The 280,122-nt window shown below is 31.9% G+C and overlaps 31 protein-coding genes, 1 long non-coding RNA gene and 2 other non-coding genes across 50 annotated transcripts; 16 read left to right on the top strand and 18 right to left on the bottom strand.

Moving 5' to 3' along the window:
- The first annotated feature begins 15,423 nt into the window (after nucleotides 1-15,423).
- Nucleotides 15,424-17,050, top strand: LOC137831919 (transcription factor MYB8-like). The gene is made up of 2 exons (XM_068639824.1): nucleotides 15,424-15,684; nucleotides 16,275-17,050. Exons 1-2 carry the CDS (start codon nucleotides 15,552-15,554, stop codon nucleotides 16,985-16,987), a joined length of 846 nt encoding a protein of 281 aa, XP_068495925.1. The 5' UTR covers nucleotides 15,424-15,551; the 3' UTR covers nucleotides 16,988-17,050.
- A 9,508-nt stretch (nucleotides 17,051-26,558) lies between these two features.
- On the top strand, nucleotides 26,559-27,467 carry LOC137831918 (LOB domain-containing protein 24-like). The gene is made up of 2 exons (XM_068639823.1): nucleotides 26,559-26,766; nucleotides 27,111-27,467. The coding sequence occupies exons 1-2, from the start codon at nucleotides 26,581-26,583 to the stop codon at nucleotides 27,438-27,440; spliced, it is 516 nt and encodes a 171-aa protein (XP_068495924.1). The 5' UTR covers nucleotides 26,559-26,580; the 3' UTR covers nucleotides 27,441-27,467.
- Nucleotides 27,468-32,150: 4,683 nt separating this feature from the next.
- On the top strand, nucleotides 32,151-35,555 carry LOC137831917 (uncharacterized). The gene is made up of 3 exons (XM_068639822.1): nucleotides 32,151-32,571; nucleotides 33,923-34,682; nucleotides 34,849-35,555. The coding sequence occupies exons 2-3, from the start codon at nucleotides 33,949-33,951 to the stop codon at nucleotides 35,318-35,320; spliced, it is 1,206 nt and encodes a 401-aa protein (XP_068495923.1). The 5' UTR covers nucleotides 32,151-32,571; nucleotides 33,923-33,948; the 3' UTR covers nucleotides 35,321-35,555.
- A 1,491-nt stretch (nucleotides 35,556-37,046) lies between these two features.
- On the top strand, nucleotides 37,047-39,482 carry LOC137831916 (uncharacterized). Its single transcript, XM_068639820.1, has 3 exons — nucleotides 37,047-37,258; nucleotides 38,231-38,313; nucleotides 39,143-39,482. The coding sequence occupies exons 1-3, from the start codon at nucleotides 37,180-37,182 to the stop codon at nucleotides 39,170-39,172; spliced, it is 192 nt and encodes a 63-aa protein (XP_068495921.1). The 5' UTR covers nucleotides 37,047-37,179; the 3' UTR covers nucleotides 39,173-39,482.
- Nucleotides 39,483-40,987: 1,505 nt separating this feature from the next.
- Nucleotides 40,988-42,424, bottom strand: LOC137831915 (uncharacterized protein At4g00950). The gene is made up of 2 exons (XM_068639819.1): nucleotides 41,746-42,424; nucleotides 40,988-41,441 (listed from the first exon to the last, which is right to left on the bottom strand). The coding sequence occupies exons 1-2, from the start codon at nucleotides 42,253-42,255 to the stop codon at nucleotides 41,352-41,354; spliced, it is 600 nt and encodes a 199-aa protein (XP_068495920.1). The 5' UTR covers nucleotides 42,256-42,424; the 3' UTR covers nucleotides 40,988-41,351.
- A 12,111-nt stretch (nucleotides 42,425-54,535) lies between these two features.
- On the bottom strand, nucleotides 54,536-59,507 carry LOC137831920 (auxin response factor 18-like). Of its 2 annotated transcripts, XM_068639826.1 has the most exons (15): nucleotides 58,948-59,435; nucleotides 58,755-58,855; nucleotides 58,307-58,422; nucleotides 58,124-58,231; nucleotides 57,987-58,043; nucleotides 57,564-57,716; nucleotides 57,386-57,470; nucleotides 57,125-57,215; nucleotides 56,865-57,029; nucleotides 56,652-56,762; nucleotides 56,474-56,546; nucleotides 56,247-56,394; nucleotides 55,352-55,986; nucleotides 54,945-55,132; nucleotides 54,536-54,853 (listed from the first exon to the last, which is right to left on the bottom strand). In XM_068639826.1, the coding sequence occupies exons 2-15, from the start codon at nucleotides 58,807-58,809 to the stop codon at nucleotides 54,685-54,687; spliced, it is 2,154 nt and encodes a 717-aa protein (XP_068495927.1). In that variant the 5' UTR covers nucleotides 58,810-58,855; nucleotides 58,948-59,435; the 3' UTR covers nucleotides 54,536-54,684. The 2 variants fall into 2 exon arrangements, with proteins under 2 accessions (XP_068495927.1, XP_068495926.1); XM_068639825.1 differs by having other exon boundaries at nucleotides 58,755-59,507.
- A 14,939-nt stretch (nucleotides 59,508-74,446) lies between these two features.
- LOC137831914 (exportin-2) lies at nucleotides 74,447-79,658 on the bottom strand. 2 transcript variants are annotated; one of them, XM_068639818.1, is made up of 2 exons: nucleotides 76,684-79,651; nucleotides 74,447-74,755 (listed from the first exon to the last, which is right to left on the bottom strand). In XM_068639818.1, the coding sequence occupies exon 1, from the start codon at nucleotides 79,573-79,575 to the stop codon at nucleotides 76,684-76,686; it is 2,892 nt and encodes a 963-aa protein (XP_068495919.1). In that variant the 5' UTR covers nucleotides 79,576-79,651; the 3' UTR covers nucleotides 74,447-74,755. The 2 variants fall into 2 exon arrangements, with proteins under 2 accessions (XP_068495919.1, XP_068495918.1); XM_068639817.1 differs by lacking the exon at nucleotides 74,447-74,755 and adding an exon at nucleotides 74,993-75,336 and having other exon boundaries at nucleotides 76,684-79,658.
- Nucleotides 79,659-83,971: 4,313 nt separating this feature from the next.
- Nucleotides 83,972-89,951, bottom strand: LOC137831913 (protein MAIN-LIKE 1-like). The gene is made up of 4 exons (XM_068639816.1): nucleotides 89,770-89,951; nucleotides 88,906-89,159; nucleotides 88,154-88,813; nucleotides 83,972-88,060 (listed from the first exon to the last, which is right to left on the bottom strand). The coding sequence occupies exons 2-4, from the start codon at nucleotides 89,155-89,157 to the stop codon at nucleotides 87,491-87,493; spliced, it is 1,482 nt and encodes a 493-aa protein (XP_068495917.1). The 5' UTR covers nucleotides 89,158-89,159; nucleotides 89,770-89,951; the 3' UTR covers nucleotides 83,972-87,490.
- LOC137833523 (uncharacterized) lies at nucleotides 84,601-87,288 on the top strand. Its single transcript, XM_068641866.1, has 4 exons — nucleotides 84,601-84,633; nucleotides 85,297-85,393; nucleotides 85,621-86,476; nucleotides 86,550-87,288. Exons 1-4 carry the CDS (start codon nucleotides 84,601-84,603, stop codon nucleotides 87,286-87,288), a joined length of 1,725 nt encoding a protein of 574 aa, XP_068497967.1.
- An 800-nt stretch (nucleotides 89,952-90,751) lies between the features above and the next one.
- On the bottom strand, nucleotides 90,752-94,254 carry LOC137831912 (exportin-2-like). The gene has a single exon (XM_068639815.1). The coding sequence runs from the start codon at nucleotides 94,151-94,153 to the stop codon at nucleotides 91,256-91,258; it is 2,898 nt and encodes a 965-aa protein (XP_068495916.1). The 5' UTR covers nucleotides 94,154-94,254; the 3' UTR covers nucleotides 90,752-91,255.
- A 12,326-nt stretch (nucleotides 94,255-106,580) lies between these two features.
- LOC137831911 (ethylene-responsive transcription factor ERF023-like) lies at nucleotides 106,581-107,319 on the bottom strand. The gene has a single exon (XM_068639814.1). The coding sequence runs from the start codon at nucleotides 107,276-107,278 to the stop codon at nucleotides 106,727-106,729; it is 552 nt and encodes a 183-aa protein (XP_068495915.1). The 5' UTR covers nucleotides 107,279-107,319; the 3' UTR covers nucleotides 106,581-106,726.
- Nucleotides 107,320-118,684: 11,365 nt separating this feature from the next.
- On the top strand, nucleotides 118,685-121,655 carry LOC137831910 (transcription factor MTB1-like). The gene has a single exon (XM_068639812.1). The coding sequence runs from the start codon at nucleotides 119,387-119,389 to the stop codon at nucleotides 121,232-121,234; it is 1,848 nt and encodes a 615-aa protein (XP_068495913.1). The 5' UTR covers nucleotides 118,685-119,386; the 3' UTR covers nucleotides 121,235-121,655.
- An 8,078-nt stretch (nucleotides 121,656-129,733) lies between these two features.
- On the top strand, nucleotides 129,734-134,127 carry LOC137831908 (protein DEFECTIVE IN MERISTEM SILENCING 3-like). 2 transcript variants are annotated; one of them, XM_068639810.1, is made up of 6 exons: nucleotides 129,734-129,973; nucleotides 130,847-130,961; nucleotides 131,155-131,383; nucleotides 131,625-131,816; nucleotides 132,168-132,488; nucleotides 133,687-134,127. In XM_068639810.1, the coding sequence occupies exons 1-6, from the start codon at nucleotides 129,953-129,955 to the stop codon at nucleotides 133,856-133,858; spliced, it is 1,050 nt and encodes a 349-aa protein (XP_068495911.1). In that variant the 5' UTR covers nucleotides 129,734-129,952; the 3' UTR covers nucleotides 133,859-134,127. The 2 variants fall into 2 exon arrangements, with proteins under 2 accessions (XP_068495911.1, XP_068495910.1); XM_068639809.1 differs by having other exon boundaries at nucleotides 129,826-129,973; nucleotides 130,844-130,961.
- Nucleotides 134,128-134,874: 747 nt separating this feature from the next.
- On the bottom strand, nucleotides 134,875-138,050 carry LOC137831907 (uncharacterized). The gene is made up of 4 exons (XM_068639808.1): nucleotides 137,585-138,050; nucleotides 137,317-137,422; nucleotides 136,406-136,496; nucleotides 134,875-136,034 (listed from the first exon to the last, which is right to left on the bottom strand). The coding sequence occupies exons 1-4, from the start codon at nucleotides 137,882-137,884 to the stop codon at nucleotides 135,047-135,049; spliced, it is 1,485 nt and encodes a 494-aa protein (XP_068495909.1). The 5' UTR covers nucleotides 137,885-138,050; the 3' UTR covers nucleotides 134,875-135,046.
- On the bottom strand, nucleotides 138,004-138,075 carry TRNAQ-CUG (transfer RNA glutamine (anticodon CUG)). Its single transcript has one exon. It is a non-coding gene; the product is annotated as a tRNA-Gln (tRNA).
- A 2,660-nt stretch (nucleotides 138,076-140,735) lies between these two features.
- Nucleotides 140,736-142,716, top strand: LOC137831906 (aspartyl protease family protein 2). Its single transcript, XM_068639807.1, has one exon. The coding sequence runs from the start codon at nucleotides 140,843-140,845 to the stop codon at nucleotides 142,445-142,447; it is 1,605 nt and encodes a 534-aa protein (XP_068495908.1). The 5' UTR covers nucleotides 140,736-140,842; the 3' UTR covers nucleotides 142,448-142,716.
- Nucleotides 142,717-146,905: 4,189 nt separating this feature from the next.
- On the top strand, nucleotides 146,906-149,890 carry LOC137831905 (UV-stimulated scaffold protein A homolog). Of its 3 annotated transcripts, none has more exons than XM_068639805.1 (2): nucleotides 146,906-147,357; nucleotides 147,589-149,890. In XM_068639805.1, the coding sequence occupies exon 2, from the start codon at nucleotides 147,789-147,791 to the stop codon at nucleotides 149,496-149,498; it is 1,710 nt and encodes a 569-aa protein (XP_068495906.1). In that variant the 5' UTR covers nucleotides 146,906-147,357; nucleotides 147,589-147,788; the 3' UTR covers nucleotides 149,499-149,890. The 3 variants fall into 3 exon arrangements, with proteins under 3 accessions (XP_068495906.1, XP_068495904.1, XP_068495907.1); XM_068639803.1 differs by having other exon boundaries at nucleotides 146,943-147,357; nucleotides 147,750-149,890; XM_068639806.1 differs by having other exon boundaries at nucleotides 147,217-147,357; nucleotides 147,689-149,890.
- A 2,359-nt stretch (nucleotides 149,891-152,249) lies between these two features.
- LOC137831909 (E3 ubiquitin-protein ligase SINAT3-like) lies at nucleotides 152,250-156,544 on the top strand. Its single transcript, XM_068639811.1, has 3 exons — nucleotides 152,250-152,850; nucleotides 155,528-155,914; nucleotides 156,052-156,544. The coding sequence occupies exons 1-3, from the start codon at nucleotides 152,656-152,658 to the stop codon at nucleotides 156,412-156,414; spliced, it is 945 nt and encodes a 314-aa protein (XP_068495912.1). The 5' UTR covers nucleotides 152,250-152,655; the 3' UTR covers nucleotides 156,415-156,544.
- Nucleotides 156,545-158,039: 1,495 nt separating this feature from the next.
- LOC137831904 (phosphatidylinositol 4-kinase gamma 4-like) lies at nucleotides 158,040-161,203 on the bottom strand. The gene is made up of 2 exons (XM_068639802.1): nucleotides 158,994-161,203; nucleotides 158,040-158,851 (listed from the first exon to the last, which is right to left on the bottom strand). Exons 1-2 carry the CDS (start codon nucleotides 160,398-160,400, stop codon nucleotides 158,465-158,467), a joined length of 1,794 nt encoding a protein of 597 aa, XP_068495903.1. The 5' UTR covers nucleotides 160,401-161,203; the 3' UTR covers nucleotides 158,040-158,464.
- A 2,223-nt stretch (nucleotides 161,204-163,426) lies between these two features.
- On the bottom strand, nucleotides 163,427-167,322 carry LOC137831902 (uncharacterized). The gene is made up of 2 exons (XM_068639801.1): nucleotides 166,810-167,322; nucleotides 163,427-163,809 (listed from the first exon to the last, which is right to left on the bottom strand). The coding sequence occupies exons 1-2, from the start codon at nucleotides 167,320-167,322 to the stop codon at nucleotides 163,648-163,650; spliced, it is 675 nt and encodes a 224-aa protein (XP_068495902.1). The 3' UTR covers nucleotides 163,427-163,647.
- On the top strand, nucleotides 163,722-166,152 carry LOC137831903 (uncharacterized). Its single transcript, XR_011084497.1, has 2 exons — nucleotides 163,722-163,861; nucleotides 164,082-166,152. It is a non-coding gene; the product is annotated as an uncharacterized lncRNA (long non-coding RNA).
- A 1,277-nt stretch (nucleotides 167,323-168,599) lies between the features above and the next one.
- Nucleotides 168,600-168,672, bottom strand: TRNAA-UGC (transfer RNA alanine (anticodon UGC)). Its single transcript has one exon. It is a non-coding gene; the product is annotated as a tRNA-Ala (tRNA).
- Nucleotides 168,673-168,891: 219 nt separating this feature from the next.
- On the top strand, nucleotides 168,892-170,891 carry LOC137831901 (uncharacterized). Of its 2 annotated transcripts, XM_068639800.1 has the most exons (3): nucleotides 168,971-169,521; nucleotides 169,660-169,709; nucleotides 169,992-170,891. In XM_068639800.1, exon 3 carries the CDS (start codon nucleotides 170,076-170,078, stop codon nucleotides 170,649-170,651), a length of 576 nt encoding a protein of 191 aa, XP_068495901.1. In that variant the 5' UTR covers nucleotides 168,971-169,521; nucleotides 169,660-169,709; nucleotides 169,992-170,075; the 3' UTR covers nucleotides 170,652-170,891. The 2 variants fall into 2 exon arrangements, with proteins under 2 accessions (XP_068495900.1, XP_068495901.1); XM_068639799.1 differs by lacking the exon at nucleotides 169,660-169,709 and having other exon boundaries at nucleotides 168,892-169,521.
- Nucleotides 170,892-172,070: 1,179 nt separating this feature from the next.
- LOC137831900 (cytochrome b561 and DOMON domain-containing protein At3g61750) lies at nucleotides 172,071-174,951 on the top strand. 2 transcript variants are annotated; one of them, XM_068639798.1, is made up of 5 exons: nucleotides 172,071-172,533; nucleotides 172,902-173,295; nucleotides 173,613-173,899; nucleotides 174,144-174,450; nucleotides 174,565-174,951. In XM_068639798.1, the coding sequence occupies exons 1-5, from the start codon at nucleotides 172,303-172,305 to the stop codon at nucleotides 174,567-174,569; spliced, it is 1,224 nt and encodes a 407-aa protein (XP_068495899.1). In that variant the 5' UTR covers nucleotides 172,071-172,302; the 3' UTR covers nucleotides 174,570-174,951. The 2 variants fall into 2 exon arrangements, with proteins under 2 accessions (XP_068495899.1, XP_068495898.1); XM_068639797.1 differs by having other exon boundaries at nucleotides 174,562-174,951.
- Nucleotides 174,952-175,706: 755 nt separating this feature from the next.
- LOC137831899 (protein REDUCED CHLOROPLAST COVERAGE 1-like) lies at nucleotides 175,707-192,046 on the bottom strand. Of its 3 annotated transcripts, XR_011084496.1 has the most exons (25): nucleotides 191,899-192,043; nucleotides 191,751-191,816; nucleotides 191,175-191,236; nucleotides 190,456-190,548; nucleotides 189,335-189,407; nucleotides 189,008-189,235; nucleotides 188,867-188,934; nucleotides 188,648-188,779; nucleotides 188,509-188,550; nucleotides 187,834-188,358; nucleotides 187,575-187,735; nucleotides 185,644-186,163; nucleotides 185,479-185,541; nucleotides 185,250-185,351; nucleotides 183,871-184,185; nucleotides 183,000-183,092; nucleotides 182,797-182,898; nucleotides 182,586-182,690; nucleotides 182,252-182,385; nucleotides 181,207-181,390; nucleotides 180,801-180,932; nucleotides 180,233-180,345; nucleotides 179,015-179,102; nucleotides 176,128-178,610; nucleotides 175,707-176,021 (listed from the first exon to the last, which is right to left on the bottom strand). XR_011084496.1 is itself a non-coding variant. In XM_068639794.1 (24 exons), the coding sequence occupies exons 2-24, from the start codon at nucleotides 191,809-191,811 to the stop codon at nucleotides 176,541-176,543; spliced, it is 5,466 nt and encodes a 1,821-aa protein (XP_068495895.1). In that variant the 5' UTR covers nucleotides 191,812-191,816; nucleotides 191,899-192,046; the 3' UTR covers nucleotides 175,707-176,540. The 3 variants fall into 3 exon arrangements, 2 of the variants coding, with proteins under 2 accessions (XP_068495895.1, XP_068495896.1); XM_068639794.1 differs by having other exon boundaries at nucleotides 175,707-178,610; nucleotides 191,899-192,046; XM_068639795.1 differs by having other exon boundaries at nucleotides 175,707-178,610; nucleotides 188,632-188,779; nucleotides 191,899-191,987.
- Nucleotides 192,047-207,166: 15,120 nt separating this feature from the next.
- LOC137833522 (ribonuclease 1-like) lies at nucleotides 207,167-207,791 on the bottom strand. The gene is made up of 2 exons (XM_068641865.1): nucleotides 207,675-207,791; nucleotides 207,167-207,586 (listed from the first exon to the last, which is right to left on the bottom strand). Exons 1-2 carry the CDS (start codon nucleotides 207,789-207,791, stop codon nucleotides 207,167-207,169), a joined length of 537 nt encoding a protein of 178 aa, XP_068497966.1.
- An 18,080-nt stretch (nucleotides 207,792-225,871) lies between these two features.
- LOC137831898 (putative RING-H2 finger protein ATL21A) lies at nucleotides 225,872-228,212 on the top strand. Its single transcript, XM_068639793.1, has 2 exons — nucleotides 225,872-226,616; nucleotides 227,537-228,212. The coding sequence occupies exons 1-2, from the start codon at nucleotides 225,938-225,940 to the stop codon at nucleotides 227,986-227,988; spliced, it is 1,131 nt and encodes a 376-aa protein (XP_068495894.1). The 5' UTR covers nucleotides 225,872-225,937; the 3' UTR covers nucleotides 227,989-228,212.
- Nucleotides 228,213-230,525: 2,313 nt separating this feature from the next.
- LOC137831896 (uncharacterized) lies at nucleotides 230,526-235,431 on the bottom strand. The gene is made up of 3 exons (XM_068639792.1): nucleotides 234,621-235,431; nucleotides 233,923-234,505; nucleotides 230,526-230,931 (listed from the first exon to the last, which is right to left on the bottom strand). The coding sequence occupies exons 1-3, from the start codon at nucleotides 235,268-235,270 to the stop codon at nucleotides 230,785-230,787; spliced, it is 1,380 nt and encodes a 459-aa protein (XP_068495893.1). The 5' UTR covers nucleotides 235,271-235,431; the 3' UTR covers nucleotides 230,526-230,784.
- A 5,403-nt stretch (nucleotides 235,432-240,834) lies between these two features.
- On the top strand, nucleotides 240,835-241,297 carry LOC137833520 (probable non-specific lipid-transfer protein 2). Its single transcript, XM_068641864.1, has 2 exons — nucleotides 240,835-241,172; nucleotides 241,288-241,297. Exons 1-2 carry the CDS (start codon nucleotides 240,835-240,837, stop codon nucleotides 241,295-241,297), a joined length of 348 nt encoding a protein of 115 aa, XP_068497965.1.
- A 325-nt stretch (nucleotides 241,298-241,622) lies between these two features.
- On the bottom strand, nucleotides 241,623-246,248 carry LOC137831895 (cyclic nucleotide-gated ion channel 1-like). Of its 2 annotated transcripts, none has more exons than XM_068639790.1 (9): nucleotides 245,988-246,248; nucleotides 245,490-245,580; nucleotides 244,365-244,917; nucleotides 244,053-244,262; nucleotides 243,672-243,952; nucleotides 243,345-243,456; nucleotides 243,006-243,242; nucleotides 242,522-242,916; nucleotides 241,623-242,145 (listed from the first exon to the last, which is right to left on the bottom strand). In XM_068639790.1, exons 2-9 carry the CDS (start codon nucleotides 245,516-245,518, stop codon nucleotides 241,845-241,847), a joined length of 2,118 nt encoding a protein of 705 aa, XP_068495891.1. In that variant the 5' UTR covers nucleotides 245,519-245,580; nucleotides 245,988-246,248; the 3' UTR covers nucleotides 241,623-241,844. The 2 variants fall into 2 exon arrangements, with proteins under 2 accessions (XP_068495891.1, XP_068495892.1); XM_068639791.1 differs by having other exon boundaries at nucleotides 245,908-245,990.
- A 2,658-nt stretch (nucleotides 246,249-248,906) lies between these two features.
- Nucleotides 248,907-256,113, bottom strand: LOC137831894 (uncharacterized). Of its 2 annotated transcripts, none has more exons than XM_068639788.1 (9): nucleotides 255,126-256,113; nucleotides 254,726-254,914; nucleotides 254,141-254,233; nucleotides 253,844-254,026; nucleotides 253,662-253,764; nucleotides 253,389-253,574; nucleotides 250,556-252,978; nucleotides 249,779-250,368; nucleotides 248,907-249,499 (listed from the first exon to the last, which is right to left on the bottom strand). In XM_068639788.1, the coding sequence occupies exons 1-9, from the start codon at nucleotides 255,357-255,359 to the stop codon at nucleotides 249,490-249,492; spliced, it is 4,011 nt and encodes a 1,336-aa protein (XP_068495889.1). In that variant the 5' UTR covers nucleotides 255,360-256,113; the 3' UTR covers nucleotides 248,907-249,489. The 2 variants fall into 2 exon arrangements, with proteins under 2 accessions (XP_068495889.1, XP_068495890.1); XM_068639789.1 differs by having other exon boundaries at nucleotides 249,779-250,365.
- A 3,152-nt stretch (nucleotides 256,114-259,265) lies between these two features.
- LOC137831893 (phospholipase A1 PLIP1, chloroplastic) lies at nucleotides 259,266-264,160 on the bottom strand. Of its 4 annotated transcripts, none has more exons than XM_068639785.1 (6): nucleotides 263,960-264,160; nucleotides 261,482-262,233; nucleotides 260,808-261,323; nucleotides 260,655-260,714; nucleotides 260,126-260,542; nucleotides 259,266-259,897 (listed from the first exon to the last, which is right to left on the bottom strand). In XM_068639785.1, the coding sequence occupies exons 2-6, from the start codon at nucleotides 262,148-262,150 to the stop codon at nucleotides 259,475-259,477; spliced, it is 2,085 nt and encodes a 694-aa protein (XP_068495886.1). In that variant the 5' UTR covers nucleotides 262,151-262,233; nucleotides 263,960-264,160; the 3' UTR covers nucleotides 259,266-259,474. The 4 variants fall into 4 exon arrangements, with proteins under 4 accessions (XP_068495886.1, XP_068495884.1, XP_068495887.1 ...); XM_068639783.1 differs by having other exon boundaries at nucleotides 261,482-262,201; nucleotides 263,960-264,100; XM_068639786.1 differs by lacking the exon at nucleotides 263,960-264,160 and adding an exon at nucleotides 262,391-262,714.
- Nucleotides 264,161-267,142: 2,982 nt separating this feature from the next.
- Nucleotides 267,143-272,245, top strand: LOC137831892 (uncharacterized). Of its 3 annotated transcripts, none has more exons than XM_068639781.1 (8): nucleotides 267,143-267,720; nucleotides 267,827-267,900; nucleotides 268,979-269,059; nucleotides 269,441-269,525; nucleotides 269,864-269,961; nucleotides 270,494-270,581; nucleotides 271,007-271,361; nucleotides 271,773-272,245. In XM_068639781.1, exons 1-8 carry the CDS (start codon nucleotides 267,481-267,483, stop codon nucleotides 272,027-272,029), a joined length of 1,278 nt encoding a protein of 425 aa, XP_068495882.1. In that variant the 5' UTR covers nucleotides 267,143-267,480; the 3' UTR covers nucleotides 272,030-272,245. The 3 variants fall into 3 exon arrangements, with proteins under 3 accessions (XP_068495882.1, XP_068495881.1, XP_068495883.1); XM_068639780.1 differs by having other exon boundaries at nucleotides 271,755-272,245; XM_068639782.1 differs by lacking the exon at nucleotides 267,827-267,900 and having other exon boundaries at nucleotides 267,480-267,720; nucleotides 271,755-272,245.
- A 612-nt stretch (nucleotides 272,246-272,857) lies between these two features.
- LOC137831891 (endoribonuclease Dicer homolog 2-like) lies at nucleotides 272,858-279,891 on the bottom strand. Its single transcript, XM_068639779.1, has 10 exons — nucleotides 279,766-279,891; nucleotides 279,403-279,671; nucleotides 276,948-277,375; nucleotides 276,751-276,854; nucleotides 276,077-276,270; nucleotides 274,983-275,192; nucleotides 274,173-274,586; nucleotides 273,688-273,969; nucleotides 273,140-273,469; nucleotides 272,858-272,975 (listed from the first exon to the last, which is right to left on the bottom strand). Exons 1-10 carry the CDS (start codon nucleotides 279,776-279,778, stop codon nucleotides 272,955-272,957), a joined length of 2,265 nt encoding a protein of 754 aa, XP_068495880.1. The 5' UTR covers nucleotides 279,779-279,891; the 3' UTR covers nucleotides 272,858-272,954.
- Between the last annotated feature and the right edge of the window lie 231 nt (nucleotides 279,892-280,122).

Genomic DNA, 280,122 nt, shown 5'->3' with positions numbered 1-280,122 from the left:
AGCAACATAGGATGGTCATAAGTCCATGACAACATAGCCAGAAAAAGCGATATATTTTATAGTTTATCAACTATAGTTGTTAAACTATAGTATAATTAAAGGATCTGTTGGTTAAACATGAGAATAAATATGTGATGATACCTAATGAAAAATCTACATCTGATGGAGATTGGGAATTGTAAATAATAGTTATCTCACTGTTAGTCACCTCGAAAGTATGTGACAAGAACATAATTGTTAAGAGATAGATTGAAATAAAAGAGATAAAGTAATTGCTCAAGTAGTATCACTCATGAATCAATGTAAGTGTATATTCCTTCTTAATTGATTGGATGAGAGTGTGTGAGAATCATATTATATGTGAACATTATTGTATTGTAGGTGTTCAATTGTACGTTTATTCATGTTTTAATTTACAAATATATCTTCTTAATTATTTATATTTTATTTTTGTACTCACTTGTTATCTTTTTAATTTCTCTTCTTCTTCTGAATACCGAATAAACTTTTTAAAGTAAGAAATTATCAGCATTCAATGTAATAATTACTATGCATAAATTAAAGCTTTCGTATCATTTGGCACGATGGTGGACTAACACGATGGAAATGAATAAAACAAATTTAGAAATGCTCAGAATGTTGACTCAAAATACGTATTTCATTTATCTTATTTTGGTATGCTCATTTTAAAAAATACACATATTTCCTTAAATAAATTAAGCCGAACATATATACCCAAAGTGTTTCGAAGTATCTTTTGGAGAAATCAATTCTTTTTGTCTACATTCTATAATTTATCAACTCCAGTTCCCCACATCAAGTGTCTTTAGTCTCTTAGATACCTTTGTAAACAACCCTCCCTCCCCTTCAAAGAAAAGGGAAAAGTATATTTAGAACCCTTTATTTATTTCAAAGTAAATATATAGGAAATAGAAAGGAAGATAACTGCTACAAGATTAAAAAGAGAGAGTTTAATTTACATGTAATATGCTAGAATAAAAAATGACTTTTGAAAAGTTATTTAATCAATGAATTTAGTATTTATAATAAGGAGGAGCATAAAAGTTATGCAAAATAAATATAAAATATTTTATATTATTTAACTAATTAAGTGTAAATCTTATCTTATAAATTAATTTTTATTAAATTAATTTTGTAAAATTAAATTAAATTAAAATTTAATTTTTAATATAAAGAGTTATTTAAAATTTATCCTAACAATAATTTATTACATTTATTACTATCAATCACTTATATCACGTCACAGTTGGACGTTCTCCATATTAAATTAAATTTAAAGTTTATTTTTCAATAATTTACATTAGAAATACATACACTCTAGTTACACTAAAAAAAATTACTACGTTTTTGTATTTATACCGGAAAGAAGACATAGGAAAATAGTAGGATTTTCTCTTTTTCATATAAGAACTTTTCCCGTGAATTGACATAAAAAGGGGGTGGGGAGATATACTTTTTAATACATTAAAAAACTAAAATAAGATAGAGTAAAAGTTTAATTTTTATATATTAAATTTATTTTATAATTTATATAAAATATTTATTATTATTATTATTATTATTATATCTAAACAACACCTTTAACGGCTAATCTAAGTTTATAACTTTTTGTTCGTCAGTATTCGACTTTTAATCAAAATAATAAATCACAATTATATATTTTGTAACTACACTTTAACAAACATCTCAATTTTCAAAATTTTAGAAGGGTATTGTGGGTTGGTCCGCGCCACATAGGTCCGTTCCGTGTTTGGTCTGTCTCGTGTTTGGCCAGCAAAATGTGGATCGGGTTGACTCGTTTCGTAAAAAATGTGAGCTCATTTCGTTGACCGTCCTACATAAGAGATAATCTGCGAGTCTGTAGACCAGTTCGCATAAAAAAAATATTTTAAAATTAATAATTATTTTTTATCATTGTAAAAATATAACGCTGTGAAAATTTAAATGTTAAATTTTTATAATATTTTTCTAAAAAAACCAATAAATGGTTTACATTTAAGCGAAATAACCCATTTAATCAACTCTAACAATTATTAGTTGAATCCAATTAACTTTTTTAATCTTCAAAAATTAATTTAAGTTAAATTAACTCATTCTTGAACGTTTCATCATTATTCAATCTAAACAACAATAATTAATAGCCTACCTAAATAAAAATAAGTTGATACACTTTAATGCTATAAGATGCTCTCGGAGCTAACATTTATTTTGCCTTCTCAGTCACTTATGGATTGTTTAAGATAGAAGAAATAAGAGAAAGAGAAAAAATGTAACAAAAGTGAAAGCAATATATATTATCTTATCTTCACTTTTGTTAAGATGGGTCACGTGACACATGTGTGTCCTGGCATTTTTATATAGGTGGGAGTACCTTTATTAATTCCATTAATTTAATTTTTTATTGTGGATAAAAAAAAATAGAAGATTGAAAAAAAACTTTTATTAATTTTTTTATTATAAAAATAATAATAATTTGAAAGATTGAAAAAGAAAAAATATATATTTTCACCATTTTTATTTGTATGTTGAAACGAGTGAAAATAAACTGTTTGATGTGATAATTTAAATCATTGAAACTTCCTGATAAAGCTAGTTTTAACATTTTCTAACAATTTTTAATGGTAAAAAATGGTTTTTTTAACGATATTTTTATTTTAAATATTTTTTTTCTCATTATATTTCTTCTATCACCATTACTTGGTAGATGGAAGAAGACTAGAGGAAAAAAGATCATATAACTATTTTTTAAGAAAAATGAAAAATAACTTTAAGAAATGGATAAAACCTGTTGTACTAATTCTTATCTGTGTCCTTTTCACTTTAAATCAATTAAATTACATAATTTTTAAAATAATTTCTCTCTTTTTTTTAGGGAGATTCCATCTTAATGAAATATAAACACAATTTATAAATAAAGATAAATTTCACCATCTTTAAATTCACAGTTATTTCTTAACATATTATAACAAAAGTTTGTATTTTCTAAAATTTTGGCAGAGATCATTATCTCTAATTAATATGATTATTAACCTCTGTTATACTAACTGATTAAATATTTAATTAATTTCTTACTTCTTATTTTCTGGGATTATTTTATTTTATTTCAACTATATTCTCTTTATACTCTTCGCTGGAAAAAAAAAAGAGTACATATTCTCTTTTATTGACGTGACTCCTTTTTGCTTTTTGTTAGATTACTGTACAAATGACGACATTCTACTTTAGTTTTTCACTTAAATAACAGATTTGTTTTTATCGGCAAATTATGTCAAACAAATGCATATTGTTAACTAGAGGAGAGGAAAAATTTATCAAAACATCTTCTTCATTTGTTAGATATCAAAACACCTAAAATTATTCTTGAATTTCGAGAGAAAATTACCTCAATCATCATTATATAACTTAATCATATTATACGAGCTCATAAGTATATATTCTCAATATAATCTCATAATATAAAATATATCATGTATAAGTATTTATATATAACACAATATAGTATATATAATATCTCAAAACAAATGGATCTATAAATAAAAATATATTTTAAATAATATTTTTTCAAAAGAAATCATAAAGAAACTCTTTGCCATTAAGGTATACATATAAAGTTAAATTATGCATGTTGATTCATAAAACAGTCCTTTCTGTTTAACTATGAATGCACGATTATCATAATTATAAAGTACAGTATGTAAAAACAAAGTTCAATCAGTGGTACACAAATTTAAACATAAATTAATAAATCAATATAATTAACATAATTATTTTACTATTCTTCTTCATAGAGTCAAACACAATTATGCGCATTCTTAGTTAATTCCAACATATTGATCGTGATTTTTATTATGATGAAGGAAATGTTAGTTTCTGAAACAAAATGTAAACAATCCAAAAAAGCATCATTTATGTATGTGTCTACAAAAGTTAACCATTACAAAATACAAGCATCATGTTTATAAATGGTGATATTTGATTTTTTTTTTAAATTTAATATTTAACGTTGAACTATTGAAATAATAGGAATCGGAACCATGACAGAAGAAATTTTGAATAATAGATAAATTTTGAAATTAATTGAGAAATAAAGAATAAAAGGTATATTAAAAATGCGGTAAGACAAGGTGATCCATTGTCTCCTTTACTTTTCTGTCTAGCAGAGAAAGTTCTTAGTAGAGGTCTCTCTAAGCTTGTGAATGATAAGAAGATTTTAAATATGGCCAGTCGGCAAGGGTATCTCACTCCCTCTCATATTTTGTATGCTGATGACATATTTATTTTTTGTAGGGGATATTAAGTCTCTTAGAAATTTGAGTTCTTTTCTTAAAACATATAGTGATTTTTCTGGTCAATATATTAATAACTCTAAAAGTAGTTTCTTCACCATGGATAATTCTCCAAGATTTGTCACCAAAATTCAAAATATTCTTTCCTGTAGTCATGGTTGTTTGCCTTTCAATTATTTAGGAGTGCCTATCTTTGTTGGTGCTCCAAAGTGTCGGTTTCTTCAATCTTTGGCTGATAAAGTTAAATTGAAGCTAGCATCTTGGAAAGGTAATTCTCTTAGCATGATGGGTCGAATTCAGTTGGTCAATACAGTGATTACTGGATCTCTAGCTTATAGTTTTAATATGTATAAGTGGCCTGTTTCACTTATTAAGCAAGTTGAGCAGTGGTGTCAGAATTTTATTTGGACTGGTAATATTCTGAAAAAAGGTATTGCTACCATTAATTGGGGGAAAATTTGTTCACCTCTTGAGGATGGAGGCTTGAATATTATTAATCTTCATCATGAAAATAATGCATATCTTCTTAAGCTTGCTTGGAACTTTGCTTATAGCGACAAACCTTGGTCTTTACTCTTGAAAGCCAGGGTTCTTAAATCAAAGTATGAATTTAGAACCGTTTATAGATCTTCCTCTCTCTGGCCTGGAATTAAGCAATTTTATTCTACCATACTTGACTATACTTCTTGGACTGTTGGTACAAGTTCTTTTATTAATTTCTAGAATGATAAATGGTGCTCTACTACTTCTTTAGCAAATATTACAGGGTTATCTGATGGTGTTAGCATTCCGGATACAGTCTCTCAATTTTGGACAGGTTGTGATTGGAATATTCCCTTCTCTTTACAGCATATGCCTCTTTTTTTTAATCATATCATGATTAGAGAGAAACAGGATATTCCTAATTGGATTCTAAATGAGTCTGGTCGTTTCACTCTTAAATCACTCTTAAATCACTTTTTTCTTGGAACCAGGAGTTCCAGGTGGTTGGGGTAAATTTATTTGGTCTTCATCTATTCCGCCTTCCAAAACTCTAGTACTCTGGAAAAATTTTCATGGGCGACTTCCTACAGATCAACATATTCAGAATAAGGGTTTGCATATATGTTCTATGTGTTCGCTTTGTGAAAAGCAAGAGGAATCTATTCAACATCTATTTTTTGAATGTCCTACCGCATTGCATATTTGGAGTTGGGTATGACAAATTTTTCTTATTTCTCATTTCTCTAATAAGGATGATCTACTTTCTTTTATTAAGAGTGCTGGTAGTCCTTTGGTTAAATTGATTAAGCTTGCGGTGATAACCTTTTCTATATGGATGATATGGCGTATGAGGAATTATGCTAGATTTCAGGATAAGATTGAGGTTTCTAAGGCTATTTCGATAATTAAATATTTAACTTGTCTAGTGGGAAATTCCTCTAAAGCTTCAATGAAGAATGATATGTTGGACTTCAACGTGATTAAGTTTTTCGGTATTAAGATTCGTAGTGGTAAAGTTCTTCGTCCTCTTCCTATTAGATGGGAATTTCCTTCACTAGGCTGGGTCAAAATTAATATTGATGGGGCTGCTAAGGGGTATCCTGGTCTTGCTACTTGTGGAGGTATTTTTCGTGGGAGTATGGGAGAATTTATTGGTGCTTTTTCAGCGTTTTTTGAAGTTCAAACTGCTTTGGTTGCTAAGTTTTATGGAGTTATACATGCTATGGAGGAAGCTCAAAAAATGGGACTTACTAATGTCTGGCTTGAATGTGATTCTGCCTTGGTTTGTGCTGCGTTTACTGCTAGGACTAATGTTCCGTGAATGCTTCAGAATCGATGGAATACTTGTCTTAATTTTTGTGGGACAATCAAGTTTAGGGTAACTCATATTTTTCGTGAAGGGAATGCGTGTGCTGATAAGTTGGCTAATTTAGGATTTATTCATAGAGAATCATTTAATTGGTATAATAGACTCTCAGCTAGTCTGTTCTTAGAATTCTTTATGAATAGGTATAATCTATATATTTATCGTTTGTGTTAACATATGAGTTTTGGTCTAGTCCCCCATATTTTTGTTTTTTTTTTTATTTTTTGTTTTTTTTAATAATATTTTTTTTCATGGAAAAAAAATAATTAATAATTAAGATAGAAATAGGTTAGTAATATATGTGAAGTGTTAGTGGATGTTGGTGAAGAAAAGTAATAGTTATAATTATACATCCTAAAATTGGTTTATGAGAAATGATTAAGTCCAAAAGAAAAGAGAGAAAGATGAGAGAAGTTTCCAACAGCCGACAAGAGGGGACAAAAAGAAGCAAGAGTGGGTCCTCAGAGATGATGGATTTATTTAATATTTAATAGATAATAATAAGTTTATGTAATAAAATGTTGATAAAATATGTATTATTAGTCTAAAGTTATAAATGTAATAATATGTGAGTTATGATGGGTGGAAGGTGTGTGTCACTTCACTGTCACTTTCTTCACTACTTTCTTTTTCTTTTTCATGTGATCACCGAATCTCACTCACTATTCACATTTCAATTACTTTAGTGCTTTCTCGCTCAAACTATTATACTTCCACACCTTATTTGTAACTCCTTCAAAAAAATCATTTATGCAAATTCACTGAAATTTTAATATGAAAACATTTATGTATATTTTTAATTTATAAAATTTCATTTCGTTTATTTTAATTTTGTTGTTCTAGTAACCAGCTTATAAAATAAGTTTTTCAAAACAAATTTAGTTTTTAATAACAGCTTATAAGTTTTTTGTTAATAATTTGGCACAGCAAACGACAAAAAAGGGAAAAAAATGTAAATGTTGACAATTCTATAAAGCTGCTTTAGTTTTGTGTGATTTCGAGACAAACGTGAAAGAAAAGAAAACAGAAGAAAACAAGAAAAAAGAGAATGAAGTGATTTTTTTTGTTTATAAAAATAAATAAAAAAGTTATAGTTAATACCATTCATAATTCATGCTACCTATATGATCTACTTATATATAAATCCTATATTGTCGTAAATAGTTAAATACTCGATATTAAATAATCGGTTCAAATAGATATTAATGAGTGCTTTTTATAATTGATTAAAATATTAATATTTATAATATTTTTGTATTAATTTATCATATGTAATTCTTTTAAAAGTTGTTGAGGTTTATGATAATTTAAGTATATTTTTCTCCTTATTTTTTTTTACGTATTTTAAAAATAAAATTGTTACTAAGTTTCAATTATTATCTCAATTAATTTGAATTTGTGATAGGAACATTAATATTATATATACATATGGAAAAATATTTTAAAATAAATCTTCTTTTCTTTAGTTCTTGGAGGTTTTGTTTTGGCAGTTTATATTACTTAAAATTTAAGTCAATAATAATTTAAATATAATTTTCCCTCTTAATCCTTTAAAATTCTTTCTAAAAATAAAATTGTAAGAGAGTTTTCAGCTTCAAATTAAATAAAACTTCATATATAATAATTATATAATGATTGATCTTAATAATATTAGGAATTTGAAATGGAAACATTGTTAATTCATATAATCCATTGTTATCTTATTTATTTCAATCATAAAATTTACTAAGATTTTTTTAAAATTTGAATTTATCTTTCTACACAACTCTATTAAAAATAACCTAAAATGGCATAAATAATTTCTAAAAAATATAGGCATGATAAAAAGAAATAAATGTTTGTAAACTTTTAATAAACATTTTCATTTTCATTATTTTTAACACTTTTTCTACAGTTGCGTTTTTAACACTATTTCATTCTAAATTTATAACTTGTTAAGATGAAATATTTTAGAAGATAATTTATTTATAAAGAATTTAAAATATTTTATAACAAAATAGTTTTAAATGAAAATTATTAAAATAATTAAAATTTGAATTTTTTAAATTTTACTTTAAAAGTAACAATTTAAAATTCTCTATGTTGAATGTCAGTTTATTTTTTTCTGATGTCGGCAAAGTTTAAAGTATTAAATTTTGTTATTATTAAAAAAAAATCATTAACATGTGTCAATATTATTTTCCAACTACCGTTAGTTAATTTTTTTTTTGTAATATCAACAGTGTTTGTTAATTGATGTTAAACATAACATTTTTTAACATCAAGTGAGAATATTCTAAGTTGATGCTAATTATGGTGATTTTCTGCTAACATCAATGAAAAGGTATGTTAGAATTAGCTTTCGATCAGCATTAATTAAAGATTTATAAAGCTTTATCAGAACTATTTTCTATCCATGTTAGTAATAGTCATAGTGTTTTTTTTTTATCAATACCAATAATATTAATTATTGTTTGACATAAGCTTGGGTTATTTAGTTGACGTTGTTAGAGATTATCTTTAAATTAACAGATTATCTTTTAATTTATAAAATTATTGTAGTAGTTTATTCGTTATTTTTTAGTTGATGTTTGTTAAGATTTTTAAATTAATATTGATGAAAATATTTTTTGTGAATGTATCAATTGAAATTTATATGATTATTTTTTTAATGATGTTAGAGAGAATTATTTTTTGATTGATGATTGAATTAATTAATAAATTAAAGTCCTTAGTCTCTTTTACAAATATATATTGTAAACTAGCCCTGCAAATTGTGTCCAAAATATGCAGTTTTTTGTCCTTTTAATCATGTTTTTGGTATTTAGTTTCACTAACCACGCATAGGTTCTTCAACATTTTCCATCTATCAATTCCAAATTCTATTCTCTCGTAAAGTTTTGATGTCAATGGGATTAACTAAGTAAGGAAATAATATTGCGTATTGAACTTCCATTGAGAAAATTTTGGTGTTGATTTATTATTCGTGGTCAGAGAAAGCTTGGGCTTTTCTTGACGCTGGTTTTGGTTATTTGAACTTTTTTGGTCTTCTCTAGTCCATGAAATATAGCAACCAAACTTTAGAATTTCTTTATGCATCTCCATAATTTCTTTATGCACCTCCATAATTATTGTAATTAAAAATACTTTTCCAAATTTGTATTTTGAATTTTACAATTCAGGAGTAATTTTCTAATTTAGAAGTCATTTTCTAATTTCAGTTGTTGAGAAAAAAAATATGACATGATGGATAAGTAAATTTTATGAAAAACTTTAAATTCCATTGATAAATTAAGGACTATATTATTTTTGTTATGAAATTTAATTTCTCATTTAAGCAATATCTTACATAAAAACTTAAATTTATATTATGAGTTTGACGAAAATATAATAAGTTACGTGACTCCTATAAAAAAAAATTAATACAAAAACATACTTTAAAAAATAATTAAACATGATATAAAATTAAATTTATTTCCCAAGTCAAGTTTGAATCGCTCAAATTAAAAACCAAACATGACTATTTTCGCCATAAATTAGGCCTAGCAAAAGAAACTATATTTTTGTACACCATGATTAACAAAAAAATTATATGAATATTTGTGGGAAGAAGTACTCATGTTAGTGTTTAAGTATCTTTAAACACGAGTTTCTCTAAAGTTATCTATAAAAAAACACATTTTTTTCTCAAAATTAATAACTTTTAGGATTCAACTCCTCTAACCTAAAATGACATAATTATTTTTTTAATTAATAAATAAAATTAAGTAAAACACTTTAGGAATATCTCATCCTTTATATAAAACTGTTTAAGCTTGCTCAAAACATTTTACAGCATATAGAATGAATCGATGCTGCTTAAATAAGTTGAACGAGCATGAATTCTTCAGCTGCCTTCACAGCACGTAATGACATAATTAATAAATAATATAATTACCATGATACTTATTACGATCACATGTGCATAACACTTTTTATTTTTTTTATCGATAAAAGAATAAAATAAATTAAAAAATAACACTTAAAAAAACAAAATACTTTCCAGCCAGGATTTTGGATACTTAATTTAATTATAATGCGTGAAATTTATGGTTAAACTTAGGAAATAAAAATAAATAGTACTTGTTAATGCGTTAATGTTTAAGACACTATACTGCTAATCAACACCGTTTACGCAAAGCAGGTAGCTAAATATGGAAAGTACATAAATCTTATAAAGCAAGCATTAATATGGAAATTAAGTCTTGATTATTGAAACTAAAACACATTGATATACATGGCAAAAAAGTACACTAATTAATTGGTAAGATTCAAAATGAGGAAATTAAGATCCGTTTAACCCTGGTTGCGGCTACATTTCTCAAAGTAAGAAGCGAGTTCATATCAGCAAATTCACTTCATCTTTGGATTTGGTCTATATTGTCAACAACATCTGCATTAATTCAATGACTTATTTCTTTCATTTTTTCAATCAATGGGAAACGTTTTCAAAATAGCCATGTGTACAAGCATGCATTGATATGTATAACCTTAAACAAAACTACGTGGTCATCGAAGCACCTCTTGACTTCGTAACAGGTGTGTACTCGAAACTAGTTTTGTCAACTCTGACATGAACAACTATTGTGTCACTCAACACTTTCTGATCGAATTAGTGGCTTCATTTTCATCACACGACAGTATTTCGTGTGAAGCTGTTTTTAACCTTGTCTTTGATGCACCTATGTGAAACCTAATCACAACTCACCACGGTGCCTTACTTCGTCTACGGGAATGAATGAGTTGAATATTACTTGTTTGAAACACACTTCTTGGTTATCTAATTTTGAAATTTAACGTTCCACGTTTCCACGGTTGTATACCGACAAGTGTTCCACATACACAGATCCCCTCACGTAGAATTCCTCATTTTTAACTCCTTTGAAGGTTTCAGTGGAAAAATGCTTAAAATCTTGTATCTAATTAATTTTATTATTTCACAAGTAACTAAAGAATATAACATTTTTGTTTCAGTAAGTTACATCAAACTTTTATTTTGTTTCAATCAGCAACGTAAGCATAACATTATCTATTGCTTCTCTTTTCGTTTATTTTTTTACCACCTCAGGTGTTGTTTATTTTCAACAAACAGAAAACTTAGTTTTCATATTTGAACGGTTTGTGTTAAATACTAATACTTAGTCGTGTTTTCAATTTCTTTAATTATATATATATATATATATTTTTTTTCAAATATGCTATTCATTAAAAAAAATTAATTTTAGAGAAAAAAATAATTAATTGTTATATTGACTAAATTTTAACTATTTTAGAATTAAATAAATAAATTATGATTTCTATAAATAAATTTTAAATTGATATATAATTAGTTATTAAAGTTTTAACTACCGATTATTTAGATTCTAATTTGGTAGTAAAAACTTGCATAATTATTTTTTCTACACAATAACTAATAAAACAATAACTAATTTTAAAAATAAAAAATAACTAGTTATTCTAATATTGATAAAAAAAATTAAATTAATTTTTAAATTGATATTTAACATTAACTACTAAAATTTTAGTTACTAACTACTCTAAATTCTAAATTAATTATTATAAATTTAGAATATATAATAGTTAGTAAAATCTTAATAATTAATGTTATATACTAATTTAAAAATTATTTTGTAGTTTTTTTATAAAAATTAATATTTTTATAATTTAGAAATAGTATCTAACTTAATTAATAATTGATATAGAAACTATTTATTTATTTATTTCTAAAATTATTTATTATTTAATATTTTTTATTATATAATAAATTATGTTTAGAAAATATTACCTTATAAATCTTTAGATCATACACTTCAAAAGTCTTAAAAATCATAAATTCACATAGAAACTATATATACACATCAATGACTATTAAACTTTAAGTTTCTTAGTCTTAAATAATTTTCATTATCTGACACTTAATCGAACATTTAAAAAACGTTACCAAAACATAAGAAGATAGCTCAAATTCTATTTCAAGTAATTTATATTTATCTTTTTTTAAAGGATAATAATTAAAATTCATTTAAAACCAAGTTTGATTTTAAATCTCTTGTTAAAATATTTTTCAGACAAAAACCAAAGAAAATTTTAAAACATGATGCTAAATAAATATAATATAACATAATAGAGAGAGAAATATCAAGGTTGCCATTTTATTAGAGCTAAAGCTTAAAAGTAAATAAAGATGATTAAACTTCAAAAAAATGTATATCATTGTAAAATAGTATGTCTCAAGTACTTATAGGAATACTTCAAAGTATTTATTTTCTATTTTGAATTATTGTTGTACTTTTTTTTTGTTGAACGGCATCATTGTACTTATTAGTTTGGATTTGAGGCGCTTTTTGATGCCAAAATTTCAGCCTTAGTTGATTTAGATGAGTTAAATGATTAAACATTGGACAAGTTTTTATAAGAACTTCTATAAGAAATAAAAGAGATAAAGAAAAATTGGTAATAGTTTCTTTAAAAATTAACAAATGTTTAGTTTTGAAAATTATGAATAATTTACAAGAAGAGTGACCCAATTTATTTTAATTCTATAATTTGATTAATTGTTTTTAATGCTAGAATTTGATTCATTGTTCTTTTTGTTATTGGTGATGGACTTTAGGCTTTATAGTTGGTTTGAGATGGAATCCTTACACTGATTCTTATAGCAACTAATATATTAATAACCTGTTATAAGGGGAAAGAAGACACGATCCAGTTCAACATAGCTAGCAAATAAAACGAATATATTTAAGTTCATTATTGGATTCTTTCATATGTTTGCAGCTGTTACTACTTATCTTAGTTGTATAATCGATAACAAATAATTCAGATTTTATTTCTTTATTCGATCAATGACTGATTCCATTCTACTCTGCTATAGTACTCAGTAAAAGAAAATAACAAAATGGATTTTTTCCAACTATGTTTTTAAAATATTATTCGTTAATTCACTAGTCAGCTAACAAATAGACTCCTTCCAATAATGTTAAATATTATATACAACTGAGTCAAACAGGGGACTATAACTATAACTTTTTGTGTTTGTATATTTATTTAATTTGATTTTCAATTGTTATAAATACTAACAACAGCATATAAGGTGACCTTACAAATTTTATTTCACAAGTATAATTTTGTATAAGGTTGAAACATCCAAGTGCTTTTTCCATAAAAATTTCTTTCCCGAAACAAAAAAACAAATTTTATGTACTTACTAGAATTGATTTTGAATATATCACTAGTTGCGAAAAAAATAATCTTATCTAAAAAAAATGTAAAGACACCATGAGGAGGAAAAAATAGAATAAAATAGAAGTATTTCTTGACGTTCAGACTGTTATGTTTATTGAGTTTTATAGAATTATACATGTTATGCAAGAAACTCAAAAAATGAGACTTACTAATGTCTGACTTGAAAATGATTTTGTCTTGGTTTGTACTAACTTTATTGTTAGAACTAATGTTTCGTGGATGCTTCGTAATCGATAAAATACTTGTTTTAATTATGTGGGAAAATCAGGTTTGAGGTTACTCATATTTTTTCGTGAAGAAAATGCATGTGCGGATAAGATCAATTTAGAATTTATTTATAGAGAACCATTTAATTGAGAATTCTTTATAAAAATGTATAGTTTACCTATGTATCGTTTTTGTTAGCATATGAATTTTGATATACTTCCCCTATATTTTTATATTTTCTTTCTTTTTTCTTTTTTAATAATATTTTTTTCATGTGATGATAGATAATTGTTGTTATTTGAGATATCAACCTAACTGAGATGTCAAATTACATAATAATATCATGAAAGTTTTTATAAATATAAAAAAGAACTTCAAATAAACAAACAAATGGACTACTCTCCGCATAAATTAAGTTGTACAATATTAATACGGCAATAGTATATTATTTTTACACTACTTATTTATTAAATATTAATAACCATACATTTCGACATATTTCTTTAACGGAAATGCAAGTGTGAAAACTATTGTTTTGAAATTAAATGCAATTAGATTTTATATTAAATAAAAATAAATTTTAGAAACAAAAGAAAATTAATTACTATATTAATTCACTAAATTAAATACTATTTTACATTTATTAATATTTAAAGTAGTTTAAATTTTTTAATGAAAATATATAAACTAGTTTTTAACTTGGTATGTAATTATTCACTAGTCAAAATCTCGATAGTTAATCATATATCAATTTAAAAATTAGTTTATAATTTTTTATTAATAATAAACATTATTTTATATATAAATAATTTTTTAGTTTATAAAATAATATATAATTTATTTCATATAGTAATTAATTATTTTTTGTTTCTTAATTTTTATTTAATGATTATTTTTAATTTTTATATAAAAAAGTGATGAATTTTAATGTAAGAGCTATTGAAGATTCACATCGACTAGATATTAGAACATTTCATAATTTATAAATGAGCGTAAACCTCATTTTATAAATTGATTTTATTAGATTGAGTTAGACTTAAAGTTCATCTTTTAATACAATATCAAAGTCACTTTTGAACTTATCTTAAATGTTTCTTGAACTTATCAATATTGAATTAGACTTAAAATTTATCCTAACATATAAAAAGTAGGACAGAAATAGATGGTCAGGATCATAAAGTGTTTGGTTTAATTTATTTTAAAAATAATGAATTATTTTTCTAGCATCTTGGAATATTTTAAAAAAAATATGGTTAGGGCAAAATAGTTGAAGGCATTTGACGAGCACAATCTCTTAATAAAAGAAGTTTACGAGACATATTTTTCAGTTGCAATATCTTGGATGGACATGTTCAATAGGCTGACGTCAAGTCCCAAGAATAAGAATACGAATGCATGTAAAAGCATTAAGAGAAAGCATGCGGTAGAAAGACAGATAGAAGAAAGGTCGTTGAGTTTCGTGCACGGATCTATATTTACAAATAAATAAATTAGAATAACATTACTCTATTTATACATATATAATAATATCACAACCTTCCAAATAAAACGCATAGCCATTTTGTGGCAAAAGTATTTAATTAAGAAATGGTTTTATTAAAAGCATAGATATAAAATTTAATATTTTAAAAACATGTAACTTGTGATAGAGAATTATGAACAAATCTGAGGTAATGCTGGCTGGCTTTCAAGTTTCAATTAATTAATCAATTTAAAATTCAACAACCATGAATCAGATTTGTCGTGGTCCATGGAATAAAACAAATATATATATTATTATAAAAGAGAAGAAACGTGGTATTTAAAAGGAGGGTAAGGTGTTGGGAACCTGAGAAGCTGATATGCTTCCTTATTACTAGGTAGAGAACCTTCTGGATCTCTCTCCATTCACCACTTGAAGGTGATTTTAGTTTGGTTTGGTGAAGATGGGAAGAGCTCCTTGTTGCTCCAAAGTAGGGTTGCACAGAGGTCCATGGACTCCACGAGAAGATGCATTGCTCACTAAGTATATTCAAGCTCATGGAGAAGGCCAGTGGAGATCACTGCCAAAAAGAGCTGGTAATCTCAATCTTCTTCATTTGCTTCTCCCTTCGTAATCATCATCTCCTTTCTTTACAATTGCTTTTCTTGATCCTGTTATCATCGTCAAACTTTCGCTGTATAATATGTTTGTTACCACTATGTGTAAATGGCATCTTTCGTTCTTTCTTTCTTATACCATTGTACATCTCTGATTGTCTTTATTCTATTAACTTTCATTTTTTAGTCGGATTAATTTTACGCTTCTCTTCCATTATTTCAACGCATCATCTAATCGTACTGTCATAAATAATAAAATAATTAATTTTTAGAATAACTCTTAGAAAGTTATATTTAGAGTAATTATAAATGAAGGTTAAATAAAATTTATGTCATATATTTTTCTTTTTTTGAAATATTGGTGGGGACAAGGTGTGCGGTGATAGCTGTCAAAAATTATATTTTCTTGGTAACATCTTAATTCAAGTTGTCCCCCACCTTCAATCACCTGAGTTAATTAAGTGAGGTTTATTGTACCACAACACATATGAACATGGTAAGTTTACTGTAGCCACACTGTCTTTTAGTTTTGTTTTGAGTTAGATAATGATGGTTGGTGGTTGATGCAGGTCTTCTTAGATGCGGAAAAAGTTGCAGACTGAGATGGATGAACTATCTGAGACCTGATATAAAGAGAGGAAACATAAGTCCAGAAGAAGATGATCTCATAATTAGAATGCATTCACTTTTAGGAAATCGATGGTCCCTCATTGCAGGAAGATTACCAGGACGAACAGATAATGAGATAAAGAATTACTGGAATACCCATCTTAGTAAGAAGCTGAGAAATCAAGGAACAGATCCTAAGACACACCACAAGTTAACTGTACCGCCAGAGAAGAAGAAGGGCAAAAAGAAGAACAAGCAAAAGAATGAGACTAAGAAAGGGAGCTCAGAGAAAACCTTAGTTTATCTACCAAAAGCCGTAAGGGTTAAGGCTCTGTCATGTGTGCCTCGAACGGAGAGCACCTTCACCCTGGATTCGAATTCAGGTAGTGCATCAACGAGCCAGGAGAAAGTTCAGAGCCCCGAAGAAGAAGCAAGAGAGGTAAACATGGTTTGGGGGGTAGGCAGCGATGGAGACAATGGCGAGGTTGGAATATTCTTTGGTGAAGACCATGACCTGGTCTACAGCTCCTCTTACGTGGAATCTCATTCTGATAATGTTCACACTGATCATGGTACGCTTGAAAAGCTCTATGAAGAGTACCTGCAGCTCTTGAAGGATGAAGAGAAACCTGCAGATGAATTAGATTCTTTTGCTCAATCTTTATTGGTGTAGATGTAGAAATAATGGTAAAATATATGGTTGGAACTAATAAAATAAAGTTTGCTCTAGCTAGCATGTGACCATTGTATTATTCCTTCATCACTGTTGATTAAGTAATTAGAATAACCTTCTAAGTTATTAATTAACAATTAGGAAAATTATTATTTTAATTATAAAGAGTAGTTTTTAGTTATTGATGGAATTAATAATTAGAGCCTTTTTTAATGACCCGTGAACATTAGTTTGGTCACTCTCCATAATGTTATGTTAGTGGAGAGGTTTTCATTCATTTAATAATAACTATAAAATTGTTTTCCATAAATTTTTGTGAAGTTAACATATAGGTATTATAATTGTAATATTTATTTAGTACATGATCTAGTTCAGGAAAATGGAGAACATACGATCAACCAATTTTTTTTGCTTTACATAAAGTGTGAATTCAATCTTATTTTACATAAAGTGTGAATTTTATCTTTTTACATAAAGTGTGTGATTTTTAAATAGAATGTATCACTCATCTTAAATATACAACACACAATTTTCTCATTAATCTTTATTTTCTCTTATAGATCATGTTTTGTTAGATGTTTTTTTTTTCTTTGTTATTTTAGTTGATACGAGTACTCTAATATATATTTTTTTCAGATATTTATACATGATCTTTAATAGTAAATAACATAATAGGTTAAAAAAAATTCAACAAAAAATAATAAAATTAGAAGAAGCAATTTAGATGTGTTTCAATCTTTATAAAAATAAAAAATCGTTACTGCAAACAATATATCAAACTAAAAAAAATATAATAGGTTCAACAATAATTGAATTGAACTTTAAATGTGTCTCAATTTTACAAAACTAATTTATAAAATAAGATTTACATACATTTCATATTATAAATTAACATTATTTCTAATGAATAACAATCCCAAACAAAAATCATTTAACTTTATTTCTAATGAATGACCATCCCAAACAAAATTGCCCATTTAACTAATAGCTTATTGTTTGTGAGGAGTAACAGAAACACAAGTGGAGATGGCTATTTTGGCTATAAGCTAGGAGCGAATTAGGTTCAAGTTAAAAATGTGAACTAAGATATCTTACTGTGTTAGAAAGTGAGATAAACCTCCTTCCAGCGAAGTGAGATGTTTGAAACTTAGCTTCTCACGTGCTTACCTTCTAGCCCGTCATCGTTAGAGATACATCAACACTCATATTCAACTCTTAGTTAATCTTACGAGTCTGCACGTAAAAAAATTAATATTAGCAAACATTTAGGAATTCGAAAATACTTAAAATAATAGGATTAGCTTTAACAATTGATAGAGATTTCTTTGATATTTTGAGTTCCCGACAAAAATAATGACAGACTTATTTAGTTTTAAATATATTTTTTATTTTCACAATTTTTGTTGTATTTTCATAATTTTTATAAAATACAGAGTAACATTTAAATATAAGAAAATGAAAACATAATTTAAAAAATATTTATTAAACTAATAATCATACGTAATAATTAATGAGAATTGTCTCATTGAAAAAATATGGAGATATAGCATAATACTAAAATAATACTAATCTCTTGAAAAAATAATATTACAAGACTCAGAATATATATATATATATATATATATATATATATATATAAATTTATAATATTAATAGAAAATACTATGTTTTAAAGTTCATACGAATTTCAACGCATGTAATAAAAAAGGTGCAACTAGTTTGTGTATGAAGTAAAAATGGTATATTTATATATTATAAATTAAAGCAACTCCCAATTTTGAATAATGATTATCAATTGTTGAGATTTGTTATTTTAAAACCCATGGAAGAATCCAGTCCTCAGTGAGAAGCATGGAGTTTCTGTTCTAATACAAACCAAGATAAATATCCTTATTTTATATAAACTATTTAACAATCTTACTATAATATTTAAGTTTTTTTGGTAATTTAAATAGTAAAGTAGTAGAATAAAAAATACAGAATATAAAAAATATATTTATTCTAATGATATCTGCGTATATTATTTCTTCTATTTTCAACTTACTGACAACACGTTTGCCCTAAAGTCGCCGAAATTTATGCAAGAGGAAGTGATGTGTTTAATAGATGCGTGTGAGATAAGTTGAGTGAATTAGTAGTTGTTTTTTTAAGTGACAATTTCAGGTGTGTGTCATGTATAAGTATGTATGTATATGTATGTATGAAAATTAAGATCTGCGAATATTAAAATGGCATACGAGCATCAATAATACATCCTAACTATTTTATACACATTTTCTTATTGGATTTAGTTATCGCCTCTGTAACAAAATTATTTTGTTAAAAAAGGACAAATTTAGAAAGAAATGAATTGATGTAATAACTAATCATTATACGATAAAAAAAAAATATTTTTAATAAATCATATCATGGCACCTACCTCCAAAAAGAGGATCTTATTTTTATTTAGGTTCAAATCAAACTACTGGCTTTACTTTATCTGACCAAGTTGTCATTATAGTTTCATACCAACCAAAGCAAGGTTTGGCACGAACTACTAACTCAGGTTCTTATGACTTTCTTACATTTTATTCTCTAACTTTAGTATAATTCATTTTGAAAGTATTGAAAGAATTGTTCTTCAAATAATTGGTTTAGTATAATTTATATAAAGACATAAGTTTGTGAGAGTTAATTTTTCTTTGGAACAATTTCAAGAAGAATATTTATGATAATTTAAACAATATTGTTTAATAAAATTTATAATTGAAGTACATGATGTGAAAACATAGTTATTTGTATAGGCAACTATTGCTTAAAATTTTTTATATTGTAAAAAATGGAGAAAAAAATACTTCAAATATATATAAGTTAATTATAAACTTCGTAAAATTAAATAATTACATTAACATAATATTAATATTGAAGTGAATTTGGTAGTACGAAATTAATAAAATGAAGATAAACAACACGTTTGAACATGTATCATTTATTGTAAATGCATATGAGAACTAATATTACTTTTAATTTAAAACGTATATAGTATTATGTTTTGTGAACTAAGCTGTCCAAACATACCTATAATTAATTAGGTAATAAACTTATGTTAATTTAATGGATGAAGCCCTCTTCCTCCAACCAGATACTATTTATTAAGATTTTGAAAAGAGAACGCAATCAAATATGAATTATAAATAGATAGACAAGTTACCATATATAAGGTTACTGAAATAGGTCAGTTGTCTCAAGCAAATTGACAAAAAAAAGTACGATAAGGCAGGCCATTCAAATTAATATTTATATTACTTTTAGCTCAATTTGTAATTAAATTTTAATTTTCTAATTTCAATTTTGGATTTATAATTTTAGTAGACTGAGCAAACTTGAGAATTGTTCTGTGGCAACAATCGCCCTACCCAAGACCAAGTTCAAGGCTCTCCTATATTTTCTGACATCGCTTTAGTAATAAAAAAAATGTTTGTTTAAGGTTATAAACTGATAGCTACGATGTCAATTTTGGCACCCTAAAACTTCTGATAGGTACAAGGTTATAAACAGTTTTGTTTAACTCTGCTCCCTTGTACCTCATTTTTCATACATCTAACATAAGTTCAGTGCTGTGCACCAAACAACAGTATACACTCACTGTTTCCACTCCCATACAGCTTACTCCTACACTCACTCCACTCCTAATATTCATCCTAATAAAACACCATGATCAGGATATAAGTACTGTGACTAAGAAAATAAGAATGTACCTCAATACCAATACTCCTACCAATGTCAATCAATTTCATAACAGTATTAATTAGACCAACTAATTCCATGCAAATTTGAGTTTTAGTTCACAGAAAATATTGTCTTATCAATACCCGATTTGCTTAGACTGTACTTACTGCAAACTAAGCTAGTCCTCAGCAATTTAGTTGACTATATTTTCTGCTATCAGTTTTGTTCCACTCTGCCCCCATTTAGTTAGTTCATTTTTCATACATTTTAACTTGGGTTCAGTTCTATGGTTATATGTCTCTTGCAATGCGCTTATAGTTTTTTTTTTTTTATCAGCAAATAGCAATGAAATTAAATAAGACCACTTCAGGGGTGGTCCAACCCTTATACAACAAAACAGATTTTCTCAAAGAGCCTTTCCATCTACATATCAACCAAAAGACCTCCTACTCTCTTTCCCATCTCAATCAATAATAAAAGAAACCCAAGAAACAACCTTTTACATAAAAACTAAACAGAATACATACATACCAAGGGTTCAAGACACCAATCAGAGAATGAGAAATTAGCTGACGGTATCTTTGATGAGATCCATGACCAAACCTTAATCTGTGTTAGAGAGAAAATTTCAGTGTGATCAACCACTCCACCTTTAAATTGCAATGCGCTTATAGTACCCCCCTCAGTCTGATTCAACCTTTCCCTGCTTCTGATCCCCTTGTACCTAGTTGTGATTTTCTGGATACAAAGAAATCGATCTTATGTACTTAAATTCTGCAGTCTAAGTATGAAATTGAACATTGGGATTTTTGTGTTTCATCTATATTCATACTTTTTTTTTTAATACCCCAATTACTATTAGTACATTCAGACTAATTACCACTCATTTAATATAATATTTAAAACATATAAATAAGACAATAACTATCTGTTTAATATTATATTTAAGACATATAAATCAGATTATAAATCGATTATAAATTATTAGCGATTATAGGTTACTGTTATAAAATCCATTTATTACTCATGATAATCATTCAATGTTTTTGTTAATGGTCTGAGTTCAACAAGACTTATAAATAGATGTTGACTTGATGACACATTAAACTTTAATCTATACTTTTATTCTTAATTTTTTGTTAAGAATTTATCATCATCTTTGTATTCTTACTAAATTAAGCATCGGAGAGTCTTTTGAAGGTAGACATCCCTTTTTCTCGTAGTTGAAAGTTCGGTTTTGTAGATGGATCTTCCTCTCTCATCAAAAACCAATTGAAAGTATGTTATTTGTGATCTTCTTCCTTCTTCTTTCTCAACTTCTCGGTGTATCGCACATATGATGTGTACTTATAAGATGTTACAATAATAAAGTCAGAACAAATTTAATTAAGTAATTTTATCTCTAAAAAATATATACTTACCTGATCGAATTACCTATTTATATAAGAAATATTGAGCTTCATTAGGCTAATTGAACTTTTGCTATTTATACTTTTATTTACTAAGTTTATATCTCATATCTTACTTTATTTTGGTGTGATTTGTATACTGGATCTTGTCAAATTATTTTAACTCTGTTTGCGAGATTTTAGATCTACGTTCTTCTAACTAAATTTACTTGTAATCTGGTAGCCATTTGTCAAAAATCTAATGGTTCGATAAATATGAAAGTTCTTGAGAACCTTTCAATTTCTCAGAACCTAACCATTTAGCGATTTTAAATAATATTGGCTGGCTGGACTGTCAACTTGTCATTAAACACCAATAAGGAGAAGGAAATGCGCTTTCAGTGGTTATGGTATACCTATGTTCTTCTACAATTCTATGTTCTTCCTGATTCTTCTACTCTTCTCTGCCACTCCTGTCACCATCCACCAATGTTTGGCTTCTCAAGAGGGACAATTCTCGAGACAATTAGTGGAGATTTTGTGGGGAAGAGAAGTTTTTGTGTTGTGATAACCTAGAATCCTCAATGCGTAGATCAATCGATTTTCAATTGGTTTCCGTTTTTGTTTGCATTAAATTTTGTTGTTGTTGTCTTCTTTCAAAAAAAATTGTTGCTAGACATTCATATAAAGACCATTTTTGTTTGACGGGTTGAATATTCATTAACTTGATGAAGTTATTCGTTGGGGGGAATGATATTGATTGATTAAATTTCTGTTTTTGGGAAGAACATTTCATAACATACAAAAGAAACAATCAAAGAGAAAGAGTTACAGGCCAATAAACTGTGTATTTTAAACTGGAAAATAAGTGTTCTTTGATATTGGATTCAGGGTATCTAATATTCCTTTCACACAAATAAGTGCCCCTTCCCATCTAATCTAAATTATTTAATATCTGTTTACTCCCACTGCACTTTGCAACTATCATTACTTGTTATACCTGTATACATTCATCTTCTTCTACAAACCTCTTTAAGACAATCTCTAATGTGTGAAGAAAATTATTATAAGGGTCACTATCATAATCTCATAGTGTCTAACAATTATTTTTAATTATAAATTAATGCTTTAATTAATTTAAAATATAAAATAATTAATAGCTAAAATCTTAATAACTAATGTTAGAAATTGTTTCAAATTATTCTATAATTTTTTTATTAATAATAAAAATTCTTTACTTATTATAATTATTTAGTTTATAAAATAATATCTAACTTAATTAAATTATTATTTTTTTAATAAAATTAACTGTTGTTTAATATTTTTTTTAAGTTATTTATAGTTAATAAATATAATATAGTTTGCTTATAAGAATTTTTGTTTCTATCTTGTACCGAGTAAAACTCGAAAGATTATAGCTTAAAATGTCCTACTGGTAATTCTTTGTTTGGAGCATGAAATTATAATTTGTAGTCATTGTATTTTGTTGGACAGAGATTGTATTTTCAAATGTTGTATAGATAATCTTGCTTTATAGTTTGAAAACCTGAATTTATAGTAATTATAATTCACAAACTGATTTTTTTTTTTTTTTGGTTGTTGATTTAAATTTATTGTGCTGATAGTAACACAACACGTATAAAAAATAAAATAAAAATTATGAACAAAAGAAAATATAGAATAAAAAACTATTTAACACTAATAGAAACTAATTATTTTCTAAAATGTTCTCTAATTTAGTCATTATAGTAACTAATTATTTTTTTCTCTAAAATTAGTTTATATTTCATGATTGTAGTGATAATTAAATTCTGAATAATATAATATAAATAAAGTTATTAAAATAATAACCTATAATTTCAAATAATGTATTTTACTAATTCTGGTTAATAAGAAAATATTTTTTAAATATTTCTAAAAATAAATACAACATAATATTAAATTAGAAAAAAAAATGAAAAAAAACACCTAAAAAATCAAAGGAAAAATCATAAAAAACAAAATTTGGAAAATTTGGAAAAAAAATAGTATAACCGATTATGTTTAAGAGTCTAATTGATTACCCACGATTTTTAGGAGCTTGATCGATTATGTTGAATATCTTAATAGCATAATCGAATATGTTTATTTCAACACACACCACACAATCGATTATCCTAAAAAAAAAATAGAGGTGAATCAATTATGTTATATGCTTAATCAATTAACAACTATTTTTTAAGATATAATCACAGTGAAAAATCTTAAAATTATTATTTGTATTTTTATTATTATTTTATAAATTAATATGAAATATTATTATTTTAATATTTATATTATTAATATTAATACTTTTTTATTATAAATATATTTATATTTTTAGGTATATAGGTATTTTTATTTTATTACAAATACTTTTTTAATATTTTTTTTATTTTTATTATGAATATATTAAATATTTTTGGATATGTACAGTTTATTTGGAATGAAATTAAATAAAATTAAGTAATCTAAACTATTTTTTTATTAATATTAAGGATAAAAACGTAAATTTATAAGTGCTTATGTGTTTTTTTTTTTCTTTCACTAATGTTTCTCTTCAATAATGCAAAGCATAAATTTTTATTTTTTTTTCTTTCCACACTCCTTCTTCCTCATATATATCTCTTGATGCAAATAAGGAGTGCACTCTCACATCCCCCATGAGCAATGCATCCCTAAACCCACTTCCCACTTTCTTCGGGGCACATTCAACACTATTTTTTATTTAGGGTCAGCTTTTCGCAATCTGCATGTTTTTTTTTTGCCAACATTAATGTATGTTTCTTGTAGTGTATGCACGTAACTTCTTAGATAAGTTGATCTAGCAAGAGTGGCACCTAGCTCGCGAGCACCGACAACAAAGGTTTAATTAATTCCACTTTATTTTGAAGATTTCGTATATATTTTGCAGTTGCGGTCCATTGCAGTCAAAGTCTGCCTCTGATTTCATATGATACGATCGTCAATTTCATAAACACGTAAGATATGTATAATTAAATGCTATCTGTCAACCAAAGCTAGCTAACGTTTTGTTTTTTCTTTTCAATTTTCAAGGAAAGAAGCCACTGAAAGGAACACTAAAGAAATTAATTAATATCGCAATATGCATGGTAAGACATTTTACACTTCCCACTTTGAATCCACCCCTATGCGTGTCCAAAATTCAAAAGATAGTATGTATAAAATTTCCATATTATTTTAGGGTATAACAATGATGTTTATACTTAGACTTTTATACAACATTTCAACTTTTCACGGTGGATCCTAATGTGTTTCTTCTGATTTTTATGTAATGATTTTAAAAAAGAACTAGCTCCTTCCAACGTAGTTGGATTTGGGTCTAGCCACATGGGAGATTGTATTAATTTGCTGAATCAGTGTTTGGTCTTATTTTTCATCTCTATAGTGGAAAATTCGTCTAAAGTTTCAATGAAGAATGATATGTTAGATTTCAACGTGATTAAGTTTTTTGGTATTAAGACTCGTAGTGGTAAAGTTCTTCGTCCTTTTTCTGTTAGATAGAAATTTCCTTCACTAGGTTGGGTTAAAATTAATACAATTAATACTGATGGGGCTGCTAGGGGTATCCTGGTCTTGCTACTTGTGGAGGTATTTTTCATGGGAGTATGAGAGAATTTATTTGTGCTTTTTTCAGCGTTTCTTGAAGTTCAGACTGCTTTGGTTGGTGAGTTTTATGGAGTTATACATGCTATGGAGGAAGCACAAAAAATGGGGCTTGCTAGTGTTTGGCTTGAATGTGATTCTGTCTTGGTTTGTGGTGCATTTACTGCTAGGACTAATGTTCCGTGGATGCTTCGTAATCGATGAAATACTTGTCTTAATTTCTGTGGGAAATCAGGTTTAGGATTACTCATATTTTTCGTGAAGGGAATGCATGTGTTGATAAGTTGGCTAATTTAGGATTTATTCATAGAGAATCATTTCATTAGTATAATAGATTTTCATCTAATCTGTTCTTATAATTCTTTATAAATAGGTATAGTCCCCCACATTTTTGTATTTTCTTTCTTTTTTTTGTTTTAATAATATTTTTTTCATGTGATGACAGATGATTGTTGTTACTTGAAGTGTCAGTCTTGCTAAGATGTCAAGTTGCATAATGATACCTAATAAAAAAACTTTTTATAAAAATAAATAAATAAATAAATAAACAACTAGGAAACCCTAAATGGATTATACCGTGTGTTAGGTACACTGTCCCAACAGTGAGACATACAAAAGTCACAGAATGTTTCCAAGTTTTTGTTTTTATTATACTTTTTAAGATTACCGTCATCCAAAATCTGTCTTTTGTGGCCGCCTCTGCATCTTACTTGCACTTAACCTTTGAAAAGGTTGCATACACAACCAAGAACTTTTCTGCCTTTCCTATTATAACAACTTCATCTTCTTTATATATAACCTTGATCATACCGAGTTAAGACACTAATAACATTTTTTTGCGTATCTGAAGATATGGGTTTCCGTGCTGATGAGGCAAAGCCGAGTATGCAACATCAACCTTGCGCAGCTTGCAGGATGTTACGCCGCAGATGTGACAGTAAGTGCGTACTTGCTCCATATTTCCCAACCAACGAGGTTGAGAATTTTGCTGTAGTGCATAGAGTGTTCGGTGCTAGCAACGTTGTCAGAATGATTCAGGTGGGATATATATAATGATACATCCATTTTGGTCGTAACAAAAGATTTATCTTATTAGACGGCTTTTTTTGTCCAATGTTTACTATTTGCCGTGATTGAGAACTGATAAATCTATACCAATTGATATATACTAGTAAAATCTGTTGTGGCATGATGGCACCGTCTATGTTGTAGAATCAAATCCCATCTCTTCTTTAGGAAATAATTTTTTTAACTAACTTACACCAATCAACTGATAAATATATGAACTTTTGTGTCTCGTTTCTTCTTACTGACATGAACCAAGATGAAAGAGACAGAAAACGTTGAACTTTCTTAAATATGTGTAATGCTTGTTGTTGTAGATGGTTGAGGAAACAAAGAGAGAGGATGCAGTTAAATCCATGGTGTATGAGGCCACAGCAAGGCTTAGAGATCCAGTTTATGGGAGTGCTGGATCTATTTACGAGTTACAAAAGATGATTGAGGAAGTGAAGGCACAGCTGGATTCGATAAAAACGCGGGTGTCAGAGATGCAAGAACAAAAGGAGCAGTTGTTGAGTATTAGTGGCAATTACAATCCTTTATTTGGCGTCAATGACCCTATGTTTGATTCTCCTATGGCCTCAGATCCATTTGAATTTCCTTTGGAAGGTGGTTGGGTATACACCAATATCCCAGCACCCTCCTGCTAGAACACTGGATGCTTCAGTATATTGTACACGTCTGTGCTTATATTTTAACAATTTTACTTTCTTTTCTAAACTATGATCACTAATTAATGAATATTAGCAAAAGACATGTTTTAAAAAACTTTTCTGTGTACCTATGGCAAATGAATAAATTTCTCTACTTTATACACATATTTAAAACAATAAACATCTAAAAGAGTTATATAATAAAAATTATACAAGTTTGTTTGCATATATAAATAAAAGAATTCTTTCCATTTTTTTCTCTCTTCAAATTTATCCGAATGGGAATTACTCAGATAAAATAGATTGTAACAGGATTGGCAGCGTCCACTCGATAATGTGGAATAAACAAATCATATTATTTACGATTACTTCAGTAAATAAAAAATTATTTATCAGAAAAAATAAAATAAATATAAAATATTTTAAGAATATTCCAATCCTCTTACTCTATAAATATTATGATGTATGCATAAAAAAACATATTCAACAAATAATAATAATTAACACTCAAGTTTCTATTTTTTTATAAATAAAATAAATTAAAACAAAGTATTTTATAGATGTCTCCACTCTTATAAGTCAAACTAAATTTTTACATAAAAAATAAATAAAAAAAGAATAAATTGGGGTATGTTATTCATCTCTAAATAGCTACCTATGCTACTTCTTCAAGCTATTATTAGTGATGACAGTGTTTAGCTATACAAAATAGGTACCTATGCTACTTCTTAGCTGAAATAGTATGTAGAAAGTTATACTATATATTTTTAATAATGTAAAAAGTTATACCAATAATCTACATTATTAAACTCAAAATTTGTTATGTATAAAACAAAACAGTAAATATTTTTTCATATTAATTTTAACTATAAAATATTATATAAATGTAATTAACTTAAACAAATAGATAGATAAATCTTTAATTTTTTATTTACAACATTTAAATCAATGGATTATCTCGTACATCGTTTTTTCTTACGTGAAAAATATTACTTAAATCTACCATTCCCACTTCGTTGCTCTTTATTTTTATGTCTTAACTTTTAAATATAAGATTATGTTAACTTATATTTTTCTCATTACAAGAAAAAAAATTAACGAAGTTTAATATAATCTTAAAAATTAATTTAATTAATAGAGATTTTTCTTACTTTTATTAATTTAAAAAAATTATTATAAAATCTCAGCAAAATAACGAAAGATTTTTTAACTTTTTTTAAATTTTAAAAAGTTTATTTTAAAATCTAGGTAAAATAATTAAGGGTTTTTAACCTTCCTTATATTTTAAAGGTTTATTTTAAAACTTCAGCAAAATAATGAAGGTTATTTTAATTTTTATTAAATTTTAAATATTTATTTTAAAATTTCAGTAAAATAACAAAGTTTGTTTAACCATAGTTAAATCTGAAAGGTTTATTCTAAAATCTTGGTAAAATAACGGAGTTTTTTTTAACCTTTGTTAAATTTTAAAGATTTATTCTAAAATCTTAACAAAATAACAGAAAAAAATTTAACTTTAGTTAAATTTCAAAAATTTATTGTAGAACCTCAATAAAACATTCTAGTTTTTCAAACTTCATTAAATAAATATAATTAAATTCATTTATAAATTTAAAAACTAAATTTTTTTAATATATTTTATAATTAAATTCTCTAAAATTTTGAAAGTGTTCATTACAAATAAGTTTTCTAAAGTTTAAAAAATTTATTTTAAAAACTTAACAAAATAACATTGGATAATAAATATTTTAACAATATTTACATATTTTTTATGATTTATGGTAGTTGGTTTATATAACTTCTAATTTTTCTTATTAAGAATTCATACTTCAAAAAACGTGACTTATTTTGTTTTATTTGATATAAGTATATTTTATGTGCAATTTTAGTTTTAGTTATAATCGTCAATATTTAATTCTCATAATTTTGAAATATTGTAAATTAAGACCTTTATTTTAAAATGTATCTAATAATGAATTCATTGTGAAAGTGAGAAGTAATAAAGTTAATTTCTCCTCACAATATGTCCTTGCAATCTTTAGCAAAGAACACATGATTTTGAAGCCCACATCTGATAGATAATACAATTATTTAGGATATATAAAGTAGTGATAAACATCAGTTGTTGTCAAGTTAGGTAATAATGGTTTGTGACCCAAGTTGGAGTAAGAAAATAGTGTCTTATTTAGTGTTTCTTCTCTTTATATATAATAAAGATAGTGTGGTTGAATTGTGATTTTTTACTAAAATTACGAAAAAATCATGCGTAAATGACTTAATAATAACCCTAAATAATGTAAAAATAAATTCCCGTTAAAACTATTTTTTCTTTAATGACATCAAGTTTCACTATTATTTAGTCAAATTATGAATTAATTTTTTAAACCTTTTGTATTAGTTTTTTACATTATTATTTAATTAAAATCTGAACTTTTGACTTTAATAACTATTAAAAGATAAGCCACTTTGAGTTTGGAATAAATAAAAAAGTTTAAAAAATTAGAAAACGGAACCCATAACCTTAACCCACCCAAGCTGAAGAGAATAATATTGGGATTCATGAACGCCTAACATTTTGTTTGCTATACCGACACAGTTGTGAGAACAGAGACAGGGTTCTGAAATTCTAATATATGACAAATAGTAATGGTTGACGCAAAGGAGGCACGTTAATTATCTAATAAATGCAAGGAGGAAAACAACTTGCATCACCTCCTAAAGATGTTGAAGATAGTTAAAAACTAATCTCATAGTATATAAGTCGGTTTAAATTTTTGTGTGGTAAAAGTGCAGTATAAAAGGTTAAAGAGATCACATTCACTCACTAGAGGTAAAATAGTTAAAAATTTATTTATTTATTTTTGTCAGCAATAAAAAATAAATAAATGTGAATAGGGTCGTTCAATCCTTATATAAACATAAAATATCTAAGACACTTCATCTCAACACTCACACTGTCAGATGCCTAGAATTACAAAACAATCATAACTCAATCCATAAAATCTGAGCTAAAAGATAATTCAAGAAACCATCGTCATACAAACCAAATGTTCGAGACACCACTCGAAAAAGGAGAACAAATCAGAGAAAAGCTTGGACGTAATCCAAGACCAAGTCTTCACTTGAACCAAGGCAACCACTTCTAAACAATCGACAACTAGACAACTCCCCCATTAAAAATTACATTGTTTCTATGCTTTCACAATTCACTTACCACTGCAATCCAAATCACTCCCCACATCTCATTTGCTAAAGCAAACACATTACACAATCTAAACTGAGAAAAATTTAGCAATGGATCATTATGGGACACAAATTGCACTCCAAGCCATGCAAAACAACGACCCCACACTAGTCAAACAAATCTGCACTCGAAAAACAAATGGTTATTTGATTCCACCTCCACCCTACAAAGACTACATAAAGGGCTTTCAACCACAATCTCACGCTTTTCCAAGTTAACCTTAGTAGCTAGTTTATTTTCCAACACTCTCCACATACATGATATATAAAATGGATTCAAATTTCATTTTACAAACCAATTGTTAACAAATTCATAAATTCCGGCCATTTTAATCAAACTCACATGGCTTATTTTAAGAGTAAAGATAAAATTACTATATTTAATAATTTTGTTAGTTTTAATTTGACAACTAAATTAGATGTTATCTTAATAACTATGTACGGAAAATTTTATATCAGTAAAACTTTTGTAGTGACATAATCTAATAATCCGTATTTACTCATGCTCATAAATTACATTTTATGCTAAATTCATTTGATGAACTATAAATTTTGTTTAGAACTTTATTAAAATTGTAGAATTAGTTTTTTCTATAATAATATTCATTTAATATATAAAATTACTTTATCTAGTTGTTTACTAATAGTTATTTGTAAAGTAATTTGATATATATATATATATATATATATATATATATATATTTATTGTAACTTCTATGTTGAAATTGGTTTATTACACCATTTTTGAGAAATATTAAATTATCCTGTAAAGAAGTTATCTTAATAAACTTAAAATGAATTAAATTTATCATATGTTTAAAAAGATAAATTTGAAGGAAATTGGTATGTAATTTTGTATTGAAGGCAGAAGCCGTGTAAAAGTAGTAGAACTGAAAGTTATTTTTAGATTAGAATGTATTTCTTAGTATGAAACAAAATACATTTGAAGGTGACTGTGGAGATTCTCGTTCACCTACTGTCATGTGTAGTGTACGAATCTTGCCATCTTTCCCTCTAAGAAAAAGTAAAAAGAAAGAAAAATATAACATGGATCGTATTGTGCTCATTATTCATTGAATATAGTTTCCATTTGTTCCCCACTCTTTCCGTCATTGCTATTTACTACTATTATTTGTCCACCATAAAATAAAATAAAACTAAGCCCACGCAAGCACATTGTTTTGTAAACCCATCTAATTAATGCAATTCTTGTCATAATGTCCCGTCACCTCCATCAACAATAATTAATTATTACTCCATAGAAATATTAAGTACCAAAATTATAAAAACCAACTAAAGGAGTTGGATAAAAAGTTGCAGTTCAACAAATTTTATAACTAGACCACAAAAATTAGCATTTATGACTTGTATACGAAATGTTGTTTGGCATACGTAGAGGTTTGGGATTTTGCTATGCGGTTGTGCACTTTCATTATAAATAAGAAAAGAAGAAGGAAAGTGAAAGCTCACCCTTTGTAATCTAAGAAAGATAAGAGTGTTTACTTAATTCTTATCGTATCATGGCTTTGATTTTGGCGCTCACTGCCACGTGTCACTATCAACAGCGTACATAAAAACCTCTTTAGATTGATTTCCCGTGGGGCCACCATTGCCAAGCACACACCAACCATTTGACAAAGACTGCGTAAGTAATAAGAGATAACGCCTAAAACGGCGTCGCTGTGGTCCTAAACTTGGGTTGTTGTCTTCTCCATAACGGAGCAGAAAAAGGGTGCGAGAAAACCGACAGCATAGAGCAGTAGAATGATAACGAAAACGATAAAACAAAGAGTGTCATCTCCGTCTTCTTTTTCACTCTCTCATTCAGTTCGATCCATCCTTCCCTTCCTTCACCTTCATCCGTGATCTGCCGGTTTCTTTCTTGGTTTGTTCACTCAATCCTTTTCTCTTTTCTCCGTTTAAATCTCAATTTGTTCATATGTTTGCATGTATTGTGTGATTAGTGTTGTTTTGTAATATGTATGTCTGTACTTATTTTAGCAATTGTCGTGTTTTTGGTGGCTCAAATTTGTGTTTATTTCCTGCAATTGCTTCAGATTTCATTTTGGTGTTGACTGATTTATATATGCTTGTTATGAATATGGTTGGGTTTGACCATTTTGGTATGTTTTGGTAAGTTTTTAGCTTGAAGCCTCGGAGAAGCACTACCGTGCAAGAGGGTTTTCAGTTTCTGTATTATCTCTTCCCTGCCCTTTTGAACTATTTATATGATTTGGTGAGTGTGTGTGGGAAACCCAAAACTCTGTAACGGGTTCTGCGGAAATTGAGGTTGAGGCCTCCCTCTTTTATACAGCGCACGTTTACATTGCCATTTCAAATTGTGGTCTCCATCGTTTTCCAGGTTTTTTAGTCATTTGCATCACAGGTTTGGTGATTTACATACACATACACTTGAAGCATGTTCTATCAATAATTTCTGGCTACTGTGGCATAAGTATTTGGGTTTTGTTATTGTAATCCCTTAGGGTATAGATTAAAAGAAATCAAACACAGGAACTATTTGATGGAAACTAATAAACCTTATTCATTAAATAGCATGTGCCCTGAAAGCACGATAACAGCCACAACAAACGAGTCTTATGAGTTTTCCCACTAGTTGTGTTTCCTAACAATAACAAAATTCTAAATGTTAGGTTATCTTTCCATGAAGAAAGAAGAGTCAGATTTGTTCTTGCGAGAAAAGCCTTGCTCCTTACTTGGCTTAAACAATATCAATATACTGTGGATTTGTTGTAGGTTTTGGATGGTTGAATAGGTGGGAAATGGAAATGTATTTGTTTATGACAAAGACGGTATTTGAAAGATGAAGGTATATTCCAATATAGCCTTGGTTACGAGATCAGGGACATAGGCAGAAACAAGGTAGGGAAGGAGTTAATAATGAACAAACTTTAGCATATATAATTATATTTGTAAATATTTAGATTTTTTTTTATAATTAGAGTGTACATATTCAATGCTATAAAAACAAAATTGAGTGGGCCCTTGCCTCACCTTGGAACTCATAAGCTTTCAGCATGTTGCTAAAACACACTAGAGTATGTTTGGACTTCTAATCTACCATTATATGAATTCCTTCTTGAATGCTTTGTACTAAAACTTAATATCTTTTTCTTTTGTTTAAATGTGGTATAAGTAGGCTTTTTAAGTACTTATAATTCCTAACACGAAAACTTTATAAAAAAAAAAGGTACTTATAATTCTATTTTGTTCAGTAAGTATGAAGAAAGAGTAGAAAGTGATGGCAGGAGCAGAAGCAAGGGCTCTGTGGCAGAGAACTGCTAATCGTTGCTTTGTCCAAGAAGATGCAAAAAGAGCTCCCAAGTTGGCTTGTTGCCAATCTTCATGTGCAACATCAAAATTGGTTGATACTGAGCCTGCAAGTCCATCAGATGAATCTGATCATACCGCAGTTAATGTCATCCATTTTAACAGGAAATCATCAGTTTCTAATCTATCACCGGACTGTAGGTGGTGGTTGCATTTGCAGCCTAATTATGGGTATCAAAAGGGTTCAACATATGAACAACTAAATATATTAGAGGAAGAGGTAGAAACTTTGACGGCAAGTGATGTAAGTAAGAATTCTCAAGAATTTCAGGAATTAATGAATGTGATGGCTAAACATGAGACAGTGGACATTGAGTGTGTTGGCTGCTCAGAATCCTCCAAGAAAAGTAATGATTTTTCATTGGAATCAGATTATTCTTGGATTGAAAGTGATAAGGCCGAACCATGGTGGCGAACTTCAGATAGAGATGAATTAGCTTCATTTGTTTCACAGAAATCACTCAACCACATTGAAAACTGTGATCTTCCCCCACCACAGAAGAAGCATCTTAGAGGATACCCATGTGCTCGCATGAATAATTACAAAACAAAGACGGGAAGTTTAGATTCAGGATTGATGCATAAGAACCAGGGACCTTCTGCCTGTGAAGGGCTTTTATATTTTGCTTCTGACAAATGTTCAAGGTATTTTGCTGTTAATTTCATTTTACTGCCTTAATAACGCAATGATATATTCTACTATAGATTTTATTCTGCTGGTATTTTATTTTTGTTCTATTCAAGACAATTCATGCTCATTTTGTGCTTTTTATTTGCATAATATTTGTTTGGCCCTGCAACATTGTTGCAGTGATACCCCCAAGCATGAGGATGTCAAAAGGAGTCAACAAATTTTCGATGAAAACCCCAGCAAAGCTCAACTAATGGAAGCATTGTGTCACTCTCAAACACGTGCAAGGGAAGCAGAGGAAGCAGCAAAAAAGGCCTACGCAGAGAAAGAGCATATTGTTACTCTCATTTTTAAACAGGCCTCACAACTTTTTGCCTATAAGCAATGGTTACAACTGCTGCAGCTGGAAACACTTAACAACAAGGATCAGCCAATCTCTACTCTCTTTCCAGTGACTCTTCCATGGATGTCCTATGATGGTAGAATCTCACGGAAGAGGAAACAAAAAATATCCAATGCCAAACAAGAAAGGCAAGCCAATGCAAAATGTGATATTACAACATATGCTGTTGCCTTTGCTTTAGGATTGAGTCTTGTGGGAGCTGGCTTGCTTTTGGGATGGACGATGGGTTGGATGTTGCCTCGTTCATAGTTCTGTGAGATTTGATCGTAGTCCTGCTTGTCATATAGATTGATGAACAAAGGGAATGGGTTAACAGGGAAGGTGGTTACAATTATTTTATCGGATTTGCATGTAATTTTGTAGATTTGTTATGGCTTCTTCTATTGTAAATTCTAAGTTGTGCTTTTGTATTGATTCTGTTGTGTTAATGAGATGATGTACATAAATCTTTATGTAGATAATGTGAAACAGCTATTTTTCTTTAGATACCTCCCTCCACGGGAAGTAGATTCTTTATTTGAGCTATTTTGTAGCCACTAACTGCCAAAATCTTTATTTGGTGACTAACTACTCCAATACAAATGTTGGGGATGACTCTTTGTTGAGGAGAAAGGTTAAACATCTTGAAGGACACTGTTGTAGTAGTTTAGTTTGTTGTATCCTGTATCCAATCTCTTAATTTATAAGACGATATCTTGGTTTTATGCAAGTATTCTTATTTTCACGGATCCTACCTGTATTAAATTAACTTATTCTGACCAAGTCTAGTCAATAATGGACGGCTCCAAAAATTTTATTACTTTAGATTAACAAATAATTGTCACTATAAATTTTCTATCAATACTAGTTTAGTTTTTTTAGTTTGCATTATTTATAATTCATTTTTGACCTTATGGATTCATTATATTTGACTTAGATTGTTTCTAGTGAAAAATACAAGCTGTTTGAATCAGAAGAGAAAAAAAAAAGTATTGTTTAATTTCAATCTTTTAAAGTTTTTTTAGCTACTTCAGCATTTTTTTTAAATAGTGATTTTGGTTCTGTAGTTGATTATGTTCTACTCAGAACTCAAGTATTTATTTTCTACTCAATTTATATGAATTAAATCGATTAAATTATTTTAATAACTCTCTATTCAAAGTTTACTAAGCTAAACATCAAATTTTATCTAATATGAAAAAAAAATCTCAAACTTTCTTGTATTTACATCTTCGCAAACTTTATGATTGTCAAAGTTCTAAATTATTTTCTTACCACAGATACATTGTAAGCACTCAAATATTTGAATAGGAAGTAATAATTTGAGGATTGTTGAAAAAAAAAGAGGAATAGCAACGCTACACTTGCATAATTTTAAAAATAGATTAACATAATTGGTCCAAATGATTTGAGGATCAAAATCTGAAACGATCTAATTTAAAAGGACAGATATACTAGCAATACAATCTTTAATAGATACTATCTATTACTTGTTAAAATTTATTGGAATTTACAAAAATTGAGTTTTACTAATTATTTTATGAGCATTTTATTAGTTTACAATTCTTATTAAATGTTAACAAAATAATAGAGTGTGTTAGAAATATGTTAAAGAGAGTGCTACTAATATTGTTTTTTAAAAAGGTACATCCCTGATTAAAAGAACTGAAATTATGATAAAGTCTTTATCATTTGGATTCTTAAGCATAACCTATTTGACATAATATTTGTTAATTATATTTAATTTGTCCAAAGATTATAATCAAAGACGTCCTAGACGTCACATGCAGAGGTAAACTAAAAAATGGTAAACAGTTTTCTTCTCCTCACCAATACTGTATTTCCTTCCAAATCGTCCTACCTACGCATACAAAATACAATACAACTCCAGAAAGTGGGCTTCGTCTGTCAGTTTGGGTCGGGCATTGCGGGCTCATTGTATTGGCACCATTAGCAGCCCACTAGCGGTCCAATGCTCCATTAGAAGCATAGATGGGTCGGAGTTGTAGATCCAACAATGTAAAATTGAGAAGGAACAAAAATAAGAATAAAAACACACGAGAAGAAAGTAGAAGATACAAAATTGAAGCAAAGAAATTGGAAGCGAGAAAGGAAAAACGAAATCGAAAATGGCAGTGATGGAGAAGTTGAAGATGTTCGTCGTTCAAGAGCCTGTTGTCACCGCTTCCTGTCTCATCGCTGGCTTCGGTATTCTCAAAAACCCTAATCTTAACTCTCTCCCTTTCGCCAATAATTTCATGTCAAAAACTCCTTTGGTGGTCATTGATTTAGCCTTCCATCTACAAGTACTTATTGGGATTCATTCTTGTGATATTTATAAATGCTGCACTTGATTTTTGGAGAATTATAGAAATTTTTAATGCTAGTATTTCAACGGTTATGATGTAGATTTGGTATTTGTCAGAATACCCTGGACATTTGCTTGTCCATTGTTAAATAGATGAGTATCTTCTACGCCTAGCAGATTATTTCATGCGCTCGTGAAATTTTTCATTTTATCAATATTTTTTTACTTGTTTTTTGTTTGTTTTCGGGTGGCTTCAGTGAGCATTGGGTGCCTGTGATGTTAGGTTTTGACTTTGCTACTTTTGCTATTCAGAAAATTGTAATCGTGGGTCATAGTCCTCCTTTAATCATGCTAATTCAAATTGGCACATACCATTTGGATCACAATCATTCAAATAATTCTTGTCGTTCTAGCCTCTAATTTGCTTGAATATGTTATGCTTTTATTTGATGAGACTACCTGAAGCTTGGCATGCATAATTTGAATCACATTAAGGAAATTGTTCTAGCCTGAAGTTTGTGCGCCCAATTGCGTGAATCTTTTCTGCTTTTATTTGATAAAACTGCTTGACTAATAGGGATGAATTCAAATTGCTCTTTAAATATCCTTTTAAAAAATTAGGGCCGAAAATAAAAGCACCGAGTTCTATTTTTGTGGTTCTTAGTTCCTTTCTCTTAGCTCTCCTTTTGGTGTGTCTGGAAGGGCAGAATGCCAGTGAGAGTTCTTTTGATTACTTAATTTTATCTATAACCAGTCTATGCTCTGTTACGAGTCTACTCAAAATTAGATTTAGTTTAAATTCTACATATCGTGGTTGTAGTTATGTTCTACTCACAGGCCAATTACTTATCACGCTGCGTTATCCCCCTCAGGTCTATTTCTTCCAGCTTTCGTCAGGCCCATGTTGGATTCATATCAGGCAACCAAGCAACCTCCTCAACCTGCTTTAAGTGATGTGAGTGTTGCTTTTGAAACTAACTTTGTAAGACTGTTTTCAAATCTAAGCAGTTGTATAAATATAGATAATATTTTTTGTTTCATCGCTGGTAATGCTGATAAAAAAAAGAGTAATATTATTCATACTAAAATTATTTTTGGTTGTGCTATCTCCTAAAATTTAAATTTCCTGACCCCAGGATAAGCTTCAGTTGCTTCCAATGTCGGTGGAGAGAATACTCCGTCCCCCTCTTTTGAATAACGTATAATTAATAAAAGGTTGTTTTGAAACAAACGAGTTTTAGCATCAGAATGTATGGTCTGGGTTTTGAAAACCATCCCTCACTTTCGTTTCATCAACTCTCATTCAACATTAGACAAACCTTCATGATTTTTTAGTGCCCTCCTTATTGGATCTTAACATGCCGTTATTAGCAAGAATTGCTCGTTTTGAAGGGTATTAGAACATTTGTAAAGGTTGCTAATGGGAGTTGCATAAGGGGTAGCTCTTAAACTTAAGAACCAGTTCCTATGTATTATTATTATTACCTTTGAAACAATTGATGTGACAATTCTGATTTAAAATCGCACCTTATACAGAGTAATTTTTAGACAATTTTTCTATGAACACTGCTAAAATAAATAAATAAGTTTCATTATACATTAAAATTAATTTATGTATAAGATAATTTCTTTCGTGTTAACTTTTTAAGCAATGAGCTTTAACATAAGTACTAAGATCCCGTGACATAAAAGAGCGAACCCAAATGAGATGCTCTATGTGCTTTCTGTCACCCACAATTCCACATTAATGGTTTCCTGATATTGAGGTGTCTTGTTCATTGCAGGTGGTTGCAGGTATGACTGGTAAAAAGTAAATGTGATTTACTTGAGAGATGTGAGGGAAAATTTGCTGACTTCCTTGTTTGAACTTATTTTAATTCTCCACGTGAGAGAAATAAGAGTACGGAATATTGGATTAGCTTCCCTGTCTGACGATCTTATGTGTTCCGGAATCAGTCAGTGGTTTCATTTCATATTAATTTTAGTTATGAGTTGGGTTAAAATATCAGTTTTTTTCTGCCGAGTTTGATTAATTCTGCTGTACAAGAAAATATGATTTCTTTAAACTGTTTCCATGGATCGATGTGCAGGATTATTTTGTGAAGGATTTTTTTGATACGTAAACTCATGGATGTTATTTAGTATTTTAGCTGGTTGATATTTAAATGCTGAAACATTACAACATCTTCACGAGGTCTAGGCAGTTCTCTTGAATACTGAGAATTTAAGTATCACCTAGCACCCTAAGCAAGTGAAAACATTCTAGCAACGTGCTTGCTAACAAAAATTACACATGAATAAGCATATTTTAACTCATCCAATAGAATTATATTTATCATGTATTGATGTAAAAGATTTTTTTTAATTACAATTTGCTTTTCATTCGCAATATCTCAAATCATAAAATTATAATCTAATTTTATTTGAAATTCGAACTGATATGCTGATAATTGGAAGGGTACTTGATGTTTTTTTTTGTAATGATATATACAATTTTTTAATTGTTTGTTATAAAAGGAAAGTAATTAGTTAGATTGTAGAAGACACATTTATAATTTTTATTAAAATGATATTTATGTTACCTACAGGCTACATACAGGCTACAGACAAGAAAACCAAAACCAATTAGGCCTTGTGTGAATTTAATTTTTTTTATTGGGATAAAGCCCCGTGATTCTCAGAAAAGGAAAAACTTTTTTCGCTCACACTTTGAGAATTTGTGTTAATGGATTTTTTTCTTCTCAAATAAACTCTTTATTTGTGTAAATAAAACTTGGGAGAAATTATTTGTATAATTTAAAAAAATATTACTTGAAAAAAATTACCATATAATTACAATTAATTACCATTATTATTATTATGTTCTATTTGCATGTTTTGAAATTTGTATAATTAAAAAATAAAAATTTTGAGCTTTTATTTTCTTCATAGCAAAAAGGAAATAAAATATAAATGGATAAAATAAATAAATAAATTATCTACTTAATCCAGAAAAAAAATATAAATGATGTTTTTATTAAATTAAAAATAAAGGATATATATATATAGAGAGAGAGAGATAAATCTTATATCAATACATTTTTCCCTTTAATCTTAATCTTAAATTTAAATTTATTTATTTATTGTTTTATTTCCAAATATTTTTCCCTTTTTTTTCTCTTCTACCAAATAAAAGAAAATATCATTATTTGTAAAAAAAATTTCTTTCCTATATTCTTCCGAATAGGTGAAGAACCCACCAAATAAAAAAAGATATAGAAAATTAAACGTGACTGCTACATTTTGCACATAAAAAAGTTCAATAACATTAGGTGAACAGTTTTTTTTTTTTTGACGACGAAATATGTTTTACAGTTTCAAATGATATATGAACTAAAATACATTTAAAATAAGTATATTAAAAAAATGAAATTAAATATAATTATAAAGCAAAAAAGTACATTTGTGTGAAGAGTATTAAAAATAACAAAAGTTGGATTATGGCGATTTACAAAATTAGATGATAGTGAAAGAACATTTTTTCCTTTAGAAATATAACACGTATAAGAAATATTCGTAAGAAAGCAATAGAGAAAGTTGATAGCATGGTTTTGAAGTTTAGTGAGCGAAGAAAGAGAAAGACTAAGACGTGAAAGAAAAATATTAAAAGAAATTGCATAATGGTGTAAAATATTTAACTTGTTAATTATGGCCAAATGACCTGACTTAAGATGGGTGATATTGTACCGACAAAAGATGAAGAACTTGGTGAAGTGTGATGGGTGTCCATATCATTTTCTCCTGGGCCATGGCCATAAGATAAGATGGAGACTTTAACACAATGCCTCCTTCAGTTAACAACAATTCTTATCAACTAAACATGTGAACTAAACACTGTACAACTTTCCATGTTACAAGCATCAAGTTTTCTAGCATAGCAGCAAACCAAACACCTTTTCTGTCTGCAACCCTTCTACATGTCACACTCATCTCATAAAGTAAAATAATATGACCCTATGGGTTAAGGCCACCGCCACTCCCATCTTTCTTCACTTTCTTACTCCTCCCTCCAACAGCCAGCTTCAACCGTTCACAAATACTTGTCTGCAAACAATTTTAGACATTGCAAAATTAGAAACCCTTCCCTTTTTAATCACAGATCTGACATAAACACTAACACAAAATGACTTTCGTCACGCACATAACCCTTCAACTTTTACTCCATTCAAAGTAGCAATTTTGTTTTTGGGTAAAAAGTAAATTTTTTTCAAGTGAAACCCCTAATAGTACAAGCTAAGAATCGAAGTCCCAAGTGAAGCACTGTACAAGTAGGATGTGCATGTAGCAGTATTTTCCAAACAGAAGTGGGAAAGAACATTGGATGAAAGTAGGAAGAGTAAAAGCTTACCCAGACGCCAGAACGTTTGATGCTTGGGATGGTGTCAGTGTCCTTAATATCAGTGGAAGAAGAAGAAGGAAAGACATGACTGGCCCCAGTGACCTCTCTTTTTTTGAGTTTGAAGGGCTTTTTTTTCCAAGAAGCAAACCAGAGAGAGTCCTTGAAGCCCCCGGCTTTGGCGAGAACCATGGCTCCAAGCACCTTGGTATCAGAACCATAGCAGTTGGAAGTGGTTGTGAAGGATGGAGAGCGAAAGGTGTTGACGGTGGAGACATAGGGAGAGGGTATGAGCAACCTCGGAGGGAGTTCCAAGCACTTGGGTACGAAATCGATGGGGTTGGAGAAAGGGATGAGGGCACTGCATGGCCTTGGCTTTCCTGGCTCTTCTTCCCAACGAAAAGGGACAGCTGCAGAGGTGTGAAGTGGCGGAGTCGCCATTCCTGATCTCTCTGGGGACTCCATTCGTGGGATAGTGAACAAGGCTAACTTTCCTATCTTCTTCTGCTCCTCAAAACCCATTCTTCACAACTATTCTTCTCTCTCCTTCTAATATTTCATCCTCATACCAAACCTTTCTATGTCAGATCTTATATACAAAACTCAAAGGGAGAATATCTCCTTAAAAAACGCTATCAAACGCAATGACATTAGTTTTAGAAAAGTAGTAAACCTTTTGCATGACTTATATCTTAATTTTAATTTTTAAAAATATATTTGTATAGAGTTTGTCCAAATATACAGGGTATTACTTTGGAATGACACTTGAGCCTAAAAGGAAAAGCTTTTGTCGACACCAAAAATAATATACATATACTTGATAAACCATTATAATAATATAATAATATTTTTAATTAAAAAAATATTTATTTATTTATTTATCAAGTGTATATTTATTATTATAAATACTCTCGACATATCACCACCCAAACAAAAATAATAATAATAAAGTAAATGAAATCCTATGACTTTAAATTATTTTTCTTTTTTTTTTATAAAAAACTTTCGGACATCACTATCTTACTTGATCTAAGCTAATCATTATGTTACTTGATCTAAGCTAAACTAACACCTCAAATAACAACAATCATTTACCATCAGATAAAAAAAATATTATTAAAAAAATACAAAAACATGGGAGATTAAACCAAAACTCATATGTTGATAAAAACGATACATAGATAGACTATACCTATTAATAAAAAAATTTAAGAACAGACTAGATGGAAGTCTATTATACCAATGAAATGATTCTCTATGAATAAATCCTAAATTAGCCAACTTATCAGCACACGCATTCCCTTCACGAAAAATATGAGTAACCTTAAATCTGATTTTTTCATAGTAATTAACACAAGTATTTCATTTTTTTATATATCAATGTTTTTATTTTCTATCAGTTTATCTTCTCTCCACACTGTTTATTTATCTTGTAGCAAAGGAGTTAATGTAATTTGTTACTAACCTCTTGGATAAACTAAACAAGATTAATGTTGCAGTTAATACTCGCTTAACCCTATTGCTGTGTTCTCTCTTGCAGTAGTATAGTTTAACCATTATTTGAGTAGCACAAATTTTGTGAATATGTCTCCCATGGATACACGTTCATGAAAGCCCTTATTATCATTACACCGTCACGAGAACCCCTTACGCTAATTTGTCTTTAAGAAAAGACTGTGTTGTTTGTGTTCCTCTTTATGCATAGAGATTATTTTGCTAGTGTTTGTCCATAGTGAATATGGTTTATCACACGCTTCGAATACCAAATTGGGATACATTACATGAACAGAGCATGTACAGGTTGGAGTGAGATTGGTAACGTGACATTGTCGATTCAAACATGTCCATTTTATATGTGTCAAACATAAATCTTATGAATCAAGGTTAATAATGTGCGAACAAGATTCAAAGACTCTTCATTTTTTTAGACAACCAAAACTATAAACACCTTTACTTTTCTTTTCCCATCACATTATTTGATCGTATCAATTATTTATATCTTTTCTTCTTATCAGCATTTTGAGCTCTAACTGTTTGTTAGATATCCTGACATATGCATTTTCCATATCGAACTTCAGCTTCATCAAATTTATCCAATTATTTAGTAATTTGGAGATCGTGTAACATGTTTAGCGTTGACTCCATGATATACTTGTCTGTCCAACATGAATTCCTTTCCTTAAATTTACTGGATTTAAAAAAAAGTATAAAATGAGGATTTTTTTTAAAGAAAATATAATTTTTTATTTTAAATAAAATTAACTATTTAGTTTTTTTTATTAATTTAAGGTAGATTAAATTTTCTTTACCTAATCCATATTTTAAAAATAATTTTAAATAAATTTTATATTCAATAAAAAAATTATAATAAATTTTATAGATACCTTCATTTAGAAAATATAAATCACTTCACAACAAAATTAATTTAACCAATTTGATTTTGCAAGATCATTGTATGTTTAAATCATTTTAAATCTTGTTAAAAATACAAGTTTGTTTTAACTTACTAATCTAATTGATCATGCATTTGTTTTATGCTTTATGCATTTAATTTATCAAATATTAAAATTAACTAATGACTGAAACAGTAATTTTCAAGAAGAGTTTTTTTCACACTCGATCGAGTGGAGTGAGGGAAGAAGAAAAGGAAAATATAGCTTAGAAATTGTACACTGAAAAGACAAGCAAAAGAATCACTCTTTAGTCTCTTTTTTCGTCAAATAAGCCAAGCCAAAATTCATCATTATGCCCACCGTCCTCACAACTTCAAAGTCAACAACTATATAAAGTAAAACAGAATATAAATAACACACTCACGTGATTTAACCATTTTTTCATATAGTTTTTTTAATTACCTTTAATATTCTTTCAATTTTAATTTTAAATATATTTTTATTCATACTTAAAAGTTTTAATTATTAATTTTTTTACTATAAATATAAATAAATTCAATATTTTAATTGGAATTTGTCTAATTAATTTTACGTTGGTCTTAATTGTTATTTCTGCTATTTTTAGTAAGAATAGACATTTTAATGGGAAACTGTAAAAAATCTATTAAACAGTCTAAACTTAATAGTCAGAAGGAAGTTTTTATCTCTGTAAATAGCTCAAATATGCCCAAATTCATAAAGAAATTTAAGTTAAGGAATTAGACAATAAAATTATTTGTTATTTTGTTTTCATTTCTGTAAAATATTTATTTATTATTATTTTAGTTCTTATAATGGTTTTTATATTTTGAATTAGTTCTTTTAAAAATAGTTGATATGGACTAAAAAAGCTATTATTACATATTACAGGAATAAAAAATATTTTAGAGGGACTAAAATAAAATAACAAAAATCAAAAGTTAAAATAACTGTAATTAAAAGTAAAGAAAAAAAAAATTAGAGACAGAAATAAAATATGGCCATATGATAAAATAAAGACATATGGTTCGGTGATAGTTTTTTTGGCTGTTGATATAAAAACCAAAATTACATCAATATAGTATAATTATAAGGTGACTTAACGTTTACAAAATGCCATTCTCACAGAGAAAAAGGTAGGTAACAAAACTGACAGTTTATTAATTTAATTAAATGATTTGTTATAAGCTCAAAATTTACAATATAAGAAGAAATTTGTTCTTTAATTGAGAAGTTATGTGTAGGGTAAAACATGACTTGTCTATTTTATTCTTTTAAAACGTAAAAGCTGGTGTCAATTTTTTTAAAATGTTCATACAATCTACATACTATGACTCTATGTGTTGTTGTTTTTTATTATAACATATACTAAACAATACAAAATATGCAAATAATATATTGCTTTATGAATGATTGATATATAACATTTTTGAATATTTTATACAGAAATGTGATCCACCTTTCTTCATTAGCTGCAGCTACACTTAGATTTTTGTCTATAGAAGACAAAACAAAGTCAGTCATCAACTTATGGACAGACACCACCGACACTTGCAGACAGTCCTTGAGTAATAATGCAGAATAATAACTTCTTTTTTCTCATAACAAGTTATAATAACAGTGCAAATATGTATCAAAACCTTAATTAAAACCACTTTCCTTGGGCCAAAAGAAATAAAGGGAATAAATAAGAGAGGAAGAAAAACACACCCTGGAGAAGTTTTCTCTCATTTTGCACCAGAGAAAATCAAATTTTAAGCAGGTATTTGATAAATACCTTTTTATTTAAAGTATTTAGATATTGTTATATAAATATTAGAAAAGATCTTCTATAACGCAATGAATGCCATGTTGTTTAAAAATATTATCAAATTTAAAATAAACAAATAAACAACACCACAAAGCCATTGCAAAATACAAAATAAATTATAAAATGGTAAAACATCAGATTAATTATCAACGAAGTAGACTTCTTGAAAAACTCACTTAACAATAAGTTAGAATATGTCTTTCAAATAAAAGTACATAAAAAATAATATGTAATAATTCTTAAATAATGAATATTTATATGTCCATATAATAATATTTTTATATAATTTATAGTGTGAGACTTAGTTATACGGAAGGCCGGCCCAAGGTTTAATCCAAAAGTGCAACTGTCCGGAGTCAAAGAAAAAAAAATAGTCCAATTCTTTTTAATTTTTTATGTGGTAAATTTTTTACTCAAATTTTTGTAGATTATTTGACAAATTTTATATCTCTTGATGATAATTGTTAGTTAAGATAGCTCATCCCTAAGATTTGGAAAGAATACAAATATTATTTTATGAATAACGTATAAAGGTTTGAACAAGGTATTTTTTTGTCAAGAGGTGGCTATCTTAAGATTGTAGGTTATTGTCCTGTGTACAATTCTCTTATACCTTTCAATATTAACTCGGTTAAGCAATAAATGTTTACATTATTGAAAGAAAAACTTTCTCATGTTTTCTGTTGTTTACTCCGATTTTAAGCAATAATAAAATAAGAAACTTCAATACTTTCTTCGTCAAAATAATACCAAAAAAATTGTTTTCAGTCTTTTCTCTTTATATTAAAAGCATCATGTTACCATCAAATACAAACTGAAATTAGTTGTAACCATCAGATTTCTTAATACTCCCAATGTTGATAATATGCTTCATCTTAAGTAAATTAACTGATTTCACACTTCTATATCTATAACAATTCAAATCAACAGAATCTGCGACCAAACAAATTTAAAATAATCGTTCTGATTTGTATTCACAATGTTTCCACCAATTTCGTAAACCAAAATTTCCGCCAGATTTTTTATACTCCCCAATTTGGACTTATTTACCACCTATAATGATTTAAAATATGATAACTTTTTTAGTTAGGGTAAATTTGATTGAACATTTTTTGTTTTTGTTTTACCTAAAATTCTAGATTGTTCTTCCCGTATCTCTATATATTTTTCTGATATCCCATACAAAACATGAAAATACATTTTTATCTTTTTTGTGTCACCTTCCTATAGTAGCTTCTGAATTATATAATTCAAATACGCATTTGAAAAAAGATTTCCGGATTACATAATCCAGAAACTAATTACGATTTTGAAAAAAAACTTATGAGTGATCCAGAATATTACAAAGGAATATTTTTGAAAATATGAAAATTTATGGAGATGAGAGAAGGAGATATGGAGGTGCATAAAGAAGCAGTCAAAATTCAAAAGTCAATTTGGTCCCTTTAACGGGTTGTTTTTGCACATTGGGTCGGTCCATTTGGTCGCCTTTAGTCTAAATATATTGGTCCCTAAAAGGTTAGTCAATGGGTGTTCTCTTTATACACCTCCATATTTTTTTTTATGAAATGTCCAGTTTATCTTTAGTAAAATTTTATTAATTTGATATTTTTAATAATTTTTAATATTTTTAAATTATACAATTTAAAATATAATTTTATATTTTAAATTGTAAAATTCAAAAGATATTTAAAATTTTAAAAAAATTTGTCAAAATTCTACCGTTTAAAATATAAAATTATATTTAAAATTTTATAATTTAAAATATATTTTTTATTCTCAAATATTTTATAATTTTATTATTCAAAATACAAATGTATATTTCAAACTTTACCATTCAAAACGTATTTGATAATTTAGAAAATTCTTTCTGAATTGTAAAATTTAAAATATAAATTATTTTTAAATTGTCTAATTTAAATGATATATGGATTATATAATATAAAAATAAACAATTTTTCCCGAAGGATAGTTTTAAAATTAAAAGAATTATGGAGGGGCAATTGCTTCATGCACCATATCATTGCACCCAATCACAGGGGAAATACCGAAAATACCCTTAAGAAAATGGGGTGTATATAAAATTACATTCTGGACCCCCTTTTCCAGAACACAATAATCTCTTCCGGATAATTTTTTCCGGAATGTATTATTTTTAGTTCTGAATTTTTTTTATCCGGAATGTAATTTTGATTTTTTTTTCCGGATTTTTATATCCAAAATACAAAAACCTCTTCCGGATTTTTTTTTTGGGGAATGCATTATTTTCAATTCTGGATTTTTATTTCCGGAATAAAGGGTATTTTTGGAATTTTTGAAATTATATTGAGTGCAGGTTCAAAAGTGTTGGATGCAGGGAGCATTTGCCTTATGGAGGTTTAGGAAGAAACTATGAAGGGGCACGAAGAAAACACCTAATGAAATTGAAACTGAAATTGGGTTTAAGTAGGATAAGAGTTTGGGCCAAGTTACAAAATGATCCAAATTGGAGGTATATAAAATATAAAAAAAATAAAAAATTTCTTCTAAAATATATTACTTTTTATTTTCTAAAAATTTAAATTATACGGTTCTAGTATCTCTACATTATTTGTGTATCATTTATTAGTATATTTAATTTTAAAATATATTACTTTTGATTTTATGAGTGGTTTATATAATGCTTTGTAAAAGAAAAAAAAAATAGAGACCCTATGAACTCGTTTTTTATTCTTGAAATGATTTACTGATTATTTTACATGGCTTCAATGAAACCCTGATAAATTAAAAATACATCACCTAATTCTCTTTTCAAATTTCTAAAATTATTCTAATTTTGGAATTTAAAATTCAAAAGATAAATTCAGAAAAAGTAAATTTGAAATATGATTGTGTTGTAGAAATAAAATTTTGGAATAGAATTCAAAAATTAAAATTTTATTCCTGAAAATTTTCAGAATGAAAAAAATATATTTTAAAAAAGAAAATCTGAAAATATATTTTAAAAATTTAGAAAAGTATTCCAAAAATTCTAATTCAAAAATATATTCTAAAAAATAATTAAAAATATTTTTTATTTACATCCTTTTTTATTTAAAAATATTTTTGTCATTTCACCTAAATCGAGTAATTAATTGACTATAAAAGTTCTTAAAAAGGCCCGTTAAAATGTGAATTTTGAAAAGAAAAAAAAACTCCTTCTTGTCCAGTGGGTTCAAGTGGAGGCTGAGCCTAGGCAAAACACAATTCATAGGTGGTACCATAAATTAATTTACATTTTTTATATAATAACATTTTTATTTATGAGAATTTCGTTTATTTTGAAATAATCTCCCATACCTAACATGATATATTATTATTATTACTATTATTGCTACGACAGCATCTAAATGGGAATTGTAATATAACTAACATGATATTATATTTTTTACAATATTTTTCAATACTCGTAAAATTTCTTTGTTAATTAACCAGTGATGCTATTTTAAGTTAGGATTAAATTTTAATTTATTATTTATTGTAGCACGAAGGATGTTACTAAATGTAACATATTTTCCATTATTTAGAAACACAATGATAAACATTTTTTTTGCATTATTTTAAAAATAAGGTAAACTTTAACATTATATGTTCATTTGAATTTTTTAATTTTAAATTTGACGTATTATATCAATAAAATTTATATATTTTAATTTTAACCTCTTATTTTTATTTTTACAATTTTCAAATTAAAATATCAAAACAATACATGAGAAGCATATTAATGTACGTTTAAACCATAATAATTTTTAGAGAGTACCCGACGCTACCCGGGTTTTTTCTTTGTTTAGTTGTATACTTGTATTAACTTTTTTTAAGTAAAGATTCTATTTCTTTTATGTAACTTTAAAAGAAAGTGGTGAAAATTTTAGAGTTGATTATATTTTCAGTTTCTGAAATTTGAAATAAATATATTTTGGTGTCTTGATTTTCTTTTAAAATCAATCCTAAAATAAATAATTTTTTTGTAGTACTTAAGTCATGAATTTGAAAGGTTAAAAATGTTTTTTAAAAGTCGATTTTTAGTTTCTGTTGAGTTTGTAAAAATGAAATTGCATTTTTTAAAATTTAATAGAGTGAAATATACTTTTAAGAATTTGAGAAAAAAATTATATTTATTTGAAAATTTTAGGAATAAAATAGTCAACGCAAAGATAAATTCATTAGAAAAATGAATAAAGGCATTATGTTTGAAAAAGATTATAGAAGTAACACCTTTTAAGCATGCAAAGAAAAGGTCATGGTGTTGTGACGCAAGAAAAACTGAAGATGATTCCACATCGATTACTTGTGTTTACCTTTTGATTCATCTTATGTTATATATCACCTATATTTAGCTCTACATTTATTGGGAAATCATACAAAGGTCCCACTTAGATTGTGTTGTTTTCACTAATTTAATATGGATTCAATTTTCACCATCTTCATCAAAACATGTTGGCCATTGCCTCCACTTTTAATATCAAATCCTATTTTTTCTATTGTTTCGATATTTTTTTAAATTTTTTATAAAGTAAAAAAAAAAACTTTTTTGATTTCTATAAAATAAAAGTTGTTTTTCCCTCACAAATTGAAAATAACTATTTTTTATCCATAGTATTGCCATACATGTTATGTAATCACGGGTTAAATAAAAGGTTCAACATGTGATATTTTAAAAAAAATAGCATTAGTATGACAAGTATTATTTAAATAAGTTTTAAAAATAATCATATTTTAAATAGATATTAAAAATAATAACTTAATATTCTCATTTACTTTACTTAATAATTATTATACAATTTAATATATATATATAATTTATATATTCATAATATTATATTACAAAATATTATCCTTTTTATAAGAATTGTCAAATATATAAGATAAAAAGATTTATCCAGATTTCTATGCTAACACCTCGTTTTCTTATGTTGAGATTCATCACCTATAATATATACTCCGTATAAAATATGATCATAACAAATTTTTATAATTACAACATTGACAAAAACACAGGGTAAACTAGTATTTTTTAGGCTTTTAATATAACTTTAGATTTCAATAAATAATCACAAACTTATGATTTTTCATAATTCATCTAATTCAATGAATACAATCATGAATATATGAATCATAACATTTCATTCATTCCCATGTACTAAACATCTAAGTGTCTACAAATATCTCATGTTCAACATCACTCATGCAAAAAATTCACTCATATCCACACATAAACATTTGACTCTATTTTTTGAAGACTCATGTATTGAAATTAGACTCATAGACCTATCATACTATTTCTGTTGGGGAATCTCTCCACATAACCACATGTACATATGAATCCATCCATCCAATATAACAAAGTTAATCCATATGATATGTTTTGATCAATTATTTTTCAAATCTCAAACTCGCTCATATGATTGTCTCTCACCACCTAAGAATCTTCATCTATATGATTCTAATATACTAGTAGAGTGAGGATTGTCCCTTTCAATTTCATGACCTATATAGAAAAAAAAAAAGATAGCTAAACGAAAATGAAAAATGTTGTGAAAATAGCTTGAGTCCACGAAGTTGGGGCTTGAGCTTACATTGCTTGCATTAAGCGCAGGATGTTGACGCTGAGTACAGGGTGTTGATGCTAAGTGCAGAGTGTTGGCACTAAGTAGATTTGAGGCAGACAATATCCCAAAACCTGCAGTTCAATTCGCTTGAGTGCAAGGAAATTGTGCTAAGCGAATTTGAAATCGAGAGCACCTCAAAAAGTGTAATTCAATTTGTTTTAGAAAGAGAATTGTAGTGAGTGGATTTGAGATAAAAAAAAAAAGTATAACTCTTTTAAAATCACAATTTACATGTAAAAACAAAGACTTAACTTCAAAATATACATCACAATCAATATAAATCATCAACCATTTATCCAATTGTTTAAACGTCCAACTCTTTTCACCAAATAACATATATTTCAATCAACAAACCAAATCTTGCAAAAAAAATTTGAAACTTGTGACCACTTCACCTTCATATCTAGATCTTATAATATAGAGTTATATCAAAATATAACACTAGCTTCTCTTACCTGATTAGAGTGATGAACACTCACAATCCAACTCCTATAGAAAGTAGGAGTAGCCTAGCCTGCACCACAAAGTCTTGATCAATGATATGAACACAATACTAGGATTTTGAACTAACAAAGACTAATCCTAAAGTCAAAGTCACTACAGGCAAAACATGTCTATCCACATGAATAGAAAATTCAAAATTAATTCAAAGAAAAAATAAGCAAAAAAAAACTTACTCTAAACAAAATTTTGATCAAACAACTCTACCCTATTCATTATTCATTATCAGGAGTTTAAAAGTGACATTTAATCCTAGTCTGATGAAAAATGTGATTATAAATTTAAAAAGAAGATAGAGAAGAAAAAAACAAATTTTTCCTAAAAAGATAGTGTTTATTAAAAATAAAAACGTAATAACTATTTTTTTTCTAAATATATAATTTTTTTCATCTTAATATAAAATATTCATATATCATTTTAATTATACCACTTTTATTTGTTTTTTTCTATCTCCTTAAAAATTTCAAGTTATGAAAAGATTAAAATCAAATATTTGTTTGCAACGTCTAAAAATAAATTTCACTTATATTAAGAGGACTAAAAATAATAATTTATAATTTAAAGAATAAAAAAAAATCATTTTTGTAAAAGCTAAAATCAAAGCATATTCATTTTATGAGGACAAAGTTAGGTTTAATCCTAAAATTAAATTTTGGGATATCTACCCACATATATTCATGAATTTAAACTTGAGTGGTATAATTATTCCAAAGGAAATGTTAAGCGTAACTGTCATCAACCCTAGAAAAGACATGATTTAAGATTCCACACATGTAGTGGTAGTTATACTTCTTTCTGTTTTACAAAAGCAACAAATTAATTCATTTCCCTTAACATTGAAAAATGAATATTTATAAAAGAAAGTTATCCAAGTATACGTTAAATTGCACGCGGACTTATTTCAAGTAGAAGAAATTAGTATGTGATTCTAAAAATTTGAGTACTGCGCATTTAAATTTTTAAATTTAAAATAAAGTAATGAATAATATTTAATCATATGTAGTATAAAAACTAATATGGACAAACGGTGATCTAACACCACACGGTAATAAAGGACCAAAAAAAGTATACCATAATAGATGTGACGGTTTTGTTAAGAGAATAAGACATTTAAACCATCAACAGGGATATAAATTTACAAAATTTTGACTAAACAACCTTACTAAATTTGACTAAACCAATAAAAAAGAGTGTAGAATGAGAACAAAAAATATAATTAGAGGATTTTAAGACATATTAACATAAAGATAATAGATAGAAAAAGAAAAGGCAAAGGGCAAAGTGTTGTAGTGCTCCTGTGAGACCCAATTTTGAAAGGGAAAAAGAAGGTGAAACCCAAAGCAGATGCATCTAGCGGAAGAGACAGTGGCTGTCTGATTATTGCACTTAAAACAACACACTTCCTTTTGACCTCTTATGAGAACACTTCCTTTGACTATGCCAATTTCAAAAGCATTCTTCCCTATTTTTATGAAAAAAAATTGAGGATATTGTTGGAAACAATCTTAGCCTCTAATATTTAGGCAACTTACCAGGTAGACAATGCAAGAAACACAATTCTATATTCGCACAAACATTTGTATCGCCTGTCTATAAATGTGTAACATCTGGAAAAGTGACATTCTCCGGCGCACATGGAATAAATTTCTCGTTACGTATCATCATTGAATATGCTTTAATTTTATTTAACAGCTTTAGAAAAGACGTTAAATGAAAGACAATAACAACTCATAATGAAAAAACTCTATCATAATCACTTTTCTTTTATTTATCGTCGGTACTTTTTATTTAGATTAGAGTTACCCATCAAAAACACAATCTTATTACAATAAAACAAACCTCCATATTAAATTTTGAAGTGGAAGCATGATCACTTTAACCAACGTTGAATACAACTGAAGAAATTTTCCACCAACACTTAAAACTTTATTGTGAAATGCTATAATATCTGAAAAATATTTAAAAAATAAAACAATTATGTGAACAGAACAACCATACTTTCATACTGCTATCAAGCAAAGCGTGAATATACAGTATAATGATTATAACGGTAAAATTATGTATATACCAAAAAAATTCCAAACAAAGTTAAGTGTTGGGTCGTTACCCAACACGGAAACATTTAAATGTTATGCCAAATATTTTGATAACACAAGAATGGGCATTGTTATTTGTTTCGGTATGAATTGTAACATCAGTAACGAAAAGCGCCAATCTAATAATGTTACCTGGTACCAAATAATATCAGTGGTGATTCGAAAATGTAGACAAATTAGTTCTAACCACGTAAATTTCGTATCAATTCGTGACATTGTCGTTGGTAATGTCATTTCCCAACAATATTTATTCAATCAATCAATCAGGACATGCCTAACCCATTAAAGGCAAATAACTAAAAGGGAGAAAAAGAAGAGGCATGCTTGTTTATGCAGATGGTACCACCCCAAAAAAAGTATTCACAAATATAAAGTACCTAAATTTAGTTATATTATATTAGTCCACTTACACACGTTCACTACTCTACAATTTAAAGTCGCATAAAATTAAGCAATTCAAACCATCAAGCACCCTAAACCCCTCCCAAACCAAAAAACTAAAAATATTAAGCTGTCAAATCACAAGAGACTTGCTGAGTTTCTTCCCTATTCTGTGAATCTTGGCTCAACAAAGTCTCCTCAGCCTCTGATGAACACGCCGAATGCTTGTTTTTCAACTTGTTCACATCTTCCCTTGAACAAATGAAAATCCTCTTCGCCATACAACAGAACTCACTGCAATCAAGGGGAGGATGAAAAAGAAGACAATTAAAGTCCAGTTTTTGTGAATCAGATAAAGTTGAAGGTAAAACTCATAATTACTTACGGCCATGGATCATCACCAGCGAGCATCATGTCATTTTCATCATCAGTGAAAGTAATAGCCCATTTGGTTTGCATTCGAAGCTCCCCCTTAATATCAAAAATTTTCTCAAGCTCGTCTATGAGAGCCTCATAATCTTTTATGACAGTGAGGTCAACTGCACGACCAACAGCAACACCTTGCATTTGCACCTTCTCAAACAACAACATGTGATAGAAATTATGCAAAAAGAATAAAAATTTTAAAAAAAAATGTTACGTTCAATATATTCCTACCCTAACATTGACCTACTTAAAGGCAGACCAATTTCCTAGCGCTAAGCATAGGTTTTAATTTTATTTGTTTGACACAATAGAAAATAGGAAAAGGAATCTTTAGAACAGTAGTCTTAGGGTGGAAGATATAGGTACCTTGGTCCGAGTCCTGGTGGATGGTACTGTGGCCTGCTTGGCGTGTCTCTCACTGGGTGATCCATCAGAAATAATTTGCTTCTGCACCTTATTGGACAGTGAATAATTGTGATTCTGACCAGCCTGAGTTTCACATGCAGCAACAGGAATAGAATCTTTGGGACCACTAGGAATTATTATAGCTGGACATCCCAGTTCTTTATCCGGGAGGGCAACATTAGTAAAATTGTTAGTCAAATTAACTCCAAATACCCAACAGTCCATGGGATTCTCACTTCTTTTACCACATTCCACGGGATCATGTGCCAAATCATCATTCGGCCTACATGAAACAGGGGCATACCCAGAGACATTTGATTGTGCTGTGACAGCTTTGCTGTTTTTGGGGTCTGGAAAAAGGTTGGAAGAGACACTCAAATGTGGGGAAGAAGGCCACATTCCTTCCACACGGACTCTGCTGGAGCTGCTCTTGTTACCATTCATAGGATTCACATTAATTTCTTTCATCCTTGTAGACCATATAACTGGGCTTTCATTGCTTTGGACCTCTGAAGTGCCACCCAATGCAGTAGGGTCATGGGATAAGGATGGTCCATGATACCACAAAGCCGTAGCAGGGGAATTGGGGCCAATTTCTGCATCCAACCATCACATAATTTAAGTCAATGCTCATTTAATCCATAAACAACCATGGACATGTTTAGATACCCTTTTTTTTCAAAAAATCAAGAACCTAATAACATAAAATAAATGAAGCTTTTTTATACACTTCAACTTTCATAGAAAGTATCTCATCTAATTTTTCCAAAAACTAATTTTAACTTACTATATCTTATTATATCCTCCTACAATATGTTTAGTCTAATTAAGAAAAGTTAGGTAAAACAACTAGTACCAGAAGACGAAACCTCAGGTGGCCTGGACCTTTTGCTCTTGACCACTTGTTGAGTGACATTCAAAGCAGTGGAAGCAACGAAAGGCTCTATCTCCCACGAAGAAACCCTCTCTGGCCTTGGAATTATTGCTGGTTCATCCCATTGAGCCTGAAAGGCAAAAAGATTATAAATGCTAAACCGAAACTGAATAAGAATTTAGATGGAAAAATGTAGGTCTAAGTTCAACCTTCAATGAACGCCACTGAGAGTTCCGCCATCCTGGAGATACATCCCCAACCCCAACAATAGTACCAGAAAACCTGACCAAAAAAATTAAAGTAATATGATATAACAATAAAGGACCAACTAGAACTGAAGGGAACACAAAGTGCTTATGAAAATTTCGTGTGTGCTAAAATAGATACCTTCTCTCAGGTGAGTCCTCCACCTCAAATCTCATCTTGAAACGCATGCCAACTGAAAACTTGTTGACTGACTCCAGATATTTGTTTAGTCCTATAATAAACTGGCTAGTCCTGAATGTATCAAAAGGCATGTGGACCAAGGGTTAGGCATTCTGTTACATTTTAATTATAAGCTTTATAGCACCAAAAACAAATTTCAACTTGTTTACCCACCTAGGTTTGTAATATACCACAAACATGGTACTGGTCAAAAATGCATGAGAGGCAGTGGCAAGCACTCCAAGATGCATACTCTGGCTTGATATCACAGAAGAAGGCATGGGACTTTGCTGTCGTGCTACACGCCTAACACCAACTCTCAGTTCGCCATTCTCTCCCCTGCAACAATCATGTCAAGACCAAAGTGCACACCATCACAACAGATGAAACAACATCAGAAACAAATAATACAATAAGGCTCCTGAATTAAAAACCTTAGAAACACAAAAGCATCTCCAGCAACAAGTCTCTTGGATGTGACAAATGTACTCCAGCCAGTTGTGAGCAAGTGCCTCCTTGGTTGACCTGATCATGTTTACAGAATGGAGAAGCAAATTGGCCACAAGAAAAATAGTAGATGTAAAATTTACGCTCAGTGGCCTTCATTTTATTTCATACCAATTATGGTGTTAGCACAAGAAAAATAGTAGATGTAAATCCCCAAAGAAGACTTATGAATATTAAAGCAAAATTACCTCTGAATATATGCTTAAACTTCCACTCAAACCCATGAAGATCCTTTGCTGCCAATTCCTGAGTGGGGATAGTTTGGGTCATGTCCTACAATATATACACAAAAGTAGCAAGCGTGAAAATAAGGAAAGTTGGGTTTTCATTAAATATATAGAGGCTAAAGGAAACTGAGGTAAATACCAATTGAGGCAGACACTCGGTAGCATGCCTCCGCAGAACTGAAAATCCTCCATGAGTACTAGTATCAGAAGCAGTTAATATCTTACTGAAAGAGTGAAAACTCTGTTTCTGGGTCTCGGGTACACTTGGGTCTGGAGTCGTTGGCTCTTCTTGCTGAATAAAACCACAAAAATAAACAGAGATAACTCCCCAGAAAAAATACTCTCAACTTCCAACCTGAAAAACTATTTTCCTTTAGCGTTATGTATTTCACAGTCGCAGAGGAAATCGTAAAGCAAGCAAAATACAAAGCAAACACATTCAAGGTAGAGTAATAACGAGAGAATTGGGTTCAAAAACCCATTCGGATTCTCTCAGAATGACTAAACGGATCCGCAAGACCGAAGCAAAAAAAAAAAGGATGTGAAACACGTATAATCTCACATTTGACTCCGGAAGCAAAGTGATACGAGCATAAACTTCATCTGTTTCTTGTTCCGCCTACAAATTAACATAAAATCTTATGATAAGTACATGAATCACAATAATAAACATGCAATGAAAGGTATAAGAAACATTACCAACAACTGAATGTGAACAACACGACAGAGAATCTTGGACGGGAGATTGAAATGAGGAATTTGCTGGTTCAGCTCCTGGTTCAGTCCCTGATTAGTCGAAGCTTGCAACTGCCAAAAAAAAGACCAAAACTCAAGTAAATTTCAAAGCAAATAAAATCCCGAAAGCTACTAAAGAAAACATACTTGTTCCATGTGACCCTGCGGAAAGTAGAAAACTCTCTCCCCTTCGCAAGGAACATCCACCAAAGGCCCCGCACATAGCTTCCATAGCTGCGTGTACAGATCACCGTCTTCCACACCTAACCGAACACAAATCAAAACAATTAAGTAAGATCCTCGTTTTCGCAAATGAAAGCCAATGCTCTGCGTGGTTTCTCAGAAAGTAAACAACTTCTCCCCTTCACTCTCCTTCCAACACAACCCCGGTAAGGAAGACACAGCACATCAACAATTGAACCAAAACCGTGCAGACCCAAGTTCCTCAAAACCACAAAAAAACCTCGTTGAGAACCTTAGAAACTGCTTCAAACATTAAAAAAAAAAGACAACCACTTGGTTTTATTTGTTAAACTTTCTAAGCAACCAAGCAGAGCAAGGTCCATAAAATCCCAACGAAGCATAAGCCATTGACCTGTTTCTGGCTGAGAACTGGGCACACTTCTGACAGCAGCTTCCAGATGTGCCATTCAAAACGACGTCGTACAGAGAGAAGAAGAGAAAGAGAGGCAAAAGCTGAAAGCAGGTGCAGAGTGAGAAATAACAGATGAGATTACCCCATGAATAGAAAGGAGAGAGAAATAGATGGCGAGACAAGACAGTTATACGCGAGTGAGTGAGTAATGATGAAGAGTTAACAAGTTTCCTCCTTTTTGCTTCTCGTAACGATCCTGCCGCAGAATTTATCTCATGTGCTGCTAACTCCCTCTCACTGCTTCAGTTACAGAACACAAGGCCGGTTTTTCTTTCTCTTTCTTTTGTTCCCTCTCGCTCCAAAAATCCTTTAGAATGACGAAAGCTTTTCTTCTGGTGTCGCCGATGATGATTATTTTGCTCCGGAGACAGCTGAATCGTCGTTACCAAATTATAGAGAATTGGTGTGGTTCTGTTTCTTCTTCTTCTTCTCTCTCCCTTGTCTTCTTTGTCTATCTATTATAGATTGATTATAAAGAATGGTCCTCTAGTCTACAGAGTCAGCTTAGCCTACTGTAATTTGTTCTCCTCAAATGAAACTCATTGGCCATCATTTTGGTGGAAACCACACTTCATTATTAAACAACAAACGTGTTTTTGTTTCTATTTTCAATTATGTTACAAAATACTCATATCGTTCTTTTCTTTTTTTTAACTGCTGCAAAGTTTATTTATGAAAATACATTTCTCCTCCACTTTTTATCATGCGAATTTAGTATTTATGTTTATATCCTACGTAGTGCTGTTTGAGTGTGTATGGTTGTACTTTAGAACATGTGGGCATATTTTTTAAGAGAAAAAAATTCATATCTTAATTCTTCTCTGTCAACACCAATTCCTTTTATCCCTACGGTAGACCTAGACATGTTCATTATTTTGTTTCAACCAAACGATCACTAGTCATAATTATTACTTTTCTTATGCATTTATGTAATTGTCCTCAAATTAAAATCCATGTTCCGTTTTATTAATTTACTTTAACTTTTAGTGCCAATCTTTAATTACAAGTTATTAAAGTAAAATTATATGTTTAATTGAAAAGAAAAGCATTATAAATGTAAGCTCGAATAGTTTCATTTTGTATTTTTGTATTTTCGTCAAATAACGCTAAGCATTAAAACATGATAACAATATCTAAATTATTAAAAGAACGAATAAGTTAAAAATTAATTAAACATGAATTTAGAGTGCCAAAGTTAAAATATAAATAGTTGAGATTTGTAGAGAATCACTCCAAACCTATATGATAAAAGTTCCAAGTTAACTATTACATCTATAAATTTTAACCAGAATATTTTATGATTAAAAAGTTAGGTGTGTTTGTGTTATTGATTTACTTTTTTTAGAATGACAAAATGTACTTCAGTCTATTTACACCAAAGAGTGAGTCGGTACATTGATACATTTATATATAGCAAAACGTATATGCTAACAAAAATGATACATAGATAGATTATATATAAAACAGACTAGACTAGATAGAAACGTATTATATTAATGAAATAATTATCTATGAATAAATTCTAAATTAGCCAACTTATCAGCACATGCATTTCCTTCACGAAAAATATGAGTACTCCTACACTTGATTTTTCCACCGTAATTAAGACAAGTATTCATTGATTACGAAGCATCCACGGAACATTAGTTTTAGCAGTAAGTGCAACACAAAGCAAGTCAAAATCACATTCGAGTTAGACATTAGTAAACCCCCCAATCTTTTGAGCTTCCTCCATAGCATGTATAACTCCATAAAACTCAGCAACCATAGTAGTCTGAACTTCAAGAAACACAGAGAAAGAAAACACCAATAAACTCCCTCATACTTCCACGGAAAATACATTCACAAGTAGCAAGACCAGGATACCCCTAACAACCCCATCGATGTTAATTTTAACCCAGCCTGGTGAAGGAAACTCTCATCTAACAAGAAAATGACAAAAAAATTTACCATTACGAGTATTAATATCAAACAACTTAATAACGTTGAAATCCAACTTATCATTCTTCATTAAAGCTTTAAACAAACTTCCCACTAGACAAATTAAGTCTTTAACTACCGAAATAACCTTATAACCTTGATTTTATCCTGAAATCTAGCATAATTCCTCATACGCCATATCATCCAAATAGAAAAAGTTATCACAACAAACTTACTCAATTTAACCAAAGGACTACCATCACTCTTAATACAATAAAGAAGACCATCTTTATTAAAGAAATGAGAAGTAAAAAAAATTTGTCAAACCCAACTTCAAATATGCAAAGCATTAGAACATTAAAAAAATAAATATTGAATAGATTGTTCATGCTTTTCACAGAGTGTACACATAGAACATATATGCAAACCTTTATTCTGAATATGTTAATATGTAGGAAGCCGCCCATAAAAAACTTTAAGTACTAGAGTTTTGAAAGGCGAAATAGAAAAAGATCAAATAAATTTATACCAACTACATGGAACTCCTGATTTCAAGAAAAAAAATCCTACCCACATTTAAGAGTAAAATGTCCAAACTCATCTAGAATCCAATTAGAAATATTTTGTTCCTTCTTAACCATGATATGATTAAAAAAATGAGACATCTATTGTAAAGATAAGGGAATGTTTCAATCATAACCTGTCTAAAACTAAGACGATATCCAGAATGTTAGCATCATCAGATAACCCTGCAATATTTGCTAAAAAAAAATATAAAAATGTGTTGATCTAGTAATGGCTTATTACATTAAAAAAGGTCGATTAGGTAAGTATGAAATTTTTTGTACCAAATTTATTTCAGATTTTCTATTACTTCCTTACACAACTTGAAATAAGCTATATGGGCTCACGAATTAATTGTGTGTTTGTTTGGAGCAAAAATTGTGGTGGAAACCCACATTGCAGCAAGATAAAATATTTTCCGTGACGTCAGGAAAACATATTATACTAATTGAATATATATATATATATATATATATATATATATATATATATATATAGAGAGAGAGAGAGAGAGAGAGAGAGAGGTAAATGTGTTTTTTTAAGATTAAGAGGATATCTATAAAATGGTGCCTTTTTATTTATTTTTATTTGAGGTGTATTATTTATTAGATAACTGAGGTATTATTATTTTATAGATATTATTTATCTATATATTCTTAGAAAATTAAGAATATTTAAATTCACGGTCTGTATAAATGATTTATTCCTAAATTCGATAGATAGGAGATTTACACAAGTTGCATTAAATAACTCGATAATTTAATTTTGTAGAGAAAATATATAGAGAAAAAAAAGTTTTAAAAGAGATATTTTTTATGAAATAAAAAATAAAAGCATTATATCCATTTATAAATTTTTATTATTTATCCACTAAAATTTATATATCTCTAAAAATTAGTTTAGAAAATCAGGTAAAAATTAATGTAATTTTCAAATGACGTGAATAGTGAGAAGCAGAGGGGCTAAATCTCCTACTAACTTTTATAAGAGCATTGAATTTTATTTATTATTATCATTAGTGGGTGTTAGTTGTTACACTTTGATGTGAACCAATAATACCTAATCTATTACTATAATTTCCCTTAAAAAATTATTAGTATAATTTAGTCGTACACGGCCGAATTAACAATCAACTTATTTTAAATATAATAAAAGTTAAAACGAACCAATGTCGTTATTATGAAGTAAAATAACATCCTTTTGCACTAAGTTATATCTTCTGTGGGTTTTTGTTTTAGTCTCTATAGAAAATATTTCCATTTCAGTCATTACACTTAAGCTTATTCGTAAATTAATTCCTACTGTTAATTAAAAAAATACATATATTACATAAAAACAGACCTAATTTTTTATTAATTATATATTTATTATATTTATTTTAATCCTTTTTGTTAATGATAGACTCAACAATTTATAACACACACGCATTGAAAATATATAAATCAAACGGACTTAACTTCTATGCGTAAATAATCATATTGTTGTGTTTTAAAAGATAAAAAAACTGGTTTCTGCAGGTTTATGGAATTATACATGTTAAAGAGGAAACATAAAAGATGAGACTTACTAATGTCTAACTTGAATGTGATTCTGTATTGATTTGTGTTGCGTTTACTGTTAATACTAATGTTTCATAGATGTTTTATAATCGATGGAATAATTGTTTTAATACTGTGGAAAAATTAAGTTTCGGGTTATTTATATTTTTCGTGAAAGGAATGATAAGTTGACTAATTTAGAATTTATTCAAAGAGAATCATTTTATTGGTACAATAGTCTTCCATTTAGTCTATTCTTAAAATTGTTTATGAATAGATATAGTCTACATATGTATCTTTTTTGTTAACATGTGTTTTGGTCTAATCTTTTTATATTTTTTGTATTTTTTTTAATAATAATATTATTTTCATGTGATGACAGATGACTATGATTGTTACTTGAGGTGTCAGACTAGGTAAGATGTCAAGTTACGTAACGATGACTAACATAAAAAAAAATTTAATAAAAAAAATCAAAATTTTGGTTCAGCATTTAGTTAATAGAAAATTTAAAAAAAATGATAAAAAAAGGTAAGATATGACGGCATCAATTGTCGAATTTGGTAAGCTAATCAATGTATTATTTGTTAGTGAAGTTCAGAACTCGGTTTATTATCTGTGTGGGATGCAGCATGCTGCAGTTTTTGATGATTAATAATATTATTATTTATAAAAAAAGGTAATTATTGATGCATTTTTGTTAATGGAAGATTAAGTTGAGAGGGCTTTACAAGTTTTTTGTTATGAAAGGTTGCACAAGTTAATAGAACTAATTTTTTAGATGGGCTTTTCTATTTATGTTTAAAAAATATAAGATGAGTATTTATCTGATTTTATTATTTTATTTCTTCGGGTATAAATGTGTTTGTTTTAAGTTTAGGATTTCAAATGAGGATGTTGATATCTATTGCTTGTGCAGGATATCTTTACATAAATAAATAATTTTATACTTATTTTCTCAAATATAATATATAGTAAAAAAATTAGGTGCTTAATTTAATGGCTTGTTTACATACAGAGAGTTTTCATTGCATTTTGTGTGTGTGACTTATAATAAAGTACAAATATTTTTAAAAAATTAATCGATACAGACTTTTAAGTTAGGACAAGTTGATTCATTATAAAAAACAATTATTAAATATAAATTATTTTTAAATAAAAAGTAATTAATTATTATATTAATTAAATTAAATATTATTTTAAATAGTAGAAAAATTATTAGTATCTAAAATTGTAAATCCCAAAAAAATAGTTATAGAGTAAAAGTAGTACAATTAAAATGACACATAAATATTTTATTATTAAATTTAAAAGAGTATATAAATAGAAATTCAGGTTTCATTTTGAAAGAACCATCATCTCTGAAACAACTCATTTTTTATTTTTATTTATATTTTTTTTTAAATTCTGATATCCTCGCTCATAAGTTTGTCGATTGGAGTCAGTCCGCCATCAGACCCTTGACCCTGAATACTACAAGATTGTCCGATCAAAATCTTTAATAAAATAAGTTCATTTTTATTTTTGTCTAAGAGTCAAATTTTAAATTTGTTAGATTTGTCTATGAATAAACTTTGCATGTGACTCTTTTAGCTTTCGGGTTAATCTCTAATATAATTCATATTTTTTTTTTCTTACATATTAAGTATAGATAGAATTATTTATGAATCTCTTATTCACACATAATGCAGTGAAATTGTAAGATTTGCGGTGCGACAAGTCCACGAAAGCCAATCTCATGTGTTTTAGTCTTCCACTTAAAACAGAATATATTACACGTCAAGGTATAAAGAAGCAAAAGTAGATAAAAATAATGAAAGTTAGTATATATTGTTGGGGTGATATCTGATTGAGTGTAAAAAGAAATTGGTGGTGACACTTTGAGGTTGATTTTTGTTTGTATAAAAAAGGAGAAGATAAAATGTTGGTATCATAAAACTCCCAGTGCATCGGACAGAAAGGATCTTCTTTTCATTAACCTAACTATTTTCTGGCCCTTTTCTTAGGCTGAAAAGCAATAGAGTTAACATCTTGGAATTGATTTAAAGGATGAAAATAGAGATCTAAATTCTGCAATGGACCACACACCACAATCATGCATTATTTCTTTCACTTTTCCTTCAAACATTGGCGTTGCCATCAGAGGGAGAGAATGAAACTGTAAAAACAAAAGGATCTTCGTCGCTATGGGCGGCAAAATATATTATTTTTTTCCTAATGCTGCTCTTATCTTCTTAAGGTACTTGTAAGAACCTTTTTATCTCATGGAATATCTTATTTCTTACTATAATTAATTACTATTCATTCAATCTTCTCATAAAGTAGATGCCACGCAAGAGATACTACTCGATATTACCCTTCTTCAACAAGGTTATTATTGTTTCAAAATCTCCCACTAATTACTTCAAATTACATAACAAAAATCTCTTTATAAAAAAATTAAAAAACAAAAAATGACATAAACTTATTTGGAAATTAAAATTAACTCATGTACATTTTTCACTTCTTTTACCAAAAAACTCATTATTAATAAGTTTATTTTAATATGCTCCTAGTTAGTATCTTCCCCTTGAAAAACAGAGTCTGGCAACTCACAGTTGTTAGATATTTTGCATAGTAAGTCATATAGTATATATTATCTGTAAGATTTTGATTCTATTAAAGTAGATTTGTGAAAATAAATTTATTGACATATACAACTCTTCATTTAGACTCCGAGTTTAATTTATATCATTAAGATAGACAAAAAAAAAAAAAAGATGCTATTCATGAAAGAGTGTAAGTGTTTTAAAACATTTTATTTCTGGAAGGGACTCTTTTCAATTATAAATATGATCAAGTAATAATGTAAACAATTTTCTTCTTTAACTTCACATATTTAAAGAAGAGATCAATTGTGAATAACAAGAAGTTGAAATACTAAAGTCATTTGTTTTTTCTTCTTTAAATCCTAAGCTTCAATCTACCTTTGTTCTCCATGGTTTTCCTAATGTGTCAATTTGACATTTATAAAAATGTAATTGCAAATTTTATTATCAATTTTTTCAAAATTAAACAATTTTTTATTTACTATACATTGATATTCAATTAATCACTAACAAAAAAAAAACACTACATATTCTTCAACGATAACAATATCAAATATTACTAATGTTAATAATAAAATCTAACAACAAAGTTTAACCAATACTATCGAAATAAATATGTTTAATTTTATATTAACAATTATATTATATATTAATGATGGATTACTATTAGGTAAAGGGTCTGACCCGATGTTTGGTCATTTATGGATCGTTTTCCGATCTATGTATCTAACATTATGAGGGAGCACAATTCAAGGGATCTCAATCAATTAACTTTAATCACTCAATTAAGGTATAATCATGATTGCTGATAAAAAAAAATGTATAATCATGACTAAAGGTGGAGATGTTACAATTCGATCTATATATGCCATATTACGCTCTACAGTAAAGATCATCTAATATATGATCTAATCATCATCTAATAAACAACACAGGGAGTACTCTCAACTCCTATTTCATATTATACTCATTATATTTATGCTCTTACTGACTTGAGCGTCAAAGTGTCATCGCAGGAGGAACTCCTCTCGTTTCCCAAAGATTGAATCACTTGAAGGGAGACCACCACCAGAAGCTCATCCAGATGTCGACGGACCTCGAGTTGGCTAGAACAACTACAATTGTTTAATTTTAAAGAATTAATGGATTACATCTGCAATTTTAAATTTTTATGAAAAAATAGAATTACTTATTCACAAAATTTTTGGGACTAAAAATAAAAGCCTAAAAATTAACACATAATCTAATACACTTCCATTTATTTGTGTACTCTCACTGTAATTAGACATAAAAGATCTTCCTATATTTTCTATGACCTGCTATGTAACACGTACATATAAGATATGGCTAGAAAACCAAATATTTCAAAATTGATAAACTGAAAAAGAACCTAAATGGTAAATTAATGGTGTTAATATCAGCATCTCTAAAGGTCAAAAGTTAATAATTATGACAAATACTTTCTATGGAGGATATTCTGTGACTATTCACTAATTGATGTAATGGGTCAATTTTATTCCAACGAAATAAATTTTCTCTTATTATAAATTTTCATTTTCCAATGATATTTTTTTTATCTTTTAGATGTGATTATATAATTTTTATCTCTTTGTAATTGTACTTACAAATTTAGTGTTTAATTTTTTTTTTAAATGAAGTAATTTGTATGTATGCCTCATATGCCATTTAATTATAGTAAGACAAAGACTCAAGGTTCAGAAAAATAAGCAAATAATTAAGAGGAGGTGATTGGTGGAATAAAAGATTTTTTTAATATTTTTTTTTTCTTAAAACATTGATGGAGATCATAACAATAAGTAATAACAATAGTTATGATTAAATATAAAAAAGTCAAGATAATATAGTTAAAATAAAACACAAGTATTTTTATACAAATTTGATTCTGCAAGTCCAAACAATCTTAACTTAACTGGATTGTTTCACTGATTTATAAAAAAAGTATTTGAAAAGAGTGGTTAATTTTGATAAGTAACTAAACTCTTGTTTAAAAAAAGTAACTAAACTTTGATAAGTATTTGAAAAGAGTGGTTAATTTTGAAAATAATAAAAAATATTTTATATCAATATAATTAATTATTAAAAAACATAATCAAGTATTTATGAAAGTATACCTTTTCAATTACATAATATAATTAATTAATTTTTAAAATAACTGATTGTTTGTGAAACTTATAAAAATCATCTATGATCATAATAATAATTTAGTAGTGTTTGAAATAATTGATTATACATTTAACATAACCGATTATTAATTTAAAAAATAAAAAATTAAATTTTAAGTACAAAATTAATTATCTTAAAGACTGAGCATTACTTTACATTTAATCACCTCTAAGACAGTTGAAGTGCAATCATCGTCTTAAAATGCAGTCATTATTAAAACGTAATTATAATTACTATAAATTCCAACAATTATTTTAAATAAAAGTTTAACAAATATTGAAGGACATATTAATGATAAATCAAAATTGTTTAATTATGTAAAATTAAAAAGTTAATTCTACAATTAAAACTTCATAAAAACCAAAGTTGTATATTCGTAAAACTATGGATACTAAAAGTGAATGTAAACCTATTTTAGAAAAAAGTATTGTATGTACAACTTGAAATGCGTATCCCTAACCAAGCACGTTTTAATGTGAGCATGGTAAGTTTTAAATCTTAATCGGTGATCATGGTAAGTTATAAATCTTAATCACTTTGAGATTTTATTCTCTAAATTTGTTCTTTGTCGAGATAGATATAGACGTATTTAATTCAAAATTCATGTAACCATGGTAATTGCAATTATTTTCACGAACATTTTTAATATTTTATTATTTCTTAGCTTGTAGTCAAATCATAGCTTGTGATAGTAAAAAAAAAATATTATCCCTAACTCAAGACATTTGATGCACTATTGCATGGAAACTCATAATACTAGTAATGTACAGTAGAAAAAGAATTATTATGTCTAATTCAAGTCATAACTTTCATTTCATGCACTATTGCATGGAGATTCATTATACTAGTAATGTATCTATTTAATGCTTGAATGATAGTTCCATATATTAAGATTTTTAAACTCTCATTTTCAAACATGAATGATTAAAGTCACTTTACCAATCTTATTATATTTTTTACTTTTCCAAAAAATAATAGAAAATTTAAAAACTTACTTTGATAAAAAAATTGTCCAGATTGTCTTCAGTCAATAGTTACTCCTCCCTAATATAATCACTAAAAGAAGTAATCAAAATCTTAGATAGAATTTAAAAACAATTTTAAAAAATAATTTATTGAATAAAATTAAAAATAAACATTCATAATCTATTTATAAAAAGTTTATTTAAAATTATATCTCTAAAGAAAATTTCAACCATAGAGTTATTATTTGTGGTAAATGAATTGTTGTTATTTGACTAAAGGGAGAAATGAGTGAACAGCATTACGTTACCATATCAATGTTTGATCATCTACTTTGCTTAAAATATTACGAGGCTTAAAGAGGACCGTTCTTTACGACCACCCCGTGAATCTGGAACAAAATAATATTCTATTATTATTAAAATTATAATTATAATTGTTGTTATATATATAAATAAATAATAAATAAAAGAAGCACACGAATGAGAATATAAATGTAGATTAATATTTACATAAGTTAATAAAAGTGAAGTGGTTGAGTGGGATCCAAATCATATTCTTAACTATGTTGAAGCCTCAAAACGCACTTTTATGCTGATATGTTTGGTTAAGTTAAGGCAAGAAAACAACTTCTTTAATTGTGGTCAATTACGTCGCCTCTCCTTTTCCGTTGACCCCAAATCTATTATTGTCATATTTTATTTGAACCATAACAAATATAATACATCAACATTCCTTCACTACCATTTTAACATACCCTCAAAACATCAATATCATTATCAAGCTCAAATTTATTATTTTCAAAATTAAGAATATCTACAAGTTCCTTATTTTTGGAAGCACTTAAATTCAACACGAGAAAGATGGAGCACAATAACTTCCTCCAAAATTATTTTCCTTCCTAAATCATCAAATTACATCTAATTATATTTGAAAATCACTATACAGCAACTAATAAAAGATAAAAAAAAAATTAATTATTATATTAACTAAATTAAAAAATATTTTACAAAGTAAAAAATTAGTAATATATAAAATAATTTATATTATTAATAATAATTTATAAATTAATATCTAACATTAATTATTAAAGTTTTAGTTATAAAATATTTTAGATTCTAATTATTGTAAAAAAATAGTTTAGAATTAAAATATAGTAAATAGTTAATTTTGATAACAAAATTTATTTTAAATATTAATATTTTTTTAATTTATAAAATAATATTTAACTTAATTAATATAGTAATTAATTATTTTTTATTTTTAAAATTAGTTTTTATTTAATAATGATTTTGTTACAGTGATAATTTTGATTATTTATGATACATTTTGCTAAAATTAAACAATGATAAAGAAAGAATTGCATTATTCGTATTTTCATATTTTATATATATATATATATAACAGTAATTTTGAATAATAAATAAATTTTAATTGATTTATCACAAAATCTGTATTTGAGAGTCACATTTACAAAAAAATTGTATTCATTTATTTATTATGAAATACCTAAAAAATACATCTAACTATTATAATACAAGTTTTACCGATTTTTATACAGATTTTGAGTTTTTCAAAATATTTATATAACAAGATTATTACTTATAGAAATACATATAACGTTCAAAACTACATCCCAAAACCATCCAAATCCAACCCCCTCTGACACCTGTATGATCATATGTTCGTATGTCATCGCAATTCACAACACAAAAAAAAAAAGTAAGGATAAGCTAATAAAAATAAATTTTATAACATATTTAATTCATGCAAAAAAAAATGAATCAAACTAATCATTTATATACATTCTTTTAAATGTTGACATATAAAATTTTAATACCAATTTCATCGTTCATATAGACCATACATGGATCTATTTTCAATTACAATAATTGAATTTCATTTCAATCTTACCGACTACATATGAATCCATCGTCTTCCAAAATACTCATTAAGTATGCTTCTACCAAAGACTAACACCTAATCCAAAGATTATCTGCAAATCTAAGATCAGATGGTAAGTATTTTTGCATGTTATTAAAAAAAATAACTATATATATAATGACCATTTTTAAGAGCGAATAAATTTTAATTGAATTATCTCTTATGACCACGTTTACAAAAGTTTGTGTAAATGTATTTTTTTTATTATCTAAAAAATACTGCATCCTATACTATATTGTTTTTTAAAATAACAATCACATTTACAGATTTTTATATTAAGACAACTTTTATTTATTATCTACATAATGCTATATCTGAGTGCGTTTTAATTTCTATATAAAGTGGGTGTAACTTGTTAACATTGACAAAATTTTTGTTTTAATCTCTATAAAAAAAATAATAGTTAAAATTTGGTTTCTTATAACACTTGTTAACGATTCTTTTAATAAGTATATTACCAAATTATTATTTATTTGTGCAAAAATTACATTTAATAATAACATATTATTATAGTTATAATTCATCTAATATAGTTAATCAGACGGTAGTATAATTTTAGTTTTAATAAATAATATTTATTACATCAATTCTTGATATAACAAATATAGTATGTATTTATTATAGGAATTCTCATTTCATTTGTAATATAACAAGTGCTTGTTATGTTAGTTTTATTAACAACTGACATAATAAGTTTTATCTAGGATTTAGAAAAAATAAATTACTTTAATTTCTCCTTCTTTTCTTTTTCCTTTTCTTGGTATTATTTGGTGTCTTCCTTTGTTATCTTCACATCTTCAACATGTATGAATCTCTTTTTTATTTGCTTTGTGTTTCTATGTTAAGGCATGTATATGAATGATGGTTTTGTCATATACAAATGTTGGGTTTGCTTTGTGTTTCCCTAAATGATTACTCACATTGTTCCATATACATTAATTATTAATTTAAAAAGTAACTTACCTAAAATTTAAATGCGGTGCTTCTTCACCTAAACATTCAAAGTTAAATATGTAATCTGATTGAAGAGTATATTGCAAAAACCAATCCCTATTTACAAGACATTATAGATATATTTTTTTTCCAAACAGAACTATTATAATAAAAGTAAATTATTCTTATAAAACATGGTAAATATAGTATACTGGCATAAGAAAAGTTGATGGCACCATATTCATACCTACAAAATTGTATGGACCATATTTGCGACTGACCAATTTGATATATAAACACTCGAGTACTTTTTAAGGTAAATCACTTATTATATGTTTGGATTATAAGTAAAATGGGAAAATAATGCAAACATTGGAATAAAAAAAAGAAAAAAAAACTGTTTACATGGATAAAAATAGAAAAATAAGTTTAAAAAAGTCTTACTCGTTCAGATTAGTAAACAAGAATAAAAAAAAAATCTTTTTAAACATAACTTCATACGAACTTAATGAGTTGAATGCACGCGCCGTGTAGAAACCTTTGCGAGTGAGGATTATGTTAGGTTTGTTCACTTTATTTTTTGTTAACAACCTTTGCTTTACTTTTGATTTATTTATTAATTATTTTGTACTAATTGAAGTTGGATTCATCTGGGTTTTAGTGCAGTCGATGTGTGCATACCCTATAAAAAGAAATAAAAAATAATAGCCTTAAAGGCTTTATTTAGGGAAAGCTCAAACAATTGATGTTGAAATGAATGTTAAAATATGTGAAGAGAACCAGAAGGATTGAAGTAACATGAGCATTTTCATGTTCCATGGATGGGTTAGAAGTTTTGGAAGCACTTTAGAATAATGTATTCTACAGTTATCTAACTCTTGTAGGGGAGGAACAACCCTTCAAAGTTAAAAACCGATTCAAAACTGAACATTTTCCGTACAACACTATTGGACACTTTTGAGTTATGATGCTTTCTTTGTCAACTTTGAAGTTGTTTGATCCAATTGTGAAGAATGAAGATTCCTTATAAGTCAAACCTATTGGATCCCCATAGTCATCCTCATCACCCTTTCCCAGTCCTGTCAAAAGGGTCTTTACCACAACACTCCACTAATCTAAAATTAGATTGCCCTATGCAAAACTAGGGCTAATAATTCATTTATCATATTATTCCTTTAACAATTATTATTCTTTAATTTAACCTTGTCATTCTCAATTAAGAAAAAAATGGTTTAATAATTTTTTTTTTCAAAATATATAAGTATATGCATATCTCATCTTATGAAAGTGGATGCATACCTCAACTTATTTGAAGTTGTAGAGTAATGGGTCTGGGCCGACGTATAATATGAGAATCGAAATCATATCTTTAACATGAAACGTGCGTCATCTTTTATTCATTAGACTTAATCACACATAATGACTCAGTAAAAACATAATCAACTTACATTACACGTGATGTGTCAATATATGTAAGAAGAAACGTCAGCAGGAGGATCTATCTTTTACACACCGGTATAGGATACACTTACCCTAACCTATTGATTGATGTTCTAGGGCTAGGTTATTCCTACGTAGAACATTAGATTTAAAATTCACTTATTAAAATAATATCAAAAATATCTAACAAGAGTTTGTTGAACTTATCATATCATAAATTTATTATTATTTTTAATCGTATTCTATGATAAAAACTAACATGATTGTTTTTCGAGCAATTAGTAGATAATATATTGATGAAGCATGAATATTACTATGATTAAATTATGAATGTGAGAATAAAATATTAAAGAATGATTTAGTGGAAGCTCGTTAGGCAGTGAAGCACTTAAATATGTAATTAGTGGAGCCAAGTGATTAAGAAAGGTGCTTAGGCCATAGACTAGATCCTTTTGTTATATACTAACTTCATCTGTTTGTTGGCATTTTGTGTACTCATTTTGCATTTAGTAAGATCCTGTTTAGTGGTGGGAGCCCGGTTTTTATGAAGTTGCAATGAATGTTACTGAGACTACCCATAACAATTTCTATCAATGATTCTGATTCACTACACTTCAAATTATTAATACATTAGTGGTAGTGGAAAAAGCGTCTCTAAAAATAATTTTATGTTTGAGCGGTAAATGGAAAATTCATAAATGAAAAAAAGGACTTTACTAAACACGAATAGTCAACTTTTAAATAAAAAATCTGTGAATAATTATTTCTAATTTATAAAAAGAACTAAAATTAAAAATAATTTATTTATGGGGATAGAAAGATATCAGTCAAGACAGTACACATAAGTAATTCATTTAGAAATACTAAAGTAATAAATAAGTTTTATAAGATATGATTTTCCAAGAATAATAAATATTATGATAGTTCAACGAAATAAAAAAAATTGCATTGGTGTTAAAAATGATTAATTTAACTACATTTAAAATAAATAACTAAGAATAATAATATAATTCGAAGTTTCAAAATGAATTTGATCTAATAGGTAACTCTAAAAACTAATAAACATATAGATAAAAAAAAGGGTAGTTTAAGTTAAACTAGGCATTTTTTTTATTTAGCTCATTTGGCCTGTAAATCCAAATGGTTTATATATTCGTTTACAATCACGTTCGTGTTTAAAAAATCTTTATTACTTTATTTATTTCAAAATTGATTGATTATTAGACAATCGTACTATATCTATAATCACTCTTTTCAAAGTTGATTAAATCAGTCACTTTTTATATAACTTATCTTATATTATTAAACAAACTCATTATAGTATTTTGACAATTTTTACGTACTATTTGAAAATATCATGACATCAATAGCACTACGTTTACGATTCTATAAATAGCAAGCTTTTTTTCAAGGACAAAAGTCAAAGAAAAAATAAGAAACCAAAACCAAAAATCCCTTGCGCGTCGGGGATGAAAAACTTCATTAAGCTTAATAAAACAACGATGAATATCATTTTTATCATGATATCTAATGGTTACTAAAAAATCCAGTGAACATATGGAGTAAATCATGAATTATTTTTTTATTTGTTGAGTTCTAATTATTTTGGTGTGGTCGATTTGCCTTTTTGGTCCACTCGTAAAAATACTGAATCTTAACTACTCAACAGGTTCATACATATCAGAATCACTTTTTCACATGTTTAGAGGCAAACAACTTACGTCCATTGACTGAAAAAACGTGAAACCAAGAACTGGAAGCTTCCAGCTGGATGTGAAATCACGTTGATGAAGGACCAAACACGTAATATATCACCTCAAACCTATACCATCAGCAGCTCCAATCGCACATAAACTCTAACATAAACCTACACCATCAGACCGCCGCTAACATCAGAATGCAACTAAATTGACTTACAATACATGAGTAATGACACAAATAAAGCCAAGCAACAGGAGGTCACCAAAAATCAACCTTCGGGTTTATACTACCAGAAAATGCATGGTACTCAAAAGCAACAAGCGATGAATTTTAAGCTTGGTTAATTTCCCTAGTCCTAACAGTGTTGCAAATAACGACTTTGGGATTATTTTTGTAAAGTTAATTCAAATGCTACAATTTCATCCTCATCTTTGATTCAATATCAGTTGCACCCCCTGAAAAGAGAAATGCAATGTGTTCTGACGCAGATATCGCGAAAAACCTACATAAATTTTGTACTTAAACATATGCAAGTTTAAACAAAATTGACGGAAATATTCATTACAATTTGCTCCAGAGCGGCTGAAAAACAATATCAGCGTAAAATGAAAAAAAAAAAAGGGAGCATTAAATAATTATACACTAAAATACCAACAGATCACATAGCACTTGAAAAATATGCTTTAGTGCTCAGGGATTCAGACTGAACCGTACTTCGAAAGCCCAACAGTACATTCATCACATTCACTGCAGCAAAAATAAACGATAGATTGTTCATTGAAACCCCATGGCTATTTCTTAAATGCAGTAGTAGGCTTTCACTAATAGTAATTCCACATTATATTTAGGCACGTATAAGATAACAAGTAGTAGAATATTATGTTTGTATAACAGATACATAAATGATGATGCCAGTAAAAATAACAGGATTGAAAATTAATTCCTGTTTTGTTAAAAACAATATGGAACAGCTGAAAGTTGAGAGAATGATGCAATTGACTAGCAGGATACACACTAATCCCAGACACTCTTCGTATAACATGAAAGTAAGTTCAAGCGTCAAAATGATTTTTCAACCTCTACAAAATTATAAAGGTTGCATCCAACACATTGTTACAATCAACCCGGTTTCCATGTTCCAACTTTTTACCTACTAAAATATGCCTACTTCAACAAGGTACCACAATTTTGTACATAGTATTACAATTTGTAAATGTTACCTCAAATGCTACGAAACAACTAGTAGGTGTTAAAGTGGCTATGTGAATTCCTAAATGAACAAGTGTATTGGCAAGATTGGGACCGGTGATTTTGTAACTCAAACTCATTCAAACAAACATCAATACCTGGTAACAATAATGGAACTGTAATTCGTAACTCAATCTAATGCATCCCACTGGCCAGCAAAAACTTATACACTGTAACAGTCATTCACTACGAAAATCCAATCCAATCATTCCAGTTCACCATAGAAGATATAAGCAACTTTCATACCTAATCTCACATATTTGCAAACTTGAAAATGTCATTGGTGTCCAATATTTTAAACTCCAACAGCCAAGACACTTGATTTTAATGATCAATCTGATTCCATATTCTAACTTTATTACCTACTAAAATATGGCTACTTTAGACTTGTAAACGTTACCTCAGTTGGTACTAAACCACTGATAGAAGAAAAAGTGGTGTTGAGAAAACCAAAATGAGCAACTGTCTTGCCATTATAACCTTTGTGAACTATATGTATACCATTTTGTTTTTATTTTGTAGGATATACACCCTACACAAACTGTCCCATTGAAACAAATTTCAACACCTAGCAAGTTAGAGCAACGAAACAGTAGTTTGTAACAGACAAAGTAGTCCTCCACACTGCCCAGAAAAAACCGATGCATTATCACAACAGTCGTTGACTACAAAAATCACACACAAACTAAAGAGTCCACAACAGAACACATAAGCTGGTTTCATACACAGAAATATTTGCAAACTTCAAAATTGTGTCCAACATTTTAAATTCTAACGGCAGGAAACATCAACAAAGCAAACCTACCAATCAAGATTGGTAAAAATTAACGTGTCTCAAGTACTTACTCAAACAATTGTGAGATTATAGCTGTTGCAAAGCTGAAGTAATGCAGCTTGATTTGCCGGATCTACCACTTCATTGATGACCTTCGGGTATCTCCCAGGGGAAAGTGTTGACAGCCGAGACAATGAGGCAACGAAAAATTCTTTGGGATCTCTTATATCTTTTAGTGGATCTTCTTCTTTCTTCCCAGCATTGTAAAGACGAACAAAAGTAGCAGTATAACCAACATTTTCTGAAATATCTGGCACATCAAGTTCCTCGTCAGCCCTTTCCTGTTCTGGCCGCGAAAGAAGAGTGACAATGCTGTCCACCATCTTACCCCAGGATTCAGCAGCAGCAGGATCCAAAAGAATTGGAGATTCACAGATGAGTCTGGTTGAGGCAACAGCAGCCAACTTAAGCTCGATGGCTCCCGTAATCAGCTTAAGATTAGGTATCCAAAACTGATTCAAAATCACATTAAAAATATCTGGCTGCACACCGTTCATAGTATCAACAAGGTTTGAACACCCGTGTTTAATCAGAAAAAGTGAAATAAATATCAGAAGAGACTTTATGAGTTTTACTGTTCGTCTTCTTTGGAGCTCCCTGAAAAGAGCAGCCCAGATATGAGAAATATAAGGTTTAATAACACCGTACTCAAGACTCTCAATGACGGTGTTGAGTACATAAAATCCTTGATCAGATGTGCTAGAAGATTGTATAAGTGTGTCAAATATGCCAAGCACCTTAGTCAGTCTATCCCCTTGGTTGATCTCATTCGGTGCCTTTTGAAGGAAGGCCTGGAGTAGACGCACAAGTGCAGGGACATTTGGGGCTCTCTTCCAAGAATCAGGCGACAAAAGAATAACAAATATCTGCATATAAATGGGGGGAATGGGTGATCTGTTTAGCTCAACAAGCTGAGCAAGCAACTGAAATGTGTATGGAAAAAACTCGGTTACATCATTGGTCAAAATTATTTCCAACTTGGGGAAAAGGCTTGCCTCGAAAACAGATACAGACAAGCCCTTCTCACAGCCCCGTTTCACAAGAATAGCAACAGACTCAAAGAGATAATGATTGAAAACGGGATTTTTAGGATTTCGGCAAACTTCGCCAAGAATAAAGGTCAACCCCTCAATGCAAACTCGAGCAACATCTGCAGAAAGATCAGCCACTCCAAGAACCCTCATAATGCATTTCATGACATACTGATTCTCCTCAGACTCTTGGTGTTTTAAGGCACTGAAAAGATTGTTCATCAGCACGGGGAAGATCGGAGTGATGTCTGCTGAAGTATAGCGTGGCCCACCCACCTCATCCTTTACCAACAACAGTTTCTCAATACAACTTGCAGCGTAAGAATGTACAACATTTGATTCCGAAGCTAGGAACCGAACCAAATCTGGGAAAAACTTCAATGCGACGGCCTTCGATATTTGATTCCGGAACATAGTAAAAAACTTGAGTGCACCTGCCTTAAGCATGGGATGCCCATTCACATCGGGACTCTGCAGCTCAGGGACAATGACGGATTCAAAAAAGCTCTGAACGTCAACAAGCTCAGTGGAGACGTAACTAGTTCCAGCCTTCTTGATAGCGAGAGAAACAACCAAGTATATAGCACAGTCCTTGTCCTTCCAATTAGCCACAGGGTTGGCAGCAAATGAACTTAACAAACTCTGTATCTGCGAAGAGACAATGTTCCTTACAACATCCCCATAATGCGTAGCAATTCCCTTGAGAAGCTCACAGGCAATCCTCCTCCTAGTATCAAGATCACTACCTTCCATATCCCTTCTAATAAACTCTATATAATTCATCTCAAAAAGCTCCTCATCGTCTTCCCTCAACTTCACATTGGGAATCACAATTCCCTGACATATCTGGGGCACAACCCCTTCACTCGCAAACAAGTTATGGTGAACACTAGTACTGACCGTGGTCAAAAACTTGATCGCGGTAATGGCCAGCTGATCCCGGTTAGAAGACTGAGACACATTCCCCAGCAAAGTCCACACAGCAAGAGCAAAATCATTCAAATAACCCTGAAATTCCTCTTCATTCTTTTCCATGTACAGATTAATATTCTCACAGACCTTGGCCCTAAGCTCATCGACAACAGCAAGACCATCGCCACCACTTCCCTCGAGAGCAGGATAAGTGGTGGTGAGATATTTCCGAAACTCACCCATCCACTCCTTCATGTGATCCTCAAAGAACTCAGGGAGCTCCTGAAAATTCAACGAGTAAAAAATGCTACAGCACAGACTCTGTGACTCGAAGAGCGGGCGCAGGTTCGCGCCGGAATTGACACTGGCGTCGATCAACGACGCCGTTTTGAGGAAAACCTCAAGCAAAGGCGCAGCAAAATTATCGAGGCAATACTTCAAATCGAGAAGAAGATCATTGGTTTTAAAAACGAAACGGAATTTGTTAAAAATGGAATCGGCGGTGCCGAGAATGCCGTTAACGGAGGCATAATCGGACGCCTGTGACGCGTTTTTCAGATTGGAAACGAGTTCGGGAAGAAGCGCCGGCCACTCCTTGGGGAAATCGTGCTTACCGATAACGGCGAGGGCTTCGCTGAGCTGACTCTGAATCTTACGGGTAGCGGAGAGCATGAGTGGAACGATCAGGGACTTTATCTGCTCCTTCTCCGGGGGCAGTATGGGAGCCTCGGAGGACCACCGCGTGCGGAGGTGGTTCTTGAAGTTCACGGCGGCGGCTTGCCTGATCTGGTCGTCCACGGAGGGCTCTGCGACCAGGCGGAGGACCACGAGGCCGTAGTTGGGACGGTCAGCAGCGTCGGCGAGGGATGTTTCGGCGCGGCGGCGGGGCTCGGGCGCCGGAGACAGCGTATGGAGGAAGCATTCCGATAGGAATTGAAGAGTCTGAGGGTTCCACTCCATCACCACAACACTTTGTGAGAGGTTTTGAGTGAAAAAGAATTTCAATTTGAAGTTTGAACACCAAAATTTTGTTGCGAGCCCCGCTGCGCACTTAAATAACCTAAGAAGACACGTGTAGACTTGTAATAATAGGCTAGATACTCCAGTTTAGGCCCAATTACGACACCTATGATCCAGTTTGACACAAATTCATTTTTTTTTTAAATAATTTGTTTGAGTAAGGATTAAACATTTTCTGCTATACAATAAACGTAAGTTTAAGTTTAAGAATAAAATGAAGAATAATAATTATTTAAATTATATATATTTCTATATATATTAATGACTGTGACAGGGTTTCTAATAATAAATATTATTACAAATTATTTTAATGTTTAATTGATTCTTTAAGACAGATAACAAATAAATTTGTGTAATACTCTTTGAATCATTTATATTAACTGGATATTAGTATAGATATGGTTCATATCCAATTTTTTGAATCAGATATGTGGACGATATCTCTCATTTTAAATTACTTAAATATTTTAATTTATTTCAAATATTTTATTTTAAATTTATATTATTATAATTTATTTGTATTGGTTATTATTTAAAGAAAAAATAATGTATTATTTTGATATTATATTTTTAATAATATAATATTTTATAAGTATTTAACTAATAGAACATAAATTTTATATTTGATAGATATAAACATGAATTTTGGAAAGGATACACAAACTTTATTCTAAGGAATATAGGTCTCATGTATGATTGAACATAAATTTAAATAATACTTTTTCTTTGAAAGCTTTTCTATTTACACTAAAGATTGGGGATTGTGTATGATTAATTAGCTTGATTTTCTATTATAAGTAATTTATAGGATGTGTTAATCACTAAATAGATAAGATTTGATTAAATTATTCAAAATATTAAGTAAAAGTCACATGTATATATACTTGTGGTATTTGAATTCACTTAATTTTAAAGATAAATCACTTAATTCACTTAATATTAGTTAAAATCAGAAGGTTAAAACAAAAATAAATTATAGTTTATAAAATATATATTTTATTATAAATTTTTATTCTGTGTCAATGTTTCAACTTCAAGTTTATTGAGATGATATTATTATAGTCAATTATCGCATCAAATGTATTATCCGTTTTGGAGTTAAAAGCTTTATCACGATTTTGTCCTTAAAGACACCTTAACGAGTTATAAAAGGAATGAACATATAAATTGTCATTGATCTCAATTCCTAAACATTGTGAGACTATATTTAACGTAAAATTAAAACATTGGTATTCACCCTAGAATGGAATGAAAGATCTTTCTTTTTATTAAAGAACCTAATCTAATCGTGTAAGTGATTAGTGAGAATAGCTACTTTTTTAACCTCATAGTAAACAATGACAGATCTTTTTCCTTTGTTTTCTTGGGAACCTCTTTTTGGGAACCTCTTTTGGAATGGCTTTTAAGAGAGATGAAGTTCTTTTTGTTTAAGATGCAGTGCAAGATCAAAGTTTCAATTGTTTCTCTTCTAAAAAAAGCTAATAATAGGGTTGAGTAAAGCCTACAAAGTGGAAGAACAGTGAGATTAATTTTGTTTGGAATGAAAATCTACCTTGCAATCTGACTCGGAAAAAAATCTACAACCTAACATGTCTTAGCAATATCTACAACTTAGCACAACTGAACGAAATTACAATCCAATACAACTGGAAAAAATCTAAAACCCAACATCTATCGGTGAAATCTACATTGTCAGAAAACCTATAACCTAACTTAGTTAAAAGAAAAATCAACACTAGCTCAACTAAAAAAATTAACTCCAATTCCGTTAGAAAATAACCTTAGAAAAACTAAGGTCATATAAAAGCCTTACTAGTTCGAGTGGAAATAATCTTTAAAAAATTTAAGGTCAAGTAAAAGTGACATTGGTTTAATTAAAGCAAAGAGTTAAAAAAACTAAGGTCAATAAAAAATTGCTCCAACTCGACAGATTTTAAAAAATAGTACATTACTCCAATGGCCAAATTTTAAAAGATTATTGATATAAATAAATTGTGTTTGACAACAATTTAAAAAATATATATATACTTTAAAACAATATTTTACTTTTATAAATATATCTTTTATTCGTATTTTAGTCATACTTTTTACATATGATTTTGCTTTTATAAATATTTATTTCTCATTTATTCTAGCCATGCTTTTAACACGTTTTTTAAACCTTTTTATTTTGTAAGAAATCATACTTTGTGGCATTTTTTTTTTTTTTTGACAACACGCTTTTTTGTGTTATTTTTTGTTTTATTTTTTAAGAGAAATTAAAAGCACTTTGTTCTGATTTTCTTTTATGCTTTGATGCAAGTTTTTAGTAAATTACGTTTTTTTAATGTTTGTAATTTGTTTTTAAATTTGTGAGTTTTAATAATATTTCATTGTGTTAGTGTTGAGTATGGTTGATCTCCAAAACTGCCACTGATTAGTTTGAAAAAAATTTGGTGTTGATTGGTAATGAGGAAAATCAGTTGGGAATATGCTGGCATTGTAAGTTTGGACCACACCCAGCCACAACAAAAATTCACACAAAAAACTAAGTAAAATACTTTTAAACTAAAAAAATACAAACTTAAAAAATCTAATCTATTAAAAAACACCATTACACTATATTTTTTAAAAGCTTGTAATAATCTTAAATAATAATAAAAACAACACAAAGATACTACAAACGTGCTACTGAGCATAACTTTAAAAGGAAAAAAATGGTGATATAAAACAATTTTTATAAAAAAATACAAAATCATGCTACAAAGTAGGACTTTTAAAAAAAATAATAAAAAATACAAAGTAAAATTGTAGTTTGAAATATCATCTATCCAATCTTGAGGGGTGAGTGAGTCTTTGTTTAACAACTCAATTATAAATAACTCATTAAGTTAAGTAATTGTTGAAGATTATGCATTTAATAAAAATTAAAAATTAAGATATTTTTTAACATACTCTTCTAAATTCTCCAACGTACGTGAAATTATAAATATAAATGATCTAGTAATAAAAGTTTATATTTATTTATAATTGATGTGAAACTTCGAACACAATTCAATAAATGTGATCCAAAAGAATTAAATATGTATAAAATGAAATATTTACTCAATAAATACGTGGTGGTATGAATTATTTATCCATAATATTCTTTTAACATTAATTAGGTAATGAATTGGAGTTTGTGGTTATATACAATTTGCTTATATCTATAGGCTTAACAATTAAGACCCTAAGTTACTATTCCAAATGGAGGGTACATATTTTACAACGTTAAGTTTCACTGATTATATGCATTAAGAGAGTGAAAAACTTGTTGAATTTTGTGGAGATAATTGATAAACCTAGACCATTAGTTGAACAGAGTTATATGCATTCATAGTGAATATGATAATAATGAAAATAACACGTCTCAACTATCAATGTATCTAATAATCATCATCTTAATTTTAGTACAATATACTTATATAAGAGAACAAATATCTATAACAAACTGTTACACTAACACTTTGAAAACGACTTGACGAAATATATTTGAAAATGATTTATACATAAGAGTAACATAAATTATTTTTATAATTGTTTTAAATAATTTTTCATTATATATTTGTTATTATTATATAATATATTTATTTTTAATATTTAATATTTTGTACTCACTAAATAATTGTATGGGTTTTATTTTTAATTTTGTATCCATGTTAAAATAATGTTTATCATGTTTAGAAGAAAAAAAACATTTATCTACATTAAATTAATATTTAATTATAAGAATTAAATTCAAATTTCAAGTTATCAAATACTGAAGCACAAATAAAAATTACATAGCCATAGATTACTTGTAAGATCTATATTTTAAGCAATTTTTGGAAAAATATACCATGAGTTATTTAGTCCCGGTATGACATAATAAAACACTTTTAAATGGCATGCCGAAACTTATTTAAAGTGAAATAAAAACTTGTAAGAAAATACTTTCAAGATTTGTTAGGTGGAGGAATAGAAATTCATTCATTAATAAATCATTATTTCAACTATAGGTCTATCCTTGTTAGGTGGAAAAAAAGTGTAACGATCTTGAGTCATAATAAGAAACTCAACTTTTTAATATATTTATATGTTATATGTAAGTTAAAACTATTCTTTTATTTATTTTACTTTTAAAAATATATTTTGTTGATGAGATAAAAATAAAAATTACTTTTTATATCTTGAAAATATATATTTCTACAAACAACTAAATAAAATATTAATTAGAGTAGAAATTTTATAATACATACATTGAAGTAAAAATTGTAAAATAAAATCTTAGAAATGAAATGACAAGTCCACAAAATTTAAATTAAGAACTCACATAGTTATCCCTGGAATGAAAATTCTCGTTTTCATTATTTTGCAATGAATGCAAGAGAGACTAGGGTTAAGAATTGAGTTCTTGTGAACAATGCCTCCGGAATTCAAATCAGAACAATGCAGCTTTAAACAAAATTGGTCAAAACATTACAATTTACTTGCGGTTCAAAATAATAAAAGAGAGAACCAAATAATTATATACTAAACTACCAACAACTCACATTGCACCAGTGTCGTAAAGATCACAATCTTTTGGGAAGAAAAAAAAGTCGGATCATAGAGTGGATCGGAATCTGTCTAGATCAGAGCAATCCAGCAATTCATGGATCGGATCAGAGGATCTTTGGGCCTCTCCGATCCATGACTCAACCCAATAAAAAAGCTGAAAACCCAATTTAGACAGCTTCTTCCTGCACCTCCATGATTTCTTCGGGCACCTCCATAAAATTTAAAAATACCAAAATTATCCTTCAGTAAAAAGATAAAAATGAGAAAGGAAGTTACTTCGTGTGGTGGGGTGCATCTGGAGGTGGTGCTTGAAGTGGTGTTGGAGGTGGTGCTTGAGAAGGTGGTTGAGGTGGTGCACAGTGATAGGTAGCAGCGGTGGTAGGTGGTGCACGGTGGTAGGTAGCAGCGATGGTAGGTGGTGTTGGCATTGGCACCGGTGAGGTACATTCTCATTCTCATTCTTCTGCCTTAAATAAATATTTTCGCATTAGTTAATCCGGTGGATCCACGGATCACATAATCCGGTGCTTAAGTAAAGCGTTCTGGATTAGATAACTTTTGTGCATACCGGATCCAGAACCTGCCAAATTCATATTTCCGGATTGTGTAATCCGGTACCAAATGAACTATGGATTACACAATCTGGAAGTGATTTTAGAACATGACTTACGTAGTCCGGTACTCAAACATGACTTACGAATTATACAATCCGGTAGTCATTTTGCTGTGAAAATTTTGACTTATGGATTACACAATCCGGAAGTCACCTGAAATGACTTATGGATTACGTAATCTGGAATTCATTATGTTGTTAAAATTTGACTTATGGATTATACAATCCGGAAGTCACGTTGTCAATTACTATTTTTGTTTTGCATATGGGAATTTATGCAAATTATAATAAAATTAAAATTTATGTTTTATGAATGAAGGTGTAAGTATGGAAGAATTAATGAATTGTGTGCATCAACATGGATTGTTTGAAGGGGACTATGGTATCCATTTTACAACAGATGAGGTGAATAAAATTTCATTTCATTTATGTTTATTGCATTATAATTTGAAGAAGTGATTTTGTAATATTGTTAGAATAACTTTGTGTAGGTGTTTCCTTCGCGAGAAGACTTACTTGAATGGGTCCGTAGGGTTGGTTATGGACTTGGTTTTGTTATTGTCATTATTAGGTCTGACATAGCAAATGGTAAGCAAGGGAGAAAGACATATGTCTTGTTAGGCTGTGAAAGGGGGGTAGTTACAAAAAGTATAAAGATGGTTTGGAGGTTAGTGTAACTGGTACTCGAAAATGTGAATGTCCCTTTAAATTGCGAGGTAAACCTGTTGGAAAGGGTCAAGGTTGGGTACTTAAGGTAATATGTGGTACTCATAATCATGATTTGTATGATACCTTAGTTGGTCATCCATATGCAGGCAGATTAAAAACGAATGAACATTCAATGCTTGTTGATATGACTAAAAGCATGGTTAAGCCAGGTAACATTCTACGTACTTTGAAGGAGAATAATGAGGATAATATGACAACAATAAAGCAAATATACAATGCAAGATACTCGTACAAGAGATCAGTTAGAGGACCAAGAACTGAATTACAACAGTTAATGATGTTGTTAGACCGTGACAACTATCTTCACTGGAGTACGTGTCATGAGTCTTCAAATATTGTTAGTGATATTTTTTGGACTCATCCTGATGCTGTGAAACTCTTGAATGCATTTAACATTGTATTCTTAATGGATACAACTTACAAAACAAACAAATATCGACTGCCTTTGCTTGAGATTGTTGGTGTAACTTGTACAAGTTTGTCCTTTTCTGCTGGTTTTGCATTCTTATCTAGCGAGAAAGAAAAGAACTTCATATGGGCATTACAAAAATTTAGAGGGTCACTTTTGACATCGCATGTGGGGCCTGAAGTCATTGTTTGTGATAGAGATCTTGCTTTGATGAATACCATCAATATTGTGTTTCCTAAAACAAGAAATCTTCTTTGTCGGTTTCACATCAATAAGAATGTTAAATCAAAGTGTAAAATGTTGGTAGATTCTGTCGAGGCTTGGGAAGTTGTGATGGATTCATGGAAGACTATCATTGACTGTACAGAGATTGGTAAATTTGATGAGTTTGTGAAAAATTTTGAAACTATTTGTTCACCGTGGCCATTACTTTTTGAATATGTGAAGAACACTTGGATTATTCCGCACAAAGAAAAGTTTGTCAAGTGTTGGACAAATTTGTTAATGCATTTGGGAAATACAACATCAAACAGGTATATGAATACTTTTACTTTGTTTAGAACGTGTATAATGTGTAATTGTTTTATTATGTTTTATACTATACAGGGTTGAATCAGCTCATTGGTCTTTGAAACGAATATTACAAAATAGCATGGGAGACCTGTGCTCGTGTTGGGATGCTATCAAACATGTTATTATACTTCAACATAACGAGATTAAGGCATCATTTCAAATGAGTCTACATGTGATAGGACACACATTCAATGTGCAATTGTATAAAATGTTGGTTGGCTCTATATCTAAACATGCTTTAATTCTCATTGCTGAAGAGTTTGATCGGGTCAATGATGTGGGGTTTGATAGTGAACGATGTGGATGTGTACTCAGACAGACTCACGGATTACCATGTGCTTGTCAGTTAGCCAGGTATGCTATGGGTGTGATTCCTCTTAATGAAGTTCATGTTATGTGGACGAGACTGAGTTTTTCAGGTTTATCTGAATGTGATTCATCATCTCGGTTGTCAATTCAACATGAATGGGATGTGATTCTATCCCGGTTCAACGAGGTTGATATTTGTGGCAAAGTGACAATCAAAAACAAGTTGCGTGAAATTGCCTATCCGGACATGACAACATTATGCGCACCACTTAATGTAGTTAAGACAAAAGGATCTCAAAAGAGTCAAGGAAATAAATTTCAGAGGTCTACAAAACGCACCCCTTCATATTTTGAGCATGTAGATCGCATCCATTTTGTAAATGATAGTTCATCATCTTTGAAGACTTGTAAGGGAAAGGTTAAGGTGATGACCAACACCAATGCAATTCCCATGCTTGATTAATTTCATCCGAAATGTCACCCTTATATTTTGGATATAATAGATGTTAAAGCTGATGGACATTGTGGGTTTCGTGCTATTGCCTCATTGTTGGGGATGGGTGAAGAGTCATGGCCACTCATCAGAATGGATTTATTCAAAGAAATATCTCAGTGGCGTGAAGAATACGCAACATTGTTAGGTGGTCATCAACGAGTAGAAGATATCAAGAGGTCCTTACTAGTGGATGACCTGCATGCTCAACATTTGGACTACGAAGGCGACGACGTGGTACAACACTGGGTCGATCTCCAAGTTCACCTCTGCGAATGTATGGGTGTGATACCGTCCTAAACCAAGACATGTACTCAGGAACACATGCAGATGGACTAGAAGCAACTCTCAAACCTGTCACCACGTGGTGATCAAACTGCAACCACCTTTGATCAATGACATGTGCACTAGGAGCCTCAGCCGCCATCGGTGATGATGGAATGCTCTGCTCGTACCCAAATTGGCGCAAAACACGCTCGGGCATATGTTTATGTGATAAGCTGCCCAATCGCAAGTGACCTGAGAATAAATAGATGGTCTCAAATGGTCTGCTCAATCTATGGTCCTCATACGGAGTCCAGATGATGTCATCGTGTGTGACCCCATCCAACTGCGCCCGCACATCACCAACTGCGCAAATCTGATGGGCAACAATATACCGTGCTGCCCGCGGGTGTACATCGTCATATGAGGGATTAATATCCCTTCTTCCCATGCCCGAGAAGTGCTCATAAATCCATGCCTACGTAATTCAATCATATTAATTATAAAATATTTAATACAAAACATTATGGAATGTAACATGTGATTGTTAATTATTTGTATGGTTTCATACCTGAATCAGTGTCGCATAACTGGCCAACTGCTTTGTGTTAAAATAAGATGCATCCCCCAACTGCTCATATAGATATGTAAGTGTTGCTGCTCCCCATGCATATCCATGACACATATGTAGATTGTTGAATAACAATAAGTACGATATAGATACAGAGGTGGCACTTTTATCTGCAAAAATAGTGCATCCAAGCAGATGCAACAAGTAAGCCCTGGCAGCACACTCCCAAGCCTCTTGAGCGCAACATTCCTCATATATATCTCGAAGCCAACTCAATCGTACGTGGACGCCTCGACACTGCCTCATCTCAGCCTTCCCCCGAGTCTCATCCACCCCTAGTAACTCAGCTAAAATTGTTGCAGCTCCGTTGTACTCTAAGGGCACATATGTTGGGAATTGACCCAAAATGGGGAGGTGTAAAAGAGATGACACATCATCAAGTGTGATGGTCATCTCACCTACGGGAAGGTGGAAGGAGTTTGTCTCCCGATGCCACCTTTCGACAAAGGCTGAAATCAATCCCTTGTCACCCACTTCATAACTTATATTGCACAAACTAAACAATCCGGAATTTTGTACAAGTAGCTCAATATTAGCATGAGGCATCCCAAATTTACGTAATTTCCTACCGTGAGATACCAATTTAAGTTCTCCCCGATCCTAATATAAATGTTGTATATATTAAATATAATTAAATAAATTTAAACAATAATTAATAAAGATAATTTAATTGAAGGTTTTTTCGTTCTTACCTCACCCTCCCAAAGCTTAACAACAACATGGTCAGCAAAATTGACCAGTAAAGACATATCAGAAGGTCCTCCAGGAAACCCTTCTCCGTGCTCTACTTGGTCATCATTCTGTAATTCTTGTTCATTGTCATTATCAATATGAACATCATCATCAATCCTTTCCTCGACACCACCTCGGTCTCTTCTACGGACGGATGTCGTCGGTCTTCTGCGATCATGATCTTGAGATCCACCACCTCTAGTTTTAGCCATATCTATCCACAACACAATTTAAATTTCAATTATTTACAAATAATAAATAATATAATCATGAATTTGTGTACATAATATAAAATTTAAAAATAGTTTTTAACAAGTGGGTTGTAAACTAAATATATAACAAAAACACAAAAATGCAAACTTTGTAAGAATATTACCGGATTACATAATCCGAAACACACACAATGTAAACCTAAACCGAATTACATAATCCGAAACACACACAATTAAACCTAAACCGGATTAGGTAATCCAGAATTACTAAAACACCTAAACCGGATTACCTAATTCGGAATTACTAAAATAAACTAAACCGGATTAAGTAATCCGGTATTACTTTCCATTCACAACTATACCGGATTATTACATAATCCGGTGCCTATTATGAAAAATGCACACAGTACCGGATTACTAAAATAACCTATACCGGATTATGTAATCCGATATTACTTTACATAAACAACTATACCGGATTACATAATCCGGTGCCTAGCGTACCGGATTACATAATTCGGTGCCTAGCGTACCGGATTACACTACAAACGGATTACACAGCAGCAACAGGTTCAAAAGCAATGAAAAATCTGGAAAATTCAACTTACTAACCTGTGAAGAGGACACTTTGGATGTGTGAGTGCTAGAGAATGTGGAGTTTAGAGAGATGAAGAGAGATGAAGAGAAAAAATCTTCCAATGGAGGTGTGGAGAGATGAAGAGAAAAAATCTGAGAATGGAGGTGTGGAGCGGCGCCGCTGCAGAGAGAAAACGCACAAGTGAAAGTAAAGATTAGGTAGGTTAAAAGTATATTAAACTATTATTTTTAATTTTTTAATATTTTTACTGAGGGGTATATTAGTAAATGTACTTTTAGTATGAGGGTGGGAGAAGGTGCAGGAAGAAGCTGTCGCCAATTTAAATAAAATCAGAAACCCTAATTTCCTAATTTGAACATCCAAATTTCAGCACCCCTATGCAACTCGCAACTCTGTTTTCACCACCACTCATGTCTCCGATTGCACTGCCACTCACGCCACTGCTCGCACCATCACGCTTGCACTGCCTCCGCCACTACTCCATTTCTCATGACAACTAAATAGTTTATCTGTATTAAACATTATCTTGAATTTACTTTTTTTAATTATGCTATGTATTTAGACAATTTTATGAATTATAATCTATATTTAATTATTTTATGTAATTGGACCATTTTATGAATTATAAATCTATTTATAATTATTTTAATTATGTTGTAAAAATTCGAATAGCAAGTCTTTCAAGTTGAGTTATGATCCTCAGATTACAAGTTTTCATACCCTATCCTCTTTCGAGCTACAAGTTTAACAACATTGCATTGCACTTAGAAACACTCTTTAGAACTCATGAATTCAGGCTGGAACTGTACAAGGAAGCCACATTTTTTGACCATCATGGGCCGAATGAATGCATTGATAACTTGGTATAACCCATAAACGTCGCCAGAAAAATACGAAACTTGACGTCCAAAATGAATAGGACTGAAAATTTAGTGAATGGTGCGGCTCGCTTACAAGATACAGACAATACCAGCCACCATTCATGTAGCATGAAAGTAAATTAAAACTTAAAAATATGTTTCACCTCTGACAACACACACAAAGCATATACATGTCCCGTTGAAACAAATTTCAACGCCTAGCCAGTTAGAACAATGAAAGGGCAATTTGCAACGGAAAAAATTGCTCCCCGCACCAGTCAGCAAAAAACACATGCATTCTTACAACAGTAGCTGACTACCAAAACTCCACCCAAAATACATGTCCCGTTGAAACAAATTTCAACGCCTAGCAAGTTAGAACAATGAAAGGGCAATTTGCAACGGAAAAAATTGCTCCCCGCACCATTCAGCAAAAAACACATGCATTCTTACAACAGTAGCTGACTACCAAAACTCCACCCAAAATAAAGAAACCATAGCAAAAGTATACCACTTTCATACATAGTCACACAAATATTTGCAAACTTCAATATGTCATTGGCTTTCAATATTTCAAATTCTAACCGAAAGGAAACCTCATCGAGAGCAAACCAAGCAAGCAAGATGGTGTGTCAAGTACTTAAACAATTGTGAGATTTAAGCTATTGCAGAGCTGGAGTAATGCAGCTTGATTTTCCGGATCTACCATTTCATTGATAACCTTCGGGTATCTTCCAGGAGAAAGTGTCGACAGCCGAGACAACGAAGCAACAAAAAATTCTTTCGGATCTCTTATATCTTTTAGTGGATCTTCTTCTTTCCTCCCAGCATTGTAAAGACGAACAAATGCAGCAGTGTAACCAACATTTTCTGAAATATCTGGCACGTCAGGTTCCTCGTCAGCCCTTTCCTGTTCTGGCCGTGAAAGAAGAGTGACAATGCTGTCCACCATCTTACCCCAGGATTCAGCAGAAGCAGGATCCAAAAGAATTGGAGTTTCACAGATGAGTCTGGTTGAGGCAACAGCAGCCAACTTAAGCTCGATGGCTCCCGTAATCAGCTTAAGATTAGGTATCCAAAATTGATTCAAAATCACATTAAAAATATCTGGCTGCACACCGTTCATAGTATCAACAAGGTTTGAACACCCGTGTTTAATCAGAAAAAGTGAAATAAATATCAGAAGAGACTTTATGAGTTTTACTGTTCGTCTTCTTTGGAGCTCCCTGAAAAGAGCAGCCCAGATATGAGAAATATAAGGTTTAATAACACCGTAGTCAAGACTCTCAATGACGGTGTTGAGTACATAAAATCCTTGATCAGATGTGCTAGAAGATTGTATAAGTGTGTCAAATATGCCAAGCACCTTGGTCAGTCTATCCCCTTGGTTGATCTCATTCGGTGCCTTTTGAAGGAAGGCCTGGAGTAGACGCACAAGTGCAGGGACATTTGCCGCTCTTTTCCAAGAATCAGGCGACAAAAGAATCACAAATATATGCAAATAAATGGGCGGAATGGGTGACTTGTTTAGCTCAACAAGCTGAGCAAGCAACTGAAATGTGTATGGAAAAAACTCGGTTACATCATTGGTCAAAATTATTTCCAGCTTAGGGAAAAGGCTTGCCTCAAAAACAGATACAGACAAACCCTTCTCACAGCCCCGCTTCACAAGAATAGCGACAGACTCAAAGAGATAATGGTTGAAAACGGGATTTTTAGGATTTCGGCAAACTTCGCCAAGAATAAAGGTCAACCCCTCAATGCAAACTCGAGCAACATCTGCAGAAAGATCAGCAACCCCAAGAACCCTCATAATGCATTTCATCACATATTGATTCTCCTCAGACTCTTGGTGCTTTAAGGCGCTGAAAAGATTGTTCATCAGCACCGGGAAGATCGGATTGATGTCTGCTGAAGTATAGCGTGGCCCACTCACCTCATCCTTTATCAACAACAATTTCTCAATACAACTTGCAGCGTAAGAATGTACAACATTTGATTCCGAAGCAAGGAACCGAACCAAATCTGGGAAAAACTTCAATGCCACGGACTTCGATATTTGACTCCGGAACATAGTAAAAAACTTGAGTGCACCTGCCTTAAGCATGGGATGCCCATTCACATCGGGACTCTGCAGCTCAGGGACAATGACGGATTCAAAAAAGCTCTGAACGTCAACAAGCTCAGTGGAGACGTAACTAGTTCCAGCCTTCTTGATAGCGAGAGAAACAACCAAGTGTATGGCACAATCCTTGTCCTTCCAATTAATCACAGGATTGGCAGCAAATGAACTCAACAAACTCTGTATCTGCGAAGAGACAATGTTCCTTACAACATCCCCATAATGCGCAGCAATTCCCTTGAGAAGCTCACAGGCAATCCTCCTCCTAGTATCAAGATCACTACCTTCCATATCCCTTCTAATAAACTCTATATAATTCATCTCAAAAAGCTCCTCATCGTCTTCCCTCAACTTCACATTGGGAATCACAATTCCCTGACATATCTGGGGCACAACCCCTTCACTCGCAAACAAGTTATGGTGAACACTAGTACTGACCGTGGTCAAAAACTTGATCGCGGTAATGGCCAGCTGATCCCGGTTAGAAGACTGAGACACATTCCCCAGCAAAGTCCACACAGCAAGAGCAAAATCATTCAAATAACCCTGAAATTCCTCTTCATTCTTTTCCATGTACAGATTAATATTCTCACAGACCTTGGCCCTAAGCTCATCGACAACAGCAAGACCATCGCCACCACTTCCCTCGAGAGCAGGATAAGTGGTGGTGAGATATTTCCGAAACTCACCCATCCACTCCTTCATGTGATCCTCAAAGAACTCAGGGAGCTCCTGAAAATTCAACGAGTAAAAAATGCTACAGCACAGACTCTGTGACTCGAAGAGCGGGCGCAGGTTCGCGCCGGAATTGACACTGGCGTCGATCAACGACGCCGTTTTGAGGAAAACCTCAAGCAAAGGCGCAGCAAAATTATCGAGGCAATACTTCAAATCGAGGAGAAGATCATTGGTTTTATAAACGAAACGGAATTTGTTAAAAATGGAATCGGCGGTGCCGAGAATGCCGTTAACGGAAGCATAATCGGACTCCTGTGACGCGTTTTTTAGATTGGAAACGAGTTCGGGAAGAAGCGCAGGCCACGCCTTGGGGAAATCGTGCTTACCGATAACGGCGAGGGCTTCGCTGAGCTGACTCTGAATCTTACGGGTAGCGGTAGCGGAGAGCATGAGTGGAACGATCAGGGACTTTATGTGCTCCTTCTCCGATGGGTCTATGGGAGCCTCGGAGGACCATCGCGTGCGGAGGTGGTTCTTGAAGTTCACGGCGGCAGCTTGCCTGATCTGGTCGTCCACGGAGGGCTCTGCGACCAGGCGGAGGACCACGAGGCCGTAGTTGGGGCGGTCGGCGGCGTCGGCGAGGGACGTTTCGGCGCGGCGGCGGGGCTCGGGTGCCGGAGCAAGCGTTTGGAGGAAGCATTCCGATAGAAATTGCAGTGTCTGAGGGTTCCACTCCATTGCCACAACACTTTGTGAGAGGTTTTGAGTGTTTCTATTTGGAGAGGGAAAGTGAGATTTTTCAAGTTTTGAACACGCTTAAAAATTTTCATTTTTCATTTGCTGCACTACTAAAAGTCCAAAAACCAAACGTTACCAATACATGGTTTTTTCTTCTTGCACCGCATCAATTCGAACCTCCACACCCATTGTTTTTTGAATTCCAAAATTATTCTTACGAGTTTTATTTCAAACGTAGAAGGTCCATGGCAGCGTGTTGGCTTTTGCTGGCTGAACGTGGTGGTGGAGGTAAGGTTGATCTTTAGCAACATCGTAACGTATTTGAGGGATACTTATTTTTAAATTGAGTGTTAGGTTCGGATCAGGTAATCCGTATTTAAACTACTATTTAAATAAAAATCTGAAATAATTAAAATTTTTAAATATAATATTTTATTTAAAATTTAAGTTGCTTAAAATCCTAAAATAATTTATTTTCTACTTAAATAAAAATCTAAAATAAATAAATTTTTTTATCTTTTTTATTTGAAGTTTTTGTTTGTTTGTAAGCACGAAATTTCAGTCATAAAAGAATGTATTTATGAATGACGGTGTGAACGTAAAAAACCCAAAACAAAAGTTATAAATCAAAACCAGCCCAATCCTAAACAGTAATATTAAACGAAATCTCCAAACCTGGCTTTTGGGCATTTCCTTGTGATGGACCGTATGACTAATGAATACCCAACGACTATTTCTTCCTGCACCTCTATATGTTTTTCTTTTCTGAAACTTCTTGCAAAACATGAAAATATATTTTATCCTTCTTCCTCCACTCCCATATTTCAGATTATATAATCCAAAATAGTCTCATTATATAATCCAGAAATCTGTATTTGATAATACCTTCTGGGTTATGTAATCCGGACACGTATTTAAAAATATGTTTATAAATTAAATAATGCAGAAGTTAGAAAGATTTATAGATTGTATAATCTAAAAACTAATGGATCTGAAAAAATACTTAGAAATTATGTAATTTGAAACTAATTATTGAACTGAAATATTACATAAGAACATTTTTTAAAATATAAAATTTATGAAAATAAGAAAAAAACATATAAAGATACAGTAAGAAACCGTCATACCCATGTAGATCCAGGTCCAGTTCGGAATGTGTCCACAAAACGAAAATCTCAATCAACATAATAACACGTATAAATGGAAACATAATCAATCACCATAATTACAGGGCGTGGCATAGTTAACAAATTCATGTGACAATCGAAAAAGGTTTTATTTTCTAATTCGTTTGTTAAAATGTATATAAATAGAAATTAATAAATTATATAACAAAATAGAACGTATAATTTGTAACAAATTTTTGTGTGTTACTATAGTTCTGTAAAAAAAAGTTATAATTACATTTTAATTATGGCGAATCTTAACTTATGTGATTATATGTTTTGTATAATGTATGCATTTGAGTAGGTGGTGTAGTTAGTAAGGAGAGTTTGGGTTTTGAGCTGTTAAATGGTTTGGAACAAGAGTAGTTAAGTATTGAAAGGAAAATAAATAGACTAAATGGTGGACTTAGGAAAAAGAGGTGTGTCTTTGGTAATTTGGGAAGACCTCTCTTATTGAATGTATCTCTTGAAACTATAATTTTCTTGATATACAAGAAACTAAATTAAAAGGTAAGGAAAGTTAATTTTATACTCACATACCTTTTATTAAAGTTTAAAATGTAGGAGTGCACACACAAAAATATAAATTGGTTGTTTTAATTTTAGTAATTATAGATGAAAGTTTAAGTTATAATTTGTATATACGTAACTTTAATTGTAAATTTAAAGAGTTTAGATTTGAAATCATTTGATGATGTAAATTTTGTTATTTAAGTGTATCTTATATTACATTGCATTTCGAGTCATATATATATATATATATATATATATATATATATATATTATCATTGTTGTAATTATGGGTACTAGAAAAAAAACATTTTTTATAAAAAAAATAACACATAATTTGTGGATGCAATCTTAATTAGTATAGTATATTTTTTAAAGAGTGTACTTTATATAAATCAATTTAATATAAATTCAACATAAATGCAAATTAATAATACGTTCCAACACAACTCCGAGTTAGACCAACTTCAAAAAATGAGTTGATGAAACTTCAAAAGCTTCGGTCATACAACACCAACACCTCTTGATCAAACTATATCATTATAATCATCTCCATGTTAAAGAAAAGAAAAAAATGGACGATTTTGATTATCCTATCTTATTTTATCCATTACGATTTCCTTATTAATATATTTATTTTTAAAACAGAAGAATAAACCACCAAAATTTGTTGAAAAAAATATAGAAAAATTATATTTACATGGAAATGATGTTTATATGAAACAAGTAATAAATTAGTTATAGACATATTCATAAACTTTTTATTGTTTATTTACTCAAAAAATCATATTTATAATAGAAAAAACCAGCTCCTATGTTTTTATATTCAGAGAATAATATCCAATCCGCATGATATTTTCAACGATCTATTTCCACAATCTTAAGGACTAACTACAACATTTTTTAGTTGCCAAACTAAAAAAAAAAGTAGAATATTTTTGAAGTCATTATAAGTGAAGAATGACGTATAGAAGGAAGAAGGGTCCTACAAAAGAGCAATTAGAGGGTAGCAATGTAGAAGTAACAATCATGTGCACTCTCACAAGTTTGACTCAGGTTTGAAATTTTGTGGGGGCCAAAATCAGCATCCTAACACTTCACTTCTAGAACTATCCACTCTAAGCTTCTTTTGGCTCCACATATGTTTTCGCCTCTTGGGACAATAAGAGTATGTTTTAAAAAAAATCTTATTAGATTAACTGTCAATAATTTTTTTTCAACAATAAATAAATAAATAGATTTAAAGTATTTAAAAGATTCTCCAATACTTATACAAAATAATTAGTTAGATGTAAACAAACTTAAAGACCATCTGGTCACCAAAAAATATAAAAATATAGAACACCAGTAAATAATATTCATCACCAGATTACAACAAAAGCTCAAAAAATCAAGAACTAGTCCCTAAACTGTCAAAATACTAGTTATATATATCAAATTTTTGTTATAATAAACTTTAAATAATCTAATATCATATAAAGTGAAAATCTAAATCTTAAATTTTTGAAAGGTATACAAATCACGTACATTTTTGTAAACAGCGACAGGAAACAAAAATCAACGTTTTGTGTAGTGAATATAGTCCCTGCAGTTTTGAAGTCATGATGAGTGAACCATGACGTATAATAAGGGACCATTGCCCAATTAATAACCCCTCGCAAGTAGAGGGACAATCACGTGCATCTTCACACTTCCACTATTGGGACTTTGACTAGGGTTTAGAATTATGTTATATTATTGTTAATAAAAATAATAATAATTATGAATATGTCAATTACTGTAATTGAAAGAATGTGTAAAATTGAACAAAATTATTTTAAATTATTGTATTAGTTTAAAAAAGCAAAAAGAAATGGTTTGATTATTATCTATTATTTTGTTAAAATTAAATTGAAATAAACCACGTTTTTAATGTATTTATATCAAATCTCCCGCTATATATAGTCTCTATACATAAAACATTATTATTCCCAGAGCTTAAGCAACACACCTTTAGTAAGTATCATTTCAAAAACTATGAAAATTAAGCGGTTGTGAAAATTTTCAGTATATCAATCTGTTTTATTAATTTTTAAAAAATAAATTTGATCCCAAATAAACAACAAAAAGCTATATATATTGATTTGTTTAAATTTGATACTCTATCATCGACTTATATACGTGGTATTATTTTAGTTGTTCAATTTTTATATAAAATTTCAACTAAATCAAACTGGAAACATCCCGAATATTTGGGACACATTATTATTAAAATTTAAAAATTGATAATTAAGAATATTATTAACGCAATTGTAATTTTGAATTTTATCACTCGCATATTAATTTCTTGGAAGATAATCGTATATATATATATATATATATATATATATATATATATATATATATATAAACTTAAACTCAAAATCAATAATTAAGTTAGAACAACAAAATTGTAATATTGACTTGTTTTATATGACTATTTTTTTTTATGTTATGTTTCTTTCAATGATGCCTAAAGGCATTACCAAAGTACTCATTATGTTGCTTTTTAAGCAAGTACTCGTCACATTATAATTATATGCTACAATTTGACGAGAAAATTAGTTATTCCTTCTTTCATAAAATTTAGCTACTTTTTTTTTATCAGCAATAAAAAATCAATAAATGAGAACCACTTTAGGGGTGGTTCAACCCTTTTACAAACACACATACAATTTAACTCCTAACTCGATACCCAAAACCGTCGGTCAAAAGACCAACCAAACCAAGCGCTAACTAGCTTTACCGAATCAGCTGTATACAGGCCAAAGGATCCAGAACCCAACAGGGATAGGAAAAATAAACTTCGCGGGACTTTGCAGCAATCCAAGACCACACCTTTACTTGTGCTGAGGCAAAAACTTCTAATGCATCTGCCACTCCTCCATTAAAGACGACCGAGTTCCTATGCTTCCAAATTTCACTCACAATTCCAACCCAAATTGCCCCCCAAACATCATTAACCGAAACAGATGCCTGACTCAACCTGAATTGAATAAAATTTTGCATTGGATTCGAATGGATTACGAACGACACTCTAAGCCACTCAAAGCAAAGGCACCATACCCTCCAAGCAAAGTCACAAACGGCGAACAAGTGACTCGACGACTCATCGACCTTCCCACACAAGCAACATACAGGATTTTCAACCACCATCCCGCGCCTTACCAAATTAACCCTAGTTGCAATCCTATTTTCCAAAACTCTCCAGGCCAAGAATACCGCAGAAGGCAAGGCTTTACACCTCCACAACCTACAGTAGGTCGGAGAGGACTCCCCATCACTAACCCTCCTTACCTTGCTATAAGCTGAGTTAACAGTAAAACTTTGAGACCCCTCAGCCTTCCAGATCCAGCTATCCACCCCTCCCACATCCATCTTCACCCCTTGCAGCAACTTAATTTTGTTAAGACTTCAGTATTGCTACTTATTCACAAGATTATTGCTTAGACTTCAGTATTGGGTTGGTTTTCAAATATTAATTTTGTTAAATAAAAAAACTAATTTTAATTGAATTTCAACATATCTTTAACTTTTTTAGTATCAAATAGTCTAAATTTTAGTATTTTGTTATCAAATAAGTTCAGATAATGATCCTATAACTATACAAGTCTACAATAATGATCATTAAGAGATTGTTATAGACACCACTATGGCATATGTCTGTAATAGCCACCAACTATAAGTATATTATTGTCAATCTCTTTCGTACAGTTATCAATCACAATTACATACCATGTTATCACCATCGTAACGTGATTACTATGGGCTATTAGAATTACCACAGCAAAAACACTTTACCAGATGCCATTTTCTTCACTGTATTGCTTGCTATTTTGTTGGCTTTATTATTGAAGGAGTTTCCTAAAATTATGAGTCAGCTCCATTAGTTTTCAGAAGATTTGTTTTATCTTTCACACTATTTTTAAGGAGGAATACAAGGTTTTTGAAATCAGGATGAGTGAATGATGACATATATAAAGAACCAGAGCTCATCAAAAGAATAACTAGGTAGTATTTGTGCAAGTAACACAATCACGTGCATGCTTTTAAGGCAGTGAAAAACAATGATAGCACTTTGTTGGTTACATAGTTACATTTCCATGTACTATAAGTTTGACTTTGGTTTAGAATTTTGTGGTGCTGAAATGAGCCACCATAGTTACTGTGTCTTTGTCATGTCATCATCCATTGCTGTTCTTACTTCTTATCGTTAGCTCCCAGTTTTATGCTAACTGACAGGTCAAAACTCAGACAATAAGTCATGTACGTTTCTTTTGGTAGTTTTGTGTGTAAGTTTGTTTTGTTTTAAGAACTAAAGAAGTGATAGTAACACGTTTAGAAAATATTTTGACTAACACAACATTTAAAATAATTAAAAGGTTAAATATAATTTTGGTTTCTCTACATTACTTTTTGCAATTTTAAAAACTTTCTTTTTAATATTTATTTCTACTCTTTGTTATAAAAATAATATGTCATCATCCTTATCTCATCAGCTGTATAATTCTACACACAATAGAAATTTATTTACATGATATTCGATTATATTGTCGTCACTATTTATGTAACAGTGAGTGACCATAATAATTAAAATATTTTTTTTAAGTTACAAGGACAAAATAAACTACATAACTAGATATATATTTAATCCAAATGAATTTTTTTTTATGAAAATAAGTTAATATTATTATTACCTACACTGGGCGAAAAAATTTCATAAGGCAATTTTTAATAAAAAAAAATCAAAATATTTTATGAGTTGTTTGGATAGAGAAATTTGAAAGAAATTAATTGACAATTTTTTAATTCAAGTCTATAGTAATAAAATGCTATGGATGCATATAGGAATACAACAATAAATTTATATTTAATGATGATTGAAATATTTTATCCGAATAAAAAAATTAAATATGGAAAAGTGAGAAAAAATAGTCTTAATGATTTTATAATAGTATAAAACCTATTCAGTAATATAAAACATGTATTTTTTATTCTTTCTTCAAAAGTATTGAAATCATGTTTTTCAAAACAATGGGCGTCGAAAGATTACACATAAAATTAACTATAAGTGTAAAAATTACAATAATCAAAATATAACATAATAAACATGTTTTTGAAAACAATGGGCGTTGAAAGATTAGACATAAAATTATCTATAAGTGTAAAAATTACAATAATCAAAATATAACATAATAAACAAACATGTTAAGGATTAAAAACATGTTTAAATTTAAATTAAAAAACAATAATTATTCCAAGATCCCGTAAAATTACATTATTATTCCTAGCTTTTTTAATACTTAAAAATCTCCTTAGTATATGTTGCAATATTTTTCAAAAACTTAAAAGGATGTCAATGCAATAAGGCAGGTGTCACTAAATTTTTTAAACAATTAAAAAATAAATATTTAGTACAATTTCCCGAATTTTCAGAATTATTCACTGACCAATAGTGTTTATGTAATGTCCTAAAATTTTCGGAGTAATTACTATAATTTACTTTCAAATTCTTTTATTCTTTATGGATATAAAAAATTATTAAATTTAGTGAGACTATAATAGATAACGTAATTATAATTATTACTAGCACGTTATGCCTGAAAAAAAAAACATAATGTATGAAAAAACAGTAATATATTCACTAAATAATAGTAATTATACTATAAGTTTTATAGCATTTGAAAATTTAAAAATAAAATAAATTACAGATTTTCTCTCTGTGTAATATACATTATTCTCGATTTTAATGACGTATTTAATGAGAAGGGCAAGAAATAATAAAGAAAGTGAAAGGATTCCTGACCTATGCATACATGGTAGGGTTAGTGGACAAAAAACTTTTATTTCTTTTGTACGCTTCTTGGCACTTCATTGACTTAATCTTATCATGCACACTCGCCACACTTTTTATCTTTTACCAATTATATTACACTTCCCTCAAACAAAAATTCCTCTCCATTACGATATAAACCTAAAATTCTGGAAATTACCACCCAAACATATAACATTCTTCACTAAGGATTTATTTTATTGCCAAACAAAATCAAATCCACACTTCACCTCATTGTTATAAATTCCAAAACCTTATATTTATTCACTATTTATATTTTTTAACAAAAAATAATAAATAAATATGAATCACTTGAGGAATAACTCAACCCTTAAGAAAAAGAAAAAGAAGTAGACCTCATAACTCCTATTTAACACAAATATGCAACAAATGCAACATGTTATATCCCTAAAAGACCAACAACCCAAACACTTAGAGCCCTTTAATCCAAAAACAGAATTGTCAATTTGACTCATCCTTAACATAAGCCAAAGAGAAAATACAGATCAAATTCAAAAAAACCTAAAGAACCATAAAAAACACACACACAAAAAATCTATAAAAGACCCCTTTACATAAATGAATATCAATACACCACATATATACTCAATAATATACAAGTACCTCTTTATCACAATATTCTTACCAGTTGCAGACTCTACATCATAACCACCACAGCTTTAGACCCTACTCCTCCTCAAATCCTCTTTGTTCTAATGTAGGTAACATTTACTCCTCGTACAAAACAACCCATGTCTCTACTCTAGTGACAAATTGCTTACTTCCCAACCTGTAAAACACAACTTATTTCTTCCTAAAACAAGGAATTAACTATACAAAACCAATACAAATTAGACACTTATATTTAATACATTTCATGCAAACCAATGGTTCCATGCACCATTCAGAATAAGTGAACTCTGCATGTTTTTCTTTACTAGTAATCCATGCTCATACTTTTCTTTGTGCCACCGCAAAAACTTCTATATAGTCGACTCTCCCATTCTTAAAAACACGCCTATTCCGATATTTCCAAATTTCACCTACAATTGCAATCCATACACCTCCCCAGAGTTTGGACAACGGACCTTTCACATTTAAAGGACAGAACATCATGAAATGTACCTTAACATCATAGTGATTTACCGACAAACAACCCAACCAAGACAAACACAAACATTATATTCTCCACACAACCTTACACTTAAAAAATATGCAACTTACAGTCTCCTCTCCTCACCACACAAGCTACTTACCAAGGTTACTCATCGTCTCATCAGATTATCCTTTGTTGCTATACTATTTTGCAACACTACACTATCCCCTTCCTCAACTATCTTTTTATTTTCCAACAATAACATCAATTGAGCAACCTGATTTTGTCCTCACACAAACAAGTTTCTCCTGCACCTATCTCCCACTCCCACCTACTATTATTCCACTTGCCTGCATGTGTTAAAGTATTACCATAATTTATTGCAATTGAATACAGTCTATGGAATTTATGCATTAATGTTATATTTTCTACCCACTTGTGTTCCCAAAACGTGATTTTCTTCCTGTCCCCAATTGCTCACATAACCTTATCTTCAAAGTCATCCACGTTCCTTTGACTTCCAAACCCTTTTCAAGTCTCTCCACCAGATAGATTCCTTATTGTTTGTATTTGTACTCTTTAACCAATTTCAACCAAGGTATTTAGATTTCAGTATTTCTTTCCACATACCACTATTATTTGTTTTGAGACGCCATATCCATTTACTTAGTAAGGCAATATAAAATGATCTTAGATCTCTTACCCCTAGGCCACCATCCTCCCTGCACGCACAAATCCTATCCCAAGACACCTAAGTTATTTTTCACTCCTCCGATTCCAATCCCTACAAGAAGTTTTTTCTGCCTTTTTTCCAGTTCCTTCGAAATTCTTCATATAAAAGCACAGGATATAGAAAAGGGGATTGAAGTAAGGACAACTTTAATTAGGCATACTCTCCCTGTCATTGACATAAATTTTCCTTTCGATCGCCTTAATCTCTTCCCAATCTTTTCAAGCACACATTCCCAAAAACACATTCTCTTATGATTTCCCCTACTTTCATACCCAGATAGGTAAATGGAGTTTTCGTGGTATCATAATTAAGAATATTCGATGAGCTTAACTCATTTTAAAAATAATTTAACTTACGTAAACTCAAATAAGCTTACGTATAAATAAAAAAATAGATAAATTAATTCATGCACTTTGATTTAAAAATTAGTTTAAATTTTTTTCGTCCTTATCTTGTTAAAAAAGTTATATGGAAAGAAAAACAAGTAAAAATATATTTTTGTCACTTTTTTCAAAAACAAATACAAAACAAAAAATGATATACAAGAAACAGAGTTGCTAAACATAAGAGACAGTGTTGACGACGTATACCATGATAATCAAATTTGGGCTTGTGTATGGATAACAGTTGTAGATAAACTGTGAAAGTATAGGAATAAGAAAATATTTAAAAATGGTAGGGTAGACCATATTAAGATTTTCACAATGGCAAAATTGAAGGTTTGGTCATGGGTGACTTCCAAGGTTAGACTTGCAAGCTTTTCGTATTTTGACTGGTGCCTTGAGTCACTGGTATACATGAAACCTATCAAAAAGCATTAGGTGGTGGGGCAAGTTTTGATGAGTTGCAAGGTATATGTTGATAGATATTTGCAGTTGGTTTGGTTTAGTTTTTTTGTTGTTTTTACTTTTGGGTGTAAGGAGTCTTAGGTTGCTATGTTTACACTACTTTAGTCTGGTTTAGAACTTCGTCTATTTATACGTGATTTATATAAGGAGTTTGAGAATGACTTGTTGGTATAAGTGTTGAAATACCATGAAATACCTCTATTATTAGAATCAATTCAAATTTTAAGAGTGATTTACATTTTTTTTTTAAAAATATAAAATTATTACCGATGATAAATTAATATTTAATAACAATTTATTATATCTTTAATTCACTCTCTTTATATTTAATGAAAGTTGTGATGTTGTAGTAATTATGCAAAATTTTACTGTGTGAATATTAATTGCATTGACATAATAAATATTTTTTATGATAGGGGGTATTTTTAATCATTGACCACTTTTATATGTTATTTTTTAAACATTATCCTGATTACTTTTATAGGTTAACTTTTATAATCACTTTTCATTTTTCAAACCCAGACAATATTTCAATTTATTATTCTAATATTGTTATCAATACATTATTTTCTTTGAAATTTGGTGATTTGGTCATAATTTTATCTATAAAAAATGTCGTTAAAGAAAAAAAATTATAAATATTCATAAGGCAGTGTAAGATGTTTAAGTGTATCAAAAGACAAGTATACTAGAATCATCATTGAATCGTAGCTAGATGTCTATCTAGCAGTCAAACATGTCTAAAATGTTATGTTTTCTAAGTTCTAACAATTTGTTCAAATTCATGTAAAAAAGTGTTCAATCGGTTACGGGGAGATGTACACAACCCTCCCTCTAGCTTCTTTTGGACTATCTTTAACGTACATAAATATTATTTTGTCATGCATGCTTACTCCGACAAAAAAAATCAAAAAGAAGAAGAAGCACGGATCATATATTTCCAATTTTCAGAATATTTGTCGTTGTCCTCATTTTGTCTTGCATATTTTTTTTTTCTGCAAATGCTTAAATCCTAAATGCATATCTTCTGCAAGGATAGCCCCAAAAATAAAGATGGATAAAATAGGGGAGATGTTTCGAACTTCAATCATAAATGTTAAGGACTAGTTGATGTGAATACAACCTTGAGATGTATGAATTTCATTTAGACCTAAAATTTCATTTTCATTTCAGATTGGTATAACTTATAAAACGCCACTAGTTAGCTTGAAATCATAAATGCTTATTTCTATTCCTCCATAGCGTTATATTCATTATTACTTCGAACTGAACCACCTAAGAGTGTTCTTGATATCAGCATAGAAACAACATTCTCAAGAACTTGAATTATATTAATTAGTTTGGCGTATGCATTGAATTATATTTGTACACCTTCTTTATAGCGTCTTATAACCAAGACAGAAAACTATAAAATAAGATGGGATTTATAATAAAGAGATGCAAAGGAGAGAAAAAAAGAGAGAATGTATCATAAAAGAATTTGAGAAAATGATAATTTTCTTATAAATGCTTGATGTGAGGTGTATATATATAGTACGTGAGTTATAGCAGGACTTGTTTATTGCGATATACAACCACCATTGGCATTATATACAATTAGGGAGTACTTTTAAAATAAATCATTGCGCGTGATGTCGACATTGGATAGAATCACGATTTCCCAAAGTTTACATTGTTTTGATAAATAATTATAGTTATAATCAACAAATAGTATCAAAAGTAGTGTACTAAAAATTAGTAAAAGAATATAACAGGAAATACACCCCGTAAACGTACAACCTTGTGTACGGTCGGGAGCAATGTATTATATGCAGGGTTACGTTATCATTTATTAATATCTTCTCGTGAGTACATTTTCAAATATGAACCGATCCATCTTGTCACAACTCATTTCCCTTAGAAATTCTGCTATGAAAAATTGGAAATTTGAAAACAACTCAGAAGCTTTAATACCGATTTTATAACACATAGTTTATGTATTCACATGATTAGTTAATGCTGGTTGAGTTTTTCTTTTTCTTTCTCCCTAGAGCTTTGTTATTGGAAATCTCAACTCATTAAAAAGTCCAGAATCTTGAACAACTTAAACTTTCCCGTTAAAACTTATTCAAGAAAAACAACCTTTCCCGTTAAAACTTATTCGAGAAAAACCCAAAGCTCTTGTTTTACCAATTATGTACCAATCCATATGCAATGAAGGAGTTAACGGTAAGAAAACACAAGTTTCCATCAAAATATTACTACTGATAATAATATTATTATTATTTGACGACAGGAACAGTTGCATAAGTAATACTAATAGTAACATATTTATATATTTATATATTAGAAACATACCAAACCCTGAACACCATTAATACGGATACAGATTATAGACACGCCAGGAACGACGGTTGCTGCGGCGAAAGCTCCTCCTCCGTCCAATCGGCGATGTCACCAGAGGTAGTCCACGAGGATCCTCCGGGGCAACTCCAGCAGCACTCGCCGTCCATCAGCTCCGGCAACTCAATCTCGCCCCAAAAATCGTCGCCGCCGCTGTCTCCGTCATCATCGGCAATGCTGTTTTTCTCGTCACTGACGACCGCTTTCATCATGCGCGCCGCCTTGGCCGCGGCGGCCTGAATGTCCCTGGCCGTGCGGGACGGGGGAAGCGGCAGGGAGTCCACCTCGTCGGGAAAATTGAGCTGCGCCTTCCGACCCTTGAGGCAGTACGCGGCGACGTCGTACGCTCGCGCCGCCATCTCTGGCACCGGAAAAGACCCCAACCATATGCGGTTCTTCTTGCGCGGCTCCCGAATTTCTGAGACCCATTTTCCCCAGCGGCGCTTGCGGACGCCGCGGTAGACTGGGTGGCGCGTGCCAGACCTAGGGGTGGCGGTGGTTAGGTCGTCGTCGGGGCAGGGTGGGGGTTGATGGTCCATTCACAGTGTGTTAGAGTGGCATTCGTTTTGGTGTGTCGGAGATATATAAGGTTGATGAGACGATAAAGGGGGTGAAGTAGGAGATTACGTAAGTACCCCCACAGATTCATAAAGGGTTTTGAGACTTTAAGGGACCAGATTACTCTTTCTACGTAAAGGCCCAGCATGCAATTAATTATGGATGCCATGTTTCATACATGACTACGCGCGGGGTCTTCCCTTCAAACTTTTTTGAACTACTTTTCATTTTTATTTCTATATACGCTTCACATAATCAATTTTTAGAATGCTATGATTCAAAAAAATATAAATAATCAAAATAAAAAAATTGTTCATATTTGATATTTTAAAATCAATTCATGTTTCCAGCAATTTCAAAACGGTATGCATGCATTTCTATCTTTTAAAGCGTCTTTTTTTAGATTAGCTGGATAAAAAGGCTTTTTCTTTCTCCTTCGCGATCTGTGTAATGTGACAAGTGTTGCTGAAAATATCTACGATGGTGGACAAATTGCGCTCATCTCTATTTTTTTTTTCCTTCTTTCATTCATGACTCGCGGCTGAAGGTTTGACGAAGACACACTTAGAACATCGAAATTAACGCGACAACACTTGGTCTTTAACTTGACAGTTTCCAAAATAAAGTAAGAATCCATCCATCAATTTAACTTAATAAAAACACCGGAGTTAAAGTTATAATAATGCTACAAAATCATCGACGTGTCAGACAAACATTATTCTTGATATATAGTTCCCACCCGTCAATCTTTGGAGCGGAAAATAGTTGAAGCAACAAGCGAATTACCAATGGCCATGACAACTGATGTGTTTAAAAAATAAAAACCACTTGACTTTTACATTTTAACAAGCACCTTGCGAGCTATATTGACAGCGAAGTGTGAAATTCAAATTAAGTAATTGAATCCAAAGCATGGAAAGGACGTGAGAGGCACGGCATTGAGAAGAGCATATAAAAGTGTGTGTGGATGGAGAAGATCATGTTTTGTGCGGTGTGACGAATGTATCCCTGCCTTATTTGGTTGCTCACAGCTTTACATGGGGGAGTGTGGCACGAGAATTGGGTGACTGTTTCGGCTTTTGGTTTTGGTGGGTGAGAGGATGGTTTGATTGATAATGATATTTTTTTGGTTGATTATGTCATTGATAATGATATGAGGATATGAACATAAACAAGGCCAATGTGTCACTGTGGGAGGGACTGGTTTCATGGCAATCTTATTCATGCTCACAAAGCCAATCTGTAACTGTTCTTGCCAAATCACATTTAATTGCCAATTTACCTTTAGAGCTTAGTGCAAACAAAATGGACGCAAATGTATGCTTCCCATGAACCCTTCTCACTTTTCTGTTTACATTTTCATTTCAACATGAAGCTGTGATTGTCAAACCCGCATACTCTCTACCCTAACATGCTTAAGTTTAATCATATAGTTTGCAACAATTACCATGTGAAAAATAACGTTAAGATTGACAAATAACGTTTAAAATATAGGATTGATTAATTGGGTCCTACAAATTTCGCTGAATACCTTATTTTTTAGTTATGCGCTTGCCACAGTTTAGCTTTATTCTTCATCTGTTAGTATAATCATTCGTGTTTTTAGAAATTATTTAAGGTTTCGAACTCTTTGCTAATGCGAACAATTAATATTTTCTTTACATCATAATAACTTAGTAATGCTTAGATTGGAACAATTAATATTTTAAATATTTTAACGCACTTTTGTAAATTGAAAATGTTTTCTCTTCGGCTAGATGTACTTAATAACAACACCTTTTTACGTGCGTATACTCCCAATGTAGGCCTTGGTTATGGTCCACAAACCACAGTGGATCTTCATATACTGGGTATATATTGTTTGGGCCTTTTTCACTACTGACACTACAGGTACCCAGTTTTATTCAAAACGTATAAAGGAGTGTGTGTATATCAGTGTTTAATAAGTAAAATAAAAGAAAAGTAGGTGTATGATATTATGTAAGAAACAGAAGGAATGGTATATACATACACGTTTAATCTGTGCAGAAAAAGAGAGAGAAAGAGAATGGAGCATTCCCAACTACAATGGTCCTGTATATAAGTTGTATTGTAAGTGGAAGGTCCTTGAAAATGAGAAAGAAAAATGAATTAATGATAAGCTGGTTTTAATGTGTTACAGGTAGGATGAATGGAGTTGAGATAACGCAAAACCACCAAATCAACAACATCGTACAACTACAATCAATGTGCGTAAAATAGTCTTCCTTATTTAATCTCGGCTGGAATTGTTTGGAGAGTGCATACTCCTATCCACTTCAGGTAATATAAGAGCTAATTACTTCCACCATGATTTAGTATAACTACACCTTTCATTAATACAAATATTAATAGTTTTACTCACTCTTTTTTCTAATCTAAATTCTACTTTGTTTTACGAGTGTTTGTTAGTTTTGTAAGCCTTAACGTGTTTTGAAAAGTTGCTGATATATTTTAAGAGGTTTGCACAACATAGATAAATTCTTAAAAATAGTATTCATTAATGTCTCAGTAAATTATCTTATTTATCTGGTTAATGATTAAAATATTGAAGAGCTATATGTTAATACGTCTTTCTCAACATACCAAATTTTCTTTTATCAAATTGGAAACCCTCTAAATTATGTTGTGGTTCTTTAATCACAAATGTTACATCTATATCCATTGTGACCACTTATTCAATAATGAAATACGGCTAAATTATCAATCATTATCAAATAAAAAAATACCAAATAAGTAACAATCCCTAAACGTGATTCACAAATAACTATACTCATTGCAAATATTTTTAGAAAAAAAAATCAATTCACAAATTGATATGCAATAAAAGACAAAATATAATTAATTAATTTAATTTTATATTAAATTTATTTCTTGTCCTATGGTTCTGTGAATTAAAATTTTTGATCTTGATTAAAGATTTGGTTTTCTTGTTTTTTAAAACTAAACAATTTTAGCCCCATTGCATTATTAATTGAAAAAATATTAACATATATCCGTTAAAATAACATATACTAATTTAATTATTAAAAAATATTTTGAAGTGATATATATTAAATTTATAATCAAATTTTTACGTACTTGAGAAATAGCATTATTGTCAATTATAAATATGTAATATTATTTTATAAACTATTAGATATTATACTAATAATAAACAAAATTTGTTTATTTTTTTTATAAAGTATTACATAGTAACAGGAAAATGAAAATATTGTCAATCTTAATATATTATCATCTAGATCCTCAATAATATAATTTGTCATTGAAAACAAATAATTAAACCATTTAAATTTTTAAATAAAATATAAAAAAAATTATCGAACTTAATTTTCAATCTTCATTTAAAAAATTAATATAATAAGTACATTGAAACTAGGATAATAAAAAGAAGTCAATAGATAAAATAGTGTGTTTTACCAAGTAATTTGGTGGCAAGCTCTTGATAATACGCACAACATAGGCGTTATGTGTATAAATAAAAGACACCTATGTTATATTGCAAAAAAAAATCGTATATTTTGTACCTGGAAAAATATTCTCCTTTATCTTTTGATGCAGTATACACGATGATATTATGCTGACACTGTCATGATGTTATAATTCATATTTTCATGAAATTTTACGTATATACTGAAGTAATATAAAATTCGAATAACTTTCTATATACATTATTTTAAAAAGGTCATTTAATTTGATAGTTATATGACTGTCATGTCATTTGCATCATTGCTTTCAGTGGTCACATCATTCAGAAATCCAAATCTATCATTTTCAAATTAAAGTTCACATGCTTAGCAAATAAAACCATAATCTTCTTTTGTCAGATGAAATACTATGTGACTGGTTTTGTTGTAGTTCAACAATGTTCTTCAAAACCCCAGTTCTTTGTGGAATTTTCATGATGTTTTACTATCAAGAAAAATAGCAGAAATAGGGAACTTTAGCATTGGATTTAGCTTCACAAATATTAAGTGTTGGTATTACCTTCTCAAATACTCATCACCCTCATTTTTCCTGCAATTCACTGTTCTTGGTCCTGGTTTACAACTTCAACAAATAAACTTTATACTAACACAGACCGCAACCATTAAAGCTCAACGAAGAAAGGGATAAAAATAAATTAGTGATCCTAAGTTCTTACAAACAAGCAAAGCTCATTATTTTATCGATGAAGATCATTATAGACTTAAAATAAATTAAAAAAATCAACATTTGAATAATAATATATTTAGTTATTTTACTGAACCCTGATACTGCCACTTATTCAGATACTTTGATTTGTATCTGAATTACATGTGGCTGCAAGGTGATAATCCAAAACGAACACATTAACAGAACCACAACATATATTCCAACAGGACCAATAACAGAAGCACATAAACACTTTGATTCAGCCATAAAAATTCAATCTTAGTAGTGTTCAAATGGTGGGTTCCCCTTCTAGTTATCCCTGCCACCGCCTTTGTCGGCATTCTATCTTTATACAGCTGACCGGTATTATTTTATTAAAGTTTTAGTAAATAATTATAAAATTATTTTAAATTTTAATTTAGACATAAATTATTTTTAACTTATAAAAATGGTTCTAATAAATAATAAAATAAAGTAAAATATATTTATCTTCTACTTTATAATTTTACACAGACAAAACTCATATGATACAGGTTATTGTTTTTGAACTTTTATTTTGAAATCATCTTTTTAAAAGAAAAATATAACAATACGATATGAATGAAATGAAATATCCAAGTTAGTTAGTTTTAAGATAAATACTTCTTTGTGTTTTTCTTTTGTAGGACAAATGATAAAATGTTTTAAAAAGTCGGTTCCTACAAAATCAACTTCTCAATTCAACTTAAGAAAAAGGATATTATTGAAAATTATGTTCTTTCAAAATCATTTTACTCCTCTCCATGTAATCAAGTGTTGTTGAGACATAAGTTTCTACCTAAAATATTTTGGAATAGAAAAATCAAAACATTGTAATAACGTAAAAAGGCCTTGCTAAGCTATCGATCTTATATTGGGTTTCCTTTTACTTACATGTTTACCTTGCAAGGATTCCAAGTTGAGAACGGGTGGAGCCAATTTCTTTCTATATTCCATACATTCAAAAATATTAAAATACAAATTTGTAATTTGAATTTTATAATTCAACATCCAAAATTTAAAATATAAAAAAAATATTTTAAATTATATAATTCATAATACAAAGAGACATTGTAATAACCGACAAAAATAGTCTTAGAATAAAAATGATACAATTAAAATGACACCGGAATATTTTATTATTAAAGTAAAAAAGTTATATAAATTGAAAATTAGTTATTCAGGTTTCGTTTTAAAATAACCACCATCTCTCTAGAAGTTTCATTTTCCTTTTTTTCTCCTTTCTCTCTAAGATTTATGACCTCCTCGCTCATCTGTTTGACGATTGGAGTCCACCATTAGACTCTTGGCAGCGAGATCTACAAGACTGCTCGATATAAGTTCACTTTTGTTTTCTTTTTTTTTCCTCTCCCTTCTCTCTAAGATTCTGACCTCCTCACTCATCAGTTTGATGATCGGAGTCTGCCATTGGACTCCTGGCAGTGAATTTTACGAGATTGCCCGATTAGAATCTTAGATACAGTAAGTTCATTATTGGCTCATTTTCCTTTGAGCTAGTTTTGATTTGGTTAGGGTTGTCTTTTAGTTAAGTTTTCATGTGAGATTTTTATCTTCAGAATTAGTCTCTATGATTAGGGTCATAGTGATATAGTTAGATTTGTGATCAGGTTAGGTTACCCTTAAGCTTAAGCTTTTTGGTGGGTTGGAGCTCTTGGATGTGAGGCTGACGTGGTCACCAATTTCAATTGTTTTTGCTTGTATGATTGTTTTGAAAAGTAAAATAATATATTGACTGGAATGGTTGATTTTAAATATTTTATATTGATTTTAAGGTGAATAATTTGTTGAAAGTGTTTGTGATTGAGAATTGAAAGTGTTTGAATGATAATATAAATGAGTTTAACTTTTTTTTTAATATTTTATTGAATTTCTTGAGATGTTTGATGAGAAGTGGTTGTTTGATTTTAATTGATGATTGATTTAAAGAGCATATATTTGGAATTAATTATGTGTTTAAGTAAAGTTTGAGATATATTTGAATTATTTAGAAAGTTTAAATATGATGTGATTAAGTGGTGCATTGATATGTTAAATGATGTATGTAATGAAGTTAAAGTGTGATCAAGACATAGTATTTTCAGGAAAGGAAATACCGTGTTGAGATTGTTATTAGGGTGTATTGATTTGTGAGTGTTCTGTGAATGAGACGATCCTTCATGACTCTATTGATATAATGGAATCACATAGATGAAGTTATTCAGTTGGTGAGAGTCGAAGGAGGTTCATTTGGCTGAGTCTGAGGTTTGAAAGAATTGATCAGAGCAGATCAAATAGATTTACCCGGTCATATGAAAATATGAGATATTGAGGTAATTATGCGCATGGCTGTGTGGGTTTCACAACAGTAGTATGACAGGTGCAGGTCTCTGAATGCTAATTTCAATACATGAGTCTTCTGGAAGTAGAGTCAAGTGTCTATGTTTTGTGAGTCAGTAGAAGTCTGACACGAGAAATATGAGTTGTGAATGACACTTGATGGTTATGTGAAATGTTTGAGAAATTGTATGAGAATTTATGAATTTTGTGTATCAATTTGAAATTTAAATTATATTGAAAATTTTGTTATAGCTAGCTTTCCCTGTTATATGGTTTGTGTTTGTTTCTTTATCTGTGATAATCGTGTTGTACATGGAACAAATGATATTACAGGTAATAGAGCTCATAAGTGAGCAGCTGGAATATGTGATAGTTTTAATTTGAATGCTGTTTTTAACACTTTTGATGTATATATTAAAATCTCTATGAAGAGGGATATTTTTTTTTATATACAATTATGACATAGTTATATATATATATATATATATATATATATATATATATATATATATATATATATTCATATGTTAAGTAGATAGTGTTTGTTTTACTTTTATTTTATTATATAAATGGGTAAAAATTAGGGAGGTTACAGACATTATACAATTTAATATTTAAATCTTAAAATATTAAATTTATATTATGAAATATATAAAAACTGAAAATTCAGAATTTATATTCTAAAATACAAAAATTTATAAATTTATAAATTTTAAGTTTTGAATTTTGAATTCTATAATAATGTAAGAAGTCTCTGAATTTCACATGTTATTAAAAATTAAAAACTAACAAGGAAATCAATGTCAAAGAATAATTTCGATATTTTTTAGAAGCATGGGATTCAGAAGGAAAATATGGAGGTGAGGGAAGAAATTGTCATGACCGAACAGGGAGAAAACTTTTCATTGAAGTCTGTAAGTAAATTAGAAACCCATCTCATGGTTGGATCCGTTCCTGTCCCATAAGATCGAACTTCTTCGTTGGGAGCTCCTTATGTATAAGGCCCAGATCCTTGAAAGTAGTAGTGCCAACTTACCAAAATTTCAGGCCACATAAAGGTTTTTACTGATATTTTTGTAAAAAAACTATTTATCAACTAACTCAAGTTCTATTTAACGTTATTATTCCAAGAATATATTTATGTTTGATTTCAATATTATTTTCAATAAAATAATTAAAAATAATTTAAAAATACATTTTTTATAAATTAGAAAAACTCAATCAACATTTTTAATTAAAAGAAATTAATGCATTTTTTGTCATTCTATTTGAATATGAAAGTCTTGATAATTCTTTATTGCGTTGAAAGTAGCAGTCCTCCCGTCCTATAATTATTGTAGTTAAAGCATTTAAAAAATTATTTAATTTCTTTGTTTTCAGAGGAACAGTATTTTTCACTCATAATTTATTCTTTAGTCAACTATTCTATTGATTTCAATAAAAATAATACATCAATGAGAAAGTAATATTATTTTACTAAAAATATTTTAAAAAGTAATATATTTAATTTTTGTTTTTAAACTGTAAAATTTTCAAATAACTATTAATTTAAGGCAAATACTATTAACACAATAGAGTATTTTTAGTTGTGATTTTTTTTCTTAAAAAAATAAATCTAGAAAATATCTGTTATTGGAGAGATTACACGTGAAATTCAGTTTCTTCAAATTAAAATAAATATATATAAGAAACGGTTTAAAAAGATAATAAATAAAGGGGTGGGGGAAGAGTAGAGAGGATGATGAGGGTACTGGCAATAGGTTATTGGATGAGGCAACGGTTTGCATTGCGAAATGTCAAAGGTAACTTTAATGCACACGCCACTCTTCTGTTACTAATATTAATATTCTCTCTCTCTTTTCTTTATTATTCAATTCCAGGGAGGTTTAAATGCACTTCACGTGCTTCATCCACTCTGCTTCAAAGCCCAAGAGGAATGATCCAGATTCAGACACGTGGAGAGAGGTCAGTTCTGAAATAGGGCACGTGGGATGCGTGTGATGTTTGGAAACGTGTTAGTCGGAGGCCTCACGATTTGCGTGACGCTCCTCCACCTGGCGGCACCATGCACCATTTTTTCCACGCGCCACCAATGCATCTCATATTAAAACATTTTTTTTTACTTTTTTTTAATCGATACTACTATTTTAAAAGAAAGTATTGGTGAGTAGTAGGGAATGCGCAAAGTATGCTTCTTAAAATATTTTTTGATTCTGCTTTTCATTTTAAATAATTAGTAAACCTTGTTAAGATTTATCAGTGTTAGTTTAAGAATCACGTTAACTTCATATGTATATAACTGAACGGGACAATTGTTCTCACGGGAATTGAATGCATTGCATGTCAATGCCAGCTGTAAATATCTTGTAACTTATATATAATTATTTATGTATAATAAACTTAAAACTTATAAACCACAATTTAAAATGTAAGTTAAAATATAGCTTAAATAACTAATTATTATTATTATTTTTAAATCAAATATTGAATTAATTGAAATATGTTAAATGACATAAATAATATATTCAGTATTTTTATTGTTACTGTCTATGATTTTTTAATAAAGATTATCTTTAAAAATGGGATAATAATTTTAATTTATATTAAAAAATATCGAGATTTGATAATTTCGTCTTATCATCTTTTAGAAATATAAAATTATTATAAAATAAAAGGATAAAAAATAAAATATTTAAAATAGCAAGGATAAAAATGAAAAATAAAAAACAGAGTTTAAAAGTTATAAACTGAACTAGTGAATAAAAACAAGTAAAATTATTAAAATAATCCTACACATTAAACAAGATTATTTGATTAAACGAGGTCATATGCTTATTAAGATAACTTTTAAATTCATATTAATTTAATTCCTAACTAAGTGCATATTTTTTTTAAAATAATCAAATTTATTTCAATATTGTGTATGTTCCGCAGAATAATTGTTTCCCTGTTGCTAGAGATATATATATGTTGGGTGCACAAAAACTACATATACTCCATTTAAAATAAAAAAACAAAATTAGTTGTTTCAAATTTTTCAACCACTTTATTAGGTAGTAATTATTTTTTATTGTTTTAAAACAAATAGTTGATTGTATAATTTGACTATATACAACTTCTGCGTTTAATTAAGAAGTTCGATTTCAGTTTAATTTTTGATGCACAAATTTTAATAATTTCATTAATATATTTAGCATTTTTTTTCCATAAACGCTCATATAAATTCATATTTAATATTCCAGTAACCCTTAAAATTGAAAAGACAATTGTCAAATTTTATGAACAACAAAAGAAACAAGGGGACACGGGTCTCCATCAAGATAAACTGCTTCAATACTTCACTCCAAAGACAAAAGAATACATATATATAAATAACATCACCAACAACTTCAGTTTTGGGATCACTTTTAGGCTTAGTTAGCCTTGTGTTCCACTCAAATTAACTATATTGTGTTTTATTTTGTGAGCTCTAAAGAAATCAAAACGCCTTTAATTTTCTAGGAATAATCTTTGGTTTAACTTTTGACATCATTGTTCGGTAAATTAATGTTTTAAGGTTTTGATTGTGTTTTCTTTTGATTAAAAAGGTTTGCAAACAGCATGCAACACTTGGTCAAATCAACTTTTACTTTTCTTGGTGATCATACTTGTCTTTACACCGTATAATAGTGTAACAAACCCATCACAAAAGGTGGGGAGAGTGAAAGTTTTAAAAATATCCACACAGGTTACAAGAAGTATAACAAAAAACCAGTACAAGTTTTTACTGTTACAAAACTCCATACCGTGCAATATTAGAGTACACAAAACAACTCTTGTTAGAAGAAATCAACTCTTTAATTGGATCTTGTGAGTTACACAGGTTTAGTCTTAAATACATATTTTGTTTGAGCCTCTTTTTCTTCATGCACTTACATAGGAAAAGAAAAATAAAATCAATTTATATTATAAACAAATAGAACACTTATGCACGTGAGATTTTTGCATGTTTGCAACTGTTCCTACCTAAAAGACCCTAGCAACCACGTGACTCACCTTCATACTCACCCTCTATTCTTGCAAATTCTCGTGTATCCAAACATTTGCACTGCTAGTCTGCTTCACTCAGGTTAATTTAAAAAAATATATGATTTAAAATAGTATATATATATAATTCAGTTTTATTTCTAAAATTCTGCTATTTTTATTTTTTTAAAATTCTCTCCATCTTCCTTTGAAACTTGCAAAATAGTATATGTATTAGGATAATACACTAAATAAAAAGAAGTTTTAATAAGAGTAAATTATTTTCTTCCTATAAATATTTTGTTGTTCCCTAATAGCCTAATTGTTAAAGAATTTAGTTATGAACTGTACTAAAACTAACAATAGGGTCAAAAGAGTACAAGTTTAAAGTTTGTTGTCACTTGTTTTGGCTCACTAAATCATTCCCTACCCTTAATATAAAAAAAACTCTAAATGTCAATTAATTAGAAATTAATCAATCTATTGTCAATACGGTTTTTAAGTAATTATTATAAAAAATAATAATACAATTACATATGATACTTTATCATTGACCGTGTGTTAACCAAATTTAAAGTGCCAATGTATTTAATTTAAATTGATTTTAATAATAAAGTATTTACATATAGCTATTTATGTTGAAAGTACTTAATTTAGGCAACAATATCTTGAGTAAAAAGAAAACAACAATCAAGGTGTTGCATTGTGCAACCGAAAATATAAAAATTAATAATTTATATATTCAAACCATTTATTTATCACACATTTAAAAGTATCTATATTATATATTTTATTATACAGTTAACATTAATACTATACCATATAATGATTGTTCTGGAGTCAAACATAAAATACATATCAGTATTTAAATGCTTTCTTTTGGATCAAACGTGGATAAGAAATTTGTTTACAATATGTTCCAATTAATTAAATAGTAAAAAAAGGAGTAGAGGAAAGGCAAGACAGAGAAGACATGAGGCATGGTGTGATAATTGTTGCGCACTAACTGTGGTAAAGAAGAAAGGTAGGTTGACCTAACCATGGTTTAACGTTTTGCAGTTAGAAGTTGTAGAGGCTAGAGGAGAGTGTAACCTGCAGCTTTCAATTCTCTATCTTCTCGTGTGTTTTCTCTTTCTCTAGCCTTCCTTGCTTCCCCTTCCTTTTTCCTTTCTCCAATTTTCACATTCCATTACCAACCAAACAACAAAACCTTTTTTTTTTCCATTCGGTGGCGACACACCTCCTTGTCTCTCCTTTTGTTTCCTTTCATTCTCAGTTTTTTTCGAATGTGTATTTTCCTCCACAACTTTCCTTTCTCGTCCAGTTTTGTCCCCCCTTTCCCAGTTTAATTTCATAAGTAAATCCCACTTCCTGTTTTTATCTTTGTCTCTCTGTCTGGTTTTATTTTAGCTTTGGTCTGCGAATCAGAAATCTGAAAGATCTGAGAGCGCCTTCATGAGATGGAAGCGGACAAACATTTGCATTTCGGTTATTAGAGGAGGTTCGTGGGGTTGGATTGAGGGGTTGGAAACTTGAGATAATTGGTTGGAGGTTGGTGTTTTGAATTTGTTTAGGAGATGAAGGTTGACGCGGGGTTAGGGAGCGTGGCGTGGGACGAAGAGGATAAGGCCATAGTTGGGGCTGTTCTTGGTGGTCTAGCTCTGGAGTTCTTAACAACAAACTCGGTGTCGAATGAGAGTGTTTTAATGGCGGTTGGGAGCGACGAGGGACTTCAGAACAAGCTCTCGGATCTGGTGGAGCGTCCCAACGACTCAAATTTCAGTTGGAACTATGCGATTTTCTGGCAGCTCTCGCAGTCGAAATCTGGTGACTGGGTTCTGAGTTGGGGAGACGGGTGCTGCAGGGAGCCCAACGAGGAAGAGGAGGGTGCGCTGAGAGGAAAGCTGAGGCTTCTTCGCGTGGATGAGGAGATGCAGCAGAGGATGAGGAAGGTGGTGTTACAGAAGCTGCACAATACTTTTGGAGGTTCGGAGGAGGACAATTATGCCTTTGGCCTTGACCACGTGACCGACACGGAGATGTTCTTCCTTGCTTCCATGTACTTCTCTTTCCCTCGGGGGCATGGTGTTCCAGGTACGTGCTTCGTCTCCGGGAAGCATTTGTGGCTGAAATCTGTGCCTGATTTCTGCGTGCGTTCTTCCTTGGTGAAATCCGCGGGAATTCAGACCATTGTTATGGTCCCTACTGATTTGGGAGTGGTGGAGTTGGGTTCTGTGAGAGTGTTACCCGAGAACTTTGAACTCGTGCAGGCTGTTAAGTCTGTATTCTCCACGCAGTGTTCCCAGTACCCTGGGGTGAACGTGAGCGCGGGTGGGAATGCGGTTTTTACCGGTTTGGCAATTGGGGATGGTAATAAGATAGATGGAGGTGTTCCAATTCCCAAACTTTTTTCGAACCCAATTGGCAATCGGACTGGCAATAGGACGCATTTCAGAGAGAAACTTGCTGTTAGAAAAATGGAAGATAACAGGCCTTGGGCAGGCCATGCTCTCCCCAATGGGAACAACCTTAACAACAATCCAAATGTAAGGAATGGTCTTCATGTTCCAGGTTGGGCAGTGAATTCGGGTGTGAAGCAGGGTGGTCCTGTTGAGATTTTTGCTCCTAGGGCATCCACGAGCAGTGTTGTTGCGGAGCTGGTTAATGGCGTTAGACAGGATTTCAGGCTGGGCAACAGCTATCAACCTCAAAGGCAGGTGCAAATGCAAATTGACTTTAGCGGAGCCACTTCTAGGCCTTCTCATGTGAGGCCGGTTGTTGTTGATTCGGAGCTTTCTGACGTCGAGGCCTCTTGCAAGGAGGAGCAACCCAGTGTTTTGGATGAAAGGAAGCCCAGGAAGCGGGGTAGGAAGCCTGCTAATGGAAGGGAAGAACCCCTCAATCATGTGGAGGCCGAGAGGCAGAGACGTGAGAAGCTCAACCAACGGTTCTATGCATTGAGATCTGTGGTCCCTAATATCTCCAAGATGGACAAAGCTTCGTTGTTGGGCGATGCCATTGCCTATATCAACGAGCTTCAGGCCAAAGTCAAGATCATGGAGGATGAAAGAGAGAGATTTGGAAGCAGCTCGAAAGATGGATCAGTTTTGGAAGATAACTCGAGATCTGAAAATCAAAATCAAGAGAAGGAAGCTCCTGATGTGGATATTCAAGCTGCTCAAGATGAGGTAACTGTAAAGGTGAGTTGCCCTTTTGATACTCACCCTGTATCAAAAGTAATTGAAACACTCAAAGAGGCAAAAATCAGTGTTGTAGAATCAAAATTTGCTGCTGCAAATGATACTGTTTTCCACACATTTGTAATTAAGTCCGAAGGATCTGAACAACTTACAAAGGAGAAGTTGATTGCTGTTTTTTCCAAACCAGAACCCAACCCATTGCAGCCATTGTCATCAGTTGCATAACAAAGGAACTGCAGTCTAGCATAGTCCATAGGGATTCATACATAGAGAAAAACCAATTTCTAAAGTTTCCTCAAAAAATTTTGTTACACCCGGAGGATGTAAAAGTAAAACCAGTTGGAACTAGAGTAGTAGAATAATAGCTCCCATTAACCATGTAGGCAGCCAATTTATATAGTGTATACACATCAGAAATATTCCTGTAATGTCAATTTTTTATTTAGTTCAACAAATCTAGTTGTTCTGGATAAAGAGTTTGTGTATATGTCTGATATCATGTTTTTCAGGTTTTCTTCCCTTGCATAAGAGGGGAGAGAGTATCAGTTTTTTTTTTTTTTTATATTGTTCAGATGTGTTCTTTGAGAGACATATAATTGTAAGTCTGTTTTATTTTGAATGTTTGAAGTTGTTTTCCCTTTCACAAGTATTAAGTGTAATAATAATAATAATAATAATAATCTCAAAGAGTCTCATAGGAGAAATTATATGTTGTATTTACAGTGTCAGGTGAAAGAGGTAGGACATCATAAGGTGAGGTTTCAGTACTTGTTTGACTATGTAGAGATAAGAAACTAAAAATTTATGTAAAGTGGATGGATTGCATTTTGTGGTACAAGTAGCACTTAATTAATTTGATTTTGTTTCCTTTCCCATTCACTTTATCTGCAACCAAATGAGGCCGAATATTTGATGCACATGAAAAGGAAGAAAAGTATTGCCATATTGGTACTGCTCTTAAATTCTTGACCGTTCCTTTGTTATTACTAGCTTTCTATGGAAATTGAGGTATCTCTAATTCATGCAAAAAAGAACATTAGTCTAAAAGACTGTCTAGAAAAAAAAAGAAAGAACAGGGGAAGCTAAACTTGTCCTATTTATTTTATTAATATTTTCGGGCAGAAAATAAAATAAACGAAAAAACAAGTACCATTCTGCAAAAATAAGAATACCAGCACATAGCATAGCAATGTGTTGAGTGGTCCTGCATCATAGGCGTCGGTGTCCCCGTTTTGAAATTTGATACTGTGGAAATCGTTCACGTGCTAAGGTACTTTTAGTAATGACTCTGCAATGACAACAATCATGTGGGGCATGTGTTTACTTTCTAAAGAGATTTAAACTTGCAACTTGAAAAAAGAAATATAAATAAAGGAAAATTAATTCAAAAAATGAACAGTTGTGTGACAAAAAGCAGCGCTGATCACCCCCAACAACCCGTGTTTCTTTCCGAGGTTTATACATGAGCAGTGGAAATATAGAAACAAAAGAGATGTGGCAACAGTAAAAATATTTATAAAAGAAAAAACTATACCTTGACAATCCCTCAAAAATTACACCCACTTATAAACTATTTTAATGATATAATAATATATATTAATATTTTAAATTAAAAAAATAAAAGATTTAATTCAGATATTAAAATTTTAGATTGTGTAGTATTAGTAAATTTATTTCTTTATATGGGTGCCAAATTATCATTCATCTTTATGAAGTGTTTAAAGAGTGTCTACATGGGAGGTGATGAAACCCCGTAGCTATCCATCTATCAGTCATTCTATTTTTAAGAAAAAATTACTTTGTTAGCAAGTTGAAAATCATCACAGATTATTTTATATTCATAGATACTTATGAATACTGGCAGATATATTATTTTATTTTTTATAAATATTAAATTTAATTATTTTAAGAAATACTTTTTAAAATAAAAATTAGGTATTAGAGTATAATCTAAATGAAATAGTATCATAAATAAATTTAGATACTCTAAAAGATAAATTTAAATAAACTCGAGTCCAACAAAACTAAGGTAAAAAAAGAAAAAATTTAAATAAAATTATTTTAGAACAATAAATTTTGTAAGTCTACAAAGAAATCTATAAAATTAAACCATAAACTATTATTCTATTTATAAGGATCTAGAAAATAATTTTATAATAGAAGTGGTATATTTTAAATGACATAAAAATATTTTATTATTAAAATGAAAAGAGCATATAATATAAAATATAGTTATTCATTTATTTTAAAAGAACCATCATCCTCTAAAAGTTTCATTTTTTTTTTCTCTCCCTTCTCTCAAAGACTACAAACTATCTCTGATTAGAATCTCCGATAGAATAAGTTCATTTTTGCTCTTCTCCTTGAGTCAAAATTTGATCTTGTTAGGGTTATCTGTGTCTATGCTTTGCATATGACTCTTTTAGCTTCAGGGTTAATCTATGTTAACTCAGAGTCCTAGTTATATAGTTAGATATTTTAACTGGACTCTGTGGTGCATGTTTACCTTTAAGCTTTTGGTGGATTTGAAGTTCTTAGTGAGCATCTGCTAAAGTTAAGGGAAGCTAGTTTTATTCTTTTCAATAGATCCCTAGGTTAGAAGATCTAAATGTGGGGGTGATATGGTCATCAACTTTAATTTTTGCTTGCAGGATTGTCTCTTTTAAGAGTAAAGTAATATATTGATTAAAATGGTTGAAATTGAATCACTTTATGTAATTCATGTGAGAATATGTTTTGATTCCTTTTGAACCTTTGCATTCATGACACCATTTACATATCTTGTGTCCAAGAAAGCTGCATAAGAATTTTGCTTAGAGTTGTGAATTTTCTTTACATGTAAATTCGAGAAAGAATCTTATTTTATTTGTTTTGGTAAGTAATGGACCTACTAAGTGGATTTTATAGTCATTTGATTACATCGTAGCACTTTAAATTTTTGTTTGTGTATTTATTTTATAATATATGGAATAATTTGAATTGTATTATTGGATTGAGTTAATATATATTGAAAAGCTTTAACTTAGTTCAGCATCGATCAAGCTTCCATCTTATTCAAAAGCCATTTTTTTTGTAAATGAAATTTAAGGGGACTTGTGGTTTTGTAATTTGTTCACCTGTTTTTCAGTGCATTGTAGATTGTTATTTGACCATGACTAGTATATCAAGTATGTATCATTATTGTAATTAAAATTATGGTATAGTTGTTGAATTACTTAAAATATGATGGTTGATGAGAATTTGTTGTTTGATATTAAATTATGTATGTAATGGGGTGAAAGTGGGATAAAGACATAATATTTTCAGGAAAAAAAATACTGTGTTGAGATTGTTATTAGGATGTATTGATTTATGAGTGTTGTGTGAATGAGACGATCCTTACTCTCCAAAAGAGTAAATACATTCACCTTAACAACTCATATATATATATATATATATATATATATATATATAACATTATTTTTATCTTTTGAGTAAATTTAAGCACTCAATATCTAAGAGGGGATAGAATAAAAATGAAGTGGCTAGATGAACATTTTGGAGACATAACCTTCATCGATGTTGCACTTATTGCATGGGATAAGAATTTTTTAGCAATCTATACTGTGAATTATGCAGGGTCACTAGCTATGCTAAGTGTGAGATTGGCAGGAATTGTATATTGATACAATTGTGGGTTTGTAAAAGGTTTCCCTTTCTTATACGTGTTCATCTTCTAATGTCAATGACTGTTTTTCTAGTTACACATGTCATCGTCACGTACTTAACATAACTTTGCTAGCAACACCTAACTTCTTTCTCCTCACTCGTCTCATGTAAATGTTGCATTTGTAAAAAATATTACGAAAATTGTTACAGCAATTAGTATTTGGAACGTGTGTAAACGTTAGTTATATATTTTTTAATATAACTCATAAATATTTAAAATAAGTTACAAGCGTGTAACATGTTCCCTCAAAAAAGGAAATATAAATAGAAAACACTCGAACTACTAAAATAAGAAAGTAAAGGGTCTCACTTTTTAAGTTATGCGTGTCTGAATTTGTAATATAGAAGCAAACTATTTCCTTTAAATTTATAGGACTAAAAACAAACCTAATTAAATAAACATAGCAATATAATACCTATTTCATTTCATTTAGCCAAACTAAACATGTTCTTTTGTTCGACAAAGTCACAAGACAGAACATATGAAAGCACCCCAAGTACATTAAAACATCTGTAATAGTCTTGGCACGAGCAATCTATTTAATAAAATTCCTTTTTGGTATCATTAATTAATAGTTTTCTATTAAGCATTACTTAATTCACATAACACATATTTATAGTTGTGTTTAATAAATAATTGTTATTAATTCTAAGAGACTGATTTAGTAAAGTAAATGAAAACCTTCTATAATTATTTTTTGAGTTCAGAAGTTTTCTTAGCCATGGATTTGAACACTTTTCCACAGTCCGAAAGTTATAATTACCAAAAAGGTTAGAGTAATAAAAAAAAAAGTTATAAGTTGTAAATTTAATACTTGTACAGGACATAAATTACTGCACTCATTAATATAAAACAAGAAGTAGAAGACAAACTTTAACAATTATTTATGACGAGTAACAGTGTCCAAGTTGAAGAGTGGATTGTATATGATTATTATTATCAAAACTTTGCCTATAAAATGTAATCGGTCCCAGGGACAAGGACATGGGTAGCTGAAACGTGCATGTTATTACTGTTTTGTTGTTGTTGTGATGAAAATGAAATAAGTGAAAATATGAGGAGAATAAGGATCCAAAAGACACTGCTCTTAACTGAACTTGGTTGTTTGGGGTCTTTAAGGGGCGTTGCCCATAACTCAAGTGGCACCTGCTTGCATACCCTTTATTCCACTTGGGATGAAGATCCTAATCTCCAATGTTAAAGTATCCTTGTCCTTTCTCTTTGGGGTGGTGAAGGATTAATTCTGGGGATGGGATGTGGGGTTGGTTTTGTGTAATAAAATCTCAAATACAAAACATGGCATGTGTGGTGGTGGTCACTGCTCTACCCGCATATCAATATATGTCTCCTTTTTCTGCATAAATATCCACGTCCATCCAAAAACAAAAAGACCAACTATAAGAAAAAACTGCTTGATTCCATATGAGGAAGGAAAGTGGGTGTGATTGACCAGATAAGGTCCTCCACAAAACCACACGTTACGCTGTCCCATCCATTTTAATTTGGTTCTGCAGTTGCCACAAATTTTATGGTGAAATGCATGTCTACCACTACTCTTGATAATCAAAATAATTGGAGTTCAAATTATCCTCACTGCTATGATGATACCCATTATATTATATAACGAGTTAATCAAGGAACATACTCACATGTGTTTCTCATTTTTCATTATTTCTATTTTTTGTTTAGGTATCACCCAACCTAACACAATCATTCATCTTCTTTTTGTTACTATCTCTCGTCTAAAAAAGAAAAGTCAGTTGTGTAGGTAGTATATCGTTGTCAAGATTCTCTAACACCTTCGTAAACGCAGATATTTTGTAGGCACAAAAGCAAGTAGTTAAGTTCCACAATCAACTTCTATCCAAAAGCAAGTACACACGTTGGGTTTTACTTGGTTTTAAACAGGAAGGTAATTTTGTAGAAATTAAACATGAACTTAAATATCAAGAAAATAGATATGCATTGATTGTTGTTGCTGATACTATTCTCAAACACGTAGTTACTTACTATTTCTATTACTTATCCAATCTAATTTGATGTGTACCTTATAAAGTGTTACAAAACACAAACAAGTCTAATGAACTATGGCCCAGTAAAACTATACCTTTGTATGACTCAAATTGGGCCTTTTCTTTCTGCGTCTCCAAGATTTCAAGCTGCACACCAAAAGTTTTAAAATTTCAATTTTACCCTTCTGAAAATAAATTGATTATGATGAACATTGAGTGTTGGATTTTTCGATACATTTGTGTTGCTTTGTGGCTGGTGGTAGTGCTAGTTCGTTGGTGGTGCGAGTTTTTGAGTTTTTCTCGTCTTGTATTTTCAATTTGAGTTTCAAATTTTGCATTATGGAGACCTTTTGTATTTAGAACTATGTTGTGGAATCACAATTTTTGAAAACAAAAACAATAGGGATGAGATGAAGAGACACTACTGAGTCATCACCAAGTCGCCGAAGACACCACCAAACCATCACCAAGCCGTCGAAGACACCACCGAATCACCACAAAGTGAAATGTGCCTCACAATTCCTATGCGATGAGATAAAGTTGTTGTGTGTAAGGAAAGGCAAAGAAATGTAGGTCTATGGTATGCATAAGGAAGAAGAAGAAAGAGTGTGGGTAGTATGTTTTAGGGTATTTTAGAAAATAATAAGGATAATTTGACGGTTGCATAACATTATGGGGTGCAGGAAGAAAAACGCAGAGGTGCAGAAAGAAACTCCCCAATTATGTCTTATCTTTTTTGGGGCACCCATGCCAGGCTTTTGTTGTGATAAATTGCCCTATTGTTATAAACCAAAGTGTTAGAAATATCTTATTTAACATATTTTTTAATATTTTTATTAATAAATTTTTAAAATCATTAATTTTTCGGCCTTGCATTATTTTTATGAATCTTATTTATAGTTTATAGTTTTCACTAATTTTCTATTAATAAATTTTTTTACAAAATATGTTGGAAAATATATTATTATTGTTTATTTTATTATAATTTTTATTTGCATAAATTTAACATTTATAAAGTCTCCTTATAAAATATTTCATGATCAGTTCCTGTTATAAAATCTATTTGGATAAATTTTCAATAAAAAACTTTTAAAAGAAAATAATGACATTCTTTATGATTAGAATTAGCTTATCCAATTGAATAAAAATTGTACATATAAATAAATATAAACTATGTATCTTTTGATGCACTTTTATTCTTTTTTATGTATTTTTTTGGTATTTATATGTCGCAGAAGTGGATAAATGTTGGTCTAAAGATCATTTGACTAACATTCTAAATGTAAAAAAAAATTATAAAAATATTTTGTTCAATGTTTTGTACCACTTAGTTCATCATTTCAAGTTTAGATTACAACACATGTACCTCTATTCTTTAATTCTTAATCACAAAAACTCAAATCACAAATATTTATCCAATAATTATTATATAATTTCAAAATAACATAGACTTTGAAAAGATAATTTGCAAGGAAGATATTACTCAAAAGAAAGTTCAAAAACACACAAATTTAACAAGAAAACTAGTAACCTCTCACTTTTCAAGACCTAAGAAATGAAAATTAAGCCAGGGAATGATTGAAGACCAAACTAGCTATTGAAATAGTAACAACTTTTTTTTCAATAAAGGATAATTGAATTGACAATAAAAAAAAACATGAATAGAAAACAAAGTTAGCACCCAATTTATGTATAAAATATAATTATAAGAATCTTGACATTCTTGATGTTTTTATATTTGATGCACTTGAAGAAGCTTAGAATGAATTGAGTTTTTACATCTTTTATTGGAAACTTGGTTGAGTTTTCTTGAAAGATATATGACCACCTCGAATGGAGAAAGATTAACTCAAGATGTTACATTTCATGTTATTAATTGAGTTAGAAGACTACTTGCGAGTCTTTAATCAATATTTATTATGTTTTTAGAGGATTAGTTTGATAATAGATACAAAAGCCATGAATATAGGAGAATTATGTTCTTGTTTAAATTGGTTTGATATTTTTTTGTGAAGTTATGTTTCAATTTAGGTGTAGAAAGATTGTGAATGATTATTTTGAAACTAAAAGATATTTGTGAGTGGTAAAATGTTATTTGATAAGGGTTATTAAAAAAAAAACATCACTTTGATTTCTAGAACTTGTAGCTAGATCATTCACAATTGTTTTTTTTTATACTGAGATAAATATTTTATAAGATATAGTTAGTTGTTATATTATTTCTAAATCTCAACTAATATTATATAATTTTTAAAAATTTAATTTGTTTTTCAACCGGTTTTAACCATAACATGTATATATCTCTTTATTTCTACCTAAAATTTTAGGTAATTTTATTAAATATATTTGTTAATGATTAATAAGTCCTAAGTTATATTCACTTTTAATATAATATAAGAGATCCAACTAATTAGGAATAATAAGTTTGATGAAAGTTGATTTAAAGTTTGAAGATAATATATTATAACAAAATATATACCTAAAATTATTTAGTTATATATTTTATATTGCAAGGATGAATTTATTTTATTTTATTATAAAATAATAAAAATTATGATAAATGGTTTTAATTTTTGAAAAAAAGGTAAAAATAAATTATTTAAATATAAGTTAAATACTTTTTTCCTATTATGATTATTTTTTCAATTTCATTTTGTGAGATGTATAGTGACCACACACTACGACACTGACTGACCGTTATTATTTTTTGTTTTTGAATTGTATGGTAACAATGTTATTAAATTGCGTTACATGTTACATCCCTCAACAACCCAATTTTAATTAATGACACGTCTTACTTATTGGTGATTGTGTTACCGTTATTATTAATTTGACAGAAAGAAATATATTAATTTATTTAAAAATAAATAAAAAATTAGAAATATTTATCATAGTAGAATAAAATTAAAAAAATGTTATTTAATTTAAAAATATAAATGAAAATGTTAACAAGGAAAACAAGTTGTAAAAGATTAGAGTGATGAAACCTTGGATTCGGAACTGTGTTGTGTGAAGTATCTAAAACACTAGATGTAGGGTTCAGATGTCAGAGAATTTGAACAAAATGACGAAAGTACCACTGCTGACTGCCATGCTTTGGTTTGGTATGTTGGTATTTAAGAATTGAAAATAGCAAAGTTTGGGAATTTTACAAACTTGAAAGAAAGCAGAGCAGAGCAGATACACAAAGATAGTCATCACAACACAATAACAGGTTTCATTATGTCTCAGCTTAACCACACGGTGAGGTTTTTTCTCCTACCATTTTGCCTTTTGTTCTATGTAATATCTTATGTTCTACTTTTTATTCTATCTGCATGAACTAAATCTTAACATGGATGAAGCCCATGGGAAAGTTTACTTCCTAAGAAGGTTAATTTTTTGCCAATTAAAGGATGGGCAACAAATTCAGTATTTACTGTTCAGGTCCAGCAGATTTTGGAGTTCACTCCATTTCTACCTGTCAATTTTAAAATCACAGGTCCAGATTCCAGTTTTAAAATCCCAATTTGTGTGTTAAAATGGTGGTTACCAGTTCTTCCCGATCTATTGAATTATAAAAGAGTTTTGTTTGAATAGATGCTACTTAACTGACTGCAATTACAGCGCATAAACTCCAAAAAACCTTGAGGTTGTGGGTTCTTCATCCACAATTATAGTTGTGAAAAACTCTTAAAAATCTTGAGGTTAATTGGCTGCAACTATGGTTGTGAAAACTCTAAAAGGTACTGTTATATGGTGTAATGCTTTTTATAACCTTTGTGGGTGATACAAACCATGATTTGATTTGGGGGGACATGGTTCTTCTATTGATCCATGATAAATTGATTGAAGAAAACCACCATTCTTGATTCCAGTTAAGGTATGCAAGGGTCTTTATACCATGTTTTTGATGAATGACTTTTTTACAGCCAAAACCCATTGATTGCAGGACCTGCATTTTGTTATTGATTGAGTACTAATAGTCCCATGAAGAACCCATGAATGAACATAAGAGATTTTTTGAGAATCTGAAAGTGGTTGAACCAAGTGTTGTTGGTCACTTATGTTATTAGTGCTTTACTTTTTTTATCAAGTTATTTTTTTCCACATCATGTTCTTTTATTGTTTCAGCAGAGTCTCCGTGATGATATCAGTGAGAGATCTAAGATTATCAAACAGCACGAAGATAATCTTAAGTTCCTTAATTCTCAATCAAATCAGTTAGCTGAATCAATATTTGACTTGCAAGGTATGTCTAGAAATCAATCTGGTTTTTATTTTTACTTGTTTATCAAGGTAAAGTTGGGATATGAGGGGAGAAAATAGAATTTTAGATTAACTGTTCAATTTAATACCGCATCACTCATTAGTTGAGTGAGCCACTTTAATCAAGCTTTTCTTATTTAACTCACTCCAACTTTTTTGGCTAATGAAATTTGTAGTGAGTCTTGCAAAGTACCATTCAAACAATGTAATTACTTCAGATAGTGGAAATGGTGCCTTTCATACTGAAGAGGAAACAATGGAACAGATAATGAAGAAAGAAAACACTGCTGCTGGTGTATTTAGTTGGCTAAAAGGTAATGCTCAGACATCGAATTTGACATTAACAAAGGATGTTGTGGGAGTTGTTGCAACCCTTGGCAAAGTTGAGAGCGATAATCTTAGCAGGTTAATATAATTTATTTTATTTTATTTTCAATTTTTTAACACCCATCTGTCTACAACAGACAATATCTCTTGTGGTCTCATTTAATTCCCCGATTTTAAAACACAAGTCTCGTTGTTCTTCATGTGCTAATTTGAAATTTCCAAGCACACCATTACTCTGGGTATGAATCTTAGAACTTGAGAAAGAAGCTTCTATTGCTATTATTTAACCAAAAGAACTTTCAATTTTGTCCAAATACAGGATCCTTTCTGAGTTTTTGGGCTTGGAGAGGATGCTTGCAATTGTCTGCAGTTCCTATGAAGGCATTAATGCACTGGAGAAGTATGATACTGAAGGCTTGATAAACTGTAATGCTGGATTGCATGGCATAGGGTCTTCAATTGGAAAGAGAATTAATGGCCGGTTTGCTGTCATATCTCTTGAAGATTTAAGGCAAGTTTGACAAATATGTGAATTTTCCTCCTGTAACATTTTTTAGCAGCATAGGTTCATATAAAGAGAGATAGACACAAAGATCCTATTTATGGTTAAATTTGTGCACCATGTGCTGGGAATTTGTGTCTATTATTCTCTTTATAAGATGTGAAAAACTCACATGTAGTATCCAACTCTTACATGCATATTTTGGTGGTAAGGTTGAAGGGAAGGAAGAATATATTGTGGGTTCAAGTCCCTCTGCTAATAAAATCTGACATATTAACAAGTCGCATTTCCTGTTTAAAAAAAAAAAAACTCTACCATGCATAATTTAGAAGGAAGGTGAACCTTCTGTTGTTATTGCAGACCCTTTGTTGGAGGTTTGGTAGCAGATGATCCACAAAAGAAGTTGGCTCTTCCAAAGCCAAGATTACCTAATGGGGAGTGCCCACCTGGGTTTCTGGATTATGCAGTGAACATGATCCATTTGGATTCAAAACATTTATCTTTTCTTACTGACATTGGGCATGGTCTTAGAGAGACACTGTTTTATGGACTTTTTTCTCGCCTGCAAATATATAAAACCCGGAACGAAATGCTGCTTGCTCTCCCATGCATTTATGATGGAGCTTTGTCATTGGATGGTGGGATGATTCAAAGAGGTGGTATGTTTGCTCTTGGTTGTAGGTCAGTTTCAAATTAAACTTCCACTCCTTAATATATCTTTGATTTAGATGATTTTTATAGTTCAATTTTGTTCGTTTCAATAGGAGAATTTTATTTAGTTGATACTTCATCCATTTGATTTGTATCTCCCAATGAGAGAGATAATGACATATGCTCTACATGATGAAAAATTATTTTTTCCTAGGATATGAACCATATTTGACAAATCTAGCTGGTAGTTGAATTTTTTTAAGTTAGTTTACTAAAATATGAGTATTTGATGAAACTATCGGTTAAAGCTGCTAATAAAAGTAAATTATACATAATAGACACGTTAGTATGATATTTGATATAAATTAATTTTTATTTTTATTGATAAAATATATTTGAGGTAGTTCTAGTTTTAATTTCTAATTAACTTTAAATTATTATCATCTTTAATTTATAGATAGATTATTTTAATTATATATGTACTGCTTTCAATTGTCAATATTTTTCATATTGTGTATTTATTATTAAATTTATACCATATCTTGCAATATTTTCTATTCAAATTTAAATAAAGTAAAAATAATGTATTTTTTAGATAGAAATTAGATATTTAAAATAAAGTAAAAAAATAGAGTTAAAATGCATAATGTAATTCGAAAGATATTTAAAAATCAAACAACTATATCATCTATCAACATAATGGATTGAACTATAATCCTGAAATAGTAGAAAAATATTGTAACTGATATAATGGTTGAAATAAATTATGTAATATAAAGAGTATGCAAGTGATAATAATAAACTCATTGTCCATCATGGTCAGTATTTTATTTAGTAAATGATTCAAAATAATAAATTTTTACCGTGTGATAGAAATTAAAAATAATAAAATCATGTCTTATATAGGAAAGTGTAAAAAAAGAGATTTAATAAATATTTAAAGGAAAAAATAGGAACAAATATTAAAAATTAGAAGTTAGCTTATAAGAGAAAAGATGAAGATGAGCAGTTGAATAATTTCCAATAATGGTTGGCAGATAGAACTACTTTGTTAAGACTTCCTTTTTCTCCTCATTTGACAATCATTTATTTCTTTCCTTGATTAAAAGCCTTCTTTTCTTTCTCTTGCTTTCATCTAAATATTCTTCTGTAATTGGAGGGCTCACCCTTAATATATATTTTTTGTCTTATTATGAATGAAATTTCTCACAACACTCTCCTGCTGCAGGAAAGATGTAGAAGTGAAATTTCCTTTAATTTCTGGAGGATCTGATGTACCGTCAAACTACATTGAAACTGAAGAGACAGTGAGGAAGCTGAATTGGGAAACCTCTAAACTTAGTGCGGATAAACACAGGGAGCAGCAGTTATTGGATTATAGAAAAGGAAATCTTCACTAGGCAAACCTGAAAAGTTACTTTGCAAGACATGTTAACAACTAACAAATCACATTTAATTGTGTATCAGCTACTAGTTGTGGACCTTAGTTCACTAGGAATATGCCAAAAAGAAAGTAGATAGGTGTTCATAAATAGACACAACACAGTGAACTTCTTTATGTAACCTAAACAAGTAGCTATGTTTGCTTACATCAGATTCTTAATTGCAGTCAGGAGAAACCTTGGATAGTTTAGTTTTTATATTGAATGATTCAACTTGCTGAGCACTACTACTTTCTTGAAAATGAAATGTGTTAAATGAGCACAACCGAATTCTTATGTTTATAAGTCTTATCTTCCAATTTCAAGTAGTTCACTGATTAATATGATGTAACATGTGGGACTTTCTTTCAATTGCTCCTGTGGACTACCAACAATGAGACTCTTTTAAGGTAGTCATTAGACTTGTTGGTGCACAGCAAAATGTCACACAAGATGGTCAGGAAAAAAAATTCATCTACATCACCTCTACCCACAATCTATGTTTCACTTAAATTATCTATCTTCAATCAAGTCTAGTATTCATATAATCGTTCCAGAAATTTTACTCTTTAGTGCAGCTCAGTTGAGACACTGCTACAAATTAAGCTAGTGTTGACAAGATGTACATCAGTAGTCTATTTTAGATTTTTTGATAAAATTAATTTCAGTAAAATCGATTTCTAATTTTGATTTAATTAATTGCAATCGACTTCTTTTGATAAAAAAAAGTTTATGTAAGATTAGTTTTATTCTGAAAGTAAATTGAGGAAAGACAATTTTATTTAGTTGACAAAAGAACTATTTCTAGAAGACAATAAATAATTGACAAATTTCATATCCAGTCATTTGATATTTTTTCCCAAAGCAATTTCACAACCACACACTATTATGCACAGTCTACAATGGGTACGTAATTCAAAATTGGTAGAGTCCTATCCTCGGACTCTAAATCAATTAGTCAGTAGTTTGAGCAAATTAAATTCATCAAGGGCATCTTCACTAAATGAAGTAGCTATATAAAAATAAATAAAGAGAGGCTGTACCAATTCCTGTAATTCAAAGACACTATCTACGAGTTACATAAATGTCAAACTCACTTGTCTGGCCTAAAAATGTAGATTTCTGTGTCCTGGTTCAAAATACAAAGCATGTTTTTGTACAAACTTACTAGGTAGGGGGAGGGGTAGCAGCCACAATACCAATTTCTGTAGTAGGTGTGTTCACATCCTCTTCTGCTTTCCTCTCATTAGTTTGCTTGTCACTTCTTCTCCAGCAATTTTTAGAAAGATGTCCCCTCTTGCCACATACATTACAGGGTATACTCCTGGCATTGATTTCTGGCCTATTCCTGCACATTCCTAGAGGCTTATAGTCAACCCTCCTCTGTCCACCACCTCTATTGTCCTGGTGAAATCCCACACTGTTAGAATGTTCACCCACTCGTCGTACTCCACACCGAAATTCTTCCTCTACCTGTATACATTCCATTAACTTCCAGAAAGGTAGATATTCCTCACGCAATAACTTCATGCAGAAGTTCTTCCACGATGGTGGAAGCTTTGAAATGATGACATTGACATGAAAGTTATCATCCATGAATATTCCAGAAGCAGCAATAGAATCTGCAATGCCATTTAGGTCTCGGACTTGCTCGCTCACTGTTTTTTCATCAACTATCTGAAATTCAATGTACTTTTTCACTATAGATCTCTTGGTTCCAAATTCCTCAGAGAGATAAACCAGATTTAGCTCTTCCCACAACTCCTTGCTGCTCATTTTTCTGTCCGCATACTGGTTGAAAAGAGGATCAGATAAATGGCTCAAGATATTACGAGAACACACTAAATCATCATTCAACCATCTCCTTTCTGCAGCCTTGGCTGTGACAAGGTCTTCAGCCTTTGCACCTTCCCCTAATGCAGCATTCGGGCATGGTTCAATTAGCACATATTCAATCTTTAATTGTTTCAATAATAATGTCATCTGCTGAGCCCAGAATTGGAAATTCTTCCCATCAAAACGGACAACTTCAATAGGGACAATAGGCTCAAGTGGAGGAACAGGGACAACAGGCTCAAGTGGAGGAACGGGGACAACAGGCTCAAGAGGGACTGAATTTGACCCATCTCCATTTTGTTTACCATTAAGCTCCGATCTACATTGTGTTGATTGCATATTCTAGGTTAGACTAGCCCACAAATAAATGTTTTCACTACTGTTAAAAAACAATTTTTACCATGCATTTATCTGCATGATTAAACACCAAGAAACATGTTTTCCTTCCAGCAAAGTAAGCAGTAGGTATTCAGAAAAATGCAGAAATTTCTCCAACTAAACTTACAAGAAAGAATATCATAAATTCATATTTGGTAATATACCAAGAGAATAAAAACAAAAAAAAGCATTCTGCACATATGCACTCAGCAATTTCCACAACATAACATTTCAATATTCAATATCAATATCATTGGAAGCCATGACCTTTTATGTTATCACATAGCTCACATGTCAGCATTGCATACCCACCTTATCCTTCCTTCCATCTTTATGATAGCTTCTTCTATGGCAGGAACACTCTTCTTGAAGATTGACCATTGTTCAGAAGGTAAACTTATACCTAAAATAAAATTCAGGAAAAGGGACATGTTTAGTTTCAAAATTCAGATTAACCAAGTTCTCAGCAAAACAGAGTCACATAAACTCAAGTAATTATCCTCAAAATCTAAATCAGACCTCAACTCAAATCCTCTAATTTATGCATGTAGCAGCTGGCAAAACACAAATACAATGACAAGGATGATAATAATATCTCATTAGATGACTTAGTTACATGAAAAGTGATATCATCAGATTTGATTAAAAGCTTAAATCTCAAGGTTATTATTGACCATGAGATTCTTTAATATTATTTCTTCTAATGTGATTCTCAGACTCCACCAATTTTTCAAGAACAAGTGATTTACTCTCCTCATTTAGTCCTAGTGGCTTTCTTTAGTCAATTTCACCTAAGAGAGATGTAGTGTTATTTAGTCCTAGTGGCTTTCTTTAGTCAATTTCACCTAAGAGAGATGTAGTGTTATTGGTATCTGTGTGCACTAATCATAATTGACTATGAATGAAATTAATCGATTAATTGGGAAAAGATAGTGTACCGTTGTTCATATCTTTCCTGTTTTACAAAACAAAAGGACATGGCTCCCACACTGACTATAATTGATTTTGTCATTCTTCTCAACAATAGTCCCACTAATATCTTACCCTAAGCTAGAAAGATACAAAAAGCAGAGATTTTTAGACTATAAAGAATGAAATTAACTTGTCATAAACTACTGATCATGGCCAACTTACAAACACATAATTTAAAATTCCAGCAACATTTACAGTGTACAACAGAAAACAGCAAATTCACAAGACCAAACAATAGATTATGTAATCACCTTTAGAACCAGGAACTAGTTTTCCATCTTTCATATAAAACTCCCTAATTGAGACCAGTGATACCCCTTTGAATGTTTTCACAGCCACGTTCCTCCTGTCTGACAGCTAGACCAATCAAACAAAATTTAAAAACATAAATTAAACACTCATCAACAAGTTTGTAAACTTGACTTGTTCCCTCCATCAATTACCCAGTCCATAGGGTGCAGAGGAACCTAACAGAAATAATCTAGGGCTTTTATGAAATATGGAAGAAGCAGAACTTACATGACAAATAACGCTTTCAGGATCTTCCCTCCTAAGTTTCATCACCTCCAAATCTTCGTTGGCCTCAACGACATTGTCCTTCTTCTCCTCCGCCTTTCCATTGGCCATAACGGAGAGAAGATAGGACTCAACGATGCTTCTGACAAAGTGTTTACTGGTGGGGTCAGAGAGGTCGATTCCGAGTCGGTCCGAGGCAGTGAGTCGAATGGTGAACTCAGTGGCTTCTTCCATGTTGGATTTGTTGAGTATGTCCAACACTGTTTCCTCAATTTTTCTTTGGGTTTCTGATTCCATACTCATAAACTTAAAACAAATTAAAAGATCAAATGTCACCCAATATGTGATTCAGCCCCCATATATACTGTGGGAGAGACTGAATATTAAAAAAACAGAAAAAAAGGATATTATAACAAAATTTAAGGTTCTACCGAGATTTGAACTCGGGTTACTGGATTCAGAGTCCAATGTCCTAACCACTAGACCATAGAACCTTATATTCAAGAAATATGTAACATTCTATATACTCTATTTCATTATCTTCCCCTGATACATTGCACACAGTATAATAAATAAAGTTTACACTATTACTTGTCTATTTGTAGATAGACAAGTTACATGTATCATGTTGCATAGTTTTAGTCATGAGTTTAATATTATAACTAGTGAAAATAATCAATTTAAGATAATTTGTATTATTATATAAAATAATACCTCTTTTTATTTTTTTAATTAAATAATCTATCTTTTTTAAAAACTAATTTAATAGAATAAATAAATAAATTTTCTTTCTTTAAATTTTTTTAACTGAAAATAATCATTACATATATTTTTTAATATTTTTTTATAAAACTATATTTTAATATTTTAAATACTATTTTTACAATATTTTAAACCATACAAAAAATGCATGTGTTTTACTAATAAATAATATATATATATACATATATATATATATATATATATATGTAAAGATACTTATTTATATCAATGTATAGTATATTGTTCAAAAGTAAAGTCAATATATAAATTTAAAAAATAAAATTTTAATATTAGTCTATGTTTCAATGAATTTTCAAAATATCTATCTATAATATTTTATAGTAGTAATTTGTAAGTTAGATTACTTTTTAGATTAATTAAATTTGTCTTTATATTTTAATAAAAAAAATATTTATTAAAGTTCATATGAAAAAAACTTTGAACAAAGTGTAATTCATTAAAGAGATTGAAAAAAAAAATAGTATAGTGCCGGTGGTATCAAAATCTCTTCTATGCACATATATTATTTTTTATAAATTTATTTTTTTTCATAATAATTTTTTATTTTTAATGAAAAATACATAATTTAATTTTTAAAATAATGAATTTGATAAAAAAAATATCATTTATTTTATGAAAAAGATGTAAGAATGGTTAGATATGCACAAGATGCGTCATACTATTGGTGAAAAGGCAAAGACGGAGAACAAGTCACGAGAATCGGGAAACATGAAAACAATAATTTTAGTAGGAAGATGATAATGGAGAACATACTGAGATATAACTTTTTGTAAGTTTTAGTTTGATGGTAGGTGGATGAATCATGGATGACCCATGTTCTCAAATGTTCAGATCAAATTCAAAATCAGGTTTTAGAAAGAGTTGGATAAAAATATTAAATGAAAGAGTAAATAGGAATGGATGAAAAATATCCCCACTTGATTGTTCATAAATAATATATCAATGTATTTCTATAAGTTTCTACAAGACCAGGCTAATGTCATCCTTTAGACTACTAGGACAAACATGAAATCTAAGGAAGGATGACATGCATGCAGAGTTTGGCTTATGTGTCTATCTTTACATAAAAAAAATAAGAAAGTGACTATTAATTTATGATGTTTAGGGATATTTATGACATTTAATCACTAATACAAATCAATTGGTCAACATTAACATGATTCTTTTTTTATGTTATCGTCGAGTTTATTGTTTAACTATCAAATTATAATTGTTAATGCATTCGAAATTTTATATCGATTAGAGATAATGTTGATTTATATAAGTAGTGCAAACTTCACCTTACATACTGATTCGGTAATATTAAGTTATGTTTAAAGTCAACTTATTAAATCATTGAAATTTATGCTAACACAAGTTTGTGTTGAACATATCTAATCATATACATGAATTGACAACTTTAACCTGTGTTAAAAATTTCACTTCTATTAAAGATAAATTTGACAAATTCATGTTTTAAGATAATATTTAAATTTCAAATATTATTAAGAAGAAGTTGTAAGTATTTTTTACAAGGGTATATTAGTTGCAGCATCCATTTCAATTAAAAGTCTTATTTTATTTAATTGATAAACCAATCTTATAACTAAATTTTGATTTGCATTGTTAAGTTTAATTATTAAATGTAAATTATTAATTAATAAATAAATATTGTAAAATAAACATCAACGCAATTATTTAATTTTTAAGGAAGTTTGCTATTATACTTTTTGCTGCAAAATAACAAACATTTAAACAAATCAATTATGATGAGTGTTATTTATAGATTTTTAATCCTTTAACATTTTCTGATATAAAAAATGTTGGACCAAGAAACTACATGTAGTCTAAGAATGACTTCTTTCACATAATGTTGCTCCAACCTTCTTTTCTTTTATGTCTTGCTTATTTTCTTTTATGCCTTGGTCGAATTTAACTATGTTTTATAAAAAAATTGGTCGATATTTTTAATGTCTTGCTCGAATTTAACTATTTTTATAAAAGAATTTATTAACTTTTTAAAACAAATTAAGACCCAAAACTAGTAATTAACAAAGAAATACACACTTTTACCATTTGTATATTACTGAAAGAAAATTAGTGTTGTTACACAAATTTTTTAATTGTTTTGACCTGAATGATTTTCATTACTAAATTCAATGCGTTATGTTATTTACAACCCATGCCTCTAAATAATTTACTAGATAAAAGAAAGAAAGCTTTTTTTATCTTCCAAAAAATGTAACAATGAAAGCATCTATTTAGGCATTTCATTATTTAAATTGGTACTGGGATCTATTCACAATTTGAATTTTCCCTGTAATTAACACAATTTAATCCAACTCAAGGTTGTGATATTTGGTGGTAACTAAGTAATAGAAAGTGGTAAGTAAAACATGTAAATTGTTATAGTAACATTAATAAACGAGTGTGAAGATACTTGTGCAGTGCAGTAGTAAAACACAAATAGATTTGCAAAGAGATGGTAAAGATGGTGTGATGCCCTACCCTACCCTACCCAACTCAACCGTCCTCATAATTAACTGTTGTCACTATTTACAGTTTCTAACAGTAACAACCATGGTCACAGCAGCGACCGCCTCATCATCATTTATTTATTCTCTCTTCCACAATCTCTGCACTCTCTCACCCCCGCAAACTGCAACCATGGAAGTGAAGAAAAAAACCACAAATGGCCTTCTCTTCCTGTCTCTCGCCCTCACCCTCTCTGCCGCCGCCGCCACCACCACCTCCCTCCCATTCCAACTCCAAACCCAAACCTTAACCTTGTCTCTCCACTCCCTCCCCCACTCACCCACCCTCTCATGGCCCCAAGCCGAAGCCCTTGCAGAACCCGACCCGGAAGAAGCTCTCTCCCTTAACCTCCATCACATAGATGCACTCTCCTCCAACAAAACCCCGGAGCAGCTCTTCCACCTCAGACTCCAACGCGACGGCAAAAGAGTCCAATCCCTACTCACGCTCGCAGCCCTCAACAGCAGCCACGCGCGCAGATCCGGCTCCGGTTTCAGCAGCTCCATCATATCGGGCCTAGCACAAGGAAGCGGCGAGTACTTCACGCGCATAGGCGTGGGTACTCCCGCTAAGTACGTCTACATGGTTTTGGACACCGGAAGCGACGTAGTTTGGCTCCAATGCGCCCCCTGCCGCAAATGCTACACCCAAACCGACCCCGTTTTCGACCCCACCAAATCCCGCACTTACGCCGGAATCCCCTGTGGAGCCCCTCTCTGCCGCAGGTTAGACTCTCCAGGCTGCAACAAGAACAAGGTTTGCCAGTACCAGGTTTCCTACGGCGACGGTTCCTTTACATTCGGCGACTTCTCCACCGAAACACTGACGTTTCGGAGGACAAGAGTCACGCGCGTCGCACTTGGCTGTGGCCACGACAACGAAGGACTCTTCATAGGCGCTGCTGGTTTATTGGGCCTGGGCCGGGGCAGGTTATCGTTTCCTGTCCAGACCGGACGCCGGTTCAACCAGAAGTTCTCTTACTGCCTCGTGGACCGTTCAGCCTCGGCCAAACCATCCTCCGTTGTCTTCGGAGATTCTGCTGTTTCCCGAACCGCGCGATTTACTCCTCTCCTTCAAAACCCTAAGCTCGATACTTTCTACTACGTGGAGCTCCTCGGGATCAGTGTCGGGGGCACGCCGGTGCGTGGCCTCTCCGCCTCGCTATTCCGCCTAGACTCCGCCGGTAACGGCGGAGTCATCATCGACTCGGGCACGTCCGTCACCCGCTTGACCCGACCCGCCTACATTGCCCTCCGAGACGCGTTCCGTGTGGGAGCCTCGCGCCTGAAGAGAGCGTCGGAGTTCTCGCTCTTTGACACGTGTTTCGATCTGTCTGGGCTCACTGAGGTAAAAGTGCCGACGGTGGTGCTGCACTTCCGCGGTGCCGACGTGTCACTTCCAGCGTCGAATTACTTGATTCCGGTGGATAATAGCGGGAGTTTCTGCTTCGCTTTTGCGGGAACCATGAGCGGTTTGTCCATAATTGGTAACATCCAGCAACAAGGATTCCGGGTCTCATACGACCTGGGGGGTTCGCGGGTCGGGTTTGCTCCGAGAGGTTGCGTTTGAGTGGTGGGAACTGGGAACAACTCATTTCCCGTGTTTTCTAATTATTAATATGAATTATTGCTAGCATCGTTTTTTATAATTTATTTAAGTTTTATAAAAAGGTTAGATTAGAGAATGAAGGCAAGATCTGAATCTAGATCTGAAAGAGGAACTAAGATGGAACAAAATGAGAATGTTTCTATTCTGGTTTCTTTCTACCCTTAGCTACTTGACCCTTGTTGTGTTTTTCATTTCCAATTAAATACACCAACTACTTCAATTTCGCACAATCGGGATAATCTTGTCTTTTCTTCTCCTCAAAACTCAAAACTCTACCTACCACTACCAATGCAAATGCCATTAGATATTTTCACATTTCACTTTTTTCTGTTTGCATCATAGATGAAGCGCCTGTTGCGCATCTAACTTCGATTCATTCAACCTTTTTACGATTATTCTTTAATTCAAAACTCATCTCTTTTATTCTATCCATAAAATTATCATCTCAATTATTGATACACTAGACTAAATTCACAGAATTCATCGATATAGAATCTCCCAGATAAATCAAAAGAAATAAATTGTGGAAAGACACACGTACGGAAGAACTGTCATTTTCTTATGTTGGGGTTCCGTACGATCATGACATGTTTGTCATTAGGAAGATTTATTATTATATTTTTTATTTTATTAAGAGAAAACAAGTTATGTAATAAATAATATGTTAGTTTTACATTATTATTTCATTAAATTTATGATAAATTTATTTATTTTATAATTACATTAACAGTGATATATATATATATATATATATATCTGTCTATTTTTATGTTTCTATGACAATGATACATAATAGCTAAACTCTTTTATTAATTAAAACCATTCATTAAATTAAATCTACAAATTTAAGTAATAAAATAATGTAACATGGTTCAAAAAATCAAAGTTTATACAGAAAAAATATTTGATATTTCTTGAGAAAATTTAGTATTTTGAAAAATGAATGTAATTTGGAATGTTTTCCTCAGGTGGTGTAGAAGCTAACGGAGTATATTTTTTTTTCAAGCTAACACGTGGAATATGTTGTGTGTCTTATGAAAACAGGTGAATAAGGGTGATGTTTAGTCCCCATTCAGCGTGAGATAATTGAATAATGGTGGAAGAAGCACATGGTGTTGCAATTGTTGTCTCGGGTGCGACAACAACATGGTAGGTCAACAATATGCACCGCTAGCATCAACCAGCTGATGCATCAAAATGAAGAGGTACAATGTTGTCAAATGTTACTGTAACTTTGGAAAGAGAAAAGCAATTGCTTTTCTTCCAAATTTATGGATGAATGGATGGAGTCTAGCTGTTAAAGAGGGACTATAAAGTGGAGATGGCACTAACACACACCACTTTCCTTTGAAAATCACAATGATGGTGTGCAACCTCAACCAACCTAACACTGCCTCCACTACCATGTCTATCACTTTAGATATACTTTCTCACTAAAAACTTTCCTTTTTCCAGGACAATATTTCTCTCAGATTTTGGAGACACCTCAAGTTAAATAAAAAAACACATTAGAATTTAATCATTTTGAAAAGTAATGGAATTTAATTTAATTTTTCAATCCTACAATACGGGAATACGTGGAGTAAATGCTTTGTTTTAACTTATTTTATAATCCTAAAATCTCTGTTCCCCTTGGAGTAAGTTGTACTTTAGAAATATAATATTAGTTTGTGCTAGTTATTCTCATGATAATGTTGCACTTCACTTTATGGATAGAAGTAATTCCTTTTTATTAAGCGTCTGAAATTTATAATGAATAAGTCCTGATTTTTCGTGTTGATTACATTTTGAAGTATGTGTTCATCACAATTTTTTTTATTGTAAATCTATGATGTTCACTTTATTTACTATGGATATAAATAATTTCTTTTTATTATGCGTTTGGTTAAATGGTGTCTTGGCATGTACACTTTTTTTTATTGTAAATTTGTGCTAACGTCACATAAATTGTTGTTCAAACGTGCAACATTTTTTTTATATATTAATAATAAACGAGGTGAATTGTGTAATTTTCATGCAAAATCTCATGATTTGATACGTATCCTAGGAAGAGTCTAATCTTATTCGATTGAATTTTAATTGAGTTTACACACTGGATTTAGATTAATAGGATTTGTGTTAAAAAAAATCATTTTATTTAATGAGTTTTACCATCTTATATTATTTTTAAGATTAGATTTAATATAAATGTTTTATAAAATATATTTTAATAATAATTTCTTATACAGTTAGAGATTCTGTGTTTCCTTTTGAATTGAAGATATCTCTAGTTTAGACAACTAAAGTACGTTAATATTTATCTAGTTGAGACTAATCGTTTTTAATAAAGTTTTTGATACATACATATTTAAAAATCGATTTTCTAAATACTTAAATAACAAACATTTTACATTTGAAAATAAAATTGCATCAAGTGCAGAAATAATGAAAAAAACTATAATCAGTTTTTAATAAAGATGTTTTTTTTAAATCAGTAAAGAAATAGTATTTTATGGCATAAAATCAGGTAAAAGGCACTTAAAACCTTTTACATAAAAGAAAAAGTGTTTATATTATTAAATGTATTTATACGTATAAATGTTTATAGAACTATTTTAAAGAGACAGACCATATTTCTATAACTCTTGTTTATACAATTTTGACTTTATCCTATGTTGTATATTGCTCGAAAAACATAGACAAAAAATACAACATAATCGCATAATATAACACACTACAATATATTTGATAGACTCTTTCATTATCATCCTATCTAAAACTTTGATATTCCATGTTTAATATAATTTCTTGTATACATATATAATCTCATCAAAAGTGATATATAAAATAACCAAACTGAAATTAAATTAAATATCCTTATCTATATCTTATATAATATATTTAATCAAGCTAAAATTAAATTAAACTTTCCTTAACCATGTCACATGACATTATGGTTCCGTTTGTTTCGAAGTGGAGAAAGGCACGGAAAGATTGTGTGCAATGAAATGCAAATGAATCTACGTAATAAAAACAAAAGTGCACACAAATCGAAAATATTTTTGCATCTAAAACTTTCTTCGCAAATATGCGAAGAAAGTTGTATATTTTTATGTTTTTTAATTAATTAACCTTAAGTTACTTTTTTACCTTTTTTATTTTAAACTTAAATTATTATTATTGTATTTAAAATATAATTAAAATTTAAATATAAATATAAAAAATATAATCAAAATTATAAAAAAATTATTATTATAAAAACATAATTAATCATATTATATATAATAAATTATAAATATAAATAATAAAAATAAAAATAAATATATTTTTTAATAATTAAAAAATAAATTTATATAATAATTATATTAATTAAAAGGAAAGATAAAATAATAATATTATTTAATATAATTTTTTTTTATCAAATATTTATAATTATAAATATTTAAATAATATTTTAATTAAAAATAATTATAATTTATAAATAAATATGTAAGGGCAAATATGTAAAGTTACATTTTCATCAATTAAAAAAAATACAATTTCAATCATACCCATCACATTACTCACAAACTTTCATAAACTTTCCTCACACTTTCCACTCTATTTACCTTAATCCAAACACCCCAACTTTCTTTACACTTTCTCTTCAAATCATCTCAAATCCACTCCCTCCTTTCCACTCCCTCATCCAAACAAAGCCTTTATATAAAAAAAATAATAACACTTTTTATATATATTAACTTTCACAAACCATAATCAAATAAAAAATAACACAAACCAAAATTCATAAAACTAAAATATTTTTTTATTAAATTTATTATAACAAAAAATCTTTAAAATCTTTAATATTCTTAGTTATGATATTCAATATTAGATGTTCTAAATTTATATGATAAGGGTCTATTATTAGTTAATTTGTAAATTCGAAAATATCAAACTTACGTGAACAAACTTGCCTATGATCCAAGTTAGGTCACATCGGTTATATTCTAATTTCTCTAATGAGTGCATCATCTAATGTTTGAGTTGAGAAAAATGTCACAAGTTCTCCGACCACATTATCTATGTTTCTAACCACATTATCTATGTTTGACAAAGTCAAAGTCCCCAAGACAGAGCATGACACCAACTTATAGCATGACCTAGCCACATAACAATAAACACAAATAATATTTATATGTACATCTTAGTTAATTATGTAGATTTGATTATATGACATAACTCTGTTAGTTAGCATTGTAATTTTAATAACTAAAGTGAATATAACAATATACATTCTTATTAAATAAATAAATAAAATTATTAAAATAGTTAATTATATGACATAACTCTGTTAGTTAGCATAAGAATTACTCAATTTTAGGTCAGGAGGAAGTACACTATATGTAAATTAAAATTTAATCAATACTACTTTAACAAACTATAATTCGTGTTTCACTTGTTAAATGGTGATTTAATTGTTTAAGCATCATGAGTAAATTCAACAAAGACCACCGATAACATTCATAATGCAACCTATACTGTGAACACTTCTGAAACGACAACCCGTTTCATCAAACAGAACTTTCGAGGCCTCGACGACGTAGCGCGCAAGCCAACCGCGGAAAAGGTGGAAAATCGCCACATATATAAATTAGGTTTTTTTCAAAATCAGTTATAGACGGAACGGAACAGTGAGTTTGAGATTTTGGGACTCGATGGGTACGGAAGAAGGAGGGCATGGAAAGGGAACGAAGGTGGTATCTTTGATTGAGAGGGCCACCAACTCCACCGCGCCGGAGGTCGATCCCCGTCTCCTCAAGGCCATTAAAACGGTGGTTCGATATTCCGATTCGGAGCTCCGCGTCGCAACCCTAACCCTCATGGATCTCATGAAGCGCGACCACTCTCAGGTACTATTTCCTTTGGACCTATCGTCATTGGGGTTTCGTTTCCCTTTCTCATGGTTTCCAATTAGGGTTAATTGAGATTGCATAAATAAATTTCATTTTGAATGAAAAGCTTATTTCAGCTGACAATTCGTCAACAAGAAAGGGGCTAAGTTGATAAAAATTCATACATGTGAGAAACAACAAAAACGACAATTCCTTATAGAAAATTGACTATTATTTTCTTCCTGATAGGTTTGATGGTATAAGGGTGATAAGATGACGAAATCCCATTCATTTTACTGTTGTGTCGAGAAACCTCACTCATTAGCTCAACCCCTATTTTAAGTTTCAGATTCCAACTATCATCTCCAGCACAAATTCATCAGATTGACTTTGACAGATATGTGTTGCAGGTCCGGTACCTCGCGCTTTTGATAATTGATGAACTCTTCATGCGCTCAAAACTTTTTAGGACCCTTGTTGTTGAGAACTTGGATCAGTTGCTGAGTTTGAGTGTTGGATTCAGGCGAAACGTGGCTCTTCCTGCTCCACCTGCTGTTGCGTCTGTTTTACGTTCGAAGGCCATTGAATTTTTGGAGAAGTGGAATGTGTCGTTTGGAATTCATTACAGACAGCTCAGACTGGGTTATGATTATCTGAAGAATACACTCAGGCTCCAATTTCCTAACATACAAGCTAACGTGGAGCGGGTTCAGCAGGAGAGAAGGGAAAGGGAGAGGAGGTCAAAGGAAATTTTACTGAGCAAGTATGAATCTTTGAAAGAGAATTCATCTTCAATAAAGGGAGGGATTCTGTCTACGATGGATGAGATTGATGAGTGTTTGGACATTTTGCAAGCAAAACAGGAGTGTGTGTCAGATGATATATTGGACAGCGACGAACACGGTGACTTTCATTCTTTAGAGCTGCAACAGCTTCGTCTTGAAGCATTAAAAGAAGGGGAGAAAGTTTATGAGAATAGTGATAATACAGTAGTTTTTGATACATTGAGGGAGCTATACAAACTTCTGGTGGCAAAGCACTTGATTTCTATCCAAGAGTGGATTTCTGTTTTAATAAGAGTTGAAGTAGCTGACAATAGATTCAGAGATTCCATTCTGAAAGAGTTCATTGATATCAGAAATCGTCTAAAATCTGTTAAAAGTAAATGTGAGGAGGCTGGTTGTTTGCTTGTAAACTCATCAAAACATGACGAGGAAGATTTTTGGGAGGAGGGTAACGTTGTATCTATGGAAACCTCATCTAGCGCACCCAATAATAAAAATAAACATCTTGATGCCCATGAAAATAATAATGATAATCTTGGTTTGCACAGTAAAGGGTCTAATGGCTCTGAAACGGACGGTCTGCTTCATCAGGGACATAAAGTTGAGTCAGACCCTAAGAGGAGTAAACTTATAGCTGAAGCTCCTGTGGTACGATGGGGTTCTTACTTGGATAATTGGGGTTCAAACAGGGTTTTTATGGCTAACCAGCGGGGTTTGGAGCTTGATAGTCACTGGGGTAGGGTGGATGCTGATGCAGTTATTCCAGCAGATAAAATTGCCGAGTTGAATGTTCACGCAATGCCTTATGAAGAAAAGAAAATTGAGATCCAGCCATGTCTGGCTCCTTTGAGGAAAGGAGGGTTGTGCCAGAGAAGGGATATGAAACTTTGTCCATTTCATGGACCTATCATTCCTCGAGATGACAAAGGGAGGCCACTCAGCCATAGCTCTTTAGAAGACATGAATATGGATTTAGGAACTGATCTAGTAGAGCAGATAGCCAAACAAGCAGTTAAAAATATTCGTGAGAGGGACCAAGAGGGCGCAAAGAAGAGAGAAATTGATAAACAGTCGCTGAAACGTGCAAAACTAGCAAAAATTCGGGAACACAATGAAGCTGTTTTACGGGATGCTGCTATGGCTTCTACTTCGAGATCAGCCACGCTTGGAGAAGATGGGGAGTTAACTAATGAAGATAAACTGTCGGCCAAAGAGAAGAAACAAAGTCTTGCTTCCATGCTGCGAAAGAAAGTAACATCAAAAGATAGAATAGCTGAGAAGCTTTTAAGTTCTCGTGCAAGGGTTACTTCAGATAGGCAGCATGTGTCAAGTGAAGATGCCAAATACAGAGAAGCGTTCCCAAATCAATGGTAAACTGGGTAGGAATCTTGTTGAGCTTATCTGGTTACTCTGAAGTTCGAACCATACTTCAGATTTTGGGTAAAGCCTTGCCTGTTAGTCATGGGGCTGGTTAGTAGAATCGAGTAAAATAAAACAAAACAAACTACATCTATTCTTTGAAGGCAGACTTATAAGGACCCGCTTGGCTGCAAGGGATAAATGGAAGCAGTTGTTTGGTCAGTCCCCGTGTTTTATATTTTTAAATTTAATTCCCTCATTTTCTGTGAAATCGTTTACCATAACGGTAGATGCCAGAGGATTACAAGTTCGGCAATCACGCCAAATTAAAATTTCACTTGTATTTGTTAGCACCATCACTGCTTTGTAATAAGTCTTAAATCAATCAATTATTATTATTATCATTATTATTGATACTAAATTTCCAAATCACATAGATGCACATTGACTGTGGATTTCTATCGGCGAGTAAATAAAATTGTAGTGTTGACCCACACCAGTTGGAACCCAGAAGAAATCATAGGAATGCCTTGTATGATGTTTTAGCTGTCTGAAAGGTGTCATAAATGGTTTCCATTGCCATTAAAGAATACCATTTCACCTGTCGGATAAGTGGTCTGAGTTGTCGCTGCTGCTGGTGGACCTTCATGGCTACTAAGAGAAGTATTTATTCCCTCAACGAGAATATATTTTTGAGAAAAGTACAATCCCTCATGATATGGAAAATTTTCAGCTCACTCCATCACCTAGACGTATCATCAGGTGTTGCTTTCATCAGCAAGAGGGTTTTTATTTTTTATTTTACGATTTCAAAATAAAGGGTGTAGAAAAGTGGAGAAGAGTCACTGCCTCACTGGGAACTGGAAAAAGAATATTCCTTTTGCCCCATTTTATGGCACCAAACCTGAACTTTTGCTGCCAATTGTTCTTTGTATGGTTATCACTTGTGGTTAGCGAGGGAAACTTTTGTCAGTACACTACAGAACCCCTTGGGCAAAAATATGACAAAAAATGTAATACTTTTTATAATATCTTTAGGCACGGTGAGTTTGCATTGAAGTAGGGACTGATCGGGGTAATTTCTGATGCTAATATTTTATACACACCTTCCTAGGTTGGGATGATGAGCGCACAACGGGAATCGGCTCAGAAAAGTTAGGGAACTACTACCGATACGTTTGAGCAACTAAGTATTTTCATGCAATCCTAATACTATAATATTGCACTGATTCACACACCATGATTCTTGTTCTACCTTCTTGCTTAGTGGAGCTTACAGGTTAACAAAAGCAAAAAAGTTACTTTAGATTGTTTGTTCTCTGTAAACATTATTCGCACTAAGCTTTCGTTGGAAAGCGTTTTCTTCTTACCATCATATTTAATCCAACAAACCCCATTATTATGCATGACTTTCCTAAAGTCGAATTGATATTATGACTTTCTTCTGTTGTCGTCGTGCCAGTAATATTTAACAACAACTGAAGGAAAATATCTAGTAGCACAATGTTACTCTCTCATTAATTTAAGTTTAATTACATGCGTGGTAGGATGAGAGCAATTGACATAGGAAAAATTATGATATGTTTAGAAGTTTCTTGTACGTTTTTACTCTATATGTATATCTAACCTTGTAAATGTTAAAACTATTTCCAAATAAGTTATTTGACTCTTTTTTTCCTTAGTTTTTACTTGCCATATGAAACACTCCTTAACAGTAAAAGTCAAGGAAAAACAAAACATGGAAAGATTTAGAAAGAAGACAAGATATGCACGATAAAAAGTATAAGTGAAGAAGAGTGAAGTAATTATGACGATGGTTACTGAAAATGAAAGGAAATAATAATTAAATTATCATGTGTATGAACAAGTGTAAATGTGTAAGCCTAGAAATAGAGAAATAAGTAAACATTTTTGCTGCAAGTGGCTGAAAATCTTGTTCTAAATTGTTGATAGAAGATACAAAAGGTATACGTGTTTTAAGAGTGTCCTCAAATTACGCAATGGTATGACTAAAGATAATTAAGTCCAGAAAGCAATAATATAAAAAAGAAGGAACAGTTTGAAGAGGCAACTAAGAAACTAAATATTTTAGAAAGTTGGATAAGTGTGGCATCCACGCCAAAATAATTGATAGTGCCATAGTGGACCATTGCTATATCCATCCATTCTACACAAACCTGTAGACCCATTTGCTCAATCATTCAAATCAATTTGCGCTCCCCTCATCCCTTTTAATCTTTCAATTTCATTCCTTAATAACTCAACAAAACAAATTCATTTTACACTAATATTATTCATTCTTTTATTTTATCTATCAACTTATAACTTTTACTTAACGCTCAACTTTACTAGTGTTTTATTTACTTGAGGTAAATTTAACTGAACCATTTTTCTTTTTTCTTTTTTATAAATTAATTGTATTTTTAAAATTATTCTAAAATAGCATGCTTATAATATGGATGGAATTTTAATATTCAAGATCATATTCTGAAATCACTTCAACTTATTCAGTGAGGTATGACTCTTAATAATTTTTAACTGAAGTTTATTGAATTTAATTTTGATAATAGAACTCATATTATTAAAATTTGATGATGGTATTTTATTTTAATTTTTAATTTGGTGTGTATAAAAGAAATAGGGTAAAAAGTGAGTACTGTAAATAAATCTGTAGAGCTTGTGTAGTGTGAGAGTGTGGCTGAGATGTGGAGAAGAGAGAGAAAAAGAGTATGTAGTTAAAAAAAGTTCCTGATTTACCAGCCCCTTAAATAATAAATCAGTAAATTAAATAAGCAGAACACAACAGAACAGAACACTTGATCTACATTATTCTCTCTCATCATTCTCCAACCTCTACGTTATTCTCCTCCTCCATCTCGATCTCTTTATTGTCTTCTCTCGTCCTGGTTTTCCTTAGAGAATCCTGAAAACCGTTTGATTTAAATCAAAGGGTCCTCAGGATTCGGACACACATATCTTGTAACACTTCTATGTTGTCTTAGAAGACCAAGGAAAGGAAGAAAAGCATCAATTTTTGCAAGCAATCAGCTTCTTTTCCCCCCTTCTTCTTGTCTCAAAAAACACACACACCCACCCCAGCTGCTGTAGCTCAACCGTCACAACTCACATATGATTCGGGTGGCCACAAATTAAGCGTGTTGGTGTTTGTGTTATGAGTGAGAGAATGGAATCTAGTAGCATTGAGAGCAGCACTGTGTCATCGATGACTATGATGGAGGATGATGAACATCCTCATCAGTTTTCTTCAATCTCGAAGCTGCATAACAATGGCCCCACCACTACCAGCGTCCACGACCTTCTTGAATGCCCCGTCTGCACCAACTCTATGTACCCTCCAATCCACCAGGTTTCTTGTCCGATCCATTTTGCCTTTTGGGTTTGCTTCCAAAAATTACTTGATTTGGTGGTGCTTTGTTTCTTTCCTTATACGTTCTGTCTATGCGATTTTGTGATGCCCATATTAACTTTCCTTTTCTCATTTGGTTCTATAAAAGAGGGATTTTTAATGGGCATGTCTGGTATGGAGGGTTTGGATTATTTTGTGATAGCATATTGAAGTCTTTCGATCAAGGCCATATGCAATTGTTGTTGGGAACTTTTCTCCCTTTTTAATGCGTAGATCTCATATTTTGCTGTAATTTCAGTTTGTATGATTCCGCCAATTAGGGTTGAGGATTTGGTTGCTTATGATGGGTTGTTTTGATCAAAGATTGTATCTGGCTAGTTTTTATTTTCTGAGGTTCTGGGTTCTTTTTTACCTCTTTTGTCTTGTTTGCTTACGGTGATATTAGGATTGGTGATGGGGATGGCAGAATTTGAGAACTGATGTTCTTTTCTCGTTTTCATCTACGCCTACTCATGTATTTTTATTTTATTTTTATTTTATTTTTATTTTTTAGACTTACAGAAGGTATATGTGAAAATATATGGCTATAGAAAGGGCATAATCATTACCGTTAGGTGGAAACTTTCTGTAGTGTACCTTCGTATATCAGCAATTCAAAATTAGAGAAGAAACTTAGCTGCATCAGTTATTAGGCTATATAACTTCTTATTCTCGAGTAGGCAGGACTTTGATCATTGTCTCTTGATCAATCAAGTAGTGAACTTAGTTAAGTGAGCAGATAAGAATGTTAGAAAGGCTTGAATTGAAGAAAAAAACAGGTAAGGTGTACAGGGTTTGTGGCTTACTGAGCTTGTTTGTTATGTCTGTTCCAAGTTACCATCCCAGAGAATCCTTTTTTGTTGGGATGTATCAGTTTATTCCTTCTATGCACATTGCAGTAAAAGATACGCTAGCAACACATTTTTTATTATGGGATATTGGTCTATTCTTTAGAAAACCAGTGCTGTCTTTAAGAGGTGATCTATTTACGAGATAAATATTTTTAATATGTTGAAGAGAGGATTGTTAGCATTTCTCATCATAGTAATTGACTTAGAATTCTATTGTACAGTTAGTTTGATGTCTCTGCTCCTTCCTATTTGTAATTTATAATTGGAGTTTGGGAGGTTAGTTATCTGTCTTTTCTCTAATGTTGACATGAATCACATGATTCTCATAATTGGTTTTGCTATGGTATCCTAAAATGAGTAATAATGTGATGAGTTGTGAGTTATGAATGATTGATATGTCCATGATTAAAGCTGTTGGATGCTGCTAATAGGCCAGGAAACCTGACCCTTAATTAGGATGTATAGAACTTATATAGTTGAAGTGACAAATTCTATTATTTTATTACTGAAGTTGTCACAAGTAATTAAATCCTTGTGAGACTTAAGCTTTTCCTTTGGGGTGGTACTGTTGTAGCCTAAAGGAGAATTAGATACATATCATCCAAGAAGGAAGGGAAATATTAAATCTTTCTTTACTCTTTGGCATGGCATTGGAGTCTATCATTTGAATTGATAAGCAATTACATTGCTGTGAGAACATTCCATTCTAATTTATTGTTTTAGATGAATGTTTACGGATTTGACTTTGAATTGTTTTAATTTTCTAAAATTGATTTGCTTGAGTTCGAAGTGAAATGATTTATGATTGGGAACTTTTATCCCAAAAGTAAGTTTGTAGTAAAATTTAGAGCAAACCTCCCTTGAAAGTGAGAGGCCCCTGAAAGTGAACTCAACAAATGTCTTATCTTGCAAACTTAATGCTCCAAAATGTCTAGTTTTGAACATGAGAGGGAGGGGGATTGCTTATTAAGGTTTCAGATCGCAAGACTTGGGCAATCCTTCCATCTTCAACAAGCTTTTGGGTTGAGTTAGATTCAAGGTGCTTTTGAAGAGCTTACTTGGACTTATCTTGTGCCACATACCGTGTAAGGGTATTGGGAGCTTATGTCCTTAAGTTGTTTACAACTTATTTTAATAAGTTTTCTAGGGTAGCATATGAAAACCGCTTACCTTATAACTTGTATAAAAATAGGTTAACCGTGTTTTTTTGTTCTATTATAAACACTTTAAAGATAGGTGTTAAATAAGTGCTTAAATTAAGTAGTTTACCTAAACACACCCTAATATAGTATTAGTGCACACTAGATTTTGGTGAATAACATCTAGACCTGATTTTTATGCACAAATGCAGGTGTCACCTAAGTGTTTGTTTGAGATATTACAGCATACATCCCAATATGCACTTACTAATTTATAATGAGAATTAACTGAATGGAAAATTAAAAGGATCAGGTGGTACTTTCTGTTTTTTCTGTGAGAACTGGTGTTAGTAAATTCAGTATCTAAAGCAATAGATTCCCTTCATTCATCACACGTCATGTGACAGCTTGCATATTTACAAAAAAGTGTGATCAATCAAATCTGGTGTTATCTTAAGTTCTGTCATTATAATGTGAGGAATATAATGAGCGTATTGTATATAACATTGTATTGTGCATTTTGATTATATTATTTTGTCAGTATATTGAAACCTTCTGCCCTCGTCCTTGTATAGATAACTTGATATAGTTGAATGATGATGCTAAAAAAAGCAGTGATTGATTCTCAAAACAAATTTTACTATGCAGTGCCACAACGGGCACACACTTTGTTCAACTTGCAAGACAAGGGTGCACAACCGATGCCCAACTTGCAGGCAGGAGCTTGGCGATATAAGATGTTTGGCATTAGAGAAGATAGCAGAATCACTTGAACTGCCTTGTAGATACATCTCTCTTGGGTGTCCAGAGATATTTCCTTATTACAGCAAACTCAAACATGAGGCTATTTGTAACTTCAGACCATATAACTGCCCTTATGCCGGGTCGGACTGCTCTGTGGTTGGGGATATTCCATGCCTTGTTGCTCATTTAAGGGATGACCACAGGGTTGATATGCATTCTGGATGCACTTTCAACCATCGCTATGTAAAGTCTAATCCCATGGAAGTAGAGAATGCTACATGGATGCTAACGGTATCTTTAAAAATTCTGCATGTCCTTCTTTAGAACTTGATGTGATATTCCTTCATTTCATGCACAAGCACAACTGCATTTTGCACATGTTGAAATCCCATCCATATTTTTTTTGTTAACTCATTTTTGTTTGTTAGGTTTTCCACTGTTTTGGCCAATATTTTTGCCTCCATTTTGAGGCCTTCCAGCTTGGCATGGCTCCCGTGTACATGGCATTCCTCCGATTCATGGGTGATGAAAGAGAGGCCCGAAACTACAGCTACAGTTTGGAGGTGGGTGGAAATGGACGAAAACTAACTTTTGAGGGAAGTCCAAGAAGCATTAGAGATAGCCATAAGAAAGTCAGAGACAGTCATGACGGTCTCATCATTTACCGCAACATGGCGCTTTTCTTCTCAGGTGGAGACAGGAAAGAGTTGAAGCTACGAGTAACAGGAAGGATATGGAAAGAACAGCAAAACCCTGAAGGTGGAGTGTGCATACCCAACCTCTGTAGCTAGGTTGTTGCATATTCTCTTGAATGCTTTTTCTTTCTGTAGATAATTTCAGAAGTCTTAATCTTTGACTGGTGAATGTTTATGAGAATTTCAACTTCCAAACAAAATAAAAAAAAACTAAGTTCTAACCAAAGATACTTTGTCAGATATTTGGTCTCCTGCGTCTACCATATGCTAATAATCAATCCAGATTCTCATTAAACTATTGAAAGGGGTTATTACTTTTCAACGTGCTTTGGAAATATACTTCTCTTTCCATTTAAATCAGGAATGGATCAGAATCAATGGCGAATGAAAAATATTTCAGAAAATACTGCGAAAGGGTTTTAAGTTGCATAGCATTATTTAGAAATGTTAAAATATAACTAGACCCCTATTGGAATCTTAATTCAAGGTATCCCTTTAATTTGAGCAATTTTTGTGCAAGCCTGATTCCTGCGCTGAGTTCATAAACCCCTTAACAACAACCTCTGGGATTTTGGAGGTTACGATTAGGACGGTATAGACGCATAATGCTTGATGAACCTTTTGTAGTATCTTGTAAGTCTCACAAACCATCTTAATTGCTTAAGATTTAGAGGGACAGGCCAATTCAACACTGCTTGGATTTTTTCTTTCTCCACTGTCACAACCTCACTAGAAACAGTGTGACCCAGATATTCTACCTATGGTCAATCATTGTGCATTAGGTGTATGGTTATAATAAAAAAATTGTTTAGTCTTAAACATCCATAGGAGAACATTAGGTCCATCAAAACGGGAAAATACAGTTTAACATTTCGAACCTAAAAGAGTGGGTTTGAAGAGCTAAAGTCCACCTAGGAGGCACGTTTCAACACATTCTCCATTGTTTTGATTCTATAGTTTCGAAATGAGTAGAGTACTCCTTGTCACGAGCTTCCATCATTTCCAGCAAATGCTTTAAATTGGTGGCGAGATCCTTCAAGCATGTGTTTTCCACCATGATAAAAGAAAGCACTAATGTAACAGTGGTTCCAAACAACCCAAGTAATAAGAGAGAAAAGATTAAAGAAAGAAAAAAAAAAAACAATTGTCACGTGACTATCACTAACTGTCCCCATATTCCCATCATTTGTCTTTTTCTGTAATTGGATTCATATAAACGATAACATGGAAGGTACCAAGAAGCACGATGAATTATTTATCTAATTCGTATTTAATAAAAGTAATAAAAGTAATTTATTCCTTCGCATTAACAACAATATCATTTAATATTAACTACAATCATATTTAATAAAAAGTAATAAAAGTCATTTATTCTATCACATTAGCAACAATATCATTTAATATTAATAAAAATAATAAAAGTCATTTATTCTTTCACATTAACAACCATATCATTTAATACTAACTACAAAATCTCATATTTCTAGATAAATCTTGTTATTTCCGATTAAAACAAAATTAAACAGTACAACCTCAATTGGAAAATATAAAATTTTAATTATTAAATAGATAACTTTTTTAATAGAAACTTCATTAAAAATATCATCATAAAATTAAATCTTAATTAAACCATTTGATTAATAAAATTTACCTTTTGTGAAAACTTATTGAGTATAATATATATTTAAAGACAATAAACAATGTCCATACACACACGGATGGATAGAAAATAACAACACATTTAATTATTCAGTATCCAAACACCGAAAAAAGAACACTTCATTTTCCACATTTCCATTTTTCACACTCCTAACATGCACAACTTGCAGTTGAAACAAGACAACACTCATTACAGGACAAGAATGTTACACTACAATTCAAATGAAGACAGGGGTTGTCAAATATCCCTAGAATTCAAATTTAATAAAGAAATCAACAACAAACTTGAAAGAATTTGTTAACGTCAAGAAACTACCAAACAGTAAAACCTAAGAAGTTAAACTAAGAACGGTTTTACATTACAACCAAAGAAAATAGACTTCCTTTTGTCAAGAACTAAAAATCCAATTATTTGAGCTATACATATGTACGTGAACATATGCACAAATGTATATACCTGCTGCTACTATTGCAGAAATGTATGCTGTTACAAACGAGATCTGACAATCTCATCGAGGCGCAGATCCATGATTTGGGAAACAGCATCCAGAAATGTAGCTTCACTTGTGCCAGGAAGAACAGAATCCAGGGCTGCTTGTACTATTTCTTCAATCACAGATTCCTTGTTCAAGGATTCCCTGCACATCATGCTTCCAATGGCAAAGGGGGTCAACCCTCTCTCTACCCCTTTCTTCAAAAGCATGGTTGAGATCCTGAGAGTGCGAGCACATTCAACCGGCAGATCCCACCCGTGAAACTTTAAAAGGGCAATATCTTCTTCAGCATCCAGTGACTTTATGTACTCAATAGTTTCTGGGGAGTATGGCTGGCAAGCTTGGGGCCAGTAAAGCCACTCAAAGGTACAATCTTCAAACTGTTGTAATGACAAATATGTCAATTGATGCAATATAGATATATAGTTGCAAGGCAGGCAAAGACAGGGAAAATATAAGAATATAGAAGTATAACTACATGCACTAAAACACAACCAAGAGATCATAAAATAAAATGCTTACGCTTGTAGGCAAGCAGTATCCATGATCAATTGGAATCAGAACAGACTGGTTATTGTCTTCCTCTTTGCAGATCAAAATATTCCCAGCATGCCTATCAGCATTCGCCAGTCTTATGTCCAAAACAGAAATTTTATGTACTTCCTTTACTGGGAAAGCCCCAGGGCCCATATCTTCACAACTTCCACTATTTTCTGTAAACATTTGCAAGGAGCCAATCTTAGGAGTCAATTCTCTAGGATAGTTAAATGCTTTATGCAAGCACTTGATCATCAATGTTGGAGGGACACCAGCATAGCCCGTCTCATCACCAAATAATTTGCGGCGCCCACTCAATGGATGATCTAATACATAGGCTGCAACTTCCCTGAATGCACCTTGACCAACTCTTGTACCTTTTTTTAAGCCTTCACCATCTAACGACAGTGGAAGACCTCGAGGGTTATTCACGGCCATTGGTTCTTCGTCAATAGGCTTAAAAACAGACACATACTTTTGCCCTGCTGAATCAAGCATAAAGTAAGCTCCTCCTGTACCCTCTGCAGATCTGATTGGATATTTTCCACTCTCAACTCCATCATATGTAGAATTCACCATATTCCAAATAGCTGGAGCTAATTCAATTTTAGGGTTAATAATAACTGGCTCCAAAATAAAATCTCTGTCGGGAGGCTTTCTCGGCACAGTTCTTCTAATGGCATCAGACTTTCTAATAGTATCTTCTTTACCAACATCATAATTCCTCCTAGACGTCTCTCCATTGACATCGTTTCTTTTCTCATCAATCAAATCTGTTGCTAAAATGGACAACTCAAGGGGTCTCCTCTGAACTTTGACATCCTTGTTTCTCACAAACAGACGTAGCACAGCATCATTATGCTTGCAGCAGATATCATCAATAAGCCTCTGGTCATCAAGCCTTTCCCCATAGCACACAAGCTCCTGCTCCTCAGGATCATCAAACTGTTTTTCCCTTTTGGCAATCCGCCGCTTTATGTACCTAACATCCCGACCTCTTTCAACCTGAAACGTGAACTCCTTCCCGCAAGAAGTTTTCACATTGATGACCTGAAGATCTGACAGTTTGATTATCAAATGCAAAACATTGCCACCGGTTACTCCATAGTCCTTGAGCAGAGAATCACTCCGCGCGAGTTCTCGGCCAGCATAAACCAACTTCTGCTTGTTTGTTAAAAATGGAAGGCTTTCACACCTTCGGATTTTGAATTTCACAGACGCAATGGTATCCCACTCCATAACACGGATTGGAGTCAACGAACCCGAAAAGGAGAGATATATGAAAATGGATTTATCTTCCAAAGACAAATGTGATGGGAAAGGGAATGCCTTTGGTGACAACAATGGTTCAGAGGGAACCGGGCTAAGAGTAGTGACACCGGCTGAAGACATTTTCACTATGGGTATTGAACAGGAGAATGAATACAAAACAGAAAACTAAGAACTAAACAACTAAAACCCTACAAATTTCACAAAAACGCTGCCATTTTTTTGTACAATAGACTACCCGGAGTGATGTTTAGAATACACACTCCTGCCCAGGTCAATAAGTAAGCCCAAACAACAAATTTTTACAACATTGTACGATCTTTTGAAAGGAAAGATGAAAAGATTCAAAACCCCAATGCACTAATTCCATTTCCTCATCTCAGAACCCTAAGATTTCTAAAGCGGATCAAATGACAGAGGGTGTAAATCTGAACCAACGAAGAAAAGCTCAAAACAGAAAGAGAAAGAGGGCGGATTCTTACCGCCCAGAAGATGATCAAAACGAGACCGGAGACCACAGGCTCTTCAGTAACAACATCAAAAGGAAGCTAAAAAATTTGCAATGGGTTATTGAATTGTTGTAGTTTGAATTGAAGGCAGAAAGAAGTGGTGATTATGAATTACAAACTCAATTATTCAGAAAAGGGTTGCTGTTGACTCTGACAGAAGGAGAAAAAGAGAGAGAGAGAGAGGGAGAATATCGTATAAACGCGTGTAGCCGCCTAGTATAGTATACGGAGTACAAGGTTTTTTTAGGAAAGAAAAAAGTGGGCATCAACTACAAATTAGCTTTCATACGTACACGTAAGCGTATGTACAGAGAGCTAAGCTTCAGAAAAGAAGAAGAAGAGAGAAAAGAAGGAAGAAAATGAAATGGGTTGGTGAGTGACTTTACAGTGACATGGCGTAACCAACCAACGATGGACGCGTTGATAGAGTAACCTGACGTGGATATGCGTTGGAGGGTTGAAATGAAACAATCTCTTTTCTTTTTGTATTTGTATTTGTATTTCTTTCTACTTGTAAGTATTTTAAAATAAATAATTAGTTACTTACCTAATTTCAGTATCAAAATGAAGGTGAATGAATGTAACAAGCAAGGTTTTTGGAAGCTTCCCTCCTTCCTTTCTTAAGTGTCTAACATAATCAATTTATGTTCATATATTTAAATAAACTTCTCCATCAGTGTTTTAACAAGAAAAATAATAATTAACTTATATATTATACACTAGTCTAAATAAAAAACGCTTAAAAATGATACTGTGAAAAAGTTTATTTGATATTCTTTTACATAAAAATAAAAAAAAATGTGAAATTATCCCTCCTTTCGTTGTATCAAATCACTCACAAATGTCATTGCGGCTTTACTACTTCATTATTTTTGAAACAGTAAAAGCCTAAAATTGTGCTGTTCTTATTTATTTAAATATGAACCACATACCAATCTCTCTAGAAGAGTAACAAATAAATAGGCACTGTTTATATTTTAATATGGTGTAGTTACTTATGTATACAATAACTTATGTTTAATTAACTTATAAATTATGTATTAAGCACTTAATATACAAATTTACAAATTTTATTATATAATAAGATTAAATAATACATAAAATAAATATGATACTTTTTTTACCTTTTTATAAATTTTAGTTCATACATTATACCAACTATATCTTATAATTGTATTTAGAAAAAAATAATTTTTATTAATAATAATATGATTCTTTGTAGATTCCTTATTAAAAGAAGGTGTAATACAAATTATTACAACAACGTCTAATCTAAAAGATTATTATAATTAGTTTCTTTTATATATTATAAAATTTATTTTTATTAATAAATTCATTCTCAAAAACTAAGGTTAAAAAGAATAACCTAATATCAATGTAATCTAAATAAAAAAAACAAAGACTTTCTAATTATTTTTGCATTTTTTTCTTCCAGTATTTGTGTTGATTATTTTTTTTTTTTGCAGAACTATTTTGAAAGACCAATTGCAAGTTTTGATGGAGTAGAATGTTTATCTTGAGAATCTAAGGGGGCATGATGTAGTGTTTGGTAGGCAACATACAATTGTTTTTGTCTTCTTAATAATATCAAAATGATTTTCTAAACTTACTTAACAAGAGTCAATATAAGTGATAATCCTAACCAATACGATTCATCTATTGAATAGAATTTTTAGTCATTTTAAGCAAACACACATTCTTGATGGAAGTAGGAGGAATTGGAGGGTAGCAAAATTTATGTCATACAAAAGTATTTCAGTAATATTTCAAGGTGTAATTTATTTCAATAATTCCATGCAAACTTCAAAGAATATTTAGACATCATTCCATTCCTTTTAAAATTAAAAAAAATAATTATTATTTTTAAACTTTTGAAGCTAAAATGCGTCTTCAAAATTAGCTCAACTCTAAACTTTAATATACTGTAAGCTATATGAAACTGATTCTTCAGCTCAAGTAAATTACGAAGAATACTTTGTGGTGCTTGCTAGAACTAACTCAGTCTGGAAATTAATAATTGTGTTTCAAAATAGATTAAAAAAAAAGAAAGAAATCACATCAAATACGTTAAAAATGGTAAGAATTACAACTAATAACTTCTATCTGACGTGAAAAATTAGGTAGGTCGAGTGGTCCTATTAAAGTGTGTCAGAATTCGCTGTAAATTGATTTGCTGATTTCCAAATTTCTGTCTTTGGATAGAGTTGTACAAAAGGGGGAACATGCAGATAGGCATCACCCTATATCCGCAATCCTACCATTTGCTGACTCATTCTTCGTTTGCTTATTTTATCAAATGAACTTCAGACAGCAAGACATAAGAACAAACAAGCACAAAACAAAGATAGTTCAACATACTACCATAATGTATTATCTTGTAAAGTTAGTGTACAAGTTTAATATGATAATAATGACACTATTATTGTTATCATTTACTTAAATATGTCAACTCTCAAAAGACTTCTTAACTGATATAAAGTCCTCTTTTCAACTAATAAGTTTTTAAGAATTTCTTGTCATAGCTCCACAATGCTTTATGTAGAGTAGGTTATAAATTTGCTCCCAAAACTTGTACCCGGGCTTTATGTATAAAGTAGGAAGGTAAACATTCAAGGAGAGAGTGGAGTAATTCAGGCAAGGTTGATGTCTCAAGAATTTTATTCCATTTGGAAATTTAATGGTGAGCCTTCTAAGTGTAAGAGACTGAAGAAAAAAAAAATCTCATTTACATCTACTCAGGTTTATTATTTGTCCTTTAGATACAGTGTACTGGTTAAGCAGGCCATGTCATATACCAGAAGGCAACATCAGGGCAAACAATGATATCAATACAGTTTGACCAAAACTGACAATGGAATCACCTAAACTCCCACTACACCAGCTTGACAACAGAAACAAGCTACTAAAAAGCCAAGCAGAGCACCAGCAAAGACTTGAGATGGAGTGTGACCAAGAAGTTCCTTGAGCTTCCTTTCACTCATTGGATGCCCTTGAAACAGGTCAGCTACGATCAAATTAAGCACCTGTGTGGATCCACACAATTTTCTGGTCAAAGATTTTCTTCCAAAGCAAAAGGTAAACACGATCAAATTACTACATAGATAATGAACAATGAGGACATAGTTCTCCAATTAAGTTAGATATAACGAAACAATAGCAATAAAAACACATTGGAGTATGCTGACTCAAAAGTGTAAAATACAATAGCTGATTGTGATAGAACAGATATGGAATGCAAATGATAAAAGATGCATATATGATAATTTACAAACTAACAAAAGGTCAAAATATTCAGACCTAATTGATGACTTGGGAGCATGGTTATCACATCTATCCAACTCGCATGCAAAATCGTTCTAGTGTAAACTTGCACAGGCTCGTGAAGAATAGCTCAAAATCGCGATACTAATATTAATTGAGACTTCTACGAGCCATAAAATTTCAGAACAAAAGTGACACTCAATCGCGATTGTGGGTATTGTCTTTTCTCTCACAGGATTAGTACATTGTTCTCACAGTTCTCTCTTCACATCAGGTCACGATTTTGTCACTTCTCTTTTGCCATTCTTGTCTATGTTGAAGTCTCCATCTCTTCACTCAAAGACATTATTTTCTCACTTCTCTCACAATTCTCTATGTTCTATGCTCTCCTGTTTGAGGACAACAAGGGAGGCTCGCTCATTTGTTGGAATTTGAAGGCAGTGAGTTAGAAAGCTTGTCTCTCTTCTACTACTTGAAGCACTATTTGGCAAACCCATTCAGCACATATAAGACCATTCTTATCCATTCACATTTTGGTGTGCTCAAATGGGCTTAATGTGTTATGTGACTCTGTAAGGACTGAGTTATGTGTGTATTACATAAAAAAATGCCATCCTTTTCTGATTGTAAACTTTAAAATGTCAGCTTGATATGCTGTGTGCGTGATATAAATTGTATTCTTGCATATGATATAATTTTTATTTTATTTTATTGTGTCTCACTAATTTCTATTTGATGTGAAGACCAAGGACATCTCCATTGCAACTTGCAAGGGTCATGGCGAAAGTCATAAGTTTAAGACTAGGGTCTCATAAGGTTTCTGGGTATGCTGACATGATATAAAACTAAAGACTTGGGTTGGGTCATAAGAATAAAACAAAAATTTTCTTAGAAACATCTTTTCGTCAACAACCAAATAAAACATTAATTAGAGTGTGAATCTTATAAGACTCTTGCATTGGAATAAAAGTTGTAAAAAGATTTTAAAAGTGATGTCCCACACAGGAACCCACAAAAAGTAAATGAAAACCACATAAAATGACCCTTGCAATGGAGATGACCTAATTACGTTTGTGTCTAATGATAGTGTCAAACCATAATATTTGTAGCCATTTATAGGTGTTTTAATATTTTTTTTATACAAAATAAACTCTTACAAGTCAAGTTTTTGGAGACTTGAAGAGTTTACATAACTCTTGAATTTGACAATCTTGATAAGGAGGTGGACATTTGGACATAAATATCTACATGATACCATACTTTCAGCTCGCTAGCAATTCAAGTAAAAATAATAAGTAGCATTATAGTGGCACACTTAAAATGTCAAAAGTATACAACTTGGAAGAGCAAGCATTAATGGAGAATCAGCTATTTTCGGCGGCATAACAAAACCTAGTTAGATTGTAGCAATCTAAGCTTAGCTTTGGGCTTACAAAATCCTCTAAAACCTCACGTTAACAGTAACCGAGAGTCCAATACAGCAGCAAACCAAATATTAGCAAATCAATAAGTCAATTATTTCAGCCCTTAGAGTTAAAGGTTCCATATCGACAGAAAATATAGGTACACTAGAGGATAATGTGTCTGATGTGAACATAACATATACATTTGCATCCACCAAGTTTGTTTCTGGATAGGTATTAGCTTATTTGGTCCTTTCTGAATCACATGTGAGGACCAAACATGCGCTGTGGAATGTGCCAAAATGTTTGTCTTCACTAGGCATAATCAAGAAGGGGAAAAACGAATGTGATTTTGGTCTCACATCAATACAAGAAAGCTTAACAATGGTTTACAAGCAAGGGCCAAATACTGCCAGCACTTCGATCATTCCATAACCCATGTATTGGGTTGGGACGCTAAATATCATTGAGCAATTGAGACTCTAAGTGTGTGATTAAATATGTGTTATTGACTCACATTTTATCTCATATTCACATCAATTTGACAACAGCAATATAGTATTATCTGCCTCTGAATCGATGTGAGTCTACCGCTGACAAATGGGTCATCGAACACGCAATAAATTTCAGTACTTTCTAGTGTCATTTTGTGGTCTCACTTTGCCCTTTCCCCCATGAGGCTTATTTGCAGTAATTCAATCATGTTCCAAAAACTGAATTTGTTTCTAGCTTAGGGAACATGTCATTTTCATGTTCCATTACTTTGTTTTCATTCCCAGGTGGGTAAACTGTATTCCTGCCAGAAAATTGGAAGTTATCGTATGATGCTACAAATAACTTCCACTTTCATTCCCACTCTGACTGTTTTCTTCTCTTATTTGAACAGTGAAAAACATTTCCATAAATTACTAAACTCTAACCAACATTCCAAGTGATAAACAATCGCCACTAGGGAATTCGGTATTCATGTTAAGGTCTAAACCTCTTTCAGTTGCTAAGAGAGACATTTTTTTTACTTTTATTTGTACCAATAAAATACCCAACACTTAAACGCCAATTCAGGACAATCCAATCCAATCATTATTGTTCACCTAACCACATTGCCTGACAGCCCCACCCATGTAGTTCCCATAAAAATCTACAAAAACTAATAGCTACGTCCTTGTTTGGATAAACATTTTCATAAATGCTTATAGGAGAAAAAAAAACCTTATCTTAAGCATAAACAAGTTTATAAAAGAATAGTCGTTTTGACCTTATTGAACAAGTTAGTTCTTATTTAGTACTTGAGAACAGGAATCAGCAGACCCAAAAGGCTAACTAAATAACTATCAAACAGCAATTGTGGGAGACAGTTACCTGAGCTTGCATGCCAGCATGTCTCCTAACGCCAATTGCATCATACATGACAATAAGACTGAATCCCAAACACACCGGAAAGAGGGAATCAGCGACGCCGTGGCAGATGGCAACGGAGGTGGTGAGGGCGGTGCAGAGGGCGGAGTGCGAAGAGGGCATTCCCCCGGACGCAAACAGGAGCCTGAAATCCCATTTCCTGTCGAAGAAGAAATTGAGTAACACCTTAACGGACTGCGCTATGAGCCACGCTACCAGCCCCGAAACGAAGGTGGGGTTCGCCGCCAACGTGGCGACGAAGGGACTAATCCGAAGCTTGGCGTTGGCGGTGACGCTACTGAGCAGAGCCACGCCCAACCCTCCGTGGCAGCTGTTACGGGGCTGCAAAGCACTCACCTTTTTTACGCTTTGAACAAGTTTTCTCTGTGAAAGGGGCGCGAAGAGGGAGAGGGAGGGGAAGGGACGAGTGCAATGGAATGGTGGGAGTGTGGGTGTTAAAGAGAGGAGAGAGTCCATGAGTTGGGGTTTGTGTGATTTGGCAGTTCAGTCAGCATTGCAGAGAGTTATAGAGGGAAAGGGAAAGAAGGAAACATATTGGTTCTTCTTCTTCATCATCTTTGCAGGAACAGCATAGGAGGAAACTTGAAAGTGCCGTTTTAGGGGGATAACAAAGCGTGCAGTGGAGGGTACCCTTTGTTTGTCTTTCGTTTCATCTCCTGCTCCCAATGATTTGACGAACATATTTGGTATATTCCTTTCCTGATAAGAAATGCTTTTAAGCTTTAAATATGTAAAAGGATAATTCTATTTATAAGAAGCTTTAAAACACAATAAATTAACCAAGTAAATAATATAACTTCATCATCCTGAAAGTATGAAAGATTTTGTCAGAGAAACCAGATACTGTAATTCGGGTAACAAGGATGTTGAAGCTAGAAAAAACATTTTTTCAGATACATACATGTATTGGCCACCATAAAACAATACTTGACCATTCCAAGAGGAACTAGAGATTACTTGTTGTTTCTTAATTCTCCAGAAATTGGGAGTCTCCCAACTACAAAAACCACCCAATGGAAATATCTAGATGTCAATGGAAACTTGTCCAATTATAGTTATACCAATCACATAACAGTTATGGAAAACAAGTTATTGTCCTATGTTAACCTTTCAAGTCAAGTATATGACTAATGTCCCATTTGGGTCTCTCCAGGCCCATGCATGAACTGAGATAAGTCTGCACAAGTTGTTCCAATGCCCATTTTTTTTCCCCATATATAGTGACACTACTAGTATCTGCCATCTAAAACATGAAAAAAATAACCTATTTTTACTAGTTAAGGTATTTATTATTTCTCGTTTCATATGATTAGGATGATATAAATATGATTATAGTTTTAAATAATAAAATTAAAAATAGGTTAGTCAGTTAAACATTGTTTATATCTAATATGGTTTTTTTGCTTATATTTAAATACAGATGAAATATGTTTTAAGCTGTATGCAGGATTTCAAATAATGGTTTTCCATTGGAGAGAGAAGTTGGCATTTGGTTGATCAAGTATTCAATCCTTAATACGTACTCACAAGAGACACAAAATATAGTTTTTCTACAAAAAGCAATGAAGTTTAAGAAGAACATGAAACTTCTTTCTTATCAGTCAAGATAAAGTCCATATGACAGGTGAAATTTTATTTGTTATAATTAAAAAAATATGAATTAATTACCTTCATTGCAAGCTTTATTCTCAAAATCACAACTTTTTTTTGTTAAATTTGAATAAAAAATAAAATGGAGATGCGGGGAATCGAACCCCGTGCCTCTCGCATGCAAAGCGAGCGCTCTACCATATGAGCTACATCCCCTACATTGATAACAGCAATATGTTTCTAATTATAATAATAGTTTTTATATTGTACATACGATATTGCAAAAAATTGTCTTGGAATTTGCAAATAAATCGTGTCTGATTGTTATGAAACATCAAATTTGAACCTGGTATGTGAAGGTTTGAATGAATTGTTGAACAATTTGTCTTTGTGGAATGGGAACATAATATTTTTATGATTTTGTTCCTAATTTTTATTATATATTTTATTTTTTAAAAATACATATCACTTGACAATTTAAGTAGGTGTCATAATCTAAATTATTTATTTAATAGTTCTGCACATGCAGTGTGCACTTTAGAGGAGTACACTCCATAAAACTACTTCAAAAAGTTACATGATTTATGATCAATTAGGGTAAAAAATTTACACTTAATAATGTATAAAAGTTATACTTAAAATTATACTTCCCAAAGACGTATTTATAGGGAAGTTTGAGAAGTGAATCTGATTTGTGCTGACATAAACAGTGTGATGGTAACAAATTTAGCATGAGAATGGAACTGAATCCCCTATGTTAGGCCATGCCCAGTGTTGACTACGGTTTATGCGTAATCCCTTAAGAAACAATCAATTTCATTCTTATTATGAGAACACGTCAAACGTTGGAGATTATAAACAAGTTCCGCAATAGGTTACATGCAAGGCAATACATGTATTTGTGACTTTTGCCTTACCTTTCCTTTCATCCCTTGTTAATTACTTCAAAGTTTGCAATAAAATAATCTCTCTACATTTTCGGTTTGTTGATCATCTTCATCAGCTTCCGTGATGGAATGGTCCACAACATGTGCTACAATGGCTTACCTTGATGCCCTTCAACTGGTATTCACCTTTCCATCAGTTTCTTTTTTCTAGTCTTATTAATATATCTCTGGGTTTCCATTCCTCACATTTTTCTTTGATACAAGCGTGTTATTTCCCTCTTCTTTTAATCTTCTTCTCCATTTTTCTTGGAAAAAGTTAAGGCATAAATCAAGGATCGACCTGATGGAAGATTCCACAGTTCACATGTGTGTTTTTTTCCTTTCAAATCTGCTATTTGCTTCTTCATTGGGATTTTCAATTTAAGAGTCAAGTATAAATAGATGTTTCTATATTTTAAGACTAGATGCTTTACATGGTTTGCATTTTGAATTTTTTATAAGAATACAATTGAGCAGTAAGCATCACAGGTATAAATAAAATAAACATACGTCTCACAAGTGCTTCAACTTGACATGTCATATCAAGTAATTCGATGTATGACATAAAAAAATATGTAACTCACCTTAATCTCTTTTATCTTGTAACAGTGTAATAACCATAAAAGACAGTATGGTTCTTGGAAAGTGCAACAGCAGGGAAGCAATGAATTCGTATCAGCATTAGCAGCTGGTATGAAAGCAAAACTTATAGTAGAAGTGGCACCACGAGCATCTCCATCAACAATAGCCCTGGCAGCAGCTGCAAGACGAACTGGTGGAAGGTTGGTGTGTATTCTCCCGGAAATGGTCCTTGACGAGTCAAAAGAAGTTATTAGGAAGTCGGGTCTAAAGGACCAAGTAGAATTTAGAACTGAAGATCCATCAAACATATTGCCATATTATGAAAATATTGATTTCTCTTTAGTTGATTGCAAAGATGAAAACTTTGCAAGGTTGCTCAACTTGCTAGATCTCAACCCTATGAGATCTGTAGTGGTGGCAAGCAATTTGGTTGGGAAAACAAAAGGGTTGGGAGGCTATGTAAAAAGAAAGGATGAGAAAGTAGCAGTGAGATCTCTGAAGCACCCTATAGGTAAAGGTATGGAAGTGACTATGCTTTCCAAGAATGATGAAACTGACAAGAGAGCTGGGGTCAGAGACGGTAGTAGCAGAAAAATGGGTAAGAGTAAGTGGGTTGCCAAGCTTGATGAGGAAAGTGGTGAGGAGCACATATTCAGGGTTCCCCAGATAGACATGTTGTGGAATTAACATTTCAGCTTCCAAATACTGCTAGAAAAGAGTTATGCTTTGTTGTCAAAGTGCTTAACATGCTGCGAATGGGAATAATACAGTGCATGCTTTGTTGATTAGTTTTTAGGAAAACAAATTGCTCTTTATCAAAAGCTGTCTCAGTAATTGTAAGTGGTTTTAGATAAAGCTGATCCAAATACACACTGAATATTTGATCAGCATGAATAGTATATGAAGTTGTCTATTGTTTTCCTTCTAGAGCAATCTTTATCCCCTTTATTTGCCCATACATAAAGAGTTTATTTAAGAAAAATGTTTCAAAAGGTTCATATTAAACTGCTTCTAAAAGCAGGCTAGTGCACAGTGTTAATCGAATAATGTTCCTGCACATACAGCTACAGAAAGCTGACGGCCAGAGTTAACATAACTTTTTCATAATTAATGAATCAAATGTAATTCAGTATGCATGAAACAGGAACTAAACCCATTTAGCATGTCTCCTATGGTCGGAAGAATCTTATTATTTGAGCCATAAATCACCATTTTTCAACGTAAACGTCAAAGCTAAATCTGGAGTCGGAATGTGAGTGCTTTTTAGTTTCTCTTCGATCTTGCAATTGTTTTTCTTAAAGATACCGTTATGTACTAACTCACTTTGCATTCCGTATAAACATTAACATGTTACATGTTTCCTTAGAAACCAAGAAATGATGATCCATGATTTTATAAACATTAAAATTAATAACTTTTAGATCTTTTTGCATGCGTTCTAGGACGATCCATTTATCTCCCAAACGCTTCTGCGAGATGTGTCTCCATGCATTAGATTCATTCTCCGTTTTGTATGTTTTCTTTTAAATCATCTGCAAAGGCATCATGAAACTACCTTCATGTTTGTTTGTTCATCGTTTGCCTCAAACCCCTGTCTCTTAAGTCTTAACTAAAAGAAACATAAATAAATATTATATTATACAACTTTTGTCATCAGCAACCCAGTAGACAAAATCCAAAAAGAGAATGAATAGTTGAAGAATGTTGAGAGATAATATTATAGAGATTATCACTATGAGGACCACAACCTATGTCCGAATGTAAATATGTCTTTACATCCCGCGTATCCTAGTAAAGACCAATGATCCAATCACCATTTTAAAAGTCAAGAACAGGTTTATCCATCTACATCAAATTTGGCCAGTTTCAAGTTGCTCCACCAATGAGAAGCACAACAAATCTTTTTGAGTTATTTGGTAACTTGCTTCAGCCTTTTAGTTCCTTTTACTTCCTATTTTGCTAAATAATGATAACTTTTTCCTGTTTTATCTTGTTTCTGAAGCAAAGCCTTGCCTCCATCTTCCTCAGATAAGATAACTATACAAAAGTTAAGTTGTACAGAAATTTGAAATTTAGAATATATAGAAATGTGAGTAAAAAGCTCCAATCCTTGAAAGAATGCAGTTAAATGTAGTGTTCTCAAGAATAGAAGGGGGTGATGATTACCTCTCGGTACCAACTACTATCCCCACCCACCAAGCCAACAACCAAATTCCAACCTTCAAACGCAAGAGACTAACACCTCTCAACTGTCTTGTTAGACCCTCATATTCATATTTCCTCTCTTATTCTTGACCTTGGTAACCACCATTGTAGTAGCCTTGGATCCAGTCTATGAATGGCAAAGCTAAGATCTTGGACTCAGATATGGCGTTCTATTGCCGAAGTGTGTATTCTGAATTTTGTTTTGAACTTCAAGATCGTAACATTAGCTGATGACACTGGAAGCAACAGTATTGTATCAGAAGGTAACTGCAAGAACACAAATTATCAGATTTTCCTCCCTCCACCGTATCAGAATATATCCTCTACCATTTGCAAACCTGTTTGGCATTCATACGAATTGAGGGTAAGTTCAAGCTGAACTAGAATTCTAATGCTTGGTTGTAGGTTCTACTCCTTTACTTCCTCTTTTTATCTTAAAGAACCCGTACTGTTGTTGAAACTTACTATGATCTGTTGTTTCTTTGGTAATGGGTGGCCTCGTTTTTTGAGTTTAATAGCCATGAACATTGATCAATAAAAAATAATCTTTGCTAAATGTTAAAGATAATTATTATGAAAACCAACAAACAAATTTACCATTTGACAGACTCTTTAGTTTGTGATAATTTGTTTCAAATAATTTTAGAACTGCCGAATTCTATAAAGTAAAACCTATCTAGCTTCAAATGATTGATTTCTTATAATTTGAATGTCATGATTGTTCCTTTGCAGTACACCAAGACAGGTGATACAACAACTATCATATTATCTGCTCCCTACACTGTTGGATGGGTGGGAATCGGATTTTCAAGGGATGGCATGATGGCTGGTTCCAGTGCGATGGTAGGATGGACTAACAAACATGGTCATGCAAAAGTCAAGCAATTTTATCTAAGGGGTAGGAGGCAATCAGAAGTGATCGTAGAGAAAGGTGAACTGCCTCTAAATAATGTACCAGCTGCAGTGGCAACAAATGGAGCTGAAATTTATATAGCGTTTCAGCTACAAACGACAATTCCATTTGGGAAGCAACCGATTTTATTGGCTTTCAGTACTAAACGTCCACTGAACCATCATCTATCAAAACATGAAGACAAAACAGCAGTTATATTTGATTTTTCTTCAGGTATGCAAAACCAGACGTCCCACTTTACTTCATAATTAATTATGCTATGCTGTTGCACAGACACTTGAATAAAGCCTAATTCAAGTTTTTGAAGGAAAAAATTGCTTTAATTGATGTTTTAACAAATCCATTTTTTCACTCCAAAATTCTACTTTTAGGATCCAAAGTGCTGAACATTTTATTTGATGGGCATAAACTGGAACTAGGCTTTATTCGGATGTCTTTTTCATGTGACGTGATGTATAACTTGCGTAGAGAGTACTATATGATGAAAATTTTCCAGAAAAGAAATTTGAGAATTATACTTGTTGTGGCAGGTTCTACGGGCCCAGTGTCCAATTGGTTGGTTGAGATGAGAAAGAACCATGGAATAGTGGGTATAATAGGGTGGGGCCTAATCCTGCCTGTGGGGGCAATTATTGGTAGGTACTTCAGGCATAAGGATCCCCTATGGTTCTATCTCCATTCAGTCATTCAATTTGTGGGATTTGCATTTGGGCTTGCCACAGTCCTTCTTGGATTACAACTCTATAGAAGTGTGCATGTCCACATACCAGCTCACAGAGGCATAGGCATCTTTGTCCTTGTGCTAAGTATTCTTCAGGTCTGCCACTGACTCATCTCATGTATCACACTCAATGTTCAGTCTTCTACCTATCACTATCAGACCCTTAACTGAATTAACATTTGTATGAATTAGTAAAGGAGGTCTTTATATTAGTTAAGAAATAGAGACAGAGATAGTACTCCAATTTTTAACTTGCAGCATAAAATTTAGCTTGATGCTTGAGATATATGCTTTCCATGTAAAGTACAAATTGAACTGACATTTTAAGGTGTGGGTTCAGATATTGGCATTTTTCTTGAGGCCAGACAAGGATTCCAAGTTTAGAAACATTTGGAATTTGTATCACAGTTGGTTTGGAAGAATGGCGCTTTTCTTTGCAGCCTTGAATATAGTGTTGGGGATGCGAGCTGCGGGTGCAGGGAATAATTGGAAGATAGGCTATGGATTCCTTGTTAGCATTATACTTGTGGCAGTTATCGTTCTCGAAGTAATGGCATATTTGAAAAGGTCACAAAAGCGTTCTCTTCCTCACACTTTCCAAATGGACTCAGTTGGAGAAGCTACCTTTCCAACCAATCTTGCTAAAGGTACGTAACGCTTCCCTTGTTTCACACTACTTCATCTGCTTACTGAAATTTATGCTGAAGAGCCAACTTATCAATCTCAGCTTATCTTTTATGTATGTTACTTCCTTGAAGCAGGGTGAATGTGTTTGCTCACAGTTTTGTTTGCACTTGTACAAGTTGTGTCAATTGCCGCATTCAGAAACTTCAGTTCAGACTAAACCTCATTCACCCTACTACATGTGAACTGAGATGTGGAGGTTTCTTGGTGTAGATAGATATATTAGCCACCTAGAAGTTTGCCAAGATGGAAATCCTAACGTTTGTCTTCTTCCTCAACTGAACCTGTTACTTGAGATTGAACCTTTTTGCTTTCTTTATTGGGTCTTCATGATCAGGAATATGATGCCCACGTTTACATTTATATTCTGTTATTTTTCTATGAAAATGTGTTGAAATTTAAGGATCGGATTTTGGTGAGTGATAATATTTTATTAAATGAGCACATAGTTCCATAGCCCCAAACCGTCGATTTTCCAAGAACACGAGTTTGTAATCTGTTCAACAGGCAGGAATATATAGGGTTTGCTGCATTCCCAATCAACAATGGATTGGCAGAAAAATTAGATATTGACACCTTGGCAATATAAATAACTCGCTATAAAATGACCTTAAAATTGATAGATTATCATTTTTTGAACACTCGATTAATACCTCGTTTATTTATCACTCTGATTAAACATATCATATCGCTCATCTACTATATCTATTTCTATTCTATTATTTTTCTCTCCAGGTGCAGACACTTGTTAGGATGATATCCATGGAACCTTATCGTATATAATAGCATTACTTGTTCCCTGTACAAAACTCAATCCCAACTAGGTACAATTCATCAACCTTTTCTTTTTCGTAAAATTGAAAGAAAATGCTAATCAATACATCGATTCCTTAACCAGTCTTTACACTAGTTAGCAGGACTCAAATAATGGAATTTTTCTTGGCCTTGTAAGAAAAAAAATAGATGTTAATCAAAATAAACGTTGCTGCCGAGGCTTGTTTATTCGGTTATTCCATTAAATACATTTAAGTGTCCCTTATTTTCTTGTTATACTTGAACTGAATTACAAATAATGTTGCTAATTGTTTTTAACTGTACACGATAAGTGTGATTAAATGAAATCTGTTCACGGGCGCACACAAATTTGTCGTCTGATAGAGTTCATACTTCTACTCAATTGTATCAAACAATGATCATCATTAATAGAACTATCACAAGATTCAAAATGTAACAAAATATATATGAAGACAAACAGCAAAAGAGAACCACCAATACACGGAAAAGTATTCAGAGGAAGTATATACAAAAGAACCAAATTAATTAACAGAGATATTGTCAATGATGTAACAAAAGGAAAATTAGACACGATCTTTAATCCTGTTATTCAGCATGTCAAAATTGCCTAACTTGATAATGAATAAATGTTTTTCACCGTCAAGGTGCCTCTGAAACCCCAAAACTGATAGCGATGACCCTGCATGCTGAACAAAAACTATTGGCTGCTCTAATCATCACGAACATTTCCACGTCGCAACTAATCATCAAATAATGCACCCTAGTCATTCAAGATGATTCAAAACTCTGACTAGCTGGGACAACGGAATGAATAAAATAGCTCCAGCTTTTGTTAGTGGAAGTACCTCAAAAAAAAAACCCTCCTGCCCTCCATGTTTCAGTCAAGGTCAAATCTGAATTCCATGACGTAAGAGGTTTCACTGGTACAACCATATTTTCTTCAAACAATAAATTATGCATTGTTTTTTAGAGCACGTGTTGTTTGGGGGCAATGGACAGAATGAATAAATTATACGACATTGTATTCACTTTTCCAAAAGTTAAATTTCTGCAGGATAAGTAGAATACTCACAGAAACTTTCCAAATGGCAAGGCAGCCACATAATTTAGCGGCAGGGAAATTGTGATTGAGTTCCATAAATGATCGAAAACCACATCGTTTTGCACGTGAAATTGTGAGATATTTCTTCTTTATTGGCAGTAATTCTTCTACAGTTCATTATTAGTAACAACAAAGAAACTTTGGGTTAAGCAGTAGCTAATCTCTTCCAGAAGATAAGTTGATGGACTTGGGTACATCACTTCCTCTAACTACACGGTTATAAATAACCTTGAATGACTGTGAGCTATTGGGTCTAGTTAGCAAACTTATTGGCATTCTTAGTGTCTGCTTCCGGTTTCTTCTTCCCCTAATCAAAATACTGAAGGTTTTCTCACCATCTATGTTCTTTTCATTTCTGCTGATCTTACTCAAGCCAATGTTATTATTGGGTTTGTCGCCAGCATTTTCAAACCCATGAAAATTAGGATTCCCATTTTCCTTTACACTTTCTGTGTGAACTCTACCCACTTCATCCTCGCTAGTCTCTGATTCTAAAGGTTGCACCTCTTTCTTGTATCCACCAACGTTATTAGTGCCCTCTGGCAGAACAAAAGCTGAGCTAGAATTTTTTGAAACATGACACTGTTTTTGTGGCTCCAAAATGGAATCAGGGATTGGTTTGGTGCTAGGCGCTAGAAGAGGAAATTCCACCGGATGACAACCAGGCCATACTGCATTGGGACCAAAATTAGATGCAGTCGGGTTCATACTACATTGCCATGTGAACTGATTGACATGAAATGCACTACTAGTAACTGGAAAATTGGTGGATGGTATTGATTGAGGCTGAGTATAAGGAGGATACATAAATGGCAATGGTTGTATCATGTTTGGTGTAGGTGGAGGAGATGGGTATACATGGTGAGGAGTCGAACACATTTGGGTAACTGCTGGTAACATGGTAGCAGGTCCATGGCGAACATTCATATTTACTGGCCAGGGGCCAATTGGCGGAACAGCACCAGAAGCAGAAGGAAGTGTTGCATTCAAGGCAACTGGTGCAGCTCGAGCAATGCCTGGTGCCGGATTGAATGGAGCTGCAGATGCAGATAACTTCTTATATGGGATGCCCTGGGAATCACCCTGACTTGATGGAGAAACACTGACTCTTAAATCTTCACCTTCTTGTGAGATGGTATGATTAGGGAGTTCAAAACAGTCAGAGTTGCTAGTGTCAACCTCAAGTTTATGAGAATCCACATGATCCTCCACTGCATCAATCATTATGATATTATCAACTGTTTCATGAACCTCAACATCCACAGAATCAACCCATTTAGCACTCTCCAAATTTTCTTGAACAGAATCAGTAAACTGTGTTTGTTTCCTTTCAGAATCATTAGTATGATTTGAATCATCCAAAGAATTTGAGAGAGAATTTTTTTCCTTCGCTTTTAATGTACTTTTTACCTCTTCCGGGGTTGGTTCAGAATTTGAATGAATTCTAAAATCTTCCTCTTCATGTTTGCCCACGCCAAAACCAGGAATGTTACTTTGAGGATTATAGATTTGCAACTTGGAAATTGTCCCAGGAGGAGCCACTGCCACTTCTTTGTATGAAGGAGATTTCCCAATACTAACTATAGAAGTCTTCATAGTACTATTATCATTTGGTGATGAAACTGAACCAAGTTGTGAATAAGAACTGATTAGTTTGTCACCAATTTCTGATGAATCTTTTACAGTAGTCTTATCAGATGCAGACATGGACTTCACCCTGTATGCAACAGCTTTGACCACTTTCCTTCCAAATTTAGTACCTTGGGATATGTTTACACTATGATCATCAGCATAAACACCATGGGATATTGTTCTCTTCTTCACAATATAATATCTACTGTTCTGATCACTACTCTTCCCATAAGTATAGTCTATGTCAGATTCCACTTTCTTTTTCTGATAATAAACTTTACCAATTGTTGCTCGTCTTTGCTTCAGCCGCTGGCCATTTGAACCAGATGATCTTGGCCGTTGAACTGGTTGCCATCCATCCTCACCATCAGCAGGTGCTTCAGACAATATTTCAACAGAAACTTGTTTTTCATCCGAGGTCTTTTCTAAAATGGGCTGTTCTGAATCAGGTGCTGAGTTGGTCTCCAGATCAGTATCTACAGCAACACCTGCTCCAGGTATGAGTATTACTTCATCTGAAGTCTCTCTTGGAGTTTCTTTCCATGACTCATCAGAACTTGCTGAGCCAATGTTCTGGCAGGATTCCATCCTCATCTGCTAATTATTTCTTTGTGAAATTAGTATTATTAAAATACATACAAGAAAACATCAAGTAGGCAGTTACTGCAACAATTTAAAATGGTGAACCTGCATGGCTGATGCAGTAACAGTTCAACATTAAAGGGAAAAATAAATAAGAGCTCCCTTGGGTATCCGATTAGATTCCTCCATTGCAGTTTTCATTCTAACTATAGACTGAATTAGTCCTGAAGTTTATTCCATATTTTTTTCAGTTAATACATTGTACAACGGTGTCAAGAAAGTAACCTATGCAAACATTTTAGCAATATCAGAAAATGTATATAAGTAGCAATCAGAAAACTATTCTGTATATTTTTAACCAAGATCTCAAACTAATATAAGTTAAAAATATTGAGATCAGTAAATATGCACTATACCTTAGTTATCTGGCTTCTTTTCCTTAGTGCAATATCTCTCCCTTTGGGATCATGACTTGGATTAATGTAGTCAAGCAAGTCTGACACACTGACAAATTCCATGTAAATATAATGAGTCGGGGTAAAATTTATGTGAGAATGTATATGATACACATATAACATGTCAGTTTCCAAATTTGAAGATGTTAATGGGAAGTTTTGACACACTACGAATAGCAGATGTTAAACATTTAGAAAAAGGAATCATGTTTGTGCTAGACATATACTGGAATCTGATACCCCAAACTTCAATAAACACCTGAACCTTCAAAAATTTGCTTAGTAACAGTGTTCAAGCCCATATCATATTCTATATCAATCGGCGTCTAATTATCTATACATTTTAGAATTGGAATTTCATCCAATTACAATGAACATGTTGCAGATGATTCGAAGCATTGTAGAAAGAAGACAGTCAAACCTCAAGAAGAGAACAACAAAAGGTTGCATCAATAGCCATTGGCTAGAAATATCAAATAATTTGCAATAAAATTACATATTATAATCTCCAAAACCAAAACTTGACAGAAATTCACCCATAAGTAGGGGTGGAAATGGGTTGCCCTTAATAGGCCTAACCTATCTCCCAGACCTAAGGTCCAAGCTTAGTCTATTACTTGACATAAGCCTTTCTTTGAGGATTCGCTTGACCTTTTAAAAGCCTAATCTGACCTAAAAGTCCATTTAAAAGTCTATGTAAAAATCTATTTTATAGGACCACAAACCTACCTCTATATAGGTTTATGGACCTATGTTTGGTGGGTCAACTGGCCCGAGCGTCTTAATTCAATAAAACGTATATAATGTAGAAAGATTACAATAAAGTTAAAAAACAATAATATTATTATTAAACTATTTATATTTACTTAATAAAACCATTCTATTAGGCACAAACAGCTTTTGAAATGGTCAAAAGCCTGACCTTTTAATTGAATAGAATTTTTAAAAGGTGTTGGCCTAACTTCTTTAGTAGAATAGGCCCGGCCTTTGCCTAATCTCGAGGCTAGGCCACTGACCCTTGTAAGCCACACCTTACCTATTTTCATCCCTACATGTGAGGTCTATTAAAAGACACTTATGCACAAGTAACAGCTATTAGTACTAGATTAAATTACACGTATGCATGAGTAGTGGCTATAAAAGTACCCGATCCATACAGCCAAGGCAGTTTTATTATACCTTAGATGGCCTTTGCTAGCAATAGATGTATCTGGCTTTTGAGTACCATTCCGTGCAGCTTCTTGTTGTTCTATAGCCTTGGACTCAAAATACTCAAGCCAAGCAGCAGCATCCTGTGACATTTTATACAAATTTAGATTATGGAAAACTGTATTAATTCTTTGTGAGACCAGTAAAGGGGAACTTACTTAATGAACTATTAGTTTAATGAGAATGATAAATAGGATTATTTTAATTGTGATACAAACTACTCAAACTCTTAAAATTTGGACTGAAGATCTAACTCAGGTCTACAAAACATACTTGTAAAGTGAGAACTGCCCAAACTTAGTTCTATTTAAGTCATATCTCTAGTTGATGTGAGACTAAACACCACTCTTGAGGATACAACTAAGGCAACCAACAAAGAAGCTGGAACTATTATGGCTACGGTCTATGGGTAAGGTGGTTTTCCAATACATATACAACTTCACCACATCATTTAAGACATCACTCTACCCACTTCAAAGTTGTGTATTATCGTTATTTCCTCATCTTCTGAATTACTGGGTACTTTTGTTATTTATACCTGAGTCCGCAAGTCATCTGGACCAAGTTTTGCCCGCAGAATTTGCAATGTTGTTTGCTCATGCTGTACGCTCAAAGGATATGCTTCCATCAATGAGAGTGCTATTGCTATTGCATGATAACTTGCAGCAGTCTGCACAGAATTAAAATTCTAAGAATATACAGATTAAAACAAAGAGATGAGAACTGATATTATTTTGGTATTTCTGATGACTTTAAATAAGTACTGGAACTAATATTTGTACAGATTTTCTGTTTTAAAATTCCTAAGTTTAATCCTCATTAATAGAGTCCACCTTTTAGCATTCACGTTTTATAAATTCATGGGAGAATTCAAATATTAAATTTTAGATAAAGGTAAAGTTAAACAAACTTGGCAGAGGCAAGAAATAAAATGAAAATAAAACCTGAATATGATCTGGACCAAGTAATCTTTGGTTGCACTTTAGAGCTTTGTGAAGATATCTAAGAGCGACATGTACATTTCCAAGACCTTCCTCCATCATAGCCACGTTAATGTATGTTGCAGCAGTGTTTGGATGAGATGGGCCACACGTTAGATGCAGAAGATATAAAGCGCGCTTTACATACCTGGTTGAAAACAGTTGCAGAGCCAATCAGTAAACAAATTAAATAAATCATCACAAATCCATGGCAACTATTTTAAACTGGTTATCATTAATCTTATTCCATTAAGAATATCAGACTAGACGACTCAATTAGGTAGTGATGAGAACCTGGAGCCAAAGCCCAAGGTAACTAGATGTCTGTAATAACATTCAAAATCAGTAAACAAATGAAAGAAATCATCATAAATATTGACTAACATTCAGAAAATTCTAAATCCAGAGCCACTATTTTAAACTGGTTATCATTAATCTTATTCTGTTAAGAATATCAGACTAGACAGCCAATTAAGTAGTGATGAGAACCCGAAGCCAAAACCCAATGTGACTAAGGTGTGTGTATTATGTAAGGAGAAGGAGTTGTGGTACACCTGCCAACTGCCAATCTGGCAGTGGTGGAAAGAAGGAATGTGAGTTGGATGTGTGGAGAAAGAATTTAAGTGTAGGAAATCATTGAGAGGGATGAGGGCTAGAATTACAGAACTGGGGCCTTGGAAGACACAAGGCCTCTAGAACACTTAGACTTTTCTTGTTTGTCTTTTCCTTATTTTCCTATTGTAAACAACTCTGTACCCAGGGATAGAATTCTTTCATCAGTTTAGAAGTAATACATTCCTCTATTTTTCCCTAATAATTTTTCCAGTGCACCACAAGATGGATAGCACATCCTCTCCTTTATATGTAATGCCTTTTGTTACCTAATAAATTATTATTTTCAATTAATACATTAATGATTAGTCATATAAGGTAAGAAAAACAAAGGGAAGTTTTAATTATGAGAAGTCCATGCACAATTATGCATCACCACTGCAAGAACAAAACATACTTCAGAGCCAGCTCTGTATGTTGAAGTCTGTAGTAGAAAACTGCAAGATCCCCATAACTCTTCATAGTATCTGGATGATCCAGACCCAGCTCTCTCTCATTAATATCCAGAGCTTTTTGTTGATAAATTGTAGCCTGTGGTTGGAATAAAAAGCTCAATAAATTGGAATTGAATTCAGCAACCAAAAAAAATTAGATTACATATTTAACATTGAACTATAGTCAACAGAGGTGAAACACTGCAAACTAAAATTGATTTATCTAGGTTATATATGCTTCTTTGGTTTCTAATGCAAAATGTCTCAAAATCAAAACAGAATGACAACAAACAAGACCTGATTGAAGTCTCCAGTGTGATATAAAACTACAGCAAGTAAGCTGTATGCTCCCGCTGTCATCCGATGATAGGGGCCACAAACTGCTACAAGTCTGGCAAGAGCCTGTCACCACGAAATATAGCAGTCATCATATGAAAATATGAAAAGGCATTTGCTTTTGAAGTAAATTGTCACAAGTTCATAGAATTTCCTGACAAAGGGCAGATACCTTTGTTCCATAGGAAACTGCATCTTCTAGCTTTCCCTTGTCTAAAGCTGTTTTTGATGACTCTAATAGCTGCCTGCCATCTGCGGATGAGCATGCTGCTTGCTGCAAAGGATGTACAGTTTACAAAGTTTGGATATATCAGTAAATTTCCAAACCATTAGACAAGAGATCCTACAATGGTCTTGTCTTGTTTATGTTATTACCTTGTGAACTGGGACCAAGCTTACAATATCAGATTTCTGGAAGGGAATTGGACAATCCATATCAAGATCCCTTGGAACAAACTCAATCCCAACCTAACATGAAAGGTAACAGCAAAAATCGACTGTCATTGAAGAAACAACTTGAATGTCATTTTCAATAGATAACCATAAGAACTACAATCTATAATTAGTTTAAGTCAGAACATGTGTAAATAGTGTACCTAATTACCAATATACACACATGCATATGGGGAAACCGTTATGATTCATGAACATCTTTATAAGTACTATCAAAGATAGGCACTGCCTGTCTTTTTTGCATTTTTCTTTAAAAAATGTCAAATTTGATTTTTTTAAATCATCTTTTTAGAAGTTTAATATACTTAATTTAACGTGGGAATCTGAAAGAGAGTAGTAGATGGTTTGGAGAGCAATTGAAGGGTAAAAGTCTAAGAAAATGTGGACACCAACACATTATGGCTGTGCAAACCTGCGTTACAGGCAAATAATTATTAGAGGATATTTTAACTTAGAAAATCCAGCCAACCTATACATTCTATTTCATGATCACAAATTAAACCTCTAATCTGATAGAGACTAGGGTATTATAAGGTGCCTAAGTCCCACAACAAGTGGAATGATCAGAGAGGAGTACTTAAGTGGCTTGGTTTACCCCTTTGATAGCTAGCTTTTAAGGGAAGGTTCCCCAAGTGCTTGGGTGCTCAGCATGTAATTATCATAGTGAATCATAACATTTAGCTCAAAGAGTCCTAATAAATGGAAATATGAAAAGGATGTAAATGTATGACTCCATTCCCGTGCAAACTAAAATGTAACAGATACTGCAGATTCTATAGCCTACTTCCAATACCTTATGACATAAGCCACGCAAAATCGCAAACTTCCTCACATCACTGTAATTCAAGCTGCTAAGATCCCAATCAAATCGCTTCTTCAGAAATACCTCTAGCCATTTCCATACAAGGGGGTGGATTTTGCACGATTTATCTGACTCTCTGTTTTCAGGAACACCAAGCAGCAAATTCAATGCAGCAGCAATGGATGCAGCCATTTTCTCCTTGTCAACAACTGCAATCACTGCCTGCAGGATATGCTTGAAAGCTCGAACTATCATCTCATGAATACAAAGTGATTGTACATGTGATAGTTTTTCAGAAAGCTTGACCTATAAAAAGAATTTTATAAGAGGCAAATGTCATGCAATATGAAAAAGCCAATATAAATTTAAACATGACACAAAATCTTTACTCTGTTTAGCCTTTGAATATAAAAACTTCTAAAAGAATGGAGGTAGACAGTACAACAAGGGTGGAAAACAAAACAGTACAGAAGTGAGAGAAGAAATCTGGATGTCAAAACTATGAGCAAATAGGGGTGAGTAAGCGGACCGGTCCACCTGGTTACAACCCAGTCACTTGCTCTTCAAATGGTCTGGATAAGTCCAGATCAATCTTTTCATCTAGGTCTCTATCTGATCCACAAAAGCCCAAATAAATGGACCAGTCCACAGGCCTAAATAGTGATCCAGAAAAATGAAAAATCTACTAATTAAAAAAAAACTATTTATTTTTTCTTTCATTTTCTAAAATATCATCTATCATACTAATATCTAGCAAATTATCTATCAAACTACTATCTGTAAAATTAAATTGAAATTTAATAAACTTACACAACTATTTTGTCTAAATGCTACAGTTTCAAATCCGTGGACTAGTCGGCGAATACATGGATTAAACCTGTGAAGCCAACATGTTTAACAGACGGGGCCAGTAGATTGAATATAATTATGTGGATTAAGAAGGAAATAGTCTATTATCCATGAAGGTCCGTGGACCTGGGTCTATATAGGCACCCCTATGGGCAAGTGATATAATTTGTGAAGAAATCTGATCACCAACTGTTGTAAATAGAATGTGATCATGCAGATTAAGAAAAAGTCCGTTATCCATGAAGGTCTGCGGACTTGGGTCTGCATACCCACCTCTATGAGCAAGTGATATAATTTGTGAAGAAACCTGATGGTCAAGTGTGTTTTATAGTCATATATTAAGAATTAGAGTAGTAATTATATCATGAAAGATGTTAACCAAATACTTGCAAACTATAAGTTCTATCGAAAAATGCAGAAAGTATTCAAACATAAAGAGGGCCACACAAAGAGCTTCTTTTGGTCAATATCATTATTTATTAGAACTACACAAAGTAAGAAAACAAGTTTAGAGCACTAACAACATGTCCAAGAGAACGCATACGTAGACCCCTAGTATGCATAAAATCAGTTAAGGTGCGTCCGTCCACAGGAGAGAGTTCCAATGAGCCAAAATCTGCAACCTGTATTGCATATAATCATTATTATTATTATTATTGTTGTTGTTACAAATACTAAAAAGGGAATGATCATAATCTTATCAATCAGAATGCCTTTTCAGAGAACTAGGCGTGAAATTCCTATCAGTACCAGCTTTGGGAGAGCAACATCCATGTAATATTTCTGAGACAAGTCAATCAGCTCTTGCATTGACTGATGATAACACAAAGCAATTTAGGTCAGATGTTTGATGTAATAGTTAGGTTCAAATACTGGAAAATTTACAGATACTTTGTTAGACCTTGAAGAAAATACCTTGCTGTGAAGTCCAGTTCCTGATTCTATTAACCGAGTAAAAGCTGCTTCAGATAGCAAACCCTTTAGCACAAGCTCATTTTCTGCTGCTGCTGTTTCATGTTTGGATTCTACCGAGGGCACCAAAGCACTTTCAGGTTCTCCATTAATACATGCCAGATGAGATTTGGAGTTTTCAGATGCCAGTTTCACACTAAGATCAGATTTATTTTTATTATTCTTGAGGGATTTAAAGGGTTTCCCTAGCCCCTCAACCTTCATTTCATTCTTAGCCTTATCCAACAACGGTTTTTTATCCTTTTCAGTATTGTGGTCTTGCAAATGTTGTATCCAGCATGCTCCAAGTTCCCATCTTATGAAATTGTCCAAACCAGGTTCCTCTTCCTCAAGTTTAGAAAGGCTTTCTTTAATAAGCCTCTCCACAAAAGCTTGAGAAACTCCAAGCTCTTCAGTCTCAGGCATTTGCATCTGATTGGGTCTATTCTTCTCCAACTGTGCTGAGTTGAGAAGTAGTCTTAAACTGCAAAAAAATAAAAAATAATTACAGGCCCAAAGATCTTGTAATGGTTGATGAACAAGAACTAGATCAAGGGATCAACCAAAGAAAGCTGTAACTGTAACAAAAGCCATAAAATAAAAACAGACAAGTTAGAAAGAAAACTGAAGAGTGGCTCCATAAATGAAAACTAGCAACAACAAAAAATCCTCCAAATGCAGAAGAAGAAGAAGAAGAAGAAATAGCAGAATAAACAACCAAATCAAGTTTATGAATTTCATCAAAAGAAACCCCCAATGGAACTTTCTTAATCACACATCCTACACTATGAAACACCAACTCTAACACAAACAACAGGACACAACTAATGTCCAAAATATAAGATATATCTATCTGTGTATCCCTCTCTCTCTCTCTCCCTCTCTTTCTCTCTCTCTCTCTATATATATATATATATTATACACTCAAGAAGACAAAAAATCTAAATTGATTAGAATTAATATTTATATATATATATATATATATATATATATTAACTTCTGAAAACAAAGTTGTTAAGCTTTACAATTTTCATATGATGACAGTAATTAAGAAGGATTGATTCACAATGCAACCTTTACAAAAAAAGATCCCAAGATAATAAGATGAATCATATCTCTTCAAATAATCAGTAAAGTTCTACGATATGGTGTCTCAGAAAATATGGAGTCTCACGATATTAATATAAGAAGACTCTTAATAATGATCTTTTTTTATGATAATGTTAGCCATAAGTAAGGCCAGATCGCTCTCTTAGCCCGTCCGAGACGGCAAAAGATAAGTAAATTGTGACACAGAACATGGGTGCCCAACATGTGTCCAAGGTGTATTGGACAAGTGTCCTGGCTTGTGTTTGAAAAATGTCAGACATGCCATTCTCTAGATGTGTGTCCGTGCTTTACAGACACAGTAAAACTTTAAAAACACTGAATTAGATTCTAATTTTACAGTCTTATATTTAAGAAAAAAACATCAAAACCATGGTTAGATCTTATTCATAAATATAATTCTCTCTCATGCTGTAGGTCCAGCTGATAAAATTACAAACATAATACACAAAAAGGAGGAGAGAGAGCACATAGTTTATGAGCACACGAGCATAATGTAAAGTAGTAAAACTACTACATTGAATGGTTACGGAATACTGCCCTAGGCTCATATATAAGCCAATAGTAAAAAACTAATTCACGCTAATTCAGAAAACTAACATCATTAAATTTTACTAATTTCATTTTAAAAAATATTTTTTCCCAAACTGTGAAAATACAATCCCACTTCAATAAACGGTATTGTGGGGATGATATCATTAAATAGGGTTAAATTAGTTAAGATTTGTTTATATCTTGGTCCACTATAGATGTTTTTTTTCACATAAATTTGAGATTAGAGGAAGTACCAGTTAATGTTGAGTGCATTGGCACCACCATCTGGTTGATCAAACAATTCAATACTTTGATAAGATGAAGAGTTGACATTTTCATTTTCTCCCCCCTCAACTTTCACAGCAACCACATAACCACAATATCTCACAACAACAACACCTAAAGTGGTAATATCCTGCATGCAGAATGTAGAGTGTTTATCAGTTATACAATGGCAAAGAAACAGCTTTTTAAAGAACTTCAACCAGTCTTTCTATGTAAAAATTATCATACATGGGCTGCGGTATTCTCATCAGCAGTAATTCCTTTCAGAAGATTTCTCTGTATTAGATCCTTTTGATTTATTCCAGTAGTTTCAACTCCATCAATTTTCGAATCAACCTTGCGGTTAACGACAGAAGCATCCTTCATTACTCTAATACTCAAGTCACCTACTCTGTCGGTGAAAATAATATCATTTTCTGTAATAGAACTCTGTAAATCTGACTCTTCCATTACATGTTTAACAGCCCTAATAGCTCTCAAAATGGCTACATCAACAAATAAGGTGTGGAGAAGGAACGTTTTTCTATCACGGATTTGCCTTTCTTCTGCTGTCTTGCAAGGCATAAATGCAATAAATGAAAACTCCTTTGCCCAAGGAATCAAATCAAATTTCCCATCCCTCCCTAGACCGCCACCATTTCCTCCCCAATTTTCATCCTCCACAGGAAGTGGAGGGAAAACTGACGGTGATTGCGCCACTGCAGGAGGAACAAGCCATGTGTTGGCTCTGAAGCCATAAGGGAGATTCCCAAACTGAAAGGACAAAAGGAAATGGGAAACAACAGAGCACAAGTAAGCACATGAAAATAGTTATTAAACTGTTCTACGGTACTTCCATTCACTAGTTACAGCAAGGTATAAACATAATGAATAAGAAAAACAAATAAAAAAGGTGTGCGGTACCTTGTTACGTTCTGAAAATGCTTTTAATAGATCATCATACGCCTGAAATTGAGAAAAGAAATTCGTAAAACTAACCGAAGTTAGGACTAGCCTAAACCCTATCCAAAGTAAGCATTTACGCACAGGCATGAACACTAACAGTATCAAAAGCTCTACTAAGCCGTGTTAACAAATCAACAAGGTTATGACTAAATATCTGCTGCTTTCCAAAACTGCAAAATCCATTTCTGCAAGCTTCAACGTGGACTACTTTCCCGTTACATAGCTTCACCTAATAAGCATAAACGAAGAGATTTAATTATTTTTCTATTCTCGCTCGAAAAAGTAACAAAAATTACAAATGCGTAAATATATTTACATCAAAGGAGAAGAGATGATCCGCCTCTAATATCTCCGGAACTCGTCGTCTCACTGTTTTCTTTATATCTGTCGCGAACTCAGGAGCTTCAGACACGGAAACGAAGAAAAGAAACCCAAAGGAAGAGAAAGAGGATTGTACATTGGAAAGGAGGAGTGAGATGCAAAAGAGAGAAAAACTCGTAGAAGCTCCCCAGCCTAGGGCACGAGTGGCTTATCTCGCCATCTCCGTCAACCGCTGCCGCCGATGGCGGCGGCGCGTGAGAGTTCACATTCTTCGCCTCCGACGAGTGGCCGAAGCTCGTCGTGCAGGCCACGATGTCTAGTAGCCGTCTGACGTGGGTCACTGCTCTATCTTCGTCATAATCCTCTGCAAATAAGAACACGACGTCGTACAGTTTTTAATTCATTTATTTCTTATTAATTGAAAATAATCTATAGGTTAGTGTAAAAATAATTTTAAAAATACCTTCGATTAAAGTGAGGACGCATGGCTTCAGTGCCAACACGTCCACCGTGTCCTTCAGTTGCGGTCCTCTCACCTTTTATTTATATACATAACCTTCGTTAAGAAATATTCAAAATTATAATAAAAAAAAATACATTACTCTAATCCTTTTTCCTTTTTTGTTTATATTAAAACTATATTAACGAGCCGCAATCTTATCATCTTTCTTCATAAAAAGTTGTTTCCAGAATGTGTATGCACAAAGAATAAAATATTATACTTACAACTCCAATAAAAAAAAATAGAAACTATAATTAGGAAAACCATGTGAATCAATGTACAATATATGATTCTTTTTACTTTCTTTATGAGAGTTTGTACTTTAAAACAAATAATAAATTCCTTATAATTAAAAGGTTTAATTTATGTGTATCGTAAATTTAAAATATTTTACATGTGTGTAAAACTTTTTCACACAAATACTTTACATGAATTTAATTCATGGCCATCATTTATCTAAAAGAACTGAATGATGTTATAAATTTATCAAAATATATTGGACAGTAATAAAAAAGTTTTACAACGAAATGCGCGTATATTAAATTCATGATAATAAGTTAACTTTAATACATTATTAATTTAATATATAAGCATAATTTTTAAAGTAGTAAGGATCCAATTATTTTTAATAATATGACCATTTTAGAGTAATTAATCATATTATCAATAAGTTTTAATTAATTTTAAAAAACATGAGCAAAACACACTGTAAAACTTAAACTAGCTCAAAATTCCCAGATAACAATAATTCAATCTTAATTTTGATTTACCTAACTCCTTTGTAGCTTGATTATTGTTTAACTTATCACTATAATACTGAGGCGTTTAGTAGTTTTATTTACTATTTAATTTATATTTTTTTCTTATAATGTGAGATAAAAATAACAAAGAAAAATGAAATAAAAGAATGTTGAAAATAAAATTATTTAAGACAAGATTATCATTTACTAAAGATTCTCTTTCTTGGCTGAACTCATAGATTAACTTATGATTTTATAAAGAAAGAAAGTAAAAGCTCCAGAGTCCAGATTGCTACAATAAAATGCTTAAAATAAATAATTAATACGTTGTGCAAAATTTACCTCGTGAGATAGGGAAAAATTGGTGATATAACAAGTCTCTGTATTCACCGATAAAAGCCGACGAACATCAATGATTTTGTCTGTTGATATCCCCTATTTCACAAAAACATTCAATCACTTCCAACAAGTATATTGCAGAAATTTCACAAGAAACATAAGAAATAGCATCAAGAAAGTGGTGAAAGCTACCTCTGAGATCTTATATTCAAATCAATTACTTGTACGCTACAGAGGAAAAAGACTTATCTAGAAATTATTTTGGTTTCAGTTAGAACCTCTTTTTTCTTTAGTAAACCTTGTCATCCTCTAAATAATAACCTAGTACCACACGCTTCTATTCCTTCCAGGCACAAATTAACATGTTTACGGAAAGTGTGAGATACATATAACAAACCCAAAAAGAGTAGCTATATGCATAGAAATAATGGGTTTAGAATCTTGGATGGTTTTAAGCCTCGTGATAGAGTTCATCTAGTTTTTGGGTTTACAATAATAATAAATTAATCATCTACGAGGTATAATGTTCAATACTAATGTGATTGATGTTGCAAAACACGCCCATCACTGTCGTAACAAAAGAGACAGAAAGGTGGTTCCCAATAGTCGGTATACCAAAATAAACTACCCGACATGACAAACATCGAAAGTAAACTTCGTATTTGCTAATTATATATAATTAATAATAAATTATAATCTGTTCACAGATAAAATAAGCAAACCTTGAGAACAACATGTGTTTCATCGGGGAGGTTGACAGTGATATCCATTACAACAGGAAGAACTGCATAATTGCAAGAAGAAACTGTTAAGTCAGCCAATCTTGCCCGAAAAAACTCCCAAAATAAGCCTTAGTGAGGAGGATGCAATTATTATCATCTAAATGCAACTCTTTTGTACATTTAATTTCTGTTCCGACCTCAGTGTGAGATAGCATCACATTTAACTAATTTCTGTTCCGACTTCAAGAAGTATGAGATAACATCACATTTAATTTCTGTTCGGACTTCAAGAAGTGTGAGATAATATCACTACAGTTAATAGAACTTCCGTCACGATTTTGTAATTTGTTTGTAGCCTTAAAAGACTGAGAAAGCCTTGTGTTTATTCGTCTCATTTTAATGCAATGTTAGATTATATTGGACGGAAAGAATATCATACCATGAAACTTAATTATTGCTACACTACTAAACTTGGCATTATCATTATCGTTAAGCAAAAGAGCCGTAATCAATAAATATTGAAACGCCTCTAAATAGGATAAGAATTAAGAAGCATGGCGATAAGGAATTTATTACCTTTTTCTTCCTTCTTCTTCTTCTCTCCCTTGGCCTTTGCGCGACTGTATCTTGGTGCCATTGAAGCTGTGGAGAGGGGAAAGAGAAATGAGAAAAAAGAAAGGGAAAAGAAGAGAGAAGAGAAGAAAATGAAGAACAAGAAACGCACCAGTAGAAGTGGATGAGTAATTGAAATTTAGTGTGGAAGTTGGAAGAGTGAAAGAGGTTGGGAGAAGGTGGAAAGGAGTGTGAAGTGGTGATTGAGTTGGGAAGCAAGAAAAGATAAATAGAGGGAAGTGAAGGGAAAGGAAGAGAAGAGTAGTGTGATAAGGAAGGAAGGGCTGAGATTTAGCTGTCAGAAATCAGATTTGATAATTGGCAGCTTCTGATATCGTGGCCATGTAATCACAGTGATTTTTTTGGTTAATATGAAACATCTCACGTGATCAACACAATAATTTCTTGAAGTAAAAAATTCTGCAGCAATAACCTCAACATTTTCATAAAAAAAATTGTAAATGTTGACTACATAATCGATATTATAATTAGTTTTAACTATACATTAAAAAAAAAAATCTTTGCAATATGTGACAAATTTTATATGATCAATTAATTATTTTTTATGGTAATTTAGGAGTGCACCAGAAATATGTTGGGATAGAATTATCCTTAAAATTTTGAATAAAGCATTTTGTAAATTCAAATTTAACCATAAGATCTAGAGTGTGTGGGAATAAACCAATTCAATTTTTTTTTAAGGTGATGTGTTAATTTTAACGTAGTTAAATCACAGAATAAAAATTTAAATTAGGGTGTGTTTTATAACATTATTCAAAAAATAAACCATTTCATTGCAAATATAATACCATATTATATATAAGATTACGTATTAAATAAAAAAAAATTGTTATTAATGCACATTTTTTTTTAAATTGTATTGTTTGGAGGTAATATAAATGTTTTGTTTGTACGGTTAAGTTAATGTTATATTTAATGTATTTTGATAGCTAATGTGTATTAAATAAAAATTTGAAAATTTTATCTTAAACTAATTTAATTCTCTTGTAAGACAAAATTATTTTTTACACTAAACAAAAAGACTTAAAATGTAAAAAATCTTCTTTTTTTACCTATCACTTGCATTCTCAATCTCTATTTTTTTTTCTATATTCAACTTTCTAAATCTTATCCTCTTTTAAAATCTCATCGGATCTTAATTAATTAGTGACTAAATTTTAATTGATGAATTTTTAAATAAAGAAAATGTTTTATTATTTTAAATTTTTTTAAATATTATATCGTTCTAAAGTTGATATTAAATTGTAATCATCGCAAATCTTTTCACTTTTACGAAGAGTAAAAAAAAAACTCATCCCGCTTTCCATTCACACCAACACCCTCAAACATATTGAACCAAACATAGATTTCACCCACTCGCCACTCTCTCTTCCTTTAGGATACCCAGAAACAAACAGGTCATAAATAACATAAATTTAATCAGGTTAAAATAACCTTCATTAATTAAATAAATACATGAAATTATATTAATTTTCATTAAAATAATGTTAGTGTTTGCTGAAACTTAACTAATGTTAAAAAATCATTATTTTGTTGAATTAATATTTTTTAATTATTAAATATAATTTAATATTAAAATAAATTTTCTATTTAATAATACTTAAAATAATTTAACTAAACAATAAAATTAAAATTTAATAAAACTAATTGCCATCTAACTTTAACATTAATTAATATAAGTTGAAGAAAGTAAAAAAAACTTCCATTAATTAAATAAATACCTAATATTATATTAAAATCGTTAAAATCATTTTTACCGTGTTTCTTGAGATTTTATAATAAAACTTTGGAATCAACTTAGGAAGGTTAATAAAAACTTCTTTTTTTTAAGTTTTGAAATAAATATTTGAAACTTAAGTAGTATGGGGTGAGACAAATTGTCCCGCATAACCTCGTATATTTTAAAAATTTATGTGTCTGCACCCCATATTTAAATAGTGTTTTTTGTCTTTCTAAAATGCATAGATTGTTTAAGTTTCAATACTCATCAAATGTTAAATGTAGTAGGCACACCTTAGTTCTTTTATATAATAAAATTTAAATATAGTATTATTATTATTATATATATATATTATTTTATATTATTTTTCTTTAGAATACGTGTATTACCTTAAAAAATTGTATATATTTAATGAAGTGTCTTATTAATCAATTTAGTAGTACGATTAAAATTCAAATTTCACTAAAAATCAAAACAACATTATAACATTTTTACCCATATCTTATTACGCATGTGCCGTGAGAATAATATTGTGATATCATTTACCTAATTCATCTAAATAAGAATAAAATAAGTTAATTAAAAAAAAATTCAAACTTTATTTTTTATTAATTTTTAAAAAAAAAATCTTATCTAAACCGATTTGCAGACCTGCGAGCTAACCCGTATGCGAGGAGGACCAATAAAAAAACCACATATTTTATGCATGGCATACCTATGCGAGACGGACTGACCCACATTGCCATCCTTAAGAAAAACGTATGTTGAGACATTAAACTTCTAATAAATAGTTTTTGTTTCATATAATAAAGAGAATAGTGAAAAATTACATATTTAATAAATTTTGTTTAATTATTCTTATATATGATAACATTACAAGAAATCATTAATTATCAATTAATTTAAACATAAAAATAATTACTCATTAGGTTAACTAGGTTAAATACTATTTTGTAAACCAAAATATTATTGATATTCAAAGTAGTATGTATTATTAATACAAATTTATAAAATAATTTATAAATTTATATCTCACATTAGCTACTAAGATTTTAACTATTAACTACTTTAGATTTTAAATTAATCATTAATTTACTTAAAGATTAATTTAGTAGTTAATGTTACACACCAATTTAAAAAATACTTTTTAAAATTTTATTAGTAATAAAAAAATAATTTAAATACTAATAATTTTTATTTTATAAAATAGTATATGATATAATTAATATAATAATTAATTATTTTTAATTTTTAACTTTGTTGATATTTAATAGAACATTGTGATTGTGACGTAGAAATGAAAAGATATATCATTACATGTATTGTTTATATTTATTAATTATATTGTATTTCTCTTTCAACTCATTTTAAATAAATCAAGAAATACTTGTTGAATTTAATATATATAAAACTATCATTACATTTATTATTTATATTTATTAATTGTATTGTATTTACTCTTTCAACTCATTCTAAATAAATCAAGAAATATTTGTTGAATTTAATATATATATTATATATATATATATATATATATATATTATATATGTCACATGCATGCACGTTAATTGGATGTATAATTTCATCTATTAAATGTACATTATTATAATAAAAATCACATAATAAATACAAGAATGATAAATAATTAAGTTAAATGACAAGTAAATATATATAAAAAATCATAATTCAAATATATAAATCAATATTCGATCCATTAATGTACAATTCATTTATAAGATGACACGATAATTAAAATTTTTATATTAAATATGTTATACTAAATATTAATATTTGATTTATTCTATAAGTCTGATCCGTTTGACAAAATTAGTTGATAACTAATAAATTAGTTGATAATTGATAAACTAACTTTTAGATATGATAGATAATAAATCCTAAATTTGTTAGCTTATAAGTTTTGAGCTCATAAACTAATTTATTGGATTAAAAATGATTAAACTAGTTGGTAAATATAAATTAATATAAAATAATATAATTATCTAAACAATAAAACTAAAATTTAATAAAATTAATTGCCATCAAAATTTAACATCAATTAACATAAATTTAACTTGGTTAAAAAAACTTTCATGATTAAATAAATATATAAGATTACATTAAATTTCGTTAAAATTATTTTTGTAATGTTTATGAAAATATTAAAAAAATCTTCATTATTTTTCTGAATTAATAATTTTTAATTATTAAAAGTTATTTAATATTAAGATAAATTTTCCATTTAATGATAGTTAAAATAATTAACTAAATAATATATTAAAATTTAATAAAATTAATTGCCATCAAACTTTAACATTAATTAACATAAGTTTAACAAGATTTAAAAAAATCTTTATTAATTAAATATACACATGAAACACTCTTAAAATTATTTTTTACAAATTTTTTTATTTTAGAATAAATCTATACTTATATATAAAGGGAACTCCCCTTTTTAACCGCTCTCAATTCTTTTCTTATTTTATTCTTATATCAATATTTGGTTTTATTTTATTATCATGTACATATTGTGTCATTTCCTATTTTTTCTAAAACATTTTGTATACAACGATTTTGAATTGAAAGAGAGGTAGAGGGGCAGGTTTTTTTGACATTTCAGTCATTTATTTATTTTTTTAAATATTTACTAAACAACTAATTGTTTTTATAATTAATTGAAAATAGTTTTAAAAAAACTGAATGTGTGAATGTGGAGTTGATTGTCAAACATAGAACGAGACAATTTATTAGGCGTAGAAACATTTGAAATAATTTTTTTTCCATATCTTCATCTCTTAAAAATTATAATTTTTATCTCACCTTATTATTTGATTTAATTGACATCTTTTATTTAATTTTTAATATTAAATATAACTATATATAAATGATAAAAAATAAAAAAGTGAATGCACCGATACAATAGCACATGTGTTTCTGCTAATATTTATAATGAACTTAAACAAAATTAAAAAAAAAATCATTAATTAAATTAATTTCTGAATTAATCTCATTAAATAACTTTCTATCAGTTTTTTTCCGTGTAGTATATATATATATATATATATATATATATTTAAAATTCATATCTAAGAGCGCAACCACATTACACAACAAAAAAATTGAAACGAAAATAAATACTTGTAGTGTATTTATTAAATATTATTGGTACATAAATTGATACATCATTTTGGTTTTGGGTACATTAACTGTTTACGACAAGTGCCATGAGAATTGGGACAGTTTATGTGTGTTTTTCCATCATCCGAATAACAAAGAGCTATTTGATAAAGAGCGCTGGCATTGTGTGTTGGATCCACATAACAAGCAAGTTGAGCATCATGGTTCGTGTGTTGGTGAACTGCACTAAGAACAGCAGTTGTATCATAAAGGTGGGTTTCATTTGGGACAATAGCTGCCTTTGTAAGGATATCCATTAGGTTGTTTTTAGCATAATTATCCAACCCCAGCTGGAAATATTCTAGTTTTGGGAACTCATTCTCTGAACATGATCCATGCTTCGTCCACTCAAATTGCCAAAACTTCAAATCCGTACCAATTAAATTTGGCCACTTTTTAGTAAGTTTCCCTTTAATGGAATGTATATCCTAGATAAATACAAAACAGAGCAAACATTAAACATTATAGCATATAAAATAAACTCATTCTCACCATAACAAATTGAAATATACTCACATGCTCAGTAAGATCGCTGGTAACGTTGCAACCACTAATTGATTGACCATTCGATTGTGGCCATAGTCCATGAATAGTGAATTTATGTGGTCTCGATTTGCATTTTCGCTTTCCACCAACTATCACTTGGTATTCACAAAAGCCTTCAGGCCATTGTTGAACGAACATGAAAGATGTGTAATTTTTTTCAGCAATACAGAATTTGGTACACCTAGGAGAAGAAAGAGAGAGAAAACAAAAAGCATAGACATGATAGTGAAGACTAAATTTCATGAATTAGTTTGATTTAGAACCGGAGAAGTTAAAGGATATTTATAGGAGGTGAGATGGTAAGAATACAAAAGAGTTGTTGAAGCACATCGACTCTAATATTACATGCATACCTTAATTAATGACATTCATTTTAAAACTGTTTTCATTAAAGGATAATTAAATATACTTTCTATAGTTTTGAACAATTCAAAATAATAACTATAAGAATTTAGAATATAAGATAGTTAGTAGTTAAAACTTTCGTAGTTAATAGTTAACACTATAAGAAAATCATGAAATGGAAATTATTGTTAGTCACAAAAAAGAATTAGTTGTTATAACGACTAAATTAGAGATTAATTTAAAGACTAAAAAAATTTGATTTTTAAATTAGTTTATATTATTGTTAAATGGTTTTTAAATTGGTGTCTAATTAGCAACAAGAAACCAAAAAAATTTTAGTCTCTAAAATGGTCTCTAATTTAGTCACTATAACAACTAATTATTTTTTGTCTCTAAAATTTAGTTTCTATTTCATGATTTTCTTGAAGTGATTAGATACCAATTTAAAAACTATTTTATAATTTTTTGTTACTAATAGAAACTACTCTATTTTAAATAAAAGCTTTCATGTTAGGCATCACTATGCAACTTGAGATCTCAATTAGTCTAACACATTAAGTAACAACAATCATTTGTCATCACATGAAAAAAGTATTATTAAAAAAATTACAAAAATATGGGGGGATTAGACCAAAACTCATATGTTAACAAAAACAAGATACATGGGTAGACTATACCTATTCATAAAGAATTCTAAGAATAAACTAGATGAAAACCTATTATACCAATGAAAAGATTATCTATGAATAAATCATAAATTAGCCAACTTATCAACACATGCATTCCCTTCACAAAAATTATGAGTAACCCCAAACTTAATTTTCCCACAGTAGTTAAGACAAATATTTCATTGATTACGAAGGATCCAATAAACATTTGTTCTAGCAGTAAACGCAACACAAACCAAAACAGAATCACATTTCAGCCAGACATTAGTAAGCTCCATCTTTTGAGCTTCCTCCATAGCATGTATAACCCATAAAATAAAACTCAGTAACTAGAGTAGTCTGACAATACAATACAGTGTATTGATACAATAAATAAATACAAATACAATTAATAATTCATTCACAACAACAAGCTTAATCAATTTAACCAAAGGACTACCATCATATATCAATAATTTTTTTGTTTATGAAATGATCTCTAATTTAGTCAATACATTGATTAATTATTTTGTTCTTTAAAATTAGTTTTTATTAAAGAATTTTTTGTAATGACATATGTTAAATTTGTAATAAATATTGTTTGTTTTTATATAATAATGGTAATCATGAAAATATACCTGTTTAATTTTGCATCCTATTTAATTATTCTAATATATGATAATTAGGGGTAACAATACGGGATGGAACGTCCCGCAAAAGTGATGTGAGTTGAATTTGTTGACTTGTCCCGCATAAGAGTTGATTCGCGTAAGAAAAAATTGTATTTTTTTTATTATGATGTTTTTTCTGCATCCCATCAAATTTTTTCATGCACCTCATTAGTTTCCATAATATAAAACTAAAATCCATAAATGAAAATTTTGAAGATACAAAAGAAATTTGATAATAACCTTTTCAAAACAATTATTTTACCTTCAAAATCTAGAAAAACTATTTTGACTTTCAAAATTCGATTTCGAGAAATGATGGGGGTACAAGAAGATATTTGATGGGGTGCTGAAAAAAAAAACTTTTTATTTTTACGTGGGCTGGTGGCCCCCACCCCTAGGTCGTGCGAGTTATGCGAGACAATTCTAAGCGATTGGTAGGCCAAATAGTGAGTTTGTCCTGCGTTTTCTATAGTGGGTTGCGAACAGGCCCATAAGGCTCATCTTGCATTGTCACCCCTACCAATAATGTCATTAATGACGGCTAAATATTTAAACTCTCAACTATTTTTAATCTAAGCATTTTTTAAATTTAAAAATGCTTTCAATCCTTTAGTTTTCCATAAATTCTTCTCTCTTTTATTTTATGGTCACTTACTCAAATACAACCTATATATATAAACATATATAAGTTTATATAACTTTTATATTTGAATTTGAAAATTTTCTTTGAAGATAGACATTGTAGTCAAGGGAAACTATTTATGCCTTGATAGAATCTTATGATAGATGATTTGGGAGTCAACAAGCATTTTTTACTATTTTGTAATCTCTACTTTATTCTTCTGCACAACCATCTCAACTCTCCTTATTTTTATTTTTATTTCTAACTTTATTGTTTTTGCTAACTTTTCTTGTTTGCAAATAGATTATGAATATTGATTTATTGATTTTACTATTGAATTCGTTGGGAGATGAATTGGAGTCATATGATCACAATATTATCTATCTAACAAAATATTCTAGCACTGATTAGATAGCTTACGCTAAAATTATTTTAAATTTAATAACATAACAACAACTATAAAAATATAAGAAAATTTATATCTCAATTAAAATAAGAAAACAAATTTAATGAGATATTATATATATAGTAATTCTATATAGTTTGTACATTTACTTTACATTAATGTCTTCTTACAATATGAAAAATAGTTTAAATATGAAAACAAATAAAGATGTCATGTTTAAATTTTACTTATAATTTTCAACATTATATGCACAGTGTAAAAAAATATTAAACTTAATTTATCTCATATATGAAATATCCTACAAGTTAAATGGCAAATATAATTTAATTGTTCATTTAATTGCATTTGGAGTAAATATATAAACCTAAGACAATACATTAAAGCGCGAAATAAAAATATAGTGGGAAAAAATGTTTGGATGAAATTAAATGTCACTAACATACATTAAAATTCTAAATAACTAGAAATTGTATTAATAGCCTTTTAATGTAGTTAATTTTTTTTTATCTATAATAATAATTAAAATTAACAATAATAAAATTAAAATTAATATTATAACACCTTGTATAACTAAAATATAGAATTGTTTTATGTATCAATAAGTTTTTAGTTTATAAAATAGTATTTAACTCGTGTAGTTAAATATTACACTACAAAATAATACTTCCTCAATTGTTTTATTAATGTCATAAATTATAAAAAATTGTCATTTTGAAAGTATAAAAAAAACAATAATTACTTTTTTATTATTTATATCCTTATACCTAGGGGTGGCAAAGCGGGCCAGCCCGCCCCGCACTTGGCCCGCAAAAATACGGGGCAGGTTGGTCCGCCCCGCAAAGTTATTGCGGATTAGAATTTCCGACCCGTCCCGCATAAGAGTTGGCCCGCGTTTTTTTTTTTTTTATAAATTAAATATTTTTTTTTTACATTTTGTTCTTAAAAAATTGTCAAATTAAACCTATATATTTATTACTATCAAATCCAAAAAAAAAATTCTTCCTTTTCAAACATAGTCAAACATCAAAAAATTAAACATTAAAATAAATATCAAATATCACTATTCTTTCACTTCCAAAACATTAAACATACCTAATTCTAAAACATTAAACATAAACATAAACATTAATTAAAAAACATTAAACATAAACATTATTGACATTCTTCCATTTCAATAACATTGGATGTCGCCTTAGAAGAACTTTCATCCATTTTTTCGTAATTATAATCTGCACACATTAAAAAAATGACACTTTTTTTTCTTGCGGGTTAGCGGGCCAGCCCGCCCTGCTGCTGGCCTGCACGGGCTGCGGGCTAATGCGGGTTGAAAAGGTTAGCCCCGCCTTGCGTTTTTTACATGCGGGCCAGCCCGCATGGCCCGCCCCGCTTTGCCATCCCTACTTATACCCTCTCGTTTTTCATTTAATTTTTAATTAGTTTGCATTGATTGAACGTGTGACATATAAATGAAAAAATGAAAAAAAAATTATATATACTTTATTAACTTCAACTAGTATTTATTGATTTATTTAAAATGATTTGAAAGAGTAAATACAATACAATTAATAAATATAAATAATAAATGTAATGATTGTTTATATATATGTCTTTACGGTAATTATTTAAATTTGTCTAGAACCATTAAAGAAAATCCTAATTCAAATATATAAATCAAAATTTGATCCATTTCAATATAAAATTCAAAAATAAATTTAATTCCAACTAAACATAAGATGACACGTAACAAAAAAATATATTTTGAAAAATTTGTAATAAATATGTTTTATTAGAAATTATCATCTAACTTATTCCAGATAAAAACTAGTTGATAAATTATTTGATAGCAGATAAACTAGCTTTTAGATAATAAACTAGGTGATAGTTAACAAACTCTTAGCTTATCTTATATAAGTTTTGAGTTGGTAAACTAATTTATCGGATAAAAAATGTTAAACTAGTTGGTAAATATAAACTAATATAAAAGAATATAATTACATAAGTTTGATTATATAAATGGAATTTGTGTTTCTAAACCAAAATATATGAAATCTCAATTTTAATGTTCTTAAATAACGAAAGCCATGCCAATTGTGCAGCATCCGAAATAACCAAAGCCTACTCAATAATGCTGTAACGTTCCCAGGCCAGCGCAGCCCTGGTGAAAATGAATCCTTGTATTTATTAAATATTATTGGTGCATAAATTCATACATCATTTTGGGTCTATTAATAATTGTGTGCCAGAACAATTGCCAATAAAATCAGACACACAATTTTTGTATGATTTTCCATCGTCCGCATAACAGATAGCTATTTGATAAAGAACGCTGACATTTCGTACTGAATCGAAATAGCAAACAAGTTGAGGATCATGCTGAGTGTGTTGATGAACTGCAGCAACAACAGAACTTCTATTATAGTGTTTTTGTTCATCTGGGACAATATTTGCCTTTTTAAGGATATCCCGTAGATCGTTTTGAGCATAATTATCCAACGCCAGCTGGAAATATTCTAGTTTTGTAAACTCGTTCTCTGAACATGTTCCATGCACCTTCCACTGACCGTACCAAACTGCAAAATCTAAGCCACCTAAACTTGGCCAATTCGAAGAAAGTTGTTTTTCCAAGGGTTTTATATCCTATATAAATACAAAACAGGGCCAACATTAAACATTAAAGCATATAAAATAAACTCATTCTAACCATAACAAATTGAAATATACTCACATCTTCACTAAGATTGCTGTCAGTGTTGCAATACTTTATTGGTCGACCATTCGGTCGCAGTGGCCATAGTCCATAAATAGTGAATTTATTTGGTTTCATTGTACAGAATCCACCTATCATTCTACAAAAGCCTTTTGGCCATTGTTGAATTAAAACGAAAGAACTGTAATTTTTTTGAGCAATACAGGAATTGGGTACATTTAGGAGAAGAAAGAGAGAGAAAACAAAAAGCACAGACATGATATTGAAGTGAAGACTAAATATCATGAATCAGTTTGATTTAGAAGTGGAGAAGTTAAATGATATTTATAGGAACTGAGATTATAAGAAGACAAAAAGAGTTATATAAGTGGGTGTAAACCTTACCTTCTAAGTTGATATCAGGATCATTTTGAGTCTATCCTAACAATTGTTTATTGGGCTTATCAAGTCACTTGTTATCGGACCACTCATAATGTAGGGATATCGTGTGCGGAAGCGTAATAATTTCAACTAAAGAAATGATACCAGAAATGTGTGTTGCTGTTTTTGTGTGTTACATTGTTTGAAGGAAGCCACTATATATAGTGGTTATAGGAGACAACAATAATAAAGACAATTAATGGTAATTAACCTTCCTTTAATGACAATTAATTGTAGTAAGAAACCTCCATTTGATTACAATTAATTGTGGTGAGTAACCTCCCTTTGATTGCAATTAAGTGTGACAAGTAACCTCCCAATTATGCCAAGAAAACGGTTTAAGGTGAGTCATAACCCACACATAATATATAGTCTCACGCACGAGACTATATATAGATATTATGACCATTTTATAGTATATAAGTGGGTGGAAAGACTTAAATTCCACTTCTTAATAATTATTTAATTTTATAGTCATTTTAGTATCCTTCAAACCTACGTTATAGTTAAATAATATATTTTTCTTTATGTAGGCTTAGTCGATACTACCTTGTAAATTTGTGTCTAATTGGAGGTTCTCTCTAATGCATAGCCATCAAAACATTAGTTTCCATTTCTATTGGGATGTTAAGTCCACACTAGTCTCAGGAATAGTCTTTTTTTTTTACTCTTTGCGTCGCTTTTTTGTGAACTCTACCATCATTATTTCTTTTAGCATTCATCTAATTATTAATTAGTTTACATTGATTAACTGTTTCTTTTAGCATTCATTTAATTATTAATTAGTTTACATTGATTAACTGTTTCTTTTAGCATTCATTTAATTATTAATTAGTTTACATTGATTAACTGTTTCTTTTAGCATTCATTTAATTATTAATTAGTTTACATTGATTAACTGTGACATATATAAATGAAAAAAAAAAGTTATATATATTTTATTAACTTCAACTAGTATTTCTTGATTTATTTAAAATGATTAGTTGAAATAGTAAATACAATATAATTAATAAATATAAATAATAAATGTAATGATTGTTTATATATGTGTGTTTTTACGCATGCTAATTATTTAAATTTGTGCAAAACCATTATACAAGAAAATCCTAATTCAAATATATAAAATTTACAAAATTCCAAATAAATATAAGATGACACGTAAAAGAAAATGCTTTTTGAAAAAATTGTATTAAATATGTTTTATTAGAGATTATCATCTAACACATTCTAGATATTTGATCCGTTTGAAAAAAACTAGTTGATAAATTATTTGATAACATATAAACTAGATTTTAGAAAATAAACTAGGTGATTGTTAACTAACTCTTAGCTTATCCAAAATCCGTAGGTAATTTATCTTCGAGTGTATGTGGTAACTGACACGAGAGTTACCTACTAACTCCATAACTTTAATATCTGAGTAAATCCATGATAATTCATCAATTTTATTTTTAAATTTTAAATTATTATTTGAATTTGTTTATTATTTTCAAATATTATTTATTTTCATTTTTAGGATTATTATTGAAAAATTGTTACATATGTTATTACAATGATTATTAATTAATATTAGAAATAAACTGTAGCGGGTGGGACTCGAAGTCATGATCTTTGTTGTCATGTTATGATGATTATTATTATATTTATTATTATAATGATCAATATTAAATATTATTAATATTCTAAATAGTATTAATATACTAGCGGGAATAAGCGTTGCACCTGTATATCCGCATTTTTTTATTTTTGTTTTTAATGTATATCAATATTTTTTTATTAATATAATGTATCCAATATTTTATTTCTACCATTATTGTGTATCTGTATTTTTTATTTTTGCTATTAGTGTGTATCTTTTATTATTATCATTATGTATCCATATTTTTTATTTTTATCATTATTATGTATTCATATTTTTTATTTTTATCATTATTATATATGTATTTGTATTTATTAAAATGAATTATAAACTCATACTCAAACATTCTAATTCATCATAAATTTATGTGTTTTTGTATTTTTTTTTAAATATCAAACTGTATATCTGCATTTTTTAGTTTTATCATTATTATATGTGTACTTGTATTTATTAAAATGAACTATAAAATCATATTATAATATTTTAATTCATCGTAAATTTATGTGTATTTGTATTTTTTTAAATATTAACATGTGTATTCACATTTATTTATTTATTTTATCATTGTTATATGTGTATTTCAGTTTACTAAAAAGAGCTATAATACATAATATACAATATATTTTATCATTTTTTTAATTCTATTTCGAATTTGATTTTTTTAAATGTATTTTTTTTTAATAAATTGAATGGTAATTTTAAAAAAACTGGATGCATATCATAGGTTCTAAGGTGGAGGAATTTACCTAATAATATAAGAAGAATGAATGCAACAGTATATTGTGAGTGAAAAGAAAAAAGTGAATACCAAAAAGAGAAAAAGAAACAGTTATAATGGAGAATTTTCTTTATAGGTACTAGCGGAACACAGGCACGCACTAACGTACGTGACTGTGTATCCGCATTTTTTATTTCTTTAGTATTTTTTTATTTTTCAAAAACAATTTCTCTTAATAACATTAAAATGAGATAAAGAGTAGTGGAGAGAGAAAGTGGGAAGTAGGTACCTAGGAGAGAAAAAGTGGAAAGTAGGATATGTGGGTTATGTGTAGTGGAGAATCATAAAATCTGTTTCTTAAATCAATTTAATAAAAAAAATATCAATTTAAAAACTTTCCGTGATCCACAAAATATTACAAATATCTTTAATTTTTTATTTAATAGAGAAGAAGATTTAAAACAGAAAAGTAACTAATCAATCTCTCAACTCTCTCTATTCTCTCCACTTTCCAGTTAAATAATAACAAATAAAATAAATTAAAAAATTATTTTATTAATTTTTAAAATTATAAAATGTCCAAATAACCAAAATAAATTAATACAATAAATTATTAAGTAAGGATAAAATGGAAAAAAAATTAAGAGTAGTTAAGAGGGGAATAAGAAATGACACAATGACCATAATACAATAATAAAATTAAATATTAATATAAGGATAAAATAGAAAAAAAAAATCAAGAGCAGTTAAGAGGGGAATCCCCTTTATATATAGTAAGTATAGATAAATTATTAATATTATCAATAATATTAATAAAAAAATTAATATTATTAATATTATTGTTATTAATACTATTATTAATGTCATTAATAGTATTAATAATATTATTATTAATGTTATTTATCTTATTCATGATATTATATTAATATTATTAATTTTATAATGTTAGCATATATATATATATTAGTTATGATTATTATTATTTATTATTATTATTTATAAATATTAATTATAATTTTATAATTATTTATATTATAATAATATTTTTAATATTATGTATATAACTACTATGATTAATATTATGTATATTATTAAGATTTTAAAACTATTAAAATTATTTATATTTTTAGTTATTAATATTGTTAATAAAAATATTTTTATTAATAATATTATTAAATTTATTTTTTAATATAAATTTGTGGATAATAATTTGTAGATAATATAGATAAGTAAGGTTGAATTTACCTACAAATTCAAAATTTGAATTCGTAGATGAAAATCCATAGATAATATTATTTTTTTTATATAGTGTTAAATGACTTGATATAATAAGTATTAATCAAGTTTAATTTGCATTTATTTTTCAGATATTTACATTTTTATTTATCAATTTAAATTGTTATTACATTGAATTCCTCCTTTACAATTTTTATTGTATGTAATTCTCACATAGTCATGTAATGAAGTATTTGTTACCTCACCTTTGAATGTTTATTTTTCAATTTTAAGTACATAAAAAATCTACTATCTTAATTATATGAGTGAACTAATCCAATTCCAGTATGTCATAATCAATTCAATCAAAGATATTATGATATTATATTATTTATGGTTCTTTATTTGTATATATGTATTTAAAATCCATATCTAAGAGCGTAACCACATCACACATCACACAAACAAGAATTAAAGGAAAATGAATCCTTGTATTGCCTTTATTATCATTGGTGCATAAACAAATACATCATTTTGGGTATATTAATTCAGTGCCATAACAAGTGCCATGAGGATCCAAACAATTTTTGTATGATTTTCCATCCTCCTCATAACAAATACCTATTTCATAAAGAGCGCTAACATTTCGTAGTGCATCGAAATAGCAAACAAGATGAGGCTGATGCTGAGTGTGTTGGTGAACTGCAGCAACAACAGAACTTATATTATAAAGTTGTTTTTTATTTGGGACAATATTTGCCCTTTTAAGGATACCCATTAGGTCGTTTTGAGCATGATTATGCAACGCTGTCTCGAAATATTCTAGTTTTGAAAACTCTTTCTCTGAACATGTTCCATGCTTCTTCCACTCACTAGACCAAAAGTCAAAATCCCTGCCAATTAAACTTGGCCAATTCGAATAAAGTTGTTTTTCCACGGTTTTTATATCCTAGATAAATACAAAACAGGGCAAACATTAAACATTATAGCATATAAAATAACTTCATTCTAACCATAACAAATTGAAATATACTCACATCGTGACTAAGACTGCTGGAAGCGTCGCAATTAGTTAATAATTGACCATTCAATCCTTGTGGCCATAGTCCATGAATAGTGAATTTATTTGGTCTCGATTTACACTGAACACCCATCCTATTACAATAGCCTTTTGGCCATTGTTGAGCTAACATGAAAAACTCGTAATCTTTTTCAGCAATACACGACTTGGGTACATTTAGGAGAAGAAAGAGAGAGAAAACAAAAAGTATAGACATGATATTGAAGTGAAGACTAAATATCATGAATTAGTTTGATTTAGAAGTTGAGAAGTTAAATGATATTTATAGGAACTGAGATTATAGGAAGACAAACAGATTTATTGAAGCATATCAACTTTAATATTGAACGTAGACCTTAATTAATCACTTTCATTTTAAAACTCTTCTAATTAGTAACTATATTTCAAGATAATTAAATCTACTTTTAATAGTGCTAAAACAATACAAAATAATAATTATAAAAATATTTTTATTTAATAGCAATCAAATTTAGAAGAAAAAAAAAATAATTAGTCACCATATTAACTAAATTATATATTATTTTAGACTAAAAAATTATTGATATATAGAGTGATTCTATTAATAATAAAAATTTATAAAATAATTTTTAAATTGATATCTAAATTAACTATCAAGATTTTAGTCACTAATATTTTATATTCTAAATTAGTCTCTAGAAGACGGATAGATACTAATTTAGAATATAAAGTAGTTAGTAGTTTTTACTTTTAAATAAAAGCTTTCATGTTAGACATTACTATGCAATTTGACATCTCAGTTATGTTGATACCTCAAGTAACAACAATCATTTGTCATCGCATGAAAAAAAATATTATTAAAAAAGAAAAAAAATACAAAAATATTGAAGGATTAGACCAAAATCCATATATTAACAAAAACGATACATAGGTAGACTATACCTATTCATAAAGAATTCTAAGAACAGACTAGATGGTAGTATATTATACCAATGAAAAGATTTTCTATGAATAAATCATAAATTAGCCAACTTATCAGCACATGCATCCCCTTCACGAAAAATATGAGTAATCTTTAACCTGATTTTTCCACAGTAATTAAGACAAGTATTTCATTGATTACGAAGCATCCAAGGAACATTGGTCCTATCAGTAAACGCAACACAAACCAAAGCAGAATCACATTCTAGCTAGACATCAGTAAGCCTCATCTTTTAAGCTTCCTCCATAACATGTATAACCCCATAAAACTCAGTAAAACAGTTTGAACTTCAAGAAACGCAGAGAAAGCTCCAATAAATTCCTCCATACTCCCACGAAAAATACCTCCACAAGTAGCAAGACCAGGATATCCCCTAGCATCTAGTAGTTAAAACCTTGGTAGCTAATGGTTAGATACCACTTTATAAATTTTTATTAATAATATAAACTATTTTAGATACCAATATTTTTTTAATTTATAAAATTATTTATAATTTAGTCAATATAGTGACTAATTATTTTGGTCTCTAAAATTAGTTTATATTTAATTATTTTCTTGTAGTGTTTTAGAATGTAATGTAATTAAGCAGTGAAAGATCATTCCTATCTGATCAGATTTTCAAAAGAGTAAGTTTATATTTACTCAATAGAATCTTTGTCATCTTCTGCTTTTAATGATTTTGTCATCAGTCTTGGTGGGATCCATTGATAAAAATGATTATATGAACTTGATCAACCTTATACTGAATTTTTGTTATGTTTGGATTCGTGTTATGGGTACCCAAATTTTGTATAACTTTAATGTTTGAATTAGTAAATTTGTTTTGAAGATAGACATTGCAGGTAAGGAAAATTATTTATGCTTTGATAGAATCTTAGGATATACGATTTAGATGTGAAGTTGTATATTTAATTGATTATGTTTTTTAAAAAAAAAATTGTGTACTTTATATGAAAATTCGATAAGAATATGAATTTGTGGTCACATGTTTGAGATTATATGTGGACTATTATTTTATTTATGTATTACTTAAGTATCGACAATTATGTTGTAACAAAGATCCTCTTACTTCACTAATGATTTAAGTCACATAAATTATGATATCAGGTGATAAGAAGCTAAGGGGGAAGTTTTACACACGGTGACCATATGTAGATGCACGATTTGGACTGTAATGAAATTACCTTGGTCCATTCTCTTAGGTTCAATTGTAAATCTAAGTTGTATTTAATCAAATCTTAGCATATGATAGACTAATATTAGTATTCTGAAAGACGTTAGTTGATATTAATGTATAAATCCATGTAAGATCTATATTGTTGTTGTTCGTTGGTGAATGATTGAGATCTGTTGATTAAAGTGTCTTTTTTTTTATATACTTTTCTTATGTTGAAAATTTATTTCAATAACTCATTTTTGAATATCTTGTTTATACTGTGAATTGACAAAAATATATAAAAACAAGTGTAGAAACAATATCTAAAGGATAATAAAAACTTTATTTTATCTTTTTCTTTTGTAAATATGTGTATGCATATATGTATTTTATGAATTTTTAAGTTTTAATTTAAAATACATTATACTTTATACAAATCTTTTGTTGGATTTATAGTTTAGTGAACAACACTATACAAGTTCTTTTGTTATATTATAATTTTTATTATACTTATTATTATTATTAATAATATTATTATTATTAATATTAATATTAATATTATCATTAATATTAATGATATTATTAATATTAATATTGTTATTATTAATACTAATATCAATATTATCATTAATATCAATATTATTATTATTACAATTATTAAAAATATTATGTATGTAATACTTTATATATATACGGATACAATCCGTAATAATTATTTTCGCTTCATACGCTTCATGCAACACCTAATTTTATTTTTAGTTTTTTAATGGGCCGCAACACATATGGCCCAATTAGAAAAAAAATGTTATTATTCTAATTGAATTTAGATAGAGACGATCAATATGAAATATTATTATTGATACTAATATTTATATATATATATATATTTAATTTTAATATTATAAATTTTTGTTTAATTAAATTTTAAAAATAATTAAACTCAAATTAATTTTCTAATTTAATTATAACAACATAATAAATATTAAAATTGTTTCAATTCCCTATAACCTTCTTTTATATTTTCATTTTTATTTTCGTTTGTTCATTGCTTTTAATTCCCATAAAGAACTATACGAATTTAAATTCGTATGTAAAAATCCATATGTAACGTTCACTTTATATATGGATCTGGACCCGTATGTAAAAATCGGTATGTAACACTTACTTTACATACGAATCTGGATCTGCATGTAAAAATCGGTATGTAACACTTACTTTACATATGGACCTAAATCCAAATTCGTATGTAAAATCCGTATGTAATGCTCACTTTACATATGAATTTGAATTTGTATGTAATAACCGGTATGTGAATAACAAATTTCTTGTAGTGTATTACTCTTGTGAGATAAGTTATTTTATTATTTCTATAAAATAAAATATAAGCAAAATTTATGATGTCGATGAGAAAATAAATCTTGAATGAGATTATATATATATATATATATATATATATATTAATTCTATATAGTTTTTACATTTACTTTACTTTAATGCCTTCTTACAAGATGAAAAATAGTTTAAATATGAAAACAAATAAAGATGTGATTTTTAAATTTTAATTATGTTTTTCAACATTATATGGAAAATGTAAAAAAATATTAAACTTAATTTATCTCATATATGAAATATCCTACAAGTTAAATGACATGTTTAGTTAATTGCATTTGGAGTAAATAAACCTAAGACAATACATTAAAGCACGAAATAAAAATACAGTGAGAAGAAATGATTGGATGAAATTAAATGTCACTAACATACATTAAAATTCTAAATAACTTGAAATTGTATTAATATGAATTTTAATGTAGTTAATTTAGTTATTTTTTTTATCTATAATAATGATTGAAATTAACAACATAAATTTAAAATTGATATTGTAACACCTCGTATCAGTATAACATACATCAATTATCTACTCTGTTATTTTGCATTAATCTTCCATTCAACAATTGTTTTAAATAAAAATTGAATATTCAATAAACTATAACTCATAAGAACGTAACTCTTTTTATTTAAAAATGTAACTTAAACTATTAGTTAAGACTGTAACTTAAACTATAATATTATTATCATTTCATAATTTCTAATTATACTAAATTTTGATAAATTAACTTGTAAATTATAATCTTTCTAAAATAGTAATTACTACATAATAATTTATGTATCGGTAGGCACCGGACGAACGTGGCCGACCGACCGAACCCATAATAAATGTGAGGCATGTGTGACAAAGCTAAAGTGGTTAAGATACACCTCCGAAGAATAAGGAATACGCGTTTAAAGAAGATATGTTCCCCGGGCATTCCGGAGCACGATTGGCAAGACCTATCCACAACCACCCTGAGCCCAAGGGATAGAAAGCCCATTAGGCAATCCTATAAATATGTGCTCAAGCCAGAGAAAGGTACGTTTTTTATTCACTTACTAAAACACACTTAGAATCTCATACTTACTTGAGCGTCGGAGTGCCTTCGCAGGTACCCTCCCCCGCCCGACCGAAGGAGACACCAAGAAGGAGCGACCGACCGAAAGAGAAGAAGATCGACACGTCAGCAACTATACTACATCAACCGACCGTGCCTGGGCCCCATCTCTCCACTCAAGTACAATTGGTGCCCACCGTGGGGCCAAGGCAAATCTTCAATTTTTGAAGCTATAATGGTTGCGACAAGAAACAACAACGACGCTATGGCAGAACAGATTACTATGATTCAAACCCTCCAAGCTCAGATGGAGGAACTGCGACAAAAGGGGATGGAAGACCATCGTCAACCTGAAGAAGATAGACGCCGCCAAGAAGAAGAAATCGCCTTATTAAGAGAGCAGAATGCACGACTCCAACAACAGGTCGATAATCCCGAACGAGAAGGCCAATCCCATATGGCCGACCGAACCGCCTCTCGCATACCTACACCGGCCAATACCAATCCTGCTTCCAGAGCTGAAACAGTCGAAAGAAAGTCAAGTAAAAGGGGTCATCCTTTTACAGACGAAATTATCACCACACCACTTCCTGACAAATGGAGAGGTCTCGCTATTAAACTCCTAGAAACTCAAGTACATTTTCATCCTTAGTGTTTATGTGATGCACTAAATGATCTTCACATGTCACAACTTTTAATCCCTCATGATTTAGCAATGATTTCTCCTCCATCAGTAGAGGTTGGACAATAGCAGTCAATGGTGTAACAATCTTAGGTTCAGCCAGCTCAGCTTCATGCAAATCATTCAGATTAGCTTTAAAAACAGTTGATATGCCCCACTTCTTTTCGAGAGTGTCTATGGCAGAGGTAGGTGCTTCAATGCCTGGATCAAGAGTTATATCTGGATCACGAGGTGATTTCATCTCTTGAACATAATTTGCAATCTCTCCAATCATTTGATCAGTTTTCTCTCTTCTTGCTACAACATCAGCCTCTTGAATTTTTTCATCTGCCCATTCTTGAAATTTTATGTTAATCTCCGTCATTTGCCTCATCAACTCTTCTAAAGTTGGTTCTTCCTTTGGAATTGCAATTTTGTTAGCCGCCCATTCTTGATCATATTTCATGTTGACCTCCTTTATTTTCCTTGGTTCTTCCTTTTGAATTGCAAATTTTTCAGCCGTCCATTCTTGAAATTTTGTGTTACTCTCCGTCATTTTCCTCATCAACTCCTCTAAAGTTGGTTCTTCAAGATTACGAGGAGTATTATCAGTTTGCACAAATGGTTGAAAAGATGTTTGACTTTCATCAAAATAGTATTGCTGATAATATGGTTGCTGTTGAGGTTGCTCATAAGACGGTTGACAATATGGATTATAACGTTGAGGCTACTAAAAGTGAGGTTCACATTGCTGTAGAGGCTGTTCATATTGTTGATAATATGAATTATAATGTTGAGGCGGTTGAAAGTAGGGTTCACATTGCTGCAAAGGCTGCTCACATTGTGGATAATATGAATTATAATTTTGAGGCTGTTGAAAGTAGGGTTCACAATGTTGTAAAAGCTGCTTATAAAACTGTGAAGATTGCTGCAAATATGACTCACAATGATTATCATAATTGTAAATTTGTTCAGCTAATTTCCGTTCCATTTTAGAATTGAAAACATGGGAGATATGTAATGGACACCAACACCTATTAGACGCCTCAGAGCAAACTTTTTTTTTTTAATTGAAAAGCAAACCAAGTAAACTCCCAGGAAAGAGAGGTGAGTCACAAGCGGACAAACTTAAAAACCAAGTCTTTCCTAGCCAGAGTCTTCCCTAAATTGCTTTCAATTTAAAAACTTAAAGAGTAGCAACTGAAGTGTCTACCCTAAATGCAAAATCCTATAAAAATAAAAACTAATGCAAATGCTACACTTAATGCTTTAAAAAAAAGTTAGAGAGAAAAAAAAAGAAAAAATATTATGTAAAAATAAATAAAATATAGAAAATAAAAACAGTAAACAAAAACAAAAATAGAAATAAATAAAGATGACAAAACAAAACAAAAGAAATAACTAAAAACATAAAATATATAAAATAAAGACAAAATAAGATAGAGATAAAAGATATAAAGGAATAAAATAAAAAAATAGTAAAGATAAAAGATATATGAGATAAATAAAATAAAATAAAAATAAAATAAAGATAAAAGATATAAAGAAAGAAAATAAATTAAATCAAAACAAAATAAAGATAAAAATATAAAGAAAGAAAATAAAAACAAATCAAAACAAAATAAAGATAAAAGATATATAGAAAGAAAATAAAAACAAAATAAAGATAAAAGATATATAGAAAGAAAATAAAAACAAATCAAAATAAAATAAAGGGAAGAGATATCCTAAATATTAGATTTTTATTTTTTTTTCGTTTTTTTATTGCTATAATAAATAAATAAAAACTAAAAGGAAGAGAACACAGGTTAAATATGCAGAAAAAAATTAGGAAAAAAAAATTATGCAGATAAGAAAGAAAAACCTGATAACCAAAATCAAATTGGATTCCCCGGCAACGGCGCCAAATTTGATAGCTGTCGTTTTGCTATCAAATTAATATGATTCTAGCGTAGACTTGTCTAACACTAGAGATATGATAGTATAATTGTGGACAAATGTCCCCAAGTCGTCTCCCAAACGAATCCAATAGTAAAATCAGTTGATCAGGGTTTAAAATCTATCTGCAAGCAATAAAAGTTAGCAATAACAATAAAGATAAAAAGGGGGTTTGAGATAGTTGTGCAGAAAATATAAAAAAGATTAAAATAACAAATAAAAAGCGGTTGATCCCAAGTTCTTCCACCATTGAATTCTTCACAGGTTCTCTAAAGATTAATCTTTTCTCAATCCTCTAACAGAGCTAAACCAGATTGAACATGCGCCGATCTGATTCAACTGAAACTCACCAGTAAAGCATGCGTCTACTGGTTTAATCAATACCCACTTTGTTCCATGCGTATACTCCATGGGAATGCTTACCTCCTCTCCCTTGAATCATGCGCCCAAGAAATTAATTAGAACAATGTGAACTAACTAAGAAACCAAAGTTCAAGATAAGGAAGACTCTCAATCATGCGTTCAAGTACAACCTCTCACAAAAACCAGTTTTCCAGGAGATTAGACAATAAAAACAACTGCTATAGAGAATTAAAAATCGAAACTTTTATTGAACAAAACCTCAGAACTCAATGGGGAATTACAAAAGAATCAACCAAAAAGACTTAGCCTTCCATGCGGAGGCAAAACAAAAGAATTACTAAGAAGAAAATAAACTAAGAAAACCCTATAAAGCTCTCTCTTTTCTCCTTGATGCTTGTGTCCTTTTATAGGCTTTTCTGCTCCAAGGATCTTGGGAAAATATTGCAGTTTAGATTTTGTAAACAGTTTTACTTTCCATAATTCTTTTTATTTTGCAGAAGATTTGCTTCCAATTCTGTTTCTGGAATCTTGTAGCTTTTATTTTCTCTTTCTTCTCCTCAGAATATTTTTCTATTTTGGTTCAAGAAGCAACTTGGACTTTTGCATATTTGGCCCATTCACAAAGGTAGATGCTTCCTCTGGATAATTTACTCTAAAAAGACAAAATTAACAATAATAATAGTTAAGGCCCAAATAAACCCAATTATAAGAATATTAATTAAAACAATGGATTTATTTATTATTATAGTCCAATAATCTATGAATAAGGCTAGTGAGTGTGAATAAATATATGCTCATCAACCACTCCAAGGTCCGACCGGAGCAGAGGAGGCCGAATCCCCAGGTTTAACAGTTACACCCCCTTAACTGTGCCGAGGGGACGAGCCCTAGATGAAGCACTACAAACAGACTTAATCCCGATATTGAAGCAATATCAAATGCCACCGAATGCAGACACCGCTAAGCATTGTCAATACCATCGAAACTTCGGCCACACGACCAAAGGATGTCAGGCGTTGAAGGACAAAATCGAAGAGCTCATCCAGGCTGGTCATTTGAGGCAGTTCGTTAAGAGGACAAGAAATTCAAGATCCCCACCACGGAGTACCGACCGTCCATCTCGTGGTGTCAACCGGTCATACCGTAACGATTACAAACGCCGAACCGACCATAACCAGGCTTCGCGGAAACGCAGTGAAAGCCCCGTTCGGCGTACACGCGCCGGCAGCACAAGTCCCGACCGAAACACTCGCCCTCGCCAACGAGTCCACGAAGTCATCAACATGATTGCTGGACTCGTTAACTTGGGCGAACCGAACCACGAAGCAAATTATATAGCCGGGGGCTTTGCCGGTGGCGGGTGCTCAAATTCCGCCCGAAAGAAACATCTCTGGGACATCCAGTCCGCTCATGCTACCACAAGGAGGCGTCCACACATACCTCCGATCACCTTCACTGACGATGACTTTACAGCTATAGATCCAGCCCAGGACGACCCTATGGTAATCACTGTAGAAATTGACAAGTTCGCAATTGCCAAGACCTTGGTCGACCAAGGTAGCTCAGTCGACATATTATACTGGGAAATTTTCAAGAAAATGCGCATCCCAGAATCAGATATTCAACCCTATAACGAACAAATTGTAGGGTTCTCAGGTGAACGGGTCGACACTAAGGGGTATATAGACTTATATACAACCTTTGGTGAGGAAGACGGTCTCCACAAAACAATAAACGTACGATATCTGTTGGTTAACGCCCAGACTTCCTACAACATCCTGCTCGGCCGACCGTCTATCAACAGATTAAAAGCCATTATCTCCACCCCACACTTAGCCATGAAATTCCCTTCGGCCACTAACGACATTGCAACCATCCATGTTGATCAAAAAACCGCTAGAGAATGTTATGTCGCAAGTTTGAAAAGTGAGCCAACTCGACGACTCTACACAACCAATCCGGACGACCGAGTCCCACAAAAACGAGGACGATCCCCCACTCGGCGTTCCGGACGGCACATGTCCCGTCGTAAGATGATAGCCCTTGTTGACCTCGACCCTCGTATGGACGATCCCCGTATGGAAGCAGGAGAAGACTTGCATCCATTCCCGCTTCACGATGATCGCCACACTACGCACATCGGCACTTCGCTGAAACCGGACGACCGAATGGCCATCGGAACGACACTTGTTAAAAATGCCGATCTGTTCGCCTGGACGGCCGCTGATATGCCTGGCGTAGACCCACAGGTTATCACTCACCGACTATCACTGTATAAAGAGGCTAGGCCAATAGCTCAAAAGAAAAGACATCTAGGCGAGGAACGACGTCAAGCCGCACGTGACGAAGCGGATAAATTATTACAAGCTGGATTCATTCGAAAAGCCCATTACACCACATGGCTCACCAACGTGGTTATGGTAAAGAAAGCGAACGGAAAATGGCGAATGTGCGTTGATTACAAGGACCTCAATAAGGCATGCCCAAAAGACTCTTACCCTCTACCTACCATTGATCGTCTCGTTGATGGAGCGGTCGGACATCACATCCTCAGCTTCCTTGACGCCTATTCAGGTTATAATCAAATCCAAATGCACCCGGCCGACCGAAAGAAGACAGCCTTCATGACTGATTCTAATAATTTCTACTATGAAGTTATGCCCTTCGGACTCAAAAATGCCGGGGCCACTTATCAAAGACTAATGGACCATGTATTCCACGACATGATCGGCAGGAATGTTGAAGTCTATGTTGATGACATTGTCGTCAAGTCCGACTCATGCAAACAACATACTGCTGACCTAAAAGAAGTTTTTCAGGCCCTTCGCCAACACCAGATGCGACTCAATCCTGACAAGTGTGCGTTCGGCGTTGAGGGGGGGAAGTTCTTAGGTTTTATGCTAACTCATAGAGGCATCGAAGCTAACCCCGAGAAATGTAAAGCTATCTCCGAAATGAGAAGTCCCAACTCCATTCAGGAAATTCAGAGACTTATCGGCCGACTCACCGCTCTATCCAGATTTGTTCCTAAACTTGCCGAACGAACGAGACCCATCGTCCGACTATTGAAAAAAGCATCCCGCTTTGAGTGGTCGACCGAATGCGAAGAAATTTTCCTCCAATTGAAAACTTTTCTATCTTCCCCGCCGGTCATCCAGAAACCGGACGCCCGAGAGCCCATTATAGTCTACCTCGCCCTTTCACACGAAGCCGTCAGTTCAGTCTTAGTGCAAGAAATTAATTTTGATGAACGGCCAGTTTATTTCGTCAGCCGCGCCCTCCATGGCGCCGAAATCCGATACCAAACGATCGAAAAAGTAGCTATGGCTCTCGTTATTACCACCCGACGAATGCGGATGTATTTTCAAAATCATCGTATTATTGTTCGGACAAATTACCCCATAGTAAAGATTCTCACTAAACCAGATTTAGCCGGACGAATGATCGGATGGACGATAGAACTATCCGAATTCCATATTCAGTACCAACCACGAGGGGCCATCAAATCGCAAGCTCTTGCTGATTTCGCAGCCGAACTCACTCCTTCCTCAGCCGAGACTGAACACTCATCGTGGATCCTATACGTGGACGGCTCCTCCAATGAAAAGTTGTGCGGCGCTGGAGTCGTTTTGGAAGGCCCCGGCGAGATTGTCATCGAGCAAGCCCTAAAATTCGACTTCAAAACTTCAAACAATCAGGCCGAATATGAAGCCATTTTAGTCGGTCTACGCCTCGCTCAAGAATTGGAAATCACTAAGTTAATTTGTAAAAGTGATTCCAGGCTAGTCATCGGTCAACTTAATGACGAATATGAAGTCCGATAAAGCTTTTTACAGCGATACTATCACTTAGTCAAACAATCGATGAGCACCTTTTCTGAAATTTCTATGCAGCACGTTCGACGCGATCACAATACTCGCGCGGACGCCTTGTCCCGGTTAGCAACCACGAAGTGTAAAGGAATGCATAGGTCGGTCATCCATGTTACGCTTGCACGCCCAAGCATCGACCTACAGGAATGCCTAACAACCGACGCAGAATCTACTTGGATTACCCCAATCAAGCAATATTTACTCGACGGCACATGTAGTCCTCTCGACGAAAAAACCATGAAGCTGCAGGCCGCCCGTTTTGTCTTAATTGGCGACGACCTTTATCGTCGAGGTTATACCCAACCACTCCTTAAATGTTTAACACCCGACCAAGCTTCCTATGTCGTCCAAGAGTTGCACGAAGGAATTTGCGGAACTCACTCCGGCGCACGAACAATGGCTGCCAAAGTATTCCAGGCCGGATACTACTGGCCGACCGTCCAAGGTGACTGCACCAATTTCGTCCAAAAATGTCTTAAATGCCAAGAGTTTGGCACTTTGTCCCATCAAAAACTTGAGGAACTCCATTTTATGTTATCACCTTGGTCGTTCGTCCAATGGGGTATGGACATCATTGGTCCTTTCGCCCCCGGTAAAGGCCAGTGTAAATTCTTACTAGTCGGCATTGATTACTTCACCAAGTGGATCGAAGCCGAGCCTCTGACTGCAATCACCGCCCGCAATGTTCAAAATTTCGTATGGAAAAATATCGTTTGCCGCTTCGGGCTTCCACAGATCATCATCACCGATAACAGTCGGCAATTCACCGACCGGACGTTAGCTGAATTTTACGAGAAGCTCCACATCAAACACATCGCTAGTTCAGTCGAACATCCACAAACAAACGGACAAGCAGAAGCTGCAAACAAGGTCATCTTGAACGAACTAAAGAAACGTCTCGGCCCAGCAAAGGGCAACTGGACCGAAGAACTCTTAGAGGTCTTATGGGCATATCGCTGTACTCCTCAGACGACTACACAAGAAACGCCGTACAGCCTAACGTATGGCACTGAAGCTATGATCCCCGTCGAGATTGGAGAACCCTCTCTCCGCCGATAAACCCTTGATCTTGATATAAACAAGGAAAGCCTCTCGGTCGGCCTCGATCTCATCAACGAACTTCGGGACAAGTGTAGAATTAGAGAGGAAGCATGCAAAATTCGGGCGGCCAGACGATACAACTCCAAAGTCAAACCAAGATTGTTCCACAAAGGCGACTTAGTATGGCGAATGCGGAGCAGCGCCCGGAAGGAAGGAGGCAAGTTCTCTAGCAATTGGGAAGAACCATTCCGCATAGCAGATACGGCAGCCGGTGGAGCCTATTACTTAGAACATTTATCTGGGAAGGACATACCGAGAACGTGGAATGCCACGCATCTCAAATTTTATTACAGTTGAACTTAATAAAAGTGTACTCTTTTCTCGCTCGGTCGGTTTTTCCCTAAGGAGGGTTTACGACCGAGAAGGTTTTAACGAGGCACTATAAATTAAAATCAGTCTCCTACTCCTTTTATTACTCTCAATTTATGCCTCGTTCGGCATCCGAATTAACATTACTAACGTAATCAGGGTTATTTATGCCTCGTTCGGCATCCGAATTAACATTACTAACGTAATCAGGGTTATTTATGCCTCGTTCGGCATCTGAATTAACTTATTACTTTAAAGTAATAAGGGTTATTTATGCCTCGTTCGGCATCCGAATTAACTTATTACTTTAAAGTAATAAGGATTATTTATGCCTCGTTCGGCATCTGAATTAACTTATTACTTTAAAGTAATAAAGACTATTTATGCCTCGTTCGGCATCTGAATTAACTTTAATGTAATCAGGATTATTTATGCCTCGTTCAGCATCCGAATTAACATATTACTTTAACGTAATCAGGGTTATTTATGCCTCGTTTGGCATCCGAATTAACATTACTTTAACGTAATCAGGATTATTTATGCCTCGTTCGGCATCCGAATTAACTTATTACTTTCACGTCATCAGGATTATTTATGCCTCGTTCGGCATCCGAATTAACATTAACGTAATCAGGATTATTTATGCCTCGTTCGACATCCGAATTAACTTATTACTTTCACGTAATCAGGATTATTTATGCCTCGTTCGGCATCTGAATTAACTTTAATGTAATCAGGACTATTTATGTCTCATTCGGCATCCGAATTAACATTACTTTAACGTAGTCAGGATTATTTATGCCTCGTTCGGCACCAGAATTATCTTATTACTTTAACAATGAGAAATTATTTATGCCTTGTGCGGCATCAGAATTAACTTATTACTTTAACAAAATCGCAATTATTTATGCCTCGTTCGGCATCAGGATTAACTTTCGCATTATTGCTAACGAAATCAACTACGCCTCGGCCGGCATCCAACTTAATAAAATCTACTTACAAGGTTCAAAAATACCAATCCGGTCAATCAGCAATTCAAAATAAAACCATTGTACGATGCCCACATGCCGGGTCCAACAATTATCTATGAAATATTCATTAATTCTTCGAACGAGGCGTCCGGTTGTGGTCCCGGAGTCTCCGCCTCAGCCTCCTCATTAATGTCGCCAGGGTTGGTCGGCACAAGTTTTCCTTCGACCACCATTCTCTCAATGTCATAGCGGTCGTCCTCCAGTGGCGTACCGTGCAGACAAGCCACTTGTTGGATGCCCAACCGGAAGTATTCTTCGCTAATGCGAAGCATGAAGTCGTGACACTTGGCCACTTCCGCTTTTAAAGCCTCCTCCCGGTCGACTCCTCCTTTCAGTTGCGCCTCAAGGCTCTTCGTGAGTTCCTCTTGCGCTTTTAAGGCTGTCTGCTTCTCCTCCAACTGGACCTTCAACCTCTCGGCCTTCTCGGTCGACATCTTAGTGGCTTGAGTAGCCTCGGTCACATCTTTCTTTAACCGGGGTATGGTAACGGTCGTCACTCTCTCGAGCTCTTCAACCACCGTCCGGCTTGCCATAAGCGCCCGGCTTTGTAACTCTAATGTTTCCACCATCAGTTTAGTTGTAGGGATGGTGGCAAAAATTTCATTCTCTTCGGCGATCAGCTCCGCCTGCAGGTGGGCAGCTATGTCCATGCCGACTGCCAACAGCGTTGGCTCAGAGGTTGTTCGGGATGGCCCAGCTCGACCGTCCTGATTTCCCTTCGGAGGCCGACCCCTTTTCTTCGCAGCAGCCGAGGCCCTCGCCGCAGGAAACGTTGTAGACGGAACTGCCGCCAACACCCCGGCCGTGTCGACAGAGGCCGACTGACAATCCCTACTCTGGCGCAGCTTGTTCATATACTCATGCAAAGAAGCGTTCGCCCGACTCATGATTTCTGCAAAACACACAGGAATTAACCACCATTAATGAAGTTATTCAACCAAACCAAATTTACAATCACATACCAATAAAATCCGCCCAGGGATCGGACGACGCATATAACGAAATTATCTCCCTCGTAGGTAACTTGTGAGGGAGTTGGTCAAACACCACCATAACAGCCTTATCCAAAGCCGACAGGGCCATACGGGAACTCGTGTTAAGCACAGTCGGATTCTAGGTCCAATGGAACGGAAACTTGGTAACATCATTATTATAAAAATACTCTCGTCCGTCCGGCTCCACAAATATCTTGAAATATCGCTCCTTGAAGTTCTTGTAGGACGTGGTGAAAGCCGCAAAACGTACACACCCCGGACGGCTGGTCAACGACACCCAACTTACCGGGTTGGACGAATGTGTGTTATAATAAAATAAAAACACTTCCGCTCTGGGCGTCAAGTCAAAAAGTTGACACACCATTCGGAAGGCCTGCATGCACGCCCATAAGTTCGGATGAAGTTGGGTTGGAGCTAGGTTCAGAAACCGTAGCACATCCATCGTGAACTCATCGAACGGCAACGTCACTTTCAAATCAGCGAATAACGTACTATAAACATAAAAGAAATCTACCGGAGCGTTCTCGCTTCCATGACAGACACGGTCGGTATACCCACATATTTCGGCAATAAGAATATCTGAAGGTAAACCCGACCGCACGACAGGGGCCCTAGCTATCACTTTATCCAGGTCGTCCGGTGTCTTAAAAACAGTGGGTATATTCCTAACGCTAATATCTACCCACTCATAACTCGGATCCACGGACCCACTCGTACTTTCGTCACTTCCGGACGATGACTCCCCACTCTCACTCGACTCCCTACTACTTGCTCTATTTGAAGAAAGTTGAGACATAACTAACCTTTCGTTCACAAATATACACCTCGGTCGGCAACTATGTTTCGTACAGCGCAACAACTCGCAAAGTGGACTCAGCAATCAAAGCAACTCGGATGCCGAACTCAAGGAAACGTGGTCTCCCTACAACTGGGGATGCTATTTATAGCATTTCCCTCTCACCCTCATCCGTTGGATTCCCGCTCATCCTACGACCCATATCAGCCGGAAGTCGAAACGTCATTTAATCCACACCGCCGGATCCATCTCCGCCGTCTTCGACAAAAAGCGAACGTCCCGTCATTCCGTTACATTTAATGCCTGACACCTCGAAAGGCACAACAATCATTACGACTCTTCGGCATTTATTCACCTCGAGCCTGGGGGGCAAGTGTATCGGTAGGCACCGGACGAACGTGGCCGACCGACCGAACCCATAATAAATGTGAGGCATGTGTGACAAAGCTAAAGTGGTTAAGATACACCTCCGAAGAATAAGGAATACGCGTTTAAAGAAGATATGTTCCCCGGGCATTCCGGAGCACGATTGGCAAGACCTATCCACAACCACCCTGAGCCCAAGGGATAGAAAGCCCATTAGGCAATCCTATAAATATGTGCTCAAGCCAGAGAAAGGTACGTTTTTTATTCACTTACTAAAACACACTTAGAATCTCATACTTACTTGAGCGTCGGAGTGCCTTCGGAGGTACCCTCCCCTGCCCGACCGAAGGAGACACCAAGAAGGAGCGACCGACCGAAAGAGAAGAAGACCGACACGTCAGCAACTATACTACATCAACCGACCGTGCCTGGGCCCCATCTCTCCACTCAGGTACAATTTATACAGTTTTATTCCATATATATATATATATTTTGTTGGTTTAAATTTTCTTAAGGCATAAAATGAATATAAGATCCATAAACTAAAACTTTTATAACTAATGAACGACCCACAATCATTCCCACATGAAAAAAACATAATATTTCACAATTGTTTTAAACTATATAAAAACCAACACTGTCATTGGAACCTTCATCGACATGTTATCTCTTCTAAACTTGAACTTTGTTAATATACATCCATCATAATAGACATTCTAACTAGGTTGTATAAGTTTGGTATGGTTACTTGATTTGTCAACATTAATGATTTTTTTTAAATACTTTTTGAAAATTAATCAATAACCTTTTAATCGATTAAAGAATAATATAATTGATTATTGTAAATCTTTTAAGTGCTCAAATCTGAGAAAATACATCGACTCGCAAAAATTCCATTATAAATAAATAATTAATTATGACTAAGAAATAATTGATTTACATATTTTTTTATTAAATTATTTGTTTTATGATTAATTCCTTTTTAATTTAAAATAAGAGAAAAAAAAATTACATATTTTTTCAAAGAAAGATTCAAGATTTCTTCAAGATTCAATTTTCTTCATAAACATCTTTTTTTATCAAATGAGAAAATGTTATCGCATGCAATAAGTTGCATAATGTTCCTCGGAAAGTTTTTTTTTTATTTGCTAGTTTAGAATTAATTCTTATCATTACTATTATTATTATTATTATTATTATTATTATTACTATTATTATTATTTACAACAATAATATTATTTTTATTATTATTTATAATAATAATATTATTATTAATATTAGTAATAGTATCATTAATAATGTTATTATTAAAATTAAAATTATTATTTTAATTATTATTAATAATATTATTGATATTATTATTATTTTTATTATATTTATTAATATTATTAATGTTAATATTACGATCATTATATTTATTAATATTATTAATGTTGATATTTATTAATATTATTAATATTAACATTATCATTATATTTTTTAATATTAATATTATTATTATTACTTTTATTATAGTTATTATTATTAGTATTATTTATTAATATTATTATTATTATTATTATATTAAATATGACCCATTTTTAAGTTTTTGAAATCGATTTTGTGATAGATTAGATGACCAATTTTTGTGACTAAAATTATAATCACTATTTAGATCATTAAATCATATGGTCATAGTTACCAATTTTTTAATCACTAATGTGACTATATTTTCCAATAACTGAATTTAATTAGAGTTTTTGAAAAAATATATATAATCTATTAAAAATATGTAGCAGTCTCTTAATTTTTCGCAGTTAAATTAATTGGCATTTTTCAATAAATTAGGGCCAGCCATCATGGTTGCAGCACTGTGACATCATGCAGCAAGACAAACTAAACATTCCCCCTCCAAATTTATGATCAATAGCATCGAAACAGGATTATCTGCGTAGTATATGCTAGCCTTGCATTAAACTAATACAAGCTCATGAAGAATATTTCAATGGTCATTTAAGGCTTTTTTACTATTGCCTAGTTAATATGCTGAGCACTGACATGACAAAACACCAATATTTATTGAATTCATTCTGCATATGGCGAATTGCCTTGCGTCACTCATAATTCCACATCTTTGTTACACTAAATACACCACATAAAATATCATTTGACTTTCAGGCCTTGGTTTTTCAATTGGATATATAGGTGGCTCCAAAATTCAGATTCTTGTTTCTACAAGCCACTTCTTGCTTCCTTCCCACACCAGATTTGTTCTCCTGCAAACCAATGATGTTCTTGAAGCTCCTGTTCCACTTCTTCATACTCTTTGCTGTCGCATATGCCTCATCTGATTGCCAATATTATTCTTGGTGCAGCGACAACAACATCCTTATTCGTTTTCCCTTCCAAATACAAGGTCAGCAACATCCATATTGCGGGTATCCTGGTTTCAAACTAACTTGTTCCAATGATAGCAAAACAGTTATAACACTTCCTTACACGGGAAAGTTCTTTGTCCGCAACATTAACTACCTCAGACAACAGATGCAAGTGTATGACCCAGATGATTGCCTTCCAAAACGTCTTCTAAGTCTCAACCTTTCAGGTTCTCCCTTCATTGTTGCCTCTTCACTCCGCAACTACACCCTCTTAAGCTGCCCAACACGGCACACGGGGTCACAGTTCATTCCCATTGACTGTCTCAGCAATTCAACATCTTTTGTGTCTGCTATTCCTTCTGTCAACTTCACCAATTCATTGCTCCAGTCTTGCCATGTTCTGAAGAAACTCTCATTTCCAGTCCTGGGACCAAATCAGGAAACTTTCAGAGATGAACTCCTTAGTGGAGATCTTCTATTAGCATGGCATGCACCTGACTGTAGATACTGTGAATCACAAGAAGCTATGTGCGGATTTGAGAGCATAAACAGTGATCAAGTTCGTTGTTTCTCTGATTACCAAACGGGTAAATATACTCCTTCAATTTCACTTTATTTATCATTTGAGTTTTTTTTTTATAATTTTTTAAATTTAATTTTACTCAATACAGTGATGACAATATATTATTCTATACAATTATTGTTCAAATTCAATCAATCATCTGTGCATTGTAAGTTATAAAAGTAGGAGAATTAACTATTCGGATAAATCAAAATGGAGAGAGTAATATGTTGTTTGATTTTCAATCTGCTGTGTTTTCCACAATTAGTTATAAACTTGATAATGGAAACTGTTTAAAGTACTAAAACAAACAAAAGGAGCTACTGATTTGTTCGTGTTCTCAATGGAGCTGTCATTTTTAGGTGGGCCATAAGCTTGCTTCCTATTCTTAGTACGATAGATTGCTAGAAAAGTTAAAGTTTTTTTTTTATACACCCTTTGACTTTAATAGTTGGTTTGCTAGTTGAGACTTAATTAATGGCAAAAATGATTTAAAATAATACTGATGTCGTGGCTTTTGCAAATTGAAAGTCGTCCATCATATTCTAATGCACATGGCTCAGGGTTTTCTCTATCGCATGAAATCAGATTTACATTGACCCTTCAAAAATTACACAGTGATTTATAAGAATTATTTATTTATTTATTGTTATCATAAGAAAAAAAAAGTGGATATACATATATACATGTGCTAGGCACATGTATTTTATACTAGTAGATTATAATCACAGTTATAAACTTGAAAGATAAGTCTGATAAAAAAAATCAATCAGATCGTATTAAAGAAACACGAAATTTAAAATGCTCTGGATTCTAAAACTGACTTGAATTGGAAAAATACAAAGTTGTCTTTTTAAAACCAAAAAGTTCTTTATAAATAAAGCATTATTAAGACGTGAGGTTGATAAGATTTTCATATGGCAAAGTGGAATTTTGAATTTTCAGAGCGTCCACAGCATGGTCTTCGAGTTTTTGGAATCATCACATTATCCACTGTTGGACCAGCTATCATATGCGCCATTGGAATGGCATGCTACGCCTCCTTCATGTACAGAAGAAGCAGCACAGCCAGAATTGGTGCAGCACAGAGTTCTACACCAACTGGCATGTCACCTCAACCTGCCATTGTTAGGATGGGCTTGGATGAGTCTACAATCGAGTCGTATCAGAAACTGGAATTGGGGGAGAGCAGAAGAGTGCCAGGACCTAATGAGGGATGTTGCACCATATGCCTCTCAGAGTATAAAGCCAAAGACACAATAAGATGCATTCCTGAATGTTCACATTGCTTCCATGCTGACTGCATCGATGAATGGCTTCGCATGAACAGTACATGCCCTCTTTGCCGCAACTCTCCTTCCCATCCCTCCTCTACTGTTCTATCCACTGACCACTGATTGGTTTTAGGTTTAAGCACAAATCTGAGACCGAAATTCAGCTGCTCTCATTGCTTGATAATCACACTTCAGAGGCTTAGTTTAGTGATACGTTCCATTGTTTGGATAAGTTAATGTTAAACGGTTGTGAGCTTGTTATGTTGTAATAATAATTGGATAACGAAGAAACAACAATATCCAACCCAAGGTTATCAATACTAAGGTTCAGTATCCAAAAAATTACTTCGAATATATAATCATATAGGTGATAAATGTTCAGCGTAAAAAATTTACACTCTTGGAATCTCCACATCTGTTGATCGGGAACTGTAGCTCACGACAATGGCAGAGAGAAAGCGTTTGAATCTGAAAATGAAGGAAAACAGAAAACAGAGAAGAGAAAGGTAGGGAGAATAAAACATGAAAAAGATGCATCTTGAAGGAAGTCGTCAAAGAAAACCAAAATCCAAATTTACATATCACTGAAAAACTTTATAAATTTCTTATAAAAATTTATTTTTTTGGAATTTTTCATTATTTATTCTTAAAAATAAGATAAATTTGATAAAAAAAATATAATATTTATTAAATCATCTTATAAATAGTAGTGAACAAGTTTTGAAAATATTTTTTCTTTAAGACAATTGAAAAATAGAAGAACAAAAATGTGTATCTTAGAAAACACTAAAACAAATAAAACAAATTATGTTCAGAAGTGGACTTAAATCTGACTCAATCCCATAAAATTGGTTCATAGGATTGAGGTTTGCACTCACAATGAAATATCCTTATCTATAGTCGATGTGCAATTTCCAACAAATTATGATAATTTTTTTATATCTAAGTTTTTTTCAATATATACATGTACGAGTATAACATGTGATCTTCAAAATGAGAATATGGTGAAATTCCATAAGAGAAACTCTAAACCCAAAATCCTTAAAAAATAAAATGATGCTTGTCAAATTAATAATAAATATATTTTTATAAATATTTTTATTCGGTTTTTTCATTATTAAAAAAAAATATTGTTAAATTATATGTTTATCACATAAACTAGTTTAAATAAATTAATATTTTTTTAGTATTTTAAAATAAATGAAATTAAACATATTTTCTAAAATAAAAAGAAATCAATTAAACGGAACATTTGACTAACTTCATCTTTTTTTAAGAAACTTTATTTAATATATTTTGAATTTTTAGTCAATTATATATATATATATATATATATATATTTATAAAAATAATGTAAATTAAACGTTTTATTAATTTCAATTTATTCTTCAATTAAAAAATATTGTTGGAACTAGAAAAAATGTGAAGGTGTAAGAAAAGGTAGGGAGGTGAAGAAAAAATTTAGACGCAGCTCAACTCGTAGGCTGCTTCTTTCTGCAACTCCATGTATTCTACACCCTCTCACTTATCAAAGGCTTTTGCTTCCTACACCCTATCACTAATGTGAAATAACAAAAATACCTTCTTTAGTTTTTAAATAAAAGTAGGGATACAGATCATAATATATATTCTGAATTTAGTATTTTAGAATAAAATTTCATATTTGAGTTTTCTCTGACACCTTTCTAGATTAGGCTCTCCAAAATAGCTTTCCATAATAATTATCCTGGAATATATTATTTGTATTCCAAATTTTTCTTTTCAAAACAAGATTTTGATTTTTCAATTTTTTTATGAAATTTTATTTCTGAAACACAAAAACAACCTATTCTAGATTTCCTTTTCCGCTCCAGATTTTCAATTTCAGAATGCACGTGCAAAGGCAATTCTGAAATCTTAGAAATTGATGGCTGCAGGTTAGAATTGATTCGTTGCAGAAAACAAAAGTTCCTACCAAAATCCCATGTATATTTGTCTCACCTCATAATTCTTTCTTGCACTAAAACTCTCACAAAAATTTGGACACTGACACATTGTGATTGTGCAAACCTTTTATTACTGGTAAATAATTATTAGAGGTCATTTTAATTTTAAAGAGACGAGCACTAGTAGAAAATCCAACCAAAACTAACCTATACACTCTATTTCATGATCACATGATCATGGACCTGTAATTTGACGAGGCTTCAATGTATCCATGTTTCTTACAATGTCATTGGATTTGGGTGACTTCTGTTCATGTGAAAAAATTTGAGGAAGGCTGATTGATAAAAAAAAAATAATTGATTAAATTAATTAAGTATTTAAACCATTCAAACTATTGAATATTTTAATTTATTGTAAGAATACATGATTATGGGAACCATCTATTGGAATTTAACAACTGCTCAATATGCTGAGTGTGCTGACTTAACAAAAAAATGACATTTGGTATTCTAATTTTTCATATGTCTAGGAGTCCTGAGTTATATTTCCCCGTTGTCATTACACAATGTAACCCATTTGTACATGATTTGACTTTCAGAGATGATAGAGATCCTAGATTGATAGTAGTTGCATGGATATCAATATTTGGAAGACTTGAATGTTGAGCGGTTCTGAACTTATTATAGAATGGATTGTAACAATTATTGAATAAATAGGAAAATAATATTCAACCATTGTTGATAATACTTTCTGATAACATTAAAGAAAAAAAAAAATTGGAATTGTTCATAATGCATAATGCATAATTCTTGGATTATACAGTGTTCAGCTTCCTTTAGCTGCTGGTAAAGGTATTATTACTACATAAACGAACAGAAAAAGGCATGCATCGGTCAGTTCCCCAAGTCAAAGGATACAATTGACACCTAAGTAAAAGGTGCAGATAGTTACGAAATACTGTACAGAGAACGAACTGGCATCTGAAAACACTCTTTACTTCTTAGCAAGCAGCTTCTTTGGAAGTTTATCCAGAGGAGTTGATTTTAAAAGAAAAAGCCTGGCAGCCCGCTCCTGCAAAGTACCTCCACATTTTAACCCACGTGACTGCAGTTCAGACTTCAACCTTTCCAAGCCAATAACCTGTCAAGAACATACGGAATAGGCATTAAACTTCAGAGGCTAATAAACAGTCCATGATCAATGCCCTAATTGGTGGAGGTGTACGGGGTTCTCAAGGGGCCATTACTACATGCGTACTAGATTTTATGTTTAGAGCCTCGGATCCACATTTCAGATGTGAAAAATCGAAACTACTGAAAGCAGCTTCATCTTGAATGTGGATCACGATTGACTAGATCCAATATCAAACCAAACATACATTTTTCCGATTTTCCCACAAATATAAAATTACAGTCCACAAGAATGAAGAACATTGCTAAATTATAAAAGGTATAGGGTTGGTCGTGGACAAAATCCAATCTAAATCCAAATCCAAATAAATGGATTGGATTCAAAATCCATATCCATTTTAACTAGATCAAATTTATTTGGATTTTTCTTAAATCCATTTAAAGTGGATTAAATCTAGATTAAATATTCTTTCTTAATTATATTAAATCCTCTTAGTCAAATACATTAAATTCACTTTGATATGGACACAAACTAACCTGGCTCGAACTGGGCCTAATCCGACTCAACTTGTACGCGGACCAACTTAGTTCAACATCGACACGGACCCGATCCACCCGACATCCTGAACCCGAACGACTCGACATCGGCTTGGTCTCGAACGAATCAACATCAGCCTGGGCCCAGACGACCCAAGATTGACCTGAGCCCGAACGACTCGACATGACTCGGGCCTGGACAACTCGACATCAGCTCAGGCCCGGACGACTCGACATTGGCCCAAGCCCGAACGACACGACATCGATCGGGACCTCTCGGCTCGACATCAGCCCGAGCCCAGACGGCAAGACATCAGTCCAGGCCTGTACGACTTGACATCGGCCCCAGTCCGTATGACTCGACATCGACCCGGGCCCGTACGACTCCTTACGCCAAGAGATCGGCCCGGCCCCGTACGACTCTAGATCGGCTCGGGCCTGTACGCCTCGAGATCGGCCCGGACCCGTACGACTTGAGGTCGGCCTGAGCCCGTACGACTCGAGATCGGCCCGAACCCGTACGACTTGAGGTCGACCCGAGCCCGTACGACTCGAGATCGGCCCGGACCCGTACGACCTGAGATCGGCCCGAACCTGTACGACTCAACATCGGCCTGGACCCGTACGACTCGAGATCATCCCAGGCCAGTACGCCTCGAGATCGGCCCGGGCTCGTACGACTCGAGATCGGCCCGAACCCGTACAACTCAACATCAGTGCGGGCATGTACGACTCGACATCGACCCAGGCCCGTACGACTCGACATCGACCCAAGCTCGTACGAGTCGACATAGGTCTGTGCCCGTACGACTCCACATCGATCCGGACCCGTACAACCTGACATCGGCCCGGGCCCGTATGACTCGACATCGACCCAGGCACGTATGACTTTACATCGACCTGGGCCCGAAAGACTCGACATCGGTCCGAGCCTATACGACTCGACATTAGCTTGTGCCCGCTCGGCTCAACATCAGTCTAGGTCCGTGACAACAGCCCGAGCCCGCTCAACTCGACACCGACCCGGGCTCGCTCGAATCGACATCAGCTCGGGCCTACTCGAATCGACACCAACCCGGGCCCGCTCGACTCAAAATTGGCCATGCCCCGCTCAGCTCGAAATCGATCTCGACCTGGACGACTCGACATCGGCCCGGGCCCGGACACTCGACAACGACTAGGCCGGGCCCGAACGACTCAACATCGGTTTGGGCCTGCTCTGCTCGACATCAACCCGGATTGTCTTGGCTCAACTTGGATCGGGCCAAGTCAAAACCCAACCCAAAATGCAATTTGGATAACCCAAAAATGTATCCAATCCATATTTAATCCATATCCAATTAAATGGATTGGATTTAAAATCCAAAAATATGGATTTGGATTTAAGATAAATCCATTTAAATGGATTAAAACTAATATGGATTTAGATTATTATGGATTGGATTTTGTAATTTGGATTTTTTGCCCACCCTTAGTATATAATTATTTATGCTTTACCCAAGCAAGAAAAATCCAACACGTAGCAAATAGATTATACTTTTATGGATATACACACTACATGTAGCCTTAGAATTAGTTACTAGCTTTAGCTTAGTGGTTTCAAAAGTTGGAATTATCCCCTCAACAAATTGCAGTCACGAGAGTCCAATATAACTATTATAATTCACATTACTTAAACCACCTTCAACTATTAGAGTTATTAAAAAAACTAAACCATGGTAACAACTGAACAGATTACAGTAAATTTAATAGTGATGTGATTCCACCCAAATTGAACCATTTAGTTTTGCTTACTTTTCAAAACTGATGATATATCCAACAATTTAACAATAAAAAAGGGGGTTTCGGAGGCTTTATTTATACCACCTTCTCTTATAGCACATGATGCTTTGATTACAACAATGTACAAGTCAGAGGGTCCTCTAATCTTATAACTAACCAGTCGACCTAGTATCAAAGGAATTTTTATTGGCTCCGCAACAAACCATAACACCTAAAACAGACTTCCATTTGAAGTCCCTCTTTAAAATGCTTCTTTCTTACTTTGTACTATATTGATAGGACTAAGGTTCTAGCTAAGCCTAAACATAATGACATATTTCTATTCAAGTTTAAACCATTTTTAAGTTAAAATAAGAATGCATATTTAATAAGGACAAAGAAATAAATTGTTTAAACAATTTATCATTAATGTTTTATCTTATAAAACATATAATTTAATATTATTATTTTATTAATATCGATGCCATTACAATAGAACCAATAAACCTTGGACTATTGTTGTCATTCACTGGTTCAATGACAGGCCCTAACTTTTAGATAACCCCTATTGCACTCTATACTAGAATCATGGATTTCACCCTAGCAACTAAATTCAATCTACTTCGACATACTAAAGAAGCAGCATATAGTTAAAAAATAGCAAAGGGTACCACACAAGTGCAGGATGCTACTGAAAACACACCTCAAGATCGGCAGAGGAGTTAAAGGCATCAAAATTAAGGGGCTCATCCATTGCAGGTTCACTAGTGCTTGGCGAGCTCTCTTCATTGACTGCTGCTTTATGCTCAAGTGATCCATCAATTTCCATATCATTATTAGATTTGCCAGTGGCCACAGTTTCAGAGCCTGTAATATTTGAGGCCTGATTCAGAGCACCATCAAACTTATCAGACACACCTCCATGGCAATCCTGATTTCCATCTTCTTCCGCATTGAGTCCAACAGCCACCGACTCATTTGGCATTGCAGTAGTCTCATTGCTTATCACAGGCTCGTCCATGACCTGAATACTTTCATCAGTCAGCAACCCAACAGATCCGACATTTACTTGTGCAACAGTTTCCTTTTCTTCCTCGGACCCACTCTCACAAGAGCCAGAACCAGAGGCGCCTCCTCCACCAGTTACTGAACCCAGACTTCCCTCAGCCTTAGTTGACTCAGACTCATTCTGGTCATTCAACAAATCAGATTTCTCCATTTCCCCCTCAACATCGGAATCGTCACTATAATCGCTATCACTTTCATTCAATTTCCTCTTCCCCATCCTGCAAAACACAAATACCAATATCAATAACCCACAAAGTCCAAACAATCATCAAACGGAACCACATAACAATAAAGTAACAAACAACAACACACAACACGAGTGAATCAACCTACCATATCTTCAACTTCTTGGCATCACGGGGGGGTTGTGAAGGGCTCTTGCGTTTGGCAGTAAGAGCCTCCTTAACGGACAAAGCAACATCCGCAACACAACGTTCAGATTCCGCCCGATATTTCTCCACGTATTTGTGAGCTTCACTATCACCGTCAGCCTTTCCCTTACCCTTACCCTTCTTCATTTGCTTCTTGAGAAAGTCCTCCGCCACCTTCTCGAATTTTCTCTCGTTTTCTCCGGCCTTCCACTCCTCCAACCTCTTTTCGGCGTTGACGTGCCTCAGCCTCCGGCCACTCATGTCCCGACACGCGTCGAAATTGTTGGTCTTCTTCTGCCCTGCCTTCGTCGCGGCGCCGCGAAGAAGAGACCCGAAGCCTCCTTTTCCGCCTTTGAGACGCAGCAGCAGCCGCACCGACGGGAACATGTTGCCATCCTCCGGGGAGCATTGGATCGCCGAATTTTCATCGTTGAGGTGGCGAAAGCCGGTGACGAGGCGCTGGTGCTGCACGGGAATTCCGGTGAGTTCGAAGAGGCGATCCTTGATGGAACTCGCGTAGATGATCGGAGAGGGGAATAAGAGGGTTAGGGTTTTCCCGTCCAAGTGCTTCACGAACAGGTTGCACATCTTGCTGCCCCGGTTCTGCTCCATTCTTGAATTCCAAAACTAGAAATTGGGGGATTTCGAAAATTAGGGTTTAGGGAAGTTGGAAAGAACAGAGCGAGAGACAAAATAAATAATGAACTGTATCTATAACTATATATAAAAGATTTTTTATAGATAAAAGATTTTTTATTATAACTTTGGTGTACAATTTTTTTATTTATTTTATCTTTATATTAATATTTATTTTAATTGTTTTATTATTTTATTATTTTATAAATATTTAAATTTAAATTATTAAATAATATTAAATTTAAAAAAAAGTTGTTTAGGTAACCGTAAGCCCTAAACCATTATTACAATTAATTAATGGGTTTACTTCTTTTTATTACAATTAATATTTTTATATATTTAGTTTAGTGATTTACATTTTAAACTCGGATACCATCTCTTTTCTTCACATAAAAAAATAATAATAAAGAAAAAATAATTAGCCATATAATTTTGATATATATAAAAAATATTTCTTACCGTTCCTTACAGCTCTCACGTCTATGTATATTCACACACTTATATAATTTTAATATATATAATTATATATATATATATATAAAACATAGTCAATATAATAATTAAATTTATAAATATTATGCAATATATGGTAAATTTACAATAATAAGTTTATTTTTATCATGCGATATGTAAAAGAACACAATAAAAATGTTATGAATATAGTTTTTATCTCTTTTATTTAATTACAGTAAAAAATATATTAAATAAATTTAAATTTATAATAAAATAAACATAATTATATTAAAACAATTACGTCATCGGTTTTATTCTCAAGACTGGTAAATTACTAATTTTGATCTGTTATTACTAATATAAAACTAAAAAAGATTAATATAAACAATGAATTTGAATAGGAAAAATATTATTGAAGACGATGATTGATATCACAAAACTATATGTTACCCCTCCCAAAATCAAAAGTTCAATACAACAACGCAAAAATCTAGTATATTGATTCAAATTTTGTAGTATTTATTTATTTTAAAATCATTGTATTAGTCCAACGTGTGTGGTGGTCTTGGAGGTGCATGCTATGTAGGGATTGAGAGTGGTGAGGTTATCTCTCTTTGGTAAGGTGAGAATTGAATACTATGAATGTACATATATTTGCATTGAAAACAAGATAAAAGATGAATGATGCAGATGCATGAAAAGGGAAAGCTAAAGGGCATTCACTTTCCGGTTGAAAGGAAAGTTCGTTTGTGTGTGAAACTGTTTGATTTTTTTTTTCTGTATATCACAGGCAAATGTGTAGGAATTTACCTAATGGTATAAAAAGATAAATGTAACAATATATTGTGAGTGATTTATTTTGGTTAATTAACAGTATAATTGATTATTAGAATAGTGGAGAAATATAGAGGGATTAAGGAGTGGTATTAACCAAATATTTAGGCTCCATATCCAAGTTTCTAATAACTAACTCAACAACTATATCATTATTCTTTTACACATTACCCAACAATCATCTTTTTAAATAAAAACTTTCACATATGATATGATTTATACCTATTTGAATATTTTTTAAACTTTTTATACCTAACCGTTTTATTTTTAACTTTGCAATGATTTCGAGAGGAATTTAAGTTAGGGTAAAGAAGATGTAGAGGAGGAAGCACAAAAAAGAATATAAAAACAATATGTGTTTATTTTTATTTTTTTTTCCTTTGTGGCTCTTTTATGTAAAGGAAAAAAAATGGTCAATATTTAAACTTAAATGTACTTACACATCAGAATGTCAAAATATAAAATATTAAGGAATAAAAACAACATTTAATCTTGTTTTTTTTACTCAAAATAATTTATCAGTTTTGAAAGTTTTTATAATTATGAGATTTTTTTAAATAATATTTTATTTTTTGCTTAGGTAACTAACAAAGTATTGATCACTTATTTAAAAAATTAACTCCGTTAAATGTTGAATATTAAAAATGAAAGAAACAATTTAATTATTAACATACTTATATTGTCAGTATAAATTTATAATTTATATATGTAAATGATAAAAATAAAAAATACGGATACACAGGCGCGCGATAACGTCTGTGTTTCTACTAGTATGTATATAAAGTTAACAATCATCTTACTTAAATAACTATTAAACTAAATTCTGAATAATATATAATATTGTGTTTGTTTATGGTGATCTCTTATTCACGTGGAAGGAAGAAAGTTGATTAATGCATAATTGGATCAGAGGTTTTGCGGACAAGCTTGAAGACAGAAGAGTAAGCAAATAAGTTTTTGCTTCCTCTCTGATGAAAAGAGGAAGAAGGACAAAGTCACATAATGAGATTAAGTCAATATTTTTCAGTTGAAAATCGATTCTCACGCATGTTATGTAGAAGCAAGAATCGATTCAGAAGTATTTCAAATTGAAAATCGATTCACATGCATATTATGTAGAAGTCAAAATCAATTAAAGAGTATTGAAAGTTGATAATCAATTTCATGCACTTATATAGGAGTCAAAGTCTACTAAAGAGTATTGAAAAGTTAAAAATCAATTTGAATAAAGTTATAGTCCATGCATGATCAGTTAGCTTTAAAATTATATTAACTTTTCATAATAATAGTCATAATTATCATTAATATTAATATTATTATATACATATATATAATATAATACAAATAAAATAATCTAAAATAATATTAAAATCATATAAATACAAATATTATTTTTCTGACACAAATATTTAATAATATTATTAATAAAATAAAATAATAATAATTAATAAAACTAATAATAAAATAAAATTTTAATATAACACAAACATAACTACTTGTTTATAATAAACAAATTATATTATTATTATAAATATAATAATACCTTTTAAATTTTATAAATATTTAAATTATTTATGTCAAGTAACCAGTATTTTTTACAAATTTTAAATATATTCATAATTTTACATGTAATTTTTGTCAAGTACATAGTATTTGTTTTTAAAATAATTATTCTATAGTATTAAAAATAATTTATATAATTTTAATTAACTCAAATTAAAAAAACAAAAATCTCATATTTTATTATTTAATTTTTTATAAAAATAATAATAAATTTATAATCTTACATTTTATATATTTAAAAAAATTCAAAATATCTTGAGAACCATTACATTATCCACAAATTTTGTTGGAGATCCCACATCGAATAGAGATGAAAGCCTTTCATTCTATATAAGTGGGTGCAACCCTCATCCTCATGAGCCGGTTTTATGGGGGTTGAGTTAGGTTTAAAGTCCACTCTTTCGTAATATGGTATCAGAGTCATTTCGAGCCTATCCTAGTGAGTGTTTGTGTTGGACATATCGTGCCACCCGCTATCGGGCTACCCATAATATATAGTCTCACGCACGAGCTTCTATCTATCAATAAATATTGTAATGTACCACAACCCTAATATAATCACTTTTTTTTACACTTTTCTCTTGTCACACATTCTTTCACTTCAATCCTCCTGCTTTCACTTCAAGGTATTCACCAAGTAACATTAATGTTCATTTACTATTATATTATATAAAATTACTAATATAACTGACTTTATAGATTGAGTTCTATCAAAGTAGACAGAATAAGACTAAATTAACTAGAAGAGATGAGATTGTTTTAGAAAGACTACCTGGAACATTTAAAATCATGTCTAAGGCCTTTTCATGTCATTTTTTTCTTCATGGTAACAATTCCAACATGATAACTCGTGGTGACTCTAGTGATTTCTGTTATACATTGGTAATGAATATGAATTGCGCATCAGATCCTCTGCTTTGCAGTTGCTTGGGATTTGTCACAGGGATAAGGTCAAAAGAGTGTATTTGGTCCTTTGCATAAATTCTAATATGAATACTTGATATATGTATGTATGAGTTCTAATATGGATGGGCATGTTGAAGTATTTGAGTTATACAGAGATGTTGATCAACTTTTTTATTGAATAGTTAACTAGAAACTTCTGACAAGGGTGGCAGATGTAACAGTAGAAATTAGAAAACTGTTTAGCTTGAGTCTCATGATATTGGGCCAGCTTTTATCTTTAATGTGGGCCCAATCTGTGGATGGGAGTTAATACACAGATTCAAGATGGTGATGTTTTTGGGGTGCATACAGAAATTCTCTAAGTTTTATTGTTAGACTTGGGCTTGAGCTAATACACTGAACAAATTGTTTTGGTAACTTCTTCCTGCACCCCTACATTTATCTTCCTGTACCCCCATAATGTTGTGCAAAGACAAAACCATCCCTATATAAAAACTGTACATTTTTTTTCATTCCGGATTACGAAATCTGGTAAATATTTGGATTGATGCGTTCAGTAACCTCTCGGATTGGTGTTTCCGGTAGTACATGAATGACAGTGTTAATCCAAAATAAAAAAATGCAGAACATTCATAATTAAAAAAACAGTTTCGGATCCGCCAATCTGTAATTCAAAATATGCATTCTGGATTCAGAAATTCATAATTGAAAAAAATCATTCCGGATCCACCAATCCGTAATAGAAACTAGGCTTCTGGATTCAACAATTCGAAAATCAACAATTTATGCAAACTTTGCTTCCGGAACATCCTTCATCCAGAAAAAAAAAACATGATTCACTTTTGGATTGATGAATCCGTAGCACGCTCTCAGATCCCGATTTCAATTAAAAGGTGAAGGTCAGTTTTGGAATTTAAAAAATTATGGGGGTGTAGGAAGAAAAATGTAAGGATGCAAGAAGAAACTGCCAATTGTTTTTGGATAGAAACATACAATAGAAAGGCAATTGCTTCCTGCACCATATCACTACACCCGATTCCAGTGGAAAAGATGAAACTGTCCGTAAATTTTTTTTCCAAAATACGTGTTCTGGATTTTTTTTTTCAGAACGAAATTTTATATTACGGATTTTTTTTTTTATCCAGAATGGGTTTTTCATTTTTGTTTCCGGATTTTCATTTCCGAAACACAATAATCTCTTTTCTGGATTTTTTTTCCAGATTCAATTCTGAATTTTTTTGTCCGAAATAGAATTTTAATTTTTGTTTCCGGATTTTTATTTCCAAAACTCAATAACCACTTATGGATTTATTTTTCTGGAATATATTATTTTCAATTCCGGATTTTTATTTCCAGAATAAAGGGCATTTTTGGAAATTAAAAAAATATGTTGGGTGCAAGTTAAAAATGATTGCACACAGTGCGTGTATATATATATATATATATATATATATATATATATATATATATATAAAGTTTTTTTTTTTTATGTAAGAAGCATTTGATATTAAATATCATATACAATGCTTGATATATCACACCTTTGGAATGACATTTGTAAAGCCAACAACTGAGACGTCTGAATCAGTTCTTCCTATCAGTTGCCTATACTAATAGGATTCACTTTTGTTCACTCATGAAGTTTGCATGCATTTCAAGTAGACAGAAGAAACCAAACAATTCTCTACATACATGTATATATATATGTATGATATTTGGTTCGTATTGAAAACAGTTCAATCCCAACTATTCTTAAAGGTGTTGTTGCTTCTTTACCAACTAAAATGGCAAAAGCAGCAATGGTAGTCATTGCCATTCTCCTAATTACTGGATGTGAAGCTCTGGCTCCTATAAAATGCAGCACAGTTATTGAGGATGTTGCACCTTGTGTTAGTTTTCTCAAATCAAACACAGAGCACCCCTCTGAGAAGTGTTGCAGTGGTATCAAGAGTCTAAATGACGATGCTGGAAGCGCAGAAAATAGAAAAGTCATATGTAGGTGCCTTAAGAGAGGATTGGCCGCAATAGGAGATTATGATCCCAAACGTATACCTTTAGTTCCCAAAGAGTGTGGACTCTCTATTACACTTCCTCCTATTGACAAGAAAACCGATTGCAAAAAGTAAGCTTCTCTGTTAATTTTCAAATTCAGTTCAATTTTTTTGTTATGCTTCTAACTTAACTTTGGATATGGCATGGAAGGTGATGATAACTATTTTTTCTTTTTGGTAATGCAGAGCAATGTGATGGTTGCTGAAACTGTGGGAAGTATTATAAAGAAAGTAGACAAATAAACTGATATCAATCAGCTTGTACTATGAGTCATGAATAAATAAAATATCTTTTATATGTGAAATTGCTTTGTCAATTAAACCAAATATGCTATAAAGTTCTCAATAAAAATTGAATTGTAATTTTCAATCTAAAGTTGATGTAATTAATATCTAAAGTTGACATAATAATTTTTATTCGAAAAGAAAGAAGATTAATCAAAGGAACAATAAATGTATACATGTCTAAAAATAGAAGCAGCATAATTTAGAAAACAAGAGTAAGATATTTAAGGAAAATATTTAGGTATGTAAGAAACTATAAAGGTTGTATTTAAAATTTGTAATTCAATCATCTTACATAAATATTCTATAAATTGAATGAAATATTACGTCTCCATGAAAGCCTCTTGCTTCCACATATACACATTAATTTATTAAATGAATTCTTAAGCAACCTTCCCAGATATTCACACACAAGAGCAATGCAGCATGGATAACTTATCCTTACTCCTATTTACAAGTTAGTGTTTCAGAGAAGTGAAATCTGGCTCGGCTGGCTTTGGAGGTAGCAAAGGCAGTAGTCTCTGTTGCGTTCTATTCTGTCTGTTATTTTCTCTCAAGTTTCGCAGTGCATTGGCAGCAAACCTTGATGCATATATGGTTGCACCAAGGCTTAGAGTAGAGCCATCATCATTTGTCAAAGCATCTTGTAGCTTGTCTTCTTTTACATGCAAAGACCTCTCAATCTTCCTTTTCCAGTATCGACGCCAAGCTGCTTGAATGAAACAGGCACCCCATGTCCGAAACTGTAAGGAATAGAACCTGCATGGAAAACAAGTTTGTCGCAGAATTGAGGAGGTTATGAAACTTTTTTGTCAAAAAAATAAGAGAGCATTGTATTCTAAGATCTTTTCCATGATCCCGCATGTGCTCTAGTGTAAAACACTTGAGGTTGGTTGTTGTCACATGGTTTTTTACTGCTGTTATTGCAAAAAAATTTATAATCTGATTTTAAAATGATTTTGATGGGATTATATAAGTGAGTTCTCTCAGAAGTCAGAACCTAAATAGAACTTTGAGTTTTGAATTATATCTGCCCCTTGTTTCCTATTGTCCAGCACTGTTCCACTACATGTAATGATGCATCATCAAAGAGGAAAAAGGAGAAATTAACATGATATAAACTATGAAGTCTTGCCTGAAAGCGTGTTGGAGCTGTTTGCTGCTAAGACGGCGAAATTGGGAAGCAACAATCTTGAAGTCATCCGCCATGAGAGCAAAGGCTTCAACTTCTGATACGGTTTCTACTGTCCTAGTTGAAATGGGAAGATTCGAGGAGGAGTTAGGATCCAAGGCCCATGTCAGAAGCTCCTCTCCGCAGAATTGACCAGCTACGAGAAAAGAGGAATTGAAGAAACCAGTTCTTCCACCATTTGTGGTCACGGTAGAGACTTGTCCACGCATAATGAAAAGCATCTCATCAACCGGATCTCCTTCACGAAAAATGTGGCTCTTCTCAGTATAAAGGACTGGCTTCAGTCTAGTGCATATTGCATCCAACAACTGCTCATCCATTTCCTTAAACAATGGCACCTAGATGAATAAGAACATGAAAATGTTCATTACACAAAAGTTTGATAAAAAAAATTATGTGGGGAGACATGATTATGGATCATACTCACCTTTTTAACCAAAGCTAGGCAAAGGTGACGCTTTATGTCCCTTCTGAGATCTTTAGGAAGGTTACGAATTAATGCCTCCTCCTCAACACCCCTATTTTCTTGCCATTGATACTGTTCGTAATGTCTAATTCTTCTCTTCAAGTTCTCAGGTAGCATACGGTGGGACATCCACTGTTCTGCGTCCTGTCTCTTCACTCTCATCTCCTCCACTCTAACAGTTGTAGATTGCAAATATTCCTGTAACAACGTTCAACACAATAATGGGAGAATATTTGGTTAACAACTTCTCATCATAAAGTTAAAATTTCAAAAACTACTTTCTGGCAGACAATGAATTACCTGCATGTTTCCAATAAGTGACGAGAATAAAACCAATCCAAAGATGGAAATGAAGATTGCAAAGGCTATCTCTGGCACATAAGTACTTGTCTTGAGATCTTGTCCAAGAGAACTGCAAAAGATGACAGTTTTTAATATAGGTACTCTTTTGGGACCCATCTTCAAATAAATTTGCATTAACTTTTCCTTTATAAAGATGTTACAAACACTAATAATAAATGTATAGAAATATTACGAACGAAACTACATGAAAGTTCTACACTTCATGCTACAAGTACGTAGCATTTGCATATATATGAAAAGCAAGAACAAGAAGATTTGACCAACCTTAAACTGCGCAAACCCCACCAAAAGCAATAGAAGAACTTATTGGGAAATTCTGTTGTTGATTTTACCACACCTGAATGTAAAGCATAAAAAAAGATTCCAAAATTGTAGTTTTCTCCGTCTTTGATATCATCAGGGTCAACCAAAGAACATGTTTGATTGAGAAGTGTAATGGTCTCTTGGATGCGGTTTCTACAACTCAAGTCTCCATTCTCCACCTTTGTGCGCCAGCAACGCACCTCTGACTCTACCGAGAGCAAATACCAGAAAGCTCCAACTAACTGATAAGCCAGATGTATTTGGTGATCATAAAAGACAACATGATGAGTACCTAGGAAAATGCATAAATTGGATTTGAATAAGCAATAAAAGTAAGCTTACATGACTTGCTAGCATATAAAGAAAAAGATTATAAGCAGCTCCAGCCCCTGCTGTCTCAGTCAATATGCCAGAAGTTCTAGTTACTTCTTTGAACAGTGGATGGATCCGCAAAAGCCTTGGCACATACTGGATTAATACAGAATACTTCAACAAATCCTTTGCTACAAATGGATTCATTTTCATGTTTGGATGAATGGCTAAAACAATCACCTAAAACACAACATAAAATAATTATGTCTTTGACATAAACCGAAATGATATATGTTAATTGATACATAAATAAATATAAGAAACAGTTTTTGAGGGAGATACCTGTGGAAGTGGAATAATAGATAGAACGTCAATGATGAAGTATGAAGTTAAGTATCTTTTAGTTATAGCCACAGGATCATCATTGAGGTCACCCGATCCAAAAACACGAGAAGAAGGGGAAACGAACCCTGTCTTAAACTGAAAGATTATGTGAAGAACGTAGAATAGATCAAAGAAGGTGCGAAAAACACTGGCAGTGATCTGCAATGATCCACTCATATCAAGGCATTTTTTTTTATCATTAATCACTGGAATGTAAAAGAAGAACGGGTCCACAGAGACTGCCAACACACACGATATTACAAAGATTTTGTTCCATTTCTGAAGCATTGGATCCTTTGGATCAAGAATGACCTTCCTAGGTGGCGACTTTTTCTGTCCATCACTTACGGGATGAACATCTGAAACTCTGTTAAAGTTCTTCATCTTCTCAGACCTACTCTCAACCCTTCTTCCTATACTCTTCAAAACTGCAATCACACTTGGTGTTCTTTTGTGATTTTCATCGTTTTTCTGTACGTTAAAAGATGACTCCGATTGCCACTCTTCAAACCTGGATGGAGAGAAATTTTAACTTAACAATCAAGCATCAGATATGTTAGCTTCCAGCTATTACAAAGAAGCTTCGAACTATTACAAATATCATATGAATTATGATCAAGTCTCCAAATAGACCCCTCAATGGTGGTGTTTGACTACAAAATACTCCAAAATCAAAAAGATATCATGATCAAATCTCATTACCAGAGGCTATTGGTGGAATGATTCTTTTAACTTGAAAGAAAAACAGAGAACACAAACAAACCACTCAGAGCAGACAGTAATCTATTTAAAATTGGCAATAATCCAAATTGGAAAACTACAGCTGCAATATAGTAATTTGGATTATTAATCGCACAATTCGGGGTCAATCTATCATGTATAATAAAAATGCATCTATTAAAATAGTTAACTTTAATATTTTCTGAGGCAGATGAAACTATTCTGAAAGAAAATAAATAGCTGAAATGAAGCATAATGAAATTAAAAATAGACGAAGCAGAAGGGGTTCGCAAGGTGTGTACCAAGAGTACTAAAATTTAAACGACAAAAATATGTGGCAAAACCAGGACTGAACAACCGAACCTCACAAATTTATGTCCTTTTGAATTCATGATTTGGCTAATTCAGCATCCAGTGGGAACAGGCAAGCTTTGCAGAAACAGAAGATTCAGACCTGCAAAAAATCCAACATCAAATTTGAAACTTATTTCGTCCTCTTCAAGCTAAAAGTAGTGTGAATGTATTCAACTACAGAAGGCAAGGGTCAATGGTTTATCTTAAAACAATATTAATATAATTTATTTAAAGTTATAAAAGTGTAGCCACCAACGACATGGATGTAAACATATATACATATAAGTGAAGTCAATCGGAAAAATCAAGTACTGGCCATAACCACCAACCTCGACCAAGTCATAAATGGCTGTTGTAAATATATAAAAAGCAAAACAAAAGGGCACGCTAATTTTTGAGAGAGAAAAAGAAGAGTCTACACTTTTACCATATGAAATGAAACTATTCACCGACATGAACGACTAATGATGAAGAAAAAAGAAGATAAAAAAGAGAACGAAGAACAACCTTAAATATGGAAAAGTTTCATTAAATGTATATGCTGCAGCCTTGGATGGAGCTTTCTGAGAGTTGAGAGAGTTGAGTGTTGAGAGAGGGAATGATTGTGCTTTTATTGAGGAGGGACAGTTAAGGATAAAGAGAGGGAGAAAGAACGAAGAAAGAACGAAGAAAGAGAGGGAGAGAAGGTTTGGAAGACCAAGTCTCCCCTGTAAGAAGAGTCAAGTCATCACGGTAAGACATGCATGCAAAATTCCAATGCTTTGAATTAAACCCAACTTCCTCTTCAACTTTATTATTATATTATTTATATTTATATTAATAATACTAATAATATATTAGGGATGAAGTCTTAGGTAGAAAAATCAGATGCAGAAAATACAAGAAAAGAATGAAATGTGTTCAAAGAATTTAGCCCTAAGTAAATTTATTCACCTCAATTATAATTATATGTAACCTATATTAGATCATTTTTTCTCATGGCAACTTATTTTCCTTCTAGAATGTAAATTACAATCTACAGTACACTTTCAGAAACTAAAAGAGTTAGATTTTGACAGTGTTTAGAAAGTTCTTCCCAGCTTCTTTTTATTTTTATTTTATTTTGTAATTAGACTGGACACTCAATTCAACCCTTTTCATTTTTGCTTTTTTTCTTTTGACATCATATATTTTTTTTTTTGTCAACGTATCATTATTTTATTTTTACTATATTCCAAAATTGTCCTCTTTTCTATCAACTACTTTTTTTATTGTGATTGTCTTTCTAGCTCAGTGGTCTCTTTCGTCCGCCTCCCCCCGTCAAACTATTAAATGTTGACTGCATGTTGATTTCTTTTTTATATTTAAAAAAAATGAATTAATCATATTTCAGAAATCAAACTTACCAAAATCTACCGTTTTTACTAGGAGAAATTGCAGTTATTTCTTCTAAGATTATACTAAATGATTCTCGTATCTCCATTAAGGTATGCAGTCATATTCATTATCTTTTTATCACAATGGTACTTATATTTTTTTATAACTTTTAAATAGGTATGTCTTGTATAAGTATCCCATTAAATTTTTTAAATATGTATACACTCATATTTTATAATTTTTAAATAAAATATAAATGACAACAGTTTTTTTTTTTTTGTATTTTCAATAACGTCACATTGACCTTCTTTATTTTTTAATATTTTTTGTTTGTTTTTCGTTTAACTTTGCTCTATATTATAAAAAATTAATTTTAATTTTATTTGATCAGTATAATTAAATACAATAAAGAAAGTGCGTATCATTTTCTTAAAAATAAAAGAAAGGTGAATATTGCTTATTGAAATTAAAGAGACAGTGATTCTCTAGTTTAAAAAAGCAGGAGATTATTTTATTACAATTATAGGGCGAATATCTACTTTAAAATTATAGAGATTTCAAATATCATTTAACATATATCCTAAAAAAATGTAAGTGTAATTTACTTCATTTTATAAATATTTTCATAAATTAATTGACGTCTACATATTTCTTGACATCATAGATTTTAGAATGTGATGTTCAAATTAAGTATATGATGCGCCCTTGGTCAATTACAAAAATCAATAACTAATTACGAGTTATTTAGGGTTTATAATAATAAATACGACAATATTATTAAAGATGGTATTAATAAACTAAACAATTTTAAAGACAATTTCATTTAACTTTTGTGTTTCTTATCTATTTTTGCTTTCTTTTCTTTGTTACTCTTTCTATATATTTTTTCTTCTGCTAAATATACTATCAACTACTTAAATAGTAACAACATCAAATTCACCACTTATTTTTCAATTATTTTCTTTAATGTATTTTATATTATTATTTACACTGACATGGTCTAAGAATAAGAGTGTGTACAAAAAGGAAAAATAAATATTTTCTACTGCTATCTTAACTTTAACGTTACTGTGATTTGTATTATGAACTTTAACTTAAATAGTCTAGAGTTGTCACTTAGCTTACTATCACTTCCAAGCAAACTTCTATCTTTGTCAAATTTTTGTCATATAATATAAAATATCTGCCCCGAGTTTTGCGCACTTAGCTTCAATCGGCAATATAAATGCCGATATTTTCCGACAAGGGCAAAACTCTGGAAGAAGAATCAGCTAGTCTTATTCACAAAAATTGCTGTTATTACATGATAGCAGACAGTGTTGTGCTGGTTGTGACCACTAGCGACAGAGTGGACTTATACATTATGGTTATGGTATAAGGACATCCAATTTGACAGATGCCACCACAAAGTTCGGAGCATATTGGCCGAGACAACTTAGAAACCACAAGATCCAATTCTCAGGATTCTGAAGGTTGAATGGAACCGCAAGAATGGTGAACTTTAGTTGTGCAACAAGAGATGACTTATTTAACCCAACCTTCGCCAAACTTAATAGGCAAATTATTCGGAGGACCACAATTCTTTCTCGTGTCAGCCCGTGAAATACCACACAAAGGACACAAGTGTTTTCTGCGGCTTGTCTCGTTTGGACTATAAGATTCAACTAGATGCATAATTCCTAACCAAGTTATGAGTTTTACATGATACAGATTTTCAGCATAAATTAACATCTTAGCACCAGACAGGCCCCATATACACATGAAAATAAGCAATGATGATTGTAAAGATAAGTTGCACTCACTCTCCGAGATCCTACTTAATGTAAATAGATGTATAACAAACTAGGATGGGTTTTGTATTAATTAAGGCATTTTTGTAGAGTCAATAGAGCGTAGAGGATCGAGAAAAAGTTGTTTAAGTTTAGGGGATGAGTATAATGCCCTGGACATTGTGCTGAGTCACCAAAAAAATATTAAGCTTATTCATATTTTTACATTTTTGCCATCGGGATAATCTGTTACATACAGCATTGTTGAACTTGAGTGATAGGCTTCTTCAGAAAGAAAGGGTGAGAAGCCATATAAAAATGACATCTAATATTATTTTGATATTGTTATTGTTACACAGTTAAGACTTTTCAAAAGTTAAAGAATATCTACCAGAGGGAGGACCTAAACTACAACACTGTGTATGAGAAGCTGACAAAACTGTTAACACGGTGACATTTCTGAATTCTGAACCTAACCCAGTTTTGTGATTTAGGGTTTTGTGATATTTCTGAAGTATATCCAAACCTTGAACGAAAACTAATCACCGAGTATTGCATCCTCTTTGCTACTACTGTTCCTCATCCTAAAACAAAGTTCAAATCTTCGATGATAAAATGTAAACAAAGTGGGTCGATCACCTGTAAGTGTACACGAGGCAGGGGATAAACGAAGGGCATTCCCGAGAAACAAGAATCACAGGAAGAGCAAAAGTTCTTTCTTTTTTAAGGGTGGGGTGCCAAAAAGAACCTGTAATAGGCGGGTTTCACATAAAAGTTTTCCCCACTTACATTCCTCGCCTGGCTGTCTTGATATATTCGAGGGAAGATAATCCTCCTCCTCTTTAGGTTAATAATTCCACCTAACCACTGATCTGGCAATAGAATCAAAGCCCCCTGTTAAAAAATCAAAAAATTCAGATATCATCATAAAGCAGTCCAATTGAAGTATATTAAGAACCACCTCAAAAAGTGTTAAAATAAATAAGGCACTTCATCCCCAGGGAAATTTGAACTAAATAGTGAAAACATACTTCGGATAAATAACAGGATTAAAAAGATTAGGCACTGGGATACTAACCATCCTAAAAGTAATATAACTAAATCAATGTGGCAAGCTGCCACAGACATCTATTATTCTCGTAAAAAGTGATAGCTGGGACACAAAAAGTTTACCTTCGGAACTTGGGTGAAGCAGGTTGATCGGGTGATGATTGTTGAGCAGTGCCACCATTAAAGCTTTGCTCCTCAAATGCTCCACCAGTTTGGCTTCCCTCGTTGAGCAGTGATACTTCATTGACACTGGGGAAACCCATAGGTCCCATAGTTCCAAATTCGAGCTGTTCTGCTGGTGTGCTGTAGCTAGCATTATGATCATATGAATACCACATTACAACAGGTGGAATTGTTGGTCCATTTGATGATATCCCACTGGGGCGCATGCCTGGTAGAGAGCACATTCCATAAGCCAAATTTGATGAACTGTTTTGCGAGGAATTTAACCGGACAGGACCATTCTGGTGAGAAAGAAAAGAATCAGGTCTATGTGAACCCCATGGTCTTTCAGAATGGCTCTCACTCATTGCCAACTTTTCTTGCCTTGAGCTAGTTCGCTCAGCTTGACTGCGGTAATGGCTACGCCCACTTGTTCTCAACTTTGAGTTAACATTCCAATTCCCTTCTCTGTCACCATGCTGATCATTTCTGTCATAGTTGTGATTACTCCTTCTAGTGCTTGTAGAATGTCGATCCCGAGAAGAAACCTTCTGAAATAAATTAGAAAAGAAGGTAAAATAAGCACTGCTAGAGGCAGATTGACCTTAGGCTTAGGAATAGAACCACTACTATATCTACAAGACAGACATATAGTCACACTTGTAAGTTCTATTATAGTAAGAAAAGAAATTACAGCATCACTATTAAGTACCAAGTTGAATAAGAAAATAATCTTACAGGATTTGGCAGGTAGGTTCCTGTCCCACTTCGATACCGTGGTATCTCATCTATAAATCGTGGGTAAATATTGACTGGTCTGTTGGAAACTGAATGGAGAGGAGCAACAGGCACTAGGTGTGGCCCATAGTTCGTAAGCTGAGTGAAAAGATTCACATTAGCTGACTGTGGTCTTCCAGGACCATCCCAGGGAAAATGACTCTGCAAATAAACAGGAGGTACCACAACAGATGAAGGATAGTTAACTGAATCAGGATGGCGTGAATTTTGACAAATTCGCCCATACTGCAAATTTTGCCAATGGCTAACAAAGTCACCATTAAGAATGTCAGGCTTGGGCTCTGATGTGTCAATAGCAGCTCTTCTCACAGAATTGGAAGAGCTCAGCACCTCAGGCTGATCATACACCTCAGATGGATCAAAATTCTGACAGCGGTCATTCTTATCTGCATCTTCCACATTGAAATTGCTTGCTGGTGTGTGAGAAGATTGAGTAGTGGGAAAATTATATAAGGGGAGCATGGTAACAAATGGTACTGGTGGCCCTGTGGGATAGAACGCAAATGGAACAGCCCCAGAATTATCCCCTGTTCTTTGGCGAGAACCATGACCTATAAGTACTGGAGCCATGGGTAACACAGAATCTGATCCACTAGTCCGAACAACTTCAGAACTAGACACTGGCTGCTTAGGAACATGCATAGGAGCAACCGCCAGTGGCCCAGTGCTTTTATCTGACATATCAGATGCTGTAGTTGACAGAGTTGTCCATTGTCTGTTTTCATCATCCACAAGATTACATGAAATATCTGAGACATTCTTGCCCTTACCGTAAGCAGCCGATGGCACTGAGGAAGTACTTTTCTTCCCTCTTTTTTCCCTAGTTGATTTTGAAGATTTTGCAGATGGTCCCTCCAAAGAGCTTTCTGAAGACGTCTTACTCCTAAATGAGCTTGAAGACGGTTCACTGGGCAACCTAGGATTTGCAGTTCTATCATCAAAATATGCCCCATTTCCTCTGCCACCTTGATATTTAGGACTATCAATTTGCTCTTCTCTTGTAGAACCTCGATTTTCTTTAGTAAATGTTGGCTGAAGTATAGCAGAATTACTAGAGCTGCCAACATGAGATAATGGTATAAAGTTATAACCACCAGAAGTTGACTGTCGCTTATCATCTGGAAGCATTTCAAAATTTCCATTATCTACATCAATCCCCCTAGCAGCAGCCCTTTCTTGCTCATGCCAGAAATCTTTATCAGCTTCTGCTGGACTCATTTCAACAGAATTGAAATTCTCATTGCCAGTTTCAATTAAATCTTCCGGATTTGAGGTCAATCCTATGCCAGGGAAATATGAAGTCCACGGGGAAGGGACTAAACCTTGGGGAAATTGCACATTAGTACCCCAATTGAAGGACTCAATTAAGGGAATGTTACCCATGTTCCTATGAGCATATCCCATTGATGCAAGAATGGAAGGGGAAAGTGGAAGTGGTAGGTGACCTGGAGCTAAATTCACTGGTATTTGATTCTGACCACTGAAACCTTCAGTTGTGGGGGATGTCATCATGTTCAAAAGGTCCTGCTCCTCCTGATGCATCATATGTGTTCCACCTACTCCAGCAACAGAAGCAAACTCTTCACCCACAATTCCAGGGCCAGATTCATTATCATAACTATTTGAGCCATTGTTTGAATCAGCACCACTATCATGAACCTGATGTGATATTATTTGCCTACCAGATGAATTGTCAACTCTAACCGCATAACTAGCAGGGATGTCAGAATCAAGATGCTTCCTGTGACTATTCTCCAACTTTGCAGAGGAAGTTGGTCCTTTCCCACTTTCTGGGGCTTTTGTATGTCTTCCTTGCCTAGGAATTTCACCGTAAGAGTCTGTCAACTCAGGACTAGAACATGTTCTTGCAAACAAAAGCCTTCCTGGGACATCATTGAATGGGTTATTTGGTTTAGCATTTCTCTGTCCTTTATCAACTCGAATACCTTGATTACAGTTAGCTTCCCTTTTGACCTGATCAAAATCCCTTGCATTATTTTGGTTAGCTGTAGAATCACCACTACTCTTAGATAAACTTTTAGAGGACAATATACTGTGTTGAGATAGCACACTCTGTGAAGCATGCACCCCTTTCACTTGAAATTCTTGATTATAGGTATTCTCAGTTTTATTGCTATTTTTCTGGAAATTCTTGGACCCGTGTGATTGGTCATGATTAGATATCGTCAAATGCCATAAGTCATTACTAGGAGCATCAGGTCGCTGCCCAGTTCCATGTCTGACCCAAGTGTTCATAAAGAATTGATTAACTTCCAAAAACAAATCCTCCTTTGGGCAGTCAAGCAATCTAGCAAGCCTTTTGGCCCCAAATGCAAAAGCACTGCGAATTCTAAAGAAATTTCCTGGTTCATGCACATCATAAATGAAATTATTAGCCATAATCAAATCAGACAGATGGTTCAGTGAATCTAATAAACTAATAATATCAATAAAATAATTATTCAAGCTATATATTCCACAGCATGCATAAACTTTGCATAATTTTAATCATGCATTCTAATCAGATAAATACAGTGTAGTTCAGTATTTAAGAGAAAAATACCAAAGCCATAAATGAGCATGAATGCTGATTCAAAGAGGAGAACAATAGCTTCAATGTATCTTTAACTGATTTCTCCAACCTTATAATATATACATGCTACCAGCAACAGAATCAGGTCCGTATAAAAGCCAACTTAGAGTTTAAAATATCATATGAGCAAGTTATAGACATGCAAAAATGAACTGAATCCAAAATTTCAGCCTAACAAACCTTTGCTGACACTACGCCCAAGGTTATTGTTGACCCGCAAAGGATCAATAACATTGAAATGCTTGGAAGTAAATGGTTGCCCCTGATTTTCTTGGCCAGCAGGGAAAACAGCATAAACTGAGCTGCAGGCATCAAGAAATAACTTGCTGAGCAATAAATCTCCACCATCTTTCCGAGGAGGTTCAGCTGTGGAAAATGTTGATTAGGGGAAGGAAAAAATTGATAAGCGATGGAGCCATATCATTATTAAAGAACTAATCAGATTGTAATTACCTGTCACATCTGGAAGTGAACTGATGGGTACAGGACCCCATAGACTTACACAGAAATTATCCCAATCAAACTTACTAAAAAACTCCAAAAACCTATACAATACCTACGAAAGCAAGGGTACCCACCAAGTCAATTCAACCATCAAAACGACACAAAAAATAACACCATTTATAAATTGCTACCTCAAGAGGTCCAGAAAAGGAGTTGTTGAAAACATGAAATATGTAAAGAACCAAAGTTTCTAATGCGTAAGTTGAGATAAGTCCATGGTGGGCACCAAGTATTCGACTCTCATAGTAACACCAGGCTTTTATAAGTATAATGCTACGCTTGAATAAATGGTTTTGGTTAATCAAATTATCAACCTACAGCAGAAAAAAACATTAAACTCTAGTCAATACATTAAAACTTAGTATCAGGGTTAAAATTCAAAGATGGATAAAATGAGAATTCTAGGACAGTAGGATTCACCAAAATACCTCCTCAAGAAAACAAAGGGTGCACAATCCTCCAAGCTGGTTAAATGAAATGTCCACCACAATATTCTCAACAAGACACTTTATAATCTTCACCTAAAAAAATTAAGAAGAACAAAGCAAGTAAAATACAAATTCTACAATCCAGTAGTTGGCCAAAGCCAACATAAAATCTTAGACCAACTTAAATTAAAGCAAGGAAAATGAAAAGAATTATAAAATAAAAAGCTTATAGCTCAAGGCTTTCAGTAATAAGGAACATATGGTAACCACATCTCAACCAAAAACTCTGAAGTTGAATGTTAATTTAGCAATTGGTAATCATGTAACAGGTTTTTCAGACAAGAAACGGTTTACCCAGGAAAGTCGCATTACTCAGTATTGGTTAAGAACTTAAATGTTCACTCACCGTTGTCTCATAATAAACCCTAGAGTGTTTCAACAATCAATCTCCAGACAGAACCACTTAAAGTCTCATCACATACATAATAAAATCACATATCTATTATTTCATCAATCTATAATTTATTAATATAGCGGCCACAAAGATAAACAATTCTAAAATTGTTGTTACATAAGAGAACCTACTTCAGCCTGGATGTACTGAACTTCTTTGACATGAAACTCTGCATTTTCATCCTTTTCCTCATTTTGGAGCATGTCATGAACCTGGTGTGCCCACGCATCCTTCAGATTTTGGTTCTTGCTGAATGCTGTCAGGTCAATATCTCCATCAGGTAAATAGGTTTTGAGGGGTACTGACCCAAAGGTGAACACCTGTAATCATGAACGATCATGCTGAATGCTGTCAGGAAATTAGCTCTACAGTCCTTTCCTCAGCCTTTAATACTTTAAATATCATTCGACAATGCAGCTAAAATAGTGGCATTGCATACATAATTAAAAGTTCTTGACCAAACAATCATTTCCCATTTTGGAAAGTTGGCAGAATTTATTAGTTTGCACACATGAAATGATTAAGACCCACCTGGCAAGGGAAGCACTTCATGATCAACCGCTGCACATAGTCCGCAACAGCATGACGGCGCTCCTCGGAGGGCGGATTGGGCTGAATGCAGGCAATTAGCTCAGCAGTCCTTTCCTCAGCCTTCAACCACCGATCCATGTCAAGCACTCGCATCACCGATGCGGCGTCATTGGGCATCAAGCCATTAGGCAATATCCCACTTGGTGGCTGTGCCCAACCCTCATGCTCGCCCATGCAACCCTAAGGTTTCCCGTTGAAAACTCTTCCACAAAACCTAAAAACCCAACCCAACAATACACTACCACACCACTAGCGGAGGCAACGCATGAGAGGAAGTTTTGCTAATGAGCTAGAACTACTGCAGAACAAACAACACAACACGGGAATTTCAATCCCTCTCAATAGCAGGAGCAGCAAAGTACGACTTAACCAATTCTTGGTATGTTTCCAATTAACACAAACACAATATCAGAGTGCATAACAGCTAATATCAACTGAATCCCAAAAAGGGCAAAAGCTAGTAATCAATAAATACGGAAACAAAAGTAAATGAATCAGAAATGTCAAGGGTTTTTTTCTTCTTTCTTTTATCTTGTTATTTTGAAAATAACAGTATAGTAGTTGAGATGATTAAAACCCTAACGGAAACTGGTGAATCAATTTCCGGAAGAGTTGGAGTGTGGGCGTAGCACCAGCGATGACAGAAACGCATGGGGCAAAAATGGAAATGCAATGGTGGGCATCAAATCCAATGGGCGCCGATCAAAAACAGAGCGTCGGAAAGAGAAACGGTTCGAAATGCAGATTAATAGTTCAGAGTCTTGTGCTCCTTTCCTTAACGTTTTTTAAAATGGAGAAATTATTGGCAAGCAGAGGATGGTAGAACAGAATCTGGGGATAAGAGAGAGGAGAAGAAGAAGAAGAAGAAACAGGGAAATGAAGAAAGAAAGAGAGATATACAAGAAACAGGGAGAAGAAAATTGAAAATGGAAAAGAAAAATATAATTAAAATCTTTCTTTTCTTTATGGGCCTTTTTGGTGTCTATTAATGGGCCTCGTTATTAAAAATTAAAAAGTGACAAGTTAAGTCAACTCTAGGGTTGCAAATTTTCGAATTGGTGCTTTCGCATTCGCCTGATGTTAATTTCTCCTGCTCCTGTATTTCCTAGTTTTACAACAAAGACTATTTTGTTAATTTCGTTCTATTTAATTACTTTTTTTTTTAAAATTACAGGTTTTGCTATGAGTTGAAAACACTACTTAAGATTGCGGCTTTCAAACATTTTTCCAGAAAAATATTAATATTTTTATATTATTTATTTAATCAAAAAGCCAAGAAAAAATTAATTACTTCTTAATATAGACTCATTTATAAAGTCTACATTTCCCATTTCAACAAGAATATGTGAAAAATAATTTGCAATCTTCTATATATTTTCTAAAATATATAAATATATTTTTCTAACAAATGAGTTCTGATTCTACCTAATAAATTTTATAAAATAAGTATAAGTGTTTCTCTTATCTATATAGGACACTGGTCTCTCTTATTTACATAGGATTGTGTGTTTGCTTTTGGGGTGATGGAGGTTGAGGTTGAGGGTAATAGTGAATGAAAAGTTGAGGGTATTTAAAATCTTCTCATAATTGAAGAGAAATGAGAGGAGAATGACATGAAAAAACCATGATACAATAATATTAATAATAAAAATTATTATTAATAATAATTTTGTGTGTATATATATATAACATAATTTAAAAAATCATAAATAATATTAAAATTATCTAAATAAATTAACTTAAGTAATAAAATTAATTTAAATTAATAAAATGAAAAATAATAAAATTATACTTACATCTAAAATTATATTTAATTATTTTTTTTAATTTTACATTTTTTTCTTTTATTTATAAATAAAATTTTAAATTATTTTAATTAACTAAAATATGCACAAAATTAATAATTATTTATTCTTTTTTTTATATATAAAGGTAAATTTGTAGTCTTACAATTTACACTATTCTAAATAATTTAAAATACTCTTACAATCATCACATCACTCACATATCTTAATAAATTTTCTTCACACGGTACACTTTAACATACCCTAATCCAAACACAGAGACACAGAGAGTCTCACTCTCACTCTCCCACACCGATAAGGTTCACACTTATTCATGTGTCATTATCCTACTACAAACAACACCAATGTTAGTTCTCTTCTCTAAATAAAAATTGCATTTGATGTAGTTCTCTCATTACAATATCTCACATTGTTGTACCCACTTTTTTACTTCCTTAAGCGTTCATTTACAAAAAAATTGTTTTTTTATTCTCTTCTAACTTAGCTCAAAGCCTGAATAACCCTAATGTCTGAATCATAAAAGTGTTGGAGGATTCTAGTCTTCAAACCTGCATCATTTCTCACCACTAATTTGCCTTTCCTTTTGAGAACTTCTCCATGAAAAGTATAATGCAAGCAAGGTTGTTGTATGTTCTGCCACATTTTACTGCAAATAAGATAGCAAAAAAAAAACTCTGTTTTATAAGTTGTCAGTGTCCTGCCACTTTTTACTGCAATTAGGGTACCAAAAAACTCCTTTTTATAAATTGACAAGGGTTGATACTTTGGTCCCATAACCCTGCTTAAAACTGCACCAATACCAATATCTGAAGCATCGATCTCTATAATGAAAGGTTGCTCTGGCAAGATTAAGACAGGTGTTGAAGTTAAAGCCTGTTTTAACTTGTGGAAGGCTTCAGCTTTTGCTTCAATTCATATGTAATGAGAATTATTCTGTAGAAGGCCTATTAAATGCTTCATTCTCACCGCTTCTTGAATTGTTTTTGGTTTATGGACATAAATTTTTCCAACTCTAAGCTTAAGCCTAATAGAAAAAAAAACTTAAGGTTGTCTCCTCAGAAATTGTCACCCTATCCAAGAGGTTATCAAAATTTTCCAAATAATCAATTAAAGAACTTCCCTATTTCAATCACGCGAGTTTCGCCACTGGTTAATCAAATATCTTTCCAACATCTTGCAAGATCTAAATCATGTTTTACACTAAATATTCAGGGATTGAATACAATGGTGTTGCCATGGGAATGCCTTGCCACCCATAAGTAAACGCTCTCGTTGATTTTTTGGTGTGCCTTCAAGCTCAATTTTTTTTTTCTGTCTGTGCGCGTTAAGCCCAAAAATTGGTACCATCAAAAGACGAAAAGGCGGAAATTGTAGCTGGGCTCTATCAAGAACCACCGAGCAATTTTTCGATGGATCTCTGTGGGGTGCAGGCGTTGACGTGATTTGGCGGCCAAAATTCAGAGATGTAATGGAAGAAACTAAGCAGCCCTCGATCCATTGTTGCTTCCAAGGTTTTATGTGTTAATTCTTGAGAATCCGACATCGTCTTCTCCATTGAATCCATGCGAGTTTCAAACTCTTTATGGTCATCATTGTTGCTGACTTACTGATACCAAATTGTCAAAAACAATTTCCTATCTTCTACTACTCTTACTCTCAACAATGAAAGATTGAAGAGAAACAATTGATCTAATACTTGTGTATATTTCGGAGGAAACACGGTACTCCCAACAAAAGAGTTTAGGATTTAGGACTAATTAATAGACTCCCCGAACGAACTATATTAGATTAACAAGAAAGTACTAAGTTGCCTATAATGGGATATATGTTATAATTTAAAGATTTTGGTTTGTTTTTGTGGCTATGATTAGGATAACTGTGTTGCTTCGTTGCAATTTAGAAATGGATTATTGCATATAATCATCATTTTTTTCTGTTAGTTTTTCAGATGTATTTTCTTTTGAATCGAGATAGAGTCAAATACTAGATGTAGATACCTCTTTGACTCAAGAACATTGATGCCTTACGTTCTGTGAAAGGTTAATATTTTCTGTTAGCTTTCGTCAAATATTATTATTGTTATAATATAATCACCCATGCATCATTATTTTATGCTGGTAATTAAACCCCTTATTCTGTTTTCATAAAGAAAAAATATCCTTTCCATTCAGGGAAGGTAATTTGCATTTGTCCAAGCTTTTGACTATCAGACGGTTGGAATGGTTTGCATGTCAATTGTCATCCAGTATTATCTTACTTGTGGATGCATGGAAAATCTATGGAAATATTTCTTCCATTTTCTATAGGAATTGTCGACATTTGTATGCACAAGGTTTTCCGATGTGGAGTAACAGATATACGCTACACAAGTTCTTTAGAATTTAGAAATATACATAAAACACAGTGATCTATTTTGCTAATGAATTCCTCGATTTTAATTAATTTGATCATGATCTATCGGAACCTCGGAAGAAAAGCCTTTTTTCAAACCCCTGTCACTATCTCCTTTGTCATCAAGCTGCATCTCTCTAAGTTCTGTTCATGGCTCCATGAGTGTGGAGATGGTGATGTCAAAAGTGGCCATAACTGATTAATCCTTTGCTTACTTGCTCTGCGAACGAGAATCTTAGAATGTTCCCTCAAGACTCCATTGACGGCTTTAAGGTAGTTACTGGAATCGTGGTCTCTCAGAATTGTGCCTTCTGAACCATATGCTGTTGGGTCACTTAGTGTGTCAATGGGGTGTGGTTGATTCAGGAAGGTTCTGAGAACACTTGGAGAGTATCCACGTTTAGTATTGTCCAGGGCATAGAAGGCACTTCCTCGAGGGAGTAAAGGATGTGGAGGAGACGTCTTCTCATCGGGTTGGAGAATGAATATTTTACCCAGTGGTGAGTACAACAGCTTCTGAAAAATTTCCAAAGAAAATGAATGAATATTTTTTACCCACTGCTGAGTACAGCAGCATTTCATATTTTATATTAGGCGGGTTCATTAGGAGTTTATAAAATAAGCTTCAAGCCAAAAGTCATGCCAGAAAGCAATATAAATATAAACCTGCGGCCAAATGATGTGAATAAATTTGGATTTTTTGTATGACTATTATGCAAGAATTGATAGAATGATGATGCTTACATTTTTCAGCAGACAAGGATGTGAGCGAAAGGAGCTGTTTAAGCGCTTAAGGACTACAGCTACATGATTTGGGTAATTGCAGGAGAAGGCCCTGGGAACAATATCTCTATGCATCATCACACAGTGGATGTGGCTCTCGTCTATGCCTAGTTCATGGATAATTTGATGGCCTCCACAGAATACAAATGGTGAGCCAAAAGTCACAACTGGTCGAAGAGTGGAGGGACTCACAACCTTGTTAGTCAAAAGCATCAGATGAACCAATAGAGAGAGACTCCCCCCGAGGGAATGCCCAGTGAATTGAAGCTTTGCACGATCCCCGTGTCTCTTCAAATGCTCCATTATTGCCGGCATGAATTGCTTGTATATTCCTTTTGCAGCTTCATAAATTCCTCTATGAACAAGTACATCTGTACCCTGCAACAGAATAGATCATGAGTGATCTGGTGTTTTTCTTACCAAATTCAAGATATGGAAGTTGCAACTGAACAAGGAATGAATATCTCCACGAAATAAGAAATTTTCCCACCTCAAATTTTGTAGGCTCAAAAAAGAGGTTTGCTTGCCAAGATGCCAGAGAGTCTGACCCCTGCAACATAGAACAAAATTTCAAGGGTCAAACTTCAACAATGTATAGCCTTATGGTACAGATCAAAATAGCAAAGAGTGATTGAGAAATTACCTGAATCACAAAGCATCGAGTGTGATTGCTGGGATCATCACAAACAAACCATTCACAAGGTGAGGAATGAAGTGACTGGAGGTCATTTGCTGCTTCTTGTTTTTCCTTCTCCCCTGCTGCAACCACTGCGGTCATTGTGGATGCTGCTACATAAGCAGCAACCTCTGATTTGTAGCCTCGCGAAGTGCCTTCCACCTCTTCTCCAGGTGACTCTCCTCCTTGGTTAGGCTCTTCATTTTCACTCTTTTGTGACTTAGCAGCAAGGTACAAAAGGTCCTTAGCTCGTAATTGAACATACGAGGCAGCTGAGGTAGCGATATCATAAGCAAGTTGGATTTGATGCTTCTGTGCATTTCCTTTGCCTTTCTTTGTGATACCTTGAGAGGCTACCGAGTCATCTAAAGGAACGCAAGTGGAGTCCTGGTCAAGTTTCATTTTTAACTTAGCCACTTCGGCCTTCTTCTCTAAAGAAGATGTTATAAATTGAAGGTTGTAGTATCGTCGCAAGTCCTTAGCCTGCAAATTATTGGCAAGAGTTGTTGTTTGTTTCTGTTTATTTATTGAATATTCATACATGAAAAAAGAAAATGGAAAAGCACATGCAAACTCTCTCATAAATATGCAGATCTTAGAAAAGAAATCGATGAGTTATCCTACCACTGGTGAATGCTTACCTTGATTTGAGGAATTACATAGGCCATGTTGCACAGGAAAGCAAGTTGAGAGTACAATTGGGTATCAGACCATGGCACTTGAACCAGAAATTCTGAGAATGAATCGCGATCATATGTCACTTCCTCCTCATCTTCGTCTTCACCCACCACGCAAACACCATCATCTCCATTACATTCACATTCCTCGTAATTATTGTCTTGGCATATGTCATCTGGATCCAGGCTTTCTTTTGGCAGTCTATTTCGCCAATGTTTCTTGATTTCCATAAGCCTCTCCACCCAGTTGGCTCTATTTACTCTCTCTTCTTTGCTTCTTTCCACCATGTTTTCCTCAATGCTTACCTCCTTCTCCCCCACACCTATATCCTTGCTAGTTTCTGGGTCAAACAAGAAGGAGCGCAGTGAATTTGGAAGAATGGAGCCTGAAAATTGAAACGGGGAAATTCCCGTTGACCGATTGCTCTTAAGTTTTGGTGTAACTGATGTGCCTTGTACGCAATTGATGGAGCAACATAGGTGGTTGTCAGAATAAGACCTCCGCATAATAGAACTTGTGCATAGTTCTTTGCTGGATTGGGAGCGACGAAGACCATTATGCTCCTTTGCAATGTCCATAGTTGCAGTGTTAGCTGCTGGAGAGGTAGGCATAGCAACCGCAGTGTATGCCATGCTTGTAATTTCTATGCCTCGGATAGCTAAATCCTTCACTGTCTTTGGTCTCTGTAGATTTCAAAATAATGGGACCTCAAAGCCTGATATGTTATGTTGTGGTGTGGTTATTGAAACAAGTCCAAACATATGAATACAGATTTTATAAGAAAACTGACAACAACTACGTTTCTTGTTATCAACGAGGATCTTCTTAAAGATGTTGAAACTTCAAATCTAGTCATTGTTAAATTAGTTTACCTATCAATGAACGCAATTCCTGTATCAAGGTATAGACGAAAGCATCGTTGAGTGGTGTGTTAAGACCAAAGCCAAAACATAGTTAAACTCGAAACCTGCCTCTTGGAAAATATTGACCATAGGACCAGATTAATATAAGGGAAAGACATGTCATGTTCGTAGAGCTCTATGATTCTCAATGAAGACATATACTAGCTCTCTATTTGTGAACGTCCACATGGGGACAGTAATAAGGGGAGAAAAGCTACATCAAACAATGATAAAGAAAGGGGAGAAACAAGTTTCATTTTATTTTGAATATGAAAACAAAAGGCATCATGAATTAATTTAGCCACTTCATTTGTGCACTCTATTTTTTCATTGAAATTTAGGCTTCGTGTCCAAAGTTAAGAAAAAAATATTATTAAGTTTGTAATTTCAAAACTATTATGTGATAGTATTTATCTTAAACAGTGGCCCAACTAAATTCCTTAATTTAGGCAGCAAGGGTTACATTAACTTTCTTGGGATTCTCGCATATTTAAGATATCAAGTTTTCAACCGACATTGTAGGAAGGAAAATTAAAAGGAAAAAGACTTCTTCAACTTGAAATAACCTAATGAATAGTACTATACCAAACTCAATAAACCCCTCTTCCACACACAAAGTATCAAACAAAATAAAAAGCACTTTACAAGGCAAAGTATCTCGGAATTGCCGAAGTACCTACATATTCTTCTTGTTAAAAATAGACTCAGCTCTCAAAAAGGTAAAATAAAAAGTTGTTAATATCCTTTAATTATTTTCATAAAAATTAATATTTTTAACAACCACTAATTATAGTATATTAATAATTTAGCAATTTACCAGTGTACTAATGCTATGGTGAAAAAAAAAATCACTATCTTTAACATGCGTGCCAATTCAACCAAAAAAACAGGTGAATTTATACTATTGTTGGTGCCAAAGTGTGCCGAACTTTAACCAGATGATTTGAAAGTAGTTCTTCTTACCTACTTATTAGCCAATGTTTCAAAAGTCAAATTGTGCAAAGAAAGTGTTCTGTTTACATAAAACTATAAGCTAAGTATAAAAAAATATTTTGGCAAACCATCACTTCTTTAAAGAAGAAAGGGAAGCTGGAGAAGGAAAAGTAGTTTCACCAAAAAATTTATTAAATAAATCACTAAAAGGGACAGACAACAATGATCAAACACCAAAGAAATTGAGGAATCAAAACCAGCGTGAGTATACCTGTGCAAGTATGACATCACTGAGATGCATCAAACCAAAAATCCCAACAAAGATCTAAAAATTGTAATAAAAAAAGATAGAGAAAAGAACTTGGTTTATATAAATAATAACATAACCATTGATTTGGAAAGTTTAAGAGATTCAAGTAGCAAAAATGTGTGGAATGTGGAAAGTAAATAACTGATATGAAAAGTTCATCAACCCTGTTCCAGTGTTTGACACTCTTGCAGCATGGTTAGGCAATTTAAGGAGATGAACACATATAATAAATAAGCAAAATAAAAAGAAAGGATGTGAAAATGCATGTAATTCATGTATCCTGAGAAGCAAAGTACCTTTATTTGGAAGAAGGTTCAGAGAAGACAGCCATGATGAAGCTCTGAAAATGGTGGTTGTTGATGCTAGCTGGACAAGACAGGTATAGTTTCTGCCAATGCTGTGCATACGGGGAATCTTGCCTTTTATGGTATTATTATTTAAAAATAAACCTCAATCTTTTTTTATAGTAACAATTGGTTCCAAAAGAAAAAACCAGCAGCATGGTGAATAAAATATTCTAATTTTATGTGTTTAGATCAGGCTCAGTGACCCTTCTCTCTATTCTTTCTGTGATTCCTGCCAGCATGTCCAGAGAGTTTGGATGACTGAATGAGAAGGAAAAGAAAGAGATAATGATACTAGTTTTTTTGTTGAGAGAAAATGAAAGTAAAGCATAAAAGTTGAGATTAAATCAAACTTTCCTGGCAAAAATGAGATTAGAAAAAAAAAACAGAATCATTTTATTTAAAAACAAAAAATCATATGAATTATCATTGTACATAATCTGTTGTCAATATAATAAATAAATAAAATACTTATATTTTTAAGAATTTCTTTTCCAGTAAATCACTCTGTTTTTGTGTACTTTCAATTTTTTCACTTTTTGTTTTCTCATCAACTCACTTCATTTCTTTCTTCCTTAACACTGACAGCAATATTTTACTGAACTATGTTCAGAAAACCCACGGAGAGAAGGGATAATAATGGAGTTAGAAACAACAACAAAATGAGCATGGGAGAAGATGCCCACGTGGGGTCTCTAAACTTCAAACTCATAGACACAAGCACCCTTTTTTTTATCAAGTTATGTTAGGGGAAATTATGGTGATGGCATAGGAATCTTGTCCACGTTTCTATGTTACTCAGAAGGTGGTGGCAGGTGTAAATGGTGAGTGAGAAAGAAATGGTTGGTTAGAGGAAGGGCCAAGTGTACAGTTGCATGAAGCAGGAGCACCAGTGGCAGCCACATTTCTTCACACTGGTGGCTGCTGCCGTCACCTCCTCTTTGAGGTCGCTTCTCCTCCACCAGTTCTTCTCACTGTCTTTGGGTTTCACACCTGTTGCCTGCAGCATTTAGTACTGTAACGCAGTGTTTCATCAACCAATTTCATTTATTACATATCTGAATAAGGTGGGATAAAATAAAAATTATAAATTTTAGTATATTAGGAAATCGAATTTAACCCAATATGAACTAAATTCATCTTGGTTTAATCAATGTTAAACTGAGTAGATTCACCATTCCATAATAAAAAAAATTAAAAGGAAAAAATAGTTTGTTTCAATACAACAATAGCCTAGCACATGGAACATGAGAAATATACACAATCAATACTAGTATACACAATCAATAAGTTTCTGTTATTTTCTTTCTTTCTTTCTCTTCCAAAATTAAAATATTTCAATTTATAGTTTCTATTGAGTTTAGGATTAAGATGTATTTGTTTATTTAGAGTTTAAGTTTTAAGATGATATGTTAAATTGTTTTTTAAGATTATATTTGAATGTTATTAGAAATTAATATTTAGTATTTATGTTTGATATTCTTATTTATATGATATTTAAAATTATTATTTATATTTTATCAAAGAAAATCATTTCATATTTGATAAAGAAGTTTAATTGTAAAAATAAAGGATTTTACTCTTAATAAGAAGTTTAATTGTTGAAATAAAGAATCTTACTCTTGTAATAGAATTGGACAATTATGATGAATCATATAATCATCTTTTAAGGTGGTTGTAACTTATAAAGAAAGTGTTCTAAGTACAATTGTAAAATATGTTACTCGTCCTTATGTTGTGATGATGTTGGACACAACTTTGTTTATATTTTAAAATGTGGTTTTTGGTATTTTAAATCATGTATTGATGGGTTCAACTTTTGTAAATCAATAGTGCAAGTTTATTGAATTTTTTTGACTAAAAAAATATCATGACACTTTCTTGACTACAATTTATCAAGATGACAATCGGAACATATCTCCTTTAGCTTTTGTCATTGTTCAAGATGAAACAAAGGATGATATAATATGTTTTTCTAAGTGTGATGAGCATATGTCATGTGTCGGCCAAATGTATGCATGATAACCGATTGAGAAACAACTATATTGTCAATATTATAATATCCAAAAGTTTGTCAAGGAGGGGATAGTGTGGTATCAGTCAATTGCATATGCCATATTACATCAAATTTCAACAAGTTAAAAAATTATGAGTTGAATAGACAACTATTAAACATTGGTATCTAGGTTTTTTAACTTCCATTATGAAATATTACAAAATCATTAAATGTTTAAGTAGATTTATTTACTATATTGTCACATGTTATGAAATGAAACAACTCACTCTTTAAGCAAAATTATAGGATGCAATTAGAATTTAGGTAAACAATCTCTTTGATTTATCAAATATCACTAGAAAATGGGTTCATATATATGACGGAGCAAAAGTTATGGACATATGACAACAAATTTAACCAAATGTATTTTTTTTTAAAGAAGTACGATCCTTATCCATTTGTGCTATTGTTAAGACAACATTTGAAAGAACAAAATATTGGTTTGTAAAATGACCAAAATTGTTTCAAACTTTGATGAAGATATTATCTATATTTTGAAATTTTTTCTTAATGTTATATATTCTTATATACATTATATCAATATGAGTTTTTTTCATATTTCTCTTCAATAATTAATTATTCATTACTATTTTTTAATACTTATTAATTTAAATATTAATAAATTCATATAAAATTTATCACTTTATCCATACATTATTTATAATTTCAATGTATTTGATATTTTTTTTTCTTCTCAATGAAAAAAAAAATTATCAATAAAAGGATCAAAGTTTCACTAGAAAACAAGTGACCAACTTTCTACTAATTCCAAAATTAAGACATTGAAGTAACTTCGTAATAGACAATCAAGACACTAAATTAAGAAGTGAAAAAGTAGTTGTTGGAGTCAAATAAACCAATATATTAAGAAATAAAATAAGTTCATGCCCACATTAGAAAAAACATTAAATAAGAAAATGAAAATAAAATATTAAAATAAATAAATAAATAATAAAAACTGTAATAAAAGATTTTAAGAGTGATTTGCTACTATTTTTTTTAAAGTTTAGAGAGACGTTGATACACAAATGCATAATCCAATCTATTTAACAAGTTATTGTGACTTTGGTGTTCCCTTTGTTTGTTTTGACATTTTCTAAAGGATGATAAGTTGAAATGATATCTGAAAATGCTGCTTCGTGTGCTCTAGTTTTTATTTATTTAATTTTTCCAATCTTATGAATTTTAGAAATTTTCTTTAACACAGCATCAAACTATTGAAGAAGTGATGAATCTTTTCTAATGTACATGACTGGGCTGAAAGAAATTATAATAATAATTCTACAAATCTTACATTAAGTTTTAAAATGATAAAAATAAAAAATAAAATATTATTAAAAATTATTTCCTAAATTTCATTACACAGATATAGCACTACGGTGTCGTTTGGTTTGACAGAAAACCTAGACGGGGGGAGATGGCGAAGAAGAGATCAGCGCCGATCGGCGGTCGTCGGGAAAACCGAGTGGAATCATCTTCAGTACGGGTCAACTCAGCTTTCAGTGGCAGAAATGTTGTTGTCTTCTTCATAATATCGTCCATTATTGCTACTGTCACTTACCGCTTCAGACAATACTCTCCTTCGCAATATGAAGAATCGTATGTGTATGAGCAAGGCCTTGTCACAACCCATGCTAATTACCAACATGTACTCACCGTAAGTACCAAAATCAAAATCATAACACCTTTTTTTACTTATGAACAAATAAATTATTTCTAGTTTTGATTTTAGTATCCGATGTTGTTAATTATCAATGGATTAGGAAAATTCCAAAGTATCAGAAAATACCTCTCAGCGCCATTATAATTATCCTGTGCTTGGCTACATTACTCCCTGGTATGTTTTGTGTGTGTTAATTTAGCAAATTTTAGCATTTTCTTTGATGAATCATCGAATAATGAATATAATACTTGGCATGGAATATTTTCTGCTGAAGAATTTTTTTTTGTTTGATGTAATGTTGATACTTTTTCCGATTATGATATAATATGAAAGAAGTTTTGGAGCTCCTAATTTCAAGTGTCGAGTGCTAATAGTCAAACTGGCCATATCTGATCCTGGCTTGAGATGGTATGTTATATGAATGAAACTAATTAGTACACAATAATCAGATGAATAATTTTGAACTAGTGGCACCGGGAACTGCAATGCAGGTGTACAAAAATTTGAACTTTATTTTAACGTTTGATTGCATAATAATTTATTCTTATTTTTATACTTGAGCATAAACATGCTCAAAAGTCCTCCCATCATGTAACAATTCATTTAAAGCTCTCTAAAAGTAGGGAGTGTGTGGAATAAATAAAGGGAGTTGAGTCTTGTGAGAGAATAGGTTTGGTAAGGTGGCAAATTATATTTTTAATTATAATTTAAGTGAGAGATAGATCATCAGACGGGTGAAATGGACATTTTTTTCCATAATACAGCTCATTAATCTGCATGATCCTTAAAGTATCAACTCCTTGGCTTGTTGAAACAAAGACGTGTGTTAAGTAATTGATTCACTCAACCCTCAGCACTTTCCTGATACAGGGGTATTATCTTTATACATTATGATAGAGACATGTATTCCTATTATATAGTTCACTAGTCTGGATGATTCTTAAAATTTCTACCCCGTCTTTAATTTTAGCTGATAGAAACAAACAATAAGTATAAATGATTTAAAACCTTGTTGAAATTTCACAATTTGAAAGTTATAGTTTTGATTGTTACAGTATCACGATTCTTCTTTTTGGTAAGATTCAATTAATGTCATCTACTATCTGATCTTTTAACATCTTCATAGTTATATTGCTTAATGTTTAATATGAAATTTCAATATTCATATCTATTTGGATGAGATTCTTTTCCTCTGTGCCATTCTTCCCATGATTACAATCCTTTGTATGTCAAAAAATGTTAATTATGACAGGAATTCTCGAGGTTATGAATTGGCTAAAAGGTTCAACTCTAAGTTTACACACATATCACCCGTTTGGTATGACCTAAAGAGGTATGTACATCAGTTCTAAATGACTTAATGAAGAAAATAGAGGGGTGGGTGCAGAGTTAAGACCTATGACCTGTGTGATTCATAATTCTCCTTGTACCTGTTAATATGAGCTTTCAAATGTAATTTTCAAGCACTTAAAATTTCTAGTAGCTTTAATTTTTCGTTTCTGAAGTTTTATACGCTATTGTATCCAGGGTTGACTTTAACTGACATCACAGCCTCCTTGAGGATCAGCAGAATATTTTAATCCTCATAAACTTTATAATTTCTGCACTGCAATGAAATTCTAGTGAATACTTGATTATAAATCCCTGGGTTTGTTATTTAGTAAGTCTTTATTATACGGCTTTATGGTTTTGTTTAATCAGTTGTTATTGCCAGCCAACAGACTAGCTTAGTTCTAGAGGGGAGACACAATGCTGACAGAGGATGGATCTCAGAGCTTAGAAAGACAGGAGAAGCTTTGGTACATTTAATTAGTTGTCAACTTTTAAACTTATTTTCATTTCATTCATTACTGACAAATTAAATGCATTTTCTATTATTTGTGGTTGAAGAGGGAATTTTTTTAAAATTTCAATTTTTTATTTATTTCATTTTCTCTCCTCCCTCACTTACTTTTGTCTAAAGTTCCAAGTAGAAGCTTCTGGAACAGTCTGTTTTGGACCTTGAACTGGCTACAATGCGGCTAATTCCATTTTTTCATTAACTTGTTGGACCTAACACTTGTTTAATTGTCTTGGGATTATTTTATACTTTTCTTTGTAGCTATGAATCCATCCATTTCTTTTCAATTGCATGTAGATTTTGCCTAGAGTTGTTCTGGAAGCATCGCCAGCAGTGCTGTTGGGAAAGGAAAAGCAAAGGAACAAAGCCATTAATCTTATAGTAACAGAGTGCAAGTAAGCCTCTAAACAGTTTTCTAGATACCTCTCTTAGGCTATGGCATTATGGGAACAAAGCCATTAGGCTATTCCGTTTTTTATTATCGCAACTCTCTGAGGATAAATAATTGGATTTGTCTCTTGGTGCTGTGTGTGAAAGGAATTCTTGATATTTGATATTGTAGTTTAGGAATAATCAACTGACCACTTAATTGGTGAATGATATCGAAACACAAATTAATTTAATTAACCATTGAATTGATTTGTTTGTAAACCAGGAATACTTTTGCCAATAATTCGTTTTTGCTTGTAATTTTCCCATTATTTATTCTATCTAAAATTGGTTTGTGGTGTACTTATTGCTTCCTTTACCCAGCTAAAGGCCTTATGTACAGTTTCTTCCCCTACAGCAAGCCCATTATGTATGAATTGCATGAGTGTCAGAAGTTGTTCATGGAAACAAGTATATTCAGATCCATATATGAAGCACTTCCTTTCTCAATATTTTGTGCTATGATTTGCTTTTCATGTGAATGCTTTGCTTCTGTAGGGAAATGGGATATGATGGTATTGTTTTAGAATCTTGGTCAAGGTGGGCAGCCTATGGTATCTTGCATGATCCAAACATGCGGAATTTGGTGAGCAGTTGTTCCGTTTAATCTTTTTCAGTACTTTTTATACAGCCAAGTTATTATACGGAACTCTGCCTGTGATTCATGGACTAAGCTATTGAGCCTTCTTCCAAACTGTGATTGACAAGGTCAGTCATTATATGGTTACGTAAAAATTGTTATTACTTCAGTAATGAATGACTGAGGTGCTTCTTTTTTACCACTTGGAACATGGGTCACATAATTAAGTTCTCTTCAATGGAAGCACACTATTACAATTCTGTCACCATCACCTGTAAGACAGTTTTGTTATTGATAACTCTATTAGCATAGATAGACTTCCACGGGGAAAATTGTAAATTCAATCATCGTGTTTCTGTGAAACAATGTATTCATTTTGTATTAAGGCACTGTAGTAATTGATGTGGTGCTTTCTTCTTTTGCTAGCACAGGCACTGCAGTTTGTAAAACAGCTTGGAGATGCTCTGCATTCTATAGGCTCAGAGAAAATTAGTGGGCAGAAGCTGCAGCTAGTCTATGTTATAGGTCCACCATCTTCTGAGAAGCTGCAAGAGCATGACTTTGGTCCTAAAGATCTTGAGGTTTTAAGTGCAGCTGTGGATGGATTCTCGTTAATGACATACGACTTCTCTAATCCTCATAATCCTGGTCCTAATGCACCTTTGAAATGGATTCAAATTGTTCTGAAGCTGCTTCTTGGTACCTCTGGCAATAGAGCCCAAAGCCTCGCCCCCAAGATACTTCTCGGCATCAACTTCTATGGAAATGATTTCTCCCTTTCAAGAGGTAATTCCTTTGTTTCTTATCTGTGCATTTTTGGTAGGAGGGAATAAAAGGAGGTTGGGTACCAGGACTAAAATCCCTCTTCTTTCATCCTTTGAACTAAACTTATGTTTAATTTCACGGTGGCAATGTAGAGTACACACACATAGGTACTAGAACAGCTAAAGTGGTACTTAAGGGACCCGGGACCCCCACTAAGGGGACCAAGGAGGGGGGGATCGAGACAGGAATGTGCCCATTAGATTAGGCATGATATTTATATTAATTTCTTATTGCTTTTTGAGTGGAACAAGAACACCTTTTTTAGCCATTTTGAGGCTTTGAGATCATCCTAGACTCTCTTTCAGTTTTTCGGAGGTATTATCATGTAAAAGCATTTTTTGTTTTGCACTTTAGTGAAATTTGCGAGTGCAGGTGAAGGTGGTGGTGGAGCTATTATTGGGAGAGATTACCTTGCACTTTTGGAGAAGCATAGGCCTGAACTGCAGTGGGATAAGAACAGTGGGGAACACTTTTTCTTTTACAATGACGACAAGGATATCAAGCATGCGGTATTCTATCCATCTTTGAAGTCAATTTCTTTGCGGTTGGAGGAAGCCCGTTCATGGGGATGTGGCATCTCGATCTGGGAAATTGGCCAAGGTTTGGATTATTTTTATGATCTTCTGTGAAAGCCTAACTTTCAGAAGTTTTGTTTTGAGGAAATTTGCAGTTAGTTCAACTACAACTTGCAAAGATACGATGATGTCATAGCAAAACTGGTATGGTAGGATTATGCTAAAAGGACGTATTTAATTGTTTTTCTATTAGTTGTCTCGATGATGTATAATATATCCTTTTGAATTTTTAAAAAAAAATATCTTTATCAATAGTTTTTTGAACTGAAATTGTGAGCTAATATGAGTAGGTTTGATCTAATCTGCTTGTGACAATTACTTATTTGAGTTTGAATAATTATCTTTAATTTAATGGTCCTTGTATCCGATTAAATTCTGAAATCGATAACACATTAATACATTGTTATGTTGTTGGGAATATATTATTGGTCACTGTAACAACTGGAACTACTATTATAATTTTACTTAAAAGTATCATTAAGATACTATTTCATTAACTAATCTAACTTTAACATTTCAGAAATTAAAAGTTGGAAGTATCTGTGTTCTAAGAACTATTAAGTTTTAAGAAAAATATTATTAAAACGATTATTATTTAAAAGGGTTTTTAAGCCCAAAAAAAATGTTAACAATTTTTTAACTTAAAATATATACAATTTCTCTATTATGATCTTTTAAGCAAAAGAAGAATAAAAAGAAATTTTTGCATAAATTAAAATTAGTCTAGAGTAGATGTGCGAGAAAATTATTCTCATAAATTAGTTTATACGCCAGATAATTTTAACTTCTGCAGAAGTTTTTTTTTCTACAAGCCTTATTAGGAAGAAATATGTTAAAATTAACTAAAAAGTAATTGGGTGACCAGACAAACTTTAAATGGTCTTAAAATCTCAAATCAATCTATTTTATTTCAGTCCAAATGCCATACTAATATAGTTGCAAAACCTTAATACAGCATTCCTTGGGCGTACAACATGAATTAGCCAAGAGACTTGCAAATCTGCAATTACAAATAAAAGTTTTAAAAACTTGAATTAGTTTCCAAAATCACTTACACAGTACACGAAAAATTATTTCATCCACAAAGCAACAAAACAAAAAGACTGCAGATAATAGAGTGAACAAAAATCGTCTTCTATTCATAGATAACATCGATTCCGTTACCTTCAATTGTTTTAAGAGTTCCTTGGAGGCCACTTTACGAGCTTTATCCTTGTTAGAAGCTTTAGCAGTGTGCTGGTAAGTGATCCTGTTAGCTTTCACCTTAATTGTAACCAAAGTTCCATCGTTGTCACTCACAGGGGATTGCACTTCCATTTTATACTGATTTTTCTGGCACAGTTCTTGCAACACACTAATAGGATGTCGCCTCGCTGTTTCAGGTGTTACAAGGGGTTCCAAAAGGGGCCTTATGCTTTTGAAAACGATCTCTTTCTTGTAACCTGAATCAACAAAAATTGCTCCTGCTATAGATTCTATAACATCTCCAAGCACCTGACATAAATTGAAAAAAAATGCACCTGATTTAAACACAAGAGAATCTCATGACTAAATAGTACATTAAACTTCATATTCTATTCAATACAGACTTGTAACGTTTTGCATGTAACCATAAACAATGAAGAGCTCCCATGAATATGTTAGTAATGTGAATAATAATGAAAAATGTTGGGATTGGAAGAAGTCATGCACTGAAATATTGAACAACTGACCGGACAGAAATATGTTTCTAGCTCCCATCCAAAAGTTGATTCCAGAGATAAATTCTCAACACTTTTTATTGTCTCCTTAATATTCTTTTCTACTACGGGGTCACACAGTATGTGTTTGTGCAGCTCAGCTTTAATGGCTGACAAAGCGTAGCACTCATTGTTCACAGAAATAGACCTCATGGTAGTAAGAAATTCCGGTGAACACTTTTCATTATAATATTCCTCATAGAAATGCATCGTCATTACATTGTCCAGCACTGCATCGCCAAGAAATTCTAATCGCTGCAGATCATGTTAAGAATTTATCAGTGATACGGTATTACAAGGACTTCCAAATTTGATGGAAAGAGATAGAATAAAATGGAATGAATTAAAATATAATACTGTTATATTTCATTATTTCTTTTATTCCATCCTCTTCTATACCCTAAAGTTTTCATAGTATATGATGCTTCTAGTTAGTAAGTAAATAATCATGACAGTACCTCATAACATGTCGAAATTCCTGATCGTTTGCAAGAACTATGGGTGAGAGCCTCTACTAAGAGGTAAGGGTCTTTAAACTTGTACTTCAGCTGAGATTCTAAAAATTTGACATCTACAAGATTCTCGGGGTGAGTGCTAAGGTGCCTCTCATATGGCATAATCTTGGTGTCAACATCGATGCCAATCCAATTAATAAACGATAAAGCAGCCTTTTCATCTTTTGTGCTTATAAAGGCACCAATTAGTGCCTCAACAACATCAGCAACCTTTTTTACCTCTATATTTCTCTTTCTGCCAACATACATGCTTGTTCTTCCACTTGAAACCAACTCTTCTTTCAGCAAGAGACTCCTTGACTTATCGCCAGGTATGTCCCACTTCTTTGGTTCAAATGCTTCCATTCTTATGAAACCCTGCAATATGTGAAAAAGGTTTCCTTTTCAAATTCTTTTCAAAAACAGTGCCAAAAAATAGAACCAGGGATAACTTCAATGTTATCAAATACGAGATTCCAAAAGGTTATTTTGACAATACGGACACAAGCATTGTTCAAGGTTTTGTATAGTTTGGCCGATCTGAAAATATGTTTAAGGCACATTCCTTAAGAGTAAATTAGTTTACTTCTTTTGACATAGTCTGAAATATCAGAAATTACAATGATAAAGAAAGTCACAAATGGTTAAACAAGAAACTAAGATTACTATAATGAATTCTTCGCTTTTGTATTAATACAGAAGTGGTTGAAATGAAGCTTATACTGAAAATATAAGAATAGGAAGAGAAGAGATAACAAGATAATAATAGTGTACCGGAAGATTTTTGGCAGAACCAAAATTACACAAGGCATAATTGGAAATGAGTTTGTCCTTGAGCTTGGAGAGCACACCCTCTCTATCGTTTTGATGGGTATTGAAAAGCTGAAGACTAACAGCAGATTTTAGAAAAGAATCTCCAAGTGTCTCTAAGTACTCGTAATTGTAAGCCTCTTGACATCCCTTTGCAGTTATTGCTTGTAGTACCTACCATAATCATAATAAACTTTACTCAAAACTTCATGCAATCATGTACTGTTTTCTAATTATAATTTTTTTCAATGATTCAATAATGTATATATTAGATAAGTTTATTAAATATATAATGTACTGTAAAATAAAACTTTAAAGTAGTTATATTTGCTGGTATAAAAAATCAAGTGAGTAAAAAGATGTTTAAACCTGCAAAAAAATTAAGGGAGTCAAATTGAGTTGACTCGCTAAGAAACTCTTAAATTTTCCTTCATCTTCTTCACAGTGAGAAATATTATTATATATATAAACTAAATAAAGATAAAAATGTCATTAAAGATAATATAACTAGTGTTGCTTTTGAATTTTTAAATAGATAATAAAATATTCTTTTAATAAATGTGACATCATATTCATGTTCATTGAAGACAAATGTAGTCATAAAAAAAATCTTTGAATGACCAAATATGAAAATGCTTTAAAACTTAAAATATGATAATTCACAAATCTTAAAGAAATAAAAAATTGGGAGATTTTTTAATAGAAAATAATAAAATGTTTTTAAAATGAAAATAAAACAAAATCTCTTCACTTAAATCAGCGTGATTGACTTCTAAAAAATATTAGAATTTATTAAGCTTGTCCAATTAAACCATCGTTCTGAAGTTCATATTCTGTTTTCTTCACTTTAGGCAAATCAGGCATTAATCTCCGTTGTTCAATTCAAAAGCATATTGCGTTTATAGTTTCGAACAATCTCTGCATAATGGGTTGAAGTATTTTTATTTATAAAAGAAAAAAAACATGAAAAAAGTCCGAACTATCTAATTTGTTCTCATCAATGTAAAATATAATCAAATTATAATTATAAGCATTTTTCACAGAAAGAAGTGGTTTACCTTGCTGATTGGGATATCATTTTGGGTACAATGATCCATGAGCATCTTTTTTAAGTTGAAAGCAATGAGCAAGCCTTCAAGCCAATGCATGATTGATGGAACAAAAGAAAATGAATATATGGTACCAATTGATATCGGTGACATGATTACAGAACAAAGTTCTGGCGGCAATTCTTCAGAACTCATTTTTTCTCCTAGCCAAAAGGGGTCAAAAAGTTTTATCAGGTTTCTTGATATTTATAATAAACTTGCTCAAATGGCATTTTAACAGCTTCAATATTGTAGACGAGCAAGTTATGTGACAGCTTAAGCAACATAAAACAGAATCAAGTTAATACACTGTTAATGAAACATTATGGTCTGCACATCCCAAAAAAATGCAGACATGTTTTATATAGTTTTTAAAATCTTCTAATGGGATAAGCTTTTATTCCCTCTGTTACTGTGATGGACATTGATTCTGTGGTACCTTAATACATGACTATAAACAATAACCATGTGTGGACATACAACACACAACATTAAGGCATATTCTTTCTGTTTCCTCCATGGATTCATGAAGAACACTATAACTACAAAGCCTTTTAATATTTTTGGGTAATATGAGTCACATAGCAATATACTAGGAACTAGACTATATGAAAAACGAATTTGTAAAAGTAAAATACTTGAACCTTTTTTCTTATTTTGCCTATCCTTCATAAGGTAATTCCTGACTTCAAAACCTTTCCTTCCACGGAGTAAGGATTGGTGTGGAAAACTCAATTCGATCTTGTGCCTGAAATTTCAAACAAAAATTGAAAGCACTCATGGTGCTCAATGGTTGACATCTGAAACACAAGTAGATAAGTAAGCTACAAAATTTACTTACTTGTTTTTGAAGTGCTCCTTGTAGGTGGCACTTCTATTACGACCTGAGTGTAACATTGTTGAGTTTCCATTCAAATCCCTCATTATATGAGCAATGATATAAATAGAATCACTATGAGGAGTGTAGACAACACAGTTTTCAAGTTTGCAAGAGCAAACTGAACCATTTTGGATCTTCACATCACAAGCATGATGATTGCAGTTGCAATCACAGGTACTTTCAGATGAAAAAGGAAAAGAATAGACAGACTTCCAATCAATAATTGATTTTGAAGGTCTCTGGTCTTTAACAGTGGCTGGGAGCAGAAGATAATCGATTTCAGGATTATCTCCTAAACTGAAATTATCTGAAGCACTTGGTAACTGATTAAAGTCCCCATTCAGCAGGATCTTAAACAGGGTAGTCTGAAATCTTCTACACTTCTCAACCTGGAAAATAAAAATGCACAATATAGGTAAGTGTTCTTGAATATTGAGATAAATAAAACCAATAGAAACAATATTTTAATAAATATAAGTTTCTTAAAATAAAATTAAAAACAACTTTTTTCAATGGGAAGGAACCATGTTTTTATCTATCTATATTAAATATTATTTCTCTCCATAAAGAATTTATGCAATAATAGTGTGAGAACATGTATGGTAAAAGATATTTTAAAAAAATTTCTTTAATATAAAAAAAATTAGTGGAATTTTTTTAATTTGTATGCAAATAGATTCTAAATATAAGGCACTACTAGATTACGTGTGACTGAGAGTATGAAATAAATATAACTTAATTTTTGTTTTAAATTTAATTTTGCATTTATGATTGTTATATTTTTTTTTAAAAAAAATGTATAATTATTTTTCCCCTCAATATTCATGATTTAAAAAAAAATCAATTTGGTCCAAAGGTTTTTCTAGAAAGGTTCAATTTACAATGTTAACTATTAATTGTGGCGCAGCACACAGTGACATTGATTCGCATACATGGACTGAACAATTTTAGGGTTTGAAAATTGGAAAAAGAAGATTAAGGGAGAGAGGAAGGCAAAAGCAACTGTGGTGGTTTTTTAGAAAAGTTCAATTTAGTCCCTTATGTTAATTTTTTACAGTGGTAACTATTAATCGTAACGGAGCACACAGTGACATTGGTTCGCACACGTGGACTGAACCAAATTTTAGGGTTTGAGAATTGGAAAAAGAAGATTAAGGGAGAGGAAGGCGACAGCAGCGACTGTGGTGATCTTTTAGAAAAGTTCAATTTAGCCCCTTATGTTAATTTTTTTACAGTGGTAACTATTAATCGTGACGCAGCACACAGTGACATTGGTTCGCACACGTGGACTGAACAAAATTTTAGGGTTTGAAAATTGGAAAAAGAAGATTAAGGGAGAGGAAGGCGACAGCAGCGACTGTGGAGGTTTTTCAGAAAAGTTCAATTTAGTCCCTTATGTTAATTTTTTACAGTGGTAACTATTAATCGTGACGCAGCACACAGTGACATTGGTTCGCACACGTGGACTGAATGAAAATTGGAAAAAGAAGATTAAGGGAGAGGGAGGCGGCAACAACAACTATGGTGGTTTTTTAGAAAAGTTCAATTTAGTCCCTTATGTTAATTTTTTACAGTGGTTACTATTAATCGTGACGCAGCACACAGTGACATTGGTTCGCACACGTGGACTGAATGAAAATTTAGGGTTTGAAAATTGGAAAAAGAAGATTAAGGGAGAGGGAGGCAGCAACAACAACTATGGTGGTTTTTTAGAAAAGTTCAATTTAGTCCCTTATGTTAATTTTTTACAGTGGTAACTATTAACCGTGACGCAGCACACAGTGACATTGGTTCGCACACGTGGACTGAATGAAAATTTAGGGTTTGAAAATTGGAAAAAGAAGATTAAGGGAGAGGGAGGCGGCAGCAGCAACTGTGGTAGTGGAGTCAAGGAAGAAACGATGCCTAGGAAGCGCCGCCAAAACCAAAGTATCTAATATCCATTGTTGAAAACACAAGGTTAAGTGGTAACCAGCCTGTAAGTCGACGAACGGAGAAATTTCTTATATAAATCATACTATTTCATTACTATGGTGTTTGTTATCTCCCCCGCCTCCCTCCTTCTTAATCTTCTTTTCCTAATTTCTAAACCCTAAAATTTCGTTCAGAGAGTTCACATATGCAAACCAATACTACTGTGTTACAATGTGCAACACGCCATCAACATAACATCGTTGGTAATAACTTAGCAAAAAATCAAATTGAACTTTTTAAAACCAACCTTTGAATCAAATTAATCTTTTAAAAACCACTAAATTAAATTCAACATTGATATCTCAAATTATACCTTTTAAAAAAAATAAGAACACTTAAATAGTGATAAAAGATATTTAAAACTTTCAAAATATAAATATACATTTTGGTAGACATAAGGTATGAAAGCGATTGAAAAGATAAGAAGATGTAAGCAAGAGACCTGTTCTGAGCTAAGTTGAATGGGTTTGGCAGGTGTGAGGTTGAGTGACAATTTTCCCCTTTCAACAACCAATGATGTGCCTGATAATGTTTCTATGATTTCAGATTCAAGTTCAGTCCTCATTGCAAGTACAATGTCACCAACCTTCACCTCGTACTTGTAATCCTCCTTCAACTCCATCAAATAGCAGTAGTATTCGTACGTTACACTGCAAGATTTTGATGAACAATTCACCAGTTCCGGTGGGACATAACAGGGGTGCTCCTTTCCTGTTCAAATGAATCAGATTTACAACTACCAAGAATGAACTAATAAATATAAAAAAGTTCATAAAACAACACAAAAAAGAAAGAAAAAAATTACCAATTCCTTTCATGTTGATTAAACGGTGAAGAAAAGAGTTTGCAATGTCTTGTGATGTAAACGTTCAGTCCAATGTCTATATATAGATAGAGAATTGGAAGTGAGAGAACGCTCCACTTTGCATTTAATAAAAAGCATTTAATAAAAGTAATTTAATAAAAGTAATTTAATAAAAGCAATTTAATAAAAGAACACAGCTAAAGGAAAAGGAAAAGGCAAAACATGCCAATGAATAATTGGATCTTTGAGTGCCTTAGGCTGCAGACTACTTCGATATCAAGCAATTCCATTCTAGTCACTGCTAAAATTCCAATCCCAATTATTCATTAAATTTGCTAGAATAGGTAAATATTTTTT

This window comes from Phaseolus vulgaris, chromosome 6 (genome assembly GCF_000499845.2).
Source record: "Phaseolus vulgaris cultivar G19833 chromosome 6, P. vulgaris v2.0, whole genome shotgun sequence".
Classification (NCBI taxonomy): Eukaryota; Viridiplantae; Streptophyta; class Magnoliopsida; order Fabales; family Fabaceae; genus Phaseolus; species Phaseolus vulgaris.
The sequence above is the reverse complement of the archived record's forward strand: the minus strand, read 5'-3'. Positions and strand labels throughout refer to the sequence as shown.

Excerpts from the sequence above, each read along its gene's own strand:
- LOC137831919 (XM_068639824.1), top strand. The coding sequence starts at position 15,552 with ATGGGAAGAGCTCCTTGTTGCTCCAAAGTAGGGTTGCACAGAGGTCCA. Across the intron at positions 15,685-16,274 it reads ATCACTGCCAAAAAGAGCTG|GTCTTCTTAGATGCGGAAAA; the intron begins GTAATCTCAATC and ends TGGTTGATGCAG.
- LOC137831918 (XM_068639823.1), top strand. The coding sequence starts at position 26,581 with ATGGGTTTCCGTGCTGATGAGGCAAAGCCGAGTATGCAACATCAACCT. Across the intron at positions 26,767-27,110 it reads ACGTTGTCAGAATGATTCAG|ATGGTTGAGGAAACAAAGAG; the intron begins GTGGGATATATA and ends TTGTTGTTGTAG.
- LOC137831917 (XM_068639822.1), top strand. The coding sequence starts at position 33,949 with ATGGCAGGAGCAGAAGCAAGGGCTCTGTGGCAGAGAACTGCTAATCGT. Across the intron at positions 34,683-34,848 it reads GCTTCTGACAAATGTTCAAG|TGATACCCCCAAGCATGAGG; the intron begins GTATTTTGCTGT and ends ACATTGTTGCAG.
- LOC137831916 (XM_068639820.1), top strand. The coding sequence starts at position 37,180 with ATGGCAGTGATGGAGAAGTTGAAGATGTTCGTCGTTCAAGAGCCTGTT. Across the intron at positions 37,259-38,230 it reads CTGTCTCATCGCTGGCTTCG|GTCTATTTCTTCCAGCTTTC; the intron begins GTATTCTCAAAA and ends TATCCCCCTCAG. Across the intron at positions 38,314-39,142 it reads CTCAACCTGCTTTAAGTGAT|GTGGTTGCAGGTATGACTGG; the intron begins GTGAGTGTTGCT and ends TGTTCATTGCAG.
- LOC137831915 (XM_068639819.1), bottom strand. The coding sequence starts at position 42,255 with ATGGGTTTTGAGGAGCAGAAGAAGATAGGAAAGTTAGCCTTGTTCACT. Across the intron at positions 41,442-41,745 it reads TCAAACGTTCTGGCGTCTGG|ACAAGTATTTGTGAACGGTT; the intron begins GTAAGCTTTTAC and ends AATTGTTTGCAG.
- LOC137831920 (XM_068639825.1), bottom strand. The coding sequence starts at position 58,809 with ATGGCACATCTGGAAGCTGCTGTCAGAAGTGTGCCCAGTTCTCAGCCA. Across the intron at positions 58,044-58,123 it reads TTGTTCACATTCAGTTGTTG|GCGGAACAAGAAACAGATGA; the intron begins GTAATGTTTCTT and ends GTTAATTTGTAG. Across the intron at positions 57,471-57,563 it reads CCGAGTGTCTGCCTCAATTG|GACATGACCCAAACTATCCC; the intron begins GTATTTACCTCA and ends TATATATTGTAG.
- LOC137831914 (XM_068639817.1), bottom strand. The coding sequence starts at position 79,575 with ATGGAGTGGAACCCTCAGACTCTTCAATTCCTATCGGAATGCTTCCTC.
- LOC137833523 (XM_068641866.1), top strand. The coding sequence starts at position 84,601 with ATGGTAGGTGGTGTTGGCATTGGCACCGGTGAG. Across the intron at positions 85,394-85,620 it reads TAGGTCTGACATAGCAAATG|GCAGATTAAAAACGAATGAA; the intron begins GTAAGCAAGGGA and ends ATCCATATGCAG. Across the intron at positions 86,477-86,549 it reads GGAAATACAACATCAAACAG|GGTTGAATCAGCTCATTGGT; the intron begins GTATATGAATAC and ends TATACTATACAG.
- LOC137831913 (XM_068639816.1), bottom strand. The coding sequence starts at position 89,157 with ATGGCTAAAACTAGAGGTGGTGGATCTCAAGATCATGATCGCAGAAGA. Across the intron at positions 88,814-88,905 it reads TTAAGCTTTGGGAGGGTGAG|GATCGGGGAGAACTTAAATT; the intron begins GTAAGAACGAAA and ends CATTTATATTAG. Across the intron at positions 88,061-88,153 it reads GTTATGCGACACTGATTCAG|GCATGGATTTATGAGCACTT; the intron begins GTATGAAACCAT and ends TGAATTACGTAG.
- LOC137831912 (XM_068639815.1), bottom strand. The coding sequence starts at position 94,153 with ATGGAGTGGAACCCTCAGACACTGCAATTTCTATCGGAATGCTTCCTC.
- LOC137831911 (XM_068639814.1), bottom strand. The coding sequence starts at position 107,278 with ATGGACCATCAACCCCCACCCTGCCCCGACGACGACCTAACCACCGCC.
- LOC137831910 (XM_068639812.1), top strand. The coding sequence starts at position 119,387 with ATGAAGGTTGACGCGGGGTTAGGGAGCGTGGCGTGGGACGAAGAGGAT.
- LOC137831908 (XM_068639809.1), top strand. The coding sequence starts at position 129,953 with ATGTCTCAGCTTAACCACACG. Across the intron at positions 131,384-131,624 it reads GAGAGCGATAATCTTAGCAG|GATCCTTTCTGAGTTTTTGG; the intron begins GTTAATATAATT and ends GTCCAAATACAG. Across the intron at positions 132,489-133,686 it reads ATGTTTGCTCTTGGTTGTAG|GAAAGATGTAGAAGTGAAAT; the intron begins GTCAGTTTCAAA and ends CTCCTGCTGCAG.
- LOC137831907 (XM_068639808.1), bottom strand. The coding sequence starts at position 137,884 with ATGAGTATGGAATCAGAAACCCAAAGAAAAATTGAGGAAACAGTGTTG. Across the intron at positions 136,497-137,316 it reads ACTAGTTCCTGGTTCTAAAG|GTATAAGTTTACCTTCTGAA; the intron begins GTGATTACATAA and ends ATTTTATTTTAG. Across the intron at positions 136,035-136,405 it reads AAGATGGAAGGAAGGATAAG|ATCGGAGCTTAATGGTAAAC; the intron begins GTGGGTATGCAA and ends AACACAATGTAG.
- LOC137831906 (XM_068639807.1), top strand. The coding sequence starts at position 140,843 with ATGCCCTACCCTACCCTACCCAACTCAACCGTCCTCATAATTAACTGT.
- LOC137831905 (XM_068639803.1), top strand. The coding sequence starts at position 147,163 with ATGGGTACGGAAGAAGGAGGGCATGGAAAGGGAACGAAGGTGGTATCT. Across the intron at positions 147,358-147,749 it reads TGAAGCGCGACCACTCTCAG|GTCCGGTACCTCGCGCTTTT; the intron begins GTACTATTTCCT and ends TATGTGTTGCAG.
- LOC137831909 (XM_068639811.1), top strand. The coding sequence starts at position 152,656 with ATGAGTGAGAGAATGGAATCTAGTAGCATTGAGAGCAGCACTGTGTCA. Across the intron at positions 152,851-155,527 it reads TGTACCCTCCAATCCACCAG|TGCCACAACGGGCACACACT; the intron begins GTTTCTTGTCCG and ends TTTACTATGCAG. Across the intron at positions 155,915-156,051 it reads ATGCTACATGGATGCTAACG|GTTTTCCACTGTTTTGGCCA; the intron begins GTATCTTTAAAA and ends TTTGTTTGTTAG.
- LOC137831904 (XM_068639802.1), bottom strand. The coding sequence starts at position 160,400 with ATGTCTTCAGCCGGTGTCACTACTCTTAGCCCGGTTCCCTCTGAACCA. Across the intron at positions 158,852-158,993 it reads GATACTGCTTGCCTACAAGC|TTTGAAGATTGTACCTTTGA; the intron begins GTAAGCATTTTA and ends TCATTACAACAG.
- LOC137831902 (XM_068639801.1), bottom strand. The coding sequence starts at position 167,322 with ATGGACTCTCTCCTCTCTTTAACACCCACACTCCCACCATTCCATTGC. Across the intron at positions 163,810-166,809 it reads ATGCTGGCATGCAAGCTCAG|GTGCTTAATTTGATCGTAGC; the intron begins GTAACTGTCTCC and ends GGATCCACACAG.
- LOC137831901 (XM_068639799.1), top strand. The coding sequence starts at position 169,468 with ATGGAATGGTCCACAACATGTGCTACAATGGCTTACCTTGATGCCCTT. Across the intron at positions 169,522-169,991 it reads ACCTTGATGCCCTTCAACTG|TGTAATAACCATAAAAGACA; the intron begins GTATTCACCTTT and ends ATCTTGTAACAG.
- LOC137831900 (XM_068639797.1), top strand. The coding sequence starts at position 172,303 with ATGGCAAAGCTAAGATCTTGGACTCAGATATGGCGTTCTATTGCCGAA. Across the intron at positions 172,534-172,901 it reads GGCATTCATACGAATTGAGG|TACACCAAGACAGGTGATAC; the intron begins GTAAGTTCAAGC and ends GTTCCTTTGCAG. Across the intron at positions 173,296-173,612 it reads TATATTTGATTTTTCTTCAG|GTTCTACGGGCCCAGTGTCC; the intron begins GTATGCAAAACC and ends TTGTTGTGGCAG.
- LOC137831899 (XM_068639794.1), bottom strand. The coding sequence starts at position 191,811 with ATGGCACCAAGATACAGTCGCGCAAAGGCCAAGGGAGAGAAGAAGAAG. Across the intron at positions 184,186-185,249 it reads TGCGTTCTCTTGGACATGTT|GTCAAGCTTTCTGAAAAACT; the intron begins GTTAGTGCTCTA and ends TTCTTTTTATAG. Across the intron at positions 178,611-179,014 it reads AAAGAAGCCAGATAACTAAG|ATGAGGATGGAATCCTGCCA; the intron begins GTATAGTGCATA and ends AATAATTAGCAG.
- LOC137833522 (XM_068641865.1), bottom strand. The coding sequence starts at position 207,791 with ATGGGTGTTCAGTGTAAATCGAGACCAAATAAATTCACTATTCATGGA. Across the intron at positions 207,587-207,674 it reads CCAGCAGTCTTAGTCACGAT|GATATAAAAACCGTGGAAAA; the intron begins GTGAGTATATTT and ends GTATTTATCTAG.
- LOC137831898 (XM_068639793.1), top strand. The coding sequence starts at position 225,938 with ATGATGTTCTTGAAGCTCCTGTTCCACTTCTTCATACTCTTTGCTGTC. Across the intron at positions 226,617-227,536 it reads TTTCTCTGATTACCAAACGG|AGCGTCCACAGCATGGTCTT; the intron begins GTAAATATACTC and ends TTGAATTTTCAG.
- LOC137831896 (XM_068639792.1), bottom strand. The coding sequence starts at position 235,270 with ATGGAGCAGAACCGGGGCAGCAAGATGTGCAACCTGTTCGTGAAGCAC. Across the intron at positions 234,506-234,620 it reads GCCAAGAAGTTGAAGATATG|GATGGGGAAGAGGAAATTGA; the intron begins GTAGGTTGATTC and ends TGTGTTTTGCAG. Across the intron at positions 230,932-233,922 it reads ACTCCTCTGCCGATCTTGAG|GTTATTGGCTTGGAAAGGTT; the intron begins GTGTGTTTTCAG and ends TGTTCTTGACAG.
- LOC137833520 (XM_068641864.1), top strand. The coding sequence starts at position 240,835 with ATGGCAAAAGCAGCAATGGTAGTCATTGCCATTCTCCTAATTACTGGA.
- LOC137831895 (XM_068639790.1), bottom strand. The coding sequence starts at position 245,518 with ATGAATTCAAAAGGACATAAATTTGTGAG. Across the intron at positions 244,918-245,489 it reads AAAGGACATAAATTTGTGAG|GTTTGAAGAGTGGCAATCGG; the intron begins GTTCGGTTGTTC and ends CTCTCCATCCAG. Across the intron at positions 244,263-244,364 it reads CTATTATTCCACTTCCACAG|GTGATTGTTTTAGCCATTCA; the intron begins GTATCTCCCTCA and ends GTTGTGTTTTAG.
- LOC137831894 (XM_068639788.1), bottom strand. The coding sequence starts at position 255,359 with ATGGGCGAGCATGAGGGTTGGGCACAGCCACCAAGTGGGATATTGCCT. Across the intron at positions 254,234-254,725 it reads TTCAGTACATCCAGGCTGAA|GTGAAGATTATAAAGTGTCT; the intron begins GTAGGTTCTCTT and ends TAATTTTTTTAG. Across the intron at positions 250,369-250,555 it reads GAACCTACCTGCCAAATCCT|AAGGTTTCTTCTCGGGATCG; the intron begins GTAAGATTATTT and ends AATTTATTTCAG.
- LOC137831893 (XM_068639785.1), bottom strand. The coding sequence starts at position 262,150 with ATGGCATACACTGCGGTTGCTATGCCTACCTCTCCAGCAGCTAACACT. Across the intron at positions 261,324-261,481 it reads ATGTAATTCCTCAAATCAAG|GCTAAGGACTTGCGACGATA; the intron begins GTAAGCATTCAC and ends AATAATTTGCAG. Across the intron at positions 259,898-260,125 it reads ATCCTTGTCTGCTGAAAAAT|AAGCTGTTGTACTCACCACT; the intron begins GTAAGCATCATC and ends GAAATTTTTCAG.
- LOC137831892 (XM_068639780.1), top strand. The coding sequence starts at position 267,481 with ATGGCGAAGAAGAGATCAGCGCCGATCGGCGGTCGTCGGGAAAACCGA. Across the intron at positions 267,721-267,826 it reads ATTACCAACATGTACTCACC|GAAAATTCCAAAGTATCAGA; the intron begins GTAAGTACCAAA and ends TCAATGGATTAG. Across the intron at positions 270,582-271,006 it reads ATCCAAACATGCGGAATTTG|GCACTGCAGTTTGTAAAACA; the intron begins GTGAGCAGTTGT and ends TTGCTAGCACAG.
- LOC137831891 (XM_068639779.1), bottom strand. Across the intron at positions 276,271-276,750 it reads TAGGCAAAATAAGAAAAAAG|GAGAAAAAATGAGTTCTGAA; the intron begins GTTCAAGTATTT and ends CCTTTTGGCTAG. Across the intron at positions 273,970-274,172 it reads GAATTTCGACATGTTATGAG|CGATTAGAATTTCTTGGCGA; the intron begins GTACTGTCATGA and ends CATGATCTGCAG.